The sequence below is a fragment of the Oncorhynchus nerka genome, linkage group LG27 (assembly GCF_034236695.1).
Source record: "Oncorhynchus nerka isolate Pitt River linkage group LG27, Oner_Uvic_2.0, whole genome shotgun sequence".
In the NCBI taxonomy this organism is placed as follows: domain Eukaryota; kingdom Metazoa; phylum Chordata; class Actinopteri; order Salmoniformes; family Salmonidae; genus Oncorhynchus; species Oncorhynchus nerka.
Genome location: NC_088422.1, coordinates 49,159,189 through 49,383,134, shown reverse-complemented (window position 1 = coordinate 49,383,134; position 223,946 = coordinate 49,159,189). Strand labels below are relative to the sequence as shown.

At 43.6% G+C, this 223,946-nt stretch overlaps 4 protein-coding genes across 8 annotated transcripts in view; all 4 read left to right on the top strand.

The window, feature by feature from the left end:
- Positions 1 to 31,691, top strand: part of LOC115111926 (kremen protein 1) — a 109,022-nt gene extending 77,331 nt beyond the window's left edge. Inside the window, exons 4-10 of one of the 2 annotated variants that reach the window (XM_029638473.2) lie at positions 7,288 to 7,412; positions 9,278 to 9,431; positions 10,269 to 10,378; positions 10,621 to 10,843; positions 23,233 to 23,415; positions 26,100 to 26,184; positions 26,404 to 31,691. In XM_029638473.2, the coding sequence (XP_029494333.1) occupies positions 7,288 to 7,412; positions 9,278 to 9,431; positions 10,269 to 10,378; positions 10,621 to 10,843; positions 23,233 to 23,415; positions 26,100 to 26,184; positions 26,404 to 26,563 (1,040 nt within the window). In that variant the 3' untranslated portion in view covers positions 26,564 to 31,691. Of the gene's footprint in view, positions 1 to 7,287; positions 7,413 to 9,277; positions 9,432 to 10,268; positions 10,379 to 10,620; positions 10,844 to 23,232; positions 23,458 to 26,099; positions 26,185 to 26,403 lie in introns of both variants that reach the window. The other variant, XM_029638472.2, reaches the window with a different exon arrangement.
- Positions 31,692 to 43,532: 11,841 nt separating this feature from the next.
- Positions 43,533 to 46,810, top strand: coq5 (coenzyme Q5, methyltransferase). Of its 3 annotated transcripts, none has more exons than XM_029636965.2 (7): positions 43,533 to 43,768; positions 44,233 to 44,382; positions 44,579 to 44,812; positions 45,106 to 45,212; positions 45,404 to 45,604; positions 45,810 to 45,937; positions 46,643 to 46,810. In XM_029636965.2, the coding sequence occupies exons 1-6, from the start codon at positions 43,567 to 43,569 to the stop codon at positions 45,909 to 45,911; spliced, it is 996 nt and encodes a 331-aa protein (XP_029492825.2). In that variant the 5' UTR covers positions 43,533 to 43,566; the 3' UTR covers positions 45,912 to 45,937; positions 46,643 to 46,810. The 3 variants fall into 3 exon arrangements, with proteins under 3 accessions (XP_029492825.2, XP_029492826.2, XP_029492824.2); XM_029636966.2 differs by having other exon boundaries at positions 46,638 to 46,810; XM_029636964.2 differs by having other exon boundaries at positions 45,810 to 46,810.
- A 24,907-nt stretch (positions 46,811 to 71,717) lies between these two features.
- LOC115111925 (E3 ubiquitin-protein ligase znrf3-like) lies at positions 71,718 to 193,502 on the top strand. Of its 2 annotated transcripts, none has more exons than XM_029638471.2 (8): positions 71,718 to 72,291; positions 147,075 to 147,197; positions 182,375 to 182,449; positions 185,105 to 185,236; positions 185,680 to 185,787; positions 187,692 to 187,859; positions 188,790 to 188,892; positions 189,216 to 193,502. In XM_029638471.2, exons 1-8 carry the CDS (start codon positions 72,061 to 72,063, stop codon positions 191,120 to 191,122), a joined length of 2,847 nt encoding a protein of 948 aa, XP_029494331.1. In that variant the 5' UTR covers positions 71,718 to 72,060; the 3' UTR covers positions 191,123 to 193,502. The 2 variants fall into 2 exon arrangements, with proteins under 2 accessions (XP_029494331.1, XP_029494330.1); XM_029638470.2 differs by having other exon boundaries at positions 71,719 to 72,291; positions 185,677 to 185,787.
- Positions 193,503 to 208,406: 14,904 nt separating this feature from the next.
- On the top strand, positions 208,407 to 211,260 carry xbp1 (X-box binding protein 1). Its single transcript, XM_065011729.1, is given in 6 exon segments — positions 208,407 to 208,712; positions 209,206 to 209,302; positions 209,413 to 209,529; positions 209,667 to 209,747; positions 209,750 to 209,833; positions 210,084 to 211,260. Coding segments are annotated over 6 exon segments (1,179 nt in total). The 5' UTR covers positions 208,407 to 208,491; the 3' UTR covers positions 210,663 to 211,260.
- Positions 211,261 to 223,946: the final 12,686 nt, after the last annotated feature.

The following is a 223,946-nucleotide window of genomic DNA, read 5'->3' as shown; positions in this document are numbered from 1 at the left end:
AGCAGACCCTCATGCCAGATTGAGTCGAAGGCTTTTTGAAATCAACAAAGCATGAGAAGACTTTGCCTTTGTTTTGGTTTGTTTGGTTGTCAATTAGGGTGTGCAGGGTGAATACATGGTCTGTTGTACGGTAATTTGGTAAAAAGCCAATTTGACATTTGCTCAGTACATTGTTTTCATTGAGGAAATGTACGAGTCTGCTGTTAATAATAATGCAGAGGATTTTCCCAAGGTTACTGTTGACACATATTCCACGGTAGTTATTGGGGTCAAATTTGTCTCCACTTTTGTGGATTGGGGTGATCAGTCCTTGGTTCCAAATATTGGGGAAGATGCCAGAGCTAAGTATGATGTTAAAGAGTTTTAGTATAGCCAATTGGAATTTGTTGTCTGTATATTTGATCATTTCATTGAGGATACCATCGACACCACAGGCCTTTTTGGGTTGAAGGGTTTTTATTTTGTCCTGTAACTCATTCAATGTAATTGGAGAATCCAGTGGGTTCTGGTAGTCTTTAATAGTTGATTCTAAGATCTGTATTTGATCATGTATATGTTTTTGCTCTTTGTTCTTTGTTATAGAACCAAAAAGATTGGAGAAGTGGTTTACCCATACATCTCCATTTTGGATAGATAATTCTTCGTGTTGTTGTTTGTTTAGTGTTTTCCAATTTTCCCAGAAGTGGTTAGAGTCTATGGATTCTTCAATTGCATTGAGCTGATTTCTGACATGCTGTTCCTTCTTTTCCGTAGTGTATTTCTGTATTGTTTTAGTGATTCACCATAGTGAAGGCGTAGACTCAGGTTTTCCGGGTCTCTATGTTTTTGGTTGGACAGGTTTCTCAATTTCTTTCTTAGATTTTTGCATTCTTCATCAAACCATTTGTCATTATTGTTAATTTTCTTCGGTTTTCTATTTGAGATTTTTAGATTTGATAGGGAAGCTGAGAGGTCAAATATACTGTTAAGATTTTCTACTGCCAGGTTTACACCTTCACTATTACAGTGGAACGTTTTACCCAGGAAATTGTCTAAAAGGGATTGAATTTGTTGTTGCCTAATTGTTTTTTGGTAGGTTTCCAAACTGGATTCCTTCCATCTATAGCATTTCTTAATGTTACTCAGTTCCTTTGGCTTTGATGCCTCATGATTGAGTATTGCTCTGTTTAAGTAGACTGTGATTTTGCTGTGGTCTGATAGGGGTGTCAGTGGGCTGACTGTGAACGCTCTGAGAGATTCTGGGTTGAGGTCAGTGATAAAGTAGTCTACAGTACTACTGCCAAGAGATGAGCTATAGGTGTACCTACCATAGGAGTCCCCTCGAAGCCTACCGTTGACTATGTACATACCCAGCGTGCGACAGAGCTGCAGGAGTTGTGACCCGTTTTTGTTGGTTATGTTGTCATAGTTGTGCCTAGGGGGGCATATGTGGGAGGGGATGCTCTCTCTCTCTCTCTCTCTCTCTCCCTCCCTCTCTCTCCCTCTCTCTCTCTCTCTCTCTCTCTCTCTCTCTCTCTCTCTCTCTCTCTCTCTCTCTTTCTTTCCAGATGTAATTGCAATTTATGTCTGTAACCACAACACGGTTGGTCGGGGAGAGACAGGGAGAGACAGGGAGAGGAGAGAGAGAGAGAGAGAAAAAGAAGAGAGACTAAGACAGAGAGAGAATGTGGCTGGAGGCGTACAGAGCTGCTCGCCTGCCACCGCTGCCAAGTGCACTGTGTTGCCAAAGCCTGCTGCCGGTCCCTGTGTGTTTGATGTTGTGGTGTTTGTTATCATGCTGTGGCCCTCCCCCCACTGGTGTTTTTAGTTCTGGTCTAGGTGTCTGCTCCTTCTCCAGAGGTGTCTTATCCTGTTGCAGACAGACCGTTTTTGTTGTTGTTTTGTCTGCAATGAACCCTGGGGTGTGGTAAGCGATCTCTTCCTAGCCGAGGCAGCAAGTTGTGATGATTCTGTCTATAGACAGGTCCTCCTGTGTCGGGGTCTGTGTGTTTCTATGTGAGTCTCTACTCATGTGATTCCCCCTGCTTGGCTCTCCCCAGGCCTCTCTCCAGTCTGGCCTGGCTGATATAGCTGCCGCTGCCTTCATACACCTTGTTTCCTTCATCTCCCCGGCTTGTTAAACCAAATTCCACTGACGGCTTTGAAGTGTGTGTGTGTATTTATTTTATTACAAGCAAAGATTTTGTACTGGTTGTGCGGCTTGCGTCTGTGTAGCAGATGTAACGGACGAACAATGCTTTGCTCAGGGCCTTTTCTTCTGTTAAGGCATTTCTGCTATAATTGCCGACGTTAGCAGAAACGTTAGCCTTCCATTGTCATCTCAAGTTCCTGAGCGAGCAAAGCTGTGATTTAAGGGCTTATATCACACACACACACACACGCACACAAACACACACACACACACACATACACACACGCACACACACAGTCACAATCCACGAGTTGCCGCTCCTCCTTTCAGTTGAAGCTGCTGCCGCTGGGATGACAGGACAAGGGCAGACAAATTGACAGTCGTCCGCAATCGTCTTGTCAAAAGAGAACCAAGGGGCTGTAGTAGCATCCCCTGCTGTTTGAAAGCCTTATTGAAGTGGCACCTACCTGCCTGGGTTAGCTTTAGCTCAGGGGAGGAAGGTTGCTATACAAACCACCAGATGTTTACTGGGTTGTGTGTGTGCGTGCGTCCGCGTGCGATTTTGTGTTGCTGTACACACCAGGTGTTTACCGCTCTAAAGACTAAACTCGGGGTCACGCCCTGCGTATTTATGGGGTTTAGTGTGACTGGAAGAATACCTGGGCTGCTTAAACTCATGTCCCAACCTCTACCTGCCTCACCCTGGAGAGTATGAAGTACCTCATCAAGACTTCAAATATCCACATTACTGTCATGTTTGTCTTTAACTCGCCGCTTAATCTCCCTCCTAATTCCTCCAGTCTGCCGCTGTGTGCTGAACTGTGTGTGCGCTCTGCCACACTAAATGAGCCAGACAGAGGTATTCACCGTCTTGTAAAGCTAGAGTTTTTTTTTGACATGACTGTAAAGAAGAAAAGAAAGGATAAAAAGAGGGAAAGGCAGACAGAGGAGGGATATTCCTGGTGATTTATAGAGGAGAGGAACCTTTCCTTCCCTCTTCACTGCTCCTCTCCTCAAACTCGGATTGCTCTCTCTCCCTCTGTCCTCCGTCGTCGTCTCCTCTCTTCCGCTCTCTCCATCTCTCTCTCTCTCTCTCTCTCTCTCTCTCATCGTCACCATCGTCGCCTCCCATCTCCTTTCTCTCCTCTGCACTTTGTTGAGCCCTGTCGTGGCCCTTCGGCCAACAGTGTGGTCGCACTGCGGTCAGAGAACGTGGGCGAGAAGCAGGGCGTAGAGTAGCAACGTTGTCCTGTCCTTGTCCGGGACATTTGGGTTAATGTCCCAAATGGCACCCGATTTCCTATATAGTGTACTACTTTTAATCAGGGTTCTGGTCAAAAGTAGTGGACTAGAAAGGGGACAGGGCGCCATTCGGGAAGCGACCTTGGTTAGCGAGTGTTCAGCACTGGCCTTTTGAACCTCTTTTGGGATTCCCAGAAGACCTCGCCCTGCTCGTGTTTCATCCTTATGCAAACACCAACGCATCTGTGGCATCTGCTATTTACATAGATGAGCTATTGTGTCAGCCAAAACGTTTACATTGGCACCGACGAGGCAGGCAGCGGGACTGGGGAGCGCACGTGTGTGGTCTTCGTCCACTCTCTCCTCTCTTTCTCGCTCCCTCCAACTCTCCCTGTCTTTCTCATAATACAATACAATACAATACAATACATGCTCTATTGGCAAGTATACAAATCAACAATATGTTCCCTCTCCCTCTCTCTCTCTGTGTGTGTGTGTGTGTGTCTCTCTGTGTGTGTCTCTCTCTCTGTGTGTGTGTCTTTCTCTCTCTCTCTCGCTCTCTCTCTCTCTCTCTCTCTCTCTCTCTCTCGCGCTCTCTCGTTCTCTCTCTCTCTCTCTCGTTCTCTCTCTCTCTCTCGCGCTCTCTCGTCTCTCTCTCTCTCTCTCTCTCTCTCTCTCTCTCTCTCTCTCTCTCTCTCTCGTTCTCTCTTTCTTGTTCTCTCATTCTATCGTTCTGTAGAAAACACCCCGGGGTAAAAACGTGAACTAGGCATAGGTTTTAAGTCTTAAACATCCAGCATGCACCAGTTAAAATGTGTGGGTGCGCTAACTAGACGTCTACAGGCCTCTTCTAGAACTCTCTGAACTCATTCTCTCTCTAACATGACACAGTTTATCTGTATTGAAACCTCGTACCAATTTAGTGTATTGTTTGTATAAAGTTATACACTGAGTGTACAAAACATTAAGAACACCTTCCTAATATTGAGTTGCACCCCCTTTTGCCCTCAGAACAGCCTCGATTCGTCGGGGCATGGACTCTACAAGGTGTCGAAAGCGTTCCACAGGGATGCTGGCCCATGTTGACTCTAATACTTCCCACAGTTGTGTCAAGTTGGCTGAATGTCCTTTGGGTGGTGGACCATTCTTGATACACAAGGGAAACTGTTGAGTGTGAAAACCCCAGCAGCATTGCAGGTCTTGACCAGCATGCCTGGCACCTGGTACCATACCCCATTCAAAGGCACCATCTGAATGACACACATACACATATACATTTTGCCCTAAAATTTGCCTGGTTGGCACCTTAGGTTGATTTTAAACAGTCATATCACTGAGTTGTCCCTCAAACCAGCCCTGGCAGTCCGATAAACCTCCCTGTCTCTCTCTCTCTCTCTCTCTCTCTCTCTCTCTCTCTCTCTCTCTCTCTCTCTGGCATTGTTCTAGCTTGTGGCTAGATGACACAAATTCCAATTTGAGACAATAGCTTTGGGGTGGAATAGAAATGAGTTTGATATTGTGTTTTACTTTTGTTCTCTCTAATACGTTTTACCCATAAAACATTGAAATGCGAATAAAAGTAATACAACTTGAATCACAATGAAACAAAGGATTCTGTATCCTTACTATTTGTATTAGTCCAGGCTTGAAGGTTTACCTGGAATATAATGCATTTTATTACTCACACGGTGTTTAATGAATGCACGGTGGATTAGGGTGAAGAATACTCTATTTGTCTTCCAGAGAACAGAAAAGCTGTCTTTACTTCTTACAACCCAACACCCTGGATAGTGGTAGCCTCTCTCCTCTCTCCCAGACCATGTCCTCAGAAGTGTCCTTTCACAGTCCATGTATATTGCAGCAGTAGCTGTCTGCTGCTTCTATTTGACCTCTGTCTCAATAGACCTTCTCTCTCCTCTCACGTCAATGTTTAAAGAGAGCCCCAGGCTGTTGTACTATGAGGTATTCTGGGATCAACGCGTCCACTGTACCCACTTCTCTCTGTCTAGCACAGTTAGGGCGATAAATGCACGTACACTCAAGCATGCAGACACACACACACACACACACACACACACACCCTACAGCAGTGTTTCCCAACTCCAGTCCTCAAGTACCCCTAACAGTACATATTTTTTGTTGTGGCCCCTGACAAGCACACCTGATCCTACTTGTCAACTAATCACCAAGCCCTTGACAAGTTGAATCAGGTGTTTTTGTCTGGGGCTACAACAAAAATGTGTGCTGTTAGGGGTACTTGAGGACCGGTTGGGAAACACTGCCCTACAGCTCCGTCAGCGATAGCCAAGTAAAACTCCACAATGTACTTCACAGCTCCGACATCACATAGAATACATTTTTTTACATCAAAAACTACGGATTTCAGCACCCAAAGAATAGCACGCAATTACACAGGACATTACATTTTATTTGACGTTGGAGCTCCAGTCTACCCACTCTCGTCTCCGCTCAACTCCATTGCGTGAAATACATTGTGGAGTTGAGTTTTCCTCGGCTATCTCAGTGACAACCCTGAAAGTACACTCTTTACTGCCAGTTCCTGTCCCTCTCACGCACACCCACACGCATACGCACACACCAACACGCACAGCCAGTTTCGCACACGCTACCTACCCTCTATGGCAGTGATACTTCCAGCTTGCCTGGATATCGACATACTCTAGATTCCAACCCCCTCTCACTGTGACTCAGACACCCTTCCTTTCCTCCCTCACCTCCTCCCTCTCTCCTCCCTCACTCCTCACCTCCTCCTCATTTCTTCCAAGCCCAACTTTTTGTCTGGTGACAATTAACAAAACAATCTCAAACTGAAGCCAGCCAGAGAATTCTGGGGCGATGGCTTTTTTTGTGTTGCCGCAGCTCATCATGTTTCATGGCGTTCCCAGTCCGCCGGAGTGTGTGTGTCTGCATCTGTGTGTGCGTGCGTGTGCATGGCTGCCTGTGAGTGTGCCTGTGCGTGTGGAGCCAGGCCAACCATGTGGGGCCAGGCAAGCCATTGGAGAAGAAGTGTTAATCACACCTTATAAAACACAACACTATTCAACAGAGCCACATGACAGACCAGGTTACAGGAAACATACTGTATGATCTAATGATCTATTACAGAACTACAACCTAAGACTGCCTAGGACTGACTCTGAGGGCCAATGTTCTGTGTCTTGGGTTGACACCTAGTGTATGAGACACAGGTGGTTTATGGGAAGTGTAGTATATGATCCACAAAAAAATGCTGATCCCCTCAGACCACTCTTCTATGAGACACAGATGGTTCATGGGAAGTGTAGTGTATGCTCTAGTACAGAGCTTAATCCTGCATATTCAAGGGTCCCTCAGGATTGTATCTGTCGACCAATGTTATATATATCTTCATTGACGCCTGTTCTATGAGACACAGGTGGATTGTGGGACGTTCTGGCATATGGCCCAGCCTCATGGTAAATGATCTCTGGGATTGGTTGTTTCAAACAGGACTAATACACCACACAGGTGCATCATGGGGGAAAAGTGGAGGCAAGTGGGAGGAGCTATAGGAGGACGGGCTCATTGTAATGGCTGGAATGGAATCGATGGAACAGAGTCAAACATGTAGTTTCCTTATGTTTGATGTGTTTGATATCTTACCATTGATTCCCTTCCAGCCATTACAATGACCCCATCCTCCTATAGCTCCTCCCACCAGCTTCCTCTGTGGGAATATAGTGAATGTTTAATGCAATGTGTGATTTGACGTACAGAAGGGCCTCTTAAGAGGAACTACATATATCACAACACAATGCAAATGCTTCATGGGAAATGTAGTGAATGCATAATACAGTGTGTGCCTGTTATATTGAAGTGCATATCGTTACGAAATACATGGCTAACCCCTGCTCTCCTCGCTGTGTTTTCTCCAGTGCCAGGTAACCTGGGCTGTTTCAAAGACAGTGGAGACCCTCCCACCCTGACAGGGAGCAGTGAGACCTCCAACAAACTCACCATCCAGAACTGCATCAGCTTTTGCCGCAAACAGAGATACAAGGTAAGAAAGTACAGAGATGGATGTGTCCCAAAAGGAATGCACTATAGGGACTAGGATGCCTTTCAAGATTTGGTTCACCAACCTGTTTCATCTGTTCTAGACACTGTATTTCTATATTTATGACCATAACTATCCTCCCATTTCAAATGAATTCAGTGACACATCAGATGATGAAACATCGCCGGCAGCTGTGAATGTACAGACTCAATGGCCTTCTATTGTCTTGGGTACTGACCATGGGTGTAAACAATGGCAGGTGTTTATGTTCGGTGTGAACACGTCCGGTTGGCCCTGCGTCAGACCCAGCTCTCAGACGCTGTCTGCACTGATGAGCAGTGACAGTCGGCCGCCTCTGTGTGTGTGCGTGTGTCCCTCCAGTCCCGCTCCGCAGATGGCACTGACATTATGTGTCGACAGCCTGAGACCATAACGTCTGTCCGTCCTCTGATTGTCATTGTCTCTAATACACATTTAAAACGCTGCATTGATGCTCTCTGACTTCACTATGACAAACAACCACATCCAACCATAAGTCAGTCAGACAGTAAGTCGGTGGATACGTCCCAAATGGCACCCTATTCCCTATATAGTGCACTACTTTTGGCCAGGGCCCCACAAGGAATAGGGTGCCATTTGGGACACATTCAGTGACTTGTGATTCAGGGATTCAGATGCCCCCTGCAAACAATTTTCTGCTCTGTCACCAGAGGACTTCACGTTTGTCTTCCTTTCTCAAGTACATTTTCTTTTTCATCTGATAAATATGTAACACATTCACGTCGGTTCGGTTAGCGACAGAGGAGTCTAGTTACATAAATTCCAGCTTCATGAGAAAATGTTCAGAATGAAGGGAAGTGATGCGGTACCTTCATATGAATTCATTTATGGGAAGAAAATGACACAATGGTCTTCTTTTAATGAGACACAATGGCGCTCTTAGTCAGTGTTCTGCCTGCACACTGAGTACGACTGGGTTGGATCTGAATTCTGAAAGGAAAGGTCAAGATGATTGAAGAGGTTTGACTGAGTGTGTCCCAAATGGCAGCCTAGTGTTCCCTTTATAGTGCACTACTTTGCCCTGGTCAAACGTAGTGCACTTTTAAGGGAAGAGGGTGCCATTTGGGAAGCATTCTGTGATTCTGTCTCTCATTCTAATACAGCCCAACGCAACATGGCTTTCGGAAATGTTTACTATGTTTTGACTAAGAGATGAAGGTTAAGTGGTCCGATGCTATTTCAGACTAGTTTATTTGAGCCCTACACTGAGGTCCTTGATGTGAGTTCGTACTCAACTAGTCACCCTCTAATTAATTACTGCTGACAGTGTGGGGATTCATCCAACATTGCACCCTATTTCCTATGTAGTTGCACTACTTTTGACCAGGGCCCATAGGGCATATATATGTATATAGGGAATAGGGTGCCATTTGGCACGCATGAAGGAGTGGTGACTGTTCTGTTTCTCCGAAAGCACTGGACTCAACCCAACCACACCATATTATTATCATCAAACGCCTGATGGCTTTAGACACATAAATCACTTTATTTTAGGACACAAAAACAGTCATTTTGGGGATTTTTATGGAATCATTCTGAAAGTATGCTTATTAACATACAATTTTATGATACAGTAGTATCTCTGATTAAGTTGTCTGACTCTACCATCCAGAGTTGGCTTAAGGAGGTTCAGCTCTCTCTAAGTTCTGTTTCCTCTCAAGGTTTCTTTCTTTGCCTTCATCCAAAGGGTTTTATACTACATTTTTTTTTAAGTTACCCTCTTGTGAAGTGCTAAACAAATAAAGTTTGATTTGACCTTAACATTTGATGATCATTGGTTGATTTGCATGTCTCTCTCTGTTCTGTAGCTAGCTGGGATGGAGTCGGGTTACGCCTGTTTCTGTGGCAACGACCTGGACCAGCATCACCATGGCAAAGCACCCAGTATGGAGTGCAACCATGTGTGTTTTGGTGACCACACCCAGCCCTGTGGAGGAGATGGATGGGTCATCATCTTCGACAGTGAGTAGGAGTTCATTTGCTCTGGGTCGTATTCATTAGTGCACATCCCTGCAAACGATAGACATTATTTCCCGTGTGCAAACAAGAGTTTCTTATTGGACATATTCAGGTAGTCCTTCACAGTTTTGGGCTGTTTTCTTCCATTTGTCTTTTAGTGAAAATGACCCGAGACTGGTCAGCCCTTTATAACATCTATGATGCTTCACCTAATATGTAAAAAGGGGAGTTTGCATTTTTTTTTTTTAACACATAAGCTCCACCACACTGGCGATGGTGAATAATCCACAAACAATTGAATGGTTCTCTCAGAACCAACGTTGGAAAGAAGTGAAAGAACTGAACAGAATATGAAAGGATTGCATCACTCTCGCCAACTCACTTTTTTGGAAGAGTCATGTGAACATAATGTTCTATCTCTCTCTCTGTTGTCGTAAAATGATTTGCTGATTTTTGGCAAAACAATGCCTGCTAAATCTCTTTCTAATAGGCTACACAAGCATATCGTTTATGGCAGACACACCTGCTAGATAATGAGACGCAGATTTCACAGCTGTAGTCAACACAATTACAACGATGATGAAATACTGCTTGTTCAGTCCAGTCTCATCTTTCCTCTCTGTGTTGAAAACTCTTCATTCCACTCTCTCTATCATTGAGAGAGTCTGTTGTATGTAGTTTCTATATGAAAAGGTCTCTGTGACAACTCTTGAGACATAGGAGTCAACGGGGTTAGTTATATAAGAGGGTGAAGTTGTATGAGAGACTTATAAAGTTGCAAATGCAAACTGAACTGAACTGTTATTCGTTGAATCATCTTTCTCTGTTTCTCTCCTCCAGCTCGTGTTGGGGCGTGCGGGGGTAACTACTCTGCTCCCTCTGGGGTGGTCTACTCCCCTGACTTCCCTGATAAGTACGAGGCAGGGAGGGTCTGCTACTGGACTGTCCAGGTACTGTGTCTCGTTTCTTAGGTTGCGTATCAAATGGCACCCTATCCACTTTACAGTGCACTACTTTTGACCGGGGTCCAAATGTAATGTGTTATATTGGGGATAGGGTGTAATATAATGCACTACAGTTGGACCCTTTCTGTTTGTTGCCTATTGCCTAAAGCATCTTTGGCTTTCAGAAAGTAGTAAGTATCATGTATTATTAAGTACTATGTGTTTTTTTCTATTTGCATTATTATTAGGTACCTGGAGCCTCCATGATCCTGTTCAACTTCACCTTCTTCGACATCTCGGACCAGACAGACATGGTGGAAATGCTGGATGGCTATACCACCCAGGTGTTAGCACGGTTCGACGGCCGCAACTCGCCCCAGGACCTGGTCAACGTCACTGGAGACTTTGTCATCCTCTACTTCTACTCAGACCACACCAACCAAGCACAGGGCTTCTCTGTCACATACCAAGGTGGGTTTGCAATGGGATATATACAGTATACACACACACACATACAGAGCGCACCAAGCTAGCTGTCACATACCAAGTTAAGAGACCTGTAGACATGTTGTAGGTAAGGACTTCAGGAGGGGGTCAATTAGTATTGTCCCCAACCCTTGTTGCCAACATCACCCACACATACACTATATATACAGAAGTATGTGGACACCCCTTCAAATGAGTGGATTAGACTATTTCAGCCACACCCGGTGCTGACAGGTGTATAAAATTGAGCACACAGCCATGCAATTTCCATAGACAAACATTGGCAGAAGAATGGCCTTACTGAAGAGCTCAGTGACTTTCAACGTGGGACCGTCATAAGATGCCACCTTTCCAACAAGTCAATTCGTCAAATTTCTGCCCTGCAAGAGCCTCCCCGGTGAACTGTAAGTGCTGTTCTTGTTAAGTGGAAACGTCTAGGAGCAACAACGGCTCAGCAGCGAAGTGGTAGGCCACACAAGCTCACAGAACGGCACCGCCGAGTGCTGAAGTGTGTAAAAAGCGTCTGTCTTCGGTTGCAACCCTCAATACTGAGTTCCAAACTGCCTCTGGAAGCAACGTCAGCACAAGAACTGTTCATCAGGACCTTCATGAAATGGGTTTCCATGGCCAAGCAGCCACACACAAGCCTAAGATCACCATGCGCAATGCCAAGTGTCAGCTGGAGTGGTGTAAAGCTCGCCGCCATTGAACTTTGGAGCAGTTGAAATGCATTCTCTGGAGTGATAAATCACGCTTCACCATCTGGCAGTTCAACGGACGAATCTCGGTTTGGCGGAGGCCAGGAGAACACTACCTGCCTCAATGCATAGTGCCAACTATAAAGTTTGGTGGAGGAGGAATAAATGTCCTGGGGCTGTTTTACTTGGTTCAGGCTAGGCCCCTTAGTTCCAGTGAAGGGAAATCTTAATGCTACAGCATACAAAGTCATTCTAGACGATTCTGTGCTTCCAACTTTGTGGCAACAGTTTGAGGCAGGCCCTTTCCTGTTCCAGCATGACAATGCCCCCGTTTACAAAGTGAGGTCCATGCAGAAATGGTTTTTTCGAGATCGGTGTGGAAGAACTTGACTGGCTTGCACTGAGCCCTGACCTCAAACCCATCGAACACTTTTGGGATGAATTGGAACGCAGACTGCAAGCCAGGCCTAATCAACCCAACATCAGTGCCCGACCTCACTAAAGCTCTTATAGCTAATTGGAAGCAAGTCCCCGCAGCAATGTTCCAACATCTCGTGGAAAGCCTTCCCAGAAGAGTGGAGGCTGTAATAGCAGCAAAGGGAGGACCGACTCCATATTAATGCCCATGATTTTGGAATGAGATGTTCGATGAGCAGGTGTCCAAATACTTTTGGTCATGTCGTGTAGGTTGTTTTGAGGTTGTCACAACAATTGTACAAAAACCAAGCAAGTTGTTATAGTAGATATGAGAGATACTGTAACAAGCTTTTCCATCGCCCTCGGCTTGGCTTGAATTATTTCAGCCCCATGCAGTGATTTGACTGAACCACAAACTCATCTCTCTCCGGGAGCCATAATTTGCATGAACAGGTGCAGGCTGACATCCTGCTATCCTAGTTCCATGGCAGGGTTTTGCATAGCAACCAAGCCGGCTGGACACTGTTAAATCGACCAGACGAATGTGTTGTGGCTCTACCTAAAGCACACACACATAAACACAGACACACAGGCACATGCACACACACACACACACACACACATGCATGCGCCCAGCCACACCCTGAGGGTAAGAAAGGGAGACAGGTAGGGAAGTGCTGCCGGCGGTGGACCCTTTCTCTTATAATTTGCTAGCCAATGCCTCAAAGCAACAGGTGATATTGGTGTTGCGTATATTGAAATGTTTTGTTTTTCTAGGAACTCACCGTGAGACACACACTAATTCACAAGGTGCATGTCGTAGCATATTAAACATTGGCAGTGTGGGGGGATTCTTTTCAGGATGGTAAAAACGTTCTGTGTTAACTTGAATGACTAACAAACAGATACAAAAAACATGTATGTAGAAAATATAAATAGCCATCTTTGAATACTAACAATCACCAAAATAAAAACTGCACGGTCAGGTAGAATTTAAAATTCTAAACATTTCATGTCATTGGGCTCCCATTGATTTTGTTATAATGTTTGAGTCACTCAGATAGCATAAGAACATGGCATAGAATTGCAGGAAATTAGTAGAGCTGGGAATTGCCAGGGACCTCACGATACGATATTATCATGATAATTAGGTGCCGATACGATATGTATTGCGATTCTCATTATTCTATATGTATTGCGATTCGATACCGCAATTTTATTGCGATTTGATGATTCAAACATATTGCTCACTGCATGTCTGCTGCAAAGAGACAAGAAAGAGCATGAGAAAATTAGTTTAGATCATTCAGGGAAATAAAAGTGCTGAAAACATTTTTGGCTCACTATTTATGTAAAAAGAAGATGGAGAACTATAGGATGAAAAGCTTTGGCACAGGTACAACAGGCTAGCGCTAGAACATTTACAAATCAATACTTCCAAATCAAATATCAATATAATATTGAACAAAAACTAAATTGCTATATGTAACTGTATAGATTTTTTCCCTTCTTTTTGTTTTTGGTCTTTGTCCTACTCACAAACCTCTGTTGGAAACAGGTCGGGTCGCGCGTCCGCCAAAAGGCCATTCTTTGCCTATCTCCCTTTCCAGAACAGCCTTGAGTTCAAATTTACACTTCACATTTCCATATCATAAAACTCATGTAATATACAGTGTCAATGTTTACTATGTTTGATGTACTGTAAAAAGAGGACATGGCGTCATACCCTGTGTTGTTCTGAACAGAATGAGCCTGTTTTGTTTATTGTGAAGGAAATTCACTGTAGAACACGCACCTGAATGCACGCATGATTATTTTCTATGCGCACCAAAATGACCATCTGTTTCTCTGAATTTCCATGTGAAAGCCAAACACTCCGTGCTTGACTTGGGCCGGAGCTATCTGTAGGACCGTACTGGCACCTCCAGTTTTTGAGGAACTGCGTAACGGCTCCTCTATAAAACAAAGTAGCCTATCACCAGCCAGGATCAATCAAAAAAAGATTGATCAAAGCGGAATGAAGGCGGGATCTGCATGGAATAGCAATGGAGAGTGGGCATTCAGATCCTGATTCCACTTTGTTCAGTGTATGTCTACCAGTAGACTGTTCCGAGTTTGAGAATGCGCAGATTGAGAATGGGGCCAGCCTGAATGTTCAAGATGCGCTGTTCCAAGTTGTCAAATGTGGGTTCTTACGGTCATGAAAATCCTGGAAAAGTTATGGAATTTTTATATTGTGTTTTCCTTTTTGAGTCATTGTCGATTTTTAAGTTATTTATCATATCAGCCATGATCAGAATTAGGCCTACCCTTCAGCGTGTCTTTCTGTGTGTGCTGTGCATCATCTGTGTGTGTACCAGTGCAAGTGGGCGTTGCTCGAGGAGAGAGAGGGAGCCCAGCTAGCACACAACATTCTGAGAAGCATATTTCGACCATGCTGGTCATTTATGAACATTTGAACATCTTGGCCATGTTCTGTTATAATCTCCACCCGGCACAGCCAGAAGAGGACTGGCCACCCCACATAGCCTGGTTCCTCTCTAGGTTTCTTCCTAGGTTTTGGCCTTTCTAGGGAGTTTTTCCTAGCCACCGTGCTTCTACACCTGCATTGCTTGCTGTTTGGGGTTTTAGGCTGGGTTTCTGTACAGCACTTTGAGATATCAGCTGATGTACAAAGGGCTATATAAATAAATTTGATTTGATTTGATATGTTTCTTTAAGCTTGGTGAGAGCGTGGTTTTCCTATGGTTAGTTTGCATACAACCTTCCCACAAAGTTCTGGGAATGGTGCAGATGAGTTGCTTAGCATTGGGACTTTCTCAGCACATTTAAGGAACAAAATAATGTTATTTCTTGGTATTTCATTACTTTAACAGAACGTTTCCTAAAAGTTCAAACATGGTTACATTTAATTACATTTTTGGTAATGTTCTAGGAAGGTTCTTCAACTGGTTTGACATTGGGAATGTTCTCAAATAGTTCAGAGAACGTTAAGAAACAATGTTCTCCTCTGGGAATTTCAGTACTTCAGCATAACGTTTTCTGCAGGTTTCCTCATGGTTCTTATTTGAAGTCATATTCTCAGAATATTAAGAAAATGTTCCATAAAAACCACAAGAAAACATTAGTAATGTTGAAAGAACGTTCTAATAAAGTTATTGAAAAACACATACATTCCGTTCTCAGCATCAACAAAACTCTCACTATCCACTATTTTGTTAAGTGTGTTGAGGTGTGTTGGCCAAGCCCACTAATTGGCCTCACATTATATTAAGTGCTTAACTGTTGTGTCCTCAAATTTGGTCAAATAATTGTCCTATAATCTCCAGACATTTCCATTTCAGTTGCTACCATGTTTCTGCATAAAAAATGTATTCTGTAAGAAACAATTCAATTTAGCCCTATCCATATAGGCCAATTCCTATAAGGTTAACATATCACAGGAGTGTCACAATATTCTCTGCCAGCTCTTGTCTCTGTGTTAGGAAAAACTTCAACAAAAGGAATGTTTAGCTTTGTCTCTTTTTCTCCTCGAGGTCTCTTTGTAGCTAGCATCCGGAACCTGCTAGCTACAGATACTTGGCTAGCTTAGCTGCAAGGTTTCACTAACCAGTCTAGTTCACAATCCTACCCTAGGTTTTAGGAATTTCTAGTCTTTCTCTCGGTAGAGAGATACGCTTTGTTTCCGTTGCAAGACTAACTTAGCACTAGCTTCCTCCTGCTAACTAGCTAGTTCAGTACCCCACTTGGCGAACGATAGCTACGTTCACTTGGTTAAGAGGTTAGCTTTTCCCAGCTAACATTGTGCCAACTAGCCTAGCTGGCAGCCAACTAGTTAGCTGGGTTTTTTATTTTGTTCTGGGATTAGCTTTCCTATCGGTGCTATGGAAGAAGCTAACCCTGCCTCAGGGGATCCGAGCACCATGCATTGAGATTGCTCCCAGCGGATTCCCTTGGAGGGAGTGGGGGCATCTGACCTAGGGGAACGCCCCAGCAGCAGAGAAGTGCAGTGGACAGTTACACTCGGTGTTCTGCGCTGGTACCTTCTTGGGTGGAGCACAGTGGGCGCCAATGTGCCACTGGTGAGTGCCTCCCCATGGGCTGCTCGCTGAGAGAGTATAAAACCAGCATGCATCCGCAGTCAAGTCGGGGACCCTATCCCCTGTTACCAAGTGCTACAGACTGCAGTTCGCTATGAGACCTCTTGCCTTCAATGGCATTCTGGAATCAGATGCAACCGTGACTTGGCACGCATACTAAAGCAGGAAATCTCCTCTCTTCTATTCAAATTGAATATCAGAGCGATAGCAGAGGAAGAGAGACATTGAGCCTTCTACTCCTGGTACATTCTGGTTACCAAAAAGGGGAGAGATTTGCCCCATTCTGGACCTACAGGTCCTCTCCAGTTATCTGAGGAATTGTGCGTTTCGTTTGCTCACACCGAACGTGCTGTCTCGTTCTATTCGTCCAGGCGACTGGGTCACATCAGTTGACCCGCGTACTTCCAGATAAGCATCCACACAAGGTTTCTAAGGATTGCCAAGGCAAAGCCTATGAATATCTCAAGTGTGTGGAGGCGCTCTCAAGTCCGTCAGAAACAAGGGGCTGAGGGTATCCGCCTACATAGATGATAACCTGCTCTGCTCTCCTTCCCGGGAGCAAGCGGGGCGAGATGTTACCTCCTTGGTAACCCACCTTTCCGGGCTCTGGTTTCCAAATCAATCAGATAAAAGCTGTTTTGTACTGACACAGAGAATATAGAATCAGTATCATCCAACGCTGTCGGAAGGCCGCATTGCCTCATTCCGACAGTGCCTATCCCTATTAAACAGGAGGCACTCTGCCATGTTCTGAATACGCCTCCGGTTACTGGAGTTAATGGACTCCACTATCTCAGTGGTCCCACATGGCCTACTGAGGATGAGAAGTTTCAAACGCTGGGTTTTATCCCAACGTCTGTGCACTCGACATCAGAGTGCCTCACATCTTTCTGGAAATGGAGGGGCCCCTTGATCTTCACATTCGGCACCACTCTAGAAGTGGAGGAAGGTGATGACGACAGACGCATCACTCATGGGTTGGGGCGAAGTTTATGAGGGCCAGGCAGTTAACTGAGTGTGGACCACACAACTCTGTCTTGCCCATATCAATTACCTCGAATTTCTGACAGTGTTCCTCTTTTGAAACACTTTCTGCCCTTCCTTCGGTATTGTCACGGCCTTGTCAGGACAGACAATATGACAGTGTCGGCCTACATCAACAATCAGGGATCATCATCATCAACAATCATTTTAAGGCACATGTTCCTTAAAATGGCCCACAGCCATATGGCATAGCCAGATCAGGGCCTAACATAAGGAAAACTCAAAGTATGCTATTCTGTTCTTCTGAAATAGACTACATTTTCTTCATATCATGTTTCTTTATTGTGATGGCGTAAGCTATGTTACATGGATCTATTAGACTTTTCTTAAATGTAGATGTTCCAAATGCCTGCATCAGTGGCATGTAAGCGATGTGTGGAAGCCAGGAGATGCTAAAGGTGTTTATGTTAATTCATGGTCAATTACTATGAGACCGGAAGTTATTTGCTTGACAATCACCGGCTGACAAAATGTCATGACTACCACAGCCATAGTTGGTACACCCTTGGCCAAAGGCGCACCGCTCTCTGCATTTCCCCCTATGCGCCTCACATTCCCCACTCTAGCCATAGTGAGACAACGAGGCTCATCCCTCATCCTGGTAGCACCCACATGGCCGGGCAAGCTCTGTTTAACAGAGATTATTCTCTTGCTTTATGACGAGCCCTGGCAACTCCCATTATGCACGGATCTCCTGACCCAGGCAAACTGGCCCTATGGGTCTGGCCCGTGAAAGGTTAAATCTGGACACGACTAGCCTGCCTCTCAGAGCCATTGAGACAATCCAGAGCCCCTTCTACACGCTCACTTTACGGAAATAAGTGGTGCATCTTTGAGAAGTGGTGTGACCAAAAACAAATAATTCCTTACTAATGTTTTGTGTCAGTGGTTTTATTCTTCATGCAAGGCCTTCTGGACAGCGGGACGGCTTTCTCCACGGTTAAGTTCTACTTAACCGCTTTCTCAGTTTGTCAAATAGTGCCGTTTCAAGAAGGGGTGCGCCGCTTACATCTGTATCCAGGCCTGTAGCCCCGCCTTGGGATCTTTCTACTGTGCTTGAGGCTTTGAGATGCTGGAGAATGTAGGGATGAAGTATCTCTGTCTCAAGACCTCTTTATTGGTAGCCCTTACTTCCTCAAAGCGAGTGAGTGAACAACATTCACTGTCAGTTCACCATTCCTGCCTACTATTTGTCCCGGGTTTTACCGAGGTAACCTTATTGCCTAACCCCACCTTTATGCCAAAAGGTCAGCGACAGTTACAATTGTCTCACCTTGAAGCTTATGGCTTTCCACCTACCGCCTTTCTCTTCTGCAGAGGAAGAGCGTCTCCACCGTTTGTGTCCAGTGCGTGCTATACACATGTATTTAGATAGAACGAGAGCTTTACGCAAGAGCGACCAGCTCTTTGTGTCTTGTACACCCCCCCTTCTCTCGTCAATGGCTGTCACATTGGATAGTGGATGCTATTATACTAGCTTATAATAGCACATGTTTACAGCCTCTGGAGGGCATGAGGGCTCATTCAACCAGAGGTACAGTATAGCTACCTCTTGGGCTCTGTTCAAAGGCTTCTCCTTGCAGGAGATCTGTAACGCGGCATGTCGGGCATCCCCTCATGAGATTCTACCGACTGGAAGTCACGGAACCTTCTCTGGTGCATACTGTTCTCAGTATCGGAGTCTCTGATGGGTAGTCTGGAAACTAGTGTTCGGAGAGCGTGCCTACGTTATGGGAGTTTCATACATCTCATATGTGAGACGTCTAAACAAATAATTGAAAGAGAACTCCGTTATTTGAGTTTTCTGCAAACAGGCACGTTCCCACATGAGTCGACTCACTCATAATATTAGAGAACCGGGGTTATGTAAATAACCTTGAGATGTTTTGTTTGTCACTGGTATCGTATATCTTTATATATCATTCATACATCATTCTCCCCATCCTTAGCATCATTGTATACACAGAGTGCACCACCTCCTAGGGATCCCAATCTTATATTACACACTCATCATAATGGAATGGAAGTATTTATGTATAAATAGCAGTTCTCTGTTTAGACCAAACTCTTGTAAACACCCCACTATTGTTTCAGTTCCATTTCCTTAAGGCATCAGCACTGAACACAAGTCTCTCTGAATTAGTTAATATTGTTGACATTAAAGCGAAGAGCTTACAGAGCTGGGAGGCACGCACACAATCGCAGACATACACACACACACACACACACACACACACACACACACACACACACACACACACACACACACACACACACACACACACACACACACACACACACACACACACACACACACAGACTGTCCTAACCTTTTCTCATTTTGTTCTACTAAAAACAATATTCTCAGGTCAGAGTCTGACCCCCAGGCTTGCAGCCAATTCCCTTCTGGTCATGTCTCAATTCTGACTTCCCCTGTTTCAGACTGCACATCAGAAACAGAAGTTGTTGAAATGAATATACAATATTATGAGACATGTTATAAGAAAAGGTCAGATAAGTAAATCGTTTTTTCCCCCCCGCTGAGCTGGGAGGAGAAACGGATGGGGAAAGAGAGAAAGAGAGATTCTCTCTTGAGGTTAAGCTGGATGTTAGTTCATCCATACAGTGCTGAGTGGTGCGATGTTAATTTCCTTCTCAGATGAGGATAAACGCTCTCAGATGACGTCTGAGGAATTTCCTGCCGAACCGAGGTTTGAAGCAATGGCAGCACTGCATTCTGTTGTATCAAATGGAGAACATGTGGGAAAATCGCAGTCAAGTTGAGTTATGTCAGACAAAAACCTTTAATCCTAGTAAAGATTTAGGCCACCATTTATGGTAGGGATAAGGGATTATAATAACATGTTTTGATAATTTCATAAATTAACCTTGTTAATTTAGACAAAGTCTTAGCTCAGGGGTTGGCAATAATTTTGGTTCTGGGGCCACACTGAGATTTCAAAATTCAGTGGAGGGTCGCACTTATTTATTTTGATCAAACTTGTAGACCAGCTGATCTGACACTGTTATGGTGTCAAACCGTCTGGATACAAGACAGCGGAGATGGTATAGGAAAAAGGAAGAATATTACATATGGCAACCGAAATAAAATGATTTGACTCAAAATGTAGCCTATGTCAATTAAAATGATTTAGTTAACACGTTTAATTGTAGACAGTGAAGAGGCGATTCTGGGATGCTGGCCTTCTAGGCAGAGTTCCTCTGTCCAGTGTCTGTGTTCTTTTGCCCATCTTAATCTTTTATTTTTAATAGCCAGTCTGAGATGTGGATTTTTCTTTGCAACTCTGCCTAGAAGGCCAGCATCCCGGAGTCACCTCTTCACTGTTGACGTTGAGACTGGTGTTTTGCGGGTCCTATTTAATGAAGCTGCCAGTGTTTTGCGGGTACTATCTTCAGTGTTTTGTGGGTACTATTTAATGAAGCTGCCAGTTAGTGTCTGTTTCTGAAACTAGACACTCTAATGTACTTGTCCTCTTGTTCAGTTGTGCACCGGGGCCTCCCACTCCTCTTTCTATTCTGGTTAGAGCCAGTTTGCGCTGTTCTGTGAAGGGAGTAGTACACAGAGTTGTATGAGATCTTCAGTTTCTTGGCAATTTCTCGCATGAAATAGCCTTCATTTCTCAGAACAAGAACAGACTGACGAGTTTCAGAAGAAAGTTATTTGTTTCTGGCCATTTTGAGCCTGTAATCGAGCCCACAAATGCTGATGCTCCAGATACTCAACTAGTCTAAAGAATGCCAGTTTTATTGCTTCTTTAAGCAGAACAAAAGTTTTCAGCTGTGCTAACATAATTGCAAATTATTTTCTAATGATCAATTTGCCTTTTAAAATAATAAACTGGGATTAGCTAACATAACGTGCCATTGGAGTGATGGTTGCTGATAATGGGCCTCTGTACGCCTATGTAGATATTTCATAAAAAATCAGCAACAGTAGTCATTTAACAACGTATTTCTGATCAATTTGATGTTATTTTAATGGACATTAAATGTGCTTTTCTTTCAAAAATAAGGACATTTCTAAGTGACCCAAAACTTTTGAACGGTATGTTTGTTCGTTCTTTTCAGGCGATTAAAATTATTGGTTATATGGCTGCAATCCCAATACCGGGATCGATATGACAACTACCAGTGAAAATAGAGAGCGCCAAATTCAAACCACAAATCTCATAATTACAATTCCTAAAACATACATGTGTTTTATATCATTTTAAAGGTAATCTTGTTGTTAATCCCACCAAAGTGTCCGATTACAAATAGGCTTTTCAGCGAAAGCACTACAAACGATTATGTTAGATCTCCACCAAACCACAATAAGCACAGCCATTTTCCAGCGAAATATAGCATTCACAAAAATCAGAAATAAAGATCAAATTAATCACTAACCTTGAATTATCTTCATCAGATGACACTCATAGGACTTCATGTTACACAATACATGCATGTTTTGTTTGATAAAGTTCATATTTAAAAAATCTGAGTTTACATTGGCTTATTAGATTCACTAGTTCCAAAAACATCAAGTGATTTTGCATAGCCACATCGTTTCAACATAAATACTCATCATAAATAGATGATAATACAAGTTATACACATGGAATTATAGGTATACCTCTCCTTAATGCAGCCGCTGTGTCAGATTTATTTTAAAGTTTAAGGAAAAAGCAACACATGCAATAATCTTAGTCGCCATGTTGGAGTCAACAGAAACCAGAAAATACATGATAAATGTTTCCTTACCTTTGATGAACTTCATTAGAATGCAGTCCTAGGAATCCCAGGTCCACAATAAATGCTTGATTTGTTCGAAAATGTCCGTTATTTATGTCCAATTCGCTACTTTGGTTAGTGCGTTTGGTAAACAATTCCAAAGTCACAAAGCGCGTCCACTATAACGTGATGAAATGTCCAAAAGTTCCATAACAGTCAGTAGAAACATGTCAAACGATGTACTGAATCAATCGTTAGAATGTTGTTGACATATATCTTGAATAACGTTCCAACCAGAGAATTAGAATGACTTCAGATGACCGGTGGAACGCAGGTCCTTCCCCTGTGAACGCGCATAGTGAATGCATGGTCAACTCGTGGCAGTGGTGACTATTTCCTGTGTCGTTCGACCCCCTTTCACATTAGAGTCATCAGACAAAGTTCTATTGACTGTTGACATCTAGAAGTGAAAACTCATCCATATCTCGCTATAATTTCAATGAGAGCTTGGTTGAAAATCTTCCACCCCCAGAAAAAAAAACAGGAAGTGGAATTTCTCAGGTGTTTGCCTGCTATATGAGTTCTGTTATACTCACAGACATAATTCAAACAGTTTTAGAAACTTCAGAGTGTTTTCTATCCAATACTAATAATAATATGCATATTTTAGTAACTGAGACTGAGAAGCTGGCCGTTTACAATGGGCACCTTTTCATCCAAGCTACTCAATACTGCCCCTGCAGCCATAAAAAGTTAAAAACACAATGATATATTATTTGTGCAACTTTAAATAACTTCATTATTATTATTAGAATACAATATCATTTGATTCATAACACAATGCAATCACGATTTAGTTTCAAATGTCAAATGGAATATTTCCTTTTGCCCTCTTGATAAGAAATGACCATATTCGATTCAGACAAGTGAAATCATTAATGGATAACGTTCATTGGAAACATGGTGTAGGAAAAGGTATTCCTACACCATAGATTTGCATAGGGTAGGCTACATTGACATAGTAGATTTGCTGTGGTAAACGAGGGCATTAAATACTTTATTTTAGTTCTGCGGAATGATTGTCAAATAGATAAATCGTCCATAGTCAAGTAGTATTGCCAGATCAAATTGTTCCGATGATAATACCCAGTAGAGGGCTTTTTTGTGCTAATTTTGGTTGCAATGAGGACTAAAGGATAAACCCGACATCCGCGTTGAGGAACAGTAAATCGGTGGCCAATGCTGCTTGCAATTGAGATCAGCTGCGTTGGTGAAGTTATCATTTATTGATGGTTTGACAAGAGATCATCTGCCAATAATCTACAGGCCAATCTTCGTTGCAATAGGCCCATGGAAACATTTGATTTGTTGTTGTTTGTTTCAGCGCTGAGAGGCCTGGACACCAGACCTATGGATGAGGATGAGAAGGAAGATGAGGACACTAGTACAGTGAAGCCTCTGCTTAACGGCGTAACGGAGAAGTCTAACGGGAGCGATAACGGACGTTCCTCTCAAATCCTCTATGTGATAACGTCCAGTCCCGGTAAACCAGACCACAACATGCCAGGTCAGTGGGCCGGACCCAACGGGACCAACGGACACACCTCTAGTATGTAGATACCAATATTGTTGTTTTCTATCTATCACTTACCAGCATCATATCTTTCTACTTCTCTGGGTTTCTAATGGAGCTTTCTACTATGTCTCACCTCTATTGATACCGACGTTGCAACGTCCTACGTCTCCGTCCAGTTACTACTTGTTTCTTTTTTTGTACCTTTGGTACTGTTTTTTTACTGTTCTGGGGTTGCTCTTATGTGTAACCAACATTTTACCTTTCTGGGGTTTCTCTTATGTGTAACCAACATTTTACCTTTCTGGGGTTTCTCTCATGTGTAACCAACATTTTACCTTTCTGGGGTTTCTCTCATGTGTAACCAACATTTTACCTTTCTGGGGTTTCTCTCATGTGTAACCAACATTTTACCTTTCTGGGGTTTCTCTCATGTGTAACCAACATTGTACTTTTCTGGGGTTTCTCTCATGTGTAACCAACAGCGTACCTGTCTGCCTCTGTGGTCTCACACCGGTTTTGATTGGTCAAAAACTGTATGTTTTACAAAAAAGGTGTGAGACCTGTTTTTTTATATGAATATATAGTGAACAAAAATATAAATGCAACATGCAACAACTTCTAAGATTTTACTGAGTTACAGCTCATATTAGGATATCAGTCAATTAAAATACATTCATTAGGCCATAATCTATGGATTTCACATGACTGGGCAAGGGTGCAGCCATTGGTGGGCCTAGGAGGACATAGGCCCACCCATTTGGGAGTCAGGACCACTCACTGGAGAGCCAGGCCCACAAAATAGCTTAATTACAGACAGAAATACTCCTCAGCACCCTCTCAGATGATACTGCAGGTGAAGAAGCCAGATGTGGAGGTCCTGGGCTGACGTGGTCTGCGGTTGTGAGGCCGGTTGGACGTACTGCCAAATTCTCTAAAACGACTTTGGAGGTGGCCTATGGTAGAGGAATGAACATTAAAAACAGCTTTGTTTGACATTCCTGCAGTCGGCATGCCAATTGCACGCTCCCTCAAAACATGAGATATCTGTGGTATTGTGTTGTGTGACAAAACGTTACATTTTAGAGTGGCCTTTTATTGTCCCCAGCACAAGGTGCACCTGTGTAATGATCATGCCGTTTAATCAGATTCTTGATATGCCACACCTATCAGGTGAATGGATTATCTTGGCAAGGAGAAATGCTCACTAACATGGAGGTAAACAAATTTGTTTAAGCTTTGTGTGCATATGGGACATTTCCGGGATCTTTTATTTTCAGCTCATGAGACATGGGACCAACACTTTAAATGTTGCGTGCATATATTTGATCAGTATATATTAAATCAAAAAGCATGAGCTGGCGCACACCCAGAGAAAATGATTTAGTGTAGAGGTGCTGACTAACGGTGAATAAACTGTCAGCTATGAAAACAAAGAGAGTCGCACACTCCACATGTATAACCTCCCAGTCATTTATTGGGCATTAAGGTTGAACCAAAAGATTACATGTAACAAAAACATTTAATGAAATTGGAAATATTTCAATATACAGGTGATATTAAATGAAACAATTTATGTTGACGCTAATGTTATAATAATGCTAATGTTAAGAAAGGAATAATATATTCAATGATATCAATAATATATTCAATGCTGTGTGCTATTGTCTTTTAACAGTTTCGCTCAATTCATTCTGATCAAGATCGCAATTACGAAACACCCCTCACTATTGACATTGGTTGCACTAGTTGTCTACATAACCTGGTTCAAGCATTGATGACATTACCCTGAAGAAGGCACAGTGATGCCGAAACATTGGTGTTTTTTCCCCCAGTAAATTACTGGGAGGTTATACTTTGACTTTATAGCTTGCTGTTAAGTAACAGATGTGCACCAATAACGTAGGTACTAATATTTTACCATCTGAATCGGTTGTGACAAAGGCCTTTAGGCTAACGTGTGCCTGTAGATCAAGCCTTACACTGAGTGTACTCTTTCCCGACATAGACTGACCAGGTGAAAGCTATGGTCCCTTAATGATGTCACCTGTTAAATCCACTTCAATCAGTGTAGATGAAGGGGAGGCGACAGTTTATGCCTTGAGACAATTGAGACATGTTATTGTGTATGTGTACCATTCAGAGGGTGAATGGGCAAGACAAAATATTGAAGTGCCTTTGAACAGGGTAGTAGGTGCCAGGGTAGTAGGTGCCAGGCGCACCGGTTTGAGTGTGTCAAGAACTGCAACGCTGCTGGGTTTTTTACTCTCAACAGTTTCCCATGTGCATCAAGAATGGTCCACCACCCAATGGACATCCAGCCAATTTGACACAACTGTGGAAAGCATTGGAGTCAACATGGACCAGCCTCCCTGTGGAATGCTTTCGACACCTTGTAGAGTCCATACGCCCAACGAATTGAGGCTGTTCTGAGGTCAAAATGGGGTGCAACTCAATATTAGGAAGGTGTTCTTAATGTTTTGTACACTCAGTGTATAGTACTGTACAAATATGGTGTAGATGTCCCAGACTGTTTTTAGTTTATAGATCCCTTTTATCTCTATCCGATCAGGTTTCTCCATGCTTGTCTGAGAGTCTACTCAAATGCATAGGGTGCTTCTTATCTGGTATGTTTTCTTCTAAACTGTCTGATTTCAATTGTGTTTCTGTGTTGACAGTGTGGACCATCTACGCCCTAGCTGCTCTCCTGACTCTGACAGTCATAGCCATGGTGGCTAAACTACTACTGCATATTACAGTGAAGTAGGTATTACATTTTACAGTTTGATGTAAATTATGGACAATGAAGTTTTATTGTACTAATGCCTCAAAAGTATAACCGGAGTGTAGTTTATTGTATCTAATATATTTTTGACACTGTGAGAGCCCCAGCCAGTGGAATATGTAACCTAATGTTACTGTTCTCTCTTGCCATATCTATTTCTCTCTCTTCTCCCCCCCTCATCCCTCGTCTCTTTCCAGGTCTCCCAACATCCCGACCAGCAGTGGTTCAGAGAGCTGCAGCGTGCAGAGTGCTGCGTCCGAGCCCTGGATCATCTTCTATCGGCCCTCCACCATCTCCCTCTTCAAGAAGAAGCTAAAGAACCACCACGGAGACCTCAGCCCTCTGGTGGGCAACTAGCGAACTGCAGTCTGGTCTACTAACATCATCACCATCATGTACCAGGGCCTAGCGTACCAGAGCTAGTTATAGAGCTAGCCCCTCTACCAATGAGACTCTATGGGGTACTGAGCTACAAAGCTAACATAATCACTAATGACTGATTCACTGACTCACTGAGTGACTACTACCAAATGGCCCAAGAGCCAAGTCCCTAAAGGGGATCCAGACAGGGCTGTCTGTGTCTGCTGTGTACAAGGCAGGAGAGGAGGGCAGCTATACAGTGTGAGGTGGATGTTTTACTGTAGGGAACTCATCTTCCATGGGTTCCACTTCCATTGTCCATGGATGTCTGAGAGCATTGCAGTCCTCCTCTAGAGACAAGGGTTGGCTGGGGCCAAAGCAAGCAGTTTCCATAGGACTCCTCCAGAATGCAGGCCTTTCATTGTAACTGTGTGCCGGTGGGGCACAAAATGTCTGACAATCTCTCCAAATTCGCTAACCTGCGAACAACTGAGGGAGCCATGCATATTCCCTATCAGTGACTGTCATAGGTGTCTCACAGAACAAGGTGTTGGATCACAAGGGGTCAGAGTAAGGCCTAGATTCAATCAGATCAAGCGTTAAACAGCGATATCTGATGTTTTGGTGGTGTCAGAGGTGTAACTGTTGGAGCAGTCAAATCGGTTAGCAGGTGCTCTTGATCATTGTCACAAAGCCACACCCGCAGCTCACGTTAGAAGTTCAGAACGAGAAAATGTAGGCTGTCTAGAAATAATGACACTCAAATTAAAAATCATTAGACGAAGAAAGCGTAATCGAGGTATAGATTACAACTCACATTCCAGTGTTCGAACTTGTAGAGAGGGCTGCTTGGGATTTCTCTTAATGTGACTCCGTGCAGCCAATGGTAAAGTCCGCTTTAGGTATAATGCCAGGAGCCACTTGTGGATTTGAAAGTTCTAAAGCAGTTCCACCACCGACACTGCTATCTCTTCCACGCCGTCTCTGGAGGAAACTGTATCAAGAGTCTCTTCCATGGCCACTGGTGGATGAGGGACGTGGTTTCATTAAACAACTGCCGTTCAAAAGAGTGTTTGAAATGCTCAGAGGTTCTCTCTCATCCGCTCGGCTGTGGTTCTTATCTTTCTGGTTTAACTATGTTTAAGTGCCTTAAGGATCTTAAAGAAGCCTGCTATGGCTTCTTTCCCTCTACCCCCCCCCCCCCCTTCTCACTGTCTTTGAGTCTATTGCTTGTGGTCCCCACCCTATGAGAGGCCATGACGATGGGATTTACTGTAGCGTGGGCGAGACTTGGGAAAAAGGTTTGCTTCATTTTTGTATCTTTTTCTTTCTGTGTGCTCTTATGCGTAGTCTTCTTGGACATTACCGAACATATTGCTATCGTTATGTTGCCATTTGATTACAAGGAGGGGGTAAATTGTGTTGTATATTGCGTAATTCAATGTGGGGGATGATGATGATGACATATGTCCTGCTCTTTCATTTTGTGTCTCGGCAAAGCAATGGCAAAATCCTTCAAAGTCGTTTTTGTACTTACTCATCAACTGCTACTTAGCTCGGAGGTTGGAGCACATTTTCTCCCCCCCTGTCTTCAGCAGCAGATTCATTCCCACATTCAGAGGGCTCACGAGACCCAAACAACCTCTCTCAACTTTACAGCTAAAGCACAAATAATATGGAATGAATGAATGAAAGTACTCGTGATGGTCCACTGTGGAAGGCAAACGACTGTTGCAGTCCGGGGTGTTTCTGTGAGCATCGAGGACACGTTGTAAGTTAACAATGCATTAATGTGCCCCTTGAATACAGCAGGTTGGAATTCCATAAAGAGAGGTTGAACCATCGATGAAATATATGTTAATATATATTACATTATACTGTATATGTATAATAATGTTAGAATTCTATTTCTATGGCTTTGTTTTTCCCAACAATCTCAAACCCAGTGAAAGCTGATTAATCTGGTCCAAACGTCAATGCACTTAAATGTGCCTCTACTTGTATGGTGACAGATAAATAATACTGAAATCCAGTTTGGCTCTTATTTGCTCTCGAAACCAAAAACCGTTTGAAACTGATGATAGGAGATTTGCAAAAGTGCAAACTTGACATTGAGAGCACTTGCAATAAAAGGGTTGAAGTTGATATGCAAAATTGTATGGATAGATGACATTTTAGGTAGTGTAACTTGGTCAAAAAATACTTTCATTTCACCTCATTTTACCATTCTGTCATAAACAGCACATGTTCAACGACATAAAACAACATGTTTTCCCAACCCAAGGGGTATTTTTGTTTTACTATTGTAAGTGCCAATAAAGTACCATTAAAGTAACGGAGTTGTATATACTCTAGATGATACTCTCCATTTTGGCACTCCCCCACTTTTGTAAAAAAATATATATTTTGGAAGCTATGGAAATGCATTTATTAACGTCTACATTTGTTTTTGTCACATTTATTATTATTTTTTTATTTGACATAAAATTATTTTTGCTAAACATAAAAATTCCAAATGAATAAATAAATAAAAACATTTTCCTTAAAGTATCATTTTTTAAAAAGCGCTAATGTTACTGTCCCCACTAAAACAACACAAATACTTAAATACATGAAATGTTATCTTTGAAACATTTAAATGAAATACTGTAGAATTCCATTCATTCCTATGGAGGACTGCATTTCTGAGGAGTGCCAATATGGCCGACTGGTGGCTTCAAAGCCTTTGCATTTTTCCAATACATAGCATCAGCAATCCAGAGTTTCTATACTTCATTGACTGTAACAGTGTTGAAGTTTCCATCTTAAATCAGCCATGCTTTTGATGGCTCGTGACAGCTTGTTGTGTGCAACAGGCCAAAAAGAGTTGACCCAGCTCACCTGCTTTTACACTATGATGTGACTTGAAATTTTAATAGTTCAATTGGAATAGCTTCACTAAATTAAAATGAGATTTCAGTTCACGTAACAGGGTTGACCTTAAAATGAGGGGCAGATGTATGTTATTTACTAATCACAATTAAATAAATAACAATCTTCAGAAATAACTCTGTCAAAGCAAGAACATAATTAGGGATTTACAATGATGGTGAAAACGTAATGACATTTTGTGGTTAAGTGGGTTCAAATCTTCCTACAAGTCAGAACAACATGACAAGGGACATGTAAAAGTGAAGATTTTTTTTCAAGCGCAGATTTTTTCATTCATTTCAACAAAAATCTGATTTATTGAATTGTCCATGTGGTTTATATTAAAGGGCACTTCATTTAATATAACAGGCTTTTAAAATTCAATATTGGTGCGCAATTTCTACTTAAAACATCAAAGGGACCAGTGGTTGTGTCCCAAATGGCACCCTATTCCCAACTATATATAGTGCACTACTTTTGACCAGATTCACATTGGAATAAGGTTTAGGATTTATCGTAGGTGTGACTTAATGAAAGGGCCTTGAACTTTTCTTCTTCTCAACTCTGATGTTTGTCTGCTGGGTGACCTAATGTTGTATTTTGGCTGTCTGCTCATCTGTTACTCATGTTAATTATCGCAGTACCAAGGTATGATCAGTGCAGTTTGTGCTTAGAGAAAGGGAGACTGTGTGTGTGTGTGTGTGTGTGTGTGTGTGTGTGTGTGTGTGTGTGTGTGTGTGTGTGTGTGTGTGTGTGTGTGTGTGTGTGTGTGTGTGTGTGCGTGCATGCGTGTGTACGTTTTACTATTTTTGTGAGTACCAGAAGTCCTCACAAGAATAGTAAACAAGAAATTCAGAGAAGTCCTCACTTGTAAAAAGGCTATTTTTGGTTTAGGGTTAGAATTACGGGTTTGGGTTAGGAATTAGGTTTAGGGTTATGGGTTAAGGTTAGGGATTAGGGAAAATAGGATTTTGTATGGGAATCAATTGTTGGTCTCCAAACAGTCCTCACAAGTATAGTAAGACATAGAGTGAGCTCCAAAACCTTTGGGACAGTGACACATTGTTTGTTGTTTTGGCTCTGTACTCCAGCACTTTGGATTTGAAATGAGGTTAAAGTGCAGACTGTCAGCTTTAATTTGAGGGTATTTTCATGAATCGTTTAGAAATTACAGCACTTTTTTTTTTACATAGTCCCCCTGTTTTAAGGGACAAAAAGTATTGGGACAAATTCACTTATGTGTATTAAAGTGAAGTATTTGGTCCCATATTCATAGTATGCAATGACTACATCAAGCTTGTGACTCTACACATTTGTTGGATGCATTTGCTCTTTGTTTTTGTTGTTTCAGATCATTTTGTGCGCATTAGAAATTCATGGTAAATAATGTATAAATAATGTATCAATTTCATTTTGGAGTCACTTTTATTGTAAATAAGACTAGAATATGCTTCTAAACACTTCTACATTAATGTGGATGCTACCATGATTACAGATCATCCTGAATGAATCGTGAATAATGATGAGTGAGAAAGTTACAGATGCACAAATATCAAGACCCCAAGACATAACCTCTCACCATTACAATAACAGTGAAGGTTAGTATTTGGGGGGGGGGGGGGGGGGGATATTTGATCACCTGATTTGGATGAAAATACCCTCAAATTAAAGCTGACACTTTGCACTTTAGCTTCATAGTTATTTGTATCATTTCAAATCCAAAGGGCTGGAGTAGAGAGCCAAAAGAATAACACGTGTCCCAATACTTTTGGAGCTCTCTCTTTCTCTCTCTCTCTGTGTGTGTGTGTGTGTGTGTGTGCGCGTCATGTTTGGATAGCCTGGTGAATAATAATACCAACTCCATTTTCTCCCATGTCAACCAGACAATTCCATGGTACCTCCATATAATAATAGAAACTGTCTTCTCTTTTCTCTTTCTGCGACTCATTCAAAATGTTACTCGGCACTCTTGTCATGATAACAAGATGAGCAGCTCTGTGTGATATGGAGACCAATGGGTTTTGTGGGAATACAAAATATTGTTTTCATGAAAATTGTAAATAAATTAGTGAAATTGTAATTTATACAGTAAATTATTATTATTTTGTATGTGAATGGGATATAATCTATGTTTTGTATAAGTTAAGTATCTTTGCAGTTTTATTTAAGTGAATGTGTCCTGGTTGCTAAATAAATTCTGTATGCATGTTTCTTATTCCTGTGTCCAGCCGTGATTAGTTGACTTCGGTCTGTCATACCAGCACACAAGACCTACCCTACACATTTTCAGAATACATTATTATGGATATTCACATGTACAGTGTGAATACATGTGAACCACCAGTATCCCTGCACATTGATATAGTACTGGTACTGACCTTATAGCATTCGATACTGGTGTGTTTCTATTTCAAGTGTGTTTTTTTTTCTTCATTTGAAATGACCCAGTAATTGATTCCCTGCTCTTCTTTAAGTTTACATTTTTACCTTTGATATTGTTGAGGAAAAGCTTGCAAGTAAGCATTTCACTGTACTGTTTACACCTGTTGTATCCTGTGCATGTGACAAATAAACGTTGATTGATTTTGAGGTGAGAAAATAGAATAATATCTAACAGTAGAGATGAAAAGGTGAATTGTTGTTTATACACATAGAGAAAAGTATACTATTATACTGTAGTAGTACTAAAGTAAAGGTACTAGTACAGTGGATAAACATTATAGTCACAAACATGTTTTGAGAAGTAGTACACATGAAGTACCTATTTTTATCCATGTCCCACAACTCTACAACTTGAACTAACCATCCACCGTGCCTCCACAAAGCATCCATAGTCCTTTTGGGCCACTTCAGTCAGTGCTTGAAAAGACTGCGCGGAGGGTAATTCAAGCCCTGTTTTTCTCCAAAGCAGCTTAATCCATATCGTATGTCTGAAATGACTGCCAGACTCTCTCTTGCTATCTCTCTGTAGATAAATAGAGACAGAGCGGTGGGTCTTCGGAGCAGACCTCAAATACTACTCTAAATCATTTCAAATCATTTTGCTAAACTTGATTGACCTAGCCTATTGTATTGCAACAATAGAGAAATCCCAAAAGTGAAAACCAAGCAAATGCAGCACACCAGGCGTGCCTGGTTTTAAATCCTAGGTGAACCCAGGTATGGGATTGGGGGTGCCATGTTTGACCCATTGTCAGTCATGCAACCTGCAGATTTGGAAGAGTATGAGATCAGAGATTTAATTGGAACCGCATAAAAAGTAAAAACAGGAACGGATATATTATAATCTAAAACATTTGTGTCTGTATGTGTATCTTTCTTCTTCAACTGGACTAGTGAAGAGGGCAAGAGGCTCTAGTTAACTTAACTCAACAGGACTTGTAATTTGTCAAATACAATTGCACACAGAAAAAAAAAAAATTTGAAGCAAGACTTACACTGTCACTGCATATCTAGTTTGAATCCGACAGGACACACATTTAGAACAGATAATTAACTTAAAGTGAGGCAGATCATTACATTTTTTGAATGAAAATATGATGTTTAACATGACCATGGGTCAGAATATGTTAACATTGTGGAGCCTCACCCATGCGACAGGTAGCCTAGCAGTTAGAACGTTGTGCTAGTAACAGAAAGGTTGCGGGCTCGATTCCCTGAGCCAACCAGGTGAAAACTCTGCCGATGTGCCCTTGAGCAAGGCACTTAACCATAATTGCTGGATAAGTGTCTGCTAACATGTAAAACAAATAACTGTGGTGAAGAGTTGACCTGAATGTTTATTACTTTGAAATACTGTCATCTTGCCCCCTCTACTGGTGGCATGAATTTCTGCTCCATACCAGTTTACAACTGTAGGCTTAGAAGAATGGAAGAATGAAGACAGCAGCACACTCTACTAATAACTCAGAATAGCATGGGGGTCTGTGCCACTGACCTCTCATGGAAACAGAGATAATGAGAGAGACTTGCTCTGTGAAGAAGGGAAGGAGATAGAGAGAGACAGATAAACATAGTATTTTGCTACCACACGCACACAGACACCTCACCTTGCATCAACCCTGACTGCTCTTTTCACTCCCCTGGTCCACTGGTGCTGCCTAGCTATTGTTAGGCTGTAACACTAGTCCTGTGACTCTAACTTACCCCTCTCTCTCGCTGTATATGTGACACAGAGACGTAGGAGGACTTTTTCTTCCTTCTCTCTCCACAGAGCCAGTGTTTTTCCACCATCCACTAGGTCCCTATGAGATGGCCATGCAGGCCATGGCCCTGTCCCCTGTTCCTTCCATCACCTTCCCTGTAGCAGAGGCCATGAGAACAGACTGGTGCCAGCTTCTCCCTCCGAACATGAGACTTAGCCTCTAATTAACACAACAATAGAGACAATGGACCCAGGTGTCTGGTTACCATAGAAAAGAGAAAAGGTTTGGTCCCAATCGATGAACAGGCAGGAAAACTGCCACTTTCTACACTAAAAGATAAAGAGGTAGAAGAAGTCAGAAACTGGAGTAGGATAAAAACCACAAATAGGCGTGTGTGTGTGTGTGTGTGTGCATGCGTCCGTGCAATGTGTTTACAGGTCTGTTTATTTTCAGTTTTGTGAAATTGGAGCAAATTATCAAACATAAAACATAAAACAAACATTGGTGTTGAGCACTAACCTAGTTATTATATAATCGTGCTGAAATTGCATCAAAATGAGGGAGATATCATTTTACGTATTTAACTCAAATGAGAATCAAGCTTGCAAGTAAGCATTTCACTGTACTGTTTACACCTGTTGTATCCTGTGCATGTGACAAATAAACGTTGATTGATTTTGAGGTGAGAAAATAGAATAATATCTAACAGTAGAGATGAAAAGGGGAATTGTTGTTTATACACATAGAGAAAAGTATACTATTATACGGTAGTAGTACTGAAGTAAAGGGACTAGTACAGTGGATAAACATTATAGTCACAAACAGTTTAGAGAAGTCGTACACATGAAGTACCTCTTTTGATCCATGTCCCACAAGTATACAACTTGAACTACCCAAAAACATTTTGAACGGTCATCCAACTCAGAAACTCTGTCAACTTTCTAGAGCTCTGACTTTCCGACCTGAAAATCACCAAAGTCATGGTTTGACCTCATTTTCTCAGAGTTCCCAGTTGTCATATGGTACTTTTAAAAAAATATGCCAGTTTCCAACTTGGGTCGGATGACCATTCAAAACACATTTGAGTTCCCAGTTGTCTTGAACGCAATTTCCGAGTTCCCAGTTACTTTTAAAGCGGCATGAGATTCACCATGGCGGCCTGAAAGATGGCGGAAGCGGATGCTGATTGGAATATTGTCCAAAAGAATGGAAAATGTGGCAAAGTAGTGTACAGTGCTGAGAATGTATCTTGTAAGAGTATGGTTTGTTAAAGAGGAGCAGCTGATCGGATTCCCAATCTTGAAGAATACATTTGAGATATCCAAACTGGTGGAGAGACTGCTGGGTAAATAAAGACCTCCTTCATTCTTGTCATTATTGAAAGAGATTGTGATATCTCACGTCTCAAAATAGGGCAACTTAAAATTTTGGAATTTTGGATGAAAAGCGTGCCCAAATGAAACTGCCTGCTACTCGGGCCCAGAATATATGATATGCAAAGTTTCCAAAACTGTTAAAATAGTGTCTGTGAGTATAACAGAACTGATTTGTCAGGCGAAAACCTGAGAAAAATCCATTTAGGAAGTAGGATTCTTTTTGTTGTTGTAGTTTTCTATTCAATGCCATTACAGTATCCATTGACTTAGGACTCAAATTGCAATTCCTATGCCTTCCACTAGATGTCAACAGTCTTTAGCAATTGTTTCAGGCTTGTATTCTGAAAAATGATGGAGTAAGAGCAGTCACCCTGCCATGTCACAGAGCTTTTTCATGCGCGCGACCGAGAGAGTGCCTTTCTTGTTTACATTTTATATTAACGACGTTATTGTCCGGTTGAAATATTATCGATTATTTAGGCTAAAAGCAACCTGAGGATTGAATATAAACATCGTTTGACATGTTTCTATGAACTTTACGGACACAATTTGGATTTTTTTTGTCTGCCTGTTGTGACTGCGTTTGAGCCTGTAGATTACTGAAGAAAACGTGCGAACAAAACTGAGGTTTTTGGATATAAAGAGAGACTTTATCGAACAAAAGGAACAATTATTGAGTAAATGAATGTCTTCTGAGTGCATACAGAAGATCATCAAAGGTAAGGGATTAATTGTATCGATATTTCTTACTTGTGTAACTCTTCTACTTGGCTGGTTACTGTTTGTAATGATTTGTCCGCTGGGCAATGTTCTCAAATAATCTTAAGGTATGCTTTCGCCGTAAAAGCATTTTTGAAATCTGGCACAGTGGTTGGATTCACAATAAGTTCATATTTAAACCTATGTAAAATACTTGTATGTTTTCTGAAATGTTATAATGAGTATTTCTGTATTTGAATTTGATGCTCTGCAATCTCACTGGATGTTGGCCAGGTGGGACGCTAGCAGCCCACATACCCTAGTGAGGTTAATGTTAGATCCCTCACTTCCAAGGCAGTTATAGTCAATGAACTAATCACGGATCATAATCTTGATGTGATTGGCCTGACTGAAACATGGCTTAAGCCTAATGAATTTACTGTGTTAAATGAGACCTCTCCTCCTGGTTACACTAGAGACCATATCCCCAGCGCATCCCGCAAAGGCAGAGGTGTTACTAACATTTACGATCCCAAATTTCAATTTACAAAAACAAATGACTGTCTTTTGGTCTTTTGAGCTTCTAGTCATGAAATCTATGCAACCTACTCAATTACTTAGCTTCTGTTTACAGGCCTCCTGGGCCGTATACAGCGTTCCTCACTGAGTTCCCTGAATTCCTATCGGACCTTATAGTCATGGCAGATAATATTCACATTTTTGGTGACTATATATTCACATGGAAAAGTTCACAGACCCACTCCAAAAGGCTTTCAGAGCCATCATCGACTAAGTGGGTTTTGTCCTCCGGACCTACTCACTGCCACAGTCATACTCTGGACCTAGTTTTGTCTCGTGTAATAAATATTGTGGAGCCCTCACTGCTGCTCGATCATCCTATTTTTCCAACTTAATTGAGGAGAATACATTTATTTTTGATACTGTCGCAAAGCTAACTAAAAAGCAGCATTCCCCAAGAGAGGATGGCTTTCACTTCAGCAGTGATAAATTCATTAACTTCTTTGACGAAAAGATCATGATCATTAGAAAGCAAACTATGGACTCCTCTTTAAATCTGGGTATTTCTCCAATGCTCAGTTGTCCTGAGTCTGCACAACACTGCCAGGACCTAGGATCAAAGGAGATACTCGAGTTTTTAAAATATTATATCTCTTGACACATTGATGAAAATAGTCATGGCCTCTAAACCTTCAAGCTGCATACCGGACCCTATTCCAACTAAACTACTGAAAGAGCTGCTTCCTGTGCTTGGCCCTCCTATGTTGAACATAATAAACGGCTCCCTGTCCACCGGATGTGTACCAAACTCACTAAAAGTGGCAGTAATAAAGCCTCTCTTGAAAAAGCCAAACCTTGAACCAGAAAATTAAACAAATGTTGACCTATATCAAATCTCCCATTCTTCTCAAAAAAAAATGAAAAAGCTGTTGCGCAGCAACTTACTGTCTTCCTGAAGACTAACAATGTATACGAAACGCTTCAGTCTGGTTTTAGACCCCATCATAGCACTGAGACTGCACTCGTGAAGGTGGTAAATTACCTTTTAATGGCGTCAGACCAAGGCTCTGCATCTGTCCTGGTGCTCCTAGACCTTAGTGCTGCTTTTGACACCATCGATCACCACATTCTTTTGGAGAGATTGGAAACCCAAATTGGTATACACGGACAGGTTCTGGCCTGGTTTAGATCTTACCTGTCAGAAAAATATCAGCTTGTCTCTGTGAATGGTTTGTCCTCTGACAAATCAACTGTAAATGTTGGTGTTCCTCAAGGTTCCGTTTTAGGACCACTAATGTTTTCACTATATATTTTACCTCTTGGTGATGTCATTTTGAAACATAATGATAACTTTCACTGCTATGCGGACAATACATGGCTGTATATTTCAATGAAACATGGTGAAGCAGCCAAATGGGCCCTCCCTGGAAGCCTGTGTTTCAGACATAAGGAAGTGGATGGTGGCAAATGTTTTACTTTTAAACTCGGACAAAACAGAGATGCTAGTTCTATGTCCCAAGAAACAAAGAGATCTTCTGTAGAATCTGACAATTGATCTTGATGATTGTACAGTCGTCTCAAATAAAACTTTAAAGGACCTTGGCGTTACTCTGGACCATGATCTCTCTTTTGACGAACATATCAACTCTGTTTCAAGGACAGATTTTTTCCATCTATGTAACATAGCAAAAATCTGATTTTTTTTCTCCAAAAATGACCCAGAAAAATGAATCCATGCTTTTGCCACTTCTAGATTATACTACTGCAATGCTCCACTTTCCGGCTACCCGGATAAAGAACTAAATCAACTTCAGCTAGTGCTAAACACGGCTCTAGAATCTTGACTAGAACCAAAAATATTGATCATATTACTCCAGTGCTAGCCTCTCTACACTGGCTTCCTGTTAAGGTTAGGGATGATTTCAAGGTTTTACTGCTAACCTAGAAAGCATTACATGGGCTTGCTCCTATCTATCTTTACGATTTGGTCCTGCCGTACATACCTACACGTACGCTACGGTCACAAGACGCAGGCCTCCTTTTTGTCCCCAGAATTTCTAAGCAAACAGCTGGAGGCAGGGCTTTCTCCTATAGAGCTCAATTTTTATGGAATGGTCTGCCTATCCATGTGAGAGACGCAGACTCGGCCTCGATCTTGAAGTATTTATTGAAGACTCATCTCTTCAGTAGGCCCAATGGATGAGTGTAGTCTGGCCCAGGGGTGTGAAGGTGAACGGAAAGGCACTGGAGCGACGAACCACCCTTGCTGTCTTTGCCTGGCCGGTTCCCCTCTCTCCACTGGGATTCTCTGCCTCTAACCCTATTACTGGTGCTCTTCCATGCTGTCCCTAGGAGAGGTGCGTCACTTGAGTGGGTTGAGTCTCTGACGTGATCTTCCTGTCCGGGTTGGCGCTAGAGGTCGACCGATTATGATTTTTCAACTCCGACACCGATACTGATTATTGGAGGAACAAAAAAGCCGATACCGATTAATCTGCAGATTTTTTTATTTTATTTGTAATAATGACAATTACAACAATACTGAATGAACACTTATTTTAACTTAATTTAACACATCAATAAAATCAATTTAGCCTCAAATAAATAATGAAACATGTTCAATTGGGTTTAACTAATGCAAAAACAAAGTGTTGGAGAAGAAAGTAAATGTGCAATATGTGCCATAGAAGAAAGCTAACTTTTCAGTTCCTTGCTCAAAACATGAGAACATATGAAAGCTGGTGGTTCCTTTTAACATGAGTCTTCAATATTCCCAGGTAAGACGTTTTAGGTTGTAGTTATTATAGGAATTATAGGACTATTTCTCTCTATACCATTTGTATTTCATTAACCTTTGACTATTGGATGTTCTCATAGGCACTTTAGTATTGCCAGTGTAACAGTATAGCTTCCATCCCTCTCCTCGCTCCTACCTGGGCTCGAACCAGGAACAGTGTTACCCATGCAGAGCAAGGGGAACAACCACTCCAGGTCTCAGAGCGAGTGATGTTTGAAACGCTATCAGCGCGCACCCCGCTAACTAGCTAGCCATTTCACATCGGTTACACCAGCCTAATCGCGGGAGTTGATAGGCTTGAAGTCATAAACAGCTGCTGGCAAACGCGCAAAAGTGCCGTTTGAATGAATGCTTACGAGCCTGCTGGTGCCTACCATCGCTCAGTCAGACTGCTCTATCAAATCAGACTTAGTTATAACATGATAACACACAGAAATACGAGCCTTAGGTCATTAATATGGTCGAATCCGGAAACTATCATCTCGAAAACAAGACGTCTATTCTTTCAGTGAAATACGGAACCATTGACGCATTTTATCTAACGGGTGGCATCCATAAGTCTAAATATTGCTGTTACATTGCACAACATTCAATGTTATGTCATAATTATGTAAAATTCTGGCAAATTAGTTCGGAATGAGCCAGGCGGCCCAAACTGTTGCATATACCCTGTCTCTGCGTGCAATGAACGCAAGAGAAGTGACACAATTTCACCTGGTTATTGCCTGCTAACCTGGATTTCTTTTAGCTAAATATGCAGGTTTAAAAATATATACACTGCTCAAAACAATAAAGGGAACACTAAATAACACATCCTAGATCTGAATGAATGAAATATTCTTATGAAATACTTTTTTCTTTACATAGTTGAATGTGCTGACAAGAAAATCACACAAAAATGATCAATGGAAATGATGGATTTGGAGTCACACTCAAAATTAAAGTGGAAAACCACACTACAGGCTGATCCAACTTTGATGTAATGTCCTTAAAACAAGTCAAAATGAGGCTCAGTAGTGTGGGTGGCCTCCAGTGTGAACCTGCTTTCATCTGTGAAGAGCACAGGGCGCCAGTGGCGAATTTGCCAATCTTGGTGTTCTCTGGCAAATGCCAAACATCCTGCACGGTGTTGGGCTGTAAGCACAACCCCCACCTGTGGACGTCAGGCCCTCATGGAGTCTGTTTCTGACCGTTTGAGCAGACACATGCACATTTGTGGCCTGCTGGAGGTCATTTTGCAGGGCTCTGGCAGTGCTCCTCCTGCTCCTCCTTGCACAAAGGCGGAGGTAGCGGTCCTGCTGCTGGGTTGTTGCCCTCCTACGGCCTCCTCCACGTCTCCTGATGTACTGGCCTGTCTCCTGGTAGCGCCTCCAGACACAGCAAACCTTCTTGCCACAGCTCGCATTGATGTGCCATCCTGGATGAGCTGCACTACCTGAGCCACTTGTGTGGGTTGTAGAATCCGTCTCATGCTACCACTAGAGTGAAATCACCGCCAGCATTCAAAAGTGACCAAAACATCAGCCAGGAAGCATAGGAACTGAGAAGTGGTCTGTGGTCACCACCTGCAGAACCACTCCTTTATTGGGGGTGTCTTGCTAATTGCCTATAATTTCCACCTGTTGTCTATTCCATTTGCACAACAGCATGTGAAATTTATTGTCAATCAGTGTTGCTTCCTAAGTGGACAGTTTGATTTCACAGAAGTGTGATTGACTTGGAGTTACATTGTGTTGTTTAAGTGTTCCCTTTATTTTTGAGCAGTGTACTTCTGTGTATTGATTTTAAGAAAGGCATTGATGTTTATGGTTAGGTACACATTGGAGCAACGATACGCACCGCATCGATTATATGCAACGCAGGACACGCTAGATAAACGAGTAATATCATCAACCATGTGTAGTTAACTAGTGACTATGATTGATTGATTGATTGTTTTTTATAAGATAAGTTTAATGCTAGCTAGCAACCTACCTTGGCTTACTGCATTCGCGTAACAGGCAGGCTCCTCGTGGAGTGCAATGAGAGGCAGGTGGTTAGAGCGTTGGACTAGTTAACTCTAAGGTTGCAAGATTGAATCCCTGAGCTGACAAGGTCAAAATCTGTCGTTCTGCTGAGCTGACAAGGTCAAAATCTGTCGTTCTGCCCCTGAACAAGGCAGTTAACCCACCGTTCCTAGGCCGTCATTGAAAATAAGAATGCGTTCTTAACTGACTTGCCTAGTTAAATAAAGATGAAATAAAGGTGTAAAAAATAAATAAATAAAAAATCGGCCAAATCGGTGTCCAAAAATACAGATTTCCGATTTTTATGAAAACTTGAAATCGGCCCTAATTAATCGGCCATTCCGATTAATCGGTCGACCTCTAGTTAGCGCCCCCCCTCGGGTTCGAACCGTGGGGGAGATCTTTGTGGGCTATACTCAGACTTGTCTCAGAGTAGTAAGTTGGTGGTTGAAGATATCCCTCTAGTGCTATGGGGGCTGTGCTTTGGCAAATTGGGTGGGGTTATATCCTGCCTGGTTGGCCCTGTCCGGGTGTATAGTCCCTCCTGTCTCAGCCTCCAGTAATTACGCTGCAATAGTTTGTGTCGGGGGGCTAGGGTCAGTTTGTTATATCTGGAGTATTTCTCCTGTCTTATCCGGTGTCCTGTGTGAATTTAAGTATGCTCCCTCTAATTCTCTCTATCTCTCTCTCTCTCTCTCTCGTTCTCTTTTTCTCTTTCTCTTCTCTCTGAGGACCTGAGCCCTAACACCATGCCTCAGGACTACCTGTCCTGATGACTCCTTGCTGTCCCTAGTCCACCTGGTCGTGCTTCTGCTCCAGTTTAAACTGTTCTGCCTGCAGCTATGGAACCCTGACCAACTGACATTTACTGCAGAGGTGCTGACCTGTTGCACCCTCTACAACCACTGTGATTATTATTTGACCCTGCTGGTCATCTATGAACGTTTCAACATCTTGGCCATGTACCGGCACAGCCAGAAGAGGACTGGCCACCCCTCAGAGCCTGGTTCCTCTCTAGGTTTCTTCCTAGGTTTTGGCCTTTCTAGGGAGTTTTTCCTAGCCGCCGTGCTTCTACACCTGCATTTCTTGCCATTTGGGGTTTTAGGCTGGGTTTCTGTACAGCACTTTAAGATATCAGCTGATGTACGAAGGGCTATATACATACTTTTGATTTGGGGTGTTTTAAAAGTGATGAAAATGTGACATGTTTCAATTGTGGTGGGAACCATGAAGCCACGTCTTTCGAATGCCCGACAAGGATGAAAGAGAATGAGGTGGCCAAAGTTAGGGCTGTCCAGAGCATTTCATATGCAGCGTCTGTTAAAAGGGTTGAGGGTTTGAATGGTGCTCCTGAAGAGTCCGTGGTGGTGGATAGGCCTTCACTGGGCTCCAGAGTGGCGCAGTGGTTTAAGAAACTGCATCCCAGTGTACACTGCATCCCAGCACACAATTGGCCCAGTGTTGTCCAGGTTTGGCCAGGGTAAGCCGTTATTGTAAATAAGAATTTGTTCTTAACTGACTTGCCTAGTTAAATAAAGGTTAAATAAAATAAAAACTGCAGGCTGCAGGGGTTGCCTTTCACCAGCAGAACCCAGATATTTTAAAGTTTAACAAGGTGGACTTTGTGGCCTTTATAGCTATGGTGATTGTTGGCACTGCCAAGGTGGAATTCCAGGAAAATAGATATTATTGTGGATTCGGCGGAGCGGTTCCTGGGACTGAAAGGAAATATTTCTCGGCGGAGGAGTTGCATGGAGTATTGTCACAAGCCGTACCACTCTTTCAGGACCTAGAGCCTGAGAAGCGAGAAATGGGGATTTGAAGGAAGGAAGTGGAGTTATGGTTTGGTTTTGTCAACGTACTATTTTTATCAGTGGTGTAAAGTACTTAAGTAAAAATACTTTAAAGTACACTGAAGTTGTTTTTTTTAGGGTGTCTGTACTTTACTTTACTATTTATATTTTGACAATAAAATAATGTAATTTTTACTCCTACATATTTTCTCTGTCACCCAAAAGTACTTGTTACATTTTGAATGCTTACCTGGACAGGAATATGGTCCAATTCACGCACTTATCAAGAGACCATCCCTGGTCTACCCTACTGCCTCTGATCTGGCGGACTCACGAAACACAAATGCTTCGTTTGTAAATGATGTCTGTGTCGGAATGTGTCCGTGGCTATCCATAAATTTAAAAAATAAAATACAATTGTGCCGTCTGGTTTGCTTAATATAAGCAATTTGAAACGATTTATACTTTTACCTTCGATACTTAAGTATATTTAAAACCAAATACTTAGACTTTTACTCAATAAGTATTTTACTGGGTGACTTTCACTTTTCCTTTAGTCATGTTCTATTAAGGAATCTTTACTTTTACTCAAGTATGACAATTGGGCACTTGTTCAACCACTGATTTTTATTTGGGTTGAGTTAAGGTCGTATGGGTTTTCTTTTACCTTGTTTTTTCAACCGTCCAGTTGGTGGCGGCAATAGACCTTGTTGAGTTGTAGTCAGCCATAAAGCCCACAGAAGAAGAAAAATACCATGGCGGCTTCCATTAGGTTGCTCCCTCGGAGAATAGTTCGTGATGCTTTTCGAACTATCAATAGCAGTGTGTCTGTTCGAATAGTCAGTTCAAATTGCCCTTCAAATCTTTCAACTTGTCGATGCTTCAGCAATGGTGCCGCGGACAAAAGTACACATTTCGGCTTCGAGACTGTGTCCGAAGGAGAGAAGGCAGAGAGAGGTAACGTTAACGTTAGGTAGCTACGTTAAGGCTGCTCAGATATTTATTAATTGATACGCCTAGCTTGTTGGTTCAGTTGGCCATTAATGCCCGATTTTGGATTGTATGTTCATTGCAAATGTATCTCAAAGTCTGTAGAGGCAAACCATTTTACCTCTAATTTAGTTAATGTTATCTCGCTTGAAAATCGATTGTTAACCTTGCCCTACAACGATCCGCGTGGGTAAGTTAGTCTACATGCCCCCCCCAACTCTTACACGCCCCCTTCCCCACACTCTTTTACAATCCCCCCTCAACTCTTTTGCCACGGTTAGCCGTGCATGCCCCAAATGCTGGCGTAATATGGGCTTTATTCCCAGTCCCTGATATCGACTCTTCCTTCAAAATGTTAACCCAGAGATTTGTATAGTTATAGAGTAGGTTTCCCCTATTCATCTGTGTTCAAACCTTTCACCTGTATCCAGTTTACAAGGTGTTTGAGAGCGTGGCCCAGAAGTATGATGTGATGAATGATGCTATGAGTCTGGGGGTCCACCGGCTCTGGAAGGACATGCTACTCCACGTTATGAACCCCCAGCCAGGCATACGCCTACTGGACGTAGCTGGAGGAACAGGTAGGCTTCTTATTCAGTGTTCATAACAGTAGTCCTTATGTAGCACAGGTGATTTTTGAATTAGACTCTCGTGGTGAGCTAGCCCTGCCTTAGACTTGTAAGCACATGTTTTGTTCACATCCCACTGGTTACAAACTTGTAACTCATTTTTTTTCTCTGCCAATTCAAATAAATCACTTCAACTGTGCACCTCCAGGTGACATCTCCTTCAGATTCCTGAACTATGTGAGGTCTCAGCAGGAGCGTGTTGCACGGCGGACTGCCCGGGCCAACCAGACCCCCTCCTGGCAGGAGATCTCAACCAGCTACACGACCCCCACGGAGGGAATAGAGATGGAGGCCAGAGATTCCAGGGCTGTAGTCTGTGACATCAACAAGGAGATGCTGAAAGTGGGCAAACAGAAAGCGGAGAGCATGGGCGTCAGTAGTGGTAGGGCGATTTAATTGGAAATGTTTTATTGAATTGTACATTATCTGGTGTATCATCTCACCCACTGATTAGTCAGGCTACTATCTATATTATTTATATGCACACAGTATTACCCTCCATTTACTACCTTTCTTTAGTACACCATATTACCCTCCATTTACTACCTTTCTTTAGTACACCATATTACCCTCATTAGACATGTCTGTGGACTATGCTCTCAATAAGTGCTCATGATTTCTTTTGGCTTGACTGGGGTATATGATGTGACATAACCCTGTGTGTGTGTGTCACAGGTCTGTCCTGGGTGGTAGGAGATGCAGAGGAACTGCCTTTCGATGATGACCAGTTTGACGTGTACGCCATTGCTTTTGGCATCCGTAATGTCACCCACATAGACCTGGTAATCCTTCTCAATCCACTTAATTTCAGTGTACTCCTGGCAGGCAAGGAAATAAACATTTGTAATTCATCTTACATTCATTGTACACCAGAAATCAAACTTGATAAGGTAGCCAAATAGAAGACTCTTCTACGGGCCAATACTTACCTAAAATGATCAAATGAAATATTTTTCCTCCGTCTTATTTCCAGGCTCTACAGGAGGCTGTACGGGTGCTGAAGCCAGGGGGAAGGTTCATGTGTCTGGAGTTCAGTAAAGTCACCAACCCCCTGCTGGCCAGGCTCTACGATGCCTACAGTTTCCAGATGATCCCAGTGCTGGGGGAGGTGATCGCTGGCGACTGGAAGTCCTATCAGTACCTGGTGGAGAGCATCAGGAAGTTCCCAGACCAGGTAAGAATGAATGATTTAATCATCCTTCTGCACCTATTCTGTCTGGCCCTTTTGTGGCCATAATTGTGCTGAATAGATTTCTCAAAGTATTTTCTTCAAATACTGCCTGACTAAATTACATTGAATATTGTGTATGTTTGTAAACTTAAGTTTTGCTGTATGTTTTTACCTAACTGTTTCTCTCTCCTTTTCTCTCCCTCTACAGGAGACATTCAAACAAATGATTGAGGATGCAGGGTTATTTTCTGTCCGCTACCACAACCTGACAGGAGGAGTGGTGGCCCTACACTCTGGATTCAAGCTGTGAACAGAGCAGTGCTGATCTCGGAACGGGTACCCACTGTCGATTTATATTTGTATTCATTAGGATCTAAAAGGCAACTGATCCTAGATCAGCCCTCATACACTGAGACATTTTATGAATACGGACCCTGGACTTAACTCTAACCAGTCAAGGCCGGGGCCCAGTGTCAGACAGACAGCTCCTCTAGGGTATGTGTGACTGGGGTTTTAAACCCAAGCAGATTCCACCGCAAACGTCAAGGAAACAATATACACAGAAATGGAAACAGTGACATGCTGTCTACAATATTTGTGTATTGTATTTATTTTGTTCTGGTGGTTTGAGGAAAGGCTGGCTTTTCTCAGGGGGTACAATATATCATCTATTTGGCAGGTTTCAATGTGAACCCAACCTCTGCTCACAGGTCCTGAGGCCAGAAGGTCTGTCCCAAATGGCACCCTATTTCCCATATGCACCCTGGTCAAAAGTAGTGCACTATATGGGGAATAGGGTGCCATTTGGGATGTTACCTGAGCAACCAATGGGAGGAGCACTTAGCAAAGGGCGCATCATGACAACTATTTAAAATCTCAAATCTTTTTTGTAATGTCAACTGGTTTTACAATAAAAGTAAACTAAGTTCTCTCTTGTGCTTTAGCAATCCAATATTGTTTTCTGCTTTCAAAATAAGTACTAACTTCTGTGAAACATCTAAATGCTTGATTTAGTCACTTCTCCCCATCTTTCTAGAGCAGTCCTCCCATGTGAAGTCATTACTACCCTCCTCTGGTCAACTGAGAAACTACACTGATCACTCTGAAAGTTATGGATTGATATGGTCCCCTCTTGCCAAAACTTGACTGAACCACACAAAGCCACTAATTGTGTACAAATCAATCAAATAAAACTTTATTGAAAGCACATTTTAAATTGTGACATTTTACAGTAAAACAATAGGATGAAGGAGAATGATTGTTTTTAAACTGAAGGCAATAACATTCAAACAAAATGTGTAAAATAATAGTGACTGATCATCTTACAAGAGACGATTGTTTTATGGAGACTGTCATTTTCTGTTTTCTTTTATTACCACTCCTGGCCAGTCGTTACAGGTATCTGAGGACAGTCCTATTGTTGTGGCCACAGTTGTTTTTAACATTTTAATTCAGCTGTTTAAAATGCGGTTGCTTAGTAAGAATGCATTGCTGAGTTTCAGTGTGAGCCTCATGTACTAAGTTTTATATTAGCAGGGGTGGACTTGTCACAAGTTAATTTGTGGAATTGCTTTCCTTAATGCGTTTGAGCTAATCAGTTGTGTTGTGACAAGGTTGGGGTGGTATACAGAAGATAGCCCTATTTGGTAAAATACCAAGTTCTTATTATGGCAAGAACAGCCTAAATAAAGAGAAATAACAGTCCATTACTTTAAGCCATGAAGTTCAGTCAATCTGGAACATTTTAAGAATGTTGAATGTTTCTTCAAGTGCAGTCTCAAAAACCATCAAGCGCTATGATGAAACTGGCTGTCATGAGGACCGCCACGGGAAAGGAAGACCCAGAGTTACCTCTGCTGCAGAGGATAAGTTTGTTAGAGTTACCAGCCTCAGAAGTTACAAGTACCAGACACTGTTCACAGGAGGCTGCATGAATCAGGCCTTCATGGTCGAATTACTGCAAAGAAACCACGACTAAAGGACACCATTAAGAAGAAGAGACTGCTTGAGCCAAGAAACGCAAGCAATGAATATTAGACCGGTGGAAATCTGTTCTTTGGTCTGATGAGTCCAAATTTGAGATTTTTGGTTCCAACCGCCATGTCTTTGTGAGACGCAGAATAGGTGAACGGATGATCTCTGCATGTGTGGTTCCTACCGTGGTGAAGCATGGAGGAGAAGGTATGATATTGTGGGGGTGCTTTGCTGGTGACACTGCCAGTGACTTTAAGATTCAACGCACACTCCTCCATGCTTCATGATGCATTCTGCAGCGATACTCCATCCCATCTGGTTTGCGCTTAGTGGGACAATCATTTGTTTTTCAACAGGACAATGACTCAACACACCTCCAGGCTGTGTAAGGGCTGAACCGCAGAGTGAATGAAAAGCAGCAAACAAGTGCTCAGCGTATGTGGGAACTCCTTCAAGACTGTTGGAAAATCATTCCAGGTGAAGCTGTTTGAGACAATGCCAAGACAGATGAGACACACCAAGACAGTTGTGAAGAGGGCACGACAAAGCCTATACCCCCTCAGGAAACTAAAAAGATTTGGCATGGGTCCTGAATCCTCAAAAGGTTCTACAGCTGCAACATCGAGAGCATCACTGGTTGCATCACTGCCTGGTACGCAATTGTTCGGCCTCCAACCGGAAGGAACTACAGAGGGTCGTGCCTAAGGCCCAGTACATCACTGCGGCTAAGCTGCCTGCCATCCAGGCCCTCTACACCAGGCGGTGAAAGTGGTACTGGAGCGCCAAGTCTGGGACCAAAAGGCTCCTGAACAGCTTCTACCCCCAAGCCATAAGACTCCTGAACAGGTAATCGGCTACCCGGTACATTGTCTACCTTCCCAACCCCTCTTTTTACTCTGCTGCTACTACTCTCTGTTTATCATATATGCATAGTCACTTTAACTATACATTCATGTACATACTACCTCAACTGGCCCAACCAACCAGTGCTCCCGCACATTGGCAAACCGGGCTATCTGCATTGTGTCCCGCCACCCGCCAACCCCTCTTTTACGCTACTGCTACTCTGTTCATCATATATGCATAGTCACTTTAACCATATCTACATGTACATACTACCTTAATAAGCCTGACTAACCGGTGTCTGTATGTAGTCTCGCTACTTTTATAGCCTCGCTACTGTATATAGACTGTCTCATTACTGTTGTTTTTATTTCTTTACTTTCTTATTGTTTACCAAATACCTTTTTTGCACTATTGGTTAGAGCCTGTAAGTAAGCATTTCACTGTAAGGTCTACTGTTATATTCGGCACACGAGACAAATAAACTTTGATTTGATTTGAAGAGTGTGCAAAGTTGGGATGAAGGCAAAGGGTGGCTACTTTGAAGAATATAAAATCGAAAATATATTTACATGATTCCATATGTGTTATTTCTTAGTTTTGATGTCTTTACTATTATTCTACAATATTGAAAATAGTACAAATAAAGCAAAACCATTGAATGAGTAGGTGTCCAAACGTTTGACTGGTACTCTACATGGGCTACACATACAGTGCATTCGGAAAGTATTTTGTTACGTTAGTCTTATTCTAAAGTTGATTTAATAAAATATTTTCACTCATTAATCTACACACAATTGCCCATAATGACAAAACGAAAACAGATTTTTAGAAATGTTTGCACATTAACAATAAACAGATACCTTATTTACTTAAGTATTCAGACCCTTTGCTATGAGACTCGAAATTGAGCTCAGGTGCATCCTGTTCCCATTGATCATCCTTGAGATGCTTCTACAACTTGATTGGAGTCCACCTGTGGTAAATTCAATTGATTGGACATGATTTGGAAAGGCACACACCTTTCTATAAAAGGTCCCACAGTTGAAAGTGCATGTCCGAGCTAAAAACCCAAGCTATGAGGTCGAAGGAATTGTCCGTAGAGCTCCGAGACAGGATTGCATCGAGGCACAAATCTGGGGAAGGGTACCAAAAACATTTCTGCAGCATTGAAGGTCCCCAAGAACACAGTGGCCTCCATCATTTCTTAAATGGAATACGTTTGGAACCACCAAGACTCTTCCTAGAATGTTCATGAGTGGCCCAGCCAGAGCCTGTACTTGAACCCTATCGAACATCTCTGGAGAGACCTAAAAATAGCTGTGCAGCAACGCTCCCCATCCAACCTGACAGAGCTTGAGAGGATCTGCAGGGAAGAATGGGAGAAACTCCTCAAATACAGGTTTACCAAGCTTGTAGTTTCATACCCAAGAAGACTCGAGGCTGTAATCGCTGCCAAAGGTTATTCAACAAGGTACTGAGTAAGGGGTCTGAATGTGATATTTCAGTTTAACATATATATATATAAATTAGCATAAAACCTGTTTTTGCTTTGTCATAATGGGGTATTGTGTGTAGATTGATGAGGGGGAAAAACAATTTAACCCATTACATCGTAAGGCTGTAGCGTAACAAAATGTGGAAAAAGTCAAGGGGTCTGAATACTTTCCGAATGCACTGTTCATGTCATCTGCCTCGACAATGATGGCAGTATAATCAGCAGTACCTGTCTTTTTACTAAAGAAATTCCTTAATTTAAGCAATTACTCTGTTAAAATTAAATCGTCATTCTTACTTTTTATTTTATCTGCCACGCTCTGATAGCGCCCCATTGCTGCAGCTTGCGGAGCATGGACGGGCCTTAAACTGAGAAATTATAAAGAAACTAAACAGGTTTTCTTGTGTCCAGCACACAAGATCCTGTGAGGATGTGAGGCCTGAGACAATTGCCTCTTCTGCCTAATGGTAAAATCTACCACTGTATATTAACGCCTATTCAATATAATGAGTTTAAACATGTCTTCTCTTCTAGTCCTGGCTTGGATTGCATACTACTGCCCTGCAGGAAACCAGGGGTTCAGATCTGCTAAATTGACAGTAAATCATTCTAGATGAGCCTAGCTGTCAGTAGCTACTAAAATCCAAAATGAGTGGCACCTCGAGGAACAAGTTGACACCAGCTTAGTGGGTTGTGAAACTACCATTCCCCATATAGGATGTCGATATCTCATATCACACTTAAAACAGTAGTCCAGACTAACAATAATCCCATAGGATCTAGATATCACATGTCAACAGATGTCCAAACTAAAAGCTGTAGCCTAAAATCCTGAGGAAAGGGTACGGGGAGGATATCCCATAGTTGATTTGTTGTGTCATGTTCTCATCTCCAACCTGGATTGACTTCAGAGCAGAATGTTGTTTAATTCCTGGAGACCCATAGGCTGTACTGACGTTTATTCCAACCCACTTCTTAATTCGCTTAACCAGGTGTGTTGGGCTGGAACTAAGTTTGCAAAGTGAGAGTATGATACTGGAAACTTGTAAACTACCAGAATGTTGGTAGCTTTCAAGTTTTTGGGATAACAATTGTTATTTAACTAGGCAAGTCAGTTAAGAACAAATTCTAATTTACAATGACGGCCTACTCAGGCCAAATCCAGATGAAGCTAGGCAAATTGTGCTCCAACCTATGGAACTCCCAATCACAGCCTGGATTCGAACCAGGTGCTATAGTGACACCTCCTGCGCTGAGATGCAGTTCCTTAGACCGCTGCACCACTCAGGAGCTAGAATATATAAAATAATCAAATAAGAATGAAAAAAAACTAGAATGACAAAGCTGTAAAACATGATCCTAAATATACTTAGTGAATACAGTGTTGTTTAATATGAGAGTTTCAGCATGAAATATATATATATATATATATATATATATATATATATACACACACAGTTGAAGTTGGAAGTTTACATACACTTAGGTTGGAGTCATTAAAACTTGTTTTTCAACAACTCCACAAATTTCTAGTTAACAAACTATAGTTTTGGCATCTTGGCTCTGATCAGGCCCTACACCCAAACAAGGGCACTGCGTTCATCCACCTCTGGCCTGCTCGCCTCCCTACCACTGAGGAAGTACAGTTCCCGCGCAGCCCAGTCAAAACTGTTCGCTGCTCTGGCCCCCCAATGGTGGAACAAACTCCCTCACGACGCCAGGACAGCGGAGTCAATCACCACCTTCCGGAGACACCTGAAACCCCACCTCTTTAAGGAATACCTAGGATAGGATAAAGTAATCCCTCTCACCCCCCTTAAAAGATTTAGATGCACTATTGTAAAGTGGCTGTTCCACTGGATGTCTTAAGGTGAACGCACCAATTTGTAAGTCGCTCTGGATAAGAGCGTCTGCTAAATGACTTAAATGTAAATGTTGGTTAGGACACAAGTCATTTTTCCAATAATTGTTTACAGACAGATTATTTCACTTATATTTCACTGTATCACAATTCCAGTGGGTCAGAAGTTTACATACACTAAGTTGACTGTGCCTTTAAACAGCTTGGAAAATTCCATAAAATGATGTCATGGTTTTGATAGCTTATGATAGGCTAATTGACATAATTTGAGTCAATTGGAGGTGTACCTGTGGATGTATTTAAAGGCCTACCTTCAAACTCAGCGCCTCTGCTTGACATCATGGGAAACTGGAAAGAAAAACATTGTAGACCTCCACAAGTTTGGTTCATCCTTGGGAGCAATTTCCAAATGCTTGAAGGTACTATTTTCATCTGTACAAACAATAGTGTGCAAGTATAAACACCATGGGATCACGCAGCCATCATACCGCTCAGGAAGGAGAAGGGTTCTGTCTCCTAGAGATGAATGTACTTTGGTGCGAAAAGTGCAAATCAATCCTAGAACAACAGCAAAGGACCTTCAGAAGATGCTGGAGGAAACATCTACAAAAGTATCTCTATCCACAGTAAAACAAGTCCTATGTCAACAACCTGAAAGGCCGCTCAGCAAGGAAGAAGCCACTTCTCAAAAACCTCCATAAAAATCCAGACTACGGTTTGTAACTGCACATGGGGACAAATATCGTAGTCTTTTGAGAAATGTCCTCTGGTTTGATGAAATAGATCGCCTCATGAGGGAGGAAAATTATGTGGATATATTGAAGCAACATCTGAAGACATCAGTCAGGAAGTTAAAGCTTGGTTGCAAATGGGTCTTCCAAATGGACAATGACACCAAGCATTCTTCAAAAGTTGTGGCAAAATGGTTTAAGGACAACAAAGTCAAGGTATTGGAGTGGAAAATCACAAAGCCCTGACCTCAATCCTAAAGACAATTTGTGGGCAGAACTGAAAAGTGTGTGCGAGCAAGGAGGCCTCCAAACCTGATTCAGATACACCAGCTCTGTCAGGAGGAATGGGCCAAAATGCAGCCAATTTATTGTGGGAAACTTGTGGAAGGCTACCCAAAACGTTTGAACCAAGTTAAAAAATGTAAAGGCAATAGTACCAAATACTAACTGAGTGTATGTAAACTTCTGACCCACTGGGAATGTGATGAAATAAATAAAAGCTGAAATAAATAATTTTCTCTACTATTATTCTGACATTTCACATTCTTAAAATAAAGTGGTGATCCTAACTGACCTATATCAGGGCATTTACAAGGATTAAATGTCAGCAATTGTGAAAAACTGAGTTCAAATGTATTTGGTTGAGGTGTATGTAAACTTCCGATTTCAACTACATATGTGTATATAGTATATATTATTTTTTGCACTTTTTTTAAATACTATGTTTATGTCTTTGTTGTAAATGTTTTGGCACCAAATTGGTGGCAGTTGTGAAATAAGTCAGTAATTGTAAGAGATGTACGAAATTCATAGAAAATAATGCACGTTGTTGATTGGATGCTTTTTTAAATTAATTAGGCTATTTTCTCTTAACCATATTTTTTATTTTTTTATTTATCCGTTATTTTACCAGGTAAGTTGACTGAGAACACTTTCTCATTTACAGCAACAACCTGGGGAATAGTTACAGGGGAGAGGAGGGGGATGAAAGAGCCAATTGTAAACTGGGGATTATTAGGTGACCGTGATGGTTTGAAGGCCAGGTTGGGCATTTAGCCAGGACACCAGGGTTAACACCCCCAGGTCACCAGGGTTAACACCCCTACTCTTACAATAAGTGCCATGGGATCTTTTAATGGCCTCAGAGTCAGGACACCCATTTAACGTCCCATCCGAAAGACGGCACCCTACACAGGGCAGTGTGTAGGGTACCAATCACTGCCCTGGGGCATTGGGATATTTTTTAGACCAGAGGAAAGAGTGCCTCCTACTGGCCCTCCAACACCACTTCCAGCAGCATCTGGTCTCCCATCCAGGGACTGACCAGGGTCTAGTGGATAGACCACTGGTCTATCCACTAGAAACATATGGGCACAGATTTAAAAAGGAGTATTATATATGAATACAAAAAAATGTGTTATTCGTGTTTAAATTACCAAAGTTGCCATAGAGTACCGATTAATTACAAACATTTCAGAAGATTCTGTTAACTTTGGTGAATTACCGGTAGCTTTGCAACCCTAGCTGGAACAAATGCCTGCACAGTTTATGAATCTCCCGGACCAGGGTTGAAGAACACAGGTCAAGAAGGCTGAAACTGAATAAAATTCACAAGTTGAAGCGTCAAGATTGGGCATAGACATTCCTGAAGACAGATTTTTCTAAGATTTTATGGACAGAGGAAATGAGAGTGACTCTTGATGGACCAGATGGATGGGCCCGTGGCTGGATCAGTAATGGACACAGGGCACAACAGGCGCCAGCAAGGTGGAGGAGGGGTACTGGTATGGGCTGCTATCATTAAGGATGAGGTAGTTGGACCTTTTCAGGTTGAAGATGGACTGAAACTCAACTCCCAAACCTACTGCCAGTTTCTGGAAGATACTTTCTTCAGGCAGTGGTACAGGAAGAAGTCCTCAGCATTCAAGAAGGCCATGATCTTTATGCAGGACAATGCTTCATCACATGCATCCAAGTACTCCACTGCTTGGCTAGCCAGTAAGGGCCTCAAAGATGCCCCAATAATGACCTGGCCCCCTTCCTCACCTGACTTAAATCCTGTTGAGAACTTGTGGGCCCATCTGAAACGTGAGATTTACAGTGAGGGAAGACAATACACCTCTTTGAACAGCATTTGGGAGGCTGTGGTTGCTGCTTCAGCGAAAGTTCATCGTCAACAGATCAAGAAACTGACAGACTCCATGGATGGAAGGCTCATGGCAGTCATTGAAAAGAAGGGTGGCTATATTGGTCACTGAATATTTTTGAAAGGACAAAAATGTTATTTAATTGTCATTTTGTGTTACTTATTTGTTACACTTACTCTAAAAAATGGAGAATAAATAATTGAGTTCAGAGAAGTTATTTTTGTAATTTAGTTGCCTAATAATTCTGCACGCTAATAGTTGTCTAATAAATGTTTACACCATTATATATTCCACTGAGAAAGACAAAACTCACATTTCCTTTGTTAAACATTCAGGTTTGAGGTTCAATAACATTTTGGATTGACTGAGAGCATTGTGTTTGTTCAAGAATAAAATTAATACAATTTGCCTAATAATTGTGCACGCAGTATGCTGTAGGTGTGTAGACTCCATTAAAACATTCTACAACACTGCAATTCTGGAATTACTGTAACCTGCTCCCGCTCTCCTCCAGAGATGAGTGTGCCTACCCCATCCCCAGCCATGCCTGTCCCCGTCATTATAACAAGCACAAACACACAGTTGGAAACAACTAATTAATGAGTGTTGACTCTGGCAAGGGAAGGGGAGTGTGCAGCATTCCAGAGCCTATAGGTCTGTCTGGGTGGCTCGCTGCCCCCTCGCTGCCCTATCCCTCCATCCTTTCTCCCTCCCTACCAGAGTGCCTCAGAGCGGTAAGGGAATCTCCATTCCCAGTCACGGGTTGAATCCCAAATAACACTTTATTCCCCGTATATTGCAATACTTTTGACCTACCTCTCATGTCAACTACGAGCCTGATCCCCAGATCTATTTGTGCTGTCTCTTGCAGAGGAAGTTCAAATGGATGCAAGTCAACCACAGGGTGACACAGAGAATAGCTCTGTAGCTCAGCCTCCACTGTACACACACAAACACCATGTCAACCTCAACATCAGAAAGACGAAGGAGCTGATCGTGGACTACAGGAAACGGGGGGCCGAGCATGCCCCCCTTTCAAATTGAGGAGGCTACAGTGGAGACGGTCAAGAGATTCAAGTTCCTCTGTGTCCACATCACTAAGGACCTATCATGCCTCTTCCCCCTCAAGAGGTTGAAAAGATTTGGCATGGGACCTCAGATCCTCAAAAAGTTATACAGCTACACCAGGGAGAGCGTCTTGACTGGCTGCTGCTCGGCGTCCGACCACAAGGTGCTACAGAGGGTAGTGCGTATGGCCCAGAACATCACTGGGGCCGAGCTCCCTTGTCAACCAGGACCTCTAACCAGGCGGTGTCAGAGGAAGGCCCCAAAAATGGTCAAAGACTCCAGCCACACAGTTTGTTCTCTGCTACCGCACGGAAAGTGGTACTGGAGCGGCAAGTCTGGGACCAAAAGGCTCCTGAACAGCTTCTACCCCCAAGCCATAAGACTGCTGAACAGTTCATCAAATGGCTACTGGGACTTTCTCCTTTTCACCCTGTTGGTCAATTTCCTCAACAAATGCTCAGGTCTATATAATTATCAAACATACATTAGTAATGGAAAGGAAACACAGACTCTTTGTTTAAGTATTAAAATACTCCTTTAGTAATACAATTGTAGGCAGATGTTGGGACAGAGTACAGTATAACAGTATATGATAGCTCTCCCCAAGTTCTGCAAAATGTCTAAGACAACCTGTAACTCATATAGCCTCCCCAATCCCCCTTACGTAACTTTCCCTAGCAACAACATTTTAATAAATCTAACCTCCCCCTGACAGCAGGAACCATCTGATCAGCAAGTAAAAGCTCAGAAGTGGGTTTGACTGAAACTGGACCTTTCATCACAAGTATAGGGTCATAACAAGGTGAATGAGGGTAAGCATCTTCTGACAGGTGGCTGGTTTCATCAGGTCTGTGGTAGCCTTGTGTACTCAAAAAAACAGAGAACCACGGTGGGATCCAGACAGGAGTCTGAATGTAGACGCCTTCTGATAGTGTCTGAAAGTCACAACCCTCAAAAAAAGGTTTTAACACACACACACAGAGGTCTCCTGAAGAAACCTTACAGTTTATCATAACATCATTTATTAACATTTTAAAAAGTTTAAGGCCTTGGTTTAAACCTCTTCAACCCCTACCTACATGTACATATTACCTCAATCAACCCAACTACCTCATACCCCAGTACACTGACTCAGTACCTGTACTCCCTGTATATAGGCTCATTAATTGTTATATTTTATTGTGTTACTATTTTTTATCTATTTGCTCATTTTCTTACTTTTAACTGCATTGTTGGGAAAGTAAGTAAGCATTCCACAATAAAGTCTACACTTGTTGTCTTCGACACATGACAAATAAAATGAGATTTTGATATGGTGGCACTGAGAACAGCTCGCTAACCCAGATTCCACTGTTCACACAGGCAGACAAACCGAACCTATGGTAAGATAGGTCCCTGCTGCTGTATTGACTCTCTCTTCTGCTAGTCCTTTGTGAGTTCTTTGATCTGATGGATCGTTTTCCTTTTATGATTAGTGTTCTCCCCCAGCGGTCAAGCACTCCGCCAAGTCAAGCACTGCAGTAGTACGGGAGGCCTGGGAACATGTTGGAAGTAGGAGAGGGGGGTGATGAGAGAAAAAAAAGCAAGTAAGAGGAGTGAAAGAAAAGAGAGCAAGAGAGCTGGGTGAGAGACAAGAGGGAAAGCAGAGAAAGGAACAAGTAGAAAGGGAGTGGAGAAAGAGAGAACTGGGAAAGAGAGAACGGTCAAAGAGAGAACGGGGAAAGAGAGAACTGGGAAAGAGAGAATGGGGAAAGAGAGCACTGGGAAAGTGAGAACGGGGAAAGAGAGAACGGGGAAAGTGAGAACGGGGAAAGAGAGAACGGGGAAAGAGAGAACTGGGAATGAGAGAACGGGGAAAGAGAGAACTGGGAAAGAGAGAACGGGGAAAGAGAGAACTGGGAAAGAGAACTGGGAAAGAGAGAACGGGGAAAGAGAGAACTGGGAAAGAGAGAACGGAGAAAGAGAGAACGGGGAAAGAGAGAACTGGGAAAGAGAGAACGGGGAAAGAGAGAACGGGGAAAGAGAGAACGGGGAAAGAGAGAACTGGGAAAGAGAGAACGGGGAAAGAGAGAACGGGGAAAGAGAGAACTGGGAATGAGAGAACGGGGAAAGAGAGAACGGGGAAAAGAGAGAACTGGGAATGAGAGAACGGGGAAAGAGAGAACAGGGAAAGAGAGAACGGGGAAAGAGAGAACGGGAAAGAGAGAACGGGAAAGAGAGAACTGGGAAAGAGAGAACGGGGAATGAGAGAACGGGGAAAGAGAGAACGGGGAAAGAGAGAACTGGGAAAGAGAGAACGGGGAAAGAGAGAACGGGGAAAGAGAGAACGGGGAAAGAGAGAACGGGGAAAGAATGGCAAAGGGTGAGAGATGGAGGAGCGGGAGAGACTGTGTCACAGACTGTCTGCGCGCTTTCTCATGCTCTGTGTTCCTCGGGGTTCCTTACCTTTCCCCTTCGTTCCCAGGCTCACTTCTACATCCACTTCCCCCCTCAACATGTCACTACCTGTCAAACACCTTCGCGCAGCGGCTCTTTGAACTTAACTACATTTAAGTGGTCAGGCATTGATTTGCCGCTTCAAACTTCAGTTGGTTAAAATAAGCGAAGGCTTGATTGATCTGGGTTGACCTTAACATCCCACACAGCACATTACCCACAGCCAAGATTGTTAGCAAATATGCCAGTCTGTTTAGTTATCAAATCAAATCAAATTTTATTTGTCACATACACATGGTTAGCAGATGTGAATGCGAGGGTAGCGAAATGCTTGTGCTTCTAGTTCCGACAATGCAGTAATAACCAACAGGTAATCTAACTAACAATTCCAAAACTACTGTCTTATACACAGTGTAAGGGGATAAAGAATATGTACATAAAGAGAACGGCATAAAGTTATGCTGTTGGATTAAGTTTCTCTTTTAACAAGACACACTCGCGGACCGGACCGATCTGGGTTGGCCTCATTTGTTGTTCAGAACAACACTTTTGTTTTTAGTTCTTATTTGTTTGTTTGCTTGTGTGTGTGTCGGCGGGGGTGCAGTGTGTGTGTATGTGTGCGTGTGTGTGAGCACATATGACTTGAAAAAGAAAAAGAGTGCCGTACACTAGGTGCTCAGATGCAATCATTTTATAGCCAACATTTCGATAGCCAAGCTGTCTTCATCAGGGTAGCACAAATGATTATCTACTTTATCGTCAGATTATCTCCTCTCATACTAATAAAAGTTAATTATTCTGAGGAATGATGATGACTGTGAAGATGATTCAAATGACTTCTAACACTCATTTCCCCCCCTGAGATCATACCTGTTTCTGCAAGCCTTAAAAGGTGCAGGTGCCCCAACTGAGGCGCACACACACACACACACACACACACACACACACACACACACACACACACACACAGAGAGAGAGAACCTCAGTGCAACAGGGCCTCTCTTTCTCTGAAGACTCCACTTCCCTCCTACCATCCCCCCAGACGATTTCAGCATTCATCCCACAGAGTGTGCGTATGCGTTCACTGTGGAATTAGGGCCTATTGAAATAACTCCCCCTAATCTACACTTCAAAGTCAGTGTTCCCCGGGGCAGATCCGTCCAAGGGGCGGTCCGACTGAGGCTAGCGCTGTCTCAGAATGCTTAACACTTCAAAACCTCAAATATTCTGTCATGAACTGTTTGAAAAGTGAAATCCATTTAAAGACACAACGCAGAGCTAGAGTTCATTATTATGAATCGTTGTCTATGAAGAGTAAAAGCTAAAGGTTAATGTTTTTACATAGCAGTTATTTTTCCCATGGTCAAATAAAATTACAGCCAGGTTTTAGGTACTGTTAAACCATACTACTACTGAAACCAGAAAGAATAAGATGTGAACATACCGTTATTTGTAAACAAAGACATTACTATTTATACACTGGAATAAATTGACTTCCAGCCTAGACTATTTTGGAGTTGGACATATTGTACGTCTGAAAACAAATAAAGGAATCTACAGTGTATCAAAGCTGTATCTTTCCATCTCTCTCTCTCCTTCCCGTCTCTTCTGCTTTTGATCCCCGACAGAAAAAAGTGTCAACAATAGCTACTATTTATGAGTTACTATTTTTCCAGAAAAAGAGTAATTTGAATGTGTAGCCTACGATTTGCGCACTACACTGCTCTGTACGCACAAACCAGGCCTCCTCTTCTCCTCTCTGTGAATTGTCTCTTTGTTGCCGGGGTGCTGACGTTGTGTTTTAATGAAGAAAGGAGATGATGGGGAAGGCAGGGTTTAGCAGCACTGCAGTGTATTATTACATAAAGCAATTAAGGGGCCCCACACACCCCCAACTGGAGGGAGATGCTTTCCCCATGACAGTGTGCTGACTATTGACTCTGGGATAGAGAGAAGAGTTTGTGTGATTCACATGACAATTGTTATGTTTGTTATCGGTGTGTGTACTCATGCATCCGTGCATGTGTGTATATACACGTGTTTGTGAATATTTGAACACATTTGTCACCCTCTCGCTCCACTTTGAATTTGCACACCTTCTTTGACATATTTTCTATAAATCCAACAGGTTTGACATTTGTTGACATGGTATGTAGGCTACACACAACCCAGTGGGTATCTCCTTATAACATACAAGACACATACAGTGGGGCAAAAAAGTATTTAGTCAGCCACCAATTGTGCAAGTTCTCCCACTTAAAAAGATTAGAGAGGCCTGTAATTTTCATCATAGGTACAGTGCACTTCAACTATGACAGACAAAATGAGAAAAAAAATACAGAAAATCACATTTTTAATGAATTTATTTGCAAATTATGGTGGAAAATAAGTATTTGGTCAATAACAAAAGTTTATCTCAATACTTTGTTATATACCCTTTGTTGGCAATGACAGAGGTCAAACGTTTTCTGTAAGTCTTCACAAGGTTTTCACACACTGGTATTTTGGCCCATTCCTCCATGCAGATCTCCTCTAGAGCAGTGATGTTTTGGGGCTGTTGCTGGGCAACACGGACTTTCAACTCCCTCCAAAGATTTTCTTTGGGGTTGAGATCTGGAGACTGGCTAGGCCACTCCAGGACCTTGAAATGCTTCTTACGAAGCCACTCCTTCGTTGCCCGGGTGGTGTGTTTGGGATCATTGTCATGCTGAAAGACCCAGCCACGTTTCATCTTCAATGCCCTTGCTGATAGAAGGAGGTTTTCACTCAAAATCTCACGATACATGGCCCAATTCATTCTTTCTTTACACGGATCAGTCGTCCTGGTCCCTTTGCAGAAAAACAGCCCCAAAGCATGATGTTTCCACCCCCATGCTTCACAGTAGGTATGGTGTTCTTTGGATGCAACTCAGCATTCTTTGTCCTCCAAACACGACGAGTTCAGTTTTTACCAAAAAGTTCTATTTTGGTTTCATCTGAACATATGACATTCTCCCAATCTTCTTCTGGCTCATGTCTAGCAAACCTAAGACGGGCCTGGACATGTACTGGCTTAAGCAGGGGGACACGTCTAGCACTGCAGGATTTGAGTCCCTGGCGGCGTAGTGTGTTACTGATGGTAGGCTTTGTTACTTTGGTCCCAGCTCTCTGCAGGTCATTCACTAGGTCCCCCCGTGTGGTTCTGGGATTTTTGCTCACCGTTCTTGTGATCATTTTGACCCCACGGGGAGAGATCTTCCGTGGAGCCCCAAATAGAGGGAGATTATCAGTGGTCTTGTATGTCTTCCATTTCCTAATAATTGCTCCCACAGTTGATTTCTTCAAACCAAGCTGCTTACCTATTGCAGATTCAGTCTTCCCAGCCTGGTGCAGGTCTATCATTTTGTTTCTGGTGTCCTTTGACAGCTCTTTGGTCTTGGCCATAGTGGAGTTTGGAGTGTGACTGTTTGAGGTTGTGGACAGGTGTCTTTTATACTGATAACAAGTTCAAACAGGTGCCATTAATACAGGTAACGAGTGGAGGACAGAGGAGCCTCTTAAATAAGAAGTTACAGGTCTGTGAGAGCCAGAAATCTTGCTTGTTTGTTGGTGACCAAATACTTATTTTCCACCATAATTTGAAAATAAATTCATAAAAAATCCTACAATGTGATTTTCTGGATTTTTTTCCTCATTTTGTCTGTCATAGTTGAAGTGTACCTATGATGAAAATTACAGGCCTCTCTCATCTTTTAAAGTAGGAGAACTTGCACAATTGGTGGCTGACTAAATACTTTACCCCCCACTGAACTCATTTGGCTCGGGGGACGCATTCAGTCCTCAACGAGGTCTGGGCGACGGTACTGATTTTGAAAAATATTCAAAATGTTTTATTTTTTATGCTCCCTGACTGTCACAGGAGGTTGGTGGCACCGAAGGGGAGAACGAGCTCATGGTAATGACCGGCACAGAATAGGTGGAATGGTATCAATTACATCAAACGCATGTTTTCCAGGTGTTTGAAGCCATTCCATTCGCTCCATTCCAGACATTATGAGCCGTCTACCCCTCAGCAGCCTCCACTGATACAGGTCCATTATCATGTCTACACAGTTCCGATTTGGTTTAAGTCATTTTAAAGTATGAGTTTGATTATGCGATGTTCTTATGTTGAGTGACTCAAACATAACAAGATGAATGGGAGCCCCAAGCCATGACATTTAATTAATTATATTCTCCCTGACTGTCTAGTTCATTTTGGCGATTGTTTGTAAAAAATATGTAAGCTGACACTGTTACTATACAGCCAGCTGTGTATGTTACTGAATACTTGCTGACATGTTTTAACTATTTGCTGCCATAGATCGTGTGTAACGCCCGGGGTGTAGTGGAGGAAGAAGTCAGGCACAGGAAGCAGAGAGTTCAGGGTAGCGCTACTGTATTTGCACCACAATGGTGAAACGACACCAACCCAAACAAATGCCCCAAACACCGGGAACTTAAACAGTCCGGCAAAATACAAATACAAGGACAACCGTGACCTACAGCCGTGTACAACATGTACACTGAAAACAATCCCGCACAACCAGCCGGCTGGTAAATAAAGCCCAACCAATTATCCTAAACTAAACACAGGTGCAACTAATAAACAGAAAAGGGGGAAAAGAGATCCGTGGCAGCTAGTAGGCCGGTGACGACAACCGCCGAGCGCCACCCGAACAGGAAGGGGAGCCACCTTCGGTAGGAGTCGTGACATCGTGCCTTCAGAAAGTAGTCACACCCATTGACTTATTCCACATTCTGTTGTGTTACAGCCTGAATTCAAAAAATGGATTAAAAAGATTCCCCCCCCCTCACCCATTTACCCATAATGACTAAATTAACACGTGTTTTTAGACATTTTTGGTGGAAACCAGGTTCTCCTGTAGGATTTCCCCTGTGCTTAGCTCCATTCCATTTTCTCCTGAAAAACGCCATAGGCCGTGATTACAATAATACCATAACATGATTCAGCCACCATGCTTGAAAATATGGAGAGCGGCACTCAGTAATGTGTTGGATTTGCCCCAAACATAACACTTTGTATTCAGGTGAAAAAGTGAATTGCTTTGCCAATTATTTTGCAGTATAACTTTAGTGCCTTGTTACAAACAGCAGTCATGTTTTGGAATATTTGTATTCTGTACAGGCTTCCTTCTTTTCACTCTCGGTTAGTATTGTGGAGTACCTACAATGTTGTTGATCCATCCTCAATTCTCCTATCACAGCCATTAAACTCTAACTGTTTTAAAGTGGAACTATATCATGACACAAGGCGAGACCCAGATGCAGACACAGGGGGCAGATGGTTGGAGTCTTACAATGTTCATTAATCCAAAAGAAGTAGGCAAGAGAATGGTCGTGGACAGGCAAAAAGTCAAAACCAGATCAGAGTCCAGGGGGTACAGAGTGGCTAACAAGCTCGTGGTCAATGCAGGCAGAATGGTCAGGCAGGCGGGTACAGAGTCCAGGATCACAACAGGGAGGAATAAAAAAAGGAGAATAGCAAAAAGTAGAAGAAGTGACTGGTTAACTTGTAAAAATATACAATACAAACTGGCACAGAGAGACAGGAAACACAGGGATAAATACACTGGGGAAAATCTGCGACACCTGGAGGGGGTGGAGACAATCACAAGGACAGGTGAAACGGATCAGGGCGTGACAGAACTGACAGTGTTTTAACTACTTTGCAGATATGAAACAAACAGACAATCATAATATCAGAAAAACATATCAAATTCCCAGTTTGCACTACAAAACCAACTTCATAAGAGGTTTAAAAAATAGGTTATATTTGACTCAATCGAAGCTTTCATCACATTTCCAGTGGGTCAGAAGTTTACATACACTCAATTAGTATTTGGTAGCATTGCCTTTAAAATAGTTTAATTTGTGTCAAACGTTTCGGGCAGCCTTCCACAAGCTTCCCACAATAGGTTTGGTGAATGTTAGCCCATTCCTCCTGACAGAGCTGGTGTAACTGAGTCAGGTTTGTAGGCCTCCTTGCTCGCAAACCCTTTTTTAGTTATACCCACACAATTTCTATGAGATTGAGGTCAGGGCTTTGTGATGGCCACTGTGATACCTTGACTTTGTTGTTCTTAAGCCATATTGCAACAACTTTGGAAGTATGCTTGTGTCATTGTCCATTTGGAAGACCCATTTGCAACCAAGTTTTAACTTCCTGACTGATGTCTTGAGATGTTACTTCAATATATCCACATCATTTTCCTCCCTCATGATGCCATCTATTTTGTGAAGTGCACCAGTCCCTCCTGCAGCAAAGCACCCCCACAACATGTTGCTGCCAGTCCCGTGTTTCACGGTTGGGATGGTGTTCTTCGGTTTGCAAGCCTCCCCCTTTTTCCACCAAACATAACGATGGTCATTTTGGCCAAACAGTTCTATTTTTGTTTCATCAGACCAGAGTAAATTTCCCACCAAAATACAAACTTTGTCCCCATGTGTAGTTGCAAACCGTAGTCTGGCTTTTTTATGGCGGTTTTGGAGAAGTGGCTTCTTTCTTGCTGAGTGGCCTTTCAGGTTATGTCGATATAGGACCTGTTTTACTGTGGATATAGATACTTTTGTACCTGTTTCCTCCAGCATCTTCACAAGGTCCTTTGCTGTCGTTCTGGGATTGATTTGCACTTTTCGCACCAAAGTACATGAATCTCTAGGAGACAAAACGCGTCTCCTTCCTGAGCGGTATGACGGCTGCGTGGTCCCAGGGTTTTTATACTTATTCGTACTATTGTTTGTACAGATGAACGTGGTACCTTCAGGTGTTTGGAAATTGCTCCTAAGGATGAACCAGACTTGTGGAGGTCTACAATTGTTTTTCTGAGGTCTTGGCTGATTTCTTTAGATTTTCCCATGATGTCAAGCAAAGAGGCACTGAGTTTGAAGGTAGGCCTTGAAATGCATCCACAGGTACACCTCCAATTGACTCAAATTATGTCAGAAGCTTCTAAAGCCATGACATAATTTTCTGGAATTTCCAAGCTGTTTAAAGGCACAGTCAACTTAGTGTATGTTAACTTTGGACTCTCTGGAATTGTGAAAAAGTGAATTATAAGTGAAATAATCTGTCTGTAAACAGTTATTGGAAAAATTACTTGTGTCATGCACAAAGTTCATGTCCTAACAGACTTGCAAAACTATAGTTTGTTAACAAGAAATTTGTGGAGTGGTTGAAAAACGAGTTTGAATTATTTCAACATAAGTGTATGTAAACTTCCGACTTCAACTGTATCTTTTTACATAGAAATAATCGTAAGGATTATGGCTCTAGATTGCAGGAAAAGCTGTTCTCCAATTTCCAGTCATTATTATAAGCCGTCCTCCCCTCAGCAACTTCCACTGCATTCATGGTGAAATCTGAAATAATAAACTGACATGCGACTGAAACTCCACTGAGAGTACATGTCAATTCAATTCTTATGGCTCTTCATTAGTAGGCTTAACTAAAAGTATATAACTATAACACATAGAAACGCATTGAATAATACATTCATAAATGGCAAAACAGACAGTCAAAAAATAAATCATAAGGAGTAAGGTTTTGAAGTCTGTCCTATGACTAGGAGATATAAGAAAGCTCAGGAAATATTGTAGTTTTTTTTCAACACATATTTAACCCTTTTTTTTTTTTTTGGCACAAATCTACATTTTTTAAACCAGTGCCAGGTTATCTTCAGACTAGTCCCATGACACTTGTGAGGGTCATAGAGCAAATCGCAGAGTCTCATCTTTCCATATAGTAGTCATTTTAGTTAGTAGGCCAAACTGATCGGATGCTACAAATGTTTTTTGTGAGAAGATTTTTGGGATGTCTCCTGATCTGACCAACAGCGCTGTAGCTCTGCCACTTTCCACTGCAGATGCGGAAGGCTGACATGGGCGGATGCTGTGAATTGAGACGTAGCCATTGCAGATATCTAGCTTAAATTGACAGATGTTGATGGGGATTTTCTTATTGTGTTATTTAGATGTTTTAAGGATTAATAATTTAGGTCAGATTCACTCGCGATATTGTTGAAATGCATTGGACTAAACTAAATGCATTGGACTAAACTAAATGTGAGTGCGTTGCACCCCTACACAGACTTCACAGCAAATGTCCACATTGCGGTTGGGGGCAGAGCACAAAATGTTGTCTCTAAGCAATTGTGATTGTGATGTTTCTGTCCCGGTTGGCACCCCCCTTGGGTTTGTGCTGTAGGGGAGATCTTTGTGGACTATACTCTGCCTTGTCTCAGGATGGTACGTTGGTGGTTGAAGATGTCCCTTTAGGGGTGTGCGGGCTGTGCTTTGGCAAAGTGGGTGGGGTTATATCCTGCCTGTTTGGCCCTGTCTGGGGGTATCGTTGGACGGGCCCACAGTGTCTCCTGACCCCTCCTGTCTCAGCCTCCAGTATATATTCTGCAATAGTTTGTGTCGGGGGCTAGGGTCAGTCTGTTATATCTGCAGTATTTCTCCTGTCTTATCCTGTGTCCTGTGTGAATTTAAGTATGCTCTCTCTAAATCTCTCTATCTTTTTCTTTTTTTCTTTCTTTCTTTCTTTCTCGGAGGAACTGAGCCCTAGGACCATGCCTCAGGACTACCTGGCCTGATGACTCCTTGCTGTCCCCAGTCCACCTGGTCGTGCTGCTGCTCTAGTTTAAACTGTTCTGCCTGTGGCTATGGAACCCTGACCTGTTCACCGGACGTGCTACCTATCCCAAACCTGCTGTTTTCAACTCTCTAGAGACAGCAGGAGCGGTAGAGGTTACTCTGAATGAAAAGCCAACTGACATTTACTCCTGAGGTGCTGACCTGGTGCACCCTCTACAACCACTGTGATTATTATTATCTGACCCTGCTGGTCATCTATGAACATTTGAACATCTTGGTCATGTTCTGTTATAATCTCCACCCGGCACAGCCAGAAGAGGACTGGCCACCCCTCATACCCTGGTTCCTCTCTAGGTTTCTTCCTAGGTTCTGGCCTTTCTAGGGAGTTTTTGCTATCCACCGTGCTTCTACACCTGCATTGCTTGCTGTTAGGGGTTTTAGGCTGGGTTTCTGTAAAGCACTTTGTGACATCAGCTGATGTAAGAAGGGCTATATAAATACATTGGATTGATTAATTGATTGAATTGGGCATCATTGGCGAAAGTGGGCATGTAAGTAATCTATACCCAACCCTCCAGTAAATCGTGACGAACTCACTTACAAGACTCAGTTTTGGACGAACCTGACTATATCATCAAAATAATATGCTATTTACACTTTGTAGTCAATTTTGATACTTTAATACATTTTTCTGACTCATATCAATGCCACATGGGCTGTTTTTCAAAAGGAGAAGTTGGTTTTCAAGGGCAGTTGACCTTTAAAGACAGAGGAAGCGATTGATCTATACTGAACAAAAATATGAACGCAAAATGTAAAGTGTTGGTCCCATGTTTCATGAGCTGAAATAAAAGATCCCAGAAATGTTCCATTTGCACAAAAAGCTTATTTCTCACAAATGTTGTGCACAAATTTGTTTACATCCCTGTTAGTGAGCATTTCTACTTTGCAAGATAATCCATCCACCTGACAGGTGTGGCATATCAAGAAGCTGATAAAACAGTGTGATCATTACACAGGTGCACCTTGTGCTGGGGACAATGAAAGGCTACTCTAAAATGTGCAGTTTTTTCAAACAACACAATGCCACAGATGTCTCAAGTTTTGAGGGAGACTGCAATTGGCATGCTGACTGCGGGAATGTCCACCAGAACTCTTGCCAGAGAATGTAATGTTAATTTCTCTACCATAAGCCGCCTCCAACGTTGTTTTAGAGAATTTGGCAGTATGTCTAACCAGCCTCACAACCGCAGACCAAGTGTAACCACGCCACCCAGGACCTCCACATCTGGCTTCTTCACCTGCGGGATCATCTGAGACCAGCCACCCGGACAGCTGATTAAACTGAGGAGTATTTCTGTCTGTAGAAAGCCCTTTTGTGGGGAAAAACTCATTCTGATTTGCTGGGCCTATGCCCTCCCAGGCCCACCCATGGCTGCATTCTGCTCATTCATGTGAAATCCATAGATTAGGACCTATTTTACTTCAATTTACTGATTTTCTTTAATGAACTATAACGCAGTAAAATCGTTGATTTTGTTGCATGTTGCGTTTGTATTTTTTATCAGTATAGAAACAACCCCTAGACCCTATTCTAGACCATAGGCCCTACTCTGGGGTGGCAGGCAGCCTAGTGGTTAGAGAGTTGGACTAGGAACCGAAAGGCTGCAAGATCAAATCCCTGAGCTGACAAGGTTATGCCCGAGCTGACAAGGTTACCTATTACATTTGTTCAGATCAACTTCAAGTTCCTAGCAGGTTAGCTAAGGGTTGCATCTCAATAATCTCCTTTCTCCTGAATTGTGCACTTGTTCACTCCCTTTCATTGATTTGGAAGGAAAATGGTGGTATGTATGGAAACTCCCTCGAGCCCATTCCACCACGAATCAAATGCTTTAAAATGTGTGGGGAGTAGTGAACGATTGCACACTTGGGACAAAACCAGGGACTCATGTCATTGTGCTTGCAGGTCTTTTACAAACCAGCAGAGGGCAGGCTTGATGTAAAAACTTAAATCTACCGTTATGAGAAGCAATAGCTGCTGACTTGTTGACAAAATAAGTTCCCCTTGTCTACTGGTTTGTTATAATGTAGTGTTTTGATGTCATTGTATTATACCTGTTCAAAAATGATAATGCTACACTATAGCTTCATGTTTCTTCAACAACTAACCTCTATGGGAAAATAATCTCAATTTATTTGAAATAACTCGAGACGAGAGACGGAGCCAATGGAATGTTATATTGTGTTGATCGTGTATTGGCATCTTGCGTTATTATATATAATCTGTATTGTTTAGGAGAACATGTCCGATAACTGTGGTCAGTGGTGTATACAATCAATGACAGACAGTGTTCGGAGTATATCAAAACAGTCTTTACAAATACTGACATTTGGGAAATCCCAGAAACATTTTTGCATTTAACCAGGCAAGTCAGTTAAGAACAAATTCTTATTTACAATGACAGTCTACCCCAGCCAAACCAGGACAACACTTGGCCAATTGTGCACCACCCTATGGGACTCCCAATCACAGCCTGGATTTGAACCAGGGACCTCTTACACTGAGATGCTGTGCCTTAGACTACTGCACCACTCTGTGTAGTGTAGAGCTGCTATACCATTAAATATTTATGAAAATATTTTGATGGGCGCTCAAACAAACGGCATGTCTTACGTTTGAAAGCTAAGTATTTAATAATTGAGTGATTTTGACCACTTCAGATGACAAGACTAGAAATAGCTAAAGATTACTTTGGTGTGTGTGTATGTGTGTGTGTGTGTGTGTGTGTGTGTGCGTCCGCCCGTGCATGTGTGTGTGTGTGTGTGTGTGTGTGTGTGTGTGTGTGTGTGTGTGTGTGTGTGTGTTGCAGGACAGATAGTCCACAGATGTGGACTTGATCACAATCAATGGTCACCAGGCAAAGGTGATCTGTTAATAATTGTCATGCTTGAGGTGGAAGAAGAGGAAAATAACATCTTCAGGATCAGCTTGCTAGCTTCAACTCCTTAGATGTTTTTTGCTCCTCTGCATTGCTGCCATTTGAATCAGAACATATGTTGACCAGAAAGCAGCTTTTTTTCCAAGGGCTGCTGCATTTTTGACCTAAAAATGCCTCTAGTCTCCATCTCGTGCAGTTGGTTTTCATAATCACCCTGCTACTCAACTGACAGAGTTGTGAGATGAGACCTTGCTTCTGTTTAAAAAAAAGAATGTTTTTATTATATTTACATCTAGCACTGTGGATCATAAGGATACCATCTCATTAAGTAGATTTTACACTTAAAATCATTTTACTTGATAGATCTATTTGCAGCTGAAATGAGATCAGTCAAGGATGAAAAAGCTTTTGACAAGATAGGGGTAGATAATGAATGCAGTTGTAATCAAATTAAATGTCACTTGATTCCAATTTAAAATCTGTTTCTATAATATCATACCAAGATATGTATGTGATAAATATTGTAGCCCATGTTGGCCTGCATTTTGTTAAATGCATTGAACAAATAAAATGTTGCACAGAGGTCCTCTGATTCAGACACTGGAATTATACATAAGATCTGCTTGTGTTCCAAATGGCACCATATGCCCTACATAGTGCACTACATTTGACCAGAGCCCTATGGGACTAGGAATAGGGAGCCATTTGGGACTCAGAGATCCAGGCTGTCTCCAGCACCCAGGCACTGCCATACCCCATGCAGCACACAAACAAACGCCTCTCTCACACGCCTGTCTGGATAAAGGATTCAAGACAAGACATCAGACTGGTCCTCTGTCCAAACACCATTATATTATTCACAGCAATATTATTGTCGACTGAAAAATAATCCATGTAACAATATACTTTATTTAATTCTTATTCGATTTTTTAAAAACCAAATACACTATATTTATGTTTGTCCTCTATTTTTGTGTAATTGTTTGTGTTGTGGTTTGCAATAGTTTACTCACCTCAATCGTTCAGTGTGTAAAAAAATGTCATGCAAAACTCGAACCCTATACATGCCTAATATTGGGCATCAATCTCTCCTACACCAAAGTGATGATGCATTTCTGTTACAAATAACCCTTGATATGCTTTAAACACCTGTGACAGCGGTTTCTCTCAATTACTGAAAGTACGTGTAATTAGCCTGTCATGCCTCAGTCTTAATAACAATTAGGGTAAGAGCCCTTTGAAGATGAGAGGAACGCAGCTAGACAAAACACTGACATGGGTATTTGACAACTTGTAATGCATATTATGTTAATAATACCAAAATAACTGAATTATTTGGGCAACACTTTATAATACTTTTCATAAATAAGCGTTAATGAACCATTTATAAAGGCCCTTATTCATGATTTGTATAAAGTGTTGGTTAAATTGTCCCTTTTATTTCTTAAACACGAACACGAACACGCTTCGTGATCTATTCCTCAAAAACTACCGGCAACTACAGGCTGCGTAGTAACTTTCTAATCTCACAATAGGGGCAAATGTATCATTAATGTAACAAGTTACCATTAATGCCTAGTGACACAGATATATCAGAAATGAGATTGAAAAATTAGCCGGGTTAAATAATGAAGTGTTTTGAAGAGGGTAATGATTATTTTAAGGTCGTGTTCCTATCTTCAAGGGCTTCAATCCTGAGCGAATGACCCCTTCTAAAAGACAGTGTTTATGAATATTTTAATCATGTTGGCTGTTAAATCTCTTGTCCATAGCTAAACTAAACCTCGATTAGGCTATGTCAGCTCAAATGTATCACGTTTGATAAAATGTCTGACTTCAATTCGAGGTATACTTGTCGACCTATTAGGCTCCTAAATAGGAAGTGTTAACGACGAATGCGCCGTGCGTCCTTAACAGAATGCTGGCACTCGAAAGCGGGGAGTGGAAAGTAGAGGGTCAGGAAAATTGGTGGGTGGGGATAACCCTTTTCGAAGGAAAAAAACTAAAACAATCACGTGTTTGGAGATCAAAGGAGATCCGCTTTGTAGAGCTGGAGAGAGAGGGAGTGAGAAAGAGAAAGAGAGAGAAAGAGAGAGAGAGAGAGCGAAAGTGCGAGCGGGCAAGCAAGCAACGTAATTGACAAGGCTGCAATGGTGAAATAAACACTCACGGCCAACTCACAGCTTTCGTTGCACAATTGCGAAAACACGGCGCTCTTTTGACGCATCGATCCCGCTTCAGATTCGATTTCCAGAATTTCAGCACCATCACCTAATCACGCTTGGAAATTATGTTCCGATCGGCGCATATCCAACCGGCAAGATGATGATTTTACCAAGGAGAAGGTTAGAGTGTGTAGCCGATTCGGTGGTCTTGGTGATTTTCGTGGTCACCACTTCTCTTGGAACGGTTTTCGCCAAGGATACGGCTTTTGTGGAAGTAGTGCTGTTTGAGTCAAGTCCAAATGGAGATTATACTACATACACGACGGGGTTGCAAGGACGATTCTCAAAGGCAGGAGCCACTATCAGTGCGGAGGGCGAGATCGTGCAAGTATGTACAACTCAGTTAAGTTGTGGGAAGGACATATACAATATGTTGCTACGGCTCTGTTTGCTTATCAGTATACTGAGCCTGGGCGTTCATTCTACTTCGCTACTCTACTCTAAAACTTTATCGAAGGGTGGGGAGGGGGGTGTTGAGTTGCACTGTGTGTGTTGTATGTGTGAGGATGGTACTAGCCTCCTATTGCTACCAAATGTGATTACAAGATGGCTTCTATCTTTTGGAACTCATTCACATGTACATTGCAGGTTCTTTTCGGGATAAAAGCTCAAATTCACCCATAATCTGCCATGGCATATACATTCAATAACCTTTTTTTTCACGGATTAACATGGTTATTACACTTGTAAACGTTCCCAGGAAAATCATAGAAGTTGTTCATCACAACTTGATCAGAGTTACAACTGATAGATGGTTGGTCACAGTTCCATCAAATATTGTCTGGGAGTACTCAAGAATAACGTCAAATAACGTCTAATGATTTCATTCAGCAGTACGCCTATAGGTCATTTCGTTCCCAATTAATTGGTGGATGGTTGTTTGTTTTCATTATTGAGTTATTTAAAAAAAAAAGTTCTTAGTTCAACCAATATAACTGTACCGCCTCGCTGCGAAGATACATGATCAATTATCACACATACCATTTCTTTGAAGTTGGCCTAGGCTAAATTATTGTGTGGTTGTTTTGTAACAACCTAAAGAATTGAACAAACTCTCCCATATATTTTATTGTACCAGCGCGTTACTTAGTTTTTGTATGGCCTTTCTACATAACTACTTCACCAACCATGCAATGTTCGTAATCATTTCCGTAAAGCACCACCCGCAAGAGCAGCCTACTAAATCCTTTGATGGCCCACCAAGCCTGCAGCCATGTGGATTTCGGGCCACGCCACGGACCCCTCCAACCCCGCTATTGCCTAACCTACCCTGCATGAAACCGGGACGATGTGGTCTATTACTACCCGTCATGATTTGGAGAACTATCTCAGCCTTGTGGTGGTTTGCACTGCTACAGTAGCCTACACATGACCATGATTTGCTAGAAATGGTCTAATTTCAAAGATGACTCCAATTATGACTATTAGTGTGCTAACCTACAGGTTTAATGAAGTAGCCGTGTGAGTTGTTTGCACATCACTCTTCATATATGACATACCTTATCTGGGTCTGGTTAGGATTGTTGCGGGAATCTATAATGATGTCTGTAACTCATTTATTACTGCTTTCTAACTCATACAGTGAAGTTACATTACAGAGCCACAAAGAATACACTTTCCCGAAGAGAACTTGAATGAATTTGTGTGTGTGTGTGTGTGTGTGTGCACTCACAAGTGTGTTTTCATAAAAATAACAACCATTTGTCATATTTTGCAATGAAAGTAGCACATTGCAGGAAGACCATCAAGGATCAAAGGAGAGCGAATATTTATCACTGAAATGGATCCTGTTTCTACTCACAGAGCATTTGTTGGCCGTTCTGGCTTGGCTTGCTAACCACACAGAAATGTGGGACCTCAACTTTACATTGAAAACATCTATTTAGGTTTTCATTTCTTTGCTAACATAGTGACCACTGTGTGGCAGCTTGCATTCGTTGTCCTTCTTTGTAAAGAGGAGGGACATTTTGTCCAGTACAGAAGGACAGAATCACCATGTCCAACCGGTTCCGTTTCAGCGGTCGCTGTTGGTTGTTTATGTGTTTTGTGAATGATTGACTAAGAGAGATGGCAACATTAAGACTGTATTTTTGAATTGTTAAAGTAATGACATTTCAAACCATAGAGGCCTTGCTATTCTGCGTTAGTAAGCCTTGTGTAATGAAACTGGGTAGGTTCTTGTGTATGTTTCTGTAAAGATGACTTTGTACCCACAGGTATAATGCATTATGATGCAATTATAATTAAGGCTGTGAAGATGCCAGTATTGGTCTTCTAAAAACCTGCTGTATGCAAAATATTGTATGCTATAGTTTGTCAAATCTATCAAATGTGACTTTGAAGGGCAACATAATGATGTTTGTTTCCAACATTAGGGTTGTTTTCCTGTTGAAGTTAAACCTTCAGTTTCCTTGATACCAATGAGTATCACGATACTTTCATCCCGGCCCTAGTTATAATGAATTGTAAGACTTGTTATTACCATACCAAAATACTTTCACTATTGTCCCCTCTAGGCTGGGAATAGCCATGGACCTCACGATACGATATTATCATGATACTTAGGTGCCGATATGTATTGTAATTCTCACGATTCAATACACTGAGTAAACCAAACATTAGGAATACCTTCCTAATATTGAGTTGCACCCCCCACACACACTTTTTATGCCCTCAGAACAGCCTCAATTCCTTGGCATGGGCTCTACAAGGTATTGAAAGCGTTCCACAGGGATGCTGGCCCATGTTGACTCCAATGCTTCCCACAGTTGTGTCACATTGGCTGGATGTTCTTTGGGGGGATGGACCATTCTTTATACACACGGGAAACTGTTGAGCATGAAAAACCCAGCAGCGTTGCAGTACTTGACACAAACCGGTGCGCCTGGCACCTACTACCATACCCCGAATGAATACACAATTCATGTCTCATTTTACTGGCTCTTCCCCTTCATCTACACTGATTTTTAGTGGATTTAACAAGTGGCATCAATAAGGGATCATAGCTTTCACCCCCAAATCACTAGTCCCCTCCATGTATTTCTCACACTGCCCTCTCTCTTTAGCCACTCCACTTCGCTGCCGTTTGGCTGTCTTTGTTTCAGCATTCTCCCAGTCAGTGTGAATGGAGGCCTTTACTTGGCACCGTCTGAGTCTTGAGAGGTGGTTTACAGGGCCGAGTCGGCCAGGTTAGGAAGGCAGGCCTCAGTCAGTCCCAGCTGTTTGGCCCCTGGGGGTTTGCTCTACCTCTTATGTACAGTGGTCTCCAGACCTCAGTAGGTAGTGGTTGGTGTTAGAAGGACTGGGGGGGCTTGGCATGGTTCCTGAGCAAAGTGGTTCAGTAACCACTACGCTCTCCCCCTTACTCTCCTGCTCCCCAAAGCGAACACCCCCTGAGCTCTGCCCCATGAGTGCAAAAAAAAAAAAAACTGGCATGTGCCGGCGGGGCCAAAAATAATAAATTAAGTCAATTTTCTACTTGCTCTGCGCCGTTAAGGGGAAAGTGAGATGACTTGATGTGGATGAGACGCCAGAGTCCAGAACGATCAGCTTATCCCTCTCTCTCTTTCTCCCTCCCTACCAGCCAGGCCAGTTCCCAGGTCCCTGATTGCCTACAATTTGACTACATAATAGGGAGGTATCAATGTCTCTTTAAATCACCCTCAGTCCGGGAGTGAAACTATATGGGCTATTCTCTCTGCAGGTGTAGCGGTCCCCTCAACATCTACCCTGTGACTGACTACCTGCCATTAGAATGTGGAACGTAGAATTAGAACATAGAATGTAGATTTTAGAACACGGAATATAATAATACCAGTGGATGCTGCTGAGGGGAGGTCAGCTCATAGTAATGCCTGGAATGGAGTCAATGGAATGGTATCAACCACATGGAAAACACACAATTCCAGACTTTATTATGAGCCGTCCTCCCCGCAGCAGCCTCCACTGATAAATACAAATGACCGGCCTTAAGTTCAACTGGTGTGATGTGTTGTGAAAGAAAATAAAGGACGGATCTACTGTAGCCACAGCCTTTGTTAAAATACAACTTGCATACATTGTTGTCACTTCATGTTTTTTCTATGCAGTTTTTAGTCATTTGTGACGGTTGTCTTCATTGTCAATGAATACGTTGTGTGGGTTTGAGTGTGGCACCATTTACAGTGAAATGATACAGTGAAATGATTGACCCTCTTGCTAAAGATGAACAAAAAAGACTGTATAGAACAAGTACCAGTACTGAGCTACATTATATAGTCATTTTCCAACTCGCCACTCCAAACGTCTTGGGGACGGTACAGAGGATTCTAATTGACACCATGGCTAAATTCACAATATGCCTAAATGTAGTTTTTGTGTTTTTAATCAACTTAAATCTGAACAAAAAACTATTATGCTCATGATCATTGAATATTAGGGCTATCAGCACACCTTACCCGTGTGTGTCTCTGCAAACTCGTCTCAATCGGAGCATGCTGGGCTTTTGGAACAACAGGGATATATTGTTAAAATAGACAGAATAGCAACGTTTACTCATAACATATTTAAAAACCAATGGTTTGGGGTATAAATATACACTGTAGTCTACAATATTATGCAAATGTGGCATTGATCATATTGAACAATATTTCTTTATTGCTGTTTACATTCTGTATAGAGGGAGTGCTCTTTGTGCTACTGCAGCCTTTAAGCCCACATGAGAAATGTCAAATGTACAAAAATGTCATCTATGTATAATAATGCAAGGTTCATTTTAAGAGTAAAAGAAGAGGCATTTCAAAATGTTCGCTGTTAATGCCTGAAGTCTACTATCACGTTGTAGTTCACCAAGTGATGTTGCTACTGTGTGACTTTGACGAGCGTGAAAAGCCCAGATTTCCAATTGGCAAGAAATAGTCATTGATGCCCATATAATATGCTATCATGTGCATATCAGTACATTCCTCTCTTAATTGTACATAAATTATGATCACTTATCCGAGAAGGTACACAAAATATAGCTTAGGCCGCCTCAACCCAAGTTTTTGTTGCAGCTTTCAAATTGTCCACTCGTGGGAACTTGCACATAACTTGACAGTAAAAACATCTGATTGGCTTTTGGCGTAGAATAATAACAGACAGATTCATTGGTTGAAACATTAAATTGAAAGATCGAAGTAGGTTTAATAGGTACAGTACGCTGTCCTACTTGTTAAACAACATCTCTTTCTCTTCGCAATTGTAGTAGTATAAATTCCCAATTTTTATTTTAGCATACAATATAAATATAGCTCAGTATTTGAATGATTTAATTTTATATAGTAATTTCTCCTCGTCTTTATCAAGGGGGTCAATCATTTTGGGAATCCACTAACTTTGAACCCTACTACAGGAGGCAGTGTGTGAATGTGAATATGATGGTGTTTAACTCCAAACCTTGCTGTAAACAACGGGAAGTGTGTCACCTCATCGGCACAACCGCACGGTGGTGTTGACATTGGTAAAGACCATGACACTGGGCCATGATGGCGGGACCACACGGCCACCCCCGCCTGATTCACTCAGGTGGACGATCCGGGCGACAGTGAGCTCAGATTCACCATCACGATGCCAACCGATATTTACACAGTTGGAGGGTATCCCCATCAGTCATCACCATCTGGGCTGCGTCCCAAATATCACCCTATTCCCTATTTACTGCACTAATTTGGACCTGGGCCCATAGGGCTCTGGTCAAAAGTAGTGCACTATATAGGGAATAGGGTGCCGACTTAAACCGGATCTGCATGGGGGTAGAAGCTACTGATACTACTTCCTGGTTTGGGATGACATTTATTATCGGATGCACATAGAGTTACGACAATCTGTCTCCATAGCAACGCTTATGTTGCTCTTTTTTTACATCGGTTGTATATCAATCAGTAATTACAGCGGCATGACACTTTTTTTATTACGAAATGATAAAGTATTATAATTGTTCAAATACGCTTATAACACATCTCACAATGCATTATAACTGCATCATAATGCATTATACTTGCACTTACCAGTGTTTTGCCATTGGTTTTGGTTTTCCCATCTGTTCATCATATCTCCTATTGTCTCCACATTGTCTCTCCCCGGGCCAAGCTGTCTGTTCCTTTAGCCTGGCAAAGGAAGCTGCCTGCATCTCATCTCATGGCCTGAGCAGAGCAGAGCACACATCTGCGTCTGATTTCCTTGCAGCTTGGCTATGCTGTCCACAGCATGCTAGAGGAGCAGGCAGGGACAGAGGAGCTGGCAGGGACAGAGGAGCTGGCGAGCAGGCAGGGGCAGAGGAGCAGGCAGGGGCAGAGGAGCAGGCAGGGGCAGAGGAGCAGGCAGGGGCAGAGGAGCAGGCAGGGGCAGAGGAGCAGGCAGGGGCAGAGGAGCAGGCAGGGACAGAGGAGCAGGCAGGGACCAAGGCAGGGACAGAGTTGTGGCAGCATCTGTCAGTCCCAGATGGAACTCAAACCAGAACCAGAATGTGGCTTTCGTCTCACTTCCATCCTTGGAATGTCTCAAACTTCCTGTGAAATAAAGTGACAGAAGAAAGCCAGCAGAGACTCTAAGGCTCTTTGTCTCACTCGCAGTCTCAACCTGCCACCTTTTTGAAGTCCACCCATAACCTGCATCAAATGTTGATATTTTGACATTGAGTAATTTTCTTGGGAGTGGATAGCCTATACAGTAGCTTTATCTGACTTACCAATCATAAAAGCCTGTTCATTGCACATACCAATAAAGTTAGAAAATGAGGATCCCAAGCCCATATACTGAAGCCTATGGCTCCTCTCAGCTCAGAGAAAGTGAGCGGGCCAGGCAGGAGTTATGTCCCGCTGCATTTAGACTATAATGAGAGCTTGGTGTGGTTGAGGGATCCAGGCAGCACTGCTTTCTCTCGCTCGCTCTCGACCACAGGCTAGAAACCCCAAGAGAGGAGGCCATAATGGGCAAAGCCCAGAAAGGACGGGAGGTACCCGGAACAGGACCCCTCCCAGCGCCGCCCGCCTCGCCTGCCGCCAAGCAACAGAAGCAGTACACAAGCAGCTAGCACTATATAGCTATAGGGTTTAAAAGGTTAAAAGCGCCCTGCTCGCCTACTTTCTCCATTTATTGGTTTCGCGGTGGCAGCTGTATTTTAAGTGCTATCGTCTCTTTAACCGCCGCCCGGCTCCACTTTTAAGTCCAAGCCAAAGTCATTTGAGGTTGCGTTTGTATTTTTCGGGAATAGAACAGAATAGTTTCTCTCTCTCTCACTCACTCTCACTCTTCTGCTTTCTTCTTCCCCTGCTGTCGCCTCCTCCTTTGACACACAGACGAGGAACCAGGCCCTAACACTTGCCTTTTCCCTTCACAACAAACGTGTACCGGTATATCACAACTCCCTATCACTAATCTGTACGTTGTTGCATCACGGCCTGCCACAAAGCACCGTGGGCTTGTGATGGATGTCGGAGGTGTTGTTTGACATTCTAAATCAGACCAACAGCTTAACTGCCTCATACCTCTCCCCCCGTCTTTCAGCTGCCAACACACTGACTTTATCTCACTAACCAACAACCTGGGGGACATTTCTGTCTCCTGTTTTCACGGACGTTCTGCCTCTTGCTTCTCTCCCCCCCCCATTCTGTGTGTGTATCTGTGCAGAACAGCTGGATCCAGTGCGTGTTAGTTCTGGTGGCCTCAACAGCTAAGTTACTTTCCACTGGGCTGAGTGAGAGATGGGAGAGCGGGAGAGAGGCTTTGATGCTCCTCTCTGAGAGATTAGCAGGCAGCTTCTCTCTCTGCCTGTCTTTTGAGTCAGAACCACAGTGAGGGGACTGAGACTGGGTTGCATTAACTTCTGAAAAGCCCCATCGTGGTCATCATTCCCCTCTTTGTTGACTGTCGTGCTGAAAGGGCAAGTCCATCCCTTGGCTGCATCCGGCCTCAGTCAGCCTACATTTCTATCCCCTGACACAGAAGGTCTAGCTAGAAAACAAAGGCTGTGGGGCTACGACGGGGGCTAGAGTTTGGGTTAGGAGGGAGATGACAATGCTCTCTATCCATGGAGGGTCCAGGCAGAGCAGAGGTAGGCTTTGTTGTTGGTCAGGAATGTGCTGACTACTGGAGGGAGGTCTATAACACCAGTCCAGCCCCCCTTTTGTTGTGCTTCTATACACCAATAGATAGACTGATAGACTTTGGGACTGTGAACTGACTGGGGAAGGTAGTTGGGTAGCCAGCTAGCTGCATGGCCTGGAGTCGCTTTCAGTCCTCTGCCCTCTGTCTGGCTGGCTCCACACAAGCACGTACGTACAGGCTCGGATTGTGCGCACACACACACACACACACACACACTTTTGCACGTCAAATACACGCACACACTTAGCGCCCGTTAACCTGGTTTGCTCACGCTGTCATGAGAGGAGAAGCCTTATCACAAATCTGTCTCACTCCCACGGTGTTCAAAGGTCTCTCTTTGTGTACATCGTGACATAAATGACATCAGCCTCTTAAGGTCTTTCAGAGTTTTTTTTTACCACTGCTTTCCTTTGATCTATATAAACCTCCACTCACTGTGCTTCATTGTAAGGAGAATGAATTATTAGTTTCATAATCATCAAATCCCATATCTATTGTTCCCTGCTCTTTCATACCGGTTTATTATAGTAAGCCAGTTTGGCTAATGGAAGTCCCTTGATGCCATTTCTGTGTTCCAGGCTTATTAGCATTATATTGTTATTACTCAGTGGAAGGCATTATTGGTTTTGTGCCTCCGTCTGTCCCAAGACTAATGTATCATATCAGTGTTATTAGGGGTCTGCACAAACCATAAAGCTGACACATCCTCTGTCACAGCCTGGTCATTTCTCTCTCTCTCTCTCCTCCATTGTTTCCTCTTTTGGACTCTTACACAACTGTGGTATAAGGGTCATTTATAAGGCTGCCCTATGGGGACAAATAGCTTGGCTGGGATTATTTGGTGGAGGTGGAAGCCCCGGCCTCCACCAGCTACCCCCTTCAGCCCGATTCCCCCTCTTGGTGCCCCCCCCCCGGTGGTGGTGGCGGTGGTTCCAGTAATGAGGAGGACCCAGCCAACCAAGGAGGCTCTTCGACAATGGGGCCTGAGGTATGATGAATTGGGGCTGGCTGATTGGACCAGACTGGGTTGGCTGGGAGCGTCATTTACTTTCCCGGTGAAGTGCCATCGTAGTCAGGCGTCTCCCCTGAGTACAGGGGGAAGATGTATCATCTCTGGTCCCCCATCTCCTTCCTCCCCTTCCCAGAGCTCATGTAAGCGACGTGTCCCAGATCTTGGGAGTGAGAAATGGGTCTACTCATCTGGAAAAATCGCTTCCTTGATTGTGTGTGTGATTCCTACCCCCCAAATACACAGGATTACACTACACCATATCAAAGCCAAGCTGCTGCCTGACCTACCTCCTTGCCCTGCCCTGCCCTGCTTGCATGCCTGCTTTTCTGCCCTGCCCTGCGTGGCTACCTACCTTTCCAGTTTTGGACCCTGAACAGGGAAGGGCCTGTGGTAGGCAGGGAAGGATGGGAGGGTGAAAGGCTATTGCAGTCTGGCTGTGCTGCATAGATAAACCACATGAATGTGCCGTCTGAGCAGATAGTATCGGGCGGGGAGGGGAGGGCTGGGAGGCCGCAACGTGCTCACGCAAACGCAGCTCACAGTACTAGCATCAAAGGACCTGCCGCTCTGAGGCAGAGGTGGAGAGAAAGAGAGCGACACAGAGAGGCAGAGAGAGGGACAGCGACAGAGAGAGAAAGAGGCAGAGAGAGACACAAGGTGAGAGTGAGAGAGGAAGAAGAAGAAAGAGAGCGGGAGGGAGAGGCAGGGCCAGGCTGAGTTCTTCAAAGGGTTCAGTGAATAATTCCGGTCCCTGATACACCGCTCTGCTGAGAAACCCCACGATGATGTAATGTCAGCCCTGGGGCTAAATCCTTACGCTTTGCTCTGTTCCACTCCCCTTTCAAATAAAGGTGGAGGTGTTCCCTCTCTGCCTGCTGCCTGCTCGAGTGGAAGGAAAAATACTTTTGGTGAGCAGTGAGATTTCGTTTGAGGCCCAACATAGTTACAGACACCTTGTAGGTGGAGGAGGGAGGGGTAGATTTAATCCTAGATGTTCTCTGTAAGGAACTTGATTCAACTGTGTAAAGTGGAGTTAGTGTTTTAGAACATTGGCTCGCTGGGCTGTGGACCGGAGAAGCTCTGGTGAGATGGACTGATGATCTTGGATGGGAGTTTTTACCTTATTCAACAGGCTAATCCACTGGGCGTTCCTAAAGTACACAACAGGTGGAACACAGTTGACTCTGTTCTTTGTAAAGTTTATACAGGGCCTGCCTGGTGTGTGTGTTTGCCTGCCTGTGTTTGTGTTTGCATGTGCAGGGCTCCAGACGAACATTTTCGTTTTTGAGTTGGTGGCACCAGCCCATGATTTGGTCTCACCCCAAAAAATTCTGTGGTGTCAAGCAATAGAAAGAACGAGTCATCTTATTAAGTCGTTCACAGTGATTTATTAACCCTTTACACTTGTGGGAATTGGCCTATTGTTTTTATTGTATTTTTATTTAACTTTTATTTAATTAGGCAAGTCAGTTAAGAACAAATTCTTACGACCGGATGTCATACAGCCTGAATTCAAACCAGGAACTGTAGTTCATTTAAAATATATATATTTATATATTTCACCTTAATTTAACCAAGTAGGCCAAAAAGTTCTCATTTACAACTGTGACCTGGCCAAGATAAAGCAAAGCAGTGCGATTTAAAAACACCAACACAGAGTATCACAAGGGATAAACAAACGTACAGTCAATAACACAATAGAAAAATCCATGTACAGTGTGTGCAAATGTAGTAAGATTAGGGAGGTAAGACAATAAATAGGCCATAGAGGCGAAATAATTACAATTTAGCATTAACACTGGAGTGATAGATGTGCAGATGATGATGTGCAAGTAGAGATACTGGGGTGCAAAAGAACAAAAAATAAATAAAAATAACAATATGGGGATGTTTACGAGTGTATATTTGGCAGCATGAGTGAAGGAAGCTTTGTTGTGAAATAGGAAGCCAATTCTAGTTTTAATTTTGGATTGGAGATGCTTAACCTCTGACACCCCATCCCGTGAACGCAATGGAAATAAATATTACTAGAAAAAATTCCTATTCATGAAAATCACAAGTGAAATATATTGAGACACAGCTTAGCCTTTTGTTAATCACCCTGTCATCTCAGATTTTCAAAATATGCTTTACAGCCCAAGCTAGACAAGCATTTGTGTAAGTTTATCGATAGCCTAGCATAGCATTTTGTCCAGCTAGCAGCAGGTAACTTGGTCACGGAAAAATCAGAAAAGCAATCAAATTAAATAATTTACCTTTGATGAGCTTCGGATGTTTTCACTCACGAGACTCCCAGTTAGATAGCAAATGTTCCTTTTTCCCAAAATATTATTTTTGTAGGCGGAATAGATCCGTTTGTTCTTCACGTTTGGCTGAGAAATCCCCTGGAAATTGCAGTCACGAAAACGGTGAAAAATATTCAAAATTAGCTCCATAATATCGACAGAAACATGGCAAACGTTGTTTATAATCAATCCTCATGGTGTTTTTCAAATATCTATTCGATAATATATCCATCGGGACAATTCGTTTTTCAGTAGGACCGATTGGAGTAATGGCTACCTCTGTATTTTACGCAAGAATCTCTCTGGGAGCATCAGGTGACCACTTGCGCAATGTAGCCGCCTACGGGTATTCTTCAACATAAATGCGTAAAACTACATCACAAGAAAGAGTAATCTGGTTGATAGCCCATTCACTGCTCAATAGGGACACATTGGAACGCAGCGCTTTCAAAACATGAGGCAATTCTGGATTGGATTTTTCTCAGGCTTTCGCCTGCAACATCAGTTCTGTTATACTCACAGACAATATTTTTTACAGTTTTGGAAACTTTAGAGTGTTTTCTATCCTAAGCTGTCAATTATATGCATATTCTAGCATCTTGTCCTGACAAAAAATCCGGTTTGCTACGGGAAAGTGTTTTTTTCTCCAAAAATGACAATACTGCCCCCTAGTCACAAAAGGTTAATGTGAGTCTGGAAGGAGAGTTTACAGTCTAACCAGACACCTAGGTATTTGCAGTTGTCAAAACCGTCCAGAGTAGTGATGCTAGTCGGGCGGGCGGGTGTGGGCAGCAATTGGTTGAAGAGCATGCATTTAGTTTAACCTCATAGTCCGCCCCATCCCGCATGCGGTATCGTTACTACAGCCTCAAGCTCATTACCATAACGCAACGTTAGCGATTTCTAAAAATCGCAAATGAAATTAAATAAATATGCCTGCTCTCAAGCTTATCCTTTTCTTAACAATCCTGTCGTCTCAGATTTTCAAAATATGCTTTAGAACCAGAGAAAATCAATAATTTGTGTAAGAGTGGTGATAGCTAGCTTAGCATTTAGCGTTAGCATTTAGCACGCAACATATTCACAAAAACCAGCAAAGGAATCAAATAAAATAATTTACCTTTGAAGAACTTCAGATGTTTCAATGAGGAGACTCAGTTACATAGCAGATGTCCAGTTTTTCCTGAAAGATTCTTGTGTAGGACACATCGTTCCGTTTTGTTACTATGCATTTGGCTACCGAAACTAACCGAAAATTCAGTCACCTACACGTCGAACCTTTTTCCGAATTAACTCCATAATATCGACTGAAACATGGAAAACGTTGTTTGAATCAATCCTCAAGGTGTTTTGTCATATATCTCTTCATTGAAATGGCAGTCCTAGAAGCCTTCTTTGTTCTCTGATTCGGATGGAAAAATACTGGTAGCTGACTTTTGCGCACCAATTTCCACGCAGACACCGTGCGGGACACTTGGCAATTGTAGTCTCTTATGGTCAATCTTCCAATGATATGCCTACAAATACGTCACAATGCTGCAGACACCTTGGGGAAACGATAGAAAGTGTCCGTTCATTCCTGTCGCATTCACAGCCATATAAGGCGATCATGGAAAACGTAGCTTCAGAAATCCTGTTCATTTCCTGGTCGCTCAAACATCTTGGTTTTGCCTGAAGCTTTTGTTATAAGGCACTCACAGTGAAAATCTTTGCAGTTCTGGAAACGTCAGAGTGTCTTCTTTCCAAAACTATCAATTCCAAGCATAGTCGAGCATCTTTTCGTGACAAAATATTGCGCTTAAAACGGGCACGTCTTTTTATCCAAAAATGAAATAATGCCCCTATAGGACTAACAGGTTAACTGGCATTTAAAAGCCATTGGAGGCCACACAATGAGTGTTGTATGGCGTTAAAGCTTGTCTGGAGGTTTGTATCTCAACAACAGCCAGTGAAATTTCAGGGCGCCAAATTCAAAACAACAGAAATCCCATAATTAAAATTCCTCAAACATACAAGTATTTTACACCATTTTAAAGATAAACTTGTTGTAAATCCAGCCTCAGTGTCTGATTTCAAAAAAGCTTTACGACGAAAGCACACCAAACGATTATGTTAGGTCAGTACCTAGTCACAGAAAAACACAGCCATTTTTCCAGCCAAAGAGAGGAGTCACAAAAAGCAGAAATAGAGACTAAATGAATCACTAACCTTTGATGATCTTCATCAGATGACACTCATAGGACTTCATGTTACACAATACATGTATGTTTTGTTCGATAAAGTTCATATTTATATCCAAAAATCTGTTTACATTGGCGCGTTATGTTCAGTAGTTCTAAAACAGTGATTTTGCAGAGAGCCACGTCAATTTACAGAAATACTCATAATAAACATCGCTAAAAGATACAAGTGTAATGCATGGAATTTTAGATCCACTTCTCCTTAATGCAACCGCTGTGTCATATTTCAAAAAAGCTTTACTGAAAAAGCACATCATGCAATAATCTGAGTACAGCACTCAGACAATAAAGCAAGCCATACAGATATCCGCCATGTTGTGGAGTCAACAGAAGTCAGAAATAGCATTATAAATATTCACTTACCTTTGATGATCTTCATCAGAATGCACTCCCAGGAATCCCAGTTCCACAATAAATGTTTGATTTGTTCGATAAAGTCCATCATTGTGTTTAGTACACAATCCAAACTCATGAGACGCGGCAAGTCCAGGTGAAAGTTCAGACAAAAAGTCATATTACAGTTCGTAGAAACATGTCAAACGAAGTATAGAATCAATTTTTAGAATGTTTTTAACATACATTTTCAATAATGTTTCAACCAGAGAATTCCGTTGTCTGTAGAAATGCGATGGAACGCAGCTAACTCTCACGTGAGCGTGCGTGATCAGCTCATGCCATACCCCTGACTCAATCAGCTCTTATTCCCTCATCCTTCACAGTAGAAGCATCAAGGTTCTAAAGACTGTTGACATCTAGTGGAAGCCTTAGGAAGTGCAATATGACCCCATCGACACTGTATATTCGATAGGCAATGACTTGAAAAACTATAAACCTCAGATTTCCCACTTCCTGGTTGGATTTTTTCTCAGGTTTTTGCCTGCCATATGAGTTCTGTTATACTCACAGACACCATTCAAACAGTATTAGAAACCTCAGAGTGTTTTCTATCAAAATCTAGTAATTATATGCACATTCTAGCTTTTAGGACTGAGTAGCAGGCAGTTTACTCTGGGCACCTTTTTATCCAAGCTACTCAATACTGCCCCCCAGTCCCAAAGAAGGGCCAGATGTATACAGCATGGTGTTGTCTGTGTAGAGGTGGATCAGAGTCGGCCCGAGAATTGAATCCTGTGGCACCCCAATAGAGACTGCCAAAGGTCTGAACAACAGGCCCTCTGATTTGACACACTGAACTATATCTGAGAAGTAGCTGGTGAACCAGGCGAGGCAGTCATTTGAGAAACCAAGGCTATTGAGTCTGCCGATAAGAATACGGTGATTGACAGAGTCGAAAGCCTTGGCCAGGTCGATGAAGACGCCTGCACAGTACTGTCTTTTATCGATGGCGGTTATGATATCTTAGTGACTGAGATGCAGTGCCTTAGACCGCTGCCCAACTCGGGAGCCCATATATGGATAGGGCTATATTGAAAGGTTTCTTACAGAAGAAATATGAAATGCATACCCATGGTAGCAGTTAAAAGGGAACGGTTTGGAGATTATGGGAAAATGATTAGACTAAAGGTGAGGACACAACAGTTCACCTGACACAAGACTGAATCCAAATATGTTTATTTTATGTGCATTTTACATTTACTGTACTTTTCGCCAAATTTGTTGATAACAATCTGAAAATACTCTGGATACATTCAGTAACATGATTAGAATATTCTTGTAAAATTTGGGGTAGGTGCAACATGACAAGGGGGTTTGAGTGAGAGGACGAACCGGTGTCTCCAAGTGGCCACGCACTTCTCCAAAGTGTACACAGTTCCTAAGTAATTTCAATGCACTTTTATGACTTAAAAAAACTCAGCTCCGCATCCTCGCCATCACACACAATTAATGTTGTTGTTTACACAATCCAAAAAAGAGTCCATTATAAATCACAATCTGGTTCAGGTGGGCGTCATTTGAAAGCTGTTCTATTGCCAACGTGACTAGCTAAATTAGAAAATGCGACCTTAGCGTTTTCACAAGGTAATTCGGAGAAGCAGATCGTAATTTTGGTGCGCGTAGAACAGATTCATGAGTGCATTCAGATGCATGGTCCCCATCAGATGTCCTTCTCAATAAAACCGGCTAATTCTGTTCAGGACAACCCAGGGTATGGCACCATGCCATCTTGTAACTGTACATCAGACCTAGTGATCATAAACGTTGACACTGTTTTTTTGCACGGGTTTTATGATATGGAAATGTGAAGTGCACATTTGAACTCACGGGTGTTTGTCTTGCATGTATGACATCAAAGCGGTATTTATTATAATCCTCAACGTCACATCTTTCAACTTACATTGAGTCCTCTTAATTGACAACATTTCCCTCATTTAGACAACAAAACATAGTGGGAGGGATGGGGGTGCAACTTCTTGTCGCGCACGGTGCTCAAGTTCAAAATGGCTGTCAGTCAAAACTCATACAGAGCTGTGAAGCTGAGACCCTGAGCTCTGATGTCATTTATAGCATATTACTTACAGCCACTGCGTTTCAGTTTAGGCACTTATCAGTGTCCAAATCTGCAATTTTCAACCTGTATAGGGTTACGCGTGTAAAGGGCTACATTTTGTGTTGACAATTAGGCTGTTATATTTTACTGTTAAAATAAGGCTCCAGAATATATATATATATATATATATATATATATATATTTTTTTTTTGTTGAAAAGAGATGAATTTGCCTGCATCTTCATGTAAACTAATATCCTAGGCTAATTTATTTGGGGCTAATGCACCACCTGAGTAAGTGGAAACTCAAAACACATTATTATCTAGATCACTAAATCTAAATCTAATACCCGCTGCTATCAAATCAAATCAACTTTTATGTCACATACACATGGTTAGCAGATGTTAATGTGAGTGTAGTGAAATGCTTGTGCTTCTAGGCGTGACAGTGCAGTAATATCTAACAAGTAATCTAACAATTCCACAACAACTACCTAATACACACAAATCTAAAGGGATAGAATAAGAATATGTACATAGAAATATATGGATGAGCGATGACAGAGAGGCATAGGCAAGATGCAATAGATGGTATAAGATATAGTATATACATATGAGATGAGTAATGTAAGATATGTAAACATTATTAAAGTGGCATTATTTAAAGTGACTAGTGATTAATTTATTAACCTCTTGCTTCTACTTGGGACGCTTGCGTCCCAACTAGAGCTCTGGAAATGCAAATGCGCTACACTAAATGCTAATAGTATTAGTTAAAACTCAAAAGTTCATTAAAATACACATGCAGGGTATCAAATTAAAGCTACACTCGTTGTGAATCCAGGCAACAAGTCAGATTTTTAAAATGCTTTTCGGCGACAGCATGAGAAGCTATTATCTGATAGCATGCACCAATACACTACAACACAAAAGCACAGCAGGGGACGTAAACAAAATAATTAGCATTTCGGCGTTACACAAACCGCACAATAAAATAGAAAACAGTCATTACCTTTCACCATCTTCTTTGTTGGCACTCCTAGATGTCCCATAAACACTATTGGGTCTTTATTTCGATTAAATCGGGCCATATAAAGCCAAGATATCGTTATATGTAGACTGTGTGATAAACGAAAAAAACAGCGATTTCACAACGTAACGTCATTTTTTAAAATTCAAAAAGTAGACGATAAACTTTCACAAAACACTTCGAAATACGTTTGTAATGCTACTTTAGGTATTAGTAAACGTTAATAAGCGATAAAAATCATCCGTAGGCGATGTAAAAATCATTAGCTGTCGTCTTGGAAAAAAAATTCACGAGAGAGCTCTTCCGGAATGATCTGGGCGGAGACCGGAGGTAAGTGGTGCCCCTGTTTCGGTTCAACCAAGAATCAAAGATGATTCAATTCACAAGACTCTAGACAACATGGGGATGCTGTGGGAGTTGAATGCTCGGTCTTATCTAATTCGGCTCACTGTTAACAATTGCTGGAAGTGGCGCAAGGATATTTATTTCCATTTTCTGTGATCAGGTTTTCCTGCGCTTTCCGATGTAACGCACGTTATGTTATAGCCACAGTCGTGATTTAACCAGTTTTAAAAACGTCCGAGGGTTTCCTATCCACACATTCTAACCATATGAACGTACTATATTCCTGGCATGAGTAGCAGGGCGCTGAAATATTGCGCGATTTTTAACAAAATTTTCAAAAAAGTAGAGGGTAGGAGCAACTAGTTAAAGTGGCCAATGATTTGAGTCTGTATGTAGGCAGCAGCCTCTCTGTGTTAGGGATGGCTGTTTTAATAGTCTGATGGCCTTGAGATAGAAGCTGTTTTTCAGTCTCTCGGTCCCAGCTTTCATGCACCTGTACTGACCTCGCCTTCTGGATGGTAGCGAGGTGAACAGGCAGTGGCTCGGGTGGTTGTTGTCCTTGATGATCATTTTGGCCTTCCAGTGACATGTGGTGCTGTAGGTGTCCTGGAGGGCAGGTAGTTTGCCCTCACCCTCTAGAGAGCCTTGCGGTTGAGGGCGGTGATACAGCCAACAAGATGCTCTCAATTGTACATCTGTAAAAGTTTGTGAGGGTTTTAGGTGACAAGACACATTTCTTTAGCCTGCTGAGGTTGAAGAGGCGCTGTTGCACACACTGTCTGTGTGGGTGGAGCATTTCAGTTTGTAGGTGATGTGTAGGCTGCCGAGAAAATGTACACTTTCAAACTTCTTAACTGGTGTCCAGTCGATGTGGATAGGGGGGTGCTCCATCTGCTGTTTCCTGAAGTCCATGATCATCTCCTTTGTTTTGTTGATGTTGAGTGAGACGTTGAGTGAGAAGTTGTTTTCCTGACACCACACTCCGAGTGCCTTCACCTCTTCCCTGTAGGCTGCCTCTGCGTTGTTGGTAATTAAGCACACTGCTGTTGTGTCGTCTGCAAACTTGATGATTGAGTTGGAGGCGTGCATGGCCATGCAGTCATGGGTGAACAGGGAGTACAGGAGGGGGCTGAGCAGGCACCCTTGTGGGGCCCCAGTGTTGAGGATCAGCGAAGTGGAGATGTTGTTTCTTACCTTCACCACCTGGGGGCGGACCGTCAAAGTCCAGGACCCAATTGCACGGGGCAGGATTGAGACCCAGGGCCTCAAGCTTAATGATGAGCTTGGAGGATACTATGGTGTTGAATGCTGAGCTGTAATCAATGAACAGAATTATTACATAGGTATTCCTCTTGTTAAGATGGGATAGGGCAGTATGCAGTGTTATGGCGATTGCATCGTCTGTGGACCTATTGGGGCAGTAGCAAATTGAAGTGGGTCTAGAGTGACAGGTAAAGTTGAGGTGATATGATCCTTGACTAGTCTCTCAAAGCACTTCACGATGACAGATGTGAGTGCTATTGAGCGGTAGTCATTTAGTTCAGTTATCTTTGCATACTTGGGTACAGGAATAATGGTGGCCATCTTGAAGCATGTGGGGACAGCAGACTGGGATAGGGAGCGATTGAATATGTCCGTAAACACACCTGCCAGCTGGTCTGCGCATGCCCTGAGGACTCGGGTCCGTCGGCCACGGAGAAGGAGCCATGCATTCATTTAACAGTCAATTTAATGTCCCATTTTTTTGTGCAGTTGTAGCCTCCCGCCCAATACGTTCTATGCACTCGCAATGGCCAATGCGCATTTTGCCCACTCCTTATCTCAAAGCCATATCAAATATCTTGTTTGTAAAATAGTTGCTATTTAGCTAAAAATTTAGAGTTGAGAAATAAAAAGTATACCTACAGAAAGCTGATAACCTCCTCTCCCCAACAGGATACTGTGACAACAGGAATAGCTGTGTTCTCCCGGCAATTGGACTTTAAAATGTTATACAATCAAAACCGTTTTTCTTCTCCTCAAGCATTTTTTTCCCCCCCAGGAAAGGAGGGGGAGATTGGCAATCTCTAACAGCAGCAGGCCCCAGCCAAACATGTACACTGGCAGGCAGACACTTTCATTCCAAAATTGTACTTTACGGTTTGACCAAATCATAAGGGTTTTTAGCCTTAAAAAAATAGGTATTTTTTTTTTAGGTGACCATGTAGAATGTGCAGCTCGCACCGAAGTGACCAATATACTTTTTAAAACTTGCACAGCCAAGTCAAATGGTCACAAAATGCAACTAAATGGTCGCAGTCTGCAGCCCTAGTGTGTGTGTGCGTGCGTGTGCGTGCGTGTGTGTGTGTGTGACAGAACAGGCATGCGCATGTGTGACTGCAGACGCTTTCAAAATGCCGCCAAGATCATCAGACAGATAACTCATTGACAGCTCCCATGACAGCTGGAAGCTCACGCTGAAGGAAAGAATGCCTCCCAAATGGCACTCTATTCCCTATATAGTGCACTGCTTTTGACCAGGCCCCATAGTCACTTTGTAGCCCTCAAACTCAACTCTGGGCCTTGAAGCCAGTTCCACTGCTTTTTTCATTGTTCCCCTCTAATCAGAGACTGATTTAGATTTGGGACACCAGGTGGCTTCAATTAATTAATGCACTGGAATAACACCCTCGCGTGTGTGTGTGTGTGTGTGTGTGTGTGTGTGTGTGTGTGTGTGTGTGTTGTTGATGTGGTTCACTAGGGTTATTTGCATGCTTCTGATTGAAGTCTAAAGCTTTTCTTTTGGTTTCCAGATAGTGTCTCTCTGTCCCTTTGTTGTTAATGAGCAGTGACGTTTATCTGCTTGTATTTATTTAGAGTTCACAGAGTTCATGATTTCTTTTTAACCTGTGTGTCCCGGGCCTGTATTCACATAGCGTCTCAGGAGGAGACCTGATCTAGGATCAGATCCTCACTGTCTATATAGCCATATAGCCTATTCATTATGAAGTACAAGTCTAAACTGATCCTAGATCAGCACTCCTACTCCGATTGAGAGGCTTTCCCAATACGGGCCAATACAGGTTGTAGCTAGTGAAGAATATGCCTTCTGCCTTTGTCACAGTTTGTAGAGCGTGGCACTTGGTTATAAAATGACCATCTAGTTCTTGAATCTCCAAATAACTGAGTATGACTTTGACCTGCGTAAGAACATTTCATCTTCTTTTTTTATTTGGATATGTTTCACTGTTGGAGGTTGGATTTGTCATGTGAAGCGGTTGTTTCAGATCAGACAGGGGGATTGAGCGAGCGAGTGAGTGAGAGAGCGATAAGTGGAAGACCAAGAGACAGAAGCAGACTGGGACAGCAAAACAACGTCAATCTATGTTACATACCCCGGTAAATTGGTAAGGTTTGTTGTGTCCACTCACCCCTGTCGGTCTCTACGTCCACGCCTGGAGCACAGCGTACGGACGGAAGGAAAGGTCATGGCAATTACATCAGTTCAATCGTGTCTCTGTCTACCTCCATGCCATCCATCAATCCCTCTCTCTATAATCGCATCACTAGTTTTTGTTTCTATCAGAGAAGTCCACGTCCGGAATCCTTGTGACCAGTGTAATTGTTCAGAGGATGGGAGAAAGAGGAAGAGGGAGAGAGAGAGAGACAGGGAGAGAGAGAGAGACAGAGAGAGAGAGACAGAGAGAGAGACAGAGACAGAGAGAGAGAGAGAGCGATGACAAAGGAAAGGGAGGACAAAGAGAGGAGAGAGAACACATCCGTCATACCCGTCCCACAGGCATGTGACACAAGTCAAATAGTTGGTCCTGAGGCAACACACATTCCGCAACAGAGCATTCCTGAATAAACGTTGCCAGAAAGCGGTCCTGAGATTTGGACACTGGCCTCACCGAGACTTTTATTGACCTCTCTCTCTCTCTCTCTCTCTCTCTCTCTCTTTGCCATTTCGGTCTTTCTCCAATGATGTGTCATGTTCTGATTTGGCTTTTTATTGAAAGGATCTTTACGTGAAGAGGTCCTAAAAATGGCTTGTGCTGCACGCCTCAGCTTCATGTCTTTTTCAACCCCAGATGCACCTAATACAGTGTCCATGAACCGGATGTTGTTGTCTTGACTGAGAGACAGACAGTTTTCATAATTTCGACAGCCGGAGAGAGACTGTGGCTACGTTCAAAATGGCACACTATTCCCTATATTGTGCACTACTTCTTACCAGGGCCCATTGGGAATAGGGTGCCATTTTGGACTCAACTTGAGATTGTTCAGTCAGAGACGTCGTCAACATCAGGTCTTATACCTGGAACAGTCAACCATCGATGTGACAGACGGCTCTCTAACGCTGGCCTTGTCAACCCAAGTTCTGTCACATCACATCCACCCTAAATGGCTCAGTGCACGGCATACTGTGGTTAGATAAACAAATTGACAGGACGAAACTACACAGCAGCATCCACAGTGAAATGTAATACAGCACTACACAGCAACATCCACAGTGACACCAATGCAGCGCTACACAGCGACATTGACAGTGAGTAACATCAATGCAACAATGCAAGTCAGCCCCCCCTCCTTCCCTTCTTGTTACCACCTGAAGCCGGTTGCTAGGTGGGGTCTGAGGCTAGGCGCTGGGTAGGGTAACCTCAGGGCAGCGCTGATGTCTAGCGTAAGGCCCATGGGTAGGTAGGTGACGGCCAAACACCATACCAACAGATTCTGCATCAATACCTTTAGTGATTTGTCCTCAATCTGCATGGTCATGCCTAACAATGTAGCTGTGTTCATGTATAATAATAATAATAATAATAATATACATATTTTTTTTAAAAATATTTTTTTAAGCACTATTCAAGACATCCAAAGTCGCTTTGCATACACAAGATAAACAGAAGTATAAAAAGCTAGAAAATCATACATTTAAAAATACGTAAGTTTACAGAAGCACACTAAACATTAGGACAGACTAACCAGGGAAGTGAACTACACGGGATACAAGCGGAGACAACAGAGAGACCGGGTACACTTGTGTGAAGAGGTGTGTCTAATGTGGACTTGAATATGTGTATGGATTTTGACATGAAGAGGGAGGGAGTTTCAGAGTTCGGAGGCTGCACTGTTAAAAAGCACGGTCTCCCATGGAGTGGGGCTGGTGTGAGGGAAGGTGAGGAGCACAGTGTCAGAGGAGTGCAGTGAACAGGTCAGAGTTTGGGGTGCAGGAGGTCAGTAAAGGTATGCGGAGGCCAATCCATCGAGTGCTTTGTAGGTGAGCAAGAGCAGTTTGAAGATGAACCTGTATTGAACTGGGAGCCAGTGGAGTTTGATGAGGGTGGGCGTGGAGGTGATGTGCTCCCAAAGTCGTGTGTGTGTGTGAGGTCACGTGCAGCTGAATTTTGAATGTGTTGAAGTCCGTCAAGTATTTTGGCGGGGAGGTCGAAGGGAATGGCGTTGCAGTAGTCCAGGTGTGATAAAACAATGGGGTCAATGAGGGGTTTTTAACAGTGGGGTCAGTGAGAGTATGTTTTACGGTAGTGTTTGATTGGTTTTTGAATGAATTCCACAGTTACGTCAGTTACGTTAAAATAATTTCAGGGGCTTGAAGCAGGCTAAAGTCGGCATAATTCTACCTCTGTCTGTCCCCTATAGTCAGGGTATTAAACCACATGTAGCGTATTTAGGTCAGACTCCAGAGGGTTTAGTGAGTGGTGAGTTACTGGACTGGTGCGAACATATGTTGGTCATAATGACTATTTTCTGGAGTTATGTGTGGAGTTATGATAATTGCCCCATGGCAACAGCTCGAAAAAAAATCCCAATTCTTTTTTTTCTTAACGCTTTTTTCTCTGACTGTGTATGTATTTAACGGCTTACATTGGTAAAGACATTCTCTTGTTTTTTCTCTCTCTCTTGCTGATTGAAACAACAAGATGAAGATGATGTCAGAACACACACACATTGTCTGTTGTCTCTGGGCTGGAGCGGGTGGATTCAGAGAGATGGGAGACCACACATGCTGTGTCAATGTTTACTGGAATAATTAGACACAATGGCGAGGCCAATAACAGAAGGAGAGGAGAGGAGAGCTCGAGCAACCTGAGCTCCCTCATCCTCTCTCTGTGTGTGTGTGTGTGCGTGTGTGTGTGTGTGCGTGCGTGCACAACAAAAGCCATTCACAGAGTCGACTGAGAGATCCAGGGGCTTACAGCAGGAGCAACTGCACACTTAGCCCAGGGGAACGCACGCACGCACACACACACACACACACACACACACACACACACACACACACACACACATACACACGGTGCTTCAAAGATCTAGGAGCAGTGAAATGGATTGGTTTCTATAGTCTTGCTTCAATAGCCTAGTCTGTCATGCTAGTGGCGACTTACATGACTCACAGGGACACTGATGTCACCTCGAAAGCCTTTTAACCTCTTGCTTCTACCTGAGACGCTTGCGTCCCAACTAGAGCTCTGGAAATGCAAATGCGCTACGCTAAATGCTAATAGTATTAGTTAAAACTCAAACGTTCATTAAAATACACATGCAGGGTATCAAATTAAAGCTACACTCGTTGTGAATCCAGGCAACAAGTCAGATTTTTAAAATGCTTTTCGGCGAAAGCATGAGAAGCTATTATCTGATAGCATGCACCAATACACTACAACACAAAAGCCACGCAGGGGACGTAAACAAAATAATTAGCATTTCGGCGTTACACAAACCGCACAATAAAATAGAAAACAGTCCTTACCTTTCACCATCTTCTTTGTTGGCACTCCTAGATGTCCCATAAACACTATTGGGTCTTTATTTCGATTAAATCGGTCCATATAAAGCCAAGATATCGTTATATGTAGACTGTGTGATAAACGAAAAAAACAGCGTTTTCAAAATGTAACGTCATTTTTTTAAATTCAAAAAGTCGACGATAAACTTTCACAAAACACTTCGAAATACGTTTGTAATGCAACTTTAGGTATTAGTAAACGTTAATAAGCGATAAAATTCATCAGGAGGCGATGTAAAGATCATTAGCTGTCCGTCTGGAAAAATGTCCGGCTAGAAACTCAACGAAAATATCCGGTCCTAGACCTGAAGAAATACGGTGCCCTGCATGTGTTTGACCAAGAAAAAACTCGAAGGGAAATGACAAGACTCTAGACACCGTGTGGAAGCTGTAGGTACTGCAACCTCAGTCAATTAATTGTGGTTCACCTTTATCAATGGGTTCAAGTAGCGCATGGATATATTTTCCCATTTTCAGTGATCAGTTTTTCCTGTGCTTTTCGATGTAAATGCCGTTCTGGTAAAGCCACAGCAGTGATTTAACCAGTTTTATAAACGTCTGAGTGTTTTCTATCCACACAGACTAAGCAAATGCATATACTATATTCCTGGCATGAGTAGCAGGGCGCTGAAATGTTGCGCGATTTTTAACAGAATGTTCAAAAAAGTAGAGGGTAGAAGCAACAGGTTAAGCATCACCGGTGTCTAGGATACTTCACTCTGGCCCTTGCCCTAGCTAAGCGAATGCATGGTGCTAGCTTAGGGGCCTCCTTAACTAAAGGATATCCGGGAGCCGGTATGTTGAGCCTGGAGATTCCTCAGCCACTAGGCTAGCCTAGTGCTCAGCCACTTAGTGGGTATGTACCAAAAAGGACCCTATTCCCCATGGGCCCTGGTCAAAAGGAGTGCACTAGGGAATAGGGTGCCATTTGGGAGGCAGCCTTTTTGTTCAGTCAGAGGTCACTTTCAGAGGGACCAGACCAGGCAACTGTTGGATTGGATTAACAGGACATTGTCTTTGACTGTGATCCAATGGGAAGCTGTTTGAAGAGATAAGAGGCATGGCCAACCTGGCCACTCAGCGGGGGTCTATGCATAGCCGCGGGATGAAGTTTTGAGTAGGGGGTGCTGACTGAAAAGAAAGAGAAAATTGAGGAGGAAAATCAGTTTTATAGTAAAGCATTACATCCATCTATGCACACTAACAATTAAATACAATTCCTAAAGTGGTGAGTAGCCTACGAATATGACAAGATTCGGTAACCGTATCACTGCAGCCAAGTGTTGTTACGATTCCAGATTTTTGACTTCGATACCAGGTTTAGTATCACGATACTCGATACCGAAACGGTACCATATGAAAAGTTTCACAGTGAATGTGCATAAAGGGAAAGGTTAGTCAGCCCTTTCTGGCTCATTGTGCTGCGCAGGCAAGTCTTCAGGCGGCGAAGGGTGGAGAACGTGCTCTCGAGGACGTGATAGAGATCGGAAGACAAAGGCACAGTTGGATTAGGGGTTCTACTTCTCTGAAGAGACCTTGTTTGTGGGTGAAATTGGGCCAGAGTTTAAGCCACCTCTGAGAGAGAGCTGCATGGGGTGTTTTTTGTGATGTCTCCATAATGTGGTGTTGAAGCAGCAGGCGACGCTGCATGGGGAGGTGGAGGGAGTCAAGGGACTGTACATCCAGTTGAGTTATGCTTTCTTTTTCTGCATAAAGTGTGGTTTTCTCTTGTCTTGCTGATATCCCTACCCCTTCTGGTAGAATATTCTTTCCACTTCTGATTGCACCAGATCCGCCGCTTCAAAGAACTCGTTTCTCCACCTCTCCAACACTTCGTTCTCCATTGTGTGGTGATAGTGGGCTGCTGGGGTGGCAGGTGTTTTGGCTGGCTAGTACCAGGATTGAAGAAATCTGAAATAATTTAATTTTTTAAATATTTTGATTTTTAAAATAACCTTGATCTTGGAAATGCTAAATGCAAACTTACAGGAAGGAATGAACTGGAAACGTTCAACCTTGCATTAGTGTATTGTCAATGATTGGTTCTAGCCTACAGTTTGAAGATGATTATTTGTTACATCCCATGTTTTTTCTCTCTCCACTACCCCAATTCCATTGTTATTTATATCCATATTCATCTTTTCACACGTCAGTTCCAAATATCTCTAACGGTCAACCCAGCGTGAGTTGTTTTATGCACGTGATGTCAAAATGGACTCACTGTTCCAAAATGTGATTGTTACGCAACAGGACAGTTAACATGCGCTTCCTGCTTATTATCTATAGGCTATGTTTCAACTTGACAATTTCAAACAGTTTGAATCGAGGTGTGTTCCGCCTCCTCATGAATTCACATAGAAGTAGCCCATTTCAAACAATTTATGTTTGAGGCTTTACTGAGCTGGACAAACTTCTCTCTTCGAGGAGATCCCAAGATCCCTGCGCTCGCATTGCCTTCATTGTTGTTTTCCTTTCAAATAATTGCTTTGGACGTGTGTGTTCCTATCAAAGTAAGTGCCATATTTTCTGTACATCGTGTTGTCCTTGCTACTGTAGCATACATGTATGTATGGAGCATAATATATTTACAGTTTTATTCACGTTTTCAAGTACTGGTGACAAAATATGCGTTCTGATTATTGCATAGATTGTAATGGACACCTATGACGTGTGTAAAATACTTTTTTGAAGGTTGTACTGATAACAATGAGCTAAGGCTAAGCTATTTGCCAGCTATGTGTGGCGCCACATTATACAATGCATTCTGGCTGTCACGTAAACTTCTCTCAGAGCAAAGATGTTATGAGGTGAAGGAATGGTTCACATCTTTCAAGTAAACTTCTGGAAGGGAATTATCGTAGATGACACACCCCCTTCAACATGCTTACTGCAAACAGACCAAACTCATCTTGTCTCCTCTTATTATCTTTGGTTGACACGAAAAAACAAACATGGCGGCGCGCACAAACCACCTATTGTCAGATTAGTTTCGATTTCTATAAAGTGTTTTACTCAATTATTTCCATCGGGTGAGCTCACCCGTGATGTGATGAATTATAAATAATAATTGCTATTAGCTAATTCATATTGTGGTTTCTGTCAGCCGAGAATTAGCTAAATATGACCACTTGTGTTACGTCAATATTTCCTCAGTTAGCGCCAGGACTAATGTAGCCTACATTTTTTCCGGTTTGTATGATTGTGTATGCTGTCGCTACTTGCGTGAATGCCTGAACATTGCGTCCAAAAATAAACTGGTCACATTCAGGACCTAACTTTGTAAGGACTGTGCTTTGTGCAAAATGTTTCTGTGAAAAAACAGTGTGGCTAGCTCAAATGCTGACTGTTTCGTCAGTCAAAACTGGACGTTCTAAATAATAGAATCTGATAGAAATATAACATATTGACCGAACACTAGGGTTGGCACAATTATGGTATAACAGTGTAACCGACAGTTATGGACCGGCGCCATGAAAATAAAATTACTGTTAACTGTAAAAAAATAAATAATAATAATGTTAAACTGTTTTAAAAAAAAAAACTTTTGTGTGGTCGGAACAGCTGACTGAAGATGGGATGGCCGGGCATTCGTGTGGTTGAGTCAGTTTCTGCTGTAAAATTGCCCGGTTGCCATTTGATTAGCTGTTCAGGAGTCTTATGGCTTGGGGGTAGAAGCTTTTCTAGCTCTATAAAATACATTTTCTATCTGAAGTTTCAAATTCTGCAATGCTGCACCGTCCTGAGTAGCCAAACCCTGTGGTGCATTGAGTAGGCCAGTTAGATAGGGATGGGTGTCAGATCTATATGTTATTTCTATCACTGGGCGAAAAGGGTCAATATCAGGGGATATCTTTATCTATGTATTTCCGGATATCTAACTATTTATTCGATATAAGGCGTAGACATGATTCAGATATTAATGTCCTTAATTTCATATACAGACCTAGTATATTCCCCATAATGGGAAAGTTTCTACATGCATCCAATCCGGACCTGAGAAATCTCCCAGCTACCGAACGAGTCCAGGGAGCTATCTGGGGTGAGATACGTTCAAGGGGGAAAGGGGGATACCTAGTCAGTTATACAACTGAATGCCTTCAACTGAAATGTGTCTTCCGCATTTAACCCAACCCCTCTGAATCAGTGGTCGCCTTAATCAAATACAAATACTAAATTCCCAATCTGTCCCTCAAACCATCATGGTCACTTAACACTCCCCAGTTTACAATTGGCTCATTCATCCCTCTCCTCTCCCCTGTAACTATTCCCCAGGTTGTTGCTGTAAATGAGAACGTGTTCTCAGTCAACTTACCTGGTAAAATAACGGTAAAATAAAATAAATAAAACTTGTCTTCAGCGCCCAGGGAATAGTGGGTTAACTGCCTTGCTCAGGGGCAGAATGACAGATTTTTTTTACCTTGTCAGCTTGGGGATTCTATCCAGCAACCTTTTCGGTTACTGGCCCACGCTCTAACCACTGATGCGCGTGCACCCGCTTTACAGTGCCTTTGGAAAGTATACAGACTCCTTGACTTTTTCCACATTTTGTTAGGTTACAGCCTTATTCTAAATTGGATTTATAAAAAAAATTGGATAAAAAAAATCTCAAAAATCCTCATCAATCTACACACAGCACCCCATAATTACATTTTCGCTAATGTATTAAAATATTATTAACTGAACTATCACATTTATGTAAGTATTCAGATCCTTTACTCAGTACTTTGTTGAAGCACCTTTGGCAGCAATTACAGCCTTGAGTCTTCTTGGGTATGACGCTACAAGCTTAGCATACTTGTATGCAGATCCTCTCGAGCTCTGTCAGGTTGGATGGGGAGTGGGGAGTTGGGGAGTTTTTCTTTCTGCGCAGCTATTTTTAGGTCTCTCCAGAGATGTTTGATCTGGTTCAAGTCCGGGCTCTGGCTGGGCCACTCAAGGACATTCAGAGACCTGTCCTGAAGCCACTCCTGCTTTGTCTTGGCTGTGTGCTTAGGGTTGTTGTCCTGTTGGATGGTGAACCTTCGCCTCAGTCTGAGGTCCTGAGCGCTCTGGAGCAGGTTTTCTTTGCTCGGTTCATCTTTGCCTCGATCCTGACTAGTCTCCCAGCTCTGCCACTGAAAAACTTCCCCACATCATGATGCTGCCACCACCATGCTTCCCCGTAGGGATGGTGCCAGGTTTCCTCCAGGTGTGACGCTTGGCATTCAGGCCAAAGAGTTGAATATTGCTTTCATCAGAACAGAGAATCTTGTTTCTCATGGTCTGAGAGTATTTTGGTGCCTTTTGGCAAGCTCCAAGCGGTCTGTCGTGTGCCTTTTACTGAGGAGTGGCTTCCGTCTGGCCACTCTACCATAAAGGCCTGATTGGTGGAGTGCGGCAGAGATGGTTGTCCTCATCTATTTTTTACAATTTTGTTTATTCTTTAAAAAATGTAAAGCATTGTTTAAGGGCTTGGGGCTTGTTAGTAAGCATGTGACAAATGAAATTTGATTGGCTTCTGGAAGCTTCTCCCATCTCCACAGATTAATTCTAGAGCACTGTCAGAGTGACCATCGGGTTCTTGGTCACCTCCCTGACCAAGGCCCTTCTCCTCTGATTGCTCAGTTTGGCCGGACAGCTAGCTCTAGGAAGAGTGTTGGTGGTTCCAAACTTATTCCATTTAAGAATGATTGAGGCCACTGTGTTCTTGGGGATCTTTAATGCTGCAGAATTTTTTGGTACCCTTCTCCAGATCTGTGTCTCGACACAATCCTGTCTAGGAGGTCTACTGACAATTCCTTTGACCTCATGTCTTGGTTTTTGCCCTGACATGCACATGCATTGTCAACTATATGCCTTTCCAAATCATGTCCAGTCTCCCACAGGTGGACTCCAAACAAGTTGTAGAAACATCTCAAGGAGGATCAATGGAAACAAGATGCACCTGAGCTCAATTTCGAGTCTCATAGCAAAGTGTCTGAATGTCATTTCACATAACCATACATACCACAAGGTAGCTACTCTACCTTCATTCATGACAAGAAAACTTGAACAAGCTTGCTAGCTAGCCAAGTTTTTAGTTAGCTAAGTCAGTTAGCGAGCTTATGTTATGATACAAAATACGACGTAACATTTTAAAGCGTTAGCTGTCACATTGAGGCTTGATAGGGGGTGAAAAGGGCCATTTTGTTATTTGTTAGCTAGCTAGGTTACCAGTTAGCTTTTAACGTTACACCCCCCCACTCATCCACCCTAACTAGGTAAGTAGCTAGCCTTACTGCAGTGGTCGCCAAGCGGTCGACTGGTCTATCTTCAAGGCATTCCTCGTCGATCACCAAATATTTCTGTAGAAAAGCCAACGAACGTTAAAGGCTTGCACAACTTTAAAAAAAAAAAATTGCGTTGAGCTGTTTCACTTGATTCAAAAGTCCTTGCGCACAGGGTAAGCAAAGTGTTCCCATCAGACAAACTCCGCCTACTCGGCGGACCGGCATAGCTGTGACTAAATCGAGTGCATCTACTGTTCTTCCAGAACGCATAGCTCAAATCACCGTGGCTTCCCTGACCACAGCCAAGTTTACTAGGCTACTTAAGATTTTATAACTTTTAAACCCATGACCACAGAGAGACTGTCAATTAATACAACAAAGAGCTGCTGTTTTTATGAGTGAGTTCATGTTTAAGTTTATATTCAGCACTGTCACTGTTTTTCATCAACTCTATTACAAAACGCGCTTCGCAGTACTTCCGCTCGGGCTGCAGCTGCAATGAATGAGTAGCCAAGTATTGATAGCCCTGTGTTTTATGATTATTAGCAGCTCGTGTAGATTTTAATATGAAGGAATATTTAACTTTCTCTGGTCAGAGGACCAACATGAATTTGTGCATGAGGCAGATGCGATGCAACTTGAGTTTCGACATCAGGTGGAAGACGGTGTCCCATCTCTCTGGTCAGTCTCACCAGAGGAAAGGAAGGAGAGAGCAGGGACCGTGAGAGGCGGTTGGGAAAAATCGTTTTGAACGATCATCCAACTCGGAATTCCAAGTCAGAAACCCGGGCATCTTTCTAGAGCTCCGACTTTTCGACCTGAAGATCACTGATGTCGTGATTTGACCCCGTTGACCATCAGATGCAGGTACCATCAGTCCAGTAAAATAAAAAAGCTAATTATTTCAATTCATGCTCCACAGTGCCTCGCAAGTGCTAAACCAACTGATCTATGTTGTTATCAAAGCTTGAGTTTTGAAATATAATATGGTCTGATTAACAATATTGGCACACCAATGATCTAGCCAATATGCTGTGATAATGTATTAGGCCTACTGCCCAAACCTCAACCCTACAAAACTTGGTGTGAAGTTAATGTAAAAAAAAACAAATCTGAGCAGTCAATCTCAGCTTGCTTTTGACTGCGAAAGTGATCTTGAATCAGAAAAGGTTGGTGACCACTGCTTTACTTGTGGCTGGCCAAATTAGCTAACGTTCTTGATTCTAGTTACTAAGATGAATAAAACATCTCAAATTAGCTACTTACTTTAGGCTTTACGTCTTTTGAGGTATTTTCTGAACAGCTTCTTACTTTGTTTCTCCACACACTGTTTACACACTCATTTGTGGTGCCCAAAGATGGACATTTACAGCAGAAAATACATGATTGTTGTTGCTAAGCTACCAGTTTCAGTGTTTTTAGCTTCCGGTTTGCATCTGCCTTTATCCAGAGGGAATACAAAAATTATAGATAGTGTCTGAAAGAATGATATGGATTTTATTTTTGCCAAATTATTGAGCATGTCCACATAAGCCTATCTCAGGACATCTAATGAGTCAATATCTGGCCATACAATGTCTGATATCTTGATGAAATCCAAAAATGATTTGTGCATGAAAGAAAAGTATGGATTTCATATTGGTCAAATTACTGAGCATGTGCTGAAAACACAGAAATTTATCAGAAATCGTCATCATTATCAGCTGAAAAAAAGCATATTAGATCTGGATATGAACCTCAGCCAAGAGAAGCATATTTGGAATCAACATAGTAGCTTCATATCTTGAAACAAATATATGCGATGCATACAGTCCGTATTTGTCAGCATTGAGAGAGAAAATAGGATCTCACATATCTCAGGATATTGAATGAGTCCATAACCGGCCATAGAAAATGCAATATTCGGAGTAATCCCAATATCATATATGTCTAAAAGACACACCTGGATTCAGAATTTGTCAGGTTATGGTGCATATCTACTCAAAATATGCATGGGAAATGGTCTGTATTCTCTAGAATATCAAAAAACTTGTCATGTAAAGATATCCCCTGATATGGACCCTTTTCGCCTAGTGTATTCTGTATGACAATACTATATCTGCTGTAGTCTACATTCATTCATCTCTAAGTAGCCTAAGCCTGTAGTGTTTTGAAAGGGCGACTCTACCATACGTTCATTGACCACACCACGACACGGCAGCAGGCCTGGCCTGGTTTGTCCCCTAGCGTGGCATCCATCTTGAAAGGAGACACCACAGCACTATTGGATGCTTTATGGGAAGCATATATACATACTGTATGTCCCCAGGAGGGTGGAGGTCACAACTGTCAGGGTGGCACCTGTCCCTTCCACTCAGTCCCAACGCTGGCACAGATGTATCTACATTCTGTCCTCTTGGGAAACTAGGGAAGTTCAGTAGAATCATAATCACCTCTCGCATTTTGGAATTTGGAATTTTAACAATGAGTTAAATGAATGAATAGTGTAAATCTCAGAGAAAAATGCTTTGTGGTTTATGTGTGGTGCAGCATATATACAATGTAGCTACGTTTACTTATTCAAATTTCTATGTCATCGGCATTCACTTAGGCATCATTCAGATATATACAGACTTTTTATTCACACATGAGTCCCTACATCTCATGCGCAAACTGGTCTAGATACAAAATATGGTTTCAGTGTGGAGTTTAGAGGCATGGCCCTCCAGAAATATTCTGTCACTCTCAGCCCTTTACATTTATTATTGTTCTGTTTTGTTTTATGTCACAGGCTGATCTTCTCTCTCTCCTTTTACATTTGTGAAACATTTCCAAAGCAAGTGAAGCAGATAATAAACAAAAGTGAAATAAACAATACAAATAAACAGTAAACATTACAGAAGTTCCAAAAGAATAAAGACATTTCAAATGTCATTATGTCTTTATACAGTGTTGTAACGATGTGCAAATAGTTAAGGTACAAAAGGGAAAATAAATCAACATAAATATGGTTTGTATTGGTGTTTGTTCTTCACTGGTTGCCCTTTTCTTGTGGCAACAGGTCACAAATCTTGCTGCTGCGATGCACTCTCCCTCTCTCATATGCTTGTTTTCTCTCTCATTCTCCCACCCTTAATGTTCTCTCTCTCATTCTCTTCCCTCCCCACATCTGCAGTTCTGTTCTGTTCTGTCAGCAATGTGTTCCTCAACACAGCTTGTGTTTCCTCTTATCTCCACTTCCTTTATCAGTGGCCGGCACACATGCCCACCATAGCGGAGAAAGGGGGGAAGGTTGGTGGTGGTGTTGGGGGTAGGGGGGGGGGGGGTGATAATGCTATCTGCAGCTGGAGAATTAAGTCCACCACTGGGCTCCAGGATCCAATGGGGAGTGACATGACCAGGGGAGGGCTAACCAGAGGGGCCTGCATAGGGCCAGAATGTGGTGGTGGGGGTAAGGTAAAACGAGGTGCACAGGAAGGATGTTGTATTTAAGAAGAGGTCACCAGTGTCTTTCTCATTTGTCCTCCACAGACACATTCTCGGTCCTGATCTGTGTTGCTGTGTTATGATGCTTATAATGTGTGTATCGATACAAGACAATAACAAACAAAATAGTGTCAGAATGGTATTGCACCAACACCTTGGATTATGCCAGAGAGAGAAAGCGAGAGAGAGAGAACGAGTGATGGTGGAACACAAAGAAGGGAGGGACGAAGGGAGGCAACGTACCAAAGCACGGGGAACACAAAAGCCTAAAATGATATCGCTGGTGGATATCAGGATGCTTGGGATGCCTGGGATGGCTGCTGTACACTTTGGGCTTTGTCTTTTCCGGGATGAATAGAATGAATAGAGGCCTCTGTGGCAGTGATGACAGCCAGGCAGGCAGCCTGGGCTGGGTTTGGCCTGGGCCACTGAGACACTGGGGCCAGGAGGACCATAGAAATATAATTATGTTTATGGATTCATTCAATATGGCTGCCCGTCTACCTTCCACCCACCAATTGACTTCAATAGGGATACCGGTTCTAAGGATTATATTTCTATGGTCGAGACGAGGGAGGACACATAGCAGCGCTCATAGGGGCAGGGAGGCTTACTTACAGCTAGGGGATGGTGGATGGTGGCTGCATAATGGACCCGCTGCCTGTCTACAAAAGACTCTCTGTTCTGTTATTGTGACATGCCAGGTACACACATCAGCCAAGACCGGAGGGGTATACTACGAAGGAAGCTAGGCCTACTCAGGGTTTTCTAAAGCTCGCCAGCTTCAGTTAGCGTCACATTCCAGCTCAGGCTTCATCCTTACTACGACAGTAGACATTGCTTGTCCGCTTGCCGCTAACTCTAGCAGGCTTGTAACTGCGGGGGCATGTTGTACATGGCTAATCGAACGCTGAACTCTTCATTGAGCTGAAACATCTGAAACATCAATCCAGAGGCGAGTCAGTTGTGCACAAATTAACTTATTTAATTATCTCTGCAATTCAGCAGGCAATGGTGTGACATAGGCTTGTAGAAGTACCTTTTTATTTATTGTATTACTATTTAGATTTTCAAATAAAGTTGTTGATTAGATGTCCGGTTCAACCTAGCTTTGGGTCTATGGTTCAACCGACAGTGCCTCAAAGTAGGGCACCTATTGGTAGATGGGTACATTTTTATTATTATTATTTTATTTTTTTTTTTTTTAAATGGGGTGGCAGGGTAGCCTAGTGGTTAGAGCATTGGACTAGTAAGCGGAAGGTTGCAAGTTCAAACCCCAGAGCTGACAAGGTACAAATCTGTCGTTCTGCCCCTGAACAGGCAGTTAACCCACTGTTCCTAGGCCGTCATTGAAAATAAGAATTTGTTCTTAACTGACTTGCCTAGTTAAATAAAAAAATACATTTGATTCTTGTGAAGTTATTATTTATTACATTTTGGATTGTGTATCAATACACCTAGTCACTATAAAGGTACTGGCTCCCTTCCTAACTCAGGGATTTCGCCACGAGGCCAATGGTGACTTTAAATGGCTGCGATTGGAGAGGATGGATCAACATCATTGCAGTTACTCCACAATACTAAGCTAATAGACAGAGTGAAATGAAGGAAGCCTGTACAGCATACAAATATTCCCCAACATGAATTCTGTTTAAGAAGGTACTAAAGTAAAACTGAATACAAAGTGTTATGTTTGGGGCAAATCCAACACATCACGGAGTACCACTCTTCATATTTTCAAGCATGGGGGTGGCTGCATCATGTTATGAGTATGCTTATCATCGGCAAAGGACTAGGGACCTTTTTTAGGGGGGTAAAATAAACAAAATAGAGCTAAGCACAGGCAAAATAGTCTAGTTTTAAACAGACACTGGGAGACATTCACCTTTCAGCAGGATAATAACCTAAAACACAAGGCAAATTATACACTGGAGTTGCTTACCAATACAACATTAAATGTGAGTGGCGTAGTTATATTTTTGACTTCTATTGGTTTGAAAATCTATGGCAAGACTTGAAAATGGCTGTCTTACAATCAACAATCAACTTGACAAAGCTTGAAGATTTAAAAAAAAATGGTACAATCCAGGTGTGAAAAGTTATTAGACTTACCCAGAAAGACCCACAGCTGTAATCACTGCCAAAGGTTATTCTAACATGTATTGACTATGGGGTGTGAATATTTATGTAAATGCAATATTGTTATATTTCATTTTCATATTTTTCTGTATTTCTAGCCAACATTTAGCACAACTATAGCTAGCTAGGGTATGCCCTAATGAATATAACCAAGGTTTCCTCGTTTCTAGTTCAAATGGACATAGCTGTGGTTAGGGTTGCACATTTTGGGGAATATTCAGTGGTGGAAACTTTCTGTGGGAATTAATGGGAATATATGCAAATTAATATTAATACCATTTTAAATGTGGATGTTTTTTTGCATTGGATATATTTACCATATCATATGGAGACAGAAACATTAACCTTTTACCTTATGATAAGTAGACATAATTGCAAATGTATTAAATCCTTCCAATAGAAATAAAAAAAATGTAGTTACAAATTGAACTTGAATGAAATGAGATGACTTCATATGGGATGATTTCACTGAACAACAAAAGAAAGGGAATACTGAATGATCCCCAATGATCCATCGTATCTCCCAAAAACGTTTTCAACATGCATCTGTAAAATAATAGTCTAGAAACTAAAGCTTTTGGTTGTCTTCCTCTCAGGCTTCCATGTCTTCTCCCTGGTCCTCCTCAATGTCCACCTCTTGAACATCAGACTCTGAGGCCTCATCTTCACTGTCACTTTCAGGTTTCTCAACCTTGTTGAGGATGGCTCGTTGTCAGGCTCAGAAAGCCAAAAATTTGCCCTGATGGCCACCAATTATTCAACCCTTGTATTGGTCAGCCTGTTGCGCACTTTGGTGTGTGTGTTTCCAAACAAGGACCAGTTGCGCTCTGAGGCGGTTGATGTTGGTGGGATTTGGAGGATGATGAAGGCAAGAGGGGAAAGAGCCTCAGATCCACAAAATTCCGTCCACCAGGTGGCTGATGAGATATATATTGGCACGACTGACATATTGCATCTCCATCCCAAAGTCCTTGATTGGAAGTGTACTTCGCCAGACTGCCAAGAACCTTGCCCTCATCCTGGCCAAGGTGGCGAGACACGGTAGTGATGACACCATAGGCCTTATTGATCTCTGCACCAGACATACTGCCAGCATACTTGGGGTCCAACATACACATTACGACGTGTATGGGCTTCAGGCAGAAGTCTTCACGCTTTTGGATGCATTTCAGAACTGCAGTTTCCTCTGCTTGGAGCAACAGGGAAGTAGCTGGGCAGTACAGATTTCTTCTCTTACATCTGCAAGCAGAGTCAGACAGGATGGCATTGTCTCCCTCAATCTGTGCATTGGCTACTGCTATAGGTTTCAGGAGATTCAGGCTGCTTACCACTCTCTCCCAAAATACATCATCCAGAAAGATCCTCTTGATCGATATGGCTGTCCATATCGGCAGACAGTGATTTTTATTTTATTTTTAAATTTCACCGTTATTTAACCAGGTAAACTAGTTGAGAACAAGTTCGCAGTTGTAAATGGCAGTTGATATGGTCATTTCTTGGAGAGACTGCTTCCCCTCCAGGAGACTGTCAAACATGATGACAACACCACCTGAACGGGTGTTGCTGGGCAGCTATAATGTGGTTCTCTTATTCTTCTCACTTTGCTTGATGTGGTAGATTGCTGCTATAACTTGATGACCCTTCACATACCTAACCATTTCCTTGGCTCTCTTATAGAGTGTATCCATTGTTTTCAGTGTCATGATGTCCTTGAGGAGCAGATTCAATGTATGAGCAGCACAGCCAATGGGTGTGATGTGAGGGTAGGACTCCTCCACATGTTCGCAGCATTGTCTGTCACCAGTGCAAATACCTTCTGTGGTCCAAGGCCATTGATGACTGCCTTCAGCTCACCTGCAGTGTAGAGACCGGTTTGTCTGTTGTCCCTTGTGTCTGTGCTCTTGTAGAATACTGTTTGAGGAATGGAGATGATGTAGTTAATGATTCCTTGCCCACGAACCTTCGACCACCCATTAGAAATGATTGCAATAGTCTGTTTTCTCTATGCTTTGCTTGACCTTCACTTGAACTCTGTTGAACTCTGCAACCAGCAAATTAGTAGATAAAGCATGTCTGGTTGGAGGGGTGTATGCTGGGCGAAGAACATTCCAAAATATTTTCCAATACACATTGCCTGTGAGCATCAGAGGTGAACCAGTTGCATACACAGCTCGAGCAAGGCATTCATCAGCATTTCTCTGACTACATTCCTCCATTGAGTCAAAAAAACATGAGCTGTTGCTGTTGATAAGGTGTCTGATTCATAATGTTCACCTTAAATAGAAATAGAGGGACTTTTGTCAGAGGTTGCTTGTTGTGAGTGCTGTGGGAACTTTATGCACTTGGCCAGATGATTCTGCATCTTTGTTGTATTCTTCACATATGATTTGGCACAGTATTTGCAAATGTACACAGCTTTTCCTTCTACATTAACTGCGGTGAAATGTCTCCACACATCAGATAGTGCCCGTGGCATTTGCCTGTAAAGATGAGAAAAAAACAAGGAAAAAAAGTCCAAATATAATTCCATGTACAGGTAAATAGTTAAGCAGTTAGATTAAACAACTCCTTTGTAAGATAAATGTTTTCAAATGAAATATGTATGGAAACAGGTGAATTAACACTCCTCAGTTAGCAGGCTCAAGCAAGCTAAAACCCACTTGGTAGCAAAAACTAACTAGCCTAAATTGTTAACAAGATAGAAATGATTGAAACACACTTTGCTGTAGGCTACTATTTACTAGTTAATCATGTATATCATATAAACTATATTCACCCCACCCAGTATTGTAATCAAAGCTTACCAGAAAGCATGTAGTCCTTGGCTCAGACAGTGTAGTAGTATGGGCTCAATAGCATCTCATTAGTGTGCAAGATCTTGAGAATCAGCTGTACATGTGATGGAAGAGTGCACTACACATGTGATGGAAGAATGCACTGTACATGCAAAGGGTTGCAATTCCATTGAAGTGGGGATAGTTTAACCAAAATATGCCACAAGACCTAGAATTGCCTTATGTGTATCCAACAAAAAAAAGTTTACTGTTATAAGCTAACTTTGTTGATGGATTAAAGCAAAATTCCAAAAATTCCTGGGCTTGACTTCCCATGGAAAAATTCAGGAAATTTCCTGGAAAGTTTCTAACCCTGGTCCTTCATTGGCATTCATGATGTTCAGTGTTTAGTATTCATCTTCAAGGTGTCCTCAGAGGGTCGTATGGAAGTCTGACATCTTTGGGATCTAGTGGTTTCTCTCTGGCATCCACCTGACCTTTAACCTTTGACCCCAACAATGTTCTTCTGCACGTATGAGAAGAGACACACTGCAAAGACGACTTGCTAAAAGCAGCTGGTGGCGTGGCCGTCCAATCGCCTCTGACCAGAACATCTGCCATAATTTTCTTAATTTACCCACGATTATGTTGAATTGACTCCCAGCAGGTGTTCGCCTACACACCGCGGCCACTCTCTCTGTTTTTAACCGTTCATCGGTCTGGGTGTTGTGAAATGATAATGGTTCAGATAAGTGCCAATAATAGCTTCTCACTGTACTCACCACTGCACTGCAAAATCTATTCCTCCATTTGACAAATGGTATTGACTTTTGTATCGACATTGAACACTTCAGTTCAATCACAGAGAAGTGGAGTAGAGTTGCTCTGAGAGAGACTGAGTTGGTGGATGATGATGATGTTAGACACTCGAGGGATAGAATGGCTTGAATAGAGGAGGAATCCTCAACGGTATATTTATTGACATATGGGTTGCCAAATCTACACATTGCTGCATGGTCCTCGCTCTGGATGCATTATGATCTCATCCCGCATAAATTCACTAAGCATATTACTGCCCTCTGCTCCGTCCTTTGTTTTTTTTGTTTTTTAATCTCCTGATGCAGGCTGTGTCCGTTAGGGGCAGGACAGCCATAGCTATTTTAAAAAACGCTTTGGGGGAAAAATGTGACCGACGTGGAGCAGCAGCAGTGAGTCACAGTCCTTTCTTTCTGTCTGAAGCTGGGCCAAATGCCCCAAAGGTTACAGTCAGCTAAGTGATTTCTTGTTTCTAATAAAAAAAATAAACTAATCAAATAACGTGGATCTCTGGAGGTTTACAACACTGGAGTCATGAACTCTCAGAGCAGATAAACCAACTCGCCTCCAACTCTTTAAATATCCTCCTTCCATAACAAGGCATGGAGAAGCGTTTCGTCCCAAATAGCACCCTATTGTCCCATAGGGCTCTGGTCAAAGGTAGTGCACTACATAGGGAATATGGTGACATTTGGGACAACTAAGGAGTTTCTCCATGACTCTGTCAGGCAGCTCCTAACTCTGGCTATACAGTGAGGCCAGATAGAGAGCGAGAAGGGGGAGAAGGAACAATACTGTGTTTGTGCACTGCTCTGCGCTCGACCTGCTGCTAAACAAATATTGGGAGGAATTCTGGTTGGTGAGTGGCCTTGCCCCTCGGCCCGGGCTGGGGCTGGCCCATCCCACAGCTACTTCAGAAACAAACTGCCCTGGCCTAGCCCGTCAAAAGAACACATCACCTTTTTATAGGGACTATATGGTCATGGATTTTCCACCCTAATTCAAGTTTACTTTTCTCTTCCCTTGCTGCCCTCATGTAGACTATTTACTGTCTTCCTGTATGGCAGTAAGTAGGGAAACATTCTGTTGGTCAGTTGCAAACGTATGTATGTTTTACTTTCTGCTGGGAGGTGTGTGTGCGCAGACTTGGCAGTCCAGCTGGTTCCACTATGTCTGCATGTTTGTCCCTGATGTTTGGGGATATTTTGAACAGAGAAGATAATAATGTTTTTAAACCCTACCTCAAGATTAATTTCTCCTAGCCTGAAAAACACAAGATCTGTTTACAAGGATTTGGTATTTTTCACCCCCCCCCTTTTTTAAAATCTCAATCTCCTCAAGTTAGTTGGTTTCTAAAAATCTTGTGAAATCCTGAAAGTCAAAACCACTTAAGAAGAGGTGAATCTACAACCGTAAACTGTATATCTCTCTAGTCTCCATACTATAACCATATCCCTCTTTAATGTTCACACAGTGGAATGTCAGAATGTATGAGTTATGTCCTCAGGCATGGTGGGTATGAGGTGACATTGCTGAGATGAAGGGGATAGAGTAGCGCCGCCATACAGATCCACACCCAGAGAGAGCCCGGGAGGGGACGACGACTGTGTAACAGATACTACCCAGAGAGAGCCCGGGAGGGGACGACGACTGTGTAACAGATACTACCCAGAGAGAGCCCGGGAGGGTACGACTACTGTGTAACAGATACTACCCAGAGAGAGCCCGGGAAGGGACGACGACAACTGTGTAACAGATACTACCCAGAGAGAGTCCGGGAGGGGACGACGACGACTGTGTAACAGATCCACACCCAGAGAGAGCCCGGGAGGGGACGACGACGACTGTGTAACAGATACTACCGAGAGAGAGCCCGGGAGGGTACGACGACGACTGTATAACAGATCCAGACCCAGAGAGAGCCCGGGAGGGGACGACGACGACTGTATAACAGATCCACACCCAGAGAGAGCCCGGGAGGGGACGACGACGACTGTATAACAGATCCAGACCCAGAGAGAGCCCGGGAGGGGACGACGACTGTGTAACAGATACTACCCAGAGAGAGCCCGGGAGGGGACGACGACGACTGTGTAACAGATACTACCCAGAGAGAGGGAGATAAACAGGCCACAGTGTGAATCCTCCCTCTAGCAGGAATAGTCTTTCACAGAACACACACTTCATGGAGGGGGGCTGAAATAATGCCTGTCCGTCTGTATTGAATGCTGACAGGGAGGAGATTATAATATATCCGTCTCTTTCTTCCTGACTACAGATGGGTTTTCCTGCTTCTAGTCTTCAGGAGGGGGGACTGTTTAGAGTTTTTAGTGTAGTGTTTATGTATAGTAGGGTACAGAGTATTTTTCCTGCTTTCTCTCTCTCCGTCTTGACTGAGGTGACTCCTCAACTGCTCAGTGACACCCACCTCATTGTGAGTAGTATCCATGTTCCCTCTAAACCCTTACACCTCACCGTTTATCCACATGCTCTCTCTCCCCCCCCCCCTGCTCTGCTGCTGGGTGTTTTTGTGCTGGTGGCTGGCTTGTGGAGGTGCAAAAAGCTCCCCTCTCTCTCTTCATCTCTCTCTCCTCTCTGTCGAGTGTAGCTGTTTGATCACAGTAGGGGAGACGGAGTGGTAGCTTTGAGCCTCCCAGGGTCTTTTGATAGTGCCTGTTTGGTGACCAATGGTTTGTCCGGCCCCACCAGAGTTATATTTTCCTCTCAGTACGTTTAGCCTGTTGTTGATTGTGGGTCTGTTTATCATGTTGGGCTACAGATTAACTGCCCTGTTGGTCCATTTCTTGTTTCACACCCTTTTGATTCTCGTCTATTTAAAAATGGTTTGTGTTGAGCTGGGCTGCAAATGTCAACATTAGAACAAAAAAAGAAAATCTGTATGAAGCATCCATCCTCTATGGGAAAAGTTGTTTTTATTTACCTGGTGACAGATGTTGCTAGTTGTCACTAGCCTGGTCCTAGATCTGTTTGTGCTTTTGCCTACTCAATTGTCATTGTCACGCCATGTTTAGCATGATAATTCCATAAGGAGTTGGCAAGAGAGCAGGAACAGATTATATTATCACCTCTTATTTAAATGGTGTCTTTCTGTGATTTATGCTAATAATCCTCAGAGCATATTTTCAGTTTTCGTAAATCCTCACATTCATGTAGTCAGCTGTTTATTTTGCAGTGCAAGAGGAAGCTGCTCTTACTAACTGATCAATGATTTTCAGAAGAGTCAAGGGGCCTCAGGAATCTCCCTTTTTATTTGTAAATGCCTGACCACAACCCTTCTGAATGTCAGTTTAGGTAATTCTCTCCCCTCACAAAGGCCAAGGCCTCTGAGTCCATCAAGCAGAGAAAATCTGATGTAATAGGTTTAAGAAAATCTCGAAGGGGAGTCAAACCCACCCCCCTCCTGCCGTCCAAAATCGCCCCCACCCTCTTTTCCTTCAGAAAACCCCTCAGAAGCTCGTCATCACCCAAATATGGCCGCTCTGAACACCCAACACCATGACCAGCAGGGTCATAGAGCACTCTAGCTGGACATTCACTAAATAAAAGGTATAACTATAAATAACCTTAGATGAAAAAGTTTGGGGAAAAAAGAAGAAAAAAGTTGTTTCTGATTCAGTGGTTTGAGCTTTGGTTGGGGGGGGTGTAGGATAGGCCAAGGACGGAGATGGGGGGAAGGAGGGAAGAGGAGAGGGAGGGGTAAAGAGAAGAAAGAAATCCCAGCCTTGGCACACACACATTGGTTTTCTGTGTGGCACGGCAAGCGCTAAGTACAAAAGAAACCTGCAACGCCTCCGGATTCCTCCTAGTCAAGTATCAAAGACATGAGTCCCATCCCAAATGGCACCCTATACCCTAATATAGTGCCTGTGGGGGCTGGTCAAAAGTAGTGCACTATATAGGGAATTAGGGTGCTGTTTGAGACTATGCCTTGCTTTGCTTCAGAACAAGAGACGAGTGGGTAAGATAGGTTCACTGGCTCCCTCCCTCGCCCCAAACACACACACTGAACCCAGCACAGCCTCGCATGGGTGCTGCCAGTTCATCTCTGATAGGATTTCTCTCTTTTTTTTCCCCTTCATCTTTCTTTTTCTTTTTGGGTGGATATCGGTATTACTGTGTAGTGGTGAATGGCGCTACTTGCCTAACCTGATCATTGGGGAGAATAAGAGAGCGATGGAGGGAGAGGCTCACTGGTTGCGTCCCAATGACCTATTTGGTGCACTACTTTTGATCAGGGGCCATATAGAGAATAGGGTGACATTTGAAAGAAGATAGGTCTATGGTCTAGGTCTCAGCGGTAAACCCCTACTCCACTGGCAGATCAGATGATTCCTTGTTTAGTTTCACCTTTCATATCTGAGATTTGTCCACTCTATAACTGTTTTTTTTCTGTGGCTTAGGTAATGGTTCCATGATCCTTTAACACTTGAATAGTAGGATTGGCAATACAAAAGGACTCGGTTCTATGTCTCTGACGTTTGGTAGCATTTTGGGAAACACAAAATTGGTTGAAAAGCTTCTCGATATTCCAATGCTGAAAATGGTGCAGCTTTATTGAAAGTCCTGCCTCTGCCTCCCCCATAGAATAACCGCTGTGACATAGTACACACACCCATAGGTGGGGGCAGGAGTATGTTTTTATTAATTCAGAATACGTTGTCTTCTGGTTGCAATCTGGAAGAGGAGACATGCCAAGCCATGGCTGAGAGTTTTTATAATGCAGTCTCCCAACACACACAAATTGGCCCCCTCCAGCCCCTCTAACCCCCTCCAGCCCCTCTAACCCCCTCCAGCCATGGCAGAGAGACAGAAGTCTCTGGTTTGAAGTGTTTCCAAATAGCTTCCGGTGCTCCTGTGCGTGTCGTCCAAGGTCTTTCCCTCAAGGAATATAACTAGAGACCTGAAAGGGCCTGTACTGCTCCTCTCCTGGCACTGGCTCTCTGGCTCCGGACAGACCTGCTTCCCATTCCCCCCCTCTGTCTGTCTCTCTCTCTTTCTCTCTCTCTGTCTCTCCGTTATTCCCAGGAAATAGCCTGGGTATTGTTTATTCACATTCTCATTTCCTCTGGAATATCATTAGATGGAGTGCCTCCCATCCTAATGTTCCTCTTGGATGGTGGAGCAGGGCTTTCCTCCCGATCCGACCGCCTCCCAACGGCTTCCTTTCCAGGTCGTCTTGAAAGGTGATAGCACTGCCGCCACCCCGCCATGGCCCGTCGCCGTTCACAAAATCGAGAGAGAGCGTGGAAGGAAGGAGACAACAAAAAAAAATAGGAAGAGGGTGGAAACTGAGCCAGGAAGGTGTCTGTAGTTTCAATAGGAAGAGAGAGATGATCTATTTCACTTGCTTTGGCAGAGAGAGAGAGAGAGAGACTCTTTCCTTTGTGTTTTTCTTTTACGTCTGTATATTTGAAAGTATCGTAGGGGTTAATTGCTGGTAACATTATGAGTTCCAAATGTGGTCTGTCTGTCCACATCCCTCCCTCCAGACCCCATTTCTCTCCCACGAGGGTCAGCGTGACCTCGACCGTATGACCCGGAAGTGATGTAGGCAAGAACTTCCTTGCGGTGTACCATCAGCACCAGTTAGTGCTTCCTAAAGACAACAAGACCAAGGCCGAAACCTGAACCCAGCGCTAATACCGCTTGCCTCCCCTCTCTCCCCACCCTCTACCCCTGCATCACCTCTCTCTCTCTCTCTCTCCTCCATCCATCCCACCTCTGCCTCTCTCTCCTGCCTTCACCATCTGCCTTTCGCCTGCTCCCACGCCCCACTGCCAAGGGGACAGGACAGGGGTAGCCCTCGCCCCTGTCTCCCGCTTACTCCACTCTCAGGGGTAGCTCTCAAACACAGGCCAAAGGAAGTGCACAACATTTAGTTAAACATGTATGCTTGACTGGTGCATGGCCTGCATATGAATGTGTGCGCTCACCACCAGGTGCTCACCACTACCTTGTTCTATGGCTTGAGTAACTCAGTCTAAAATGTGATGAGTACTGGCACCTACAGTGCCTTCAGAAAGTATTCATGCCCCTTGACTTAATCTACATTTAGTTGTGTTATAGCCTGATTTACAAATGGGTTAAATATATGTTTTTCTCTCCATCTATACACAATACCCCTTAATGACAAAATGAAGACATGTTGTTAGACATTTTTGGCAAATGTATTAAAAATGAAATAAATAAATCTCATTTACATAAGTATTCACACTCCTAAGTCAATACATTGTAGAAGCACCTTTGGTGTCTATTACAGCTTTGAGTTGTCTTGGGTATGTCTGTATCGGCTTTGCACATTTGAATTTGGGGATTTTCGCCCATTCTTCCATTCAGATTTTCTCAAGCTCTGTTAAGTTAGATGGGGAGAAGTGGTGAACAGCAATCTGCAAGTCTTTCCGCAGATTTTCAACAAAGGGATTCAGGTCTGGGCTTTGGCTGGGCCACTCAAGGACTTTCACATTCTTGTTCTGAAGCCATTCCAGTGTTGCTTTGCCTGTATGCTTGGGGTCGTTGTCCTGAATCTTTGCCCCAGTCTGTCGTTTGCACTCTGAAGCAGGTTCTCATCAAGGATTTGCCTGTATTTGGCTCCATTTATGTTTTCACTTTGTCATTATGGGGTATTGTGTGATTTTTTAAAGAAAATACATTTAATCAATTTTGAATTCAAGCTGTAGGGGTATGAATACTTTCTGAAGGCACTGTAAATATAAAGAGTACAGGTAGGCACCTAGAATTAGTACTTCTGCCTAGTCCAGTCGACTTCAAGCGCAAATCAGAGTTCAGCACATAGCCTCTGCCAAGCATTCGGTACTAGTGATGCACCGATATGACATTTTTGTCCGATACCGATAACCAATATTTTCCTTGCCAAAAAACCCTATACCGATAACCGATATTTACAATTTTAGCGGCCTTTTAAGCGTTCTAGTACAGTTAAATAGTTAAACCACTGCGTCCATGTATGTGTGTGTGTGTGTGTGTGTGTGTGTGTGTGTTAAGGCACTGCATCTCAGTGCAAGAGCCGTCACTACAGTCCCTGGTTCGAATCCAGGCTGTATCACATGTGCACAGGGCGGTGCACAATTTGCTCAGCGTTGTCCGGGTTTGGCCAGGGTAGGCCATCATTGTAAATAATAATTTGTTCTTAACTGACTTGCCTGGTTAAATAAAGGTTACACACACACAGCACACTGACCGAAAAGTTATTTTGTTGGCATTTACGTATGTTCCCGTTACCAGAGAAACATAATCAAAACATATTTATTTCACTTACTTGCTGTGCTGTTTCACTGTTTCAGTTGTTCAGTTATTTCATTCTCAACCAGGATTTCTATGGAAAGCTGTTTGGGTCTTTGCTATGGAACGCCGTTTGGGTCTTTGCATGTCAAAAAATATACTATATAACACTATTTGACGTGTCAATTAAGCTTGTTGACCAATCAGAACCTGAATATGACTGCAAGTCACAATAATTTAACGCGTTCATACATTTTTTACGTAGTAATTATACATTGATTACACAATCACTCGTATTTCATATGTCACAACGATTCATCGATACGTATGCTATGATGCTGGTAAAGTTGTCTCGCACACCTACAGTGCTGGTCATTAAAAAAAAGCTAGCTAGCTCATGGATGCAAACTATGTCCTTCTCCAAAAACATATCAAAACGACATGATCTGTTTCTGTAGCTATAGTTAGCTAGCTAACTATATAGCTAGGTGTCATCATCTAAAATAACCCTAATTTATAAGACAGTTCTTATTTGATTAATGGTGGTCACTCCCATCTATGTGAAGCAAGCCACAATAAGGATTAGCCACAACAGTGGACTTGGCGGTTAGCCTTCAAAATAAAAGTATGGCATAATTATACTATTTGTATTAATTTGCATCACCGTAAATGACATACTTTTATTTTGAACGCAAACCGCAAATTCCACTATTGTGCCTAATCCTTATTGTAGATAGCTTCACAACACATAACCCGGTCCTGTTGAGCCTCATCAGCCAGATGAAGCTAGCTGGCTGCTTATAACGCTAGCTTTGGGCAGCAAGTATCTGGCTAGCTATTTATTTTCATCAACTGAAGTTCAATTTCAATAGGAAAACACCAAGTGGCAACCAAGCTAATACTTACTCACAAGGATTCCTAAATCATTGCTAAGAATAATGAAAATGACTGCAGTTTCTACTGGTCATTGGTTTCAGGCTGGTTGTATTGGTGCTATCTAGGTACCAAGCTAAAGCTAGCTACCCCAGAAGTTACGGCCGAACAAATGAGGCTTTATTACCAACGCGGTATTGAAAATACATTGTTCGTAGCCGGTGTTTGCTTGTTTGTAGACTTTTGTTGCACAGCTTTGATAGTGCTACTGTATATTTTGTTGACACGCAAAGACCCAAATGGCCGTCCATAGTATGTATGTCATGAAGCTAATAGCAGTGACGCTATTACTGTGTAACTCCGGTAGTGCAACATCTGAAAAATAGTACACTTGGTAGTGTGTACCGGTGCTCGACCAGTCGACGAAGCCAACATCACCCACGACAGAGAATGGTTGATTGTCAAGGGCAATGAATTACAGTATCTTGGCTTTAATGGATTTCGCCTTTGAGTTGTCTCACTGAAATGTTCTTACTCTTTCAAATGACTGCTTGACTTGTTGACTGCTCGATCCACATTGCAGACATTGTGGGCTAGGTTAGGAATGCTGTGTTTGCACGTGTGGTTCCACATTTTTACGTGGCGTCATTACGTCATGTGCCTACGTTATATAGGTATTAGAGGTTGACCGATTATGATTTTTCAACGCCGATACCGATTATTGGAGGAACAAAAACGCCTATACCGATTAATCAGCTGGTTTTTATTTATTTATTTATTTTTATTTATTTATAATAATGACAATTACAACAATACTGAATGAACACTTATTTTAACTTAATACATCAATAAAATCAATTTAGCCTCAAGTAAATAATGAAACATGTTCAATTTGGTTTAAATAATGCAAAAACAAAGTGTTGGAGAAGAAAGTAAATGTGCAATGTGTGCTTTGTAAGAAAGCTAACGTTTCAGTTCCTTGCTCAGAACATGAGAACATATGAAAGACATGAGAATATATGAAAGCTGGTGGTTCCTTTTAACATGAGTCTTCAATATTCCCAGGTAAAACGTTTTAGGTTGTAGTCATTATAGGAATTATATGACTATTTCCCTCTATACCATTTGTATTTAATTAACTGTTGACTATTGGATGTTCTTATAGTCACTTTAGTATTGCCAGTATAACAGTATAGCTTCCGTCCCTCTCCTCGCTCCTCCCTGTGCTCGAACCAGCAACACAACGACAACAGCCACCACATCGAAGCAGGGTTACCCATGCAGAGCAAGGGAAACAACCACCCCAAGGCTCAGTGCGAGTGAAGTATGAAACGCTATTAGCGTGCGCTAACTAGCCAGCCATTTCACTTCGGTTACACCAGCCTCATCTCGGGAGTTGATAGGCTTGAAGTCATAAACGGCGCAATGCTTGACGCACAACGAAGAGCTGCTGGCAAAATGCACGAGAGTGCTGTTTGAATGAATGTTACCACCACTCAGTCAGATACTTAGAGACTTGTATGCTTGTATGCTCAGTCAGATTATATGCAACGCAGGACACACTAGATAATATCTCGTAATATCATCAACCATGTGTAGTTAACTAGTGATTATGATAGTTTTTTATAAGATAAGTTAAATGCTAGCTAGCAACTTACCTTGGCTTACAGCATTTGTGTAACAGGCAGTCTCCTTGTGGAGTGCAACGAGAGAGAGGCAGGTCGTTATTGCGTTGGACTAGTTAACTGTAAGGTTGAAAGATTGGATCCCCCGAGCTGACAAGGTGAAAATCTGTTGTTCTGCCCATGAACGAGGCAGTTAACCCACCGTTTCTAGGCCGTCATTGAAAATAAGAATGTGTTCTTAACTGACTTGCCAAGTTAAATAAAGATTAAATAAAGGTGTAAAAAAAAAGAAGTGGCAAATCAGCGTCCAAAAATACCAATTTCCGATTGTTATGAAAACTTGAAATTGGCCATTCCGATTAATCGGTCGACCTCTAATAGGTATGCACTCTAATAGGTATGCACCACTAATAGGTATGTCAGCTTTGACATCGGTTTTGCACATCTGCGTTAAACTAGCATTTTTAGCTAATATCCACCGATATATTGTGCATCCCTAGTCGGTACATATGGCTGTGTTTGTACAGTTGTTGAGAAGGTCATGGTCTGTGCTGCTCTGTGCTGTCTGGTTGGTGCAGAGAAGCGGTGTAAGAAGAGGGGGGATGAGGGGAAGGGAGGGTATGGAGTTGATGGTGTGACCTTTAACAGAGCCCTGGCTGCCTGCCTCCTCTAAGGAGTGTCTAGATTAGAGTAGTCCTCTACCTCCAGCTGCTATACAGTACTCTTAACAGCCTGTGGAGACCATGACACGCACACAGAGTAGTACACACACACACACACACACACACACAAAGGGAAGGCCAACAAGTCTGGTTTGATTGAGGATTCAAAAGAAGCCACTTTGTGATTTATTTATTTAGCAGAGGACACTTTGATGTCAGAGAGGAGTTTGCATAATCAGCAGGTGGCTTTGGTCATCTAGAACGCTATGGGCCCTGGTCAAAAGTAGTGCACTATAAAGGAGAATGGGTTGCCATTTTGGATGCAGACCTAAAGCTGTGTGTGTGTGTGTGTGTGTGTGTGTGTGTGTGTGTGTGTGTGTGTGTGGTGTGATCTCAGTCTTCACGTAGGGTAGGGGATCTGTGGCATTTGATGAAGGACAGTGCTTGTCTACTAACGTTTGATCTCTGCATGGTGCAATGCTTTCTCTCTCTCTCTCTGTCTCTCTGTCTCTCTCTCTGTCTCTCTGTCTCTGTCTCTCTGTCTCTCTCTCTCATCCCCATTCGAATATTGAAATGTCAAAGAAGATTGACTGCACTTGAATGGAATAAAAGTTACCTATTGAAGCTGGGGGATTTATTCTGATAGCGAACAATTACTAGCATGAATTATTTCTGATCATGTATTTACGAAGGCTGTCATGTTCGCCTTCAGAAGGATCCACAGTGAAGAGAAGAGGAGGGAGACGAAGGGATCAGAGTTCTCATTGTGATTTCTTATTTGTTAGGTGTCGTTTACACGGTTCAGAAAACAAACCTTGTACTCTAATACCTATTTGGCAGTGGCACACGCACACACCACGTCCCCCTGTGTAGCTCAGTTGGTAGAGCATGGTGCTTGCAACGCTGGGGTTGCGGGTTCGATTCCCACCGGGGATGAGTACGGAAAAGAAGTTGGAAAAATGTATGCACTCACTACTTACTACTTACTACTGTTAAATTACTAGAATGTGAATGTATGTAATGTAAAAATGAATGTAAATGTAAAAATGACCCACCTTCTCCTTAGGATTAGTATTATTAAGTACTATAGTAGCCTATATAAGTACAAGTCAGTCGATCATGCCTTTAAATACAATCAAGCTTTTTATTTTGAAAATAAAATAACAAATGAAATGTTCTGGCTGATTAGGCTATGGCCTAAGTATTAAGACAACAGAACAAAACAACATGTCAATAAACTAACAAATGGAGCCTTGAATAGTTAAATAAATAATGTTATGGATATTATTAGCTATAGGCTAACCCATGGCTTAAATATTAAGACGGAAGAACACATCTTTAGTCTCTCTGACCACAGACACACAAGATTCAGAGTGGGTTATTTGTCCCCCTCCAGTTCCTTCTGTGAGTCATAAAACGGCTCGAGGAACTCCCAGGAGGAACTGCAAGTAATCGGGCGATTTTCATCTTCTTTACTCTCACACTTTCTCCATGGGCCTCCAACTTTTCGTGTACTTAGTTGTACACGTACCCGGACAGACTTCAGGGTCAGGTACACTGTGCTAAATCTTGTGTCTCCCATCCGAAGCAGGGTCATAGAGTTGGGCAGCCAGTCCAGACATACTTGATATTTATTTCTCCGTTATTTTACCAGAACACATTCTCATTTGCAGCAACGACCTGGGGAATAGTTACAGGGGAGAGGGGGGGGGATGAATGAGCCAATTGTAAACTGGGGATTATTAGGTGACCGTGATGGTTTGAGGGCCAGATTGGGAATTTAGCCAGGACACTGGGGTTAACACCCCTACTCTTACAATAAGTGCCATGGGATCTTTAATGACCTAAGAGAGTCAGGACACCCGTTTAACGTCCCATCCGAAAGACAGCACCCTACACAGAAAGGGGCAGTGTCCCCAATCACTGCCCTGGGGCATTGGGATCTTTTTTTAGACCAGAGGAAAGAGTGCCTCCTACTGGCCCTTCAACACCACTTCCAGCAGCATCTGGTCTCCCATCCAGGAACGGACCAAGACCAACCCTGCTTAGCTTCAGAAGCAAGAAAGTGGTATGCAGGGTGGTATGCTGCTGGCAAGATCGAGGGCATGATAAACACATCATTAAACTTCCAAACCGGTGCATGGAAAAATAAGCTTATCCACATGGAAATGCCCACATGGAAGGCTACATAACATTATATTAATTATATTCCTAAAATGTATTGTTGGTTGGGTATATATAAATCACAAATGAATTATCATATAGCCTACCTGACCAGTGACTTTGTTGCGGTGAGGGTTTCAGCGATGTCTAGCACGTCAATGGCCAGTACTGCTCTGTCAAGGTCATGACATAGCACCATGTTTAGAACGTGGTCCTGAGAGTCCAGCCTCTGATACGGCCGAAGGGCAAGAAGGATGTTGGAGCCCTGGTCAGTCACCCAAACAATGCTGCTCAGTGACGTAGCGTCGAGGTCAAACTTTGTCACAAGCAGGTTCACCAACTCCCTCTATTCTCCCCAGTTTTGAGTCTTTAGCTGGAAACACAGCCGCGGTCAGGTTTCTTCCAATTAACTGGAACTCCTTTTAGTTATGAAATGACATGTTATTGTCAGACATGTCTGTCGTCATCCCCACTTTGCCCTCTTTCAGGATATCATTTACCTTATCTGTAAATCCTTCTTTTGTCTTCTGCCATACTCTTGCACCTGGCAGAGACGGTGTTGTTGCTGGGTAGAACAGAGCTGGCAGACACACTCCCAGAAGTGGTTCCCACGTATATTAGCTCCTGGACAAGCTCCTGAAAGCCTGGGCCTTCGACGACATTGAATGGCCTGACGTCTTTGCAACAAAAACTGACACATTTGTCAGTCACTGCCCGTTTTTGTTTTCTTTGAGACGGTTAACGTTTTGTTGATGAACGCTGTCATAGAAGCTTGGCCTGAGGAGGAGGCTGTCGCGTCACGGCGTTGTGCAAAATGGCACTGCAGGGAAGAAATACCGGTCATCTCGCTGTCACAGCGTAGAAAGGCCTCACATTCTCTGCACTCGACATGGCCAGTTGATTCTCCCGTTGCTTCAACAACCAAGTCAAATGACTTCCACACATCTGACTTTCCCTTTCCCTCCTGAGCCACCAGTATACATTCCCCCGCAGGGCATCCATTTCGTTGCAACGTGTTATAATGGTATAACAGAGATGTTGTAACCAATGTATTGATGTGATATACGCTATGTACAAAACATTAGGAACACCTTCCTAATATTGAGTTGCATCCCTTTTGCCCACAGAACAGCCTAAATTCGTTGGGGTGTGGACTCTACAAAAGCATTCCACAGGGATGCTGGCCCATGTTGATTCCAAAGCTTCCCACAAGTTGTCAAGTTGGCTAGAAATCCTTTGGGTGGTGGACAATTCTTGAAAAACCCAGCAGCGTTGCAGATCTTGACACAAACCAGTGTGCCTGACACCTAGCCCTGTTCAAAGGCACTTAAATATTTTGTCTTGCCCATTCACCCTCTGAAAAGGCACACGCACACAATCCATGTCTCAATTGCCTCAAGGCATAAAATCCTTATTTAACCTGTCTCCTCCCCTTCATCTACACTGATTTGAAGTGGATTTAACAAGTGACATCAATAAGGGATCATAGCTTTCACCTGGATTCACCTGGTCAGTCTGTCATGGAAAGAGCAGATGTTCCTATTGTTTTGCACATTCAGTGTATGATCGGCTATCCTACGTTCAGACCCTACCCTATTGGCCAGTCACATGTGCATGCATGTGTCACATGAAAAGGGAAGGCACATTTAGCAAATAAGGAATGTTTTTGCTCTCTCAAGAAATTAGGGATTTCTTTCAACTTTTCAGTCAGAAAAATAGCAAGTAAGAAACTAGTTAAGTGTAATAAGATAGCAGCTTCAGCAACCCGGACAGCGCAGCCTGTCCCTGCTCCTGCAGCTGGCAGGGAGGAGGAGAGGGAGGTAGGCACACGCTGTAATTATTACTTCTTTTTATTTTTTACATGGAGGCCTAAGTCCATTCTTGAAAACAAAGTTCCGTCCTGAACCTGTCGGGTTCGGGTTGAAATTGAGAACTCTAGAAGGGATAGGTGTGAAGTAAAAGGGATGGATGTCATTCACTTAATCTCTGCTCCTAGAAAGACCAGCTCATGTACCAATCCTCCGTTCTATCCACTGCCCCAAACCAGTTTAGCTCTCTCTCTCAACTCCAATATTGTGGTAGCCATGTTGTCCCCTCCAGTGTGTGTAAAGAGGGAGAGAATGAATGATCAAGGGAGAGAGAGTCAGTGAGAGAGGAGGGAGGCCTGCCTGGTTGTGGGCCTGCTCTGTGCTTTCTGCTCTAATCACATTCCAGCAGGCTCTGGCCTGGACTGTCTGTCGGTCAACCAGCAGCAATAGCTCTCCGCGCTCAGCTTGCTCTGCATTCCACAACTTTGGGGGCTTTCCAAGAGGAGGGCGAGCAGAACGCCACAGATTCCTCCCTCCCCCTCCTTCCCTCCTCCCCTCCCCCGCCCGGCGGTGCCATCAAAGGGCCCTGGCCACTTCAAAGGAAACGCTGAGGCTAGGTGTTGATCACTGCAATCCGCCACTGGTCCACTTTTAGCCCCCCTCCGGACTTCCAGCCACAGCCCTCCAGATAGATATTTAGATCAACCCAGGGTCCGGGTGGGTTCCATAGCCAGGCTGTGGCATTAATCAGGACCCATTAACTTGTGACATTCACTCTGGTTTTAGTTCCAGGAATGATGATTTGAGGGACTGGTGAGAGCTATGTGATGTTTTACTATGGAGGAATATCCAACTGTTATCAGAGCTGCAGAATTAGTTGTATGGGAGAAATGAGTGTACTGTAAAACGATTACGAAAAGTAATGTTATGCTTCAGAAGGGGGGTGTACCCTCAATTGTATTGGCTTTATTCTGGAAATGTGCTTCTTGTTAGATCATTCATGTAACAAAGTTAATGATTTGTTGTTCTTTTAAACACAGCTAACTCTGCTCGGAGGTCGGTCTCTTTCAAAGTTCCAGTTTTTGTCAGGGGTCCTTCCCTTCGAGACAATAACTAGAAATACGTTATTAGTGTGTGTGTGTGTGTGTGTGTGTGTGTGTGTGTGTGTGTGTGCACTGTATCACTTATTAACATCCTCCATGGTTGTCTCTTGTCAGTGATATGGTATGTAAGATATGTTAATGAAGTCTCTGTGACACCTTGAAGTCAGTGAATAATTGATGCATATTGAGAATCATGCTCAACTCACCCACTTTTACTGCCAATGCAGTTAGCACAATATGCTTATTACTCTCACTATGCATGTAGATATTCTCTGCTGCTCTTTAGGGGGAGCGTGTGTGCATGTTGCAACTCCCCAAAATGATGGCATCCGACCAACTTTGACCTATGAACTTTGTCGGCCTTTGTTACGCCTTTGAAGACTGAAAGTGACACCACAGAGGGAGTTGAGTCCACACACACACACACACCATCTCAGGCTCTGCTCTAAGCTAATAGAGTCACCAATGCGGCCTGTCTCTCTGTGTTAAAGCTGTCAGCTCCAGAGTCCTGCGCTACATATCAGAATATTGACATGGTATTAGGTGTCTTCTCCCAGTGTCCCCCATACACACTGAAACCACCACACTTGTTTGCTTTCCCCGTTGCTATGAAGATGGTTGTGAGGGCGGAGGTGATGTTTAGGGGGGTTAAAGGAGAGGACAAGGGCAGGGGGTGTGAGTGTTGGGATGGCAAAGCTCTCAGCATGTAACATAGTGGGTCAGCTTATTATGTGGGCTCGCCAGCTGGAGGGTAATGCCATTTAAACAGACGGGCATAATGAGAGGGGAGTTTGTGAAGCACAGACTGGTTCTGCCTGCTGCCCTTGGGCCTCTAAGAGAAAACCCTAGTTGTATTTAGAGATGAAACGGTATGAAAATGTCATATCACGATTGTAGTGACCAAAATAATCACGGTTATCAGTATTATCGCTGTATTGTTCAAATGTGCTGGAAATGTTCAAAAAGTCCTGAATACACACACTGAAATCATTTCTCCAAGCTTTATATTGAAAACCAACAAACAACAGATAAAATTAGCAGCACTATGCACCTTTTGTGTGCATAAGCATTAAAATAATAACATTAACATTAAAGATTGTACCATGTGGCCACGAGAGGTAAAAGTCTCCCTAGTGCGGCTTTTTAACTTCTTGCGTCGAGCCATCCCGGATCCGGTATCGTGACTACAGCCTCAAAAGCTCATTACCATAACGCAACGTTAACTATTCATGAAAATCGCAAATGAACTGAAATTAATCTATTTGCTCTCAAGCTTAGCCTTTTGTTAACAACACTGTCATCTCAGATTTTCAAAATATGCTTCTCAACCATTGCAAAACAAGCATTTGTGTAACAGTATTGATAGCTAACGTAGCATTTAGCGTAGCATTTAGCGTTAGCATTAGCATTCAGCAGGCAACATTTTCACAAAAACCAGAAAAAGCATTCAAATAAAATCATTTACCTTTGAAGAACTTCGGATGTTTTCAATAAGGAGACTCTCAGATAGCAAATGTTCAGTTTTTCCTGAAAGATTATTTGTTTAGGACAAATCGCTCCGTTTTCTGCGTCACGTTTAGCTACGGAAAAAAACCTGTATCCAGGATTGTGTAAATCTATCCGCAAGCTCATTAGCATAACACAACGTTAACTATTCATGAAAATCGCAAATGAAATGAAATTAATCTATTTGCTCTCAAGCTTAGCCTTTTGTTAACAACACTGTCATCTCAGAGTTTCAAAATATGCTTTTGAACCATAGCTAAACAAGCATTTGTGTAACAGTATTGATAGCCTAGCATTGGATTATGCCTCTATTTCAGCATGCAACATTTTCCGCAAAAACCAGAAAAGCATTTAAATAAAATCATTTACCTTTGAAGAACTTCGGATGTTTTCAATGAGGAGACTCTCAGATAGCAAATGTTCAGTTTTTCCCGAAAGATTATTTGTTTAGGACAAATCGCTCCGTTTTCTGCGTCACGTTTAGCTACGAAAAAAAACCTGTGTCCAGGATTGTGTAAATCTATCCGCAAGCTCATTAGCATAACACAACGTTAACTATTCATGAAAATCGCAAATGAAATGAAATTAATCTATTTGCTCTCAAGCGTAGCCTTTTGTTAACAACACTGTCATCTCAGATTTTCAAAATATGCTTTTGAACCATAGCTAAACAAGCATTTGTGTAACAGTATTAGTATTAGTATTAGCCTAGCATAGTATTATGCCTCTCTTTCACCATGCAACATTTTCCACAAAATCCAGAAAATAATTCAAATAAAATCATTTACCTTTGAAGAACTTCAGATGTTTTCAATGAGGAGACTCTGTTAGATAGCGAATGTTCCGTTTTTACAAAAAATATTATTTGTGTCGACTAATCGCTGCGTTTTGTTCATCACGTTTGGGTAAGGAAAAATAAATAAAAATAAGTCATTAAAACGCGAACTTTTTTCCAAATTATCTCCATAATATCGACAGAAACATGGCAAACCGATGTTTAGAATCAATCCTCAAGGTGTTTTTCACATATCTATCGACGATAAAATCCATCGTGGCACTTTACTTTCTCTTCTGAAGAAATGGAACGCGCATGGACCTACAGATTACGCACACAGGACACCGGGCGGGACACCAGGTAAATGTAGTCTCTTATGGTCAATCTTCCAATGATATGCCTACAAACACGTCACAATGCTGCAGACACCTCGGGGAATAGACAGAAAGCGCGGGCTCATTCCTGGCTCATTCACAGCCATATAAGGAGACATTGGAACACAGCGCCTTCAGAATCTGGGGCATTTCCTGTATGAAACTTCATCTTGGTTTCGCCTGTTGCATTAGTTCTGGGGCACTCACAGATAATATCTTTGCAGTTTTGGAGACATCAGAGTTTTGTCTTTCCAAGGCTGTCAATTCCATGCATAGTCGAGCATCTTTTCGTGACAAAATATTGCGCTTAAAACGGGCACGTCTTTTTATCCAATAATGACACAGCGCCCCCATAGGTTGAACAGGTTAATGAACACAACCTTAAAGCAAATCAAATGTGCATATAAGAAGCAACACAAGTAAAGCAATGTGCACGTAAGAACAACACAACCATAGCTAAACAAATCCAATGTGCACGTAAGAACAACACAACAATAGGTAAACAAATCCAATGTGCACGTAAGAACAACACAACCATAGGTAAACAAATCCAATGTGCCCGTAACAACAACACAACCATAGGTAAACAAATCCAATGTGCACGTAAGAACAACACAACCATAGCTAAACAAATCCAATGTGCACGTAAGAACAACACAACAATAGGTAAACAAATCCAATGTGCACGTAACAACAACACAACCATAGGTAAACAAATCCAATGTGCACGTAACAACAACACAACCATAGGTAAACAAATCCAATGTGCACGTAAGAACAACACAACCATAGGTAAACAAATCCAATGTGCACGTAAGAATAACACAACCATAGGTAAACAAATCCAATGTGCAGGTGTTGACATTAAAATAACAACACAAATTGCAATGAGCCCAGCAATTGAGAATATACAGGAGTCTTTTATAGGAGTCATAATATACAGGAGTCTTAATATACAGGAGTCTTTTATAGGAGTCATAATATACAGGAGTCTTAATATACAGGAGTCTTTTATAGGAGTCATAATATACAGGAGTCTTTTATAGGAGTCATAATATACAGGAGTCTTTTATAGGAGTCATAATATACAGGAGTCTTAATATACAGGAGTCTTTTATAGGAGTCATAATATACAGGAGTCTTTTATAGGAGTCATAATATACAGGAGTCTTTTATAGGAGTCATAATATACAGGAGTCTTTTATAGGAGTCATAATATACAGGAGTCTTAATATACAGGAGTCTTTTATAGGAGTCATAATATACAGGAGTCTTTTATAGGAGTCATAATATACAGGAGTCTTTTATAGGAGTCATAATATACAGGAGTCTAGTGTTTCGCACATTGGAACAGTTTAACAACCAAGTCGACGACTGACACATTTTTAATGATCAAAATCTGTTGGTTGGGTGACTAAACCTCATAACGTGTTATCGTGTGCAGTGGGAGAATCGCGTCTGCAGACATACGGACGCATACAACGGCAGAACGTGTAGTGTTTCTACAAAAATAGGTAACACTGAAAGCTTCCGTTTACATTATTGACAAGCTATTAGCAAGTCAGACCGACAAACCATGACCTCCCCCCCAATTCCAAACTCCCCACGTCATGCATTGAGCTAAAAGTGACCTTTCCTTGCATTCGCTATAAAGTACTAGGTGGTGGTCACGAAGATGACTCACGAGATTTGAAGTGTTGCCCCTCTTTTAGCAACGTTTTTTGTTTTTGTTTTGTTTTGCATGTTCTGCAGACAGGGTGACCATCTTCGATTTAAGTTTCCCTCGGCACTCTTGTAAAACCCTAAATATGACCACACTTCAGATTTGGTCCTCTTAAGAAGGCTGAAACATCTCCGAGAGCGCTGTCACTGCCTTCCGCCATGTTTTTTTCGCACAAAACCAAACCCGCGTTACATGCTGCGCCTGCGCCAGACCGTTGCTAACTTTGGTTGATGTTGGACAGTGTTTACTTAATACGTCGGTAATCAAACACGGTTTTATGATCATTCATTTTTGAAACGTTAATACTAACCCGTCGGGGAATTTTCTACCAAGGTTTATTGTGAAACCGTTTCATCCCTAGTTGTATTACACACGGGTACTACTGTCACCAATGTTAGCAGACGCCCTCGGACTCACACAAACGTCTTCAAACGTCTCTTTAATCAACTGTGATTGAATGTTACATTGCACAGACATTCAGAGCGACGGCATGAAGTTAATCAGGCTATGCATGTTGTTCCGTCTCATCTGTGGATAAGAGAAGACAAAGCGGAGGAGCACTGGGATCCTTTACTGAGATCAGGTTACCTCAGGAGAGAGGAGGAGAGGGGAGGGATGGTCCCACCTGTAGGTCCTCCCAGCTGCTACTCCTGTAATTGGACCCCCCCCCCCTCTGTCTCTCTCACTTTCTCTCTCTTCTCGTTCGCTCTCTCTCTCTCCGCTCCTCAAGGCTACCAGCCCCCTTTGAAGTTATTTACAGTGCTGGGAAATGAAGTAGAAAGAGGAGACAGCTACTCAATTGCTACAGTACTTCATAGGCCCGGTCAGTCAGAATGTTTTGGTTTGGTCTCTCACTTTCATTCATTCTCTTTCTCTCTCTCTTTCACTTTCATCTTCTCTCTCTGTCTCTCTCTCTGTCTGTGTGTGCGTCTGTCCTTAGTCACTGTTCAGACTGGGGAGAAAAAGCTTTCGATACAACATGATTGATTGAGAAAGATACAGACTTGACATCCCAACAACGAGAAGAGCTGGATAAAGAGAGAGCATGCAATGTCAGAGCGAGAGACTTGAATTTATTTTTGTTATTATACTTTTTTTTGACCCCCTTATTTCTCCTCAACGGTCTCAGAGACGCGAAGGTAGAGTCATGCGTCCTCTGAAACTTGACCCACCTAACCGTACTCCTTAACACCCTCCAGCTTAACCCGGAAGCCATCCGCACCAATGTGTTGGAGGAAACACCGTTCAGCTGGCGACCGGGGTCAGCCTGCAGGCACCCGGCCCGCCACTTGGAGTTGCTAGGGTGAGAGTAAATCCCCCCTGGCCAAACCCAGACGACGCTGGGCCAATTGTGCGTCGTCCTAAGGGAATGAACCCGGGTCTGTAGTAACGCCTCTAGCACTATGATGCAGTGCATTAGACCGCAGCGCCACTCGGGAGGCCCTGAGAGAGACTATTCTATACTACTATACTATGGCTCGGTCCTCCTCATGGATAAACAGATGGAGTGGAACTGTGTGGCAATAACTCTCTGTGAAAATCACTGTTTGGCTGCTGGGACAGAGTTTAAATGACATGCATCGACAGGAAACTGGCACGGCCACGCGTGTGTGTGTGTGTTCTCCCCGCTATGTGTGGGCATGTTATTGCGAGCGAGCATCCAGTTCTGAGGATGAGGTATCACTGGAAGTATTTGGCAGCTGGGGGGCCATTTGAGGTTGAGGGTATTTGATGTGTGTGTTCAGAGCAGACTCACACACGTTTGCGCAGGTCATTGATTAAATCCACCAACCACACAATGTAAGGGGAGTGTCAATATCTTCATTTTATTTATTTATTTATTTATTTTACCTTTATTTAACCAGGGAAGTCAGTTAAGAACAAATTCTTATTTTCAATGACGGCCTAGGAACAGCGGGTTAACTGCCTGTTCAGGGGCAGAATGACAGATTTGTAACTTGTCAGCTCGGGGGTTTGAACTTGCAACCTTCCGGTTACTAGTCCAACGCTCTAACCACTAGGCTACCCTGCCTAGTGGTCATGACGTGATGATATGCTAATACAAGTACGCTCTCCCATTGCAAACCTGCAACAATGTTGAACTACGATAGTATCACACATAAGCTGGGATCGTTGTAAGGGCTACCTCACACCTCTCTGAAGATGAATGGGGTTGGGGGATGCAGTGGGAGGCCCTAGCCCGTCAATGCCCCGGGTCAGTGCAGCTGGTGTGTGTGTTTTTGCATGCGTGTGTGAACGTGTGTGGGGGGTGTGGAGTGGGGTCATTGAGTTCACGGTGGAAGACTTTTGGGGAGAACACACATACTTGCCTTCTCCAGTACCAGTATCATTCATTGAGAGCTGTAGTGCCCTGAGCTCTCTCTTTCTCTCGCAAGCACACACACACACACTCTCTCCCTCCCTCCCTCAAACACACACTGGAACACACACGTCTGTAGCCTAGCTTAAGGAACACAACACAGGTGGGTGAGACAAGAGAAGAGGACTCAAATCAAATATCTAATTTTAATGGTCACATACATATATTTAGTAGATGTTATTGCGGGTGTAGCAAAATGCTTGTGTTCCTAGCTCCAACAGTGCAGCAGTATCTAATCATTAACAACAATACACACATCTGAAAGTAAAAGAATGGAATTAAGAAATATATAAATATTAGGGCGAGCAATGACGGAGTGGCATTGACTAAGTACAGTAGACTGGCGTGGTTCCCGGGTTCTTCTTCTCCGGTATATTTCTGTGTACACGTGAAAAGGTGCTAGCTCTTCCCCTTCCCAAAATAGAGAAACCTATGAACCTTAACCAACCGCTCTAGTGGTTAATCATTGGACCTGACTGACCTAGAGAACATCTAGTGAAACCTGTCACTCTGCCAGTGTTTGTGGTGGCATAGTGTTTGTGGTGGCATAGTGTTTGTGGTGGCATGGTGCGTGGGATGGCATAGTGTTTGTGGTGGGATGGCATAGTGTTTGTGGTGGCATGGTGCGTGGGATGGCATAGTGTTTATGGTGGCATGGTGCGTGGGATGGCATAGTGTTTGTGGTGGCATGGTGCGTGGGATGGCATAGTGTTTATGGTGGCATGGTGCGTGGGATGGCATAGTGTTTGTGGTGGCATGGTGCGTGGATTGGCATAGTGTTTGTGGTGGCATGGTGCGTGGGATGGCATAGTGTTTGTGGTGGCATGGTGCGTGGGATGGCATAGTGTTTGTGGTGGCATGGTGCGTGGGATGGCATAGTGTTTGTGGTGGGATGGCATAGTGTTTGTGGTGGGATGGCATAGTGTTTGTGGTGGCATGGTGTGTGGGATGGCATAGTGTTTGTGGTGGCATAGTGTTTGTGGTGGCATGGTGCGTGGGATAGCATAGTGTTTGTGGTGGCATGATGCGTGGGATGGCATAGTGTTTGTGGTGGCATGGTGCGTGGGATGGCATAGTGTTTGTGGTGGCATGGTGCGTGGGATGGCATAGTGTTTGTGGTGGCATGGTGCATGGGATGGCATAGTGTTTGTGGTGGGATGGCATAGTGTTTGTGGTGGGATTGCATAGTGTTTGTGGTGGGATGGCATAGTGTTTGTGGTGGCATGATGTGTGTGATGGCATAGTGTTTGTGGTGGCATGGTGTTTGGGATGGCATAGTGTTTGTGGTGGCATGGTGCTTGGGATGGCATAGTGTTTGTGGTGGCATGGTGTTTGGGATGGCATAGTGTTTGTGGTGGCATGGTGCGTGGGATGGCATAGTGTTTGTGGTGGCATGGTGCGTGGGATGGCATAGTGTTTGTGGTGGCATGGTGCGTGGGATGGCATAGTGTTTGTGGTGGCATGGTGCGTGGGATGGGATAGAGTTTGTGGTGGGATGGCATAGTGTTTGTGGTGGCATGGTGTGTGGGATGGCATAGTGTTTGTGGTGGCATGGTGTTTGGGACGGCATAGTGTTTGTGGTGGGATGGCATAGTGTTTGTGGTGGCATGGTGCGTGGGATGGCATAGTGTTTGTGGTGGCATGATGTGTGGGATGGCATAGTGTTTGTGGTGGCATGGTGTTTGGGATGGCATAGTGTTTGTGGTGGCATGGTGTTTGGGATAGCATAGTGTTTGTGGTGGCATGGTGTTTGGGATGGCATAGTGTTTGTGGTGGCATGGTGCATGGGATGGCATAGTGTTTGTGGTGGCATGGTGCGTGGGATGGCATCGTGTTTGTGGTGGCATGGTGCATGGGATGGCATAGTGTTTGTGGTGGCATGGTGTTTGGGATGGCATAGTGTTTGTGGTGGCATGGTGCATGGGATGGCATAGTGTTTGTGGTGGCATGATGCGTGGGATGGCATAGTGTTTGTGGTGGCATGGTGCGTGGGATGGCATAGTGTTTGTGGTGGTATGGTGCGTGGGATGGCATAGTGTTTGTGGTGGCGATGCTCGTTAGTATCGTGGCAAGGAAACAAAACACGAAGCGTATTTAACTTTAGGAAAACCACCCTAATGTTGGAAACAAACACCATTATGTTGTCATCCAGAGTCACATGTATTTATTTTCCAAGATATAGCACACAATATTTTCCATACTGCAGTTTTTGAAGGACCAAAGAGTGACTTCTGCTTCGTGATTTCACTTTTGCCACGGCCCTAGTTTGTGATGGCACGGTGTTTGGGATTGCACGGTGTTTGTGATGGCACCGTGTTTGGGATTGCACGGTGTTTGGGATTGCACGGTGTTTGTGATGGCACGGTGTTTGTGATGGCACGGTGTTTGGGATTGCACGGTGTTTGTGATGGCACGGTGTTTGTGATGGCACGGTGTTTGTGATGGCACGGTGTTTGGGATTGCACGGTGTTTGGGAATGCACGGTGTTTGGGATTGCACGGTGTTTGTGATGGCACGGTGTTTGTGATGGCACGGTGTTTGGGATGGCACGGTGTTTGGGATTGCACAGTGTTTGGGATGGCACGGTGTTTGTGATGGCACGGTGTTTGTGATGGCACGGTGTTTGGGATGGCACAGTGTGCCTGTGGGCTTGCTCTCTCCCTTCTGATTGTCAGTGAAACCGATCTGCATCACGACCTAAATTCTGTCATCACCAGACAGTGTCCTAAACTGTGTCTCAAATGGACCCTATTCCCTACTGAGCCCTAGGGCCCTGGTCAAAAGTAGTGCACTATAAAGGGAATAGGGTGCGATTTCATGCAATGTTAGACTATATTAGAAGCACAGTAGTTGGGATACTGTAAGTCCCTGTGCTGAGCTGCTCTGTGACATGGTAGTGGGCTTGCTCGTGGCTTTTTTTTTTTTTTTTAGGAGTCTGTGTTTCATTTCCTTTCTTAACTGGGATTTGAGAATGAAACAGAGGGTTCGTTTCAGTTGTTCCTTTGGTTAAGCTGAGCACAGCTCCATATCCAGGATAAACAACAAGTTGCTATTATGCGTGTGTAATCTCGTTCTCCGTCTGTCTTTCAGTCTGTGGCGCGTGATGATTTTAGCTGAGGAATCAAATTGTCTGCTATGTCCTCCAATCTGCCTGCTGTTTTGAAGTTGACTACCTGGTGCATCAGCAGAAGCACTGTCTAAGATGATCATGTACAGGAGCACTGTGCTCTGAATGTAGTGTTGCAGCTAACACAACCATCTTCCCACAGTCAAACGCACCCTTTGACGCTGTAATGGTCCAAGCAGGTTCTTCTAAACCAGAGCCGGGGCGGATGTTTGTGAAATCTTTGACCCACACAGCATTTCTTTAAGTTAGTAGGATCCCTATAAAATCCACGATGCGGAGAACTGCCGCTTTGTGGAGCCGTTACGGATGATGCTAATGATAAACGTCTTCTGGTTAGATGGAAAGGCTCTCCCAAAAACCTTCTCAATGAAATGTTAGCTACAAAGTAGCCTATGCCTTCCCTGGCAGAATGATACCATGAATATTTGGATCAATCCAGTGGCGATTTGTTTAGCATACCCTGCAATCACATGAGCTACAAGAAACACTGTTAACCAACAAGTCTCTTGCTGGTACACACTTAAAAAGTCTTAACATTTCCCAGACTTCAAAAGTGGTCTCCTGATGTGATTTTAAGCATGGTTGTAGACTTAGAACATTCCATGTTGATGTTTTTCTATTTAATAAAAGTGTGGTTTTTGAGAGTGATCTGAAACATGGAAAAAACAAAACGTGAGATTTTTTTGTTGTTGCCTTATTCCGTTTAGTTAGATTTTAGACGGCTGAAGGGGGGGCTGAAGGAAGGTGGAGAGTTTAGTTGGAGAGCAGTAGGGGAAACTAGCTAGCCTTGTCCTGCCTTGAGTTTCCTCCTCCTCCTCCTCCTCCTAGCTCTGAACCCGATCAAGTTCTTTCAGGCAGGGGCGGTATAGCATGCTGCGACTCAGACAACAAAACGCGGGGAGCGATTTAAAATGTTGGGGGTTGCGGGAAAGGAGGATGTAGGAGGGGGGCAGGGGTGGTGCTGCAAATAGGGGTGCAAAGCGATGGTGGAAAGTGAGGGATGGGGGAAGGGGGGGCATGGGTGGTGCTGCAAACAGGGGTGCAAAGGATGGAAAGTGAGGGATGGGGGGGGGGTGGTGCAAATAGGGGTGCAAAGCGATGGTGGAAAGTGAGGGATGGGGGAGGAGGGGGGTGGTGCTGCAAATAGGGGTGCAAAGCGATGGTGGAAAGTGAGGGATGGGGGAGGGGGGGGTAGGGGTGGTGCTGCAAACAGGGGTGCAAAGCGATGGTGGAAAGTGAGGGATGGGGGGGGGGTGGTGCTGCAAATAGGGGTGGTGGTGGAAAGTGAGGGATGGGGGAGGGGGGGTGGTGGAATGGTGGAAAGTGAGGGATGGGGGAGGGGGGTGGTGCTGCAAATAGGGGTGCAAAGCGATGGTGGAAAGTGAGGGATGGAGGAGGAGGGGGGGGGTCTGAATTAGTTGTTGTTGAATGATCAAAGGAAGAGTGAATCGTGTCACTAACAGAGGAGAATGGTGTGACTTGCATTTAGATGTCCTCTGAGAGGGGAGGACTAGAAATAGGGCTTGTTTTGATCCCTACAAACCCCAAATCGGCTCAGTCCACTCCTATAGGGGATAACGAGCTGGGGGTGGGATTTCGGGAATGGTGGGGGCCCACCTTTCATTTGACTGCATTTCACGTCTTCACATAGTATATCATCCCCCATAATGCTATGATGATGTTTTTTTTAAAGCACCTAAGACAAATCCACAAGCAACAGCCATAACCCATATTTTTTTTAACTCTGTATTGTATTTATTGATTGAGATGATTTATACGTACAGTATTAGTTGGCAAAGCCGCAACCCACTCCTGTTCCAAACCAAACTTCAGGGTTGTATTCATTAGTGCATGCCGCAGCCAAATGATTAACGACAAAATACGAAAACAAGCCTTTCTCATTGGAGAAGTTCAGGTAGTCGCTCCCTGTTTCAGTCCGTTTTCTTCCGTTTCGTGCCTAGCCCTAGTGCATACAACCCAAGTCTTTACACTGTTTTCTGTAGATGGAGCATGGGGGGAGGGACCAGTTGAGTGACAAGCTGGGTTCAGATCACTGCCATGATTTCATTGAGAGTGTTGGCTGTGTGTAAGGGGATACCCATGTGAAAGACTGCCTCCCCTCGGGGCGAGCAGGGCAGAACTGGAGACACCATCTAGGAGAGGGGGAAAGGGAGAATAGAGGAGAGGGGATAGGGGATGAGTGGGGGGAGAAGAGAGAAGAAGAAGGAAGGAAGGAAGGAAGGAGGAAGGAAGGAAGAAGGCGAGGCGCAAAGCAAAGTGAAGTGTCATGGTAGGCAGTGCTCTTGTCCAGCTGTGGGGCCAAGAGGTAGAGCCCTGCACGGGCATACATTTTAAGCCTGAGCCCTACCCATGCCCACAACGTTCAGGCCCTACCGTACCCACGCCCGATTGCTTCTGCCAAATGTAAGGCCCTGCCCGAAACCTGAAATCACAATTAACTTCCTCCGTTAAGTAAATCCATTAGCTGCTTCTCGGTCTGTCACTCAGTCCCATCCGCAGCTCGCTCTCCATGCGCTCTGTTCATGGCGGCTCCGAGTCTGAGTATCCATAGGAACGGCTCCGCTTGGGTTGCCCTGCTCAATGAAGACACATGAAAGCAGTTAGCGCTTAGCTACTTTTCGTCACTCTAAACTCCGACAGCACAAGGAATATTATTATTTTCTCTGAAATAATCTCTCCTGTCTTATACTTGACGAGGTTGAAGCACTTCTGACACCATGTTATGATCTTCGTTAGATGAACTGCGCAGCAGAGCACGAGCAAATGGCTCCACTTCAAAATGTTAGTTAACAATTTGGTGCTACCCGAGCTATGCCCGTACCGTAGTTATTCCTGAAAAAAAACGGGCACTACCCTGCCCTAACCTGATGTATAATGTCAGGGGCCGTCGGGCTCAGGTCGGGTAGCAGGCCTCTACCTCGAGAGGATAGCTTCTGGAGCAGTGAGCACATGACAAGCTCTGCTGTTTCTGCACTGTGTGTGTGCCAAAGACACCAAAACATTTGCCCCTTCATTCGATCCCAACTCCGTAATTAACAACCTTCCCTCAATCAAGGCATGTTTTTACATCCCCCGATGACCAACCAGCCTCTCTCTAGCTGTGTACCAGCAGTACAGATGGAGATAATAGTGGCCAGCCTCTAAAATAACAGCGCTGGCCATAACAACAACAGAAGGCCCTTTGGAGGTGCAGGGAAAGGACCAACACAATAGAACAGTGTTCTAGACTCAGAGACAGGCAGCCAGGGAGACAGGGAGACAAACAGGCAGGGAGACAGACAGGCAGGGAGACAGACAGGCAGAGTAGAGCAGGGCAGGCGGGGCTCATTCTCTCCCTTCTCCCACCATTTCTCCTTCCCTCCCTCTGTTCATTTTAAATACATTTCCCAATATGTCAGCCACAGCAACACCGGGGCAGGTAATGAATCCTTATTCCGTTGATTTCAATTTGTGAAGTGGAATAGTTCAGCATGATGATTAATGTATGCACTATGTAGGCATAGGGTAAAGAGCTGCTTATATCTCCTGATTCCCCCCCCAGCTTTCAAAGATGGAATTATCATACCAAATGTGTAGCATAGACCGCTGTTCTCCCTTCTCCTACCAACAGTAATATCGATCTACCTACCTAAATCCTGCCTATCTACAGTCATCTGTGCCAGGCAGCCTGAGCCTTCTATACTGCTCTGCCCCTTCTCTAAGTTTACAGGAGAGACCGTGTAGAGAATGCTTAGCGAATAGTGAAGATCTCTCTCTCTATTCAATTCCATTCAAAAGGGCTTCATTGGCATGTTTACATTGCGAAAGCCAGTGAAATAAATAATAAACAAAAGCAAAATGAACAGTAAACATTACACTCACAAAAGTTCCAAATGAATAGAGACATGTTAAATGTCATTATGGCTATATACTGTACAGTATTGTAACGATGTGCAAATAGTTAAAGTACAAAAGGGAAAATAAATAAGCCTAAATATGGGTTGTATTTAAAATGGTGTTTGTTCTTCACTGATTGCCCTCTTTCTCTCTCTGAATATGAAGGTCTGCTGCTTTCACTGCTTCCTTCTTGGTGCTGTGTTGATTAAAATATCGCTCTTTTTCGCCCACAGTTTCCAAGTAATTCAATGTTTTTGTTGACAATGTTGCTAGGTATTGTTGTTGCGTCAGGAGTTTGGCTTCTCAGAAGACACAGCCTGAAGGACATGCTTCCTTTGCCTCGAATTTTACGTTACCTGAAATGCAACACTGAAATAAATAAGAACAAGAATGTGTGTGCGCGTACCCAGCTACAAGAGTATGTGTCTTTGTCAGGGTTTCAGTTGTGGCGAAAACGTGGCGCCGGACATTTTACCACCAGCATTTTTAATTTACCGGACATTTGAGAAATGTACAGGACCCATATGCATTGGGTGCGTGCCCTAATTAGGGCGTCCACCCACGGTGCTCCGAATGACAGAAATCACATTTTGATTATGGTTATTCATATTAACAGAATATGCGAGGATGCACCGATGTGCCGTTCTTCTTACCGAATTCTGATGCGCACTTTGAAGATGTTAGAATAACTGTCCACATTTACTTTTCCTCAGCCAAAGAACAGCAAAATCACTAGCCTTTGTCAATTTACTGTCCGCCATTGTAGAAAAGTGGACCTATTGGTCAGCTTGTTGAGAAAGAAATGGACTATTCCAAACAGATTCTGGGACTGTTGTGGGATGATAGAGCCCAAATTCGTACAACCGTACAACAATTCGTACAACCAATAAAATGGTAACAGATCAGAAGGTTTAAAATAAACATATTTCGTCACGTAAGCGCAGCAATGCGTACAAGGCAGTAGGTTGTTCCTTCCACAATGCAATTAGCGGGCAAACACCTTTGTCAAAAGGGCACTGTACATGCGAGCGGTTTCATGTGACAGAGATGACAAAATCCGTTAGACATTTAGAAAGAGGGGTGATCTAATATACAACAACTAGCATGGGTTGTTAATATGACTAGGATTGTTCCTTTGGCTACTGGACAATGAAAGAAAGTTGATATAAAATAATTGCCTCCATGGATATGGTCTGATTTTGGCTTGGCTACTTTGATGCAAGGTAAGACATACCTCATGTATTAAAACGTTGAGGTTTCAAACAATTTAAATGTGTTTTCAAAATGCAAAGTTGTGTGTCATGTGCTGATGAAGCCTGCCTTCCGTTCGTTGCCTATGCATTTCCGGTTTGAGATGCTATAGCAGCAGCTCTCGCTCGGTCAGAGATTTTCCACTCAAAAGATCTGTATGCTGTACGCGTGTGATAAATAAAATGCATAACGAATATGCTGTACAGATGCGGCAATTTTAATTCCACTAAATTATGCAAATGTGCCCTTTAGACCGATAAGCTTGACCAGTCAAATGTTTTTATTTTTTATTTTTTACATTGCCTGGTATTTCCATCAATGAATAGGCTAAAAAGTATATTTCGGGATTTATTCTTCTTCTCCCGAACAATTGGCCCTGTGCCAAATGTATTTATTTGATTTAAATATATATATATACAGTGTGCGCAAAACTCAGCTCCCAGTATTTTTCCATTCGAATCTCAGAACAAACCAGGCTACAAGGACGGTGCTTTCAATGGAGAGATATATGACAAACCACCTTCAGGATTGATTCAAACAACGTTTTCCATGTTTCAGTCGATATTATGGAGTTAATTCGGAAAAAAGTTCGACATGTAGGTGACTGAATTTTCGGTTAGTTTCGGTAGCCAAATGCATAGTAACAAAAGGGAACGATGTGTCCTACACAAGAATCTTTCAGGAAAAACTGGACATCTGCTATGTAACTGAGAGTCTCCTCATTGAAACATCTGAAGTTCTTCAAAGGTAAATTATTTTATTTGATTCCTTGGCTGGTTTTTGTGAATATGTTGCGTGCTAAATGCTAACGCTAAATGCTAAGCTAGCTATCACCACTCTTACACAAATTATTGATTTTCTCTGGTTCTAAAGCATATTTTGAAAATCTGAGACGACAGGATTGTTAAGAAAAGGATAAGCTTGAGAGCAGGCATATTTATTTCATTTCATTTGCGATTTTTAGAAATCGCTAACGTTGCGTTATGGTAATGAGCTTGAGGCTGTAGTTACGCTACCGCATACGGGTTTGGGCGGACTATGAGGTTAATGCATTTGAGCCAAATCAGTTGTGTTGTGACACGGTAGGGGTAGTATACAGAAGATAGCCCTATTTGGTAAAAGACCAAGTCCATATTATGGCAAGAACAGCTCAAATAAGCAAAAAGAAACGACATTCCATCATTACTTTAAGACATGAAGGTCAGTCAATCCGGAAAATGTCTAGAACTTTGAAAGTTTCTTCAAGTGCAGTCGCAAAAACCATCAAGCGCTATGACGAAACTGAATCTCGTGAGGACCGCCACAGGAAAGGAAGACCCAGAGTTACCTCTGCTGCAGGGGATAAGTTCATTAGAGTTAACTGTACCTCAGAATAGAGCCCAAATAAATGCTTCACGGAGTTCAAGTAACAGACACATCTCAACGTCAACTGTTCAGAGGAGACTGCGTTATGGCCAAATTGCTGCAAGGAAACCACTACCAAAGGACGGCAATAAGAAGAAGAGTCTTGCTTGGGCCAAGAAACACGAGCAATGGACATTAGACCCGTATAAATCATTTTTTTGGTTCCAACCGCTGTGTCTTTGTGAGACGCAGAGTAGGTGAATGGATGATCTCCGCATGTGTGGTTTCCACCATGTAGCATGTAGGAGGAAGTGTGATGGTGTGGGAGTGCTTTGCTGGTGACACTGTCTGTGGTTTTCTTTCAAATTCAAGGCACACCACAGCATTCTGGTTTGGGCTTAGTGGGACTATCACTTGTTATTCAACAGGACAATGACCCAAAACACACCTCCAGGCTGTGTAAGGGCCATTTGACCAAGAAGCAGAGTGATGGAGTTCTACATCAGATGACCTGGCCTCCACAATCACCCGACCGCAGAGTGAAGATAAAGCAGCCAACAAGTGCTCAGCATATGTGGGACTCCTTCAAGACTGTCAGAAAATTATTCCTCATGATACTGGTTGAGAGAATGCCAAGAGTGTGCAAAGCTGTCAAGGCAACGGGTGGCTACTTTGAAGAATCTAAAATATGTTTTGATTTGTTTAACCCTTTTTTGGTTACTACATGATTCCATATGTGTTATTTCATAGTTTTTATGTCTTCACTATTATTCTACAATGTAGAAAATAGTAAAAATAAAGAAAAACCCTTGAATGAGTAGATGTGTCCAAAATTCTGACTGGTACTGGCTATCACCGGCTAACAGAAACCCTTGTCTGTGTACACTTAAGTGTGTGTGTGTGTGTGTGTGTGTGTGTGTGTGTGTGCTTTACGTGTTTGTGTGTGTGTGCTTTACGTGTTTGTGTGTGTGTCTTTAATATTCCTTCCCCATGGCTGTCCCGAGGCTCTTGATTTCTCAAATTTAGCATCTGTGGTTCCAGTATGCCTCTAAACTAGTAATGATAGAGAGGTGTTCGTGTGGAGAATCCAATGTCTCTATCACATTACATCCTTCAGTGGGGGAAATGGGGAACTTCATAGAGAAGAGAGAACTCTCAAACGACATTACACACTTTGTCAGCATTCCTTTCCTATGACACACAATGACCATCTTGGGCTATTTGCATTTAAGCCCTGAACTCTAACCCCCACCCAACACACGCACACACACACTCCTCCAAAACCCTCAGGTCAGTGGGCCGCCCCCCCTTTGCCATATGGCGATGGAGTGACAAACCTCCCCTCTAAATACACTACATGGCCAAATGTATATGGACACCCCTTCAAATTAGTGGATTTGACTATTTCACCCACACCCGTTGCTGACAGGTGTATAAAATCGAGCACACAGCCATTACATCTCCATAGACAAACATTGGTAGTAGAATGGCCCGTACTGGAGAGCTCAGTGACGTTCAACGTGGCACTGTCATAGGATGTCACCTTTCCAACTAGTCTGTTGACATCCTGTGGAGGCTGTTATAGCAGCAAAAGGGGGGACCAACTCCATATTAATGCCCATTATTTTGGAATGTGATGTTTGACTAGCAGGTGTCCACATACTTTTAGTCTACCTTTTCAATGGTCCTGCTGCATGCCTCGCCCGAACTCCAACCAGCAGAGCAGCTCTCTCCCAAAGTGATGAAGTAGAGTTCAGAGGGCAGGGAGAGAGAGGGTATCTGGGGTCATCCTCAGACCCAGAGGGTCCACTAAGCTGCTGCTACTGGTCAGGGTGGGGAGGGGAGGGGATGGGTCTTTGTGACCTAAGGACACCAGCTCCCAACTTAATTTTATTTTTATTTTTTTAAGACGTTTAATCTAATTTTGGGTATCGGAGAAGGAGTGAAATTACCCTCTTTGTTTTTATGCTCGAACAGATATGTGCAGTTTACACTGTAGGTTTCTCTCTTGCTGTAGTTGTCTTGTTTTTATATTTCAATGTAACTTTTGTCTTGATTTGGTTCAGTTGGATGGCCGACCATGTTGAGTGTTAAAGGCTCTACACAGAACTCAACAGCGCCGGCGGAGGTTTGTTTGCGTAGTTCTCCACCTCGTTCCATTTCCTTTTGTGCAGCTGAATTGCGTAGACGGTGAAATCACTGTGGAGAGCCTTTTTACAGTAAAGTCAGACAATCCCTGACTGGCTTAGGCCTGAATACGATGAATTCTTCAAGTCTTTACCTGTTGAGTTTACAAGGCCAGGCTGAGGCCCCACAGAGCAGGAAGGAAGAAAGGCTGCTTTTAGATATAGAGAATAACAGTCCACAGCAGTCCGTGTCATCACCTCAGGAAATATTGGTGCAATACTTAAAGCATTTTGGGGAATGGCAAGTAGGCTCCTTGAAGTTAGAAGCCTAGACGTCAAGTGTTCCATTTTATGCTGTTTAAAATTATTTTTTTTAAAGTGTATTTATTTTTGCGTGGTTTCTGTGTTTTTGTTCCCATTGGGGGATATGTATGATGACGACATACTGTAGGTCCCCAAACCAGACGATCAACACTAGTGTACTATGGAAGGGAACATGGTGCCATTTGGGATGCAGACATATAGGTCTATTTCTAAATCCCCCTACGTAATCAAAGAAGAGAAAGTCTGAAGTAAAGTAGCTAAAGAGCTTTCTGAGATGAATCATGATGCATTAGTCTGTAATTACAGGGGGCTGCCTCGTGCCCCACACACACACACACACACACACACAGAGAGTGAGTCAGCCAGCCTCTGTCATGTCTGCCCTCCTATCCTCAGTCCTCAGGTCTAATCTACTCTGCAGACATCCTCCCTCTGCGTCAGGACATAAGAATACAATGACATAGAATAGACTGGGCATTTCAATTACAGACATTCTACATTGTAGTCATTTAGCGGACACTTATCCAGCGCAACTTAGGCCTATAATCAGTGCGTTCGACCTGAAGTATTGCTGTGGTCTGAAGGGGGATTCTTTTCCATTCTAGTCATTCTCTTTCTGTGCTCTGAGGAATGGCACTGCAAACCCCAAGATCATTTAGTAGCCTTAGGGATAATAGGGGGACCACTTAAGATACTCTAGACACTGGGTAATGTGCAGTGGTGTGGAACTTAGCTACTTTACCATTGGCTTTTTTCTCTCTCTTCATTTAAAGCCTTACATCCTTTTATAGTAATATGAATGTGCCTGGCTGGCTGTTAAACCGTAGCGCTGCTGCTTAGCTCATAGGTACAGTGTATAAAGCGCACTTCAACGGCAATCTCTTTGAGCCCGACCGCAAACACAGACACACACCTGCACCAGCTTGTATGTAATATAATAAGGGACATTTAGGCTCTTGCAGGAGCATGTTTTCCCAGGATCCCTAGAATGATTTTAACCCTATGCTGTGCCGTGAAGGACGTTAATCCTGTGTTATATGTTGTGATATTGACCCAAGCTTTTCCTCGTGTCTCCAGATGCATCCGCTGGGGCTGTGTAACAACAATGATGAGGAGGACCTATACGAGTATGGCTGGGTGGGAGTGGTGAAGCTGGAGCAGCCTGAGCTGGACCCCAGCTGTCTCACTGTCCTGGGAAAGGTGAGCAACACAGCTAGGTTATACATGCACACAGACGAACATGATGCAATGTCTTTGGGTAGGTGCTGGATGTTAAACAAGACCTTGGCCCGTATGTATCAAGTGTCTCAGGGTAGGAGTGCTGATCTGGGATCAGCTCCTGTACATGCCAGACAACATCACTCCTTCATCCTATCAGCATGGGCAGATTCGGCCTGGCTCTGAAGTGAAGACAACTTGTGTTCAGCAACTTAATTAAAACGTTGTCAGTATTATTTATCTCTGATCCCTGGTTGTCAAGGGAACCGTTCGTTTACAGGTTTTGTTTTTGTTTTTCACCTCTCCTCTTTTCGCTTCAATAATCAGAAGAGAGGAACTGAAGCCTTCACTTGCCTCTCCCCTCCACCCCTCCACCAGTCCCCCCCTCTGGTGTCCAGAGTGGTATTTTATCATGGCTTTAATTAAGTGTCCTTCCTAATGGAACATACCACTTGTCCCTGAGGAAGGGGGGGGGGGGTTATCGTCTCGTTTATCCTGTACACGCCTGGCCTCGCCTTCCCAGTGACAGAAAGAGGGCAGCCATTCATAATTGAAGGAGCGCTCCTTGTAGCTGTATAGACATGCTAATGGATGAGGCACTTTCTCTGGAGGCGACGGTTAGCGGTCGGTTGGCGTTCAATGCTAGCTACCGAGTAGGACAGAGGAGAACAGAACACGCAACACGCCAGGATCTGAAAGCTGAGCTAATGGTAATGCTAGAACGAAGGCACTCAAACACTTGAAGAATCTTGTACTATACCTGGGAATAGGAACAAGTGTGGCCGATAGGTTCCTCTCTTGAAAGTACCGACTGTATCATTTGTTGTAGTCGACGGGTCAGTCAAGTGTTTTTGGCGTACAGTAGTGTTCTGACTGGACTGCAGTGAGGCCTTGACTCAACGTCTGCTGAGCTGATATTTGGGGCCACCATAGGGATGATCTCTTGTTTTTGTAGGCAGGCGGCCATGTTGGAATTGGGGAGGGGTGGTTTGGTGCAGGAGCAGAGCCCATCCAGCAGACCTGTGGCCCTCTTTCAGGGGGAGGTGTTGTGAAAGTGATCTAGATGACAGTATCCATCCCCTCATTAGAGTGGAGATGAAAAGGAGGAGGGAGAAGAGGAGGCGCCTTGTTCTTCCATTCTCTTTCCTGGTTTGTTTTGAGGGGACAGTGGGACATTGCTGGTCTATAATTAGTGTGTAAAGTGAGAGAGAGAAAGGAGAGGGGAAAGGCCTCTTCATTGTTGTTTGGCCCATCTTGACAGACCAGACCCTGCCTGCCTGGGCCCGAGCACAGCTGGGGGCCTGTAGTGTTCCCAGAGCCAGACACGGCCACTACTCTACTGTAATGCCAGACAGACACACAGCCCGAAGTGCCCCTGCCAGCCCCCATGCCCCTACTCCCATAGTGCCCGCAGACAGTAGTCCCAAACAGGCTCAGATATCCCCCCTCACCCCACCCTGCCGTGCCCGGTCTAGCCTTACCCCCTGTATAACCCCATACTCAACCCTCCTCTCTGTTTACTACACACTTTGCCGCCCAGTTTCGGATCTAAATTCCAATTCTAGAATATGCTACATGCCCCGAATATGCTATTTGCATCACGATGTTCACCCTGAAGAAGGCACATTGATGCCCGAAACGTTGGTGATTTGCCCAATAAATTACCGGGAGTTTATATATATAAAGTGTGCGACTCTTTATTTTTATTTTTGCATCTTATAGTTTATTCGCCGTTAGTCAGCACCTCTACACGAAATCAATTTCCTCTGGGTGTGCGCCAGCTCACGTTTTTTTTAATGTATCGTGATGTTTTTAAACTCTAATTCTGGCTTCATAGATTCTCTACTGAAATGGAAAACAAAGCAGCCAGGACTACTAACTACTTCTATTGTAGCTGACCCACCATTAGAGGCAGGTTTGATGAACAGAAGGCAGGACTTACGGGAAAGGGTGGAAGGCAGGACTTACGGGAAAGGGTGAAAGGCAGGACTTACGGGAAAGGGTGAAAGGCAGGACTTACGGGAAAGCGTGAAAGGCAGGACTTACGGGAAAGCGTGAAAGGCAGGACTTACGGGAAAGGGTGAAAGGCAGAACTTACGGGAAAGGGTGAAAGGCAGGACTTACGGGAAAGGGTGAAAGGCAGGACTTACGGGAAAGGGTGGAAGGCAGGACTTACGGGAAAGGGTGAAAGGCAGGACTTACGGGAAAGGGTGAAAGGCAGGACTTACGGGAAAGGGTGAAAGGCAGGACTTAGGGGAAAGGGTGAAAGGCAGGACTTACGGGAAAGGGTGAAAGAAAATGGAGGTGAGGGGTGGGGTATGCTAGCCTATGAAGTCCTAGTGCAGTAGAGAGAGCAGGCTTCCACACCAAAACCAGTATTGTGTCACATACAGTCAGGTCCATAATTATTGACACCCCTGATAAAGAGATAAAGCGCAAAAAAGACTGTTAAAAAAATAAAATTATATTATTTTATACTAATACAATTGTTCAGGGAAAGAGATTTTGTTTAACCTCTTAAGTCGACCCTCTACTTTTTTGAACATTCTGTTAAAAATCGCGCAACATTTCAGCGCCCTGCTACTCATGCCAGGAATATAGTATATGCATTTGCTTAGTCTGTGTGGATAGAAAACACTCAGACGTTTATAAAACTGGTTAAATCACTGCTGTGGCTTTACCAGAACGGCATTTACATCGAAAAGCACAGGAAAAACTGATCACTGAAAATGGGAAAATATATCCATGCGCTACTTGAACCCATTGATAAAGGTGAACCACAATTAATTGACTGAGGTTGCAGTACCTACAGCTTCCACACGGTGTCTAGAGTCTTGTCATTTCCCTTCAAGTTTTTTCTTGGTCAAACACATGCAGGACACCGTATCTCCTCCGGTCTAGGACCGGATATTTTCGTTGAGTTTCTAGCCGGACATTTTTCCAGACGGACAGCTAATGATCTTTACATCGCCTCCTGATGAATTTTATCGCTTATTAACGTTTACTAATACCTAAAGTTGCATTACAAACGTATTTGAAGTGTTTTGTGAAAGTTTATCGTCGACTTTTTGAATTTTAAAAAATGACGTTACGTTTTGAAACAATGTTTTTTCGTTTATCACACAGTCTACATATAACGATATCTAGGCTTTATATGGACCGATTTAATCGAAATAAAGACCCAAATAGTGTTTATGGGACATCTAGGAGTGCCAACAAAGAAGATGGTGAAAGGTAATGAATGTTTTCTATTTTATTGTGCGGTTTGTGTAACGCCGAAATGCTAATTATTTTGTTTACGTCCCCTGTGGGTCTTTTGGGGTGTTACATGCTATCAGATAATAGCTTCTCATGCTTTCGCCGAAAAGCATTTTAAAAATCTGACTTGTTGCCTGGATTCACAACGAGTGTAGCTTTAATTCGATACCCTGCATGTGTATTTTAATGAACGTTTGAGTTTTAACTAATACTATTAGCATTTAGCGTAGCGCATTTGCATTTCCAGAGCTCTAGTTGGGACGCAAGCGTCCCGAGTAGAGGGAAGAGGTTAACAAGTAATACAACAACAAAAAATTTCAAAAAGATACAGGTCAACATTATTGGCTGTTTTCAATGCTCTAGCACCCTCCCCTTGCGAGGATAACGACACTGAACCATTTTATGAGAATGGAGAACACATTGGGAGGGATCTTAGACCGGTCTTCCTTACTGAATCTTTCCAGATCCTTGATATCCTTCGTCTGCCCTATTCAAAATAAACCAATGGGGTTCAAGTCCGGAGACGGACATTTATTTAGATTTTGTGGTTGATTAACCATTTTCTTCTGGAATTTGATTAGTGCTTGGGGTTGTTGTCTTGCTGGAAGATCAACTCGCGGCCAAGAGGCAACCAGGTTTTTTGCTAAAATGTCCTGATACTTGGTTCATGTTCATGTTGCCGTTGACCATAAAAGGTCCCATAATAGCCCCACCACCATATTTTACTGTAGGTATGAGGTACTTTTCTGCATATGCTTTTGTTTTTCGATGCCAAACCCACCACTTCATTTGGTGGTGTATATATGTACACCGTTTTTTTCCCAGCTCTTCCTGTCTGGTTCTTATGAGAGGCGCTGGGCTGTTGACCTGTGACCCCCACCGCTGCCTCCCTCCCTGCGTGCTGCACACACAGCGGCTCCCTCTACAGCAGGGAAGCACTGGAAGATTGGGTCCTAGCTTGTGTTTCCTTTGCCTGTGTTTGTGGAAGAGTTGTTTTTGTAGCGTTGTAGATAGCCACTGAGCTGTTCATCTAACATCTACACATTGTATTTCCCTGCAGGGTTTAGCTTTGTTCAGAGAGCTGTAGCTATGCCTATACATTTTACTTGTGCAGACTAAAGAGTTATAGCGCAGTAAGTTGACTTGTGGTGTTTTGTGTGAAGTGTTGAATAGATCCTTGCATGATGGTTTCTTTTAAGTGTAGTGTTGAACAGTATTGCTGCGTCTACACGGGCAGCCCAATTCAAATCTTTTTTTCTCCCTAATTGGTCTTTTGATCAATCACATCAAATCTTTTCACATCAGATCTTTGTCAGAGGTGATCTGATTGGGCAAATTACCAATTTAGTGAAAAAACTAACTTTGTGCTCATAATTGTGCTGCCTGTCTTTTTAAGTGGTGTATTTCTGTCCTAACTAGCCTGGCTGGGGTGACATGTTCCTAGCTTCCTGGTAATCCGGTCCACTACCCTCTCCCTCTTGCCCTCTACTCTATCCCTCTTTCTCTCTCTTTCCTTCTCTCTAGTCTCTCTCACACTCTCTATCGCTCTTTCCTTCTCTCTCGCTTTCCTTCTCTCTAGTCTCTCTCTCTCTCTTTCCTTCTTTCTAGTCTCTCTCTTTCCTTCTCTCTAGTCTCTCTCTTTCCTTCTCTTTAGTCTCTCTCCCTCTCTCTGTGTGATATTGGCGTCTCTTGTGGAACATGTAATCATGCCATGGCTTTGGTGGCTCTGCTCTCTTTTGTCGCCATGCCAGCGTGATATTTCCACTTTTCATGTTGCCGCGCCAACGGCCGCATGGGCCCTGACCGGCATGAGGGTTTTCCCTCTCTTCCTTTCATCCCCGTCCTCATCCCTCCATCCTGTGGCATGACATCACCCCCTACACAGGGAGGGGTGTGAGGGTTGCTGTTTCAGGGTTGAGGGTGTGATGGAGGGGGTGAGAGGGGAAGGGGGGGGGGGTTGTTGTGTCAGGATATGAGGCTGTCTAATTATTATTGTTTTTTTTTCTCCCTCACAGCCTTTTCATGTTCTCCGACCCCACCACCACACACACACACACACACACACACACACGGGCCATGTACTCTACTCTGCCCTTACAAAAACACTAGGGCCGGGACGATACCCGTATTGTGATACTCGTTAGTATTGTGGCAAGGAAACAAAACACAAAGCGGAATTCACATATTTACGAAATCAGCCCTAATGTTGGAAACAAACACCATTATGTTGTCACCCAGAGTCACATTTGATCTATTTTCCAAGATATAGCACAACCTATTTTACACACAGCAAGTTTTTGAAGGACCAAAGAGTTCAGTCTGCTATGTGTTTTCATGTTTCCCATGGAAAGAATTCTATATTACGAATCTGGTATCATTGCAGCCCTAAAAACACAACCCTAAGCTCGACTGGTTCTGGACCTGTTGCTGGCTGTAAAGGGCATACCGCAAATACACAAGGCTGTAGAGTAGAGTTCCCCAAGTGGCCCGCGGGTTGTTTTTTTGGGGGGCCCCTCAAGTTTTCAGCAGAAAAAAATATATATAAAGGGGGAAAAAATATGTATATAAACTCAGCAAAAAAAGAAACCTGTCTTTTTCAAAGATAATTCGTAAAAATCCAAATAACTTCACAGATCTTCATTGTAAAGGGTTTATCACTGTTTCCCATGCTTGTTCAATGAACCAAAAACAATTAATGAACATGCACCTGCGGAACGGTCGTTAAGACACTAACAGCTTTCAAGCGGTAGGCAATTAAGGTCACAGTTATGAAAACTTAGGACACTAAAGAGGCCTTTTTACTGACTCTGAAAAACACCAAAAGAAATATTCCCAGGTTCCCTGCTCATCTGCTTGAACGTGCCTTAGGCATGCTGCAAGGAGGCATGAGGACAGCAGATCAGGCCAGGGCAATAAATTGCAACGTCCATACTGTGAGACGCTTAAGACAGCGCTACAGGGAGACAGGACGGACATGCCTTTCTGACTCCGTACAAAATTGCACACAAATAAATACATACAGGCTCTAGTAGTAAATACACTCTAGTCTACACAATTCTCTCTGAACCAGCCTCAGATACGCTTTAAAAAGGTGCACCTAGTAGCTGAAGTGGAGGCCATTTTTTCCACACCATGCCTGCACAGGATCGGTACATCCGAACATCACACCTGCGGGACAGGTACAGGATGACAACAACAACTGTCCGAGTTACACCAGGAACACACAATTCCTCCATCAGTGCTCAGACTGTCCGCAATAGGCTGAGAGAGGCTGGACTCAGGGCTTGTAGGCCTGTTGTAAAGGCAGGTCCTCACCAGACATCACCGGCAACAACATTGCCTATGGGCACAAACCCACCATCGCTGGTCCAGACAGGACTTCACTGACGAGTCACGGTTTTATTTCACCAGGGGTAATTAGCGTTTATTGTCAAAGGAATGAGCGTTACACCGAGGCCTGTACTCTGGAGCGGGATCGATCTGGAGGTGGAGGGTCCGTCATGGTCTGGGGCGGTGTGTCACAGCATCATCGGACTGAGCTTGTTGTCATTGCATGCAATCTCAACGCTGTGTGTTACAGGGAAGACATCCTCCTCCCTCATGTGGTACCCTTCCTGCAGGCTCATCCTGACATGACTCTCCAGCATGACAATGCCACCAGCCATACTGCTTGTTCTGTGCGTGATTTCCTGCAAGATAGGAATGTCAGTGTTCTGCCATGGCCAGCGAAGAGCCCGGATCTCAATCCCAATGTGCACTTCTGGGACCTGTTGGATCGGATGGTGAGGGCTAGGGCCATTCCCCCTAGAAATGTCCAGGAAGAGTGGGGTAATATCTCACAGCAATAATTGGCAAATCTGGTGCAGTCCATGAGGAGGAGATGCACTGCAGTACTTAATGCAGCTGGTGGCCACACCAGATACTGACTGTTACTTTTGATTTTGACCATTATTCCATATTTGTTAGTCACATGTCTGTGGAACTTGTTCAGTTTATGTCTCAGTTGTTGAATCTTGTTGTGTTCTTACAAATATTTACACATGTTAAGTTTGCTGAAAATAAATGCAGTTGACAGTGAGGGGACGTTTCTTTTTTTGCTGAGATATATATATATACACTCCTGTTCAAAAGTTTGGGGTCACTTAGAAATGTCTTTGTTTTTGAAAGAAAAGCTATTTTTTTGGTCCATTAAAATAACATCAAATTGATCAGAAATACAGTGTAGACATTGTTAATGTTGTAAATGACTATTGTAGCTGGAAATGGCAGATATTTAATGGAATATCTACATAGGCGTACAGAGGACCATTATCAGCAACCGTCACTCCTGTGTTCCAATAGCACGTTGTGTTAGCTAATACAAGTTTATCATTTTAAAAGTCTAATTGATCATTAGAAAACCCTTTTGCAATTATGTTAGCAGAGCTGAAAACTGTTGTATTGATTAAAGAAGCAATACAACTGACCTTCTTTAGACTGAGTATCTGGAGCATCAGCATTTGTGGGTTCAATTGCAGGCTCAAAATGGCCAGAAACAAGGAACTTTCTTCTGAAACTCGTCAGTCTACTCTTGTTCTGGGAAATGAAGGCTATTCCATGTGAGAAATTGCCAAGAAACTGAAAATTTCATACAACGCTGTGTACTACTCCCTTCACAGAACAGTCTCTAACCAGAATAAAAAGAGGAGTGGGAGGCCCCGGTGCACACAACTGAGCGATAGGACAAGTACATTAGTGTGTCTAGTTTGAGAAACAGACGCCTCACTAGTCCTAAACTGTTAGCTTCATTAAATAGTACCCGCAAAACACCAGTCTCAACGGCAACAGTGAAGAGGTGACTCCGGGATGCTGGCCTTCTAGGCAGAGTTGCAAAGAAAAAGCCATATCTCAGACTGGATAATAAAAATAAAAGATTAAGATGGGAAAAAGAACACAGACACTGGACAGAGGAACTCTGCCTAGAAGGCCAGCATTAAATGGTTATTATGGTGACGCTGTCATTTGACTGACCAGTAACCATCATCTAAAAACCATTACTGTCACAACCCTACCTTTTAATACAATAATACCATAAGAGCCGAAGTCTCTAGACTGTTTACCCTGTGCTAGAGCCCCTCTCCACACACTCCGACATGGTGTAGATCGAGATCAGCCTATAATTTACATAACTTATGGTATTCTAAAATGGATTAAACACATTTTTTCCCTCATCAACCTACACACAATACCCATAATGACAAAGCAAAAACATTTTTTGTTGTTGCTAATTTATATATATATATATATTCAGTTGAAGTCGGAAGTTTACATACACTTAGGTTGGAGTCATTAAAACCATTCCACAAATGTTTTGTTCACGAACTATAGTTTTGTCAAGTCAGCATGACAAGTAATTTTTCCCACAATTGTTTACAGACAGATTATTTCACTTGTAATTTACTGTATCACAATTACAGTGGGTCAGAAGTTTACATACACCAAGTTGACTGTGCCTTTAAACAGCTTTGAAAATTCCAGAAAATTATGTCATGGCTTTAGAAGCTTCTGATAGGCTAATTGACACCATTTGAGTCAATTAGAGGTGCACCTGTGGATGTATTTCAAGGTCTACATTCAAACTCAGTGCCTCTTTGCTTGACATCATGGGAAAATCAAAAGAAATCAGCCAAGACCTCTGAAAAAAAATAGTAGTCCTCCACAAGTCTGGTTCATCCTTGGGAGCAATTTCCAAACGCCTGATGGTACCACGTTCATCTGTACAAACAATACTATGCAAGTATAAACACCATGGGACCATGCAGCTGTCATACAGCTCAGGAAGGAGACACGGTCTGTCCTAGAGATTAATGTACTTTGGTGCGAAAAGTGCAAATCAATCCCAGAACAACAGCAAAGGACCTTGTGAAGATGCTGAAGGAAACCGGTACTAAAGTATCTATATCCACAGTAAAACGAGTCCTACATCAACATAACCTGAAAGGCCGCTCAGCAAGGAAGAAGCCACTGCTCCAAAACCGCCATTAAAAAAACCAGACTACGGTTTGCAACTGCACATGGGGACAAAGATCGTAGATTTTGGAGAAATGTTCTCTGGTCTGATGAAACAAAAATAGAACTGTTTGGCCATAATGACCATTGTTATGTTTGGAGGGAAAAGGGGGAGGCTTGCAAGCCAAAGAACATCATCCCAACCGTGAACCATGGGGGTGGCAGCAACATGTTGTGGGGTGGCAGCAACATGTTGTGGGGGTGCTTTGCTGCAGGAGGGACTGGTGCACTTCACAAAATAGATGGCATCATGAGAAGCAAAAATATGTTGATATATTGAAGCAACATCTGAAGACATCAGTCAGGAAGTTAAAGCTTGGTCGCAAATGGGTCTTCCAAATGGACAATGACCCCAAGCATACTTCCAAAGTTGTGGCAAAATGGCTTAAGGACAACGAAGTCAAGGTATTGGAGTGGCCATCATAAAGCCTGACCTCAATCCTATAGAACATTTGTGGCCAGAACTGAAAAAGTGTGTGTGAGCAAGGAGGCCTCCAAACCTGACTCAGTTCTACCAGCTCGTGTCAGGAGGAATGGGCCAAAATTCACCCAACTTATTATGGGAAGCTTGTGGAAAGCTACCCAAAACGTTTGACCCAAGTTATACAATTTAAAGGCAATGCTACCAAATACTAATTGAGTGTATGTAAACTTCTGACCCCTGGGAATGTGATAAAATAAATAAAAGCTGAAATAAGTCTTTCTCTCAACTATTATTCTGACATTTGACATTCTTAAAATAATGTGGTGATCCTAACTGACCTAAAACTGGGCATTTTTACAAGGATTAAATGTCGGGAATTGTGAAAAACTGAGTTTAAATGTACTTAGCTAAGGTGTATGTAATCTTCTGACTTCAACTGAATATTTCATATTGACATAAGTATTCAGATCTTTTACTTAGGAATTTGTGGAAGCACCTTAGGCAGTAATTATAGCCTTGGGTCTTCTTGGGTATTTACATTTACATTTAAGTCATTTAGCAGACGCTCTTATCCAGAGCGACTTACAAATTGGTGCATTCACCTTATGACATCCAGTGGAACAGTAGTGCATCTAAATCTTTTAAGGGGGGTGAGAGGGATTACTTTATCCTATCCTAGGTATTCCTTAAAGAGGTGGGGTTTCAGGTGTCTCCGGAAGGTGGTGATTGACTCCGCTGTCCTGGCGTCGTGAGGGAGTTTGTTCCACCATTGGGGGGCCAGAGCAGCGAACAGTTTTGACTGGGCTGAGCGGGAACTGTACTTCCTCAGTGGTAGGGAGGCGAGCAGGCCAGAGGTGGATAAACGCAGTGCCCTTGTTTGGGTGTAGGGCCTGATCAGAGCCTGGAGGTACTGAGGTGCCGTTCCCCTCACAGCTCCGTAGGCAAGCACCATGGTCTTGTAGCGGATGCGAGCTTCAACTGGAAGCCAGTGGAGAGAGCGGAGGAGCGGGGTGACGTGAGAGAACTTGGGAAGGTTGAACACCAGACGGGCTGCGGCATTCTGGATGAGTTGTAGGGGTTTAATGGCACAGGCAGGGAGCCCAGCCAACAGCGAGTTGCAGTAATCCAGACGGGAGATGACAAGTGCCTGGATTAGGACCTGCGCCGCTTCCTGTGTGAGGCAGGGTCGTACTCTGCGGATGTTGTAGAGCATGAACCTACAGGAACGGGCCACCGCCTTGATGTTAGTTGAGAACGACAGGGTGTTGTCCAGGATCACGCCAAGGTTCTTAGCGCTCTGGGAGGAGGACACAATGGAGTTGTCAACCGTGATGGCGAGATCATGGAACGGGCAGTCCTTCCCCGGGAGGAAGAGCAGCTCCGTCTTGCCGAGGTTCAGCTTGAGGTGGTGATCCGTCATCCACACTGATATGTCTGCCAGACATGCAGAGATGCGATTCGCCACCTGGTCATCAGAAGGGGGAAAGGAGAAGATTAATTGTGTGTCGTCTGCATAGCAATGATAGGAGAGACCATGTGAGGTTATGACAGAGCCAAGTGACTTGGTGTATAGCGAGAATAGGAGAGGGCCTAGAACAGAGCCCTGGGGACACCAGTGGTGAGAGCACGTGGTGTGGAGACGGATTCTCGCCACGCCACCTGGTAGGAGCGACCTGTCAGGTAGGACGCAATCCAAGCGTGGGCCGCGCCGGAGATGCCCAACTCGGAGAGGGTGGAGAGGAGGATCTGATGGTTCACAGTATCGAAGGTAGCCGATAGGTCTAGAAGGATGAGAGCAGAGGGAGAGAGTTAGCTTTAGCAGTGCGGAGCGCCTCCGTGATACAGAGAAGAGCAATCTCAGTTGAATGACTAGTCTTGAAACCTGACTGATATGGATCAAGAAGGTCATTCTGAGAGAGAGATAGCGGGAGAGCTGGCCAAGGACGGCACGTTCAAGAGTTTTGGAGAGAAAAGAAAGAAGGGATACTGGTCTGTAGTTGTTGACATCGGAGGGATCGAGTGTAGGTTTTTTCAGAAGGGGTGCAACTCTCGCTCTCTTGAAGACAGAAGGGACGTAGCCAGCGGTCAGGGATGAGTTGATGAGCGAGGTGAGGTAAGGGAGAAGGTCTCCGGAAATGGTCTGGAGAAGAGAGGAGGGGATAGGGTCAAGCGGGCAGGTTGTTGGGCGGCCGGCCGTCACAAGACGCGAGATTTCATCTGGAGAGAGAGGGGAGAAAGAGGTCAGAGCACAGGGTAGGGCAGTGTGAGCAGAACCAGCGGTGTCGTTTGACTTAGCAAACGAGGATCGGATGTCGTCGACCTTCTTTTCAAAATGGTTGACGAAGTCATCTGAGGAGGAGGGGGGGGAGGAGGATTCAGGAGGGAGGAGAAGGTGGCTAAGAGCTTCCTAGGGTTAGAGGCAGATGCTTGGAATTTAGAGTGGTAGAAAGTGGCTTTAGCAGCAGAGACAGAAGAGGAAAATGTAGAGAGGTGGGAGTGAAAGGATGCCAGGTCCGCAGGGAGGCGAGTTTTCCTTCATTTCCGCTCGGCTGCCCGGAGCCCTGTTCTGTGAGCTCGCAATGAGTCGTCGAGCCACGGAGCGGGAGGGGAGGACCGAGCCGGCCTGGAGGATAGGGGACATAGAGAGTCAAAGGATGCAGAAAGGGAGGAGAGGAGGGTTGAGGAGGCAGAATCAGGAGATAGGTTGGAGAAGGTTTGAGCAGAGGAAGAGATGATAGGATGGAAGAGGAGAGAGTAGCGGGGGAGAGAGAGCGAAGGTTGGGACGGCGCGATACCATCCGAGTAGGGGCAGTGTGGGAAGTGTTGGATGAGAGCGAGAGGGAAAAGGATACAAGGTAGTGGTCGGAGACTTGGAGGGGAGTTGCAATGAGGTTAGTGGAAGAACAGCATCTAGTAAAGATGAGGTCGAGCGTATTTCCTGCCTTGTGAGTAGGGGGAAGGTGAGAGGGTGAGGTCAAAAGAGGAGAGGAGTGGAAAGAAGGAGGCAGAGAGGAATGAGTCAAAGGTAGACGTGGGGAGGTTAAAGTCGCCCAGAACTGTGAGAGGTGAGCCGTCCTCAGGAAAGGAGCTTATCAAGGCATCAAGCTCATTGATGAACTCTCCGAGGGAACCTGGAGGGCGATAAATGATAAGGATGTTAAGCTTGAAAGGGCTGGTAACTGTGACAGCATGGAATTCAAAGGAGGCGATAGACAGATGGGTAAGGGGAGAAAGAGAGAATGACCACTTGGGAGAGATGAGGATCCCGGTGCCACCACCCCGCTGACCAGAAGCTCTCGGGGTGTGCGAGAACACGTGGGCAGACGAAGAGAGAGCAGTAGGAGTAGCAGTGTTGTCTGTGGTGATCCATGTTTCCGTCAGTGCCAAGAAGTTGAGGGACTGGAGGAGGCATAGGCTGAGATGAACTCTGCCTTGTTGGCCGCAGATCGGCAGTTCCAGAGGCTACCGGAGACCTGGAACTCCACGTGGGTCGTGCGCGCTGGGACCACCAGATTAGGGTGGCCGCGGCCACGCGGTGTGGAGCGTTTGTATGGTCTGTGCAGAGAGGAGAGAACAGGGATAGACAGACACATAGTTGACAGGCTACAGAAGAGGCTACGCTAATGCAAAGGAGATTGGAATGACAAGTGGACTACACGTCTCGAGTGTTCAGAAAGTTAAGCTTACGTAGCAAGAATCTTATTGACTAAAATGATTAAAATGATACAGTACTGCTGAAGTAGGCTAGCTGGCAGAGGCTGCGTTGTTGACACTACACTAATCAAGTCGTTCCGTTGAGTGTAATAGTTTCTACTGTGCTGCTATTCGGGGCTAGCTGGCTAGCTAGCAGTGTTGATTACGTTACGTTGCGTTAAAAGAACGACAATAGCTGGCTAGCTAACCTAGGAAATCGCTCTAGACTACACAATTATCTTTGATACAAAGACGGCTATGTAGCTAGCTATGTAGCTAGCTACGATCAAACAAATCAAGCAGTTGTACTGTAATGAAATGAAATGAAAAATGTGATACTACCTGTGGAGCGAAGCGAAATGCGACCGGGTTGTTGAGTGCGGATGTTCTGTTCGGTAGACGTTGGCTAGCTGTTGGCTAGCTAGCAGTGTCTCCTACGTTAAGGACGACAAGTAGCTGGCTAGCTAACCTCGGTAAATTAAGATAATCACTCTAAAACTACACACTCTAAACTACACAATTATCTTGGATACGAAGACAGCAAAGACAGCTATGTAGCTAGCTAACACTACACTAATCAAGTCGTTCAGTTGAGTGTAATAGTTGTGCTGCTAATCGGTAGACGGTGGACGTTAGCTAGCTGGCTAGCTGCAGGGCAGATAGCAGTGTAGACTGCGTTAGGACGACGAAATACGATAATTACGCAATTATCTATGATACAAAGACGACTATGTAGCTAGCTAAGAAGAAATTGCTAAGATTAGACAAATCAAACCGTTGTACTATAATGAAATGTAATGAAATGTAATACTACCTGCGGACCGAGTGCGGATGCGACCGCTCGCTCCAACCCGGGTATGACACTACAAGCTTGGCACACCTGTATTTGGGGACTTTCTCCCATTCTTCTCTGCAGATCCTCTCAAGCTCTGTCAGGTAGGATTGGGCGTGTCGCTGCACAGCTATTTTCAGTTCTCTCCAGAGATGTTTGATCGGGTTCAAGTCCGGGCTCTGGCTAGGCCACTCAAGGACATTCAGAGACGCCACTTCTGCATTGTGTTGGCTGTGTGCTTTGGGTCCTTGTCCTGTTGGAAGGTGAACCTTAACCCCTGTCTGAGGTCCTGAGCATTCTGGAGCAGGTTTTCATCAAGGTTGTCTCTGTACTTTGCTCCGTTCGTCTTTCCCTTGATCCTGACTAGTCTCGCAGTCCCTCCCGCTGAGAAACATCCCCACAGCATGATGGTGCCAGGTTTCCTCCAATTGTGACGATTGGCATTCAGGCCAAAGAGTTCAATCTTGGATTCATCTGACCAGAGAATCTTGTTTTTCATGGTCTGAGACTCCTTCTGGTCCCTTACGCAAAACTCCAAGTGGGCTGTCATGTGCCTTTTACTGAGGAGTGGCTTCCTTCTTGAAGGTCCTCCCATCTCCACAGAGGAACTCTGGAGCTCTGTTAGTGTCCATCAGGTTCTTGGTCACCTCTGACCATGGCCCTTCTTCCCTGATTGCTCAGTTTGGCTGGGTGGCCAGCTCTAGGAAGAGTCTTTGTGGTTCCAAACTTCTTCCGTTTAAGAATGCTGGAGGCCACTGTGTTCTTGGAGACCTTCAATGCTGCAGAAATGTTTTGGTACCCTTCCCCAGATGTGTGCCCCGACACAATCCTGTCTCCGAGGTCTATGGACAATTCCATCAACCTCATGGCTTGGTTTTTGCATAGCAATGTAAATAACGTATTTGTTTTTTATTTGTAATACATTTGCAAACATTTCTGACTACCTGTTTTTGCTTTGTCGTTATGGGGTATTGTGTGTAGATTGCTGAGGAACATTTTTTATTTAATCCATTTTAGAATAAGGCTGTAACTTTTTAAATAAATTGGAAAAAGTCAAGGGGTCTGAATACTTTCCGAATGCACTGTAATTCTATTATATAGATCCCCTGCAGTGACTAGCTAGCAGCCTGGCACTCCTCTCCTCTTTCTGTTTCTGCCTCTCTCTCTTGGCACAGCCTGCTGTGGAGCTCAGCAAACAGCTGCACCTTCTTACTGCTAAGTGGCTTTTGGATGCTTACCCTGTCTGGCATCTCAGCCAGAGAGAGAGAGAGAGAGAGAGAGAGAGAGATGAGAGTGACACACACACACACACACACACACACACACACACACACAGTCTGGCCTGGGGCCTGTGTTAGGTTAACTGTTCCCACCTCTGGCTGTGTAAACCTTGGATGCACTGCCCTGTAGCTGACCTGGGAAAGGTGTCTGTCGGTCTGTTTGTTAGAGACCATGCCAATGCCAGACCACATGGTATGGTATGCCAATGCGGTGCTGTGCCACACAGAGTGTTGTTAAACTCGTACTGTGGAGTTTTATAGGGTAGGTTCTGGCAGGGGTGCTGATCTGTTGCAGCCTTTATGTTGTATTGTACACCATTCATTTTCTTTTGTGGATGATAATATTGGCTGATGAAAATGTAAAAAAATAAGTGTGTGCGTGCGTGTGTGGTTTATGTGAGCTCATCCACTGTTTATCTGGGGGCTGAGAGATTAGGTGTGCTTTGATAAAGCACCCTCTCTCTGTCTCTCTCTCTGTCTCTGTCTCTCTCTGTCTCGCTCTCTGTCTCTGTCTCTGTCTCTCTCTCTGTCTCTCTCTCTGTCTCTCTCTCTCTCTCTCTCTCTCTCTCTCTGTCTCTCTCTCTGTCTCTGTCTCTCTCTCTCGACTCCATAGCAGAGCAGAGAGGGAGAGAGAAGTGTTGTGTTTCGATGGCCAGGTGGTTTTGCACAGTGCTTTGGTAGATAGATTGCTGTCGAACGTCAATATAATAGGAATTGATTACCTATAATAGTTTTAGTGCATTGTTAAGATGCAGCTGCAGCTTTTTATTCCAACGTAATTACCTAGCGTTTATGGAAGAATGCTTTCTGCTGGCGGAAGGGAATAAATAGATGGAGTAGCGGTGGGTCGATGGGACTATTTTCTCTCCTTTCAGAGGTGGGCGCACAAGTGGAGTTAAGGGCCTACTTCTTTTCATGCCATATGAGGACAGCTTGTCCATAGAAGAGCATGTTACTGTCAGACGCTGTGGTCGTTAAAGTGATGAAGACCGAAATGGTGGCCGGTGTCATCGCAGTAGCAGTAGGACGATTTATTATGAAGCGGTAATCCAGCGTTTCCCCTATAACTAACCAGTGGATTACACACATTCTAGGGTTAGGGAGGGAGGGCCCTGTGAATGTACTGGTGCTGGGGTGGATTTTAAGAGGTGAACAGAAGGACAAGGTATCCTCCCTTATGATCAATGAAAGCATCAACAATAAAACTCACATGCTACCTTCAGTTCCCTCTCTCCCTCCCTCCTTGCCCACACCACCACATCACAGAAACAGTGCCATACCATGGCGGAAGGAGGGAGAGGGGAGAAAAGAGGGGGGGGGGGGAATAGGAGGGAGGGGGAGGAGAGCAAGAGAGAGTGAAACCCTGTGAAGCGTTGAGCTGCCTGCACCATGAGGGAGGCCTGCCTCTTGGGTGCTCCTTTCATGTTTTGTACGACTCAACTTGCTGATAGTATCTTGGCTTCTCTTCCTGGTGGGGTGTCGCTCGCTCGGTCGGAGGCTTTCTCTACACCTAGACTGGGCCTCTCTTCTCTCTCTCTTCTCCTCTCTCCATTTTGGACAGCGTTTTCTTTTTTGTTCCTCCTCTGCGGGCCCTCACCGCCCCAGCCACCCTGGCTGCCCTACACCCCACCAAATCCCCCAAATCACTGCTTCACGGCCCCGGGATCCCACTGAGCACGTTGCCATGGTCACTGGGAAGCTCCTTGTGTGATGTGGCTCAAAGTGAGCCGTCCCTGGGTGGAATTACCCGCTGCTGAATGGAGAGGAAAAATGACCATTATTACACTTCACAGCCCTGGTCGGGCCCCTATTTAAAGAGAGAATAAAGGAGCCCCGGGGACTTAAGACGAAAGAGAGGGAGCGGGAGAAAAGAGAAAGAAGAAGAGGGAGCGCAAAAGAGGGGGAGGGAGAAGAGAGAGAGAGGGGAGTGGAATGAAAGAGCGGAGCACCACAGAGGAGGGGGGGGGTCTTTTAAATGGATTAATTTGAGATGATAAATTCTTCGACATGCTTGAATTTGTATGTAATTGTAAACGGTTAAAAAGTCGACTTCTTTTGTAAAAAAAAAAATTGTGATTTAAAAAAATATATTTAATTTTGTGAGTTTTGACCGTTTTTGCTATTAGCCAGAAAATACAACGGCTAGCTATCCAAAGAGGTAACATGGATAAAAGAAAATGTAAAAAACGTAGCACAGTGATATGATCAGACATGGCTCCCACACCAAAGCGTCTCTTTTCTCTTCTCTCTCCCTGGGTCTCCACATAGTTAAGCCCTTGTGCGTTTGTTCCTCTCTGTGAGAGTCCCTCCATACTGGGCTGCTCTGTGTGTGATGGCCCTGTTCTCTTTGAGCCTGAGCTGCTCGGGGCCGAGGCCCACCACGCCTGAGCCTGATCTGGGCCCCATGCAGCCAGGGGCCTCTCTCTGCTACACACATACACACACTCCATCTGATCAGCTGTCTGTCCTCTCCATGGTGTGGTGGCGGGTTCCTCTGTCCATGTGAGAGAACATCCAGAGGTGTAAGAAGTTTATGCTCCTCAGAGAGGTGGGGTTTGGTTCACCCTCCTGAGAGTTTGTGTGTAAGTGTGAGAGAGTGAGAAGTGCCATTGGAGCTAGCAAATGCCTTGAGAGGTTGAGCTAATGGAAGAAGAGCTCTTGAAAAAAGAGAATCACAGTTCGAGGGGTGGGGGGGGTGAGTAACACACCTGGCAGCCATGGGGAGAGAGGCTGAGCGAGACAGACTGACTGGGAGCTCTTTATGTGAGCCCGTAGCTAGGGATAGAAGGGGAGAGGGTTTGTGTGTGTGTGTGTGTGGGGGGGGCAGTAGTGAGAGCTAAGTTACATCCAGTTATTGTTACTCGTCTGAAGGGGCTGCCAGTGGAGGGGGGGAATCAATTCAATTCAAAGGGGCTTTATTGGCATGGGAAACATATGTTTACATTGCCAAAGCAAGTGATATAAACAAAAATGTAATAAACGATCAGAAATGAACAGTAAACATAACACTCACAAGAGTTTCGGAATAATGATTATATTATATCATGGCTACACGGTGTTGTAAAAATGTGCAAACGGTTAAAGTACGAAAGGGAAAGTAAATAAACAGATAAATAAAGGTTGTATTTAGAATAGTGTTTGTGCTCCACTGGTTGCCCTTTTTGTATGACAACCAGTCACAAATCTTGCTGCTGTAATGGTACACTGTGGTATTTCACCCAATAGATATGGGAGCTTCTAAAAAAATGTATTTGCTTTCCAATTCTTTGTGGGTCTGTGTAATCTGAGGGAAATATGTGTCTTTAATATGGTCATACATTTGGCAGGAGGTTTAGGAAGTGCAGCTCAGTTTCCACCAAATGTGGTGGGCAGTGGGCACATAGCCTGTCTTCTCTTGAATGCCAGGTCTGCCCACGGCAGACTTTCTCAATAGCAATGCTCACTGAGTCTGTACATAGTCGACGCTTTCCTTATTTTGGGGTCAGTCACGGTGGTCAGGTATTCTGCCACTGTGTACACTCTGTTTAGGGCCAGATAGCATTCCAGTTTGGTCTGGTTTTTTGGTTAGTTCTTTCCAATGTGACAAGCAATTATCTTTTTTGTTTTCTCATTATTTGGTTGGGTCTAATCCTGGTACTCTGTGGGGTCTATTTGCGTTTGTGAACAGAGCCCATAGAACCAACTGGCTGAGGAAACTTTTCTCTAGGTTCATCTCTTATGGAAGTTTTGGGAATCGCTTCCTTTTTAGGTGGTTGTAGAATTGAACGGCTCTTTTCTGGATGTTGATTATTAGCAGGTATCGTACTAATTCAGCTCTCCATGCATTATTTGTGTTTTTACGACTGCTGGGTTTGTCTCCTGAAAGGGAGGGAGTGAGGGAGTGAGGAAAGGACGGAGGCAGATGAAGAGCTTTTTTAAAATTGATCCTTTATTTAACTAGGCAGGTCAGTTAAGAACAAATGTTTTATTTACAATGACAGTCTACCAGGGAACACTGCTTTGCTCAGGGGTAGAATGACAGATTTTTACCTTGTCAGCTCGGGGATTTGATCCAGCAACCTTTCGGTTATTAGCCCAACGCTCTAACCACTAGGCAACCCCTCGACCCAGCTTAATGGGCAAAATGCTGGAGGTGGACAACACTTGCTCCCATTGGTCAGTTCTGATGAGGTAGTTGAGATCCTAGGATTATAGAAATGGTTTTTGCTTCTGATTTCTGTAGAAAATCCTATTTATTTATTAACGTGGATGTTGATTTAAGGCAGCCCTCCGCAATTCTCTGATTCAGACTGGTTGGGTCAAATGCGGAAGACACATTTCGGTTGAATGCGTTCAGTTGTGCGACTGACTAGGTATCCCCCTTTCCCTTCCCTAAAGGTACCCAAGTGGATGCTTATCTGACAATGACTAAATGCTCCATTATTATGATTAACTAACAGTGAGGTATTGTAACGGTTGGTCAACGTAGCGTGTTGTGTGATTGCGGTAGCTAGTTAGTGACACTGTGGCACACGTTAATGATGTAATGCCCAGAAACATTGCATCACTCTGCTGTCATGCAGTCATGTTTTTAATTTTTTTTAAACATTTTATTTCGATGATAAGGTTATTATGTTATCTTACAGTACATGACGTAAGACGTTTGTTTGTCACACGTCCTGTTTTAATAAGAAAAGGAACCCAACTCCAGTTCCTAGTAGTCTTAGCCTTTTCACTGGAATACAACACAGTCGTTTTGATGTGTACCTTTTGATAAGTGGCTGACTTACTACGTCCCTGTTTAGTGTTTCACTTTCTAACTTCCTCCAATTCTGTCTCTCCACTCTTCTATTTACTGATGAGCCAAAGGACAAGTCTTCAATTCTCGACTATAAAACAGGTTTAAATGTTTCCAAGAGGACGTTCCCGCAAGGATGTCCTTGATTCAAGATTTTGTGGGGCCTTTTTTTTGTTACAAATTGATGAGAAATATTGACCGACTGTAGTAGAGTGTCCTTGCATTAGGATGTTCCTAGTAAATAGCCTAGTCCCTTGTAGCGCTTCTTTCTTCAACTTTAATGCCGCACTGCAGTTTTGTACTGACAGTTGGGGGGAGTTTCAAAAAAAAGAAAAAAAAAAGAAGTTGACTTGGTCGATTTGTGAGCAAAAAAGCCCAGTTGGTATTATTTCAGCAGTTAGTCATGTGATTCTTTTGTTTAGCATTGGCTCAGCCACACATGGTGGTAAATGAGCATCAGTAATAAATTCACTGCAGAGGAATCTCCAGAGACCCGTGGAATAGTAAATTAGTATTACTTCCATAGATCAATGATATGCTCATAGCCGGCTTGGGAGATGTATCCATCCCGTACCTGGGATTGGATGCCTACAGGTTCCCCGTTGGGGATCCTACAGTACTCAGTTCTGAAGTAGAGGAGGTCAGTTGGTTGGTCGATGGGCGTACTTTTATAAAAGGCAGCAGCGTTCCCGAGTCTGACCCACCATCCAACCGGAAGGGTTGTTTATTTTCCTGCGGATCACAAAGGCTGGAAAAGCAAACCGGTAAGAAAACAAAAACAGGGGGATCGAGACGAGAAAAAGTGGAGGATATTTAATTAGCGGTTGTCCATTCTCTGTCCATTTTGGTCTCCACAGGGCAGAACCCACACACAGGGAAGAGCAGTGGCTGATGGGTGCTTGATTTGGTCCTGTGTTTTAAGTAAAACTAAGGACGGGGTAGTGGATAACACACACACACACACAGAGAGAGAGCGCGCATAGGGATGATGGGTATACACACGGAGTGTACAAATGATTAGGAACACCTTCCTAATATTGAATGGCACCCCTTTCCCCCTCCGAACAGCCTCAATTCGTCAGGGCATGGACTCTAACAAGGTGTCGAAAGCGTTCCACAGGGATGCTGGCTCATATTGACTCCAATGCTTCCCAAAATTGGGAAACTGTTGTGTGAAAAACCCAGCCTGACACCTACTACCATACCCCGTTCAAAGGCACTTAAATATTTTGTCTTGCCCATTCACCCTCTGAATGGCAGACATACACAATCCATGTCTCAATTGTCTCAGGTTAAATAAGGACATTTAAGCCTCGTCTCTTCCCTTTCATCTACACTGATTAGAAGTGGATTTAACAAGTGACATCAATAAGGGATCATAGCTTTCACCTGGATTCACCTGGTCAGTCTGTCATGGACACCAGGTGTTTCTAATGTTTTGTACACTCAGTGATGAGGGAAGAGGGACTGGTGTAATGGAGGACAGCGGGCAGGGTGAGAGGTAAAGAGAGGTGTAGAGCGAAAGACTGTCTGAGTTCTCTCCTGCAGAACTGTAGGCGTTAATGGGTCTGTTGCTGTTTGCCAAGTCACACTGCTCTGGCTGGCCCTCTGAGGTGCCCCACCTCACACACATGAACACGCACACACACCTACTCGGTGCTCATGCACACACACGCAGTCATTCAAGCACTTGCGGGCACAAGTATGCAGACACACACTCATGCACGCACGCACACACACACTCACAGTGCAACTCAATTGTATCATTTTGGTTATGTAACGCTGGCTGAATGGCCAACCCCCATCATTGTGCACTGAGGCAGAGACAGAGGAAAAGCGGGGGGACCTAGGAGAGGTAGAGGGAGGTAAGGAAAGAGGGGGAAAGGGAGAGACACAGAGGGAAAGAGTTTTGGGAGAGAGATTGAGAAGATCTATTAGGATCTCTTTTTGCCTACCTTGGGCTATTCTTCCAAGAGTTAGGGAAGGAGGAGAGTGAGTGGGCGAGAAAGGGAATGAGATAGGGGGAGACTGAATGGGAAAGAAATGGGAGAGGGGAAGAGGGGAGCACCTGGCATTAGCATCTAGAGTTAGCATTTAGCATAGTCTCTGACGTTCTAGCATTAGCGTCTAGTGGTACCTAGCGTAGCACATAGTATTAGCACCTTGCGCCAGCATCTAGTGTAGAAACTTGCATAAGCATCTAACATGGTGTTGTCGGTGTGAGACCCGAGGACCAGAGCCCCAAAGTGCTGTACCCTTCTCTCTCTTTGTCTCTCTACTAGTGAGGTCATCATCTGTCTCTCTCTTTCTCTATGTCTCTCTATCCGATCGAGGTTCCGTACCCTTCCGTACCCACTGTGTTCCGAGTAAGGTTCCACACATACCCTCACACACATGTGCTGACAGTGTGGTGATGGGGTGGCCCCAGAATTAATGCTGGCTCATTTCTGTCTCTGGGCCTCGATCAGGTGGTGAAGCTGGAAGAATTTTGGAAAACTATTCTGTGACGTTGCCATTTCTGTATTGGTGAGACCCATCAACATTGACTGACTACAAGTTGGACTGAGCAGATGACACTGATCAGGGGAATCTTCCCTCGTCATACCGTAGCTGCCTGCCTGGGCCTAGCTCCTAGCTGTTGCTTCTAGCTTCTGCCCCTTTAACCTCTTCAGTCGACCCTCTACTTTTTTGAACATTCTGTTAAAAATCGCGCAACATTTCAGCGCCCTGCTACTCATGCCAGGAATATAGTATATGCATTTGCTTAGTCTGTGTGGATAGAAAACACTCAGACGTTTAAAAAACTGGTTAAATCACTGCTGTGGCTTTACCAGAACGGCATTTACATCGAAAAGCACAGGAAAAACTGATCACTGAAAATGGGGAAAATATATCCATGCGCTACTTGAACCCATTGATAAACGTGAACCACAATTAATTGACTGAGGTTGCAGTACCTACAGCTTCCACAGGGTGTCTAGAGTCTTGTCATTTCCCTTCGAGTTTTTTTCTTGGTCAAACACATACAGGACACCGTATCTAATCCGGTCTAGGACCGGATATTTTCGTTGAGTTTCTAGCCGGACATTTTTCCAGACGGACAGCTAATGATCTTTACATCGCCTCCTGATGAATTTTATCGCTTATTAACGTTTACTAATACCTAAAGTTGCATTACAAACGTATTTGAAGTGTTTTGTGAAAGTTTATCGTCGACTTTTTGAATTTTAAAAAATGACGTTACGTTTTGAAACAATGTTTTTTTCGTTTATCACACAGTCTACATATAACGATATCTAGGCTTTATATGGACCGATTTAATCGAAATAAAGACCCAAATAGTGTTTATGGGACATCTAGGAGTGCCAACAAAGAAGATGGTGAAAGGTAATGAATGTTTTCTATTTTATTGTGCGGTTTGTGTAACGCCGAAATGCTAATTATTTTGTTTACGTCCCCTGTGGGTCTTTTGGGGTGTTGCATGCTATCAGATAATAGCTTCTCATGCTTTCGCCGAAAAGCATTTAAAAAATCTGACTTGTTGCCTGGATTCACAACGAGTGTAGCTTTAATTCGATACCCTGCATGTGTATTTTAATGAACTTTTGAGTTTTAACTAATACTATTAGCATTTAGCGTAGCGCATTTGCATTTCCAGAGCTCTAGTTGGGACGCAAGCGTCCCGAGTAGAAGCAACAGGTTAAAGAGGCAGAGCCCCCATTCACAACAAAACAAATCATCCCCCACCCTGCCTTGAAGTAAATACTGATCCGACTATAACGGATAGATAAAAACTATGTACTTAAACCTGTACTAACCCCCATTCATTTGTCTTATATTAGTGATTACTTCAAGGAAGAGACGAAGGACGGATACTTGTTAAAAATACCCAAACAAAACCAGCGATTCTGTTCTGCTCAGTGTACCTCATGTCTGGAACAGGGTTATGAATGGCTGTCGCCGTGGCTCCCAGAGTGGTTCAAGTGATCCCGTGTCCGTATTTACATTCAGTAAACTGCTAGTTTACACAAGGAATGTGTCCCAAATAGCACGCTAGTGCACTACTTTTGACCAGGTCCCTATGGGCCTTGGTCTAAAGTAGTGCACTATAAAGGGATCCGGGTGATATTTGGGTCCTACACCAGGAGGGCTGTAAAGGCTAGTGGACACACAAGTGGCTTTTTATGTGCTTCATAAACATTTTTTTACATCCCCCAAAAATACTTTGAAATTGTATCGTTGACGTCCCCTCAACTCATGTAAAACACTCAACTTAAACGGGCTGCCCCAGTGATATTAAAAAGGAGAATTACGGACGGACGGAGGGAGAGTGGAGTTTTTTTTCAAAAGAATGTCACTTAGAAGTCAAGGGCACTCAAAGTCCACATGCAGTCAGGAGTCTGGACGTGGTGTTTTTACCCCCTATAGAACTGGAGAGCCGTACAGAGTCACGGTGGAGGTTTCCGGGTGGGATTTCATGGCCGTGAGGGACGACACTGAGGATGAAGAGAAAGGGGTTAATGTGCGTGTGCACTGTATGGTATGTCCCTGTGCGATTGGTTGGACAATGTGTATAGCTCATAAGTAGCATGTCATGATTTAGCAGTGCAGGTTGTTTTATTTTTTATTCTGCCTCGATCACTGGTTATGAGAGTAAACCCAAGTGTGCTATTGAAGCTACAGTTGAAGTCGGAAGTTTACATACACTTAGGTTGGAGTCCTTAAAACGTGTTCTTCAACCACTCCACAAATTTCTTGTTAACAAACTATAGTTTGGCAGGTTAGGACATCTACTTTGTGCATGACACAAGTCATTTTTTCAACAATTGTTTTACTTATAATTCACTGTATCACAATTCCAGTGGGTCAGAAGTTTACATACACTAAGTTGACTGTGCCTTTAAACAGCTTGGAAAATTCCAGGAAATGATGTCATGGCTTTAGAAGCTTCTGATAGGCTAATTGACACCATTTGAGTCAATTGGAGGTGTACCTGTGGATGTATTTCAAGGCTGACCTTCAAACTCAGTGCCTCTTTGCTTGACATCATGGGGAAATCAAAAGAAATCAATCAAAAATGGTAGTCCTCCACAAGTCTGGTTCATCCTTGGGAGCAATTTCCAAACACCTGAAGGTACCACGTTCATCTGTACAAACAATAGTGCGCAAGTATAAACACCATGGGACCACGCAGCCGTCATACCACTCAGGAAGGAGATGCGTTCTGTCTCCTAGAGATGAATGTACTTTGGTGCGAAAAGTGCAAATCAATCCCAGAATTACAGCAAAGGACAAAAGTATCTATATTCACAGTAAAACGAGTCCTATATCGACAGAACCTGACAGGCCGCTCAGCAAGGAAGAAGCCACTGCTCCAAACCGCCATAAAAAAGCCAGACTACGGTTCGCAACAGCACATTGGGACAAAGATTGTACTTTTTGGAGAAATGTCCACTGGTCTGATGAAAAAAAAAATAGAACTGTTTGTTTAAAACTCATTGTTATGTTTGGAGGAAAAAGGGGGAGGCTTGCAAACCCAAAGAACCCCATCCCAACTGGGGGTGGCGGCATCATGTTGTGGGGGTGCTTTGCTGCTGGAGGGACTGGTGCACTTCACAAAATAGATGGCATCATTTTCTCTACTATTATTCTGACAATTCACATTCTTAAAATAAAGTGGTGATCCTAACTGACCTAAGACATGGAATTGTATTGTTACTTGGATTAAATGTCAGGAATTTTGAAAAACTGAGTTGAAATGTATTTTGTATGTAAACCTCTTGACTTCAACTGTATGTGCTAAACGTGTCGTCTCACACGGCATTATTGAGGTAAACTATTGTGCTCGCGCCATTAGTTTGCGTGGCGTTTTAAGTTTTTTTTCTGTCTCCTGCTGGATGTATACTGCATAGATATGTTGCTCAGTAGTGATGTCATCTCCTATAGTCGGTGGATAGTAGTTCATTAGTCACATATGGGAAACGAAGTTCAGTTGGTTTGAATGCCATTGGCAAACATGTCTACATATATGTGTCGGATGAAAAGTCATTCTGAGAACAGAGCGTTTTATTTTAGCAGAATGTAAATAATGCCCTGGCAAACGGTCTCTAAAAAAAGAAAGGAGGGAGAGAAAAAAAGCTGACCACATGTAAGAAAATCCATGGGAGAAAAGTATGCCTTTATCTTTTAATAAAGGGAGGAGAAGCCAGGAGGCTACATGAAATGACTGTGTAATAGCAGAGGAGAGGAGAACCTTCTGAAGACTTAATTCACTTAATTATAGCAGTGAGCAGAGCGGGAGAGCAGGGCGGGGGGGGGGGGGGGGAGAAAAAAGAGGGCGAGCAAGCAGGAGAGAGTGAGAAATGGAGAGTTAAACTCTGATGAGAGCTTAGCTAAGTATACAGGTTACAGGTGTATACACAGCCTAGTGTGTGTGTGTGTGTGGTGTGTGTGTGTGTGCGTGCATGCTTCTAAGGCCGTGTTTACACAGGCAGCCCAATTCTGATCTTTTTTCCACTAATTGGTCTTTTGACCAATCACATCAGATCTTTTTCAGAGCTGATCTAATTGGTCAAAAGACCAATTACTGGGAAAAACAATCAGAATTTGGCTGCCTGTGTAAACGCAGCCTGTGTGTGTGCACTTGGGTGCATGTTTATGTGTGTGTGTGTGTGTGTGAGTGAAGCTGTACAGATTACACACATTATGTGTACACCAGGAGGCTGCTGAGGGGAGCACAGCTCATAATATAGCCTAGAATGGAGTCAATGGCATTGTGTCAAACACATCAAACACGTGGTTTTCATGTGGCTGATACCATTCCATTGTCTACATTCCAGCCATTATTCTGAGCCGCCCTCCCCTCAGCAGCCTCCACTGGTGTACATACAGTATCTAACAGTTGGACCTAGTGTTCGTGCCGATCTCTCCTGAGAAAAGTCACTTTCCAGACTGCATGGTGAAATCTTCTTTCCTTTAAAAAAAAAAGCTGGCAGATGTACGTACCCATTCTAAACATAGGCTTCTTCTTCCTCTCTGTCCTCTGTGTCTAGACGCCAGGCTCTCCTCCTCTCCTCGTTGTAGGCTGTGGTTTCTGTCCACTTGGGTTGGATTGTACCCTCTTTCTCATGCTCAGGGCCAACATGTAGCCCGTTGAGCCAGCGGCTGGGCCGCACACTGTGGCTCTGGCTTTAAGTCAGTGCCTGTGTCCCAATTGGCACCATAGGGTTCTGATCATAAGCAGTGCACTATGTAGAGAGTAGGGTGCTCTTTGAGACTCCGACTAGCTCTGGGTAAGTGTAAGTGTTTATGACAGACAGGCCATATGCATGGCAGACAGCTAGAGTTTAGAGTTTCTGACCTGTGAGTTTCATGTTTTGTTTACTTTAAAACGGACTGTAACTTTACATTGTTATTTCAGTCATCCGTTTACTTACGCAAAGACAAGGCCATATCTTTCTATAGTTCTCCTACAAATATATTATGGAGATCACATTGTTATCTGGTAGCTGTGGAAGTAACATTACTTGAAATTCCAGAGCGGTTTTGAATTAATGAAGCAAATGGAATTACTGATCAGAACATTGGTTTTTTTGCCCGATGCTACACATGTACAACACCACCATATTCTTTTTTTACTTCATAGAAACCCTTGAAACGGTGTGTGAAAGAGTAGGAGTAGAAGGTTTTAGTGTGACAAGACATATGACGTTGTGGAGTAGTGTGTCGGCCTTTTCCCTCTTCATAGGGACTTGAGCACACTGCTACTCTGCTCTGTTTTTCAGTGCTCTACTCCATTCTCCTCAACTCTGCTCTGTTGTGCTCTACTCCACTCTGCTCTGCTCAGGGGAAATAGTTTTTTGTTGTTGTTGATGTAAACAGCCCAATCCTCATCATTCCTCTCAGTGTGTGTGTGTGTGTGTTCGTGTGTGTGTGTGTGCTTTACGTTAAAAGAGGGAGCTGCGCTTGCCTGTAGGTACATTTTTGCTGTCATCAGGCAGGCGACTCCCTACACTGCAGCGCATGCCCAAATGGAGATTCTTTAGCAGGGATCTCTTTCTTCTTGAAGCGTCTTACCAAGAGCTATTAATTATTAACGTAGATGGCTAACATCAAAGCGTCTGAATGAAATGGACTACAGCCAGAGCCTGGCAATGGAGAGCTGAAACTGGGTGAGAGGGAAACACACAGAGAACAGAATAAGATCATTCAGTCTTCGCCTCAGAAGTTTAAACGCATTTATGCAGTTGGGGAAAAAAGAAACGTGTTAGTGCCTATAAAGTGGACACGACTGTAGAGACCTAAAGAAAGGACTAGCCAAAGAGTTCTATTTAACCCCATTACAATCAACTCGTTGGTCTCTGTGTGTGGATTGCATACTGCATTCCGTATGTGGAGTACTACTTTGTTGTGAGTCAGTTTGTTGTTGATCGATGGTGAAGCATTAGTGAATCATTCATCCCCTTCTACCCTGTGAGAACCTGTATTAAAGAACACACACACACACACACACACACACACACACACACACACACACACACAGTGCCAGCTCACTGCACACTTCCTCTAGTCAAAATGAAGGTGAATGTGGATTGAGGTGGAGGGTTGCCAGTCAGCCTGGCCTGGCCAGATGTGCAGTACCAGTCAAGTTTGGACGCACCTACCTACGAAACTGGCTCTCATGAGGACCGCCACAGGAAAGGAAGACCCAGAGTTACCTCTGCTGCAGAGGATAAGTTCATTAGCGTTATCAGCCTCAGAAATTGCAGCCCAGCCCAATGATCAAGTAACAGACACATAGCAACTGTTCAGAGGAGACTGCGTGAATCAGGCCTTCAAGGTCTAATTGCTGCAAAGAAACCACAACTAAAGAACACCAATAAGAAGAAGAGACTTGCTTGGGCCAAGACACGAGCAATGGACATTAGACCGGTGGATATATGTCGTTTGGTCTGATGAGTCCAAATTTGAGATTTTTGGTTCCAAACGCTGTGTCTTTGTGAGAAGCAGAGTAGGTGAACGGATGATCTCTGCATGTGTGGTTCCCACCGTGAAGAATGGAGGAGGAGGTGTGATGGTGTGGGGATGCTTTGCTGGTGATACTGTCTATGATTTATTTAGAATTCAAGGCACACTTAACCAGCATGGCTACCACAGCATTCTGCAGCGATAGGACATCCCATCTGGTTTGCGCTTAGTGGGACTACCATTTGTTTTTCAACAGGACAATGACCCAACATACCCCCAGGCTGTGTAAGGGCTATTTGACCAAGAAGGAGAGTGATGGAGTGCTGCATCAGATGACCTGGCCTCCACAATCACTGGACCTCAACCCAATTGAGATGGTTTGGGATGTGCTCAGCATATGTTGGAACTCCTTCAAGACTGTTGGAAAAGCATTCCAGGTGAAGCTGGTTGAGAGAATGCCAAGAGTGTGCAAAGCTGTCATCAAGGCAAAGGGTGGCTACTTTGAAGAATCTCAAATAAAAAATATATTTTGATTTGTTTAACCATTTTTTGGCTACTACATGATTCCATATGTGTTATTCCATAGTTTATGTCTTCACTATTATTCTGCAATGTAGAAAATAGTACAAATAAAGAAAAACCTTTGAATGAGTACTGTAGGTGTGTCCAAACCAAAAGACGTTCCAGGAGAATGGAACTACACACATGGAACATAACTGGTACTTTATGTTCCATGTGTGTAGTTCCATTCTCCTGGAAGGTCTTTTGGCCCAATTGATGAAAGGTTCCACTCCATGGGCCCTTTACACAGGTAGACCAAACCTTTGACTGGTACTGTATATAGATGATGGGAATAGAGAGCGAGGGAGGGATCAAGCACAGTATGTTCCAAATGGCAACCTATTCCCTTTATAGTGCACTGCTTTTGACAAGAGCCTATGACTGCTCTCTGCTCTCCCTCACTAGTCTTTCTACTGATCTATCTCCGGTTGTACAGTATTGGAGAGGAATCCGTCCTGGTTGTAGGGAACACGAGTCCCAAGGGTTTCCCCGTTCTCCCCTACACGGTGGCTTCTGCAAGTTCTCATCTTTGGGATAGAACATCTATCGTATGGAAAGACGGAGTCGCTGGTTCGAATCCCCGAGCTGGCAAGTTGGACAAATCTGCCGTTCTGCCCATTGAGCAAGGCGCTTACCCCCAACAACAACTGCTCTCCGGGTGCCAATGACGTGGATATGGATTGAAGCAACCCCCCCCCCCCCCCCCCCCCCACACACACACACACACATTTCTCTGATTCAGCGGGGTTGGGTTAAATGCAGAAGACACATTTCAGTTGTACAACTGACTGGGTATCGCCTTTCCCTTCCCTATAAATTGTCGATTCTTCCGTGCTCTAAAGTGGAATGAAGTCCGCGGGGTTTGTTCCAACTTCTTCCAGCTGCTTAACTACAACTTTAAATGAAGAACAAAACAGTTCAACGCTTGGAGGAAACAGTTTCTGTTGCGAAACGTTTTACAACAGAATCAGCGTAAAAAATACATCCCTGGGCTCAGACAGAATGGATGTTGGTTGGTCAGGGAAAGTAGGAGTGAAAGGGCCAATCAGCAGTTGAAACAATAAAAAAGCATTCTACACGCCACTGTTTCGTTAAAAAGCTGAGGGATCGGGCTGGAGAAATGTAATCACTCTCAAATCCATAGACAGAGCAAGGACTTACCGTCTTTGATATAGAAATGATAGTTTTAACCATATTTTGAGGCTATACAGTGTTTGTTTACATTTACTTTCCACTGAAATGTGTCTTCCGCATCAGAGAGGTGAGGGTGTCTGCCTTAATCAACATCCATATCTTCGGCACCCGGGGAACAGTGGGTTAACTGCCTTGCTCAGGGGCAGAACGACAGATTTGACCTTGTCAGCTCGGGGATTCTATCCAGCAACCATTCGGTTACTGGCCCAACGCTCACTAGGCTACCTGCCGCCCCTTCCAATGTTTGTTTACAAAATGTATAAGTAAAATGATTCAAGAAACAGTGGGTACAGAGGGATGAGGTTTTGGCTTGCCTGTTGACATCATTAAGTAGGTTAATAGGCCAACAAGCAAGAGATTTACAAACCTCAATAGCAGCTAGTTTTCAGTTTTCCCGTCCCCACTCAGACCATTCTCAGACGGTCTTAGCAAATTTCTTACTGTGATTGTTTTAATTAAAATGGTCAAATAAACAAAAATAGCTTCTTAGCAAAGATCAATTTGCTCTAGGACTGTCTGGGAGAGGTCTGAGTGGGGAGGGGAAACCCAGTTCTCTGATATTATGAGTGTGATATTTTGAGTGGGGTTCGCTAAGGACCGCCCTCTGATTATTATCAAGCATGCTTCTCTTCCTCACTCTCTTGCACGCAGGGAAATGCTGTGAGATATCTCACTCATAATATCAGAGAACTGAGGTTACACACATGTGGGGATATGGTCAAGTTGCGTATCACAACACATGCTCTCTGAAGCCAGGGAAGTCCCTACATAGCAACCCTCAGAGGTCCCGAAACTAAAGGAGTACGGACCAAGAAGATGCAGGGACAACCCGTCAGGAAAACCCTCAAAAAGTGAGGGAAAGCCTAATACATGGACCAATCTCAGTACAATGCGACATGTCCCAAAAACAGTGCTCAAGAGGTCAACTCCTCTAGGAGAGGGCCCTTCCAAGCACCCTTGCCATTATAAATCAATATAATGGTCCCCGTGACCTTGACAGATGTTGAGCGCCTATAGAAGACATCCCCTCAATTTCGAATCTGGACACGGTCCGCTTGTAGACATTAAGGAGCCCAAACTCCACTGGAGGATGGGAGAACGGGGTCATCAGTCCCCAACTCCTGTGCGCTATCTCAAGGATTTCCGTGACTTGATCCCATCGTCATCCTCGTTGTCCCCTAACTCGCTTTCCCCTGACACTACTTCGACAGTCAGGGGAGGGAGTCGAGGCTATCCATGACCTTGCCCAAACTGGGCTCGGTTGTGGGGAGCTGAGCCTCAGCTGTCGCTTTTGGTTCAGAGGCATGAGGGGGCTAACGAGATAAAAGCACATTTCAGCCTCCTCTTCAGACCTGCTGTAGTAAGCAATCTGCAGTGCTTACAGGACTCGGGGTCCTCGAGCGCCTCCTAGGAATGTTCCCTACCCAAGCAATTAATGCATAGAGGGAGGGAATCTTTCCCCGCTATCATGAAGTCACAAGCACAAGAACGTGGGGGTTAGAGTGCTGGGCTAGGCTCGTCCTGGGATGGGATAGCAGTGGCCATTTCAACGGATAACAATGCCTGTTGTAAAAATAACGTGCAGACGGCATAGGCTAGCTAGTTAGAAGCTAGCAAAAGAGTAGCTTGTGTAAACAGCGACACCAAGCTAGCTAGTTAGGAGCCTTGCGGCATAGCACAAGCAATATTGAGCACTCTGTAACGCTATAGCTGTGAAGCTAGTGGGGCGTAAGCTAGCTAGCATCCACCTCATGGTGAAGGTGTGCTGTGGCTAGCTCAGTGCTGGCTGAAGGAAACCGAGTGACCGAGTTAGCATTCAGAGAAAAATGCTCCCGTGACCGACGGTGTCGTGGAGGCAGAGAGGGTCGGTCTAGCTAACACAATGAGTGAACGAAGCTTAACTAGACAATAGAAGGGAGCTAGCAAAGCTACCGTGTTGCAGTTAGGGTATGCTAGTGAGGTTTGCTTGCCTCTCAGCAAGCTAGCCAAGTTAGCCAAAGCCTTGCAGCATGGGCTAACTGAGTCTCAATAGCTAGCAGTGACACTAGCTACTAACGGAGACCTGGTTAGAAGTCAACCTCTCAACAGGGTCTGAAGACCTATGCTCGGCAGCGATACCCTTCACGGTTCACTTGTGAGCTGGCAACCGGTATCCAGTCGATATGAGGAGAACTAGAGTAGTGACACTTCGGTTGAGGAAGAGAAGTGAGAATAACCAGAGGGCGGGAGAGTGTCTCCTTTGATCCTTTGATGGAATTGAGGGTCACCTCATTCGCCGCTTTGCCTGTCTGTCTCCAACAGAGTGTTTTAGATGAATACTTTCGAGAGTAGGCGATCCTTAGTGAACCCCAAATGTGAGATATCAAAATGAACAATTCAAAGAGAACTGAAAACGAGCTGTTACTGGTAGAGAGTTTTGGAACTCTTTGTCTTATTGGTCTGTTAACTAATTCACCACATGGTGATGTCACCAAGCAGGCCAAAACACCATCCCACCGAAACAGGCAGCTCTTTAGTGTGTCCTAAATGGCACCCTATTCCGTTTTAGAGTGCACTTCTTTTAACCAGAGACCTGGGCCCTGGACAAAAGAAGTGCACTACATAGGCAATAGGCTGTCATTTGGTATACTGGTCTGTCTCTCGTGACACCCTGTAGTAAGAAAGAAAGTTGAGAGACAGACCACATGTGCTCATCCTTCCAAAGTTATCATCGTGTTGTTTACCTCTCCATGGACTGGGGTCGACTCCCTCGGTCATCTCTCGCTCGCGCTTTCTCTCTCTCTTTCTCTCTCTCTCTCTCTCTCTCTCTCTCTCTCTAGCTGCTGGGCCTAGCTGCTGCTGGAGTCAGACCATTCAAAGTCACACAACCCCCTCCAGTGGCTGGGAGTGAGAGTGCAATGTCTTTGGGGGGAAAATACATTGAAACAACTGAGTCTAAAAAGCATTAAGGACACCTGCTCTTTCTATGACATAGACTGACCATGTGAAAGCTATGATCCCTTATTGATGTCACTTGTTAATTCCACTTCAATCAGTATTGACAAAAGGGAGGAGAAAGGTTAAAGAAGGATTTTGAAGCCTTGAGACAATTGAGACATGGAATGTGTGTATGTATCATTCAGGGTGATTGGGCAAGACAAAATATTTTAGTGCCTTTGAACGGGTTATGGTAGTAGGTGCCAGGCGCACCGGTTTGTGTCAAAAACTGTAACGCTGCTGTTTTTTTTTAAGCTCAACAGTTTCCCATGTATATCACGAATGGTCAACCACCCAAAGGACATCCAGCCAACTTGACACAATTGTGGGAAGTATTGGAGTCAACATGGGCCAGTATTCCTGTGGAACGCTTTCAACACCTTGTAGAGTCCATGCCCCAACGAATTGAGGCTGTTCTGAAGAAATTGTATTTATTTTTTATTTGACCTTTATTTAACTAGGCAAGTCAGTTAAGAACAAATTCTTATTTTCAATGACGGCCTAGTAACAGTGGGTTAACTGTTCAGGGGCAGAACGACAGATTTGTACCTTGTCAGCAACCTTTCAGTTACTAGCCCAACACTCTAACCACTAGGCTACCCTGTTCTTAATTTCTTGTACACTCAGTGTAGACACACTTTGGATGTTACGCAACAAAACTGACGAGTGTGCAACTATGGGGCAAAACAGACTGGGTTGTCTTAGACTATTGACAGCATGTAAACTATATTTCGTCTCCAAATGTTTATTGAAAACACAAACCCATTTGCACACACTTGTTGTTCAATTACATTCAATTACATTGGTTAGCTAGCTATAACAAGATACAACGTGCTGAAACGAGCCACCTAGGATTCCCCACAAGGCAGCAGCTTGTCATCTTTGCAAGCTATTTGTCCGTTCAGAATCGTAACAACACACACCTTCCGGCTACATTGATGCGCGTGCATCATTTTTTTTTGTGCCAACACGTCTATTTTTCGACCTCAAAGATCTTGTCTGTCTGACTCTCGGTTTCAATTTCCGTTTCAGATGTACTTATTTGAGTTCAAGGTGATGTTTGTAAACAAAAGTAGAGAGTGAAAGTAGTGCCTTCATTTGAATGATTGATGCATATCTAATGATTGTGTTTCTCCCTGTCTCTTGCAGGCGAAGCGAGCGGTTCAGCGGGGAGCGACGGCTGTCATCTTCGATGTGTCCGAAAACCCTGATGCCATCGATCAGGTCAGTACACACACACACACACACACACACACACACACACACACACAAACGCACACACACACATAGCACTCGCATTAGAAGTCTCCACTTATTCAATGAAGGAAACAGAGAGGCTAAGCCAACATGCTAAGGCTAAAAACACATTCCTCTCCATTCAAACACCCAAATTCTTCTTCTCTTTTCAAAGACCTTCTGTCCTAACAGACCACTGTCAACTGACTGAGACATGCCCTGCTATGACAAGCAGGTTGTGTGTTTGCCCAACAATAGACTTTTTCCCCCTTCTGGTCAAACCCATGTGGATGAAGCAGGCTCATTCAACTATTAGGGTCTTTGAGTCTAGCCTAAGGACCCGTCCCAAATGGCACTCTATTCCTTATATGGTGCATGGAGCTCTGGTCAAAAGTAGTGCACTATATAGGGAATATGGTGCCATTTAGGATGCACAGTGAGTCCTACCCTGTCTGCCTTAAGAACAGTGTACTGTGTGAGAGAAACGTTAAATTGATATTCAGGTTAGGGTTTTACTCAACCATGACCGTGCTCTGTGGAGCTCATAACTGCAGAGGTAGTTTAGAGCTGCTACTGCACACCAACACATTACATCATCCCCCTAGTACCCCGAATAATCCAAGTCTCTCGTTCTCTTTTATCTCTCTCTCGTTCAGACTTTTCTTTCTCTTCTCTCGCTGATTTTTCTCTCTCTACTTCTTTCTCCTTCTCTCCCTCTCCCTCTCTCTCTTTGTCTCTCTCCTTCCAATCTAACTGAGCTAGTTCCTGTTTCTATGTTGTTGGCTGGTGAGCTCCCTGTCTGTAATACAGAAGTATGTCCTCCGCCCTCTAGCCTCCACCGGTGCAGCGTCGATAGCAGCTTTGTCAGAGAGAAGAATTCTCCCGTGGTATTCAGCCAGGCCCAGAGCACCAGGCCCGGACATGCAGGTTTCTCTGTGTTCAGGCCTCCAGGCTGTAGGCAACAGCAGCAGTGTAGCAGCGACCCACAGAGATAAAAGGCTTGAGAAGGGACCACATGAAAGGCAGTGTGGCCCGCGGGGTTAAATTCCCCTAAGAGGGTTTCCAGTCGCAGCTGCCCAATCGGTACAGACACGACCCACAAGGCCGAGGGGCAGGGAGGAGGGGTTACAGAGAGTTAGAGTTAACGTACTACGGGTGAAATTAGGAGGGAGAGAGAGGGTTAGAAAGTTAATGTTTTTAACCTCTCTTTTTTTAAATAGATCATGTAAATGGCAAGAACAATCTACTTTTACGAAGGCTTTAATTTAATGTAGAATTAAACATGATGGTTTTTGATGATAATAGAGAAGCACTTTTTTTAAGTTCCATTTGACTTCGAGTGGTTGAGTATCTCATCTCTCAAATTCACTTTGTTCTTCAATTCAAGCACATGCAGCATAACTTTGCTAGCAGTGTTGGCACTTTTGAGAGTCTAGTGTAGATGAACTTTGTAGATTGCAGGGGGAAAGAACACAAGCAGAGGCAGAGATGTGAAATTGCCATTTGCTATACTGTAACCAGAGAGAGCATATTTCACTTGGTAACATGACGACGGGAAGAAATTGAAAAGTGAATATCCCTGGTATTTCCCCTGGCCTTTCTAAATTACAGACGAGAGAACAGGGAGGGAGGGGAGACGACAGAATGGAGAGACTAGAGAGGACCGGGAGGGAGGCTGAGAGACTAGAGAGACCAGATAGGGTAGGAAGGGAGGGAGGCTGACTGATTGGAGAGACTAGAGAGGAGGGGGAGGGAGGGGAGACGACAGAATGGAGAGACTAGAGAGGACCGGGAGGGAGGCTGAGAGACTAGAGAGACCAGATAGGGTAGGAAGGGAGGGAGGCTGACTGATTGGAGAGACTAGAGAGGACCGGGAGGGAGGCTGAGAGACTAGAGAGACCAGATAGGGTAGGAAGGGAGGGAGGCTGACTGATTGGAGAGACTAGAGAGGACCGGGAGGGAGGCTGAGAGACTAGAGAGACCAGATAGGGTAGGAAGGGAGGGAGGCTGACTGATTGGAGAGACTAGAGAGGACCGGGAGGGAGGCTGAGAGACTAGAGAGACCAGATAGGGTAGGAAGGGAGGGAGGCTGACTGATTGGAGAGACTAGAGAGGAGGGGGAGGGAGGGAGGCTGACGGACAGTCTAGAACAGGGGTGTCAAACTCATTCCATGGATGGCCTAGTGTCTGTGGGTTTTGGGTTTATCCTTTCAATTACGACCTAGACAACCAGGTGAGGGTTGTTCTTTACTAAAATGGGGACCTTAATTCATTAAAACCCAGAGACACTCGGCCCTCTGTGGAAGGAGTTTGACACATGGACTAGAGAGGACAGGAAGGGAGGGAGGCCGACAGCAAACTGGAGAAAGGGGAGCTCAGTGGAGGAGGCAGTCCACAGTTTCCACATCTCTCTCTCTCTCCTACAGGTTATTTTCTCAATGGGAAATAAAATGAGAGAGTATGTTGATGATAGGACACAGTTCTTATTCTTCATTTACAATACTGAACGTTGATGTGGTGTGGGCCGGGCCAAATGTGGAAGCTGGCCGTGTCGGTATTCTCCTACATAGCTGACCCGTTGTGTGTGTGTGTGTGTGTGTTCTCTTGTATAGCTGACCTGTTGTGTGTTCTCCTTTCCTGCAGCTGAACCAGGTAGCGGAGGACCCTCTGAAGAGGCCAGTGGTTTATGTGAAGGGGGCCGATGCTGTTAAGCTGATGAACATAGTCAACAAGCAGAAAGTGGCCCGTGCCAGAATCCAGCACAGACCACCAAGGGTAAGAGGCAGACAAGCCAAACCAGAACTACTGGGAAGATGTGTGTGTGTGTGTGTGTGTGTGTGTGTGTGTGTGTGTGTGTGAATGGACTAGCCAAACCATATTTTGATCATAACTCTTATTTAAACCCTACACACTTCACAAAGCACTATACTGAGTCTAGTCCCGCAGCTAACAGTTACAGACATGGGAAGACATTCTTCTAGAGAAATCTGAGCCTCTCCTTTATTCCCTCGCTCTCTATTCTTCGTTATATCACAACAATTTTCACACAGTCATTTTATCAATGGACGGTGCCAGGGGTGCATCTATGCCCAGTCCTGTGTGTCAGTGCCGGTGTGCATGCACGTGTGTATGCAAGCATGTGTGTGAGATGTCTGCCTTGGGCTGTCATAGGCATAATTTAACAAACCCTTCTCCCCCTGTCTCCCTCCCGACAGCAGCCTACGGAGTACTTTGACATGGGGATCTTCCTGGCCTTCTTCGTAGTGGTATCTCTGGTCTGCCTCATACTGCTCATCAAGATCAAACTAAAACAGAGGAGAAGCCAGGTGAGCGAGCGCACACACACACACAGTCTTGCGCAGCTAACCTTGTGGTGACATACAATTCAGTCCCATTCAAAATCCTATTTTCCCTAACCCCTAACCTGTACCCTAACTTTAACCTTAACCCAAAAACCTAACCCTAGAACTAAACCTAATTCTAACACTAATTCCTAACCTTAACCCTAAACCATAAGAATAGCATTTGACTTTGTGTGGACTTCTGGTCCCCACATCTAGTTAACCTCTTTGGGCTGAGATCCCATGAACGGGATCGATGTGACAACAGCCAGTGAAAGTGCAGGGCGACAAATTCAAAACAACAGAAATCCCATAATTAAAATTCCTCAAACATACAAGTATTTTACACCATTTTAAAGATACACTTCTTGTTAACCCCACCACAGTGTCCGATTTAAAAAAGGCTTTACAGCGAAAGCAAACCAAACGATTATGTTAGGTCAGAGCCATGTCACAGAAAAACACAGCCATTTTTCCAACCAAAGAGAGGAGTCATAAAAAGCAGAAGTAGAGATACATTGTTAATGGCTCTCTGGCAGACCTCTGACTCATTCCCCTCTCATTCACCCCCACCTCACAGTAGAAGCATCAAACAAGGTTCTAAAGACTGTTGACATCTTGTGGAAGCCTTAGGAAGTGCAATATGACCAATAGGCAATGATTTGAAAACCTACAAACCTCAGATTTCCCACTTCCTGGTTGGATTCTTTCTCAGGTTTTTGCCTGCCATATGACTTCTGTTATACTCACAGACATCATTCAAACAGTTTCTATCCAAATATACTAATATGCATATCTTAGCTTCTGAGACTGAGTAGCAGGCAGTTTACTCTGGGCACCTCTGGGCACCTTATTCATCCAAGCTACTCAATACTGCCCCCAGCCATAAGAAGCTAATATCTAAATAACGATAATATTTAAGAGGGAGAATAGTATGTTCAATAGGGAAGATAAATAATGAAGTGTGCGCACCTCATTCACACGCCAACAAGGCTACTTTTCTAATGAGAGACACCTTGTAGTTAGTCCAACTACTTGCTCATTTAAAAAAACAAAAACAAGCCTGAAACCCTTTCTAAAGACTGTTGACATGTAGTGGAAGCCATAGGAACTGCAATCTGGGTCCTATCTATTTGTATTTCCCATAGGCTAGCACTGAAATGGCCTGTGAACATCAAGAAAAAATATTCCAAAAGGATTTTCCTCGGGTTTACGCTTGCCATATCAGTTCTGCTATACTCACATACATTATTTTAACAGTTTTAGAAACTTCAGAGTGTTTTCTAAGTATATGCATATCCTAGCTTCTGGGCCTGAGTAACAGGCAGTTTACTTTGGGCACGTCAGTCATTCGAAATTCCGAACGAAAACTAGTCTTCAAAACAGGTTTTAACATCTAATTAACCTTGATAGAGAGCAGCACAGTAGCAGGTGAAATCCTGCCAGCACACCTGTGTGTGTGTGTGTTAGACAGAGGAACACACTCCAGGGGACTGCTTTTGGGATTTATATAGAGAAACCTGCCAGTGTGTGTGCACACGTGTTTCTGTTTGCGTGTGTGTGTTCCTGATGAGCCATGTCGACTTCCTTGAAGTGTAAAATAGCAGTTTGTCACACGTTACGAAACCTCTTTCCAGTTGCGTTCACACTGGGGCATGTTAAGGACACTCTGTCCTCAACATATTGCTGACTCTATGTAGGCTACATGACCATCACTGTACCTGTCTACCAACACTGTACCTGTCTTTATGTACCTGTCTACCAACATTGTACCTGTCTACCAACACTATCTACCAATACTGTACCTCTCTTTATGTACCTGTTGTGTACCATTACTCCCAGCCTGACCATTTCTATCCCTTCTCTCTCCTCCCTCTCCCCATCTCCAGAGTTCTTTGAACAGGATGGCCATCCAGGCCCTGGAGAAGATGGAGACCAGGAAGTTCAAGGCCAAGGTCAAAGGGCAGCGCGAGAGCAGCTGCGGGGCATCGGATTCACTGAGCAGTAGCTCCACCTCCGACTGCGCTATCTGCCTTGAGAAGTACATCGACGGAGAGGTGCGAGAGAGAACACACACACACACACTGAATACTATTCATAAAGAAAGATCCTTATATCAGAGTGGCATTTTAATTGGAGTGGTATTTGAAAGTGGTGAGTTTAAGGCACATAGTCAAACTGACTTGAATTTCGGGAAGTCACTGTAGAAAGATGTTTCCCTAATCTGGGACCTTTGAAGGTTTACAGTAACAGCATTGCTAATCATGGCCTAGCCTGGGGACGTCAGGGGATCAACCCAGAGCCCCGGGCCCCCAGGGGACCCAGTCAGTGAGTGTGTTATGTGTCGTCTTGGGAAACCAGGGGAAGAAAACACACAACAAAGCATAGTCGTGATATAAAAGGCTGAATGGCATCAAAGGGGTTTGAGCAGTGAAGTAAGACAAAAGATGGGAGGGAGGGAGAGAGCCCAAAGAGGAGATGAGTCATGCTTAAGGGGCAGTGAGAGAGGAAGGGAGAGAAGGAGAGTGGGAGAGAGGGAAACAGCGAGAGAGACGGAGGGAAAAACATGAGCCATCTCTGTCCAAGAACGGAATAATAACGATCCTTCTTTGTGTCAGTGAGTCTTGCTGTGTTCTGTATAAGGCTCTCTCTGGCTCGGCCAACGGCATGGTGTCAGGTTTGAGAATAAGGGTGACTGGTGTAGTTTGAGGGCTCTGTGCTGTCATGATGAGTAGTGTAGTCTTGGGTTTGATGGTGAGGTTGGATTTGTTCAGTGTAGCTGTATACTGATGTATAACGTGACACCGGTGAAGAAGAGAAACCTTCTTGCTGCTTTGCTGCCACCTGTTGGCCATTCATCCATCAAACACCAATGATGTCCTTCGATGGCATAAGCCATTTAACTAACCTTAACTCTTCTTCTTCCCCCTCTCCTCCTCTCCCCCTGTTTCCTCCTCCTCTTTTCCTGCTCTCCTTCCCCTCAACAGGAGCTGCGGATCATCCCCTGTGCCCACAGGTTCCATAAGAAGTGTGTGGACCCTTGGCTCCTCCAGCACCACACCTGCCCTCACTGTAGACACAACATTATCGGTGAGTTGGTACACACTGGCCGCATCCCAAATGGCACACTACTCCCTATGGGCCCTGGTCAAAAGTAGTGTACTATATGGGGAACAGGGTGCCAGTGGGGGAGCACCTGTGGCTCTCTAATAAGAGTTTCCAGCACTTTTGTTAGACGACACAACCCACTAAAACAGTTCAAGCAAAATGCAGTTGATGTAAAATACCCTTTTCATGAAATAAAGTAAATATTACAACACATGAAACTGTAACTGTAACAAAGCTAACCTTTGAAAGACTCTCTAGGTTAACCTTAATCAAACACTCTCCCTCTTTCACACCCCTCTTCTCAGAACAAAAGAAGGGGAACCCCGGCCCTGTCTGCATGGATGGCAATCCCATCCACAGCCGGCAGCAGAGGGTAGTCCTGCCCGTCCACTACCCAGGCAGGGTGCACCGTGCTGGGCAGGTGACTACCTACCCCACCCGCACCTCCATGGACCCCCATGGTAACCCCATCACAATGCTCACTGTGGACCACCACCCAGACCCCCAGGGCCTGTACCCTCCCCAGTCTTCCCACGCCGGGGCCTTCCTGCGGGGCTACCACCCCCACACTACCATGCACCTGGACCACTCCCTCAACCCCCACCACTGTGGCCTGGAGCACCAACACCGCGGCCTGGGCCTCAACCCCCCCACCTACCCCCAGCACCAGCAGTCTGGGCCCCACCATGGAGCCTTCAAGAGGCCCAAATTCCATGGGCGCAGCTTCTCGCGTGCTGCCTGCTACTCGCAGTATGAGACCATGTACCAACACTACTACTTCCAGGGCCTGACCTTCCCCCAGCAGGGTGAGGGGGCTGCAGGTGTTGTGGGGGTGGCTGGGGGTGCCGGGCCCCACAAGGGCCACCACAGCAGGGCCTTCCAGGGGGGTCTGCTCTACCCCACGGTGGTCCACATGGCCCCTGCTACCAGCTCCAGGATAGGGGAGGCAGGGAGCGGTGCCTCAGGCCTGGGCTGTTACCATGGCCACCACTCTGTGTGCAGCGGTTACCTAGCCGACTGTCCGGGCAGCGACAGCAGCAGCAGCAGTTCGGGCCAGTGCCACTGTTCATCCAGTGATTCTATGCTGGACTGCACCGAGGTTAGCAACCAGGGGGTGTACGGCTCCTGTTCTACCTTCCGCAGCTCCCTGAGCTCTGACTACGACCCCTACGTCTACCGCAGTAAGAGCCCCTGCAGGGGTTCGCAAGGGGAGCCAGGGGCCACAGCCGCAGGGGCCTCCACCGCCTGTCCCTCCACAGCCGAGGACTCCCTAACCCCAGCTCCCTCGGGGGGCCAAGATGGCTGCAGCCTGCAGCCACAGCCTCCTCCAGGAGCCTGTGGGTTCGGCTCGGGGGACCAGCTCTCCAGCTGCAGTCTGGAGCCCAACTACAGCAGCCGCTCGTCACTGGAGCAACCCAGGGACACCAGCACCACTAGCACTACCTCAGCCGGCCCTCTAGAGGGAGCCGCTGACAGAGGGAAGGGGGGGCAGACAGGGGAGGAGATAGGGGGGAATCATGTCCTGGGGGGAGTAGGAGCAGGGGCGTGTAGCTGCTGTTTCGAGGTACTCCCACCCAACATGGAGTGCATAGGTCAGCAGGGGCAGGACTCGGACACGGCTGGGTCTCTGGCCTCCTCGGGGCGTGGCTGTCACAGGGGGGCGGAGTTCCATCAGCAGAGCTCTGCCTCTCAGCATCAGCAGAACTTTTATGGCCAGGGGGAGCACCTGTTAGCTCCGTCGGAGCAGGTGAGTTACGAGGGCCTGCCCTGCTTCTTTTACAAGGAGATGAAGGTCCACCGGGCCACAGGGGGGCGCTATAACGAGGATTATGCCGTGAACGTGCAGTACGCACACCACGCTGCAGACTCAGACGCCTGCTCCGGACAGGGCTGCTGTGGCGAGCTCAGCCAGAGAATACCCATAATCCATGAGGACACAGACTGTGAGCCGGGCTTGGGGGCGGAGACCCAGAGCAGCCTACTGCTAGGCAGCATCATCACGGGGGAAGGGCAAGGGGGCGAGGGGCGGACTGGGACTCGTTGGCGGGTGGAGCCAGGTGAAGGGGGGTACTTTACTTCAGGACAGTTCAGAGGTCAAACTTACCCCACCCAGGAGGAAGAGACCAGGGCCCTGTTCCACCCCCGGAACGCCACTAACCACGATGCGTCGGGAAACAGTAAAGCTACAGATGAGGGGCTTGGGGGTATATGAGAGGGTGTGGAGCCCAGAAACAGCCTCTTTGGTACCGAACCAGTCAGTCAATCAACAAACCCTCAGTTGCCTTGTTCTAAGCCTTGCTCGCTGAGCTCTGAATGTTATAATCCTATATGGTGATGGTGTGGATTTCTACTGAAAATTATATGATGGCCTGCCTGGTGTAACCAGGCCTATCCAGTTCATTCCTGTGGCTCAGCCCACCTCGTGGCCCCACCAGCAGCTTCTACAGGCTGTGATAGAGAATCAGGCTACGACATATGGGTGGATATTCAGTGGTTGGCTTGGCAGGGGCACAACACGACATGTAGGCTACTACCACATACCATCAGTGCCAGCCAGGGTCAGTCATGAGACCCATTAGAAGATCAACTAATTGTGTTAGCTGGGCCCAGTTTGTGAGATTGTATTTTCTGATTTGGTGAATTGTTTTTCTTCACATGATATCGAAACTCCATTTTGTGCAAAACTTTTGAGGATTTCTTTCCCTTTTTTTCCCTCTTCTTGTTAATTCTTATTACACAAATGCCTGGATGTACATGCAGTATGTATGCACTATACGTACAGTCAGGTCAAAAATGATTGGCACCCTTGTTAAAGATGAGCAAAAAAGACTGTATACAATAAATAATACAAATACTGAGCTATATTATATTTTCGGGACTTGAACCCGATTGAAAACCTGTGGTTTGAATTGAAGAGGGCTGTCCATAAGTGCAGATGAAGGATATCAAGGATCTGGAAGGATTCTGTATGGAGGAGTGATCTAAGATACCTCCCAATGTGTTCTCCAATCTCATAAAACATTTTAGAAAAAGACAGTTATGTTATCCTCACAAGGGGAGGGTGCTTGAGTATTGAAAAGAGGGGTACCAATATTTTTGACCCCTATCTTTTTTTTATTACTTGTTAAATAAAGTATCTCCCTCTGAGCAATAGTATTAGCATAAAATACGTTTTTTTTTTGCTCACCTTTAGACCTGACTGTGTGTGTACTGTACTGTACTTGTTTTATGACATACAGTTACCTATACAGCTTGGATAATAAGCTTCAACAAACCACCAACTCAGATGAAAGGTTATGTAAGAATACCAAAACCTTTCCCTTTTCTTTTTTTAGGGGGTTTGGTGGGGATTCGGATCTTTTGGTAGTTGGAGGACAGCCAGTGTCAGTCAGTCGCCCACTTCTCTCATTGAGAAGATGAAGCTAAGCTATACAAACTACTCTACAGTTCTGTCTGTTGGTGGTATACTCAGACCAACACCAAGCCTTAGGCCAGCGAGCCATACTTACTATCTGGGGCGGGACTGTGTCACTTTTTGGTTGAATAGAGGTCCACATAGTGACAATGTTTCTCTGAGTTCCTCGAAAGAGATTTGGAAATCTTCAAAGGATTGGTTTCATATCCATTTTAGTTACTATTTCTAGTTTAGAAGCTCATGTTTTTTTTTGGGGGGGGGGCAGTTACTCATCTAGCCTCCTCAACACTTAAGCTCTAATGTAGATGGTCGTATGAGGCTCTTGTGTTGCTTAAAAAAAATAGGCCAAAGGAAAAAAGTATAATTCACAAGGATCTCTTTTATACTGTGGCTGTGTGTTTTTGTTGATGTATTTTTTTACAACACAGTTACAAAAAAAGCAGCACATCTGATTTTAGATTTTTTTTAATGATTAAATCACACAATACACACCATGCTCACAAACAATATCAACGTTGTTTGTTCATTCATACCTTCTTTCTGTTTGTTTTACAGACTGTATTCTACTGTTTCTATGAAATGTACCCATTCTCTTCACAGAGGCATTTGTTTTGAAATAACAATATTTATATGTTAACCCAGAGCCCTAATAAATTAAAGATATTGAGAATCTAATCTTGCCTTTGCATAGAGATGTGTTGCAAATGAAAATTTGGGGGTACGCAAGTCACTATTTAATTTGTTTTAATTGTTTGTAGCACTTAAGATTATATAAAAAGAAAATGTGTACAAAAAAAATGCTTTTTAAAAACAATTTAAGAAATATAATTATTTTCTCCATCATTACCATTTTAAAAAGGTTAGAAATCAATCTGTATATTTCTGTATCTGTATAGCAGCACATTTCATAAATGGAAATATGTTCTCTGAATATTTATTTACTAATATATTTATCTTTAAGCCATGTCTTATGTTGTGTATGAACATTTTGGAGTTGTTATTTGGTTGCTTTCTTTGATAAATCACTAACATGAGACTTTGTAAATACATGGTAATTGCACATAAGACGATTTTAAATATTCTCTGACCAAAAACTGATTTAAAAAATGTAGTATCATACAGTTTTGTAATTAAAGTGTACAAAGATCTGTAAAATATACAGTTTTATTCAAGTAAATCATGTTGTGGCATCTTTCTTCCTAACCTTGTCATCTTAATGAATCTTAATTCACAACAGTTCAATTAGAAGTGATGTCTTAAGTCTGGGATACATCTCTTTTGGGAAGACCATTTTTGGAGGAAAGCTTCTGTGGAATATTTCAAACCATGCAACTTAACTACAGGCCAGACAAAGACTATGATTAACTGAGTACACACTGCAGTTTTTGGGCTTGACAGCCAAAGTTAGAACTGAAGTCACTGCTGTTCTGTGCCTGTACACACACCTAGGTTCAAATTAGAGGTCGACCGATTATGATTTTTCAACACGGATACCGATTATTGGAGGACCAAATGCCGATTTGGCCGATGCCGGTTAATCTGCCGATTTTTTTTTAGACATCTTTTATATATGTATATATATATTTTTATATATATATATTTTTGTAATAATGACAATTACAACAATACTGAATGAACACTTATTTTAACTTAATATTATACATCAATCAAATCAATTTAGCCTCAAGTAAATAATGAAACATGTTCAATTTGGTTTAAATCATGCAAAAACAAAGTGTTGGAGAAGAAAGTAAAAGTGCAATATGTGCCATGTAAGAAAGCTAATGTTTCAGTTACTTGCTCAGAACATGAGAACATATGAAAGCTGGTGGTTCCTTTTAACATGAGTCTTCAATATTCCCAGGTAAGAAGTTTTAGGTTGTAGTTATTATAGGAATTATAGGACTATTTCCCTCAATACCATTTGTATTTCATTAACCTTTGATTATTGGATGTTCTTATAGGCACTTTAGTATTGCCAGTGTAACAGTATAGCTTCCGTCCCTCTCCTCGCTCCTCCCTGGGCTCGAACCAGCAACACAACGACAACAGCCACCATCGAAGCAGCGTTACCCATGCAGAGCAAGGGGAACAACTACTAGAAGGCTCAGAGAGGGTGACGTTTGAAACGCTATTAGCGCGCGCTAACTAGCTAGCCATTTCACTTCGGTTACACCAGCCTCATCTCGGGAGTTGATAGGCTTGAAGTCATAAACAGCGCAATGCTTGACGCACAACGAAGAGCTGCTGGCAAAACGCACGAAAGTGCTGTTTGAATGAATGTTTACACGCCTGCTTCTGCCTACCACCGCTCAGTCAGATACTTAGATACTTGTATGCTCAGTCAGATTATATGCAACGCAGGACACGCTAGATAATATCTAGTAATATCATCAACCATGTGTAGTTAACTAGTGATTATGATTGATTGTTTTTTATAAGATAAGTTTAATGCTAGCTAGCAACTTACCTTGGCTTTCTGCATTCGGGTAACAGGCAGTCTCCTTGTGGAGTGCAACGAGAGAGAGGCAGGTCGTTATTGCGTTGGACTAGTTAACTGTAAGGTTGCAAGAGTGGATCCCCCGAGCTGGCAAGGTGAAAATCTGTCGTTCTGCCCCTGAACAAGGCAGAATGTGTTCTTAACTGACTTGCCTAGTTAAATCGGCGCCCAAATATACCGATTTCCGATTGTTATGAAAACTTGAAATCGGCTCTAATTAATCGGCCATTCCGGTTAATCGGTCGACCTCTAGTTCAAATACATGTGTATTTGTTATTTAAATACTTACAAGACTGGAGAAAAGCAGGAGCTGAGAAAAATGCTGGTTGACTTGACAAATGAGACGAACTGGCAACAGACAAACAGAGAACACAGGTATAAATACACGTAAAAAAGGAGACAAAGGGCTGTGAGACATAGGTTTGACTCTGGACACATGAAAAGTGGGATGTATACGAAGGGTACGGGGCAACAGAAGACGAACAGCAGAGGTAATAATCTTGGAGATGGGAAATGGGCAGATAAACCGGGGGGAGAGTTTGCGGGATTCCACCCAGAGGGGCAGATCCCGGGTGGATAGCCATACCTTCTGCCCAAGACGATACCGGGGAGCCGGGGTCCGATGGTGATCCGCCTGTCGTCGATACCTGGAGGTGGTCTTGAGGAGGGCCGACCGGGCTCTCCTCCAGGTACGACGACAGCGGAAGACAAACATCTGGGCAGAAGGTACGCCAATCTCTTCCTCCTGCTCGGGGAATAGCGGGGGCTGATACCCCAGGGAACACTCAAACGGCGATAGGCCCGTGGCAGAGCAGGGAAGGGTGTTGCGGGGGTACTCATCCCACACCAGCTGCTGGCTCCAGAAGGTGGGGTTGGCAGAGACCAGACAGCGCAGAGTAGTCTCACGATCCTGGTTGGCTCGCTCCGATTGGCCATTGGACAGGGTGGAACCCAGAGGACAGGCTGGCCGACGACCCAATGAGGACGCAGAATGCCTTCCAGAACCGGGATGAGAACTGAGGCCCCCGGCCAGGGACCATGTCTATGGGCAGTCCATGGATCCGGAAGACATGCTGCACCATGAGCTGGGCCGTCTCCTTGGCCGAGGGTAGTTTGGGGAGAGGAAGGAAGTGATCAGCCCGGAGAACCGGTCGACCACAGTCAGGATGGCAGTGTTGCCCTCAGATGGGAGGAGGCCCGTGACGAAATCCAGGGATATGTGGGACTAGGGTTGGTGAGGGACAGGCAGTGGTTGCTGAAGACCAGCCGGAGCTTGCCAAGGAGTCTTTTTCTGAGCACAGACCGTGCAGGCGGAGACATGCGGCGACATCCAGAACCATCATAAGCCACCAAAAGCATTGTTGCACGAAGGACAGGGTCAGGGTGGCAGGCAAGCCTGGAGAAGTGGGCCCACTCCAGGACCGCAGAGTGGACAGCGTCAGGCACAAACATCCAATTATCAGCCCCCCCAGGGTTCGGCTGGGACCGCTGCATCTCCCGAACCTGTTTCCCTCTACCCCAGTTGAGTGTCGTCACCAGGCACAAGGTGGGAAGGATGGTCTCAGTGCATCCGGCTTGACATTCTTGGATCCCGGCCGGTACGAGAGGAAGACGTTGAACCGTGTGAACAGCAGGACCCATCTGGCTTGCCTGGAGTTGAGTAGGCTTGGCGGTGTGGAGATACTCCAGGTTCTTGTGGTCGGTCCACATGATGAATGGGTGTTCCGCCCTCTCCAGCCAGTGCCTATATTCTTTCAACACCATCTTCACAGCGAGAAGCTCACCATTCCCCACATTGTAGTTATTTTCCATGGCTTTGAGGTGGTGGGAGACATCAGAAACCTCGGCCTTCACCATGAATTGACGGGAAGGGTCCGGATGAACCCAGATGGGAGCTGTGGTGAAGTGACGTTTGAGGTCCCGGAACACCCGGTCAGCAGCTGGAGACCACTTGAAATGATGATGAAACCCTGAAAAGGGATGGTGGAATGATGGAACTCGCACTTCTCTGCTTTTACAAACAGCTGGTTCTCCAGGAGGCTTTGGAGAACCTGTCAGACGTGGAGCACATGTTCTTGGTTGGAACGGGAGAAGATGAGTATGTCATCTAGGTAGACAAAGACAAACCGGTTCAACATGTCGCAGAGAACATCATTGACCAGAGCCTGGAACACATCAGGGGTGTTGGTAAGGCCAAATAGCATTACCAGATTCTCGTAGAGACCGCTGGCTGTGTTGAAGGCGGTTTTTGACTCGTCTCCTTCCCGTATCTGCACCAGGTGGTAGGTGTTCTGTAGATCCAGCTTGGAAAACACGGTGGCCTCCTGGAGCGGTTCAAAGGCCGAGGAGATGAGTGGTAGCGGGTAGTGGTTCTTCACCATTGTCGTTGAGATCCCAGTAGTCGATGCCCGTCGGGAGAAGGACGGATGAATCCTGCAGCAAGGGAGTCCCCGATGTAGGTCTCCATCGCATTTGTCTCTGTTCCCGACAGAGAATAAAGTCATCCCCGGGACGGTGTCGTGCTAGGGAGAAGGTGAATCCCGCATTCATAAGGTCGGTGCAGTAGGTGCAGTGGCCCAGGCCATGCTGAACACCTTCCGGAGGTCCTGGTACTCCGCAGGAATGACGGAGAGGCCTGTGGCACCTTCTGAGCCCCCGGGAAGACATCCCGGGGCACGTTGTACTGACTTCAGGCAATGGGCGTGGCAGAACGGGCTCCAGCCCATGATGGCCCCAGTAGACCAGTTAATAAGGGGATTGTGTCGCTGGAGCCAGGAGAATCCCAATACCACGGGAATCTGAGTGGACTTGGTGAGCAGGAACTGGATGGCTTCGCTGTGGTTCCCAGACACACATAGGTTGATGGGAGTGGTGTTGTGGGTGACTCGGCCTATAGAGCGCCTTTTCCAGCACTCTAACGTCCATGGAAATGGAGAGGGGCTGAGTGGGGATGTTCAGCTCGGACGTCAGGGTAGTGTCCAAAAAGCTCTCGTCGGCCCCAGAGTCAATGAGAACCCGGAGAGATTAGGACTGGTCTCCCCACAGCAGAATAGCATGAAAAAGGGTGCGAGCAGGGGAAGCAGGAACGTTCTCCATATGGCCCACCAGAGTACTCGCTCCTACTGGTGAGCCTGATCTTTTAAAGGACAAGAGGACATGAAATGACCAAGAGTCCTGCAATACAGACAACTTTTCGTGTCAATCCTGTATTGCTGTTCCGCTGGCGACAGCCCAGCTCTGCCTAGCTGCATAGGCTCAGGAAGCAGTGATTCAGCCATCTTCGGCAACCCTCGGGGCAGGTCGGAAAGCCTCTGGTTCTCTCGGCAACGAGCCCATTGGGAGCTTCTGGAATGACTCGGAGGCACGGTGGGATCCCTGGGCGTGCGAGCTAAATCCAATATCCTCTCCCTCCATCATTCCCGTAATCACCCATCGATACAGATTGTCAAAGCGATGAGGGAATCGAGATCTGTAGATAACTCCCGGGCTGCAAGCTCGTCCTTGACCTCCTCCGAGGCGCTGTGCAGGAACATATCGAACAGTGCCTCCTGGTTCCAAGCACTCTGCTGCCAACGTGCAGAAATCTGCTGCATAATCTGCTACACTGCAGGAGTCCTGCCGAAGCCGGATTAGCTTCCGGGCGGCCTCTCTCCCGGAGAATGGGGCATCAAAAACCTTCCTCACTTCTCCCACGAACCCCTCCAGACTAGGCTGTTGTTCCCACACAGCAGTAGCCCAGGTGAGAGCCCTCCCGGACATCAGCGTGATGTGGTAGGCTATTTTGGAGCGATCCGAGGGGAAGGAGGAGGGCTGAAGCTCGAATACGAGGGCACACTGAGCTAGGAACGCCCAACAGGTGCTCGGCTCTCCATTGAAGCATTCCTGGGAAGGTAAGCGGGGCTCCCGAGAAGGTGGAGTGACCGATGAGACGGCGCTGCTAGCAGCTGAGTCACTGAGGAGCTGTGGGGTTACCACCATGGTAGGTGGCCTCCCTGACAACCTGTGGAATTGCTCCAGTAAACTGTCCAACATGGCGTTCAGCCAACAGCAGGCAGGCTCAGGACGGCAGGCAGGGTCATGTCAGGCAGAGGTCGGTAATCCAGAGGTGGGGCAAAGGTAGAGGACGGCAGGCAGGGTCAGGGGAAGGCAGAGTGGTCAGGCAGGCGGGCTCAGAGACAGGACAGGCAAGGGTCAAAACCAGGAGAGTGAGAAAAAGAGAGACTAGGGAAAAGCAAGAGCTGAGAAAAACGCTGGTTGACTTGACAAACAAGACGAACTGGCAACGGACAATCAGAGAACTATAATGAGGAAGATGGGCGGCACCTGGAGGGAGGTGGAGAGAATCACAATGACAGATGAAACAGATCAGGGTGTGACAAAATGAGAGAGACAGGATATGACTTGTGTTTTGTATGTGAGAACACTCTGACAGTGTCGCTGTTGGCATGGAACACATTTTGGAAAATGAGACTGCTTCTGCTCCATCTCCATCTAGTGGGAGGGGATCAGCATCCCAAAGAGATCAATCAATCAAGTTTATTCATATGCATAGAATACAGCATAGTCTACTGCACAGTACAATTAAATGCTTTCTCGCAAGCTCTCCTCTCAAAAGCGCAACATCTATACAAAAAAAGTATTCAATAAAAATATAGTATTAAAGTAAAAAACAACGGTGTATTACGATTGTTTATCCTTGATTCTTCTTCTCTAAACGCATTGGAGGAAAACTTTATTCTTTTTGCGACAGGCATGAAGAGAGAGGGTGCAGTAATGAAGGAAATACAATTGAGATTCACCCCAATCTCACTGTTGGCACCACCAGGGGTCACTCAAAGCATTCTGTATTGTAAGCCACACATTTCAAAGGGACATTTCAACTGGGTGGCAAGCAGCAGGAGATTAATTCACACTGAATTTGCCCCAAATGGCACCTTATTCCCTATATAGTGTACTACTTTTGACCAGAGCCCACTGTCACCTTAAAACTAGCCTCTCTTGACAGCTTTTATTTTGCCTGATAGTAATTTGAGGAACTGGATTTGACACTTATGACATAAGATTCTACTAACAATTATTGGTACATAAGTGAGTCAGAAAGCTGAATATCCTCCTTTCTTTTGCCACGGTGTTGCATCAGACAATGATGTTGCATTAGAATGGTTTAGTACAGCATCAATATCTGAACAGATGGACTACTCATTCCAAAGACATTCTTCAATGTAGTCTTTTTGTGTTTCCTGGGCTAAACCAAAATGCCATGCGTTGTGCCATACTGTACACGGATACCACATTATCACCAACATATGGTGTAGCATGATATGCAGTAGGCTACAACCAACCTTGCTTTGAGTAATATGCTCTATCTACGCAAATATACTCCAATACATCCTGCAGATATTGTATGAGTGCACATGTGAAACCCCACAGTTTTCCATGTTGGTTTACCGTTTCCTCCTATAGGTTTTCAGTGGCAGATCCTCAACACCTGGTGCCCCATGTACAAACATACGGAGTACAGTAATTCCATTATATTAAGTCTCCAGTTGCTGTATATTTCCTAGTGACCCTCTATCTTAAAATAAATGACCATGTCATGGAGACTAAGTGACTTTAGGGTCTCACCCTATAGTGTCTAATCATTTGGTGTTGTCAGGGTTGTTGTCTTTGAGTCAGACCGTATACAGCTACAGAGAGCAGGGTCAAATGTGATGACCCACAGCAACAAAAAGAGCGCTACGCCAGCTCTTCAGCGAACAAAGCACAGCTTATCCGGCTAAGAAAGCCCTGGCAGAGACCCTAAGACAATTATAGGGGATTGACAATGAACACTATTCCACTAGTGGATTTAGATACATTTACACAGCAAATTGTCTTAGATCTAAAGCGTCGCCTTTTTCCAGCAATCGATGCTCAATTAACTGCAAGAAATGTCATCTTTGACCTGAAACTATTTGACAGATGAACGCGAAGGGCTTTGCTGGTTATTTAATTAGGTTGTCATACACAAATATGGCCTGGTCCAGAAATGACAAGTGCGGATGATGCAAACTAGCCCTATATCATAATTTTCAAGTCTGGAAAGACCCTTAATAAGCACTTAAGTGCTCATAAACTTGCAGTAAGTGGTTATAAGCACTATGCCGAGCTACTGAGTCTCTTGGTTCACTAACTTCTTTCTACTGGGGATCCACATGCAAAATGTGGATATCTTATCAGAAGGTGTAAGGAGAGGAAGAGCATAACACACACGGCACGACGCTTATTATACTTGTAAAATGTAATAGGTAGCTAAACAGTGATAGTTTTTCCATAGGAACTGCTATGTAATTACATGGTAATGGAGTTCAGGGGTATATAAAGCTATTACTTTGTAGCTACATGGGTATAAGGGCAACTTAAGATAATGTTCAACCATGGATCCTCTAGACTTAATTTATCATAAAACTAAAAAGCTGTGTGATTGACACCAGGTATTTACAGGGGAGGTTTTAAAAAAATCAGAAACCAGGTTAAACCAGTATGTGCACATGCATATTAGGTTATGCACACACCCATACTAAGCATTCACTTGAAATTATAAGCCCCAATGCGTCAGAGGGTGTGTCAGTTGGTGAATTTCACAACGCAGAAAGTGTTGCAAGAGAAATGTTGAGGAATACAGAGACAGGGACACGGAGAGAAAGACAGAGAAAAAGAGAAATACAGAGAGAGACAGCGACAGGGAGGGAGAAAGACAGAGAAACAGTCAGAAATACAAAGAGAAAGATGGAGAGGATAAAAGAGATGAAGACGTAAACCCGAAGAAAGCGAGATTCAGAGAGATGGAGGTGGCTGGGAAGGCTAGAGCCGGTGACCACACCATAGTAGGGTGTGTGCTGGTAGTGCAGAGTGTGATCAGGTGGGTAAACATCATGGCCCCATCACAGCTGGCCACTATCCCAGGGTTAGGCCAGGGTGTGACCCTGATCACCCCCTATTGTCTATCCACACCATTATCAGTGGTGCTGGGGAGGCCAGGACAGAACCCGCCCTGCTAGGCACACATGGGCGTTCAATGTTTACCAACTAAACTAGAGATCCTGCATCCAATGCCTATACTGTAGTAACCAGGATAAACTGGAATACAGTACATTGGTGGATCATTGGGCATTGGTTTATTCAGACTCCCATTAGCTTTTGCAGAAGAAGCAGCTTTTCTTCCTGGATCCACAAAAAAAACACAAAACATATCAATCTAGTTCAGACAAAGCAAAAATATAGGCTACAACAAATCCAGAAAGGAATGGTGATATTTTTGTTTAAAAAAAGGCTTTATAAATAAATGTGATTGATTGTTGTGGTCTGATTTTATCTAGCCTTTTTTAATAGTTATTTAAAAAATACTTTAACACACGTAACCTTGTTGATTTTTACCATGTCATTTAACTCAAACATTAGGCTGCTCTTCTGGAAAATGAGGGCATCTGGAACCCATATGTGTTCTGGAATGGAACAGAACAATAATGATGTATGCCTTGTGCTCTCTCTGGGTTATAAATTAACATAAATGCCTTGTGCACTCTCTCTCTCTCTCTCTCTCTCTCTTTCTCTGTGAGGTTTATTATGGGGGTTAACTAAGCCTATATGAATAGTGGTCTGTAATTCAGACCCCCAAATCCCCTAATCATAGAGTTTGCCTCTGGTGTGTTCCGGCCTGGGGAGGTTTGGGGTCTCTCCCTCCCTCCCCCCTGGTGCTTGTACGTAGTGATTATAGGCTGGGTCTGGTCTGGTCTGGGTGCTATAGGGCGGGTCACTAGGTTTACTGTTGACACAGTGCTTCTCAGTGCCTCTCTCTCTATGGTAGACTAACCTAGCCCTGGATCTTTAGGCTAAACACATTCAATGCCTTCTGTGTAAGACAGTGCTCTTTTAACTGCTCCTTTAGCTACATACTGTATCCCTTCACACAAAACAGTGGCTTAATTGTGCTAACTTCTGTAAACTCTGTATATCTCCTGACCACACCATGATCAGCATGCTCTGAATCCTAACTTGACTGCAATTATTACAACAATCTCTCATGGATACCAATGCATTTTTTCACATGAAAATACGAGTTAAAACTAGGGCTGTCAAAGTGAATGAAACACACGCATATCAAGTTGGGTCCCTAACTGTGAAGCAATGAGTAAATACCTGTATATCACATACTCTTCCCTGGAACTCTTCACCCTTGTGTTTTGCCCCACCCGGACATTTGCTTAATCTTTATTGACTTTACAAAACCGTTAGAAAGATGGCCTGGTAGGTACCCACCGATACAGGATGTACAGTCACAACCAAAATGATTGGCACCCTTGAAAAAAAAAAGACTGTGTAAATTATTGGCGCACTTGCCAAATTAGAAAATTGTTCTGAGAAAAATATTTTGTTTAACAAGTAACACTTTTTTTTCACCCTGTCCAGGGTGTATACTTCTACATCAAGCTGCCCCATGGTACAGAAAAGGGAGATAGGCTCCTGCCCTATGGGCCATTCTGGCTCAAGACAAGGCTTACTTACTTAGCTACAATGTTCTCATTATGTCCTTCCACAGAAGAGCCCTCTCTTGTATACTTACAGTGCCTAATGAAAGTATACACAACCCTTGCAGTCTTCACATGTTGCTACCTTAAAAATGTAAAAAGATATTAAATGAGATTTTTTTCCCTACAGATCTACACAATCTACACCACATTTGTGAAAAATAAATATAAAAATATCTCAAACTTCATTAAGGTCATAATGCATCTTTTTTAAAATCTCAATATCAAATCATTTATGGGTAAAAGTACTTTACAGTGATTGTTTTCACCTGGAATGCTTATCCAACAGTCTTGAAGTTCCCACACATGCTGAGCACTTGTTGGCTGCTTTTCCTTCGCTCTGCGGTCCAACTCATCCCAAACCATCTCAATTGGGATGAGGTCGGGTGATTGTGGAGGCCAGGTCATTTAATGCAGTACTCTATCACTCTCCAAATAGCCCTTACACAGCCTGGAGTTGTATTGGGTCATTGTCCTGTTGAAAAACAAATGATAGTCCCACTAAGCGCAAACCAGATGGGATGGCGTGTCACTTCATAGTGCTGTGGTAGGTATGCTGGTTAAGTGTGCCTTGAATTCTAAATAAATCACTGACAGTGTCACCAGCAAAGCACCCCCACACCATCACACATCCTCCTCCATGCTTCACGGTGAGAACCACCTACTCTGCGTCTCATAAAGACATGGCGGTTGGAACCAAAAATCTCAAATTTGGACTCATCAGACCAAAAGACAGATTTCCATCAGATTTCCAGTCTCTTCGTCTTATTGGTGTCCTTTAGCAGTGGATTCTTTGCAGCAATTCGACCATGAAGGTCTGATTCACGCGGTCTCCTCTGAACAGTTGATGTTGAGATGTGTGTGCTACTTGAGCTCTGTGAAGCATTTATTTGGGCTGCAATTTCTGAAGCTGGTAACTAATATACTAATCCTCTGCAGCAGAGGTAACACTGGGTCTTCCTTTCCTGTGGCAGTCCTCATGAGAGCCAGTTTCATCATAGCGCTTGACGGTTTTTGTGACTGCACTTGAAGAAACTTCTTTCAAAATGATTGAACTTTCCGGATTGACTTACCTACATGTCTTAAAGTAATGATGGACAGTAATTTCTCTTTGCTTATTTGAGCTGTTCTTGCCATAATATGGACTTGATATTTTACCAAATAGGGCTATCTTCTGTATACCACCCCTACCTTGTCACAACACACCTCATTGGCTCAAACACACTAAGAAGGAATGTGTGAGAGAAAGATTACGTAGTTAATTTGTTTGATATTAATAGTTAACAATTAATACTTAACAAATAGTAAGACATTTCTGTTCTACTGACGCTGTGTTTTTATGGTCTCCACTCTAGCTCCCTGCAGCTAATCTGGGCATAATATGGTCAAGAATATGTTTTACTCGGGATAGTTTAGGACTAGAACAATCTCTCATTGTCTCAAACCCATTCTTGCATCTGGGAGACTAAGCTGGGTGGTGGTTAAAACAACACCAGGTGCAGATAACCACAATAGGATCCCAAAGTGGCTTATGGTGCCCCCAATCTGCATGGGAGGGGTAGAACCAGCCATGATTAAGCATTTTAGTGTCAGCTATTTAAGAACCAGCATTTTCTGAAAAGGTTAGGATCTCTGTCCAACAAACAACAATGTGGGGTCGACCAGTCTCATTATTGCAATAATTAATCAATGTTAAATACAGATTGATCATTTGAATGGTCGTTCAAGTCTCTCTCAGTATACATGAATTTCCACGACACAAGGTGCACCTGTTAATTGAAATGCATTCAAAGTGACTACCTCATGAAGCTGGTTGAGAGAATGCCAAGACTGTGCAAAGCCGTCATCAAGGTAAATGGAGGTTACTTTGAAGATTCTCAAATATAAAATATATGTTAATTTGTTTTACACTTTTTTGGTTACTACAGGGTTCCATATGTGTTATTTCATCATCTTAATGTATTCACTATTATTCTACTATGTAGAAAAATAATACAAATAAAGAAAAACCCTGGAATGAGTAGGTACAGTGGTGGATTTAGGTGTAGGTGACATGGACAGCCGCCCAGGGTCTCCCACTCAGAAGTACAAGATGGTGAGGGGGGCGGGGGTAGGTTGACCTCAGGTCTCCCCACTGGAAGCCCGAGGTAAGGGGAGCGGGGGAATTTCTCAAATATCACACCTCTAACTTTGTACAGTACTATAAAATCAGTCACAAATAGTAAATTAGTATAATTAGTAAAATCAGTCACACTACGAAATGCTACCACATAAACCACAATTCATTCATAATACAGTCAATATATAGTTTCTCAGACATATTGTTGCATTTTTTTCTGGTTTGTGCGAAATCGTTAAGAATAATATAAAACCAGTCTGCACACCACCAAGGTGAATTGGTTTAGTATTGACTCTTGGTTGATAGTGTTGGAGGATGGGTAATGTATTGATGCTCGAGTGCCAAATCAACAAAAATGTGTTTCTATTTGTCTTTGGTACTTCTTTTGATATATATGAGTCTTATTTTTGTATATATTTTTATATTTATATAGTTTTAAATGTTATGATTATTTATTTGTGTAGTTCTAAATGTCTGAATAAAAATTACAGTTAGTGCAGAATGATGCTTTCTCATTTTGTTGTCGGGTGGGGGGCAGCATCCCGGAATCACCTCTTCACTGTTGACGTTGAGACAGGTGTTTTGCCGGTACTATTTAATGAAGCTGCCAGTTGAGGACTTGTGAGGCATCTGTTTCTCAAACTAGACACTAATGCACTTGTCCTCTTGCTCAGTTGTGCACCGGGGCCACCCACTCCTCTTTCTATTCTGGTTAGAGAAAGTTTGCGCTGTTCTGTGAAGGGACTAGAACACAGTGTTGTACAAGATCTTCAGTTTCTTGGCAATTTCTTGCATGGAATAGCCTTAATTTCTCAGAACAAGAATAGACTGACGAGTTTCAGAAGAAAGTTTGTTTCTGGCCATTTTGAGCCTGTACTCGAACCCACAAATGCTGACACTCCAGATACTCAACTAGTCTAAAGAAGGCCTGTTTTATTGGTTCTTTAACAGTTTACAGCTGTGCTAACATAATCACAAAATAGTTTTCTAATGATCAATTAACCTTTTAAAATGATAAACTTGGATTAGCTAACACAATGTGCCATTGGAACACAGGAGTGATGGTTGCTGATTATGGGCCTCTGTCCGCCTATGTAGATATTCCATTAAATATCAGCCGTTTCCATCTACAATAGTCATTTACAACATTAACAATATCTACACTGTATTTCTGATCAATTTGATGTTATTTTAATGGACAAAAAAATGGTTTTGAAAGAAAAGCACAAGGACATTTCTAAGTGACCCCAAACTTTTGAACGGTAGTGTATGTCCAAACTGTTGACTGGTACTGTATATAAAACTGGATTCCAAGCTACACCTTCTTTGAAGAAATGTTGAATATGTCCCACTATGAATAAGGTATGGGGAATAATAAAACAACTAATAAGAATTCATATGAATTCCCCCAGTAGGATACATGATGAAAATCACAAATCCTTTGCATCACAAGCTACAAAACAGTTTTATCCATTATTTGACCTGAAAGTTATTCACTATGAGTGAGATGGATGCCAGATGTGCAATGGCAGGGACATAATCAAAATTCAATATGGATATGCAAACTGTATTGGCTATTGAATGGGGAGGACAAAATTAATGGGATTGTAGTGGCAAGGTGAAAACAACTGAATCTCCTGCAATGACTATTCTATAAAGAACCTATACAATAGTCCATCTGCCACGGCCGTTGCTGGAAGAAGACCAAGGTGCAGCGTGATGAGCGTACATTTTCCTTTTATTTTAAAACTGTTGCCAAAAAAAACAACAAACAAAAGCAACAACCGTGATGCTTACAGGGATTTAGTGCCACAAACAAAGTTAACTACCCACAAAGACAGGTGGGAAAAAGTGCTGCCTAAGTATGGTTCCCAATCAGAGACAACGATAGATGGCTGTCCCTGATTGAGAACCATAACCGGCCAAAACAAAGAAATACAAAACATAGAAAATAGAACATAGACTGCCCACCCCACATCACAACCTCACCTAACCAAATAGAGAAATAAAACATCTCTCTAAGGTCAGGGCGTGACACCATCGTAATATAGTCTTCTTTTACAACTGTAATTGTAAGCTAGTGTACTTTGGAGGTCAACAGGTTATTGTCCTACATGTTAGAAGACAAGCAATGGTGTAAAGTACTTAAGTAAAAATATTTTTAAGTACTACTTAAGTCATTTTTTGGGGTATCTGTACTTTACTTTACTAATTATATTTTTGACAACTTTCACTTCACTACATTCCGAAAGAAAATAATGTACTTTTTACTCCATACATTTTCCCTTACAACCAAAAGTACTCTTTCCATTTGACAGAAATTTTTGAAATTCTTTATACTTTTACTTTTGATACTTAATTAAGCACATTTTAGCAATTCCATTTACTTTGATACTTAAGTATATTTAAAACCAAATACTTTTAGACTTTTATTCAAGTAGTAGTTTACTGGGTGACTTTCACGTTTACTATTTTCTATTAAGGTATCTTTACTTTTACTCAAGTATGACATTTGAGTACTTTTTCCACCACTGAACAAAAGTACATCTACTGTAAGGCTATTTTGAGAACTAAAGTTCGTTTAGAAAAATAAAGTTATAACCCAGGGTGAATAACCTCAATACTTTTGGCTCTAAGTATTTTTGCTGGGAATTTTAAATGGGTCGGGTTTGTTATTTGTGCCAAGCGTAGGTTAGATGGGAAATTACACCTTCCATTAACAAGAGGCAGGCATTTTACTGCGAACGCAGGGTGAAAGTTTAATGCAAATTGCATGAGCCCTGCAGCCAATCATAGAGCATACTGTGAAAGCATTGCAATGTCTTTCAGCCTATCAGATTTCACCACGACTGTAGAAATAGATTGGAAGCGGAACTCCTTTTTTTATATTTAAGAACTGACAGGGATAGAAAGACCTAAATAAACCTTAGGTTTCTTTGAAGCTACCCCAATATTTCTGAAGTCTATAAGGATAAATAATATGGTCGTGGGGACAGCGGGACATAAAGTCCTCTTGATATCTGGGCAACAGAATGGCTCTTCTAGTTCAACACAGGGCTACAGCCGGTCAATTTCTGTCGTTTTGCCGTCGCAAAACCAAGCGAATTCGTCAGATTCCGACTCAAATTCGACAACTGGGCCACCCCTGCGAAAAAGACAGAGACTCACTCATTTGAGCCCAGAAGAAAAGCAACTTCGCAGGTTAGTTTCATGAATCGCCAATTTGGTGTATTTAGTTGTAACGTTATTCTCATGGCCATATAAATGATTTATTATTGAAGTCAGATGCCATCATATCGATCTCGTGATACCAAAGGTGAACAATTGTGAATTGATTGGTTGACCAAAGGGAGCAGGCTACTCCTTACGCCACACAAATGGACAGATTCCCATGAATGTCATCGATGTCTCCCCAATAACTGCGCTAAGAATAAATCCTGCACATTCAAAATTAGGCTATGGTAGATTTACCTTTTTATTCGTCGACTCGGCCTGTCATGTTACCCGGCTTCGCATATCAACAGATTTGAGGAGTCAGCCTATTGCTCCCACCCTGTTTCTGGAAATTTGGAACCTGTTCTGCCTGCATGACAGGAACATGGCGGCTGATTGTGCAATAACCAAGAACTCTCTCCCATTCCTGTCAGTCATCTTACTTTGTCAGCAATTTCAAAATATTATATTTCCTCTTCAGGAAACTCAAGAACAGAGTTGCAGCCCAAACGGCCAGAGACAGAAAAAAAGCCAAAATGGGTGAGCTTGAAGAGCAAGTTCTGGTGATGGAACTGGAGGTAAATTCTGTCCATAAATTGTCACGGTGTTAATGACTGCTATTTATTGCTCTTATTCCTAAACTGACTAAGGTGTTAAAATTGTATCTCTTTCTCTCTCTCCTCTCTAGAACCAGAAACTTCATATTGAAAACAGGCTGTTACGGCAAAAGATGTGTGGTATGGGGAACGAGAACAAGGAACTGAGACAGAGGCTAGGGTTGGACACCCTTGAGGCCAAAGAGAATGTAAGCAGATTTGTTATTTGTTATGGCAGAGTTATTGGTAATGCATAAGATTGGGGGGGGGGGGGGACAGTTGCGCCACCTGGCTGTCAGAGCCACCTGGCTGTCAGAGCCAGTTAGTTTATAACTCTTTCCCCCAGGCTCAGGTGTTGGAGTCCAATGGGATTGATGCAGTTTTGGGGATCGGGTCTTCTGAGTCTGCAGTACTCAGGCTATGTGTGCCTCTGCAGCAGGTGCAGGCCCAGCAATTCTCAAATCTGAAGATTTCCCAATGGATACAGATAGTCTTGACTCTACAGACTCTGAGGTGAGACACGTAGACCATTTTTGTCTGCTACAGCTAATGCATGACCACTGTAATGTAAGCTATGGATAAGGGCTTTATCAAATGGAGATGGATATTCAGCACTTTATAGTCATTGATTGGCTTCATTTAGTCTAGTCCATTTTCCAGTAGCTCCAAGTGCTTTTATAATGCTCATCTTGCCTATTGGTGAGTTCCAGTTCTGCCATTCCCTGTTAAGAGTTGTAACCTGCTCGCTCCCTCTCCCCTCCAGTCTGATCTCCTGCTGGGCATTCTTGACATCCTTCACCCAGAGCTGTTCCTCAGGGAGTGTGGTGAGCAGGAGATCCAGGAGCAGGCGGTGCTGCTGGTCGGAGGGGGGGGAGGAGTACCTGCCCCCTCACCTGCAGCTCTGGGGGCCACATCAGTTAAGCTGGAGGCCCTTAATGAACTGATCCACTTTGACCACATCTACACCAAGCCTGTGGAGGTGGTGTGTGTCCTCGGGCAGCAGGAAGTGAATCACGAGGAGAGTGTGACAGGGATAAAGATGGTTAAGGTCTTCTCTGTGGCCGATGAGGTTGACGTGTGTGTCAAAGATGAGCCGGAAGAAGTCATCATCCCTAAAAATCATGGGGTTCTGGATGACTTCCTGTCTGTGGCCTCGCTGACCTCTGACCTGGCCATGGGTAGCCTAGAGAAGACTGGTGCCTACCTGATGGATGCCTACAGCGACTCCGGATACGAGCGGTCCCCTTCCCCCATCAGCGACATGTCATCCCCCCTCTGCTCAGAGGGGTCCTGGGATGACGTGTTCGCCAACGAACTGTTCCCCCAGTTGATCAGTGTCTGATCTGATTCTGAACATCTCATTGGGATCTCACATCCCATTAATCAATGATCCAACCTATTATGAACTCACTGCTATTTAGTGTAATGTTAAGTGAATACAGTACATTATGCTTTATATTGATAGGCTGTCCCAGCAGTGCCGATTTACCAATGGCTATACAGCATAAACTGATCGGAGACTAGGCTAGCTAGCGTGTACCTCATCTTGGGGGTTCAAACCAAAGTTAGTTAATCTCCTTTTACAGGTCTACGATTTTGCGTTCCTGCATTGGCTTGTGGGAGATGCAGTTATTGACACCTTAATTTGCCGTCACTAATTGACAGCTAGTGGATTTGTAAGGTTGCTTTAAATCTTTCCACTCATTGTTGGAGTTAAGGAGAAATCCAATGGGTGAAATATCCAGTATTTAAGTTATATTTCCCTGGGGGACTGGGACTGACTGTTTTAAAAAGACAAATGTATTTATTTGTGTATTCTACTCCGGAGTCTTCTGTATAATCTGTTTCTGTATGTATAAAGGCCTTTACCTCCTGTATAATTTTGTTAAACACTCTCCTTGTAGATCAAAATTACTGCATTAAAAAAACTTTGCATTGCATCTTACCGTCTCTTGGTTTCACTGGCTCTTGGTTTTCAGGTGTTTGATCAGAGGGTAGGCAGGGAATACACCCTCAGACAGTGCAAGCCTGGGTCTCTTGAATATATTTTTACTGTGGTATCTCAATTGTCTACAATATACAATTGGCCAGAAGTTCAAGCGTTTAAGTTTAATCCAATTGCTTTCTCCAAGGAGCCAACTTTTGGTTTCTTTGATTCAAGCCTCAAAGGTCGTATAGGAAATGCAAAGCAAGAAACGTGGCCTCACTATAGTTTCTCAAAGTGTGGCTTGAGCGAGAAGTTTCTAAACTCAAATGTAAAATGCAGGACTCGAGACCTTCCCACTGGGCACAATGACTCAAATGTTTCCATTTCAATGAACCAACATTGAATTGATGTCTGTGCCCAGTGGTTTGCTTTTCTTCAGACCATCTCTCAGATCGTTTTAAAATAACTAGCAAGGCATTTTTCATGTCTTCAGGGTAAATATCAATTGCCACCTGGCCCCAGTGTTTTCTTCTAGAGCAGATGAGATGGCAGAAGTAGAGTTTAGAGATTAATGATTACATGTCACTGATCTCTGAATAGGTTCCAGTACAGTGGACCCAAGGTCAGATAAGGCTTAAGGGAAGCCATGTGAAACAAATGTTTGTATTCTTGCACATGGACACATCTATTACATAACTAAGAACATGGGGGTACCTGAGACACAGGGCTTTTCCCTGGGATTTATCCTTATAGGGTCAGTCTGGCTTTTTTAAAATATAAGCTGTTAGCGTGACATCTCATCACAAAGTCTTTCAGTCCTCTCTGTGCTGTCTTTTGGTGTGTTATTTGTGCTGCTATGCTTAGATGGGAGAGAAGACAACCCCCTTCGAAGCAGCCTGGTCTCATTGACGAGACGTAACATAGTAAACAAATCCGGGACAATCAAATTACTTTAAGGTAAAAAATTAGTCGGGTGGATGACTGCATATAACACATGTCTAGCAACACAAATGTTGGACAACTAGCATTTTAGCTAAGTAGCCATTTTGCAATTAATTAGCATGTTAGCTAACCCTAACCTTAACTCTTTTAGTTGACCTTTCCCTTAACGCTTTAACCTAACCCGTAACCCTAGCCTAGCAAACAGCACACGTTTTTACGAAATCGTAACGTGTGTTTTGCAAATTCGTAATATAATACGAACTGTAATTTGTAACATATCATACGAAATGGGTGATGGACATCCACAAACTAATACATACCATAAGAAACGTAACATATCATACTGGAGTGTCACCGATTTACGCACAAAATTGTACAAAAGGCGTTGAGACCAGGTTGTCGAAAGTCCTGGGGACGTAAAAAGTATGCCCTATTATTATGTATCGAGGGTCCGCCTGTTACTTGTTCAGAATAGAACCCTATCACTGTACTAGCTGATTAGATCAGCTACTCAAATACACTTCTGATGTAATTGATCTAAACTCTTTAGTGTCTGTCTCTCACTGTCTGTTTGCTTTGTCTCCTGCTGCTTGTGAACGAGTATAGATCAGGGAGGGGACTGGTTAAACAACAACAGTGTAGCACCCGCTTGTCTTGGGTCAGTTCTGCATCTGATTTGCATAAGCATTTCCCCCAAGGTTAGGATTTGTGGGCAAATTCATCCTAGATCTGCACCTGTAGGGGCATATTCACCTTTTGGGTTAACAACAACACTGGTACTATAAAGAGGAAGACGTTTAGAAAATGTAATTTACAGCAAGGGTCATTTCTTATTCAGAACGTTGTCCATTTTGTACTTTTTCTTTGTCGTACCTTAGCCTATTACTAGGCTGCAGTGTGTGGAACCACTAGTGGTGCTTTTGACACGTAGTGACTTCTTCTGAAGAGTGCGGTTAGCAGCAGAGGCAGAGCACATTTCCCCTCTTCTACTCTCAACCACAACAGAGAATAAAACTAGATCACAGCTGTTCTACTGAAACCAAAGGTTTAAAAAAAAACGACCAATTCTCGCTTTCATTAAAATGTTATTGTGGTGAAATCAGTTGTTGACAGCCTGAATGTTTGACTGTTACTGTAAATAACAATATGTCATGGCCATGTTTATCAAGAGAACGACAAGTTGGTTTAAGCAGAACTAGGGTTGTTTCGTATTCTTCCTTTATGTGCTCTGATGTCCACAAGTTCTGTAAAATTGAATTCAACACAACACACATGGAAGATACTACTACCAGCTTACAACAGGGTTAGTTTTTAATGGTTAGCCTTTTGTGGAGACTTTAAAGAGCAGGTGGACCCCAGGACCTCTGTGTCTTTCAGTGTACAGTATGATGTCACAGCTCTGGATGTTAAAGGTCATGCTTAAATTAGAGGCCTACCAATTTGACTTGTTAATATGACACTGTGGTCACATTTACTTGGGTTTGGATTAATCCTACGGTAGGGCTCATGTTCTGTGTGTGTGTGTGTGTGTGTGTGTGTGTGTGTGTGTGTGTGTGCGTGGTCTACACACCATGGGCAGCTGCCTGGCTAGGGTAAATGACCATCTTCATTCTCCATGGTGAGCAGTCAAGATCCAATACCTTCTTTGGGCAACAATTTCAAAGAGCTTTTCAGAGTGTGGTCTAATAGAAAACATTTGTCTCAGAACAGCAGTGAGAGAGGTAGAGCTTTTGTCCCCTTCACCTCAGCTGCAGAAAAGCTTCGGAGAGGCTTGAGGAAGTGAAGTTGTTTTGCCTTACTCGTAGCAAGGGTTTCCCAAAAATGAGACGGAAGAGGAAGAACAAGGTTTTCCCCGAATCAGAGAGGAAGAACATGTTTTCACCAAGTCAGAGGGGGAGATCAAACAGAGAGGCTAATTATTTAAAACTGGGCCAGAAAGCCTGGGGAGGGAGAAGAATCACATGACGCTAAGAGTGAGTGGTGGTGTGTGTGTGTGCATGCGCGTTGACGAGTTGGCAGACTCTCCAGCCCCCTCACCAAAAACAGCAACAATAAGAGCCCCTTATCCACTGTTACCCCTGGCAACAATGAGACCTCTCACTGTCTTGACTGCTATTTCTATTCAGTGTCATTAGCCAAGGCAAACCACCACACTGGGAAAGGAAATCAATTCATAGTTGAAACATGATCACATACTGAGCCGTTTGTCATATTGCTTTGAATTTCGTCCATAATGTTTTAACAAAACCCTCATGAAATACTATCAGCGATAACAACAAGGAAACAATATTCAGTGGGTGTGGTTTTGGTGAGGGTAAAAACAGTCACTCAGAGGCACCACACATTTGAATATAGGAAATGTGTTATCTATTTTGAGCTGACAAATCAAATGTGATGACATGAAAGTACTATAAATCAAATCAAATTTGATTTGTCACATACAGTGGGGCAAAAAAGTATTTAGTCAGCCACCAATTGTGCAAGTTCTCCCACTTAAAAAGATGAGAGAGGCCTGTAATTTACATCATAGGTACACTTCAACTATGACAGACAAAATGATCCAGAAAAAAAAATCCAGAAAATCAAATTGTAGGATTTTTAATTAATTTATTTGCAAATTATGGTGGAAAATAAGTATTTGGTCACCTACAAACAAGCATGATTTCTGGCTCTCACAGACCTGTAACTTCTTCTTTAAGAGGCTCCTCTGTCCTCCACTCGTTACCTGTATTAATGGCACCTGTTTGAACTTGTTATCAGTATAAAAGACACCTGTCCACAACCTCAAACAGTCATACTCCAAACTCTACTATGTCCAAGACCAAAGAGCTGTCAAAGGACACCAGAAACAAAATTGTAGACCTGCACCAGGCTGGGAAGACTGAATCTGCAATAGGTAAGCAGCTTGGTTTGAAGAAATCAATTGTGGGAGCAATTATTAGGAAATGGAAGACATACAAGAGCACTGATAATCTCCCTCGATCTGGGGCTCCACGCAAGATCTCACCCCGTGGGGTCAAAATGATTACAAGAACGGTGAGCAAAAATCCCAGAACCACACGGGTGGACCGAGTGAATGACCTGCAGAGAGCTGGGACCAAAGTAACAAAGCCTAGCATCAGTAACACACTACGCCACCAGGGACTCAAATCCTGCAGTGCCAGACGTGTCCCCCTGCTTAAGCCAGTACATGTCCAGGCCCGTCTGAAGTTTGCTAGAGAGCATTTGGATGATCCAGAAGAAGGTTGGGAGAATGTCATATGGTCAGATGAAACCAAAATATAACTTTTTGGTAAAAACTCAACTCGCATCCAAAGAACACCATACCTATTGTGAAGCATGGGGGTGGAAACATCATGCTTTGGGGCTGTTTTTCTGCAAATGGACCAGGATGACTGATCCGTGTAAAGGAAAGAATGAATGGGGCCATGTATCATGAGATTTTGAGTGAAAACCTCCTTCCATCAGCAAGGGCATTGAAGATGAAACATGGCTGGGTCTTTCAGCATGACAATGATCCCAAACACACCGCCCGGGCAACGAAGGAGTGGCTTCGTAAGAAGCATTTCAAGGTCCTGGAGTGGCCTAGCCAGTCTCCAGATCTCAACCCTATAGAAAATCTTTGGAGGGAGTTGAAAGTCTGTGTTGCCCAGCAACAGCCCCAAAACATCACTGCTCTAGAGCAGATCTGCATGGAGGAATGGGCCAAAAAAACAGCAACCGTGTGTGAAAACCTTGTGAAGAAAAAGTTTGACCTCTGTCATTGCCAACAAAGTATTGAGATAAACTTTTGTTATTGACCAAATACAGTGCCTTGCGAAAGTATTCGGCCCCCTTGAACTTTGCGACCTTTTGCCACATTTCAGGCTTCAAACAAAGATATAAAACTGTATTTTTTTGTGAAGAATCAACAACAAGTGGGACACAATCATGAAGTGGAACGACATTTATTGGATATTTCAAACTTTTTTAACAAATCAAAAACTGAAAAATTGGGCGTGCAAAATTATTCAGCCCCCTTAAGTTAATACTTTGTAGCGCCATCTTTTGCGGCGATTACAGCTGTAAGTCGCTTGGGGTATGTCTCTATCAGTTTTGCACATCGAGAGACTGACATTTTTTCCCATTCCTCCTTGCAAAACAGCTCGAGCTCAGTGAGGTTGGATGGAGAGCATTTGTGAACAGCAGTTTTCAGTTCTTTCCACAGATTCTCGATTGGATTCAGGTCTGGACTTTGACTTGGCCATTCTAACACCTGGATATGTTTATTTTTGAACCATTCCATTGTAGATTTTGCTTTATGTTTTGGATCATTGTCTTGTTGGAAGACAAATCTCCGTCCCAGTCTCAGGTCTTTTGCAGACTCCATCAGGTTTTCTTCCAGAATGGTCCTGTATTTGGCTCCATCCATCTTCCCATCAATTTTAACCATCTTCCCTGTCCCTGCTGAAGAAAAGCAGGCCCAAACCATGATGCTGCCACCACCATGTTTGACAGTGGGGATGGTGTGTTCAGGGTGATGAGCTGTGTTGCTTTTACGCCAAACATAACATTTTGCATTGTTGCCAAAAAGTTCCATTTTGGTTTCATCTGACCAGAGCACCTTCTTCCACATGTTTGGTGTGTCTCCCAGGTGGCTTGTGGCAAACTTTAAACGACACTTTTTATGGATATCTTTAAGAAATGGCTTTCTTCTTGCCACTCTTCCATAAAGGCCTGATTTGTGCAATATACGACTGATTGTTGTCCTATGGACAGAGTCTCCCACCTCAGCTGTAGATCTCTGCAGTTCATCCAGAGTGATCATGGGCCTCTTGGCTGCATCTCTGATCAGTCTTCTCCTTGTATGAGCTGAAAGTTTAGAGGGACGGCCAGGTCTTGGTAGATTTGCAGTGGTCTGATACTCCTTCCATTTCAATATTATCGCGTGCACAGTGCTCCTTGGGATGTTTAAAGCTTGGGAAATCTTTTTGTATCCAAATCCGGCTTTAAACTTCTTCACAACAGTATCTCGGACCTGCCTGGTGTGTTCCTTGTTCTTCATGATGCTCTCTGCGCTTTTAACGGACCTCTGAGACTATCACAGTGCAGGTGCATTTATACGGAGACTTGATTACACACAGGTGGATTGTATTTATCATCATTAGTCATTTAGGTCAACATTGGATCATTCAGAGATCCTCACTGAACTTCTGGAGAGAGTTTGCTGCACTGAAAGTAAAGGGGCTGAATAATTTTGCACGCCCAATTTTTCAGTTTTTGATTTGTTAAAAAAGTTTGAAATATCCAATAAATGTCGTTCCACTTCATGATTGTGTCCCACTTGTTGTTGATTCTTCACAAAAAAATACACTTTTATATCTTTATGTTTGAAGCCTGAAATGTGGCAAAAGGTCACAAAGTTCAAGGAGGCCGAATACTTTCGCAAGGCACTGTACTTATTTTCCACCATAATTTGCAAATAAATTCATTAAAAATCCTACAATGTGATCTTCTGGATTTTTTTATTCTCATTTTGTCTGTCATAGTTGAAGTGTACCTATGATGAAAATTACAAGCCTCTCTCATCTTTTTAAGTGGGAGAACTTGCACAATTGGTGGCTGACCAAATACTTTTTTGCTCCACTGTACACATGGTTAACAGATGTTAATGCGAGTGTAGCAAAATGCTTGTGCTTCTATTTCCGACAATGCAGTAATAACCAACGAGTAATCTAACCTAACAATTCCAAAACGACTACCTTATACACACAAGTGTAAAGGGATAAAGAATATGTACATAAAGATACATGAATGAGTGATGGTACAGAACGGCAGAGGCAAGATGCAGTAGATGGTATCGAGTACAGTATATACATAAGAGATGAGTAAATGTAGGGTTTGTAAACAAAGTGGCATAGTTTAAAGTGGCTAGTGATACATGTAATGCATAAAGATGCAGTAGATGGTATAGAGTACAGTATATACATATGAGATGAGTAATGTAGGGTATGTAAACATTAAGTAGCATTGTTTAAAGTGGCTAGTGATATATTTTTACATCAATTTCCATCAATTTCCATTATTAAAGTGGCTGGAGTTGAGTCAGTGTGTTGGCAGCAGCCACTCAATGTTAGTGGTGGCTGTTTAACAGTCTGATGGCCTTGAGATAGAAGCTGTTTTTCAGTCTCTCGGTCCCAGCTTTGATGCACCTTTACTTACCTCGCCTTCTGGATGATAGCGGGGTGAACAGGCATTGGCTCGGGTGGTTGTTGTTCTTGATGATCGTTATGGCCTTCCTGTGACATCGGGTGGTGTAGGTGTCCTGGAGGGCAGGTAGTTTGCCCCCGGTGATGCCTTGTACAGACCTCACTACCCTCTGGAGAGCCTTACAGTTGTGGGCGGAGCAGTTGCCGTACCAGGCGGTGATACAGCCCGACGGGATGCTCTCGATTGTGCATCTGTAGAAGTTTGTGAGTGCTTTTGGTGACAAGCCAAATTTCTTCAGCCTCCTGAGGTTGAAGAGGCGCTGCTATCTGTGTGGGTGGACCAATTCAGTTTGTCCGTGATGTGTACGCCGAGGAACTTAAAACGTACTACCCTCTCCACTACTGTCCCGTCGATGTGGATAGAGGGGTGCTCCCTCTGCTGTTTCCTGAAGTCCACAATCATCTCCTTTGTTTGTGCTGTATGTGCTGTATGTGCTTGACAAGTGAACCTGCTTCTCTAAGTATTAGCGTTGTGTCACATGAGGGAGCTAATGCATTATGATTCAAGTAAAAGTGAGTCGCCCAGTAAAATATTACTTGAGTAAAAATCTAAAAGTATTTGGTTTTAAATATAGTTAATTAAGTATCAAAAGTAAATGGAATTGCTCAAATGTACGTAAGTGTCAAATTCCTTATATTAAGCAAACTAGCTGGCACAATTTTCTTTTCTTTTCTTTTTTATTGATGGATAGCCAGAGGAACACTCAGACATCATTTACAAACGAAGCATTTGTGTTTAGTGACTCCGCCAGATCAGAGGCAGTAGGGGTGACCAGGGATGTGTGTGATAAGTGTGTGAATTAGAACATTTTCCTGTCAAAATGTAACGAGTACTTTTGGGTGTCAGGGAAAATGTATGGAGTAAAAAGTACATTATTTTCTTTAGGAATGTAGTGAAGTACAAATTGGCAAAAATATAAATAGTAAAGTACAGATACCCCCAAAAACGATTGAAGTAGTATTTTCACCAATGAGAAACAGTAAATACCTGAGGACAGAAAAGTAGGAAAAATATAGGGGAGAATGAGAGAGATGAAGAAGAGAGAGAGGGGGGAGAAAGATAGAATGAGAGAGAAGGATTCATTAGAATACATACTTTTATTGGGTCATAACAACCTCCTCCAGCCTCTTAATGTAACAATTAATGTCACCAATAGAGTGAAGAGGAGGAGGAGGAGCTTCTTGGTTAAAATTGATGGGAAGATGGATGGAGCCAAATACAGGACCATTCTGGAAGAAAACCTGATGGAGTCTGCAAAAGACCTGAGACTGGGACGGAGATTTGTCTTCCAACAAGACAATGATCCAAAACATAAAGCAAAATCTACAATGGAATGGTTCAAAAATAAACATATCCAGGTGTTAGAATGGCCAAGTCAAAGTCCAGACCTGAATCCAATCGAGAATCTGTGGAAAGAACTGAAAACTGCTGTTCACAAATGCTCTCCATCCAACCTCACTGAACTCGAGCTGTTTTGCAAGGAGGAATGGGAAAAAATGTCAGTCTCTCGATGTGCAAAACTGATAGAGACATACCCCAAGCGACTTACAGCTGTAATCGCAGCAAAAGGTGGCGCTACAAAGTATTAACTTAAGGGGGCTGAATAATTTTGCACGCCCAATTTTTCAGTTTTTGATTTGTTAAAAAAGTTTGAAATATCCAATAAATGTCGTTCCACTTCATGATTGTGTCCCACTTGTTTTATATCTTTATGTTTGAAGCCTGAAATGTGGCAAAAGGTCGCAAAGTTCAAGGGGGCCGAATACTTTCGCAAGGCACTGTATCTGGCTGTGTTGGCAAAATCACTGCATAGCCCATCGAGGGGAGAGGCTACCCGTTGTCACAGTTCCAAGACCAGTTAGAAATGTCCAGCTAACCCTAAGCCAATAACGCCGGTGGATATCAAAACTGAACGTTGTCTCACGACACGACATAGCTCGAATCAGTCATGGCTATTCAATAAAACAATAAATCATTTGAAAGTTTCTTTCCAGCGAATTTCATAGTTACATGATTGTTTAACTAGGAAATTAATGATAGGATATAGCGGGGAGCATATGAGCAATAGGCTAACTCAGTACAGTTGTTGTAGTTATGTTTCACTATATTGGATCACTCAAATATATTGATATCACTCCGCAGCGGAGGGATACATCCGAAGTGAGGATTTACAGGTTTACTCCTGTGTACACCTGTGTCACGGCTGGGGTCTGCCACATCTATAGACCCCATGGCTGCGACACACGTTCTCTTTCATTTTCTCGGCGGGATCTGGGATTCATTTTCTCAGTGCTGGGATCTGTGGTTGCACATTCAACATGGGGTGTGGCTGCGTCCTGGGCTCTACTGAGAGGAGTGCCCCTCGCTGAGATCTGTGCTGCGGCCAGTTGTGCTTCCTCTTGCACCTTTTGCTAGGTACTATCGTGTAAATGTGGCACCTCCCTCTGCGGTTGGTTCTGGCTGGCCAGGTCCCTCTAGCACTGACTAATCTGGTACAGGTATACCAATATATTGGAGTGATCCAATATAGTGAAACATAACCGTGGTTACATGTGTAACCACGGTTATGTGAGCTATATGGATCAGTCCAATCCTCTACGGTGCTAGAGGCGCCTCAAAAAATATTGTAGAGAACGTGTGTCATGGTGTCTATATATAGGGGTAGACCCCAGCTGTAATCACCTCGGATGTATCCCTCCGCTGTGGAGTGATACCAATATATTGGAGTGATTCATATAGCTTTGTTTTTTACCTTGTCAGCTCATGGATTTGACCTTGCAACCTTTCAGTTACTAGTCCAACATTCTAACCACTAGGCTACATGCAAGCCCATGAGCTGGTGGTGAAAAGTACATCAGATGACACATATTTAGGAGAGCAAATCGATATTCAGTCCAAAAATCAGCTGTAACTGTCAATAATAAAACAAAGCTTAAAACTATGTTTGATTGAACCTGAATCAAGAAACTGAAAAGGCCACTCTAATACACACTCCTGCATCGCCATGATTTCACTTTTTCTACGTGGCAGTTTACTCTGCTAGAACGAGAAGCAGTCTGTCTGTCTGTTGGAAAGCTACAGCATCTCTCCTCAAACCAAAACTTCCCCCACAGTATAACAACATATCCCTTTAAAACCCACCTCACAGTGGAGTTTCTCTGGTATACTAACAGTGTGCCTATAATTGTCCTGATGAAACTTACAACATGAAAGCTAAAACCACCTAACAAAAACACAAAACTACATGATCTTCATTGGGGATAGGAACCACATATCTAAACACCAGCGAAATGTGTTTTGATATAAACAGTATTTTAACTTTCAGTTACTCCAACCCCCAGTCCGTACTACAGCAACTCCAACTGTCATACCTAGAAGTACTAGCACCATATCAGATCACACACAAAATTAACAAGATTCACATTCTGGGTTATCTTTCTATCTAGGAAAATATCATTTTCATCTAGAAAAATATAATTACCTCTAGGCTAAGCTGCTTGACTGTTTGACCAACAGGCAGTAAAGTAACTGAGCAAATGACAGAGATGGAGGGCGAGAAACAGCCGGTCACTGTTTCTTTTTCCACTTTTCTCTCTCGTTCACTGTTTCTATAAACAGAAAACCCCCCCGTGGCTTGTTTTTGAGTGCTTGTCTCTGCCTGTGGTGAAGAACACATGGAGACAGTTATGTTCAGTCAACATAATCACAGGATACATGCACACACATACACACCACCGCACACATATGTGCGCACACACACAATAATTTATTCAATAAAGATAGGCTCTTCAATGATATTTGCTTGCCTCATATTTCTTCTATCTTTGTTTCATTTTCATCTAGACCACCCACTAACATCACAGGATCCTGTAGAGACTAGCTTGTGTCAATGCCCCAGTTTGTAAGTCAACGAACTGTTGCAATATCAAACAATTCTACTTTGAGTCAAAGCTAAATAGGTCTTCTCTTTGGACTAATGATCTGCTTTATCTATGACTTGGAATGGCACTAAACATAAACAACTCTTACCGGAAGGATTTCAATGGTATCAGATTCTACAGGTTTAAAAACTAAGCCAAGATAAAATCCAAACATTCAGCTTTTAATAAACAACATGCATTGCACCACCTAAGAACAAAAACAATATGGTTAATTTGTTTTAATTTGTTAGTGTCACAGAGTATATCGTCATACTAGCTGTTGTACAACAGTGATTTCTGTCTGCCTATCTCAGCTATGAATGTGGCACGTGTACATTACTTTAACTAGGCTATTTCAGTCTCATGGCTGTGAAGACAGCGTTGGAGGTGTGTTTTGGGTCATTGACCTGTTGACCTGTTGAAAAACAAATGATAGTCCCACTAAGCACAAACCAGATGGGATGGCGTATCGCTGCAGAATGCTGTGGTAGACATGCCGGTTAAGTGGGCCTTGAATTCTAAATAGATCACTGACAGTGTCACCAGCAAAGCACCTCTACACCATCATACCTCCTCCTCCATGCTTCACGGTGGGAACCACACATACGGAGATCCTCCGTTCACCTAGTCTGTCTCACAAAGAGATGGCGGTTGGAACGAAAAATCTCAAATCTGGACTTTCTTGGCCCAAGCAAGCCTCTTCTTCTTGTTGCTGTCCTTTCGTAGTGGTTTCTTTGCAGCAATTCGACCATGAATGTGGCACGTGTACATTGCTTTAACAAGGCTATTTCAGTCTCATGGCTGTGAAGACAGCGTTCAGGTCAATGGCTCCTGGCTAGCTAGTTAGAGTGACCGTCATGTCACTTTGAACTTGGATAAAAGTGACATTTGTGACATTAGGTTGGACTTGGTTGTCAAAATCATTCTATTCCCCAATACTTCCAGAACAGTGTTCTGTTACTAAATGTCCATGGAAAACCTCATGAAATGCTTAGATTGGTTGGAAGTTAATGCAGGCATTGCCAGTGAGTAAATATTAATTGAACAGTCCACAGTGCCCTCAACTCTGTTAGTAGTGATAAGATAAAGTCTACCTGTGCAAAGGGCCCATGGAGTGGAACCTTTCATCAATTGGGCCAAAAGGCCTTCCATGAAAATGGAACTACACACATGGAACATAAAGTACCAGTCAAAAGTTTGGACACACCTACAGTACTCATTCAAGGGTTTTTCTTTATTTGTACTATTTTATATATTGTAGAACAATAGTGAAGACATCAACACTATGAAATAACACATATGGAATCATGTAGTAGCCAAAATATGGTTAAACCAATCCAAATATATGTTATATTTTAGATTATTCAAAGTAGCCACTCTTTGCCTTGATGACAGCTTTGAACACTTTTGGGATTCTCTCAACCAACTTCATGAGGAATGCTTTTCCAACAGTCTTGAATGAGTTCCTACATATGCTGAGCACTTGTTGGCTGCTCTGCGGTCGAACTCATCCCAAGCCATCTCAACTTGGTTGAGGTCAGCTGATTGTGGAGGCCAGGTCATCTGATGCAGCACCATCACTCTCCTT

Bases quoted from the DNA above. Each gene is read 5' to 3' on its own strand.
- coq5 (XM_029636965.2), top strand. From the start codon at position 43,567: ATGGCGGCTTCCATTAGGTTGCTCCCTCGGAGAATAGTTCGTGATGCT. The intron at 44,813-45,105 runs GTAGGGCGATTT...TGTGTGTCACAG, and splicing joins GAGCATGGGCGTCAGTAGTG to GTCTGTCCTGGGTGGTAGGA. The intron at 45,605-45,809 runs GTAAGAATGAAT...CTCCCTCTACAG, and splicing joins TCAGGAAGTTCCCAGACCAG to GAGACATTCAAACAAATGAT.
- LOC115111925 (XM_029638470.2), top strand. From the start codon at position 72,061: ATGATGATTTTACCAAGGAGAAGGTTAGAGTGTGTAGCCGATTCGGTG. The intron at 185,237-185,676 runs GTAAGAGGCAGA...CCCTCCCGACAG, and splicing joins TCCAGCACAGACCACCAAGG to CAGCCTACGGAGTACTTTGA. The intron at 188,893-189,215 runs GTGAGTTGGTAC...CCCTCTTCTCAG, and splicing joins CTGTAGACACAACATTATCG to AACAAAAGAAGGGGAACCCC.